Consider the following 288,358-nt stretch of genomic DNA (forward strand, 5'->3'; position numbering starts at 1 on the left):
TTTCGTAGATGGGTACAGTATATATTGTGTCTTAGTTAAAATAATGAATATATTATAACTGGAAAACAAACAAGACAGGACAAGAACTAAACAATAAGTTGATCTATTTATTGATGCAAAGGTATAAACAATTTTCGCCAAAAAAGTTTAATTCCTGACTACATTTCTCATTTAAATTAAACCTTAGATTCCCAATGAAGCTAATAACATATTTTCAATAAATAAACTACCGTAATTGCCTCCCAAAAAATGTTTAATAGGGTACTACCTAATTCTAACTATGCTGAAGACATTTTAAAATCAAATTAAATTTTAAGATGTCTGGAAAACAAAAACACTATCCAACGAACATGCCTGTCATGTAAGATTAACTATTTTAATACCATTGTCAAATTTTACCATATTTCTATTTTTGATAGTGTTGCAATGCTAATAACTTTGACACTTTCTATCACATTTATTAAAATGTTATTTTTGCTAAGTTTTAAAACACAATAAAACGGTGATGTGATATACAACATTTTCAAAGCAATGCCATTAACAGACATATTTTATATTATTATTAAGTATAATAACATTTGTTGACAGAGAATTAAGAAAATATGGCAAATTTTTCATGAGCAAATGGTACATGTCACTATGATAGCTGTTGTATGTATCATGATGTTTAGCTATATCTGACTATCTACATATGTAACTGTTTGAATCATGTGTGGCAATAATGTCCGGAAATATTTATATCTTCAGAGACATTTTCTCAACAAGTCATAATCAAGGTTTCCAGACCATTAAAAGTATAGCACATAACAATGCATATACATTTTACTTCAACCTATAACACAGATAGTAATAATCTTAGGTGAATTACTCAGCCCCTGTCTGTCACCAATATTTGAATCAAATTGTAAGGATCTGACATTCTAGCATAATTCTGAAATGTACTTACAACAGAACTTATAATGAAATCCAAGTGACATTGTGAAATCCTATAGCTTAGTCATATATTGTTGACTTCTACAAGATATTCACTTACCTGATTGATCTGAAGGAACCCTGTATTAACACTTATTGACTTTGCAATTTAAGCTGATAGAAATGTTAAACTTACCTTATTGTATAGAAGAAAACTGATTTTCTCTTTACATTTTCTGTGTAGCAGACGTCCAATGACACACATCTTTTGAAATCTGTCACTTCATATCTTTTATATTGAAGATTTCTTATTGTTAATGTCAATTTCAGTTAAATTCAATTCAAGAACGTAATTTATGTAAAGTTTATGATTGATTAAGGTCAGAAATCCTTAAGTATTCACTACATGTTTCTGTATATTAATGATTTTCGTATGTAGATTTTATATGAGATTTTCAATATGTGCCCGCCATTGAAATCCAAGATTTCAGATTCAAAAATCCGGCCGTCTGTCCATTGGAGGATTTCCGGATTTCTGTTGTTTCATTGTTGATTTCAAACATCGCAACCTTATAAAAGTCCGGAAATCCAACCAATGTTGTTCACTTCGGTCTGACCCCAAGTAATGTAAATAAAGTTGTAAAACAAGCCTGAAAGTCAAATTCGTAAAACATCTTTACAACGACTTGTTATCCAAACTTGTAAGTTTGTATGTATTTAAATCCAATATTAGTAACTCACTAGACACTGTTGTTGCCGAAATACTTGTTATAAACTTAGAAAACTGTATAAGAATTGTATTTATTTTCCCCATCCTGACATACGTTTACAAAATACATAAAATGAAAATGATAAATAAATAAGTTATTAATCATAATTTAAGCAAATTTCAATAATTTGACCTTGATCGTAAAAGTCAATTTAAGGTCACAAGAGCTGTCGACTATTCTTAGTGCTTGATAATAAAAGAGCCTTGATAATGTAAGATTTTCTAAGTTAACAAAAGGGCAAATTTTTTCTTTAAATCCATGTTACAGTTAAATCCATGTTACAGTTATAGGCCTTGGAGACAGTCCTATTATGCTCTCAAAGAAGAGAATAAATTTTCAAGTATTTCAAACCCAGATGTCAATAGAATATGAAAATATCTGAAGTTGAACAAGAGCTGTCAGTAGGATAGTAAAAGAGCCTTGATAATGTAAAATTTTCTGAAAAGGACAAATTTTTTCTTTAAATCCATGTTACAGTTATAGGCCTTGGAGTGAGTCCTATTATGCTCTCAAAGAAGAGTATAAAATTTCAACTTGTTTCAATAGAATATGAAAATATCTGAGGTGGTATGCAAACCTAAATGTAAATTCTAAGTCAAAAAGGGGCATAATTCTGTCAAAATGCTTGATACAGTTACCTCCTCCTGTCAACAGGTTGTCGGTCATGATGGTGAACAATTGTACAAAGTTTCAAAGCCATATGTCAAAGGACTTTTAAAATATTTGAGGTATTACAAAAAATTTAACGTAAATTCTAAAGTTGAAAAAAGGGCATTATTCAGTTAAAATGCTTGATACAGTTACCTCCTCCTGTTTACAGGTTGAGGTCATGATGATGAACAAGTGTGCTAAGTTTCAAAGCCATATGTCAATGGACTTTGAAAATATTTGAGGTATTACAAAAACTTTAAAATGAGTGGTCCCGCTGACGCCAACACCGACGCCGAAGCTGACGCTCGGGTGACTACAATAGCTCTACTTATTCTTATCGAATAGTCGAGCTAAAAATCATACCAGAATAATTCAACATTAGGGTTTCATCATACCTGTTCTTGTGTCCAAGTATAAATCACGTCTGTAAATGAGTAACAAAGTTATGACAATTTCAGCAAATTTCAATAATTTAATCTTGACTGTCAAGGTGAAATAAATGTCATTGTTATATTTGAAAAATTCAGCATACAGATTTTGTCATAATTAAGGGTTCTTTTGTCCAAGTACATATATAAATGAAACCTGCAATGTCCAATTTTAGCAAAATTCATTAACTTGACCTTTACCGGTAGTACCAAGGTCAAATAAGGTCAAGGTCAATAAAATTGTCTTTAATGTCTTGTCCCAAGGATTGATCTGCCACAGTATTCAGACAATCCTTTTATTACTTACATGTTTGAAGTTTAGTATGCATGCAGTAATGTGTGGCGTAAAAGTAGCTAAATGTAAACAAAGTAGTATTTTGACTTCCATACAAAATAATAATTCACTATAATTATACCAATTGCCAACAGAGCAAAATTAACTAAAGATATTTGATGTACATGTATATGGCATATGAGATTTTTTGGAAACTGTAACAAGATAAGGAAAATAAACATTTTTGAGAAATAAAAATGACAGCATTTCTGAGGTACAATAGACCTTTAAGGAAGCCATTATTCCTAAGCAAAAAATTTACCATCCATGATTTAATCAGTTGATTCTGAAAATTTATAAACAATAATGTTAACTAAATTTGAAAATTTCAAATTGCATTGGACACTTAAGTTACTAAAGATATAAAAATCTTCAACAGCCCCAAATAGAGCCAAGTCATTCTGTCCTTCAGTACTAATTTATAATTATCATTAATTTTATATATTGCTACAATAAAAAAATTAACTACATGAACATGATAAGGTGAAATATTTACATAAAATTTCAAACAAAATTACAATTTGTTAGAAACTGTGTTTTGTTGTAAACCCTAAAACTGCTGAAATTGAAAGTGTATAACCTTTATCCCCAGTGTAAATACAGGCAAGCCTATAGTTTAACCAGACATAACAATTTGATGGCTGACTAAATTTAAATTTTCATCTTGATATCCCCAAAGTTGATAATGAACTGTCCCAAACTTAAAGCTGGGCTAAGTTCATTTAAGAAATTCAGCAAATTAAGGTAACAAGCTTTATCCAAACTTGCTAAAATTATAAACTTTCTGAGCATTGGTAGCAGCATTGAAGCCATAAAACCAGGTTAGCCTGAATGTACCTTATATATTTTGAAAAAACATATTGGTACTGTTAAAGTTTTACTAACCTTATAACTTATTCAACCAAGTATTATACAATACAAAATGTCAATGTTGTTAAAAATATTGAATATGAAAGTATCTAAAATGGTTATCACAACACATAAATGTAACATGCAACTGCAGTGAATAGCTTAAAAATCACAGCATGATAAATTTTGGAAATAGATATCAATGTTGAGTGTATAATTGTTGTAGAAAAATGCACGGTTCAAGTTCAAATGTGTAAGAATATAATCAAGAAGGCCAATAGACCAAAGTGATTAATAACAAAGCATTTGAATGATGAACCGCAAGAAAACTTAATATCTATTTCCATTCTAACATGCTAACAAAAGAGAATTGATAAAAATATGTTGAACTGCATTGAGAGTAGAAGTAATTTTCTTGGTGTTATTTAAAATGAAAAACATGCCTATAAAGCTTAAATTGATAATCAGTTGCAAACAAGATGTTTGAAAGAACATAAATATCTGTAAAACAGACAGATTTTAGGGTATTTTAAATAAAAACATGAATACATGTATTTTATCATTTAAACTAAAGCAAAATTAACACAATATTCTAGCAAGCCCAGTAATTGTTAACAGAGATTTTCTATTCAACTACTTGTATATTATGAAGCTTCCAACCTTTTTATACAATCCCCAATTTTGAAACCCTTTTTGATATATTTACCTTGTTGTTGGTTAGTTCAAAAATTACAGGTCTCTTCCTGTTTCACAGATTTAAAAACAATGATATCTTGTAGGACATGCTTTGTACACCGAAGTGGTAATTACTTCAACACAAGAGGGCCATGATGGCCCTGAGGTCGCTCACCTATATATAGGCCCCCCACCCCCGGGCCAATTTTTACCCAAGGGCTTTTATTTGTTTATTTGAACAGACTTGGTAGACACCCATAAGAAGATGTTTCATGCTTAACATCTAAGTTCTAGCTCATTGGGTTTTTTAAAAGAAGATTTTTAAAGTTTTTACTATACACATATAGTTAAAAACAATGACACCCCTGGGGGCAGGGCCAGTTTTGACCCCTGGGCTTTTATTTGAACAAACTTTGTAGATATTTACTAAAAGATGTTTCATGCTTAATATCTAAACTCTAGCTATTTGGGTTTTTTCAAAGAAGATTTTTAAGTTTTTGCTATACACATATAAGGAAAATCAATGACCCCCCCCCCGGGCGGGCCAGTTTTGACCCCAGGGCTTTTATTTGAAAATACTTGGTAGACACCCATTAGAACATGTTTCATGCTTAATATCTTAGCTCTAGCTCTTTGAGTTCTTTAAAAGAAGATTTTTTAAGTTTTTACTATATGCATATAGGGAAAATCAATGACCCCCTGGGGCGGGGCAAATTTTGACCCAGGGCTTTTATTTGAACAAACTTGGTAGATACTCATTAGAAGATGTTTCATGCTAAATATCTTAGCTCTAGCTCTTTGGGTTCTTTAAAAGAAAGATTTTTTAGGTTTTTACTATATGCATATAGGGAAAATCTATGACCCCCTGGGGCGGGGTCAATTTTGACCCCAGGGCTTTTATTTGAACAAACTTGGTAGACACTCACTAGAAAAATGTTTCATGCCAAATATCTAAGCTCTAGCTCTTATGGTTCTTTAAAAAGCAGATTTTTTTAAGTTTTTTACTATATGCATATAGGGAAAATCAATGACCCCCTGGGGTGGGCCAATTTTGACCACTGGGCTTTAATTTGAACAAACTTGGTAGACACTCACTTAGAGATGTTTCATGCTTAATATCTTAGCTCTAGCTCTGTGGGTTCTTTAAAAGAAGATTTTTTAAGTTTTTACTATATGCATATAGGGAAAATCAATGACCCCCTGGGGCGGGGCCAATTTTGACCCCAGGGCTTTAACTTGAACAAACTTCATAGACACTAATTAGATGATGTTTCATGCTAAATATCTTAGCTCTAGCTCTTTGGGTTCATTAAAAAAGAAGATTTTTTTAAGTTTTTACTATATGCATATAAGGAAAATCAATGACCCCCTGTGGCGGGGCCAATTTTGACCCCAAGGGCTTTTATTTGAACAAACTTGGTAGACACTCACTAGAAGATGTTTCATGCCAAATATCTAAGCTGTAGCTCTTTGGATTTTTTAGAAGAAGATATTTAAAGTTTTTTCTTTTGGTTGCCATGGCAACCAGAGTTCTCGTGGATTTAAATTCTTTGAACAATTTTCAAAGGTGACCACCAAAGGAACATTCCTGTGAAGTTTGGATGAAATTTGCTTAGTGGTTTATGAGGAGATGTCATTTAAAGTAAAAGTTTACAGACGCCGGACGGCCGGACGCCGGACGAAAAGCGATCACAAAAGCTCACCCTGTCACTTTGTGACAGGTGAGCTAAAAACAATAACACAGACAGTACACTAGCCTTTTTCTATACCAGACAGTATAACAAATAATAAAACACACATATCATTACAAACTTGAGGGTTATCTATTGAACACCAGAATAAATATTTCATTTCCTGAGTAGAAAATTTAATTGTACATGTATGAAGATATTTCTATATTCAGCTCTTGCTGTCTCTTAAAGTAGGTGATCAATTCATCATATATAGCAAATACTTGATAACATACCATCTAATGATAGACATGACCAAGTGTGATGATGATTCATCAACTGATTGATATGGAGAAGAAATTGTATGTTTAAGCCCAAGCAACCACTTATACAGGCTAAAAAATCTATTTCAGCAAACATGATAGGATTTGTTGTTTTTTTTTCAATTTAAGCTCTGCTTATATAACAAGGAGGAAGGGTTAAATTGACCTATGAAAATTCTACTTTTATTCAGTTTATACCTGTGTAATTCACAGGTAGTCAATTGGAAATCAGACAGAAGACAATTAATCTTGACAAGTACACAGATTTAAGTTTCAGCCCTCTATAAAATTTCTTTAGTTAAGTTTTAACTAGAACTGCCACTGTCATGGTGTGAATACCCCTGCATACCACTTAGTCAGAATTAAAAGTGGCCATTTAGAGCTCAAGGACAACCTCCCTGCCAAATCTGAGTTACTAAGCCAGTGCATTGCTAAGTTATGTATTCTACATGCTTCAAATGTCAAAATCTATACACTGCGGACAGGTATTATTAAGCATTTGAGCAGACAAGCTTATCATAGTAAAAAATCCAAGTGACTTGACCTTTGACACAGTCACCTAAAATCAATATGGGTCATCTGTTAGTCATAAACAACCTCAATACCAGATATGAAGACTGTTGACCAAAGCATTCTTAAGTAATTGATCAGAAAAGCTTTTTTAATCAGCCCCTGTGACCTTGACCTTTGACCGAGTGGTCAGGATCAACCTCCATGCCAAAAATGGAGACTGTGGGTCAAAGGAATCTAAATTATTGGGCAGACAAACTTTTTGAAGTCAAGGTCCTGTGACCTTGACCTTTGAACCAGTGACCTCAAAATCAAAAGGGGTCATCTACTAATCATGACTAACCTTCATGCCATATATGAAGACTGTGGGTCAAAAGAATCTTAAGTTATTTGGTGGACAAGCCTTTTTTTAGTCAAGGCCCCTGTGACCTTGACCTTTGACCCAGTGTTCAAAATCAAAAGGGGTCTTCTACTGATCATGACTAACCTCCATGCCAAATATGAAGACTATCGGTCAAAGGAATCTAAAGTTATTTGACTGACAAGCTTTTTTTGTCAAAGCCCATTTGACCTTGATTTTTGACATAGTGACCTCAAAATCAATAGGGGTCATCTTCTAATCATGACTAACCTCCATGCCAAATATGAAGACTGTGGGTCAAAGGAATGTAAAGTTATTGGGCAACAAACTTTTTTTAGTCAAGGCCTGTGACCTTGACCTTTGACCCAAATACCTCAAAATCAATAGGGGGTCATCTACTTATCATGACTAACCTCCATGCCAAATATAAAGACTGTGGGTCAAAGGAATCTTAAGTTTTTGGATAGACAAGTTTTTTTTAGTCAAGGCCCCTTTGACCTTGACCTTTCATCCAGTGACCTCAAAATCAATAGGAGTCATCTACTGATCATGACTAACCTCCATGCCAGATATGAAAACTGTGGGTCAAAGGAATCTTAACTTATTGGGCAGTCAAGCTTTTTTTAGTCAAGGCCCCTGTGACCTTGACGTTTGACCCTGTGACCTCAAAACAAAAAAGGGAACATCTACTTATCATGATTTACCTCCATGCCAAATAACTAAGGGTCAAAGGAATCTTAAGTTATTGAGAGGACAAAATTGTTTTAGTCAAGGCCCTGTGACCTTGACCTTTGACCTCAAAATAAATAGGGAAATCCTCTAATCATGTCCAATCTAAATACCAAATATGAAGACTGTGGGTCAAAGGAATCTTAAGTTATTGGGCGGACAAGGAAAACCCAAGGCTGGCCTGACAGACATCCGACTGAATAGGGGTAAAGGGCCATTTCTATTGGCTTTTTTTTGTTTAATAGAGGGCCATGGCCCCTTATTCTATTGTTACGGAATGAATTCTATTGTTCTCTCTTGTTCTGTTTACAGTTAGATGGCCCCCTATCCCTATACGGTAGTGCGGGGAAACGTCAGGACGTGCAGACATCCCGATGGCCGGACTGACAAGCTGATTCCAGTATATCCACCTTAGAACTTAGTTGTGCTGGGGGATAAAAAGGCAACTTAAGGATAAGTAAAAGCACAGTATCTTGAAACTTCTAACTATTAATTAGGTTAGTCTAAAATATTTTGAGGTTTTTTTTTTGCTAACATAAATCAAGATTACACAGATGTGAACATTATAATATAACTTACAAGTGCTTATTATTCTTTTGATCTCTAAACTATTACAATTTTTTATTTGTACTATTAAAATGTATAACTATAAGTTAGCTAGTCATGCTGGAAGTTAGAACAAAAAAGTAAAACATGTGACATTAATGGTATTGAAGGTAAAAACATGAGCACCATATCAACTCTCATTACTTACTAAGATATCTGAAGGTTCCAGCTGAAAGTTAAAGTTAATATATAATGTTATATATAATGTTATATGTAATTGTAAGAGCCTCAAGAAGAAAATATTCATGGTTAATGCCACTATGAAGCAACAACTTTGCAGCAATATTTTTATTTTTGTATAGGTAAAAGACAGAGTAGAACCATTGTCATCTAATATGTTTGCTAGATAGTTTCACCAGGCAATGTATGCACTTAATATAAAAACTCTTGGTCCAGAAGATCAAAATCAATGCGTCAGTAAAGGCAAGAGATAATGGTTGTCAAATTTAAAAGTTTAAAACTTAATCAAGTACCATCAGCTTTTTACAAAAATATTTTGGTATATATATTCCATATAATTAAATGTTGTTGTTTTTTTCTTTATATTGTTGACAAGTATTGTGACTTGAATATGCCTGCTTACAATATTTAGCCAGAAAGAAAACACCAAGCTCTAGGTTATATCAAGAAAATTTTAATATGTTTCCTAACAAAGTTATATGTAAAACATGCACATTCTTTTAATTCATATACACCAGGGTATGATAAAGATCACTTGAATGAAACTTTAAATATTACATAGACATATCTCAGAACAGGAGTGAAAACGAAATTCTTTACTCCGATGACACAAAGCCTCCAGAGTGGTAAAAAGTAAAATAGCTCTTACAATACAGGACATCCTTGTCAGATATAACAACATTAAAAATAATGTTAACACATTATGTAATGTTGTTTGGTCCTTCATTTTTTGTATGTTTCAATGAATTATAATCAATCAAGTGAAGTATGCAAATTTATGCTCGGATAATGAATTCATATATTTATTCATCCTAAGATACATGTACGAATCTTACAGACAAACAGACAGACAATGCCTTTTCAATATCCTTTTATCTGATATAATTAGCCGCGGATAACAAAGACTATAAAATAAAAAAAAAAGTTTATTTACTTGCCTATTATACTTCCCATACTTGTATATAATCTGCATAAAACTGGGTACCTGTTGATATAATGTTAACATAAAAATCTTCATAATTATAAGACATGAATGATATTGATCTATTCTACTGTACTTGACTGAAATTGACAGAAAACTTGATGATAAATTTAGCAAAAAAGCTCGATCCCTAGTCACGCTTACACTTTATTTCTCTATTAACATGTAAATAAACGTGTAGAATCAAATTACAAATCAATGTACTACATACTAACCTTAAACAGAAAACTGCATTTTGTCATAAAATTTCATTCATGACTAAACATTGATATTCATGACTAATATCGATAAACATATTAACACCTTCTATATTTGCTTTTTGTATCAACAGAAATCATTACTTTTGCTTACAAGCATGACTAATCAAACATATGTTCAACTATGATCTGACCAGTAAAACGAAATGGTTGACTATTTTCAGTACTTGACCTTAATTTATGGTATTTTACATACACAAATGGCTATAATTCAGGAACAATTCAGTGAAAATGTTGATCTGAGACTAACAGACATGTTGAATGCATTCATTAGTTGATGAGATATGTAGTTACATGCAAAACTTTTAGCATAGAGTTTAACTGATACTCAAGTTAAGAGGATAGCCCAATCCTCTTTCCTTGTATGATAGCCCTACCCTCTTTCCTTGTAGGATAGAACAACCCTCTTTCCTTGAAGGATAGACCCACCCTCTTTCCTTGTAGGATAGCCCCTCCCTCATTCCTTGTATGATAGCCCCACCCTCTTTCCTTGTAGGATAGAACAACCCTCTTTCCTTGAAGGATAGACCCACCCTCTTTCCTTGTAGGATAGCCCCTCCCTCATTCCTTGTATGATAGCCCCACCCTCTTTCCTTTTGGATAGACCCACCCTCTTTCCTTGTAGGATAGACCCACCCTCTTTCCTTGTAGGATAGACCCACCCTCTTTCCTTGTACGATAGCCCCACCCTCTTTCCTTGTGGGATAGACCCACCCTCTTTCCTTTGAATAGTCAGCTCAAAAACAATTATAATCATTTTAACTAGCCTAAGTTCCAAATAATATCAACAATATTACATTGTATAAGATAAATGTACACTAATACATCAACAAAGCAATTAAGCTATATTTACCATTCATGATTATATCAGAAACATCATTGAAGGCATTTTACACTGAAGGAAAAGCTGCCAAAAATATTATAAAATACGTCAGTATCTGAAAAGATAAAAATAAAAAGGATTATTTCAACCAGTCTTATACAATCAAATAAAAGAAGAATCTTGATGGCCCATTATTAACTAGGGCTGGATTAATATACCGGTAAATCGGTATTTATCGATTTTCCGTTTTTCAATACGGTACGGTTATCGGGTTTTAGCTATACCGATACAAAGGGAGACAACCTAATAAAAATGTGTAACTTATAAACATGATGGCTTTACATTAAAACTATCGTCTTTAAAATGTCCACACGAAAAGCAAAAGTGTGGAATTTTCTCTGAAGTAAATGTTAAGAAGGCCCTCAGCAATATTTGAAAGGCTGCATTGATTAGTTCAGGTGGAACAACGAATGTGTCAATACTAGGGCTGGGAACGAATAAGGAATTTGATGTTCGAATATTCGTTTTCCATATTCGAATATATTCGAATATTCGTTTTTACAACATTTGTACCAATATTTCTCTTTGACGTATACGTATCCGAAATTGATTGCGTCGAATACTGTACAATTTTAATATGTTTGGAATAATCGACGATTAAAAATACCTATATAACTACGTAAAAGTTTTTTATTTTATATATTGTAAATCGACATAAATGTTTACTTTCGAAATAAATTCATAATTCGATTGCCTTTTGTTCAGTTAATCCGACTGCTGATCATTTGTCTTCATGGTCTTATTAACGGTAGGTAACTCACGTGATTTGATTGACAGTATAATGAATCACCGTAGCTTCTTAGCCCCCAAACACATAATTTACATTGAAACTTAACTTGAATTAAATATATTATTTATCTATAATTTTAGATAAGGTTTAAAATATTCTTCAGATACATTTAGCTATAACGCAGTAAATATCACACGGAGTCTTAGTTTCTACGGAATAAATATATTTTGACGGAATATAGACACTGACCATGCTTACATAAAGCACCGATTAATACGTGTCGATTTTTTCGTCTTCACAAAATTTAAGACAATGGCTGATTAATCGGACAGATTATTGCACAGAAAACAATAAATAAGATGATTAAAACCGGAAAATTACATTATATTCTGTTCAACAGGTAAATTGCAAACTGTGAAACGGGTGCCCTTTTGATCAACTATAGACCCCAAAACTTTCACAGTTAATTGGCGATAATCGTTGACACGTGTCATACAAACGTGTGAACAACTGGTCAAGTAAAGGTCAATGGTTTAATTGGCTATCTTAATTGAAATTTGAAAGTAATTACACAAAAAAAAACTCTTTTTTTTCGAATATTCGTATTCGTTTTTCAATGTTCGAATATTCGGTAGTGTTTCGAATATTCGAATATTCGAATATAATTCCCGGCCCTAGTCAATACACAAAATGACGGATAAATCCGTGACAAAATTTATCCAGCCATTCAATCTCCTATTTCTAACCCTGGTAAAAATACTTTCAGGTCGGCAGTAGTTTGTATTAGACCAAACATTTACTTGTAATTTAATCAAACACATTGTAAACACATAGATCCTACAAATCTATTGATTTTCCGAGATGTAGTTTGCTAACTAAATAAATGCGACTGTGCGAAGACGTAGCTATTAAACACCGTTTCCCGGTACGTTACGGATTAGGACACCACAACATCATTACATGATATTTATATTTTTAATGTAATTTTACCATTTAAGATAGAAAAAAACATGATTGTTTAGAAAATTTTCATAGTTCCAATACTTTCTCAGCGTGTAAATTTCAAATTCTCCAAAAATTTGATTTTATTATAAATATCTTTTAATTTAACAGTTGACTTGTAGACAGTACTAGACTCCTGTCATAATAAATAGTGATGTTTTAATTATTTTCTGCGTTAACTTTTCCTAGTATTTACATAATTATATTTTTGCATTGAATTATTTCTCTACAAAGCTTTTTTTTTCAAAATAATTATTTTATCTAAAAAAGGGGCCATCATGTCATTTTCAAACAGATATAAGAAAGATTCAATAATATTTCACCAGGGCATCTATGAAATGTAAATAGTACTTTTAATAAGTACATCCTAACAATGAAGCATCATTGTACTGTATCATCAATACGTATTGTGTATCGTTGGTCTGTATCGCAATACGTATCGTATCGGAAATTTCTGATCAATACCCAGCCCTATTATTAACTGTCATAGATATAAAATATTGTATATATTCATCAACAATATAACAATACACTGTATTGTTTGGCAAAATTGACCAGAGACCGATTTATTGTCAGGAGATTTTCCATTAGTGTATTTAGTAGCAGGTACATCTCAGTTGCATGGCCCTTTATCCAAAAATAATTTCACAACTCTAAAATACGGATTATCTAACACAAACAATAATTTCACAAAAGTTTGCATTATTGTTAAAACCACTAATTTCACATAAAATGTACTTATAAAGGGCCATAACTCAGTCAATAATAAGTTAATAGCAGCAAAAATTGTATTTGTCCTGTGTTTTGATATAACATGCTTACAAGCCAAATATAAACACAATCATTGATCATCGTAACCCTTGCAAAGTTATCCAGCGGAGACCAATAATTTCACAAAAAAAATGGTTAAAAAGGTTAGGGGCATTCAACTCTTTCAAATATAAATTGATTGCAGGAAAATCAAACAAGAACTGTGTTTTAATATAACATACTAACATGCTAAATGTAAACACATTCATTGATACCCTTCAAAAGTTATCCTGCTAAAACCAACTGTATACAGACAGGTGGAGACAACACCATACCATAATATTTCCTTTACAATCCTGGGAAAGTTATCCATTTAACTGATCATTATTTTAACCACATGTAAAAAGATTAAAGCTTTACTCTGTTGTCTGTAATTTGTTGTACTGAGGAAGAGCAGGAAACCACACACACTTAAATGTGGAGCTTCAGAGGTTACAGCAGCTGACTCTGAGGTGTTACCCTTAACAAAAACTCTCTGGCATCTGTTACTAAGGAAGCTCTCTCAACTTAGTGCCTGACCATATATGCCCTGATGGCCAAACTTTTCTGGTTTTCACTATTTTATTTTTTTGTGTAGCAAACACCATGTAGACAACCATCAACGTTTTGATGAAGGGTAGAGTTAATCTGATTAGCAAATACTGCAGCAATGTGTGATATGATTATGATTTACCAACCTTCACAAAAGACCATTTCTAAATCTGATATAAGATGGGCAGGAGTTGGTCTAAATGTTTCATGACATAACTATGGATAACAATTATGTTCCCATTAATATGCAGCAGACAGATGTTAGTGACATTGGTCTAAAAGACTCTATAGATTACAGGTGATGTTTTGTCACCTTTTTTTAAAAGCAGTATTTACATGTTGTGTATCTGGTCTGTTGGTACCTTTCCTTCTTGATGTGATGTTGAGAATATGACTGTCAGAAGCAAGTTCTGTGTCATATTCCTGAAGGTATTGAGTTGGTATGTTGTCAGGACCTTGAGTTTTGTGGGAGTCTAGGCTTTTCAGGAGTTTCTACATCAATCATGTCATTGGTGAAGTGATTTATTAATCTGGAGCAAGAAATTTATTAAGTCATAAGTGTTGTGTGTCAGCATACCCCCTGGTTTTTTTCCAAAGTTGGTAATGTACCAACCATGCAGTTAAGTGGGTATAGCCATACATGCCATAATTTTTAATTTCATTTCCGGGACACTTTTCATTTGGAGATGGGGCATTGATCAGCAAACATTGTTTTCTTTTACATAGTGGCATACAACCTATATTACTGGTATTTACAACTTGCAAATTTAATGACACCATAAACAAAAGACAGAATGTCAATAATTATTAACAGTTTTTCTATCTTTTTTAAGTATTTAGGCATTGTTAATTCAATCAGTCACAGAAAAGAATAAAGCTATGTTAAGTAATGATAATTAGCCATGTCGTTTACCTGAAACATTTGCTGAATTTTGTAGATTTCATCACCTCAAATTTAGCAGTAATTTTCACAGTGTTTGACCACTAATAACTGCCTCATGGCAGATTAAATTATACTTGTCAGTTGTTAATTACAGTGTATGACACCTTCGCTCAGGAAGCCACATGGGGTAAACAATTAATCTTTTAATTGATCTAAATTATTGCCGGTAATTGTTTGTTGGAAGGGACAAGTACCAATCAAATGATTAGTGTCAGACATGGGGCGATTACTTGATAATTGTAATCCATTAAATTATATATGTACATGTGTTGACTCCTATTTACTAAGCTTTATTTTCATATTACATTTAATGTTCATTAGTTTTTTAAATGTATTTGGTTTCAGGAGGCACCTCGTAGGAGTAAAGATTTTTCCAGCAATGCTGAATACTCGCTCTAATTCTGCACTAATTTAGTGTCACAATTGCAATGCTGTTAGGGGATAATTGTTCGTTATTAGCGTTCTAGACTAGTTTATAAAAACTTGACAATAAAATTATATAAAAATGTAAAATTTCTTGCTTCAAAGTAGATTATTTTAGATTTTTATTTTACCGGGACATAAATCATCTCCGAGACACATCCGGAACAGACACCTTATTTCCAGGACTGTCCCTGACATCCGGGACGTTAGGGCATGTATGGTATAGCTAGCAATGCTACGCTCGCTAGATGGCGCTGCGCAAAGAAGTGCGCAGACCAATGAAAATGTCTGACCTCAATAAATCGGGATACCCATGACTTTTTTGCCTGTAAATTATTCTTAGACAACAGTTTGTTGGTCAGTAAAAAAATAGTTGCATTTATAAATAGAAACATTAATTAAGTGTAACCGTATTTTTATATCGTTGAACCTGCACCTTTCTAAACGAAATCAAATTGGAAAGAAAAGATTTGCAAATATTTTTCACTTTCAAACCCATTACACTCAAGTAAATGTGCGTTTCTTATGAAATAATTATCAATCTTTCGAATTTACCCTTTAATTTCAACATTGGACCTGGACAAAGTATTTATTTTTGAAGATTTGTGACCTGCGGTATCCAGACAATTCCCCTCCCGGACGATTCCCCTCCCAGTAAATTTGAATGTTTTTTCACAACCCGGACATTTCCCCTCCCGTTATTTTTTTTACGGATGACAATTCCCCTCCCGTTCTTTTATCGACCCGGACAATTCCCCTTCCGTTCTTTTAACAACCCGGACAATTTCCCTCCCGCTGTTGTCAGAGCGGACAATTTCCCTCCCGTGGCTATTGAATATATATAATTATTATATAATATTGTTTATTTGAAAGGTATATACATTTTTGCAGCGGCAAAACAATAAAAGAACAATTGATAAGAACAAAAAAAAAACAATTAAGCTGTAGATTCTTGCAAAGAATATATTATGCACATGTTATAGTAAATTGAACTGTCATCATCGTCATTATGATTAGAAAATCATATTCACCATATTGAATCAGTACATGAAGTCCTAACACAAAATAACTAAATTAACGGGAGGGGAAAAGTCCGCCCTATTAAAATAACGGGAGGGGAAATGTCCGGGTTGTAAAAATATTATGGAAGGGGAATCGTCCGGGAGGGGGATTGTCCGGGATTCGTGACCTGCGTGAACTGTGTGGACACTCATTGAAAACAGCGGTAAATTTGAGAGCAATCCGAAAGTCGTACTGTCAACTTCCTGTTTGTGAAAAAAAACGAAACAGATTATACATATTTCAGATATTTTCTGCGATTGAAGAAGTATTTCCCTTGGTGTAAGTTGTAATGATGTTGCAATAACTCCTGTTTTATAAGAACTGTTCACAGTTTATTATGACAATTCTCAGATAAAGAAATACGGCCAGTTTTCAGTGATTGGGTCAGTGGGTGGGGAAACGAATTGATATTGCTATTATTGGCACTGAATCTGTGATTACTATACACTAGTAGTAATAAGATAAGATAAGATAATCTTTATTTAAAGTCGGTTTCATAAAAACATATCAACATAATTAACAATGTTTTTACAATAAAGTATTCTCCACTGACTTCCAACTTAACAGGTTTGTTAATAGTTACTTCCAATGTGTTTTACAAAATTCAGGGCCGCCTTTTGACTAAAAAATTATTAAACGTCAGACATTCCCACTAGAGTTTATCCGAACACTGCTGCATTTTAAGTAACAACTTATGCAAATTTATTTAACACACGCATGTTATAAGAAAAATCTAAATATTTCGAAGTAAGATTTACCGTTTCTGGAAACTGAAGAATCAATTTTTGTAATCAAACTCATAGGCACTCGGTTCCAAAAGCTTTTATGATTTTGATTTATGTAAAAAAAAAATTCATATCATGTATATAAAATACTACAAGGTTTCGCAGCCGCCATGTTTTAAAGCAACGGAAGTGCGTTGACTGGTGTACAATTTTCATTAAAAAACACTAGTTCCCGATTCGATGAATAGAGACTATTGGCTAATACGGGTACCACACTTATTGACTATTTCGCCGTGGTACCCGCATCAACAATATGCTTTAATTGGTGACTCGGGAGCCAGTACTTTTTTTTAAAAATTGTACACCAGTCAACGCACTTCCGTTGCTTTAAAACATGGCGGCTGCGAAACCTTGTAGTATTTTATATACATGATATGAATTTTTTTTTTACATAAATCAAAATCATAAAAGCTTTTGGAACCGAGTGCCTATGATCAAACTCTCATTCTGTCAAGTTGTTGTTGTCGTCAAGTTGGCACTTCCGCCTTGAGAAAGGTTTAAAAAAAATTCGTCCCGTTCTACAACCGTATTCTCAAAAGAAGTGAGCAGGTCGAAGACAGGTATTATCGCAGATGATACTAACATGGCGGGGAAACTTGAATTAAATTAGATTATTACTGTAACCGTATTCCTTTGTTCTAATCGCACTGTATTATAATTTCATTGTATTATTATCATAATCGTCAGCGTGCCGTGTTTAAAAGCTTGTGTGACCACGGGAGATTGAATTTTTTGTCCAAATAAAACTATAAAGTAACAAAGTTAAAATTAAAGGAATTTCCCCGTGCATTACACATGGTTGGCATGCGTGTATAACTCTCAAATTACCGTATTATTAATTTATTCCGAGAAATATAAAAAAAACACACACAAATTATTGTCATATATCAACATGCACGTGAAACACATAAAATAGAACAAAAATATAATTATATAAGTACATGCAGTGTGTTTTATATTACCCTATGATTGCCCCGGTAAATCTTATTTTTAAATGGGTCCAATTGTTGCAATATTACCACACTATATTATATAAATCATTAATGAATTATAATGAATGTGTCTTGATTACAGTAACTAAATGTTTACAAAATGATTTCATATATTTCAATTTCATTATGATTGTAATCAAGACACATTTACGATACTGTATAATAAGACAAATACATTGTAACAATCAAACTAAAATAAAATAAATTAAGTATAATTAAATACATTGTTAAATACATCAACATATTACTTACAAATCAATTTAGTAATATTTAAACATATTATTCACTTTTTTGTTATTTTCATTTTTTAAAGAAAAATCGTTTTAAATGTTTGACATTATGCCGTCCGGTAAAGAATTCCAGTCTTTTGTGGCATTGTAGAAAAACATGTTTGAAACATGGGAATCTTTTTGTGTCAAAAAAAAAGAAGAAGCAGAAATAGCAATAATAAGAAAGAAATAAAGATACTAGAGCTCAAATTGGTTTCCCTACATACCGTAAACAAGTCCTTCATATAAGAAGGGCTATTGTTACAGCACGTTGATGCCTAACTCTACTGCTGAAATTCAATATTTTAAGATCAGACAGAACATTATTTGTCACCGAAGTGTTCGGAATATAGTCTTTTATAAAAGGAACCACCTTATTTTAAGCTACTTGAAATGTGTGCTTCAGTCATTTACTCAGTCCTTCATACCAAGAAGATGAAGAATAATCAAAGTGACACAGCAAAAGAACAGGACATACTCGTTTTTTTTTTATCTTCCGAAAAACACGATTATGTTCAAACAACAATAGGTATATTCTGTGGCAAAAGTATCATAACAAATAAACATTTATTTGTGTTGTTTGACATATTATGTCTAAGATTAAAATAAATATCATTTTTAATGTACATACATACATATCTCACCTCCATTTCTATTGCGTTCATTTTTTAATACAGTACATATTTGAATGGTAATTTCGCCATCATGCACACTAGTCTAAAATAACCTGCTGCATTGCAGTTCGGACATTTTCGGATTATGGATTATGGATCTTACGGATCTAACGAAAAGCAGAAACCCTCGCAATCCAAACAAGATCAATGACATCAGGAACGCTGCAATGTGGTGTATAGAGTCGGGTCCACTTTAGCACATACACGTGTGAAACATGACCGTGCAATCGGCTAGGTTGCAATATATCCCCTACCGGCGCCAAAAAAATAAATATCAGATATCAAAGGAATTATTAATCAATTTATTTATTTTGTTCTTAAACATGTTTATAAAACTGCACTGTAACATTATAACCTGCTAAACCTCTTTATACTACTGTAAGGAGGCCACATCAAAATCAAAATAATTATGTTATTTGTTTTGTATAATGATATACATTGTATCTTTACGTGTTATCCTCTTTATGATATAATTATTTTATGCTTAATTTTGATATTTGAAAGCACTGATAACTTCTACACAGCATCTTTTTAATTTAAATGTAAAATGAAAAAAAAAATGAAGAAAAAAAGAAACAAACACAAAAGACACAAAAACACCCAAAACAACCAACATTTGATTACGCTTAAGGTAAACACAGTTTGAATGATAGTTCCATTAAAACTGGCATTTATTTGAAAAGATGACCAAATTAACTTAACCAGTAAAATAGGGAATGCAGCTTCTCTAACATAGTTTGCATTATTATTATTATTATTATTTAGCCTGTTATAGTAGAATTTCCTGGCGATTGAACAATGTGTAGTGTTGTCGTGCTCTGAACATCGTTGTATATATACATTTCGTCCAACTCAAACTATATTACAAGCTGTCCGTCAGAAAAACACTCCTTTCATGTCCGTCAGATAAATAAGAGGATTCATTCAAGTGATTTCTACAAGTAAAATGGTTTCCTGTGGGGAATATTTTTAATGACATAAAGATATTTCATGTAACTATCTATTTTCAACATTTTTTTTTTTTTTTTGGGGGGGGGGGGGGTAAAAAACGTTTGTATCAGGAATATTAACAATAATCGATCAATAGAGAAGAAGGTCTTTGGAAAGCGGTGACCGTTGAGAACGGAGAAGGCCGAAGATAAAACAATTATTTCTTTTTAAGAAAATGATTAAATAGGCCTACCATTTTATGAACAATTCCGAGCAAAAAAAATAAAGCAAACACACAAGTTTACGCAGAAAATATCTCTATTTATTATGGCAGATGCCACTACGAATATTTTAATTTTGTAGATTTTCAGTATTTGTAAAATTTGAGATAGATTTTGAAGAAACATTGATAATTTTCAAACACATCTTTCAAGTTTTTGCAACCTAAACGGTAAAATAATTATAGAAAATTAGAAATATCACGTAATTTATTTTTGTTCTTAGTTCGGACTAATCCCCTAGAGGTAAAGCCGTAACGTATCGGCAAACGGTATTTAGCTAGGTTTTCGAAAAAGTCAATTAACCAATCATGTTCGGTTTACAGATCACATGCTCCTCCATGTACCGAAAACAGGTCACGTGCTCCTCCATGCCTCAAAAGTTAAACGCGTACCAATACCCTGCGGTCTCCAGACCGCAGGGAATAATGCGGCGGAGGACACCAGTTCAGCTAATTTGCTTGTTAAAAAGATAGATAGATAACACAAGTGCTATATTTCAGAGACAAATAAAACAAAATATATTATTTAATACATTTGAGAATTCAGCACATTCCCATGCACAAATATATGCTGTGTTTATCGTTTGAATTTTTTATCGTTTTTTTTAAACTTTGTGAACAATTTTCTCCAAACTCCTTGAATTTTCTCAAGTAGTTTGATGATCATTCTTATTTCATTGCCCGGCATTTTGATGCATCTATTTTACAGAAAATATATGCATTATAATATTATTTATGATATTGGTAAATTTTATCACGGATTTATATTACATGTTATTAAGATCGGTTATTTTATGTTATAACGTTAGGTAATGTCTGCATGGGGTACATCAGAGTCGATAATTTTGTTGTGATTTTTTTCGCGCCAAAAAACGAGGAAAGTGTCCATCTCTCTTTGAGAAAATGTAGAAGTCCAATTCCCGTTTGACATTGAGTGGTTTTGGGGAGGGATCGGCATTGATTTGTTGTACAAACTTCGTTACAGCTTTTTGTTTTCATGCCAGAAATATGTCCACGTTCTATTTCACTTTGTGGGACTTTTTGGGACCACTGTCACCACAGCAGGACTTTTTCTGGGATTTAATAATGATGTCAAATTCCCGTATTTCTGGGAGGGGTAGTAGCTAGGGCGGGGGTTTCAACTGAGTGTAATAGTATAATTTTACCAAGTAATTTCAGAGGTAAAATTGTCAGACACAAAAGTTGCACGATATATAGGCTCGGGTACATTTTATTGTGAGTAACACGCACAAGACCAAATAGTAATAGCTAGATGTTAATTAGTTTTTTAACTCGTGTTACACATAAGTGACAAGATTTCCTTATTTGGAAATTAAAAGGAATTGCTGCAAATTAACTCGGGTGACACATTTGGTCGGTCACGATACCTTTTCACGTATTGCCGACTTGAGTTACTATTTTTAGGTAAATTTGTAAGCGTTGACGTCTACCTGTAATCGGTAAACCGCGACGAACTATTTTTATACCGGATAATCGATTTTGAAGAATGTAAACATAAGACGCATACAAAGTGGTAGTACAACTATTTTTTGGATAGACAATTATATTAAATTCTAGTATACACTTAAAAAAAGAAAAATGGAGCGACCACCACCTGGTAAAGTTGAGGACCTGGCTACATTAGCAAAACTAGATGAAAAAGTGTTATTGGATGAATTAAAGATTAGATATTACAATAACGATATATATGTAAGTTAGCTTTTATCTTCCGTGTGTATTATAAAGTGAACATATGATATTACAATAATTATACATGTACATGTATAATATTTAAAAAAATATAATGTATATATTTATATAATTATGCTTTGAATTGTTTAAAACATTTAAAAATGTAAGTGTAGGTAGTCAGAATCACCATATAAAAAACATTATTTTTTGCAATTAGTTCTTATGTCTGTAGTAACTTGAATATGACATAATCTAAAAGAAAAAGGTGTCATTTCGTTCCAAAACATCAGTGTATTGTCACACTGCTTCATGTTCCAGTTTTCTTAGAAAATTGTGACATTAAAAAACTGATGCAGAAAAATTGATTATTTCACATTTAAATAGTCAGTGTACAATAATTATAGTGAAAATATTTTATATTTCATTTCTAAGATATGATATCATTCAGGTAAGTCTGGATCACTCCTAACATATATTTCCTTACAAACAGGTATTGATTCATTCCTTTTTATTGTTAAATTACATTGGGTTGCTTTAGCTTTAGATTGCCTACACATACATTTACTGTACCGGCCAGTATATTTGTTACTTAATTTCTAATTAATATTATATAAAAAAATAACAATGTAATTGTTTGTGATTATAAATTGTTTTCATATTCTTTGGAACTGTTAAATAAAACTGAAATACTGATGATGCTATGCAATAAAACAGTCATTAAAAAAAATCATTATCAAGAAATGTCCAAACTACCTTTGAAAAAATAATTTAACAGTTTTGTCCAAATTGACAAGTATAATATTCAGAAAACGGGAACCAATCTGTTAAGGTTTTAATTCAAAGGTGTCCTGAATTGCACACATGTAAACATGTTTATATATAATCTGAATCATCATACATGAATGATAGAGCTGCAAACATTTAATGTTGTTACAAGTTAAAACGTTTCAACAGCAAATTGTATTATATGTCATTATACTGGTGAAAACATCATTCTAGTGGCTTGACTAACTAATTGTTGTCATGATCTACCAAATCTGTCATCTGTTTGACAGCTCACCATTGTTACTGTTATATATATTACCATTACATCGTTTAAACATTATATACATTGTTGTGTCAATATATTGACACTGAACAATATTTTCAAACATCTAATTTTAAGGATTCCTTTCTAAGAAAAATATCTTATGAAACACAATTACTTACCATTTGAAACAGCCTGGCACTAACAGAATTTTAAAACAGGAAAAATCTCAGATTAAAAATAAACAAAACAAGATAAAATTAATCCAGAATTATTTTTTGTCTGCTTAAAATGATTTTGTAATCATATATTAAGATCATGCAAAGTTAAAATAAATTCTGTTATGTAATTTTCAATCTGATATATTTTTGCAGTATAATTGGGTCATTCCCAATTATTGCAACTAAAAAATAATTGTGTTAAATTAGTACTGTTTATTAAATGACATTCACATGACTTAATTAAACCCTGCAAAAGAATCTTAAAAAATATGAATAGTCAATACTATTTAGATAAATACTCAGATTTGTTAACACAGTTTTATAATTACTGGTATAAATGGTTGACAATTTGACATACTGTTGGTGACTCCAGTTATTCTTTTCACTGCCCCTTTAAGACACTTTGGTATACTTGTCCAACTCACATGTCACAAATGATGCATCATTTTAGTTTGAAATGATTTATTGATTTTTTATAGAACATGTATTCTATCACAGTTTTGTTTTTAGGTTGGGATAAAAATCATTTAATCTCAACTATGTGAAAAATAAACAATAAATGTTACAGCATATACACCATCAGTCCATCACAATTCTTGCTTAAAACATAGTCTTTCATATAGATCTTAATACTTTCTTTAAAGGCCCATTATGGCTCAGAAACAAATAAATTTTACTTTTTTAAAAATTGCAATATGAGTTTTATATTGGTTTAAGAGCATGTTAAGATGCTTATAACCAAAAAGAAGTAGCACTGAATGTGAAATTATTTCTCATAAAACTAGCAAAACATAAACAAATTAGTATTTTGACTTCCATACCATATACTAATCACTATAAATATACTTATTTCCAAAAAGAAACAGAAGCATCATGTTATGGTTCAGATAATGAGTAACTGTTTTAAAACTATTCTAGGACAATAAAAATGAAAAACTTTCGTAATAAAAGTAAAAGAATTTCTTTGGCGTAATAGACCTTTGAAGAACAAACATTATAAATGAAATGTGTTTATATGGTAACCTTTAAATGGAATGTTTACTATATTATTTGTCCATTAAGTGTCATGTTTTTATATAGGTTTTCACTTCAATGACAATCAAATATCAATAATCATATAGATTTTAAGTTCCTACATCAATGACAATCAAATATCAATAGTTATATAGATTTTAACTTCCTGCTCAATTATATAGATTTTAACTTCCTATCTCAATGACAATCAAATATCAATAATTATATAGATTTTAACTTCCTATCTCAATGACAATCAAATATCAATAATTATATAGATTTTAACTTCCTATCTCAATGACAATCAAATATCAATAATTATATAGATTTTAACTTCCTATCTCAATGACAATCAAATATCAATAATTATATAGATTTTTACTTCCTATCTCAATGACAATATGATATTGTATTGTCTTGGGAATGATTAACTTAATAGGATTCAGTTGATGCTTTGATTTATAGCATTTGAATGAAGAATCGCCTGACTGGTACTAATGTTACTATAGCAACATAAATATTCCAATATTGTCATGTACATAAACGTCAGAGTTCAGCTTTCTATTCTGCTAGAACATCTCGATTAATTTTCTTCAAATAAATATTTGGTATCTATGTCATTAAACCAGTTCTTTGACATTACATAGATGACAATGTTATGATGATCTTTTATATTATACACAAGTATACACAAATCATTACAACTATATACATGTACTGAGAATTATGAAAAAAGGGCTAAAGGTGATGAATATTGAATAAAAAACATTGACAGCCCATTTTAGCATAAATTTTGATAATTTTACTGATTGTTCGATATAGCATCTTTCATATAGGAGAAAACTATTTATCATTTTAAGGGACATTTTCAAAATATTAAGAACTAACTGTGTAGTGAACAGTGCAGACCATGATTAGAAAGCACAGATGTGTTGGCTTGTCTTTAAGTCTGCACTCGCTGCATAGGTAAAAATATGTTGCTTCCAGCATGTTAAAGTTTAACTTGTTGTATTATATATGAGTAAATGATGTTTATAAACAGATGAGCAATAATTATATATATATGTCATTTATAAACAATCATATCTTAATAAAAGCTGTCAGTGTTAGCTGATCTTACGTACCTATGTATAATATGTATAATAATAATAATCATTAATGCTCACATTAATATTGTTCATGCGGAGAAGTTGGCTATAACTTGTAGGGATTAGAAATAAGTTAATAAGACATGCAATTTTAAAATAGAAATGTTTGTTAAAAAGAGTCCTCAAGTTGAGGCATGTCTACAGCTTTGAGCCACAGTTGAATTATCTTGGGATGTGCATATTCATAGAATAAACTGTTTTTCATCATTTTTTTTTATCACCCATCCTGATGTTGTTTTCCCCAGCATCTATCAATACTGATAAGGTAGAGTATTGTTTCTGTCCTGTTTTACCTATTATTCACCATTTTTTCTGTCATAATTTGCAGCAAACTGATTTGTTCTGGTTTATTTCAGACATATGTTGGTGACATTCTGATAGCAGTCAACCCATTTAGAGATCTAGGTATCTATGATGACCAGGTATTCTTTTTTCTTTTATTCTTGCATGGAAATATTTTATTGTTTTTCTGCATTTCATTTTGTTTTATTTTCAGTAAAATATACCATTTTATATTGTTATTTTTAGTAAAACATTCAATTTTGTATTGTTATTTTCAGTAAAATATACATGTACAATTTTACATTGTTAATTAATCAGTAAATAATGACCTGCAGAACAGTGGAACACAAGGAGTTTAGTTGATTCATGGAATCAACATAATCACATTACTAAATAGATTCAGGTTGTTAAGGTTTTTTAGACTTCAAACCACTTGTCCTTCACTGATTTTGGTTCAAATTCTGACAGAGACATTTTATTCTTTGATCTGAGAAAGCTAATAAACTCAGCCTGTCCAGCTAGCTTATGGAATATCAGTGGTTCTACTCAGGTGCCCATTTGTTCCTAAAATAATGCATGGAAGGGCATCTGGGGTCTTCCTCCACCATAAAGCTGGAATATCGCCATATGACCTAATTACTGTACTGGTGCAAGGTTAAAAACCCAACCAAAAAAATGGATACAGGTTGTGGGTTAATAATAGCTAGACAGGTGTACAGATATTTACTCATTTTAAAAGATGTCTTTGAGTACTTTTAACTTAAAAATTTAGTTAAACCTACGTATTGTATGGTTATAATTGTGTTTAAAGACAAAACTAAGGTAAAAAAGTCATTGAAAAAGGGAAAAATGTCAATTTAACCTTTGATAGTTATTCTCCGGAAGATTTTGAAGGAACTGAAAATGTACAAGATACAAATTTTTTTCTCTCCATATGAATTGAAATTTTGGTTATTTAATGACAGGCCTTTACTTACTTTGTTACAGACGTCAAATTTGTACAATCTTGCAAAGAAGACAGAGCTGCCACCACACATATTTGCAATAGCTGACAGTGCGTATCAGTGTATGATAGGACATGGAGGAAGAACTCCAGAAAATCAGTGTATCCTTATCAGGTATATATACAAGTTTCCTTGTATATATCTTGTCCATTTACACAGACTATAGGCAGATGTCTGATGTATAAGCTTGAGAGGGATAATTCATAATTAATATTATCATTTTTACTTGAAGCAGCTAATGATTGTTTATGTGTTACGAATTAAAAGACTTCAATATAGCTATCACAGTTTCTTAAATTGATTTCAGTACTAAAATATAATTGACTTTAGTTATTGCAACAATAGTCAGACGTCAGCTCAGGTCAGTGCAGAATAGCTTCAAGCATTGAATTAGATGAGTTGCTGAAATCATGCTTTGAGGAAACTTGCATTTGTTTTTTCCCTCACAGCTAAAGTTGTTTGTCTAATGACCTCAGCAGTATTGGTATAACATGAATGTAAAATTTAATCTGTGACAATGTATTTTATTATGACTCAAATTTATTACAATGAAGATCCTGTTTAATGCTACAAGTTCATGCATTATGAGATGTCAGTGTTACATGAGTATAGAGCCAATGTGTTTCGACACGTCCATACAGTCTGACATATACCAACTTCTATTTACTTCTCAGTTTTAATAGTTTGATATTAAAAACCCTCAAAATGAAAATAGATAAATTGTAAGTAGGACAAGTAAATTTTACAAATTAGGCAGTGGTACGGGGTTTAAGTACAAAGTACAAGTACAAAGGATATAATATACAGGCGTGTCTGTATATATATATAGCATCCTGTATTCACAAAATTCAATGAAGTTTTATGTTGAACATAAGTTATCTTCATGTGAAACTTTATCCTTGTCGTCAGACTTCAGTTATTTTGAAATTTTAAGAAAAAAAACTCAATTTTATTTCTCTGATAGGAAAACTTTATATTTGGAGCAGTCTCCAGATTTGAGGTTTTGTTATGAAAAATTCAGTGTTTTTCAAATGAGTAAAAATATTGTTAAGTGTACAAAAAAGTGATTATAACATAGCATCAGAGTTCCAACTATTTAAGAATTTGCCTAAAAATTGTAAAGAAATTTTTTTGACAGCCATTTTTGTTTTTGTTTTAATAAAAAATAACCTATAAGAATTAGGTAAGGTCATATTTTACACAATATATATACCAAATTTCACCTAGATTTTGAATATTTACACATTTCTAAAACTATAAATAATATTTTTCTTATAAATTGGATTTTTACAAATATGTTATATGTTGCTTTGAAATTTGTATTACATGAATTTGAAATTTCAATGATAATTTATCGTAGAAAATGAAGTAACGTTTCCATGAAAATGTGGGTGTTTTAGCCATTTTAAAAATATTAGTAACTGTTGCAATATTACTTCTATTTTTATAAACACTTTAAGGGAGATGAATTTAGTATTTATGAATTGATTGATTCATTATTGTAGTGGTGAAAGTGGAGCAGGTAAAACTGAAAGTACAAAACTCATCATTAAACAGCTTGTTGAACTTTGCCATGGTAACACACAACTTGAACAACAGATATTACAGGTAAACTGATAAATATGTATTACTCTTATATTTCACCTTTTATTGATAAACAGTTTATGTGTGTACTGTCAAACCTGAGCTGTAAACCACTTCTCAAGACGAGCTGGTTGAAGCATATTTATTTAAGCTCGATTGCGAAACAAATTCTTGCAACTTATATTTAAATCACTCTCGAGTTGGCTTCCTGGAACCAACCAGTACTGGTGTCATATGAAGAAACATGGTTGTGACCCGAGTAGGGCTCAAACCCATGATCTTTGGGTTGAGAGGCAGACGCCTTAAACACTAGGCCACTGCTCCCCTAAATTTTATAGGTCATTATTTGACACCTAGCTTGGGCAGGGCTTACTTTGACTCATAGGTTATGACCTACATGAGTTATAAGACTACATTAAAGGGAGTCATATTGGTAGAAGACGAGCTAAGAGCACTATTATCAAAACAATCTGAGATATGTTTGTAAATTTATAAAATGTATATTAATTTTGTTATTACGACCTGGAAAAATTAAAAATTAAAAAAAGTATAGTACTATAGTTTCCTATTTGAAGTAATAAAGTATGCTATGTGACACTGTGTAAATAATTCATACATGTGATATTTTTTCAACGCTCATTTATTGTGGGAGAATTTACTTTAAAAAAAAGGAATATTTCAGAATTTACAATAGATATAAAAGGAAATTTTGAAATGAAAATAAGGGAGATTTTATAATTTTGTGAAAACACTCCTTATTTTAGAAAAATAATCTGAAAATTTGACAGTCAAAATAGGGAGTCTCCCTCTTAAATAGGGAGATATCACATGTAAGTGTACATGTAATTATAAAGTCACCTGTTTTTAGAGACCAGCTCCAGAAATTGATCTATTAATTATACGGTATGAGATTATATTAAAGGGAGTGATATTGGTAGAAGATCTATTTGTTAACATAAAGTTTAATACACACAGTCATATTTCTTGGTATGATTAAACCAGGAAGTGCACATTAACTTGATGAAACATAATATCATACATTACTTCACAATCAAGCCTGTTTAAAAAAAAAAAAAAAAATCATCGTAAATTTCCTGGCTTTTGTCTGTTGCAAATTAAAATAAATATATTATATCTTTTTCATTATAAATGAAATTGGAGTCTTTCAGTGAAGGGCACATTTTTTAAGGGGAAATTTAGAGGTTTTGTAATGAATGAAAATATTGTCATGTAGAGTTATTTTATGTCAAGGTAGAAATTTGATATCAGTTATGTTAACTTTGATAAATGGCCGTGAATTTTCAAGTGTACTGTTTAGCAATAACCTTAAGCTTATTATGAGCATCAATCGTATTTTCTTTGCTTTTTAAAAAAAATTTGAATAACTTAAACAGACCTTTATCAATTGAATTCAAGTCATGACCAAAGAGTCAAAATAAGACCTGCCCCAGCTAGGTGATTAGTTGTTCAAATTGGTTTAAACATATTTATTTCAGCTAGATCTTTCAACTTATTTCAATCACTTTTGAGTCTGCTTCCTGGAACCAACCAGTACTGGTCTCGTATGAAGAAACATGGTTGTGACCTGATTTGGGCTCGAACCCATGATCCCTGGGTTGAGAGGCAGACACCTTAACCACTAGCCACTAGCCACTGCTCCCCTTAATTTTATATTATAACTTAGTTGTTTGATTAATAACAAAGAATCAATGTACTAAAATACAGATGGGCTGGCCACATTACATTATAACATTACCTTTATCAAAAAGTTGATAAAAGAATTGAATTGATATACAATGTACATGTATAAAGGAGTGTACATTCATTGTGTTAGAGAGAAAACCTCCGATCTTGTTTTTACTAATAAATTATTGAAATTTACAATATCTGAAAAAAAGTAATGAATTTAACACTTATTGCTACAACAATAAATTTACTTCAAATATTGTAATTTCTTATTTTGATCATTTAATATCATTGACAGTCAAATGTTAGGAAAAGAGTTCATCATAACTGAGTATTAGATTGCCTACAGTCTGATCCTTTTTTGTATTGATTGTAAATGTCATTTGTGTAAATATTCCTTATTTGATGAATAAATATAAATGTATTAATGCATGCCTCCAGATGAGCCCAAATATTTCAAAAAAATCAAACTTGAGAAAAAAGTACTGAAAAGTAAAGAGATTCAAGATAAAAGTAATAATTTCCATGTTATGTGAAATTACCGGTATGTCTGATTTTAGTGACACAGTAAGGACTATTTATGCATATTTTGACCTCTTTTTGGTAATTTACATTACTTGTATGCGCCACTTGCAATGTGAAAATCATTTTCTTTGTTCACTTTACAATATTTTTTAATACATTTTTCAAAAATTTCAAGAAAATTAGCATGAATCTGGAGGCATGCTGCTTTAAACCAAATTATGTTTAATAGTGCAGATATCAAGGTCATGTAATTAAGTAGTCACAAACAGTAACATGGCAAATGAAATGAAAGCACAGCAGCCTCTACATTACATTATACTTGATTGTTGTTGTTTTTTGTCAGGTAAATCCTCTGCTAGAAGCATTTGGAAATGCACAGACCTTGATGAATGACAATTCCAGTAGATTTGGGAAATATATACAGCTTCAGTTTCATAATGGGCAAGGTAAAACTGTTGAATTATTTTTCTGCATTACTGTATTATAAACTTGTAGTATTTTTGGTTACCCGCACAAGTACTTCTTACATGGGTGGGGACTATTCCACGGTGATAGGGCGATTCCTACAACTTTTCCGCGCAACGTCAAAATATCATCCTTCTGACCGAGACACCGTATATGTCTGGACAAAATATTAATGGCGGGATAAAAAAATTCCAGGTAATAGCTTACAAAATTTCTTACTGCTTGACATTGCAAGATTATTCCAATTGTTTAAGTATTCCATCGAATTTTTGAGACAATTTATTGTTAATCTAGCATAATACAATTCACACAAAAACACATACTTCGAAGAAATAGTGTTTACAAAAGATCGTGTGTACCTCAACATGACTCGTACTTGTCACAAAAACATGTGTTATAACGACGATGTCTTTGTTCTATGACCTAACGAGCTCGTATATTTATTATGGTTAACCCTAAGTTCAAGTTCCATACAAAATTGTGTGTTTCTATCGTAAATTTCAGGGAATATTTGTTGAAAAAAGGCCTACTGACCCGAATATTGGAGCACCGTACAACACTGAATTCAAACACCGCATTCTTTTTCCGTTAGACTGATAAATACTGGAACCGTCTTCTTTGGAATTATACAATCTTCTTACAAATATGTTTTATAATAACTTTCATTTGATGAAATTTTGATGAAAGATTGTTTACTTGCTGTTATGTTATGTTGCTGTTATATCATACGTTATGTTATGAAAATTTTCTGAAGGTCTGATCTGTGTTAATACTACCAGTTAGATAAGTGCAATGGTATCTATATATAGATAAGGATGTCTTTTCCTTTTCGAACTTATTCAAACTGATAAACCCCACATGAAAAGATTGAAGTTCTATACCATCAAACAACATCGATAAACAAAAGGAATGAACTATTTGTTAATGGGAATTTCTTATTGCATACTAATTTGATAAAACTGCAAAAGTCATAACACAAATTTTCATGGTGTAGTTTTTGCAGGAACCTGGGCAATATTTCCATAATCTCTTTAGTCATCGTCTCCAATGTGCTTTTTTTAAACAATCTTTTGCGAAAGTTTGACTTCATATTCTTTTTCTTATGTGGTGCGTTACGCATATCGTCCTGAAATACAGGGAGGCACTGATCCATTGGCGTACTGCTGATATCAGAAGACTAAGTTGGGCGCTCTCCAGTTGCTGCAGTATCTGCAGCTTTGCCAATTTCGCACGTTGCTTTGGCTTGTTCAGACATAGGTTTGAACGTCTTCTTTTTCTGAAAGCAAACATTAATATCAAAAATCAACGGTGCTAAAAAGACAGAAAAATGTGGTGATTTTAAGGAGGAATAATGCGGTGCCCTAATCTTATGATTGACAAAGTTGTGCGGTGCCTTAAAATACACACGTGGAAACATAAAAATCATACCAAATATACAAAGAAAGGGTTATTTAGGAATTGTAACTTGTTCATACGACAATAATGTACATATTTATATTGTATTTTGACCAGTTATATGAACTGAACGGACTAGAAATACGTTATATTTCGTAATCAAAGCAAGATTTTTTTCAGTATGCCCTAAATGTTTTCACTATCCTGACTTAATTAATGAAGCATTTTGCATGTAGTAAAGATAAATAAGTTTCAAATTAAATGGCACATTCGATGAAAAAGAAAAAATGATGATTTTACCTTGTTTTGAGCAATTTATATGCTGTTTTCGTCTCGGTTACAGGCTTGCTGTCCATTTTGTACCACAGAAATATACGGTGTCTCGGACAGAAGTAAGATATTTTGACGTTGCGCGGAAAAGTTGTGGTAATCGCCCTATCACCGTGTATTCCCTAAGATCAAAGATTCAACAAGAACCTTGTCTGTTTATTTAAGCCTCTGGTCTGAATTTCTGCAAATAAAATTCTATAAAAGGAGAGAGAATTTGATGTGTCTCTCAAACATGTGAACTTTTTAAGATGATCAAGTGGGAGATTTTTCTTCAAAAAGAGGGAGATTTTAGAATTTGCAATAAACAAAGAAGGAAGTTCTGACATCAAAAATAGGGAGATTTCTTTAATTTGTGAAAATACCCCTTATTTTAAGAAAAATCTTTGAAAATATGGCTACAGAAAGTGGGAGACTCCCGCTAAAAGTGGGAGAGTTCATATAAAGTGACTCACTTTATTGACTAGAAATTTAAAGTTACATCATGTTTTTTGTTTCTTCAAGCTGTTGTTATATTGTAGATCATTTTGAGGGTAAGTTAATGCCTTACATGAGTGTTTAGATGAAAACTGACATAACACAAGCTATATTTTATCTTATATTGTGTGCCACTTTGTTTTTAACTGACCTGTTATGTTACTGAATTGTGATATTTTGTTTCGTGAGTTACAATTATTTACAACATTTCAGATTGTTTTTTAAGACAATTTTAAGAACAGTATTTTTTTTAAAAAGTAAACACCATTCTTCAAGTGGTTGGGATTTTATTAACCCAGGATTGTGAGTTTCAGCAGCGTTTGGGTCACACCTTAGTTATATGACACCACTCACCAGTACTGGTAAAACTCATGAAGCCAAGAAGCATACTCGAGACTTTAATGTTAGAAATAAGCTTCAAACCTTCTCTAAATTAAGATATTATTATTATTATTATTATTATTATGAGTATTATTACAATCAAGCTAAGATAACTGTGTTTAAACTAACAGCATTCTTAGGTTATTAGAATGTAAAACTAAATCATTGAATTTATTTTACTGCTGGCTTCACACCTAATGTTTCACACGAATAACATTTCCTTTTATATGACATGACATCCCAGATAGCATTCTATTTGGGACCCATGTGGGGCCCATATGGGCACCTATATGGGTCCCATTTGGGCTGCCCATATGGGCCCCATATAGGAAGTGCAACCGGGTTCCAAATGGGTCCCATCTGGGCAGCCCTTATACTCAATATGGGATTCACATGGGCCCCATCTGGGCAGCCCATGTACACAATATGGGCCCCACATGGGCCCCATATGGGCAGCCCTTTTACTTAATATGGGTTTCAAATGGGCAGCCCAGATACTTCCATTATGGGTAGATTTTGAATTCCGGGGTAGATCTATTTTCAATTACTTCAATTACAAGTTTGCTGGACGTAAAGATAGCAACCGCTTGCTACAGTGCATGATTCTTGTACTTGCATTAAATATTCAAGTGATGTTTTAACTCATTCTGTTTCCTGGAACAGACAGATTATGGCACAAAGCCTTTATGATCATGCAAGAAAACAATACACAATGTATATGCTTTAACAATGTAACTTTATTTAGTAATCTCACTTATGGTAAGTGTATATCATTATATATACAGATTCTCAATACATTCTGTGGACGCCTGTGATGTCAACAAAGAAACCTTTACTTTGATGTAAATAAACTTAGAAAAGTGTACAATATAAAAAATCCGAGTAAACTGTACATATTTGTAAAAATCCACAGAATTTCATTTTGACTACATAGTTTTTAATTCAAAAATACAGAAATATTAATTATTTTTCAAAAAGTCCTATGTAGTAAATATTACTTTGGTACACTAAATAAGCAACATGTAATGGAAAACTGTTTATAATGTACGAACAAAATAACTAAAAATGCAGTTTTTATGACATTAGATACCTTACAGATCACTATAAGGAAAAATGAAACTTATGCTAGACACTGGTGTAAAACTTTACAGAAGGTCTTTGGAACTCCAAGAAATATATGTGTTATAATGTTTAAATTTCAGTGAATCAACAGTATGACCCCAAAATGTTCTTTTTTAACTTTCTACATAATTCATAGAAAAAGTATTATACATTTACTGTAATTCATTACCAAATTTCTATCTACCAATTACTTTCAATTTTCAAATGATATAGATCTACATCAATTAATATAAAAAGTTGTTCATTACAACCATGTATTACACTTTGGTATGGTAGCTGCTGAAGAAAAAAATGTTATGCAGCTCGTGAAAAGTAACAAATATAATAAAACAAAACCTTGGCCCAGCAGTTGTAATACTGTTCATAGATGTGCTAAACAAAATATTATGCTTCTGCTGAAAAAAAATTAATAATAATTAAAACAAAAACCTTGGCACGTTGTAATTTACTGTTTATACGCAGACGTGTGGACAAAATATGCAGCTAATGGAAAAGTAACAAATATAATACACAAAAGGTTGGCAACTTTTTTAATTGTCAACAAAATAGCAGCTAATAAAAAGTAACAAAAAGTAATACAAAAGGTTGGCACCGTTGTAATACTGTTTATATAGACGTGTTAACAAAATATGCAGCTAAAGTAACAAATATGATACACAAAAGTTTGGCACGGTTGCTTCTGTTAATAGACGTTAATCAAAATATGCAGCTAATGAAAAGTAACAAATATAATACACAAAAATCTTGGCACATTGAAATACTGTTTATAGATCATGTAAACAAAATATGCAGCTGATGAAAAGTAAAAAATAGTTTTGTACAAGTTTGTAAAAAATCAATAATTAATTAAAATGTGATATTACACAAAGATCAAATTTGTTGTGAAGAAATTCATTAAAAAAATTGTAAGTAAAAATAGTTGGTTTCAGCTAAATTTTCTCCGCATATATATCAAAGTTTCAACAATAACAACAATAAGATTACCAAGAATTTCATTTCATTTGTAAAAGTATTTTTTTCAAACTTTATTTTAAAGGTTAACCATATCAATACATGTGTTCCCTGTTAGTGTCAAGTTTTGACAAGATGTTATAATTGTATTGATCAGTATCAAAAACATTTCCCAAGCATTTAATGTCTTGATTTAAATAGTTAACAATGTTTTTTAGTTTGTTTGTTTCATTTTATTGCCTTTAACATCACTATAGGCGGGTTACGTTTTCCTAACCATCGTTTCTGGAGAGTTACACCAGTACAAGACTACCCTTCCTCCGTGCCTAGTAACAATGTTTAATGGAAAAAAAAAAACAACAGCATATAGACCAACAGAAAAACAGCATATAATGGTCAACAACAAACATAGCAGCAGATATACTGACTTAGAAGCGCAAAATTTGACTAGACAAGAATTTTGCATTTACAAGAAAGACATGCTATGCTGATGACCTCAAACATTTAAAATTAGCAACAAAAAGTATAACAAGATAAACAAATGAGACCGCTTACTGTAGTTCTGACCCTTATCACATTTTAAACAATACCTTGATTACATATTGACTTTCAATCAGTGGAATAAAACTTATATGCAGATGGAAGTAAAGGTTTGAAAATGTAAAATAAAGTCATTTATTTTATGCTTTTGAGTGTATTACTGAGGTATCCGTGAAAAAATATATTTTGATAATTTCACAGCTGAAATGATTTAAAATTTTCAAACTTTTCTGATGACGAGACTACTTTTTAAAGATTTTATCATTCATTCAAAAATTTTTTGAATTCAATAAATAATATCATGCTATTCAAACGTTTGATTGTCAAACTTATTTTTCAGCCTAAGATTCCTGTATTTATTGTAGAAAATTGACTTAAAATTCAACTAAAATTTGATGTTAACATAAGTGGGCGAAAACAGATTTAATATTAACGTTAATATGAGGGAAATTTCATTAGACATAAAATAAAAAGACCACCTTTATTGTTTTGTCGTGTTAAAGATGTAATTTTATATCATTGAAGGAACTTTTAAAAAAACAGTGTTCTCCGAGCGCATTTAGCCACTCATGAGAATTACTGTTTTTAAAAGCTCTCTTGATGATATAAAATTTCATTCTTACACACTAAACAAACAAATATCCTCTATAAATTTGCATTTTAAATTAAAAACATGTCTAGTCACTTCCTTCATTTTCTTCAGCGTAAGGTTACTCTACACTCTTGTTTCTTGCTTTCCTTCCCCCATCGCGGTCGCCGCCCCCCAGCCAGCCACTTTGAAACCTCTATTTCAACATCCTTCTCGTTGCCAGCCTTTGTCCGCAAATTCCTTTGGACACAGTCTACAAAAACAAGCATTCTTTATCCTTAAAAGAATGAAATGAAGTGAAATGAAGTATTGAAACCATTCAAAGGTCATAAAGCCACCTTGGAGCATTTTTGAGCAGTATAAATTGAATATAAACTAATTCTGGTATGCTTTTCTACCAAATATAGATTGTTTGTTTCCTGTTTTTTTACATAGCTTTTAACAATATTTTCTAGTGATATCGCTGCAGTCAGTTTGTAAGCTGAGATCATCGTGTAATCGGTATGTATCAGCTAAAGAATTGTTAAGGGTAAGCAAAATAACTTGCTTTACAGGAAGGTGATTTCTGTTTATATTATGCATCACAACACAATGCATGCGGATCAAAAACCACACAGCATGTAAAATATTCTCTCTTATTAATTCCATAAAAGCTAGTCAAGCATTTTCTTCATTAAGCAATACCCGAAGACACAAATAACAAGATCCTTGGATAATATAATCTATTTGTTGAAGACACCACTTTGCAAATTTGTAAATATCAACTTACTATATAATACATTCAGTATCTAGAGCGCCCACAAACTTTTTCTTCCCCTGTCAGCCACTTCATATTGTACATTTCTTGCCAGTTTCATTTGACATGTTTCTTTCATCAAGCGGTCAACAGCTATTCCGGTACATCTGCCAATACCAAACATTGAGAGGAACTGCACCTTAAATAAGCAGAACATAACTTTTTTTAATGTTAATTTTAAAACTACTAAGTGATGGGCTGCAAGTCACCAAATGACAAATAATTGTCAACATGGACCTCAAAAACATAAATCTTGCCAAAGACAAACTTTTTGGGAGCTTGACAAATTAAAAGATCTTCCTTCATTATATTTTACAGCCTTAGGACAACACCTTAGTGACTTGTGCCTTTATGTATTGTCCCCTCCACCGAGTTTTATGCGGGCACATTATTCATTGTTTTTTTTATACAAGAGTTTATTCAATATCAAACAGAATAATTTTGATAATATAATAACAGCTCAATTCCTGGATTTTGTGGGTACTAGTTCATTTTCCTTGTATTTTGAAAGCTGCCAGCATTTTGATTAATGAATTGACTGTCTGTCCTAATTAATAATTAATGTTGAAAAACGAGGCCAACTGCCCATGTCTTGTGCTCATGGCTATTATAGCATATATAAATAACATAACTGTGTCAATATGAATCAAAAAATTAAAACATGCCCCAGTTTTTTAATTCTGAAATTAATGCAGCAAAGTGTTTGTCCACTGTGCAATATTTTCCAACCTAAATATAGCAGAATGATTATACATAATCATCAAGTGCTCACCACAGCACCATTATGTTATTTCGCTTTAGCCGCCCAGTGGATATTGGGTATACTTTTTTTTCAGTTACTAATGCAGTGTTTTTCTGCCAGCTCTGATTTTCTGAGGTCTTTTATGACCCCCTGTATGATATTTTAGGGGTCAATTTCAAATCATAAGGGTCATGCCCAATAAATTTAACAAAAATGTAAAAAAAAAAAACAGGTAACACTTATAAGTTTTATTTACAATATTTTTGCCATATTTTTCGTGAAGAGAAATGGTCAATCTCTGCTATTTTGGGATTATTTGTCATCCAATAATAACGCATGTAGTTTCTTAAAAATTATGTGTGTGTAATTTTCATAGAAGAAAGAAAGTCGCACTCTATATTGAAATCGTTCATTAGTCGCCGCCTTTCTATTTTTCATAGCTGCCTTCATGAGTACTGCCTAGTGACGTAATCAAGGGCCAAATAAAGCTTGACACTAAATATGTTAGTTGTTCATCCTTAGCTGTTTACAGAATTAGAAACAATTCTCCTGTCGCTATCGCACTCCCTTCTCAAGTTTCTAATTTCTCGTAGAACAGCACACAGATGAACACTAACATATACTGCAGACTGCATGTTCCAGCAGACAGTTATTCATTCGCAAGAATATGACGACAACAAAATAAATAATTTTGTCTGGGGCCTTTCAATATATGCAGTAACGTAATAAATGCAAGCGTTTATTAACTAGTTTGAAATTGGCTAAATGCCGACCACGGGGGGGGGGACCCGGTAAATTTCATTTCTCATTAAAATTATAGTGGAGCCCACGGTAAACATTCCGTACCATTTTTATACTGAATTGACGCGTTTATAGTCTGTATATCTGACTTGTGTTGAAATCAGCGACGGTGAAATTCTTGCGTCACAAAATACGCACTAACTAAATTTCATTGCGTCATGGCTGAAAATAGTGCGCCAAAAACGCGCTCTGGCAGAAACACTGACTAATGGAGCAACATACATGACTAACACTATGCTTACCACAGATGAGAGCATTGTCTGATCTCCCAGAAGCTTATCGAATGCTTCCATCTGCTCAGGATAACGAATAGGGAATGATATATCTTTCGGAAAGTTGCAGCGTTAGCGTCATCTGCTGCTGACCTTAAACAGCATTCGCTGCACCATCCTCTTAATTTCATGATTCTTGTCTCGCATTGTCTCCAAGACTCGGAGAATCTGTTGTAACAGCAGCCTGAAAAAAAGGATTCATAATTCTAGGCCATTATACTTTTAGAGCTATGTGTGTCTGGATCCATGCTGGTCGCAAACCCATTATGTTGGTTTTGTCATGACCCGGCTCAAATGAAAAAAAATCCAGTATTTTAAATTTTTCCTTGGCTTTAACAGTAATTAACGCTAAAATCTCAAAAGGATTGTTGAGTGTGCAAGGTCACAAAATGTGAAAATGATAAGAAAATCATGAATTAAACTTAACATATTTTTGAGCCTAGGCGTGTCATTTGGTGAAAATAAACATTCTTGACTCTTCCAGGACCGTAACTTTGGATAACAGTAGTGGGTCAGGCAAGAATATGCGCACAAATTCACATCATGATAAAGACTAACACAAGTAATCATCAATTTCTTTTGAATATTTTTTGAACTAGGGGCGTCACAAGGTGAAACTTTCCATTTTTGGCTGTGTCACTCAATCCAGCTTGTTATAACATTTATTGACTTGTTTTGAGAATATAACATTTAATAAGTATGTACTGTAATAATAAATATATTTATAGCTCCGAAGTTTATACTTACTGGGCCCAATAATCTGCCCACGGGAAGGGTGTATCAGAAGCACCTTGTATTGGAGAAGCACTTTGCACATCACTGCTGACCTCTCGCAATGCCTGTGCAGATAAGCGAGGCGGAGATGAAAAGTAGGCTTTGTGACTCTTTTGGGCGTTGTTGCTTGGTCAATAACTTGTGGTGGCCTACTCTCTGTGTCTGTCTCATTCTCATCAGTGCCACTATCCGATTCATACAGCCTTTTTGATGGCCTATTTACAATAAAATGAAAATACATTAATAAGTAATTATAAAATACATATACATTAAGTGAGTTATTGCGCCAAGTGACAATATGATTATGACCCGTAATCGGCTGGCAAACATGTACTAGTCTATGTTTACGTACCGAATTGTTGTGCCGCAGTTTTGTCTACCAAGGATTTTTAGCACGAATGCGTTTGTTTCCCCGATAGATATTTCATAAACGGGAAGGGCTAAAGACTTGGTCCCATTTGGAAGCTTAATACAAACGTGAAAGTGATAAAAGATTTTTTTAATTGTCTGGACAATTGTTTTCACAACGGCCCGGGAAGTGAATCCCTTGCTTGCAGGCTCGAATCTGGAGTTTCTGGCCTTCTCTTAACTTAAAGTATGTTTTTAAAGGGGGGTATAATTTACAATTATTTTTTTCGGTTTTTGACCTTTTAAAGATGAACACAGGTTTAATTATCTTTCGGGTCATATTTTTTTCTTCCCAGGTCCGATACTCGTGCCTGTGCAACATAGGGCTTGGTTGGTACTTGGGGAAAAAATACTTGAATTTGTAATAATAAGTATTTGCATTTAATATTTTAAAATGCTTATGAATGAAATATTGGTACAAAATGGAAGGGACTTCTAAGGCTAGGAGGGGTCACTGGATTTCAAATGATGGTGTCCCTTTAAAAAAGGATCTCTTAAAATTTTGTCTAGATAGAAACAATATTATTAAAATGTTAGTGTCGACTCCGTCACAGTTAAGTAATTCAACAATAACAACTATACACATCCATAGGTCAGCTAAAGTGCCTTATAGTGGGCGTAAATTCTAGAAAATGTCGCAAATTAAACTGACAAACGACTATCGCGAAATTACATGGCAAAGGCAAAAACAAAAAATAAATGACGTTTACACTTACCTACACACACAATAAATGTGTAAGGATATAATATGAAAGGTCGTTATACAAAATCGTTGTTCAATGTTCCGAATTGAAAAGAAATATTGTTTTCGTGTACAATTTTACAATTTAACGTTTCAATACACAATTTGATTTTAAGCGGCAGCGGAAATCACGTCTGCGCATGCTCGAAATAAACTTTTCATCAAATGCTGATTTTTATAAATAATTTCTGAATTAATAGTCTTAAAAACACATTTTTATATTTAGATTATAAAGATTAAAACCAATATAAAAACAAAACAAATTAATTTCTCGCACCTGCTCAGGCATGCTAATATTTATCGGGTTGCCCAAATGGGACCCATATGGGTCCCTCATGGCTTGTATATATGTTAATGTTACGATTTTTATATAAGATAATAGCAATTAATGCCAAGGTGGTCACACTATAGCTCAAAGTAAACGAGTTTTAAAGAAATAAATAAACGAAAAAATCGTTTTTTCCTTAAAGTGCTGTAATATGGGACCCATATGGGTCCAATATGGGCGTACCCAAATGGACTTGCCCATATTGGTCCCATATAGGTCCAATATGGGCATACCCATATGGGCTTGCCTAGATATAGCCCATATGGGTCCCATATATGCATGTTTGCTGGGATAGGACAAATACAGTTAGATCTTAAATGCAACTTTGACAAGCTATGTAATGTTCAGATAAGTAATACCTGTATAAATTTTACTTCCTGAATTAGTAAAAAGACATTCCCTAAAATACACCCATGCTAGTGTGTTTTGCTACTACAGTATTTTATTACTTCAATACACAATTTCTGACACAACTATATTTTGATATGGTATCTGGTGTCAGTATGAACTACAAGCTGTCAGCATATTGCTATAATAATTGTACTATACAGTAAAAACCCTCAATTAAGACCACCATCGGGTCTGGACTAAAGTGGTCTTAATTGCGGGGTGGTCTTAATTGCGGATATTCTTATCATTGCTTACACACGATATGACCAGGGCCTATTTTAGTCATTTTGTATGTACAACAATATGTACCTTAACCTGCAAATACAATATAAAAGTATATATTTTATAATGTTACATCTGATGGGAAGAAAACATATTTCTGAAGAAATTTAATATCAAATTTTCTTTGTTCTGATTTCAATAATAATTATTGTATGAGGTACATAATTCACATTTCATATCAGACTTTATTTCTTCACAAAACAAATGTGCATAAAGCAACATTAAACCACTATGAAATTAACATTCTCACCTTTTTTCATTAAATATCCCATAAATAACAGCTTTTGACACCTTGTGAAATCAAGTGTCATGCCTAAGAGCAATCAAGCAGATAATAACAACATAACAACACATTTAAGATCTAGGAAGGTGTTGATTTTAATATCAGTGGTCTCAATAGTGAGGTCAAAGAAAGAACAAAATAAGGAATTGGGACTGAATTTGGTGGTCTTAAATGTGGATAAGTGAGGTGGTCTTAATTCTGGATCATGTAACCATTGACATAAAGAACAGAAAATTCCGTTCTTTTAAAAACTGGTCTTAAAAGCGGGGTGGTCTTAAATCCGAGGTGGTCTTTAGTAGGGATTCTACTGTATCTATCTTCTTGGCACAAAATGTTGTCTGATACACATAAAATTAAGATAGAGAACTTATTTGACAATGATTTAATTTCAACCATTTTAGAAGATTATGATTATTATTCATAAATGTAAGAATAGAATTTAGCATTAGTAGTATATATAACACATACATTGTTGCTCCTTCATTGGTCAATTCCTATATCTCTGTCAAAGAACCAGGAAATGGCCTGGAAATACCATTATTATTAGTGGGTGTTACAATTTTGGGTCAATCTTTCACTTCTTTACTGTCACAAAACTTAAAATAACATACAAGTATACAAATAATTTCAACACTTAACCTGAACACTTCAAAGGGTTGATTTAAAAAATTATTATGGATTTATATTTGATCTACTACTTGCAAAGATATCAACTGTAAAATATCAAAGTTGAAACTAATAATGATATCAAACTAAATGATATCAAATTTAGTGAGATCAAACTAAATGATATAAAATATAAAAGCTTCAAGCCTGAAAGAAAGAGTTTACCTTTTTCTATTATAATGTACATTACTATAAAACATTAATTGTGCTGCATTCTATCCAAAAATAATGAATTCATCTTGAAAAAAATAATTTATTGTATATTCAACATGAATTAAAGCAGCATGCCTCCAGATGAGCCAAAGTATGTCAATAAAATCAAACTTGAGAAAAATGTACTAATATTTTAGAAAAAGTAAAAAAGGTTCTAGATTCAAGTAACAATTTTCTTTTAATTTTCTTTAAGTACATGTTTTGTGTGATTAATGACTAATTTTGCAGTGTTTATAACAATATTTCTACTGCGTTACTAACGTAGTAAGGGTTATTTTTGCATATTTTGACCTCTTTTGGGTGGGTTGCAAGTGATATTGATAATGTGTATATTGCTTCTGTTTGGTTACTTCACAATATTATACTTTTAAATACATTTTCAAAATTTTCAAGAAAACATCATCCTGCTTTAAAACACTATACATGTATTCTTGCTACAAAAGATAAATTTTTCATATTAGTGTTAATATTATATTTTATAAACATAGTTCTTGGTGCAAAGATATCTGAGTATTTGTTGGAGAAATCACGACTTGTTCACCAGGGTTCAGGAGAAGAGACCTTCCATATATTTTATTACATGATGGCAGGACTTCCAAAATCCAAACAAGAGCAATTCTGTCTTACTGCTGCTGATAAATACAGGTATGTGAGAAGATTTACCTATAGCCAAAAACTAGTCTTTCTATGATAAATACAGGTATGTTAGAAGATTTACCTACAGCCAAAAACTAGTCTTTCTATGATAAATACAGGTACGTGAGAAAATTTACCTATAGCCAAAAACTAGTCTTTCTACTCATTTTAATGAATCAATGAATTCATTTATTTTTTCACTATAAAAGAATTTAAGTATTACCTATAGCCAAAAACTAGTCTTTCTACTCATTTTAATGAATCAATGAATTCATTTATTTTTTCACTATAAAAGAATTTAAGTATTAACTTGGCCCTCACCACTTTTGGTTTGAATCCCAACAGGGATTTGGATTCTTCCATGTGAGGAAGGTATCCAGTTAGCTAACGGATCATCAATGATATTAGTCAGGTGCCAGGTCAATTTCCACATTTATATGGGTTCAAGGTAGTTAATCTTAGATTAGATTATACTGGCATAGGACTGTGACAAGCTCTTAATATGATCATTTATAATTCTCAGTGACACTACAGAAAATTTGCCCTGTAATTTGAAGAAAAAAATAGATATTTTAACTTGCTGGAGTCAAAAGTGGTTAAAGTCTTTGCCACCAGTATAAAGCCAAGTTTGTATGCACATATGTGCTTTCTGACTATTGGCTGAATAACTTCAAAAAATGAAAGCTGGACAAGTCCATTTAAGAAATTATTATACAGGTTAAGGGTTAACCAATGTAATTTTACATTTCAGATATTTAGCATGTGGTACTGCTGGGGTTTCTAAAGATAAAGAATCTTCAAAAAAGAAATATGATGAATTACTGAATGCCTTAGATCTTGTTGGCTTCACAGATGAGGTATCTTAACTTGGTCATTATGACAACTAAATTATTGTTGTTTTTTCCCCCCAGCTAACTCTATTTTTTTCTTAGTGTATAGAGGGTCTAGCTAATGGCAATACATTTATATTACTGCAAAAGTATATACTATTGTGAGACCCATTTTTCTCTTTTTTATAATCCAATTTTAGAATAATATATATTCAAATTTTCAGCAATAAATCTGAACTGTTTGGAACTGGAACAGATTAGCCTTTTCACAAGCAGGATAGAGCCAGGCCAGCGGGCACGGCCGAATAGTCTAGCCAGGCTCTACACTGTTGGTAGCTCAATTTATGTATTTCGTTACTTAAATGCCTTAAATTTAAATGGACTACCTAGCTGTTTTAAATTCAAAATGGGACAAATCCCATTAAACAAAGTTCAGCAAGTTAGGGGTTAAATTATAATTTTATGTTATATTTTAAATTATTTTAAGCATGATTTTATGACATTCTATTTAAGGAACAATATGATATGTTCACCATGGTAACAAGTGTCCTTCACCTTGGAAACATAACATTTGAAGAGGATGATAAAGATGCCTCCTATATACCTGAAATGGCGCCAGTAGATGTTGTAGCAGTAAGTTTCCTTTGTAACTGTGTTCAACCATTTTTATACTTTATAGAAACCTAATGCTTAGAGCGTGTTTTTGTTTATTTTGTTTTACAGAGCTTTAAAGAAACCTTGCTTTGAGCGTGTTTTTGTTTCTTTAAATGTTATTAATTTCTTATTGATTATTGAATTATTGATTATTTTTATGGCCTGTATCTTTTATATGAAGATGATTGAAAGAGATTTCTCTTTTGTATTGTAGAAATTATTAGGAGTGGATAGTCAGGATCTGGCAGGAACTATGACATCTATTGTGACACATACGCGTGGTGAACAAGTTACGCGGCATTATACCAAACAACAAGCAGAAGGTAGTTCATTAGTTATACCACCACGCAGTTTATTACCTCCCTTTTATGATACACACATGGGTTAGGCTGAAACTGTTATGATCACATGACATCTTCCAGATTTGCTGGTGGAGGAAATCCTCCAGTACTGCTTGGTACATTTTCAGACAAGAGCAGGCACCTGAGTAGAACCACCTTTCTCCTGTAAGCTTGTCTATATAGATTCCTCACATGAAAACATTGAAGTCCCTGACAGGATTCTAACCTACAGTAGTAAGGGGCAAGTATGTTGAAGTCAGCCATCTTAAGCACTCAGCCATTGAGCCCCTTATTCCCATTAATTGTGTAAAAAAACAAAATGAAGATGATGATATAATTATATTCATTCCATTATCAGAAGGTATGAAGTTTTATTGGCTTATGAAATATATTAAAGTTGTGTTCTGCAGTTTTCATGGATTCCCATGCTTGATCTATTGTGTCCTGTGAAAGAGTAACCCCACCAATGCCCTGTCTATAAATTCTGAACACCTCACAAAATAACAACTTGTAATTAATTATTGGACTGTAAAATACTTTTTTTTTATCCTCAAAATTGATTTTTAGATAAAGATGAAGTTAAAATCTTTTTAGAATGTACCAACATTTGTTACAGATGTTTACTAGAGATATACATAATAGTCTCATATACAACAACAGACTGATAAGACTGAATACAAACATGTATGGTATATTTTATATTATAGAGGCAAGAGATGCTGTTGCTAAGATACTGTATGGACGTTTGTTTGGATGGATTGTGAACAAAGTGAATCAGTTACTGGCACCAACACATATAGTGCCACATAGTGAACAAAGAGAAATTGGTATTCTGGACATTTTTGGATTTGAACACTTTGAGAAGAACAGTTTTGAACAAGCGTGTATAAATCTTGCTAATGAACAGCTGCAGTACTTCTTCAACCATGTAATCCACCTCATACTTTTTTAATTGATTGTTGATTCATGTTGTTTTTAAAGTTTTATTGGCGTATGAAATGTATCCCCAGTCATTGTCATAATTTTGTGTGAAAACCTACTTTTAACTTTTCCAATTTTAAATTTGGGACTGTGTAAGATACAGCAAAGTTACCTCCCTTTCATAGTTATACCATTTGCAATAAGTGAACAACAAATCTCTTTCAATTATAGTCCAGGAATGGTGATAATTATATGGAACTGAAATGTTTTAGATTTTAAGATTTCATTATTAAGTCTAATTCCATAAATATTTGTTGAGGCCTTAAATTTATTTCTCTAATAATTAAGCATTGTGCCATTAATAAATAGGAGGAAATGTTGAAATTATATTCATTTTGGATCATTTAATTGGATTCAATGAGTCAGATATCATTTCAACAGATTTTTTGTTAATCATTTATTTATACTATACATCATTTTAATTTTCACAGAGAAGTTGTTTATTCTGTTTGTTTTCACAATAAAAATGTATAATTTTAGCATGTGTTTAAACAAGAACAAGAAGAATACAGCCGTGAGGGTATAGACTGGAAGGAAATCAAATTTGTTGATAATCAACCACTCTTGGTTAGTTTTACTTCCTATTAAAATGAAGAATTTTATGAATAGTATATACAAATGTAACAAGGCAAATAAGTAAAAAAAAAAGAAAAAATTATTTTTATTATCAATTTTTCATGTTTATCATATCCAAGAGAGATATGAGGACTATCATATAATTGAGCCACGTAACAACAAAACCAACTTAATGCGTTTGCGACCAGCATGGGTCCAGACCAGCCTGCGCATCTGCACAGTCTGATCAGGATCCATGCTGTTCGCTTACAAACCCTATAACAAGTACAGAGAAACTGATAGCGAACAGCATGGATCCTGATAAGACTGCCAGATGTGCAGGCTGGTCTGGATCCATGCTGGTCGCAAACGCACTATGTTGGTTTTGTCATGATGCGGCTCAATTATAACTTAAGTTTATTTGGATCAATTTATCTATCTAATCACTATAATTGATACGAAATCTAAAAAAATTATTTTTTCTTAATTTTCTGCATGATTTTATGTAAAGAAAAGAAGGTTTTATATGATATTGATTGAAATAGAAGATCAAAGATTATAACATTGCTATTGTTTATTGCAGGATTTATTTCTGGGAAGACCTCTTGGTATTTTGACAGTGCTGGATGAAGAAAGTAAATTTCCCAGGGTAAGATTTGCCAACAAATATCTTCTCTGAACAATTCACATTAACCAGTCATCCAGTGATTAAATGTTTTTCTGTTCCTTAGGAAAATGAAGTTATGACAATATAACAAACATTATAACCAAGTTTGAACAGTTTTCTATAACTGGGTATTTAATCTAAACCTTTAACATAAACAACAATAACAAGTGTAGAATTTAAATAAATAGAGTATATTTGTTTAGTTCAGTGTAAGATCGGAATATATTTCATCGAGTGAGCACCAAAAGGTATATTTCACGAGTGGCGCAGCCACGAGTGAAATATGAACTTTTGGTGTTCACAAGGTGAAATATATTTCAATCTTACACTAAACTAAACAAATTTTCTTTTTATTACCTGCAAAGAAACGTTTTAAAAAGACAATAAATCTAATAATTAAAGAAAAGCGCGCCAAATAATAATGCAACGTGACGTCATTTACGACGTCACGTCATTAAGTTGGTACCCAGTACTGTGCACGCTGCTATTTCACTGAAACAACGTAAGGGGCTTAAATTCAAAACAGTGAAATTATCAAAGTGGTAATTTCACTGTTTCAAACAGTGAAATTATCCGTTTTATATCACTGATATATTTCTATAAACCACCGAAAAGCATGTAATAAAAGTAGTTTTTTTTCCTTCAAAGTATTAATTTATTGATTATTCTGTTAATTTTAAGATGAAATTATACATTTTATATTTATCATATAATTTGTGTTTCTAGGCAACAGAGAAGACACTAGTAGCAAAGTTTAATGAGAAGTTTGGTAAGGTTGCATATTACAAGCCTGCACAGAGCAGTAAAGACAGTAGATTTACTATATTACACTATGCTGGACAGGTAATATATCACAAATTTACTTTATATCATAGTTATATCCTGCCATTCTTATATTGTAAAATTCCAGGTAATAGTATAGGAAAATTACTTTTGAACTTTGATGATACATTGTGCATAGTCATTTTTAGTGCATTGATATCGCTTAACTATATACAATTCCTGGAAATCTAGAAAGTGACACTTATTATGTGCATCCAAGGGTATATAGTGAGTGAACAGGTGAAAGTCAAAATAAGTTTACATTTCACCCTATTTAGCAGACCTTTTAATTTTATAATTTACTTAGCATGAACAATAATTAACTCAAATGGCTCACAGAAATGTCTTGAAATATCCATCAGAATTTACCTGTAAATGTTCAATTCATAAAAAGAGTGGAGCAGTCTTTTTATATTTTATGCAGATTATATTTTATCCTAAACATTTTTCAATATCAACTGTTAGAAAATCCCCATTTAAACAGTCAATCTTTTGAAATATATAGTCAATTCAGTTAATCTTGAGAAAAATGTCACTTAAGTTAGCAACTTTCAGGAAATGTCACATCACTCTTTCTAAAATTAGAACAGTACGCCTCCAGATTCATGCTAATTTTCATGAGAATTTTTAAAATGTATTTAAAAGTATTATTTAGTTATATAACCAAAAGGAAGAAAATTACACATTATCAATAGCACTAGTCTTACAACCCACGTAAATTACTTAAAAGAGGACAAAATATATAGAGGATAATTTTGTTTGTTTTGCATGTAAGATTGAAATATAATTTCACTGAGTGAACACCAGATGCAATATTCTCACGAGTGGCATAGCCACGAGTGAAAATATAATAGCTGGTGTTCACGAATGAAATACATTTCAATCTTATATGTAAAACAAATAAATTTTCTTTTTATTTCATGCTTTTTAAGTGATTTTAAGTATTTTTTACTAATTTTGCCGCGTAACGTCGCGCATTCACCTTTGTGACGTCATCACATCATGACGTCACATCATCAATTTTGAAATATAGTTCTGTTAAATTTCTCTAATATTGTTACATTTTTAACATGATGTATGGGGACATCGACTTTCTTTTCCTAAAGAAGCAAAATTTACGTATGACGGCATTTATTTCTGCCTGTTATTCCATTAAGTTATGATTTTCTTTTCATCCGCATTCAGATATAGTCCAGCTACAGTGAAAATTATATTTTATAAATTTCACTAGTGGTTTATCAGAATATAATCATCTGATATATTACAATAAAACTCTGGAAAGCATGAAATAAACAAAAATAGTCCTCACTGCATTAGTAATGTAAAAATCAGTCATTAATTGCACATAACATGTAAATTATTACTTGAATCTTGAATATTTTTACTTTTCCTTAAATCTTAGTACATATTTCTCAAGTTTGATTTTATTGAAATATTTTTGCTGTTCTGGAGGCATGCAGCTTTAGAATATTATAATATTATTGTTAGGTTACATACAGTGGCGAGGGTTGGTTAGAGAAGAATAGAGATACACTGCCCCCTGGTGTCATGGAAATGTTACAGAGTAGCAATAATGCTCTTGTCAAGTCTATTTTTAAAGGTAAATTATACATGTATATAGTTGATATATATCGAATCTCACATGAGTTGACAAAAAAGTAGCCTCTGTCCATTTTCTTGAGTTTAATAAGAATATCATATAAAACCAATGTGAGAACCTTGATAAGCACATGACTAAATGCATAGAATTTATAAAAATAAATTTGTTTTGAGGTTTTATTGGCGATTTTGTTTGCCATTTTTCTAATGAAATGTATAAATAGGCTATATGATGTCACAACAATGTTTTACTATATATGTGTGATATAAAGAAATACAAAATGGTTATATTACATGGAAAACAATAATATGAAACTGTTTAAGTGCTACAGATTGTTGTAAAACAGTTTGGTATCTAGTAAAACCCTCTGTAAACTAATCTAATATTGAACTTCAACTAAGCTTTAAACACTGTCAGCAGCAAGGCATTAAATGATATAAATGGTAGCAACTAGCATAATATACCTACTGCTCGTTATTTTATAAAATGGCCATAATATTAGTATTGAGTTAAAATATGTTATTTTAGAAAATTGAACTTTCTCAAACAACATCCTCTACAAGTAAATGTAGATCAATATCTATATGTTCAAATAGTTATATTTTTACAGTCAGCATCTTTATTTATTTAAACCCTTTTAATATCTAACATGTTATGGTTTAACAGTGCTTTGAATTGGCAAAACTTCAAAGTTTAAGAGATTCATTTTCCAAAAACAAAAATGGGACCACCAATAGACGAGACTGGTCAGACTGCAGGGATTGTAGGCTGGACTGGCTATATACTGGTAGTAAAGGCTAATCAATATTGGTTCTAGTAGGTTAATGGTTTAATTTTTTGCAGCTCAAGTTACAAGAACAGGTAGTTTGGCATTTCAAGGGAGACAATCTACTAGAAAAACAAGAAAAGTAAGATCTCTATATATTTATTTACTGTAAAGTATCATTTGTCAAATATTGTTTATTGTTATGGTTTTTGTTGACTTTTTTCACATAAAGTAACAAAGTCTGCTAATCTTATTGATAAAAGTTTTTAAGATAATGACCTACATATTTTAGCATAATAATACAGGAGTCATGTAGTGATTAATAAAATGTTGTTTTCAGTTGTGATTTTAGCAGTTAGAAACAGCAATTCTTCAAACAACAATACCACATTCTTCTGGTAAATTTAAATCGAAGATTGGTCAGAAATATTTACATTTATAATCATACTAAATATACTGTAATAGTTAATTTTTATTTTAAGGGTCACAGACCAAGTCTGGAAGCTGCAAGGAAAAGAAAACTAACTGTTGGTGGCCAGTTCAAGGTAAATATAGACAACTTTTATCTCTTAAAATCAATTTATAAGAAAACATATGAAAATGTGATATCTATATTTTAAATTGTCTGTCATTGTCATGGCAAATTTTATATATTTCATCAAAATGGTATCTTAATTTATCATAGACACTTTTAAACAATTTGAAAACAACTAGCCAAAACAATTAATGTGTTCTTATAAGCATGTCTATCGGTTTTGTGTCACCTCTATCTTTTTGAAAACTTGAGATAAATTCATTACACTAAGTAAAATATACTTATCTTGTTGAGATAAGATGCAGAATCTAAATTTATTTATTGAGGTTAAGGACCAGTTGTTCTAAACTGCTTTAGGAATATTCCTGTAACTGTTTTTTTTTATTTAACCTTTTCCCTCATATATGCGTGTTTTGACTGCTTTTTGGGCCCCCCCCCTTTTGAGGCTCAAACTGAAAAAATGCCCTATTTAGGCCCAAACATGTCCTATTTAGGCCCAAAACATTGTTTTTTGTTTGAGAAATGTTGTTAAAAAAAAGTGATCACTTTTTCGGCTGAGTCCCCCATCACAATGATACATAAGGGGGTTGGCAGAAGGGGAATGTGCCCCCTTCTGTTTGGGGTTTGAAGGGGGGCGGCAGTTCCCCCTCATCGCCAAGAAAATTTTGGACATGTGACAGGCTAAAAATGGCCTCAGGTCGATCTTAAGGTAACGTGTAACCAACGCTGAAAAGCCTTTTACTCTTTCTCAATGCATTGGGAAGTTGCAGCACTTTGAAATCAGTTTTGATGGAAAAAAACAATGCAAAATAGTGATTTTTCGCAATTTTGAGACGTCCCCCAGATGCCATGGTAACAGGAAATTTAAGTATTGAAGCATTTTTTATAGTTTCATAGCAGTTTGAACTTGTAACAGGAGGCTTTTCAAGGAAAACGGCCATTTTTCACAATATGCTCATGTGGTAAAAGGTTAATTGAGACAGCAGCAGAACTGAAAATGCTGTAATTGCACATTTTTTGATGATACAAATGCCATGTTGAAGCATTTATTTAACTTATAAAAGTCTTCTATCTTTTTGAATATTATTTCTGCGTGATCAAATTTAAAATTGAATGTTATATTACCTCATCTATACAGCGGTGGTCAATCACCATGTACATTGTATATTGATATACCTGATAATTTGAAGGGGGAAAAAACAATATGAAAAAGAAAAGGTTTATCTTTTTTAAGTAAAAGAATAATATATTTTGATAATCTTACTTCAAGCAATGTTTTTGTTTTCATTGGTTCTGTATTCTTTTGCAGAATTCACTACAAGTGTTGATGGAGAGAATGACATCTGCCACGCCCATATTTATTCGTTGTCTCAAACCTAATCATGTGAAAGCCCCAGGTTCATTTGATATGAAGTACATTCAGCAACAGGTGAGAAATGAATTTATTTTTTATATTGACTTACAAGCCAAAGTTTGTTTGTTATTAAAACTGAGGAAATCTGTGGCCAAGTGATTATGGTTGCTTCAAATCATTTGCCTCTCAAGTTTAGAACCATGTTAGGGAGTTTTGATTATTTCATGTTAGACAGGTATCCAGCTAGCTATAACAGAATGTTGGTGGTTCTTCTCAGTTGCTGCAATTGTCTGAAATAATGCATGGAGTGGCACCTGAGCTCTTCCTCTACATGTAAACCTGTAAAGTCACCATAATTATTACCTTTAAGGTGTCTTTGTGTCTTAAAACTTAAAAAAAAAATACACCAAAAAAAACGATTGATTTAACAACAAGAGTTGTTGCTCTTGACTTACAATAAGATACAGATTTGTTATTTATGTAGAATGTCTGATTTGATTATTTTTAACACAATATTCATGTTTAATAGTATTGAAAATACAATGTAAACATAATTAGTTTTGGTTATTTTTTTGATCCAACAGCTATTAATTATTATTCATATTATTATAGTTACTATACACTGGCATGCTGGAAACAACGAAGATTAGGAGGGAAGGATTTGCAGTGAGACCTTCTTTTGAAGATTTTGTTAACAAGTAAGCACTATTTAAATTAAATATTGTGTTCTGTTTAGTACTTAGTTATGACAAAAATATTGAAAGGGCAGTCTTCTTAATGAAGAACCTATTCGGTATATATGTTAGGTGAAAGTATTCTAAGTGAGCCACAAAATGCAATCAATCATTTTCGTGAATGTAAATTTAAGTTAATTTATCAAAATTGTACACAAGTCAAATTAAAGAGCAAAATATGGCCAAATCATATATTCTCATAATTTATAGAGAAGTATTGGAAAGAGAGATATTATTTATCTAAAATCAAGTTTAGGGAAGAATAATATTCTGAAAACTTTCAAATTTCCAACTTCTTTTTAATAAAACATGCTGCATAATTTGATAATGTTAAAACTATTTTCAGGTACAAAGTGATTTTATGTAAACCAACATTGGCAGGTACCAGAGATAACTGTATTAAGATATTAAAAGCTACTGGTATTAAAGGTTGGCAGGTGGGCAAGACAAAGGTTTTCCTGAAATATTACCATATAGATGAGATAGCAGATGTACTAGAAACGATGGGCAAGTCGGCCATTACTCTTCAGGTATGTTACTTGCACCCTACTGTGATATTTTATGTAGGATGGATAAGGTAGCTGACTTCAAATCTTATGCCCCTTAATTTTGTTGGTTTGAATCCTGTCTCAGTTTGTGCCTGAAACAGTGCATTAAAGGGCACCTAATGTTGTAAAGCTGGATTCTTTTAAAGAAAATGTCATAAGACTAATCAACATTTTTGGAGTGACTTAAAACATAACAAAATAAACAGGCATATTTGTATGATGAACTTGCTTTGTGTTTAATTAAAGGTTGGAATAATCAATTACTTACTACTTTAATTCAGTGACTGGTTAAATGATGTAGCTACAGTAGTCTGGTCATAGTGACTGTACAAGGGGAAGAACCTCCAATATGAATATCTGCAAGAGTTTTGTAGTCAAGAATTGATTAATAAAAAGGCTGTAGTATTTCAAATTTGATATTTGGATATATCACAAAAATGTCTTTGAATTTAGTTTATGTCATTTAAACCTCCTTTTTCCTGATGATTTGATTTTAATACTTGATTATAGTTGATAATCAGAAAGCAAAATCTTTTAAATTTATGATACAGCAAACATCCTTTATTCATGCTCATTACAGAAATTTTTAAATGTCTACCAAGTGATCTAATAGTCGATGAGGCACATTACGTTTAAAAATGTGTTGAAGAATGTTAAAATAATGAGACTGTTTTAATGTCTTCTTTGGATGTATCGGGGAAAAAAATGAAATAAATTTTTATAACTACTTCGAAGAATTGAGACTTTTATAGTCGCCCCAGAGGTCGGCGTCGGCGCAAGAAGAAGTGCCGCACAGGCCGAAGCTTGCTGAAATTTACTTTAAAGAAATTATCTGAAATTATTACACAGCAGCTTACAATTAAAAACTTACAAGTACTTTATTTCTCGATCAAGGTACACCAATGAAGTTGGCAACTGCCAATCAAATATTCAATTTATGCACCTCTTTTTAACTTATTAAAAAATTTTGGTTTAATTTTTTTGTAAAGTCAAATATCTAATTAAGCTTGGTTACTTCAATGAAATTTACAATTGTTCTACTTTAGTAACAAGGTAAACAGAATGAACAAGTTGGATTTTAACTCTTGCTTTTACTTAATCAGATAATTACAAGAATTAGCCCCTTGTAACTTGAATTTGTTAATTTTGATTAATCAAATATGATCAATTATTGCTTGAAATATTCAATTCAAACTTACAATACTTATTTATAGTAACAAGGTACATCAGATTGACAAGTTGGATAACTCTGCCTACAATATTTACAGAATTATGCCCCTTTGGAACTTAGAAATTTTGGTTAAAGTTTTTTTGTAAAGTCAAATATCTCAATTATTGCTCGAGATATTCAATTGAAATTTAAAACACTCTTTTATAGTAACAATGTACATCAGTTTGCAAAATTGCATAACTCTGCCTGCAATATTTGCAGAATTGTTTGCCCCTTTGAAACTTAGAAATTTTGGTTAAAGGTTAAAGGTCTTCAAAGATATTTACTTGAAACTTTACACATGCACTTAGGGTCATAATTGGAGGGTCATAATTGTATGTCACTGACCAAGTTCCATAACTCTATCTTGCATTAAGGCTGATTCATATCCCCTTTTCTACTTAGTCTCTTGGTAAATGTTTACATGCAAGTTTTACATATCTCAATAACTATTAAAGATATTTATTTAAAACTTCACATATGCATTAAGGGTCATAATTGTAGGTCACTGACAAAAATCCATAATTCTATCTTGCATTCTAATAATAAAGCAGTGATTTACTTGATAAAACATCTTAATAACAAGCCTTTGTACCTTTTCTGTCAAATTTATGTATTCATAGGTAATTAGTATTATTATACTCAATAAAACACCCTTGTGACATTACCTTCTGAATAGTCAAGCCAATACTGTATAATTAGACTCTCTCTAAGGCCTATAACATGAATTTATAAAAAAAAATTAGCCCTTTTGTGAACTTAAAAAATTTAACATTATCAAGGCTCTTTTACTATCAAGCACTTAGAATAGTCGAGCATGCTGTCCTACAGACAGCTCTTGTTATAAAATACTTTAAGTTCAACTTAGCATTTTGTTACATTTTATACTTATATAGAGAATAGCAAGAGGTTTTCTTGGTCGTCGACAAGCAGCTAGAAGGAAAGAGGTGGCCAGACAACAGGCACAGAAAGTTGCTGAGTTACTTTCACAAATTGATGGGTTATCAATGAAACTGATATCTCAACAGCAGACAGTCTTACAAAATGATAAAAACATTCCACAAAGTAAGCTTGTTATTACCTCTCGAATTTTTTCAGGATTTATTCTACCTATGAGTGGCAAGTGAAATCAAAAGTTACTAGTATTCATTTATGAATACCTGTCTTTTGTAACACATTTATTTCACAGATTGATGGGTGACTTTCTGAATTTGTAAAAAAAATTATGTATCTATTCTATATTAAGTTGTTTACTGTCCAATGTTAGTATTTTTTAGTCAATTGTTCTACTTAGGTTTATCAGCAAAGTGATTAAACCAAGTAGAACAACTTGGATATTCAAGCTGTTTTACTCTGATGATCAGATATACCAAAAACAAAAAGAAACAAACAACAATTTTAGTAACTTGATTTGAATTATTATTGACATATCATTGATTGGCATAATGTCAGATTAACTTTCTGTAATTATCACTAAGGTTTTTTCGGGCGACCAGACAGTGTATTGATAGAAGGACCTCCACCACCTGTACCAGACTTCCCATACAGAGATCTGTCATCTATTGGTGGTGTAAGTTTGACATCATCAGATAAACGAGATTACCTACAACCTAAAACGTTCGCTGATTCAGCAACACAGGTAATTTATAATAGTTCTACAACACAGTATTTTCTCCTATACAATCATCTGTAAATAGAATCTTATAGTACTTTTGTATTCATTTTTAGCTCAACTATTGCAAGAATAGAAGGCTATTGTGCATGTCCCAGCATCAGCACTTACACACTTTGGATAAATTTTGTTTGCAAGCTCATATCTCCAAAACTACTGAAAGGAATGGGTTGAAACTTTACACTTTTTGAGAGGGTATTAGGAGGTCACTATTCAAGGCCCATAACTCTAACATGGATTTTTGATAGAATTATGGCCCTTGTAGAACTTTTGAAATTCTACATTCTCCAGATTCTTGTTTTACTATCAAGTATAATAGTTGAGCTCGCTGTCCTTCTGACATATCTTGTTACATAAATACTAGTATTGTTTGTTGTTTTATGAATTTATTTATTTATTTTGCTTCAATATGCACTTTTTATTAGTTAAATATTTCAGGACAGTTCCTGAATTTTAGGATTTTAGTATTCCTAAAAGCTTTTTTTTATCAAACTAATGGAAGTAATAATAAATTCAGTATACAGCAAACAGAATAGAGCCTTGTGTGACTACACAAATGTGCACACTGGTCTAGCTCTATACTGATAGCAAAAGGTTCCAGCAGGGTGAAGGCAAAACAACAACAAATATTGTATACATGTATTTTATACTGCAGGCAAGTGACAGCGAGGAAGATGAGATATCAGATGATGAATTTATTCCCGTACCATCCACACAACATCCGGGTCACAAGATGGCCTCGGTCCGCTGGTTCCAGGAAACACAAGCTACACAAATCTATGATCCCAGTCAACAAAACTTCATTGCTGAATGGTTTCATGGTGTCATCTCTAGAAGGTATTTCATATGTTTCTCTATATCTATTTATTATTCTTAATCATTTACAGTAATCAATGCACCATTATACTGAGTAATTGGTTGTGCTATATTATAAGTATGTGAACTTTGGAAACAATGATTAACATTAGAATTAGCATAAAAAGAAATAATGTTAAACAATTTTCTCCTTGTTTGTTTGATTTTATGCCATTTTAAAACATTTTTGATCATATGTCCAGAGTCTGTCCACCTAACCAACTCTCCTGGATAACTAACCAGTAATCACGAATTTCTCCACAAATGACAAACAAACCTTAATTGTACATACATATAGCTGTACAGTAGTGAATTGCTACTAGTTTATATTAAACGTGCAATTTGACAAGATTAATATTGTAAGCTTCACAAATATTGTTGTTTCAAATGCCTGCTAATGCATAATAGTGTTTCAAATTCAATGCAGGACATACCATTTGACAATCAAGGGGATGGGGAAAGAGAAGTGGGTGGAGGGGGAAGTCAAAGGTTATTTAGATTTTTAGATGATGTATCTGCTTAGGCATCTAAAACAATATACTAGTGCTACTTTATGATAAACATATGAACATGTTTATAAATATCACTTAAGTTTGTTTGTTTTTTAGCTCACCTGTCACAAAGTGACAGGGTGAGCTTTTGTGATCGCTTTTCGTCTGGCGTCCATCCGTCCGTCCGGCGTCTGTCCGTAAACTTTTACTTTAAATGACATCTCCTCATAAACCACTTAGCAAATTTCATCCAAACTTCACAGGAATATTCCTTTGGTGGTCATCTTTAAAAATTGTTCAAAGAATTTAATTCCATACAGAACTCTGGTTGCCATGGCAACCGAAAGAAAAAACTTTAATTATCTTCTTTTAAAAAACCCAAAGAGCTAGAGCTTAGATATTTGGCATGAAACATCTTCTAGTGAGTGTCTACCAAGTTTGTCCAAATAAAAGCCCTGGGGTCCAAATTGGCCCCGCCCTAGGGGGTCATTGATTTTCCCTATATGCGTATAGTAAAAACTTAAAAAATCTTCTTTTAAAGAACCAAAAGAGCTAGAGCTAAGATATTTAGCATGAAACATCTTCTAATGAGTGTCTACCAAGTTTGTTCAAATAAAAGCCCTGGGGTCAAATTTGGCCCCGCCCCAGGGGGTCATTGATTTTCCCTATATGTATATGATAAAAACTTAAAAAATCTTCTTTTAAAGAACTCAAAGAGCTAGAGCTAAGATATTTAGCATGAAACATCTTCTAATAGGTGTCTACCAAGTTTGTTCAAATAATAGCCCTAGGGTCAAAATTGGCCCCGCCCCAGGGGGGTCATTGATTTTCCCAATATGTATATAGTAAAAACTTAAAAAATCTTCTTTTAAAGAACTCAAAGAGCTAGAGCTAAGATATTTAGCATGAAACATGTTCTAATGGGTGTCTACTAAGTTTGTTCAAATAAAAGCCCTGGGGTCAAAGTTGGCCCTGCCCCGGGGGTCATTGATTTTCCTTATATGTGTATAGCAAAAACTTAAAAATCTTCTTTGAAAAAACCCAAATAGCTAGAGTTTAGATATTAAGCATGAAACATGTTCTAGTAAGTGTCTAAAAAGTTTGTTCAAATAAAAGCCCTGGGGTCAAAACTAGCCCCGCTCCAGGGGTGTCATTGTTTTTATTTATATGTGTATAGTAAAAACTTTAAAAATCTTCTTTTAAAAAACCCAATGAGCTAGAGCTTAGATGTTTAGCATGAAACATCTTCTTATGGGTGTCTACCAATTTTGTTCAAATAAAAGCCCTTGGATAAAATTTGCCCTGCCGGGGGTTGGGGAGGGCAGATCATTGTTTTTCATTATAAGTGTGTACATCATAAAACATCTTCTTATGGGTGTCTTCCAAGTTTGTTCAAATAAAAGCCCTGGGGTTTAAACTGGCCCCGCTCCGGGGGCCTACATACAGGTGAGCGACCTCAGGGCCATCATGGCCCTCTTGTTTTTGTTTTTTTCTGTTTATAAGTTTTCTAAGTAAAAGTGCTTTTATATCATTTGATTCAACATGGAATTTTTATTTAAGGTTTATTAGATATTATGTTTTTTAGTATAATTTCAAGTATTAGAGTCATTAAAGAAAACAACTACATGTATAATGATATATGTGTGAGTGTTTATCTTATATAAATGTTGATTTGCTTCAGACAATCAGAGATGTTGTTAAAGGAGAAACCAACTGGAACATTCCTGATTAGAGTTAGTGAAAGTAGATTTGGATATACTCTCTCATTTAGGTAAGTTTCAATTAAAAACAAAAATAACAACAACAATAACAACAACAAATATCAGATGTTGTATCAAATTTAAAATATCTATTCCGTTCAAATTAGACTGAAGCTGTTTTATATAGAGAATGTTTTATGATAATCAAAGCAGGATCATATATTTAGAATTTAGCTTAATAATTTATATACTTGTAAAAATTTATAAACATGTAATTTTACTGGTTCTCTTGGCTATGCACAAATTTTGATTTAATCTATAAAAAAAACAAAGTTTATAATTTTGTAAAATTCTCACATTGCTCAAGTTAGGTTGACAAATCTGCTTTGGTTTGACATGATAGATATAAAACTTCTGTTTGGCTAAATATGCTAAGCTGTAATAACTTAAGCAGCAAATATGTCATAAATGCCCACAGAGTTTTTCTTAACACCATACATATCTTTCACATTATTAAGCTATCTAGCTAGGGTATGGAAGGTTGTTGTTACTTCTCAGGTGCTGTCTCCTGCCTGAAATAATGCACTGAAGGATACTTGAGGTCTTCCTCTGCCAGTAAACCTGAAAATGTGCCATATGACCGTAACAGTGTTGGCATGTCACTTTATAAATCCAAATACCTTTCCATTCAACTTGTAAAAATATTCAATAATCATATGGTATATTTTTACATGTAACAATATTCAATAATGATATATTTTTACAGAGCAGAACAGCGTGTCAGACATTATATGATTGATCAGTTACGTAATAAGAAGTTTATTATTGTTGGTGAAAGTAAAGTACATAAAACATTGAAGGACCTGATAGAGTACCTTAAAGATGTGAGTATATTTACAATTTACATACATAATAATGTTATTAAGTAATTATGTACCATAACAATAAACATAAAAATCTTTATGTTAAACATCATATACAACAGAAATTTATACATGTAGTGATGGCCTTTATATACAGCCATTAGATACAGATAATTTTTGATGTGACCTAATTAAATATGACTTTTTTAATTCACAACATGTCTAGAGGCAGATTTTTGACAAAATTTAATATGATTAAAAGTAACAGTTGAACTAGAAAATGTGTTTTGCTACTTTATTTATTATTTATATTTTCTTGTACAACAATCTATTGGTAGAACAGTATAAAATTTAGCTTGCAAAACCTATGTTGCAATATTTTAAGACTTGAAATATGAAGTTTAAGGCAATTTGTTTGGAAAAAAAAAGTTAGAAAAGGGTGAAGTATTGATTATGATAATATTTTATTACAGAATAAATTATCTAACTGGGATGGATATTTAGTAGAACCTTGTGGCCAGGTAAGTCTTTATATGTTTATTTCTTCTTATTTCACATTCATTGGAAATGATTTAACACTTAACCTGCTGCAACTGGAAATGATTTGCCATTGTTAGAGCTAGGCCAGCATGCACTTCTGTTTTTCTGTTGGTAGCTCAATTTTTAATTTGATATTCAGTCAAAATCCCTTAAATGTCAAATGGATTGTTCCAGATTTAAAACAGGGCAACTACATTATACAAATTCAGCAGGTTCAGAGTTAAAAAATGTGTTCATATTTATGATTACTATAAATCAGTGTACTTGTTAGAAAGAATTATTTATACATATGTAGAAATATCATATATGATTGTGCCTTTAAAAGAATCTGCTTTGAGAAAGGTCTTTGAGAATTGAGTCCTGAGCAAAAGGTGCACAAACAGTGCAAAATTTATGTGAAACATTCATAGAAATCATCAAAAACACAGTAATCTTGTCAGGCTGTCATTTTTATCCTTTGCACAATTTGTTTAGATCCTATCTCTAGCAAAAAATTGACATATACAATTTACATGTACAAAGTGTAAAAATTCACCCATTCATTGAAAATGAAATGCAAAAATATACCAGACATCATGACTGTGTGTTCTTGGTTGAGAACTGTGTTAAAATAGGTCTGAGATTTGGAAAAAATGGGTTACATTTAATGTAAAAGGATAGAAAAAAGACAAATGCTGCATGTATGAAAATGGATATTTTCTTATTTATATGCATATTTTTATGTCTATTAAAACTTATTCTGAAGTTTGATATATAAATAAGTAAAGATTTTCCAACATTTAAGTGTATGAATAATTGTGGTTCAATACTAAAATAAATACATTGAAGGTGTGTTTTACTGTTTACAGATACGAAATGTAAGTTAATAAAGGAGATGTGGAATTATTATCAATATTTTACCTCTCTCAGGCATTGACGGTTCATAAAGCATTAAGTACATTTATTTAAATGTGATGATATCACACCATCATATTACATAGAGGCAACACAAAACAATGACTAGAAAGGACTTAAACCCTTACCCTGCTGAAAAGTGATTTTTTTGCCTTTGCCGCCTTTGCCACCAGTATAGAGCCAGGCCAGCCTGCACATCCATGCAGTTTTACCTCTTACCTGAGGCTCTTATACTGTTAGTTGCTCAATTTTGTATTTTGATATTGAAATTCTTTAAAGTTCTAATGAAATTCAAGCTTAATACAGGGTAAATCTATCTCACAAAAATCATCAGGGTAAGGGCTAGAAAGCTGTAAACCATGCCTAGCTTCTAGCATAATATTTGTTGAAAGAGTTGAAGCAGCATCAAATCAGGTCCTATAATAATATTATCATACATTAAATTACAATATTTTAATACTTGTTTTACTCCAAAGTTTTGTGTGATTAAGTTATAATAGAAGATAATAATTCACCTCCTTTATTTAATGTTTAAATGTTTGCTGCTTAGCGTTGACCAATTGTCTTGGCTGATTTCATGTGAATGTTCAAAAACGTGATGTTGTCAGTTTCTATGCTTTATGTATATGGCAAGCAGTGAGTTCACATCAGGTATTATAGTACAGCATGCCTAGCACTTTGGCTGATGATTTATATTTAGATGTGTGAGTGTAGTTTAACATCTTTATCTGGTTCCACTTAAACTACGGTGGCATAGAGGGGACATCAGAAATATTTTATCTATCACATGCTCACGTGATAGGTACTTCAGTGCATGGAATAGCTATTACGTGCGCATGCGATAGTTACTATGCGGTAGCTTCTATGTTTGCATCCGATAGCCGCTACATTTTGTGTGCATGTAATAGCTTGTACTTGCGCTTGTAGTAGCTATCGCGTAAGCACATGGTAGATAAAATATTTCTGATGGCCACTTTATGCCACCGTAGTCAACAATCAAGATTGAAATGTTTGATATTATTCTATTAGACTGGGTTTATATTTACATTCTGGTTGGTTGCTCTATATGTTTAGTTTCATAATGGTTTTCATCTACATGCCAAATTTAAATAATATTCATGATATTTACATTTTTGGTTGGTTAATCTTAATACATTAGACAATATTTGCATGGTTTATATTGTATACTGGTTTTAATCAATGTTTACATGTGTAATTAAGATTTACTTAAAGTATACAAAATGATGTATAAATTTTGGTTTCAAGAAACTTTTAGTTGATTATGCCATTGTATTGTGCTATATTGCTAAGCAATACACTGTTTTAATTTCCAAATTCATATCATTTTTCTACCTATTGTACAATTATTCTTAAAACTTCTATATACAATTGTATAAGATTGTTTATTGTTGATTTGACTGTATGTGTTGTGAATTTAACTGTCATACAATAGGCTTTAACATTATAATGAAATAATACACAGTGTGGTTGTGTCATCTATACTAGTGCATGGTTATTGGTGAACTTAATAACATAAAAAATCTAATAAGATTATTCCCTTCATTCTCGTAATTTTAAAACAAGAATATTTGATGTCTTTATCTCGGTGATGTTGATGTTATCTAAATTATACATGCATATATGTTTTCCTTATGAATTTAGTACAGAGTATAGTTCATTAAATTGAACTCAAATAGTTATGTATATATAGGATTTTATATCTTAGTATGGAGCAATATTTGATGCTGGAGATATATTGGTGCACAACTTTGTAACATTTGTCCAAAATTTCATAATTAAAATTTGTCTAGGCTTTCAGTAATAAGAAATATCTTACTTCTTGAATTAAAGTGATTTTGTTAAATATTTAAGGCATGATTTGTATTATAAATATCTTTCAGAAGAGTAATTATGTGAGTTGTTATTTTCTATAATCACATCTGCTATAATTTCCCATCATGCTTTATTCCAAATAATTTAAAGTATTCCCCAGTGACTACCCTGATATTGCTCTGCTTATCTGATATACCGGTATGTTGCTTGGAAGATGACAATGAAAAAACCATCTTCTCCTTTTATGTATTCTTTACAAACAAATGAAGATTTTGATTATGTAGGAAAGTTTTAATGTGTAAAAATAATGATTGCAGAAACTGAAGACAAAATTATTCATTTTAAGTTACTGTAAGTATGGTTCAGATAAAGACAACTTACTTTATGTTTTTAAGGACAATATCACCTTTTGTAATACATCTTACCTAAACCCTACATAAAAGTCCAACCAGCTATAAGTTTTAACATCTGAACATCTGTTGTTTCCAAAACAATGGTTTAGAAGAAACTGTGCAAGTTTTATTGTAAAAATGTGAAAGGTTATTTAGTTCTGTAATTTGCTGTGACAAATTATTTACTCGTAGAAAAAAAGAAAGACAACTGACAATTTAAAATAATAAAACAATAAAAACATTTTAACAAGCTTTTAATTAAATATCTAAACTTGACTAGTGTTTGGCAGCTTCATGTAACAGCACTTCAGTTTAAATAAAAGTTGATCTTATTCTAGTCCATCCAGCACAGGTATTCTGGTTAAACTTCAATCATGTCTTCAAAAATTGTATATTTCAGTCGTTATCCAAGATCATCAACTCTTACATGAATGTTAACAGAATTATTGCCCTTTATTATATCTGTTATTTATCATAATTGTTACAGGAATCAGGAGAATGTGACTATGGTGAACTTGTTAATGAAAGATTTTACTTCACCCTCGAGGAGCAAATCAAAAGACAGGTATTTAAATACATCTTACATTTACTTTTATGAAATTTTTAATATTCATATTCATATTTCAAAATATATTATGCTTTTCACTTTGGAAAATATTATTTGGACAAAATTTCTGGCAAACAAAAAATATTAATAGTTCATAGTTAAAAAAAGTAATATTTTCTAGACTAATAGCTTATCTAACCTGTGTAAAAACTAAATGCAGCAGTTGTTATTTATTAATTTTCTCATGTGATTTGTTTGAAAAAAAAAAATTGATAATATTAGTACATCATTATATCACTGCTTGTCATCTATCTAAACTATTGCACACAATGTTTTATTGTTCTGCTGAAATAAGCTGTTTTTATTTAATGTTTGTTTGTTTGTTTTGATTTAGAAAACAGGTAAACAACGAGCTATGAGAGAAAGTTCACGACCCCTGCCACCACCTCCCGAGAATTGGCAAACACCACCACTTCCAGATAGAAACTACAGGTACACCAACTTTCCTCAACATCTCATTATATTTTAGATATGTATTGTGTTCTAAATAATGTATCTATTTATTCATGGTTGAAAAAGGTCAATATTATATCAGTTATTCCCTGCATACATGTATACAAATATGAATAGTATATTTAGCCATGAATGATTAAAATGGTCACTCATTTTATTTGTGCCAAGCAGTATATAGTAATGTAAAGAATCAAATATTATATTTTGCCATGTATGACTAAATACAGTCCATATAATATTGATATTAGATTTATATAGATTTAGCAATATTATATGCTTGTGATTAGTCACTATATTATTGTTATTTAGTCATGTGTAACTGTATTCATCAAATGTCATGGAATTTATAATGGTTCTTCATAGTCTAAGACAAAGTAGAAGTTGCACATATTCCATTAAACTTTCTTTAAATAAATTATTGTTTAGCAAGAACTATAGAAATTTTATATAAATAATATTTACTTAAAGTTTGGCAAAAGATATGGAGCGTGACGTGTCTAAGCGACCTTTACCACCAAGACCAGCCGAGGCTTATCAACGTCTGCTACACAATCAGGTTAGTTTGTCTCTTTAAATCTCAGCAGGTTTAAGGAGTCACATGTGTGTTGACATTATTGTAAAAATTTGTGATTTTATATTTTATATATCAATCATTGTCAAAAAAATATAGAAATTAAAAAAAAGGTGAACAATATTAAAAAAGCTACATGAAGTTGCTATAATATAATTATATTTGTTAAAAGGTGAAAGAATAGAAGAAATATAGTGAAAAGTTCAAAATTTTATAGTAAATAAGAAGACATGCATATGTATGAATTTTTGATTCACATTCCTATTATCATTATTATCATTTTGAGCATTATCAATGATAATTTTACGTGTCTATACAATCAGGCCAGTCTGAACATGAATAGGCTGTATACCTGTCATTCTAAATATTCTTCAAAGGATTAATATAAATTGTGACAAGTTGTTTTTATATATACACCAGAGCAAGCATTATAAAATTCTCTGCAAATGTAAAGAAGTTGTTACCGAGCGTTCAGTTGATGGAACTACAGAATGGTGATATGAATATGCACGGTTTGAGTCTTAGTGATATACTTCAGTCTTTTATTTGACCTTGTGCCATTTTACACCCAACAATGAATCAATGATTGTATATAGCTATAAGTCAGTTCACATTGGGTTATAATCTGCTGTACAATATTTTTCACTAGAACATGGTACTCTAGTTGTGGTATAGTAATTCTACCTTCACATCACTAATAGAGAAGAAAATGTGTGAGTGGCTAGTGTCTTAAGATTATAGAACTTTGAAACAGTGTTCTGATGATCTTATGGTTTGAGTACTGCACATTTTCTTACCCTGACACAAAGGCAATGCTAAATAATAAGAATTAAGTTGTATGATAATTTGTATTATCACACACTGAATATTTTGTATAATCACATTGTAGACTGGAAGAAGATCTGCATTTAAGGTATTTATGATGAAATATGCAAGTTTTCAATGTGTTTGGAATTCATTCTATCAATTATATTATATTTAAATTAATAATTTAAAGCATTGTTTCCATAAATAAATCAGATTGAGCTTTCCCCTTGCTTTCAGCTAGCATAATATTTAGGCAAACTTTGCGATCTTATACCCATTGAAATTTGTTATTTTGTTTTATACTGCCTGTATAAATGAAAGCTACTGATTGTTGAAATAAAACTTAGGCTATCTAATTTCATCACAGATTTAATTTACAAATTGCAGAAATAAAAATGCCCTTGCTTTTTTAGCAGTATTTCCATTGTTCTGCGTTACCTATTGCAAAAACTGAAAAACATTATTTTTGCGTGGACTATTTGAAGATTATAGTGGGAATATCGTACTAACGGGGTGTCAGGGTAAAATGGCATAACACCATGGTTATAGCTCTGTGTGCAACTTCTTGCACATCATCATATCTCACTTTAAGCTTTTTATTTCTGTGTGACACACATTTATTTAAGATCATAATGGAAGGGCATTATCCAAATTCTATAATTCTAACAAAGATTTTGACATATTTATGGCCCTTGTTGAAAGTCCCGGATAAAGTTTTGCATGCAACATAAGTCTTCAAAACTACTGCAAAGATTTTCACTTGAAAATTAAATAACTGTCTCTGGGATCAGTATTTAAAGTCACTGTTCAGGGCCCATAACTCTAGCATGGAATTTGACCTTAGTATGGCACTTTGTGAACTTACCAATTTTTTTGGTCAATTTCAAAGACTCTTTAATGTTATTTTTGTTAAAATGTTAATGATTTCTTTATCTTTATTTATTCCTAGCTCTTGTTTTACTATTAAGCACTGGGAATTATAATTGAGCACTGTCCTACTGACAGCTTTTGTCCATACAGTTTAAGATATAATGACAAGTCTGTCCAGTTTACATAAGTATTTTTAGTAGTGACTACCAATGATTGTAATTATTTAATGTTTTAAAAGTGAAGTAGTTTAATAGTCAATAGTTGAAACATATTGTTTCCATACCAAACATATTGTTTCCATACCAAACATATTGTTTCCATACCAAACATATTGTTTCCATACCAAACATATTGTTTCTATACCAAACATATTGTGTCTATACCAAACATATTGTGTCCATACCAAACATATTGTTTCCAAACCAAACATATTTTTTCCATACCAAACATATTGTTTCCATACCAAACTTATTGTTTCCATACCAAACATATTTTTTCATACCAAACATATTGTTTCCATACCAAACATTATTTCCATACCAAACATATTGTTTCAAAACCAAATATATTGTTTCCATACCAAACATATTGTTTCCATACCAAACATATTGTTTCTACACCAAACATATTGTTTCCACACCAAACATATTGTCTCCATACCAAACATATTGTTTCCACTGCAAACATATTGTTTCCACACCAAACATATTGTTTCCATACCAAACATATTGTTTCGATGCCAAAGATATTGTTTCCACACCAAACATATTGTTTCCACACCAAACATATTGTTTCCATACCAGACATATTGTTTCTGTACCAAACATAATTTTTCTGTACCAAACATATTGTTTCCATACCAAACATATTGTTTCCACACCAAACATATTGTTTCTGTACCAAACATATTGTTTCCATACCAAACATATTGTTTCAAAACCAAATATGTTGTTTCCATACCAAACATATTGTGTCCATACCAAACATATTGTTTCCATACCAAACATATTGATTCTGTACCAAACATATTTTTTCTGTACCAAACATTGTTTCCACACCAAACATATTGTTTCCACACCAAGCATATTGTTTCCATACCAAACATATTGTTTCCATACCAAACATGTTGTTTCCATACCAAACATATTGTTTCCATACCAAACATATTGTTCCTACACCAAACATATTGTCTCCATGCCAAACATATTGTTTCCACACCAAACATATTGTTTCGATGCCAAAGATATTGTTTCCACACCAAACATATTGTTTCCACACCAAACATATTGTTTCCATACCAAACATGTTGTTTCCACACCAAAACATATTGTTTCCACACCAAACATATTGTTTCAAAACCAAATATGTTGTTTCCACACCAAACATATTGTTTCCACACCAAACATATTGTGTCTATACCAAACATATTGTTTCCACACCAAACATATTGTTTCTATACCAAACATATTGTTTCCATACCAAACATATTGTGTCCATACCAAACATATTGTTTCCACACCAAACATATTGTTTCCACACCAAAACATATTGTTTCCACACCAAACATATTGTTTCCATACCAAACATATTGTTTCCACACCAAACATATTGTTTCCACACCAAACATATTGTTTCCATACCAAACATATTGTTTCCATACCAAACATATTGTTTCCATACCAAACATATTGTTTCCACACCAAACATATTGTTTCCATACCAAACATATTGTTTCCACACCAAACATATTGTTTCCACACCAAACATATTGTTTCCATACCAAACATATTGTTTCCATACCAAACATATTGTTTCCACACCAAACATATTGTTTCCACACCAAACATATTGTTTCTGTACCAAACATATTTTTTCCGTACCAAACATATTGTTTCCACACCAAACATATTGTTTCCATATGAAACATATTGTTTCCATACCAAACATATTGTTTCCACACCAAACATATTGTTTCCACACCAAACATATTGTTCCGACACCAAACATATTGTCTCCATGCCAAACATATTGTTTCCACACCAAAACATATTGTTTCCATACCAAACATATTGTTTCCATACATATTGTTTCCGTACCAAATTAATATAGTGACAATAAACTTATTGTAGATATATCAAACGTTTGTTGTGTTACACCATCTATTTATCTATGTTATGTTTAGTAAATGAAGGTTTCATAGTATATAAGGCTAATACCATCTCTGTAAGGCTAATACTTGCATGTATGTGAAGATGTGATATATCTAATTAACATAATTTATGTATAACAATGTAACAGTTATTTTCATTGAGTTTAAATTTGAAGAGATTATAATGTTTGTTATATTCCATGACTTAAAATAATTCTCAGGAAAAATGCTTCAAACTTAACAACAGTTAAAATCTTAAAAATAGTTTTCCAGGAACACATAATTTTAACTTCTAATGTAAATGGAAACAAGGTATAAGAGGCAATCTCTGCTGTGGAATGCAAATCTAAAACTTCAGCGTTTAGACAAATCTAAAACTTTGGCATTTAGACAAATCTAAAACTAAATCATTTAGACACATCTAAAACTAAAGCATTTATGATTTAGACACATCTAAAACTTCAGCATTTAGACAAATCTTAAACTTTGGCAATTAGACAGATCTAAAACTTCAGCATTTAGACAAATCTAAAACTTCAGCATCATGGTCTACAATGATTGAGGCTATTATGATTGCTGCTATGCCTTTGTATTCATGCAAAAATTTTAATTTAGCCCATTTCTTAAACAATTCTAAAGGTATCAATACAAGTACTTAATGATCATGATCAGATATAGTTGTAAGGCAAGTGCCATAATTCTAAAAGACATATTTTAGGAGTTATGCCCCTTTTTGGCAATAAACTCAAATTAAGTAGAATGATTTCTCAAAACTATTTATTAAGGGTATTTGTTTGTTTGTTTGGTTGGGTTTTACGTCACATCAACACTGTATAGGTCATATCTCGAAGCTAAAGCTTTACTGGTTTTTAATGGTATCAATATGAAATATTAATTATGACAAGTTACAGTTGTAAGGCATAAGGACTTTTATTCTGAAAGAAATATTTTTGGAGTTATGCCACATTTTTAGTAAGATTTCAAAGTTGCTTATTAAGTAGAATGATTTTAAAACTATCAAAGCTATCACCATGAAACTTGGAATATTTGATAAGAAACAGTTGCAAATTGTTTCAGGAGTCATGCCTCTTTTTAACTTAGATTATTTATGGAAATTTGTTATTAACCCATTACTTCATATACACGCCTTTTAACGCCTTTTTTACCCCCCCCCCCCTTTTTGTTGTCTCAAATGATGAAAAATGCCTTATTTAGACCCCAAACACTTGATTTTGTTTGAGAAATGTTGTTAAAAAAAGTGACCTCTTTTTCGGCGCGGCCCCCGAACCAAAAGATACATCAGGGGGTTGCCAGAAGGGGGATGTGCCCCCTTCTGTTTGGGGGGTTTGAAGGGGGGCGGAGTCCCCCTCATCGCCAAGAAAATTTTGGACTTGTGAGAGACTGTAAATGACCCCAGATTGATCATAAGGTAACGTGTAACCAACGCTGAAAAGCATTTGACTCTATCTCAATCCATTGAGAAGTTGCAGCACTTTGAAATCAATTTTGATGGAAAAAATCAACGCAAAATAGTGATTTTTGGCAATTTTGAGATGTCCCCTCGTTGCCATGGTAACAGAAAATTTAAGCCTGAGCATGTTGTTGCAAGGGCAATGGTCCAGTCAACATTTGTGCCAAGTTTGATTAGTGTTGAAGCAGTTTTAATAGTATTATAGCAATTTGAACTTGTAACGGGAGACTTTTCAATGAAAACAGCCATTTTTCACAAAATGCTCATGAAGTAATGGGTTTACAGATGAGCGTTAACACAGCATGCAGTGCTCTTGTTTAGAGATGCTTTCTTTTAAAGTTATATGTATGTTTTGCTGAAACATTTTTTTTAATATTTATCCTAGAGTGAAACTTAAATATGTGTGTAGATTTACTTTGCTAATAGCTAGTACTCTAGTAATCCGCTGTATTTGTGTAATAGATTTTCCATGATTTAATTATAGAACAGTCCATTCAAAGTTTAAGTGATTTCAGTATCAAAAATACAAAAATTGAGTTACTAACAGTATAGAGCTATGTAAGACTGCAGGCAAATGCCAAGTCCTTTAAGTTTCAATAGGGTAAGGCTTAGCTGTTTTAAACTTTTCTCTTTCTTTTGGAAGATTTGGAAAGCTTTCCTAGTCATGTCTTTGCCAACATTTGGCATTGAAATAAAATTATTCTTTCCTTTTTAGGTTTATTTAAAACTTTCAAAAGTTGTTCCTATTCATCATTCACATAAGGCATACATTTAATCAAAGTTTTCTGTTTTAAACAATCACTTCTTTGAATTATTTTTTGTCCATTAGGATTGCAGTAACACATTAAGTAAATCAAATAAAGACCATTTCACATTTTAGTTTAGAAGTTCAGCTATGTAGAAACTGCACACAGAGAAGCACATGAGGTCATCCTTATTAACTAATCTACTTCTAAATTTGCCATATGACCAATTTACAATGTTGGTGTGACAAAAGAAAAGGATGTTGGAATTATACACAGTCAGCAAGGTCATTTCAAAAATCTTTTTCTGTCTATTTTCAGGAAGCACAGCACAATGTTTATGCACCAAAGAAGAAGTAGTAAACAGTGGGCTATGTGATTACAGTTATCATTTACAATGAGAGTGTTGAGTGTTTTACAGTTGTAATTTTACAGCAGTGCAATTGTCACTGGTCAAGCAGGATTGTTTGGAATGATACATTCAGTCTATTTCTTATTTCTGAGATTGTTAACATGTTACTATCAGCAAGATATGTTTTGATGAATATATTTAAATGTTAAAATATTACAACAATAATTATATACATAATATAATCTGTGTATACTGTTTCCTAATAATCGTTCAAGTTGTTTGAGTCAATGCTCATTACTTGTGATTATATTAGAAAAATATACTGACTTTTTATGGATTGCATAATATCAATATCAAGATGGAAATGAAACACAGTTATTGTTAGGGATGTTTTTCCGAAGTTTGAATTTTTTTTTTATTTATTTTTGGTAAGCCACTTTAATCAAGAATAGGAGAAAATGTTAGTACAGAACATACTATTTGTAGTGTTCATGTGTTGTGAGAACATACTTGATTTATAGGTGTATCATTTTGTAAGACAAATTGCAATTTTATTAATTAGTGACAATATTGATGAATTGATTAATGGTATTTCATGATTTACATTTTTTCATATTATATTTTAGTATTTCAGATAATAAAATATTCTTGTATAATATATATGTCAATTAGTTTATGATTCAGTAAAACCCTCTATTAGGACCATATTTGGTTCTTAGGCAAGGTGGTTTTTATTTTAGGGTGATTTATGTGACAATCATGTAAGAGAAAGAAAATTAATGTTTGCAGGGATTGAGTTAAAAAGTTCCATACAAAGTTACAGCATTATATAATGTTCTATTGTTATAACAGACCATAACAGGTGATTGTTGGCATGGCTCAAGCTAAGATGACCTATGAAGGTCAAAATGATCAAATGGATTTATAATTTATCAGTATAGGCAGTGAAATTATGCAATACTCAACATGTGAATTACGCATAATAATTATTTCAGTTAAATGGTAAATGTATCCTGTTGCTATATAAACAATATACATTTTATTCATATACATGTATATATACTGATTGTGACTCAAAAATTTATGAATGTTGGCTTGAATTAATATTAAATAATACACATGTAAGAATGGCATAATATTTCTTTTCCAAAAGTATTATTTATTTGTTTACATATCGCTTTCTCTGTAAACAGTAGACATTTTTTATTCTTGTCTTTAATGTTTCAGATGTATTAGAAATCAAGATGGAGAGATTTTTTTTCTATTTTTTTGTATTTTTGTTTGTGTTCTTTTGTATACGTATTCTGTACAGTTTAAAGTATAAATATTTTATAAGTGCTGTGCTTTTTGCAGCAAAATTTCTTCCCTTCTTATCCCTTCCAGATAAAATGCTCATTCTACATTTACAATATCATTTCTGTAAATGGTTTAGCCAAGAAATTACTTTTTACACATTATATCCAAGACATTTCTGTCTAGAAGTCCCAGAGAAAATTGCTATGTCAGTTAAATACAGACAGGGTATTGAATTAGAAAATATTAGATTATCATTTATTTAAATGCAATGTTCCAACATATATTTAATGTTTTACAATTTTGACAATTTTAAGTCATGGTTGAAGAGATTTTTAGTTCACCTGAGCACACAGTGTTTACTTGTGAATTATCATGATCATTATCGTGCTTGAATAGTTGTTGGCACCTTATGACAATTCAAGTCATTGGCTTATGATTGGCTGATGATACTTCAGTATTTGCTTTCACCTTATGTCAAAAGCCAGTGAATTTTTAATGTTTGTGATAAGCCATTTTGTTTATGTGATCTAGGAATTCTATGTAGCTTAAAACTGCATGTTTGGGCTTCCTTGCATCTGGGACAGACGATATACGAGGGATGATCAAAAATTAACCGGACTTTGTAAATGATTCTTAACCTGTTAAATGAATTTACATAACAATACACGGAAAATAAATCGGAATCTTTCCCCTAAATGATACAAAAAATACCAACAAGAAATATTAACAAAGAAAAAAGTTATGCTGTTATTGGCATGCACATGTAAAGCAATGCGGCGCACGGTATAACTTTAAAATTGACGTTAACGACGTCACAAGCGTATTGTCCTTAACGGGGCAGATTTTTACTCATTTACGAAGTAGGCCAATATGTGGTACAGTCATCTTATTGATGCGGCAGATCCACTGCCTATATATATTTCTGTACAAGTGGGTATCATATTGTTTTGTAATAGAATGAATGATGATAAAGAGCTCCTGTTATGACGCAAACTTCCGTTATTTCCTTCTGTAACTTGATTGTTGAAAAAATCGCACATGCAATTAACTATATTATGTATTACAAATAATATAAAATAATGTTGCTGAATGATAAAAATGATAAAAAATGTATCATACATACGAAAACATAACAGAATAATACAACTATGATCAAAATTGTCATTATTTTAAAATAAATAAAACGCATAGCCAATTTGAACAGTGGCTGTTAAATTGTTGACACAATTTCTCCATAAGACTACTGCGTAAAATAAGAAAATAATTGATACAATTGTAAACCAAGAAAACAATACATGCAATTAATGCATTAACTATTATCATTTTAAGATCCTCAGAGTTGACTGCACTGTCCCGTAGTTACTTTCGAACATCGTTGATAATGTCAGCAGTCAATCGACTGTCATTTTTCAACGTCTTGGCGACTGACGTCACCAACGTCCTTAAAATTGTATTTTTCTGTCTCTCCCTTACTTGTTTCTATTTCTCTATTATCCTTTCTTAATATTTTAAGCTAATCAAAAAATATGTTGTGGCTTTCTGGAACTTTTCCCTTGATAGCCATAATCTATTTCTACGTTTTAAACAGTTTCTCGTCTTACATTTGACACTTTTTTCCTATTGATCGATTTTCAAGACATTCTGACGACATAGTTTTAACGCGAGAATTTAATTAACATGTGACGTTTGAATTGTGATTGTAAATATAAATATGGTTTAAATAAAGTCATTTTTACTGACAACGTCAAAGATATGGTACATGACGCTTTGGCGCATTTTGAACTCTAAATGTGCCATATTATAAAATACACGCAGCATAAAGCGCCTCATGTCAAGGCGAATTTAGGCACTGCGCCGGGTGTGCGTTACCATGGTGTTTGAATTCGCTGTTACGGACAAGCTATTTGCGTTATCTGATTAAATAAAGTATCAGTTTACAGGTATTGTTTTCCGATTAAGTTTGATATATAACAATAAGTGATAGGATGAAAATTCTTCAATTGCCAGTCACAGTCCGGTTTATTTTTGATCATCCCTCGTATTTCGTCCCAGCTTAAGATAAAGGTCAATGTCATTTGCAAATTCTTGATGAAATATTATTACTACATTACTAAACTTATGTAAAACTCTATACATGAATACATTTTTATATAAGAATAATTATACCATTAAAGGCACAGTCTTATATATTTGATATGCAGCATTGGGTATTAGAGTCAGCAAAGTGTATATTATGAATCACGACCCTGACACCAACTTTTACAACAGCCCCTGGAACTTGTTATATAGTTTCCATTAACTAATAACTCAAACTTGGTCCATCTTGCTGTCTTTTTTTTTGTTAAAACAATGATTAAAGCCTGATTTTTGTTAAAGAGACAACAACTTTATTTGTTATGTAATCAATATTTTTGTATGAAATTTTACCTATCTTTACATTATCCATATTCTAATTGTTATAAAATAGTACATATATTATAATTATATCAAAATAAACAGTTTATTTGTAAACAGGGATTGTAGTTTTAAGTATATCAGTGGTGATGTGGGAGTTAAAGGAACTTAACTCTGGTCCAAAATCCTTGTATATAAAATTTGATTTTTTTAAATTGAATAACTGGCGCATTTTAATGGAAAAAAATGTACAAAATATTATAAATGTACTTTGAATTGAATTGAATTTCGTGCGCTTCTTCACTTTTAGGTAATATTTTTTAGAATAAAGATTATTCTGGAAAAAATGAGGTAGCAAAATTTAATGCATTAGGTTGTATTTCTAAAAATATATATTTAAAAAAAAAACTTGTGACCCTTCCTTTATTGGAATATAGATCCAGGTCGAAACCAGCCTCTGTTTATTCAGGCTCTATGTTGTTAGCTGCCCAACTTAACATTTTAATTTTGATATCCTCAAAAATGATCATTGAGTGAATGACATATACAAATTTGAAGACGATAATTTCATTTAAGAAATTTATTAGGTTAAGGTTGATGATCACGATCATACCACCAGGGGATTTTGAATTATTTAAAAGTAAATGGCGCATTAAACTTAATAAAGGACAAACATGTGTTTTATGATGTTTAGAATGAATTCAGAGTTAAATGCTTTGTACGAGAATACAGTAGTGTTGAATGTGAAAAGATTTGTCGTAAACAAAATTGTATTTGTCATTTAATCTTTATCAAGTACACAAAACAATATATGGCCATCGAGTGCGTTTTTTTGCAACTGTAACAAGAAAAGCTTTAAATTTGTTTGTGCTAAAAGGACCGTTAGATATTTAACTAACGAAAAGTTGTCAGTCCAGTTCGAGTGTACCTTAATTGTGTATGAAATGATGAATGTCCAGGATTTTCCTTTTTAAAGATGGAATTAAAGAATCATCTTGGGACAAACACTGTCTGTTTTAACAATAATAGTTCAGTGATGTATATTGAACACTTGATCAATGTTTGTGTGAAGTCACCTTACATGCCTTGTCTATCAGCTTTAAAATGAAATATTTCTTTTAAAACATTTCCAGAACAAGCAAATTCGTCGAATGGTACAAATTATTTGATTGTATTATGTCCCTCAGAGTATTACAAACAGAAATGAGCGGTGTCTTATTTATGCCTATGGCAGAAATTCAGTAAAAACAATTACAAATTCACAATTGAGAATTATTGCATTGCATTTTATCTATGAGATCTATTCTTCTGTGAAGTTTAAAATTGATAGATCCAGTATTTGTTTTAGTTATTCCCCACACACAAATTAAGGACATTGTAATAAACTTGGCAAGAACTCGAGAATTACATCTTTGATGAAGTTTCAAGTTGATATTCTCATTTCTTCTAAATTTGTTCCCTGAAATAAAATTTTGTATGAAAATTTCAAAGAGAGCAATAACATCAATATTTTATGTTATGGCTCTTGGGTACTGCACTTCTTCCTAATGCGATGTAACCATATTTGAAGTTTAAGGTCCATTACATAAAAATTCACGTTTAACAGTTTAAAACTTCATTCAATTTGTGATGTAGGGATACCGGGCACACGGAAGGTCTCACAGATGGGAAGTTATATGACTATCCCATTGCTCTCCCTGTGAAGAACGGAAAGACGTGTATAATTTCTAACGAGACAGTTCTTAAGTGGTTTCTACATTGTTCTACCCATAAAAGCTTACAGAATTAATGAAAAAAGAAAAGAAAATGTAGAATCTACAGTTAACTATTTTTCCTCTAGCCACATAAGTATTACTATTCTCCTGTAAGAAAGGACGGACGTCTGGACGGACAACGTCAAATCGTTATTCTGCTCTAATCGACGTGGTTTAATAAACAATAATTAGCATTACATATTGACCGTTATATATAAAAAATATTTTTAAAGATACTTAATCAAGTTAGTATTTCTTTGATGAGAAAATAACGGGAGGGAATTGTCAAATTGCACTCAAAATAAATGAGGATAATTGTCCTGGAGGGAATTTGTCTAGGATTTATAGAATTATCCGATTCAAAGCAAAAATTCCGCTCGTCAGTTCTAATATTTTAATTCTTTAATTGGATACTACTTTTTATCAGAAGTATATTAACAGTCGCGTAAAAATGTATAAAATGATTGATTGATTCATTTGATCCATCGCCACAAATTGTGTTAAAAGTCGTGCAATTATGTTATAATAATAGAATACTTATATATGTTTTATAATAACAACAATAAACCTATACAATAAAGGTCAGTTTATGTAGGTTTCGGTTAGGATATATCATTTCAAAACAGATCAATACCTTTATCAATATATCTTGATTCATTCAAACAATTTTTGTAATTTGAAACCCACGACCCATTAACTGTTGTAGTTAAAACGCCATTTATTTTTTTAGAAGAAAAAGAAAAGCAAAATAAAATATTTACAAGGAATGAAAATAATTATGAACATCGTCGTTTTTCTTGTTATATTAGGTAAGTGTTTAAACTGTTTTCATGTTGATTTGATTGACATACTTCTGTATTATATTAAGTTATTATGTTTGCGTATATTAGTTCATATAAATGAACATATTCTAATTTTGTTTATTTTCCGGATACTTGCAACTATTTGTTAATAATGAGGTTTTTATTATGTACTTATAAATGAAATATTGAGAACTGTTATTAAATAAAATGCGTATTTTCATTTTCCGTATTTAAGTAAAACATTATTTTTCACTCCAGTGAAACATATTTCCGTATTTTCACTGGTGTCTTGCCGGACTACTTTCATCTAAATTCAGCCAATACAAAAAATTTAAGGGGAATTATTTAATTTTATGGTCAAAAAAGAGAAAAAGTCTTCAGCCCAATAACAAGGCCATTATGAAAACACTTAATAATTAACATAATAATAATAATAACAACAAGAGAAGGATAATGAGTGAACGTAATATATAATAGTAAGAGTATAAAGGCGGCCAATATTTTATTATAGAAAGAAATATCTAAGAGAAAATCGGGAAATATTCTAAGAAAATGAAAGAAGCTATCAGGAAATAACACTACATGATAATTTGAATAATATACAAATAAAAACAAAACGCTTAGCTTATAAACGTTCACACGTAAAATAATATAGAATAATTGATCTATTAAACTTGGACATCATTGTAATTGTTGTCTTCTTAATAAATGGATTGAGTTCACTATCACCAGTTACGTCACATTATAAGACAGGTCCGTTATCTAGCACGTGGTACATATAATTCAAGAATACCCTTCCCTCACATTTTGAATTGTTACAGTTCGTGTCTTGGCTTATAGGTGAATTTTTTTGTGTTATTTCAGGGTATATAGTTTTGCCAGCTGCGGCCGAGATTTGTCATTACAAGAGTGAAGACCCTAAGAGGCTCCAGTCAATATCATGTGAGCATGGATGTTGCGGGGATCTGGACGAACAAAAATGTTGTAATGATATGTACGTTATTTTATATTGTTCTAAAATTTAAAAAAAAATGAACATATAAATCACAAAATAATACTGAACTTGTCGGATAAAACATATCTATTATTTATCTAATGTTTGTATGCCAGTATAATTCCGGCAGCAAGTGTCTGCTACTAAAATGTAATTTCAAATTGAAACATGAAAAGCTATACTGTGCTGTATATGTTACATGATATTGGCTGTTTTGTTGTTAAATCAAGATGATGATGATGATGATGTTAATATCAAAATTGAAGATGATGGTGGTGGTATTTGATGATGATCAGGACTATGATGATGATGAAAAAGAAAGAGATGAAGAAGATGATGATAATGTTAACGATAACAGCAACAATAATGAAAATTATTTACAAGCCTGCAATCTTGCAAAAATCATACAAACTGTCTAATAGAATTGAAAAGCAAAAAAATAGATTAAAGACATTTATTTGGTCCATGTTTTACAGAAATTGGTGGATGATTTTTGCCTTTATATTGGTGGGGCTATTTATCATTTTTGTGGTCACTGTTTCAATATTCCTGATTGTGAAACAGAAAAACAAGAAAAAAGAACAGGTTGGAACTCGTCAAAATAATGGAGGTAAATAAGGGCAGTTTTTATGTTTAAATTTCATTTGTTGTTAATTAATTATTTGTTTTATTCCAATTTACACTGAGTGACGCTGTTCAGATAGTGATTATCAAGCTTCACTAATGAGGAAGATCTAGGGTGTCTCTAGGAGCATATTATTTCAAGTACATACTTCATAGAAGAAACACCGATTTAGTTTGATGGCATTAATGAGGTGGCATGGTATCACGTACGTGTTTCCTATCTTTACATAGGAACGTGTTGACTACTACGAGTGTACATATTATTATCACGTGTTCCCGTTTTTAATTATAATGCGTGCATGTAAAATTAATGCATGCGCGTGGGTCGACAACATACGCAATGAAAACGTGCGCGCATTATTCTAATGTATGAGCCCTGTGCACATATTAGATACTAAGTACGCACGCATTAAGCAAACGCGTCCGAATATTTCTGATTTCACAATTATGCAACCAACTGTGGAAATCGAACTAAAATTGAGAGAGGCTAGACTCAGTATAAATGCCTGCAATATTTGACCATTGTTAGAACCATTTTTTAAATTGGGTCACTTAATTTGTCAGTCGTTACAAAGGCAAACTGCCGAGACCAAATGTAGAAAATAGTTCCAATATGCCTACTTTTGTAGAACTTCTGTGCATACCTGCCAACTCTAACATGTGTATTGTACTGAAAAGGAATGTAGTGTAGATTCTACATTATTCATTTTGTTTATTTTAACGTATAGGTTTAGACGATCAGCCAAACATGGTAGATTTGTCCATTTTCCGTACAGAAAATAGTCGAAGAAGCATTGATCATCCTCCTGCGTACTCGTTTGATGACCAGCAAGCAGACGCCTGGGGAACTAACGGTCACGTGGATTACCCGGAACACTTTACACCTGACAGATATCCTCGAAATCAAAATCCATCGCGATCACGTGATGGTTATACAGTGCCTGAAGAATATCGCGAGCATGCGAGCCATGCTGGACACGAGCCATCGTGGAGAGATACGGATTTGTCTTACTTTGACACTTATCTGGAACGTTCAAAAAATCCTCACACTCAGTATCCGGTCGCACTTCCTGCGTTAGGCAGATCACATGGTTATTTAGAAGATCACATACCACCAAAAGATGGAGCCGTGTACGAAGAACTACGAATATCTACACAACCAGAATTTACAGCGGAAGTCACATATCGCGGTCAAACTGATCATCATTCGACAGAACATCCGATTTTGGAACGGACAGACAGCTCTACTTTCCATTTTATGACGCGGAATAATTCTTAAAAGAATTCTGTAAATAAGCAAAATGTTTTTATGAAAACTCATGATTGGTGCAAATAGACTAAGACTGTGAATTTAATGTGTACTACATTGTGTATTTTCTAACAGCATAATGCAAATGCTCTTTTGCAACGTGGCATATTAAGTTTATATATTATTGCATTTTATTACTATCAAACTAACAAAGATTGTGTAATACGGCTTTTTTAGAAGTCCGTACGAATCAATTGATTTGTATAAATATTACATTTTGTTACACTTTTTTCTTGTATTGGTTCTGGTGCTTTCAGCAACTCAAGAATCGCTCATCTTTAGACTAGGAAGTCTAGACATTGTTTTCAAAATTATACGCTTTTTTCTTTTATTATGTATTGTTGATGGGTTCACTTTCATAGACATTCCTATAAGATAATTTATCAAGCTGCATAAGTACTAACCTGTTTTTTCGCATACCATCACTTTTCCCTCACTTTGGATTATTTCAATTGAGAAGCTATCTAGCCAGTTAGTTCTACTCAGGTGCCCGTTCATGCCTTAAATAATCGACGGAAGTGTAGCAGATGTCTTCTTACACTGGAAAGCCGTAATCTGACATTTTTTGTGTGCGTGCGCGTCATTTTCCGGGACCATCCGTTGTCTTCAACAACCAGAAATAGATAAATAAGTAAATAAAAATACATATGAAATTAGACGATCATGTTTCATTGCAACCTCTGGGAAACGATATGTCGTTCATTGATGCCCAATTATGTGTTTTATAAGATGAGATTAAATGTAAGCTTCAAAAGTGGGACAAAAATATATATCAGAACATTGTTCCTGTATTTTTTATTTGCACATTCTAACTCCATGTCAATTCTGCCTTAAGTATTTGATAATAGTAAATTAGCAAACTAAGCAATAATATAGTTGACTCAGCATAGATTTGCAATGAAAATATCATCATATACCCAACATTTATTGTGGATCGGTTGACTTGACCGGAAGATGGTTACCGGAAGATGTAACAGTCACTTGATACAGGTTCGGATGGAGATATGAGCCGCGTCACGACAAAACCAACATAGTGCGCAGTCTGCTGTTCGCTTACAAACTCTTTTACAAGTAGAGAAACTGAAAGCGAACAGCATGGATCCTGATCAGACTGTGCTGGTCTTGATCCATGCTGGTCGCAAACGCACTATGTTGGTTTTGTCATGACGCGGCTCAAATATATTTTGTAAAAGCATTACTGACGCAAAAATAACCCATTAATTATACAAATATGTGACTTAAATGTTAAAAAAGTGGTAAGGCAGAATTGGCCAGTACACTATATCAATATATTCACCACTACAAAATAACCTTGTAATCCTACTTAAAATACTACATAAGTCAATATCAAACCACCTAAACAAGTGTCCCAACTCTACATACACGATAATTGTGGCGTAATTTGGATTCAAAGTTAAGCAGTTTTATCAAATTTATCGATACCTATATAGATCTTTTCTCACAGTGTTTGCTGTAACTATAGGTTCATAACATACCTTGATCTATTTATAGACTATACGTTATATATTGATCCATTGATTTTTCAGTCTCATAATATTACTTTAGTTAAAACTTGCTATTTAGTATACAATGCGGACAAGGATTATTTAGCAGGACTCTACGAGAAGTAACAAAAATGTGTAAGTACATTTTATGTTTTACTTTTATTCTTAGTAAACAGTTTTCTATCCTTAAATGAATATGAATTTTTAAAAAAAGCACTAGTTAATTTAGGTCGTCAATATGTTCAATATTTCTATAAGCTATATCTGCTATATTCTGCAGTATTCACATTTTTATGATATTTGCTTTTATCACGGATGTATATGTACATATACATCCGTGCTATTATTGTAACATTACATTGTGTCATTGGATGTCAAATCTTAAACTTTGTTCACCAATTTATGCATATACAACTAGTATATGAGATTAGTTGAAATTAAAGTAAATGAACAGTGTTTAACAATTTCAGCACGTCCTAAACTTGGTACGTACATCAGGAAGTTAGATTATTTGTCAATGAAAGAAGACAGTGAGTATGAAGATGAAACTCCGAGCAACAAACTAATTGACTATGAAAATCTCTGCAACAACGATGATCAGTTTAACTTTGAAGAAGTTAAGGTAAACGTGTACTTTGAATGACTCTAGTTTTCGCGACACTTTATTTGTCTGATACAACAATTTCATATTGAATGAAAGAGCTCAATATACAATAGTATATGCATTCATGTATAAATGCATTAAAGGAGCTTGATAAGGTGTCATTTAATTAACATTGTCATTTTTTCTGGACGTCTAATTCACATGCTCCTATGAATGTCACTATACTATACGACTCAAATTTCAACAAAACCATTTAACTCATTGCTTTATTTTTAGATTCTAAGCCTTCATAAATCCATTATTTCTATGTATACTCATGTTTTGCCTACGCGTTCTCAGTTAAAACTTTACTTATTTTTTTTAAAATCATGCATGATGTCTTTTTTTTACATTCTGTGAAAATATTTTCGCACGAGTAACCGTTGTTTCTGTGTAATGGCAGGCACACACTCACGATCTTTTCCTTAAACCGAAGTCATTACATAGTTCATATACTAATGTTTGAAATCGCACGCATTTATAATAATAAACAAGTTTTAAACGAAAATAAATTTAAAGGGATTCCATCAACTTTTACCATTTAACTACTTTATAAACCGTTTTTTATTTGTATATATTTTTCAAGATATGTTAAAAACTGTACTGACAAAAGTCCATTTAAAAGCATGAGGGATAAATACATAAATTTCACATTGGTCATATGCGGGGAAAGAACTAAATTACATAATTGTTGAACTCAGTTATTAAAGAAATTTCAATGTTTTCAGAAGAAAAGAAAAGGGATCGTACGAATCCAATGTTACATTTTTGAAAAATAAAAGCAAATATCTTTTCAGGAACTATGAAGTTTTGTTACGTTTATATTAGCAATCTTTTCAAAACTAATCAAAAGTGTTATCACCGTTTTTATCATGCGATTATTTCAAAATTACAAAACAAAATCAATATCAAATATTTCTGTGTCTAAAATAGGTTTATAAAAAGGTTAAAACAAATGTGTATGAATATATTGATGTTGTAAACCTACGGTGTGAAAACACTTCTTTAAGCGAACTTCCCTTACCGGATGTGACGCAAATGGGGAATTGTAGGTTGAATGCGTAAATACCAGAGATAATATCAATGTCTCTGTAAATACTGGTCATTCAATTACAGTTATAACATGAAAATTTTGACTTATGTATACATAAATTTCATGTCAAGAATATAAAAAATGCAAAATCAAAGATTATCATTAAGATTTATTCTTGCTTCGGGGTAAAACAGCGGTGTAGGAGCACATTTGTCTCGGAACACATTTGTCTCACGATGTGTGACCGATGTGCTCGCAATCATTCATATTTGCGACAAATTGGAAATGAGACAGATGTGTTCGACCAGCAATAGAAAGGACACTCAAAGCACATTTGTCTCACAGTCTTTCATAAAATTCTAAAAAGGTAATAATTATGCCCGTCCGTATACCGGCTATCTGCAATTGTCCTGTGTTTTCTGTATTAATAATACCGTTTTTAGGTCACTTCCGGTCAATCAAACACTCCTGCCTCTGCATAGGAGTCACATATTAACTTAAAGAATATCCCTGTTCTGTATGTCACAATGAAAATTTCTACCAGTGCAGTATCCAGAGCCCAAACACATATACAGAATATCCATTCTTATCGTTATTGATTGTGGATGCTTTAATTTTAAGCTTTATAAATGATTAAAAAAAAGTCTAAGCAATCTACGGTTGCATAAACGGGACATTGTATTTTCTTATTTATTTCGTGCGCAAGCGATAGCTATTATGTGGCAGAGCAATACTGATACTATTACGTGCAAAGCGATAGCTATTACTTTCTAAAGGGATAGTTATTGCGTGTGCACGCGGATAAGTACATATTCCGCACGCATTTGGGCTTCCTCGCATGAATAGTTCGACGCCCCATATAGGAGTGTCGAACCTACAGCGGTTAGGGGGAAGTGGTTTTTTTGAAATCACTCGGCCACGGAGGCCACTTCATGATCTCAGGAAGAAAATGAGAAAACTATTCCATACATATTTTGTTTTCGTCAGATAAAATATCGCCATTTTCCGACAGATCCGCCATTGAAAAAGCTCTTACAACGTGTATGAGTCCCTAAAATAATCCGGGTAATGCAATAATTATGGAATATCGGCCTCGCATAATCGGGCGAGACGGGAAATTCCGACGAGACACGAATCGATGCACGATATTGTAACACGAGATCTCGCAAAGTCGAAGTATCCCGTACCACAAGATGTCAAAGTAGCATATCGTGCCTCACTTCATGTTTTGTCGGACTTTCGCTTTTTATGTCGTGTCTCTCGGTAAAATATCGCGCATCGCTTCGTGTCTGTGCTTCTCAAAGGTTTCACTATGGTAAAGGAGCCAGCGCGGAGCCATCTGGCCTTGTCGTAATGGACCACATTTTTTCACTTAGCATGGCCACTGACATCTAAATTTAAGTTATTTTCTGTTTAAATTTCATCATTGATATCTTTTTGACATTTTGGTAAAAAAATGCGAGCAAAGGTTGTACTTGATAAAGTTAATTTCAATTTTAATATTGGAGGTTCTTCCACGTCATAGTAGATTTTGTAAGTGGTTTTATGTTAACAAATGTGACGCTAGACATTTTCTAAAGAGATGCATGACTCCTACTTTTATCAGTTTTATCATAAGTCATGATTTGTTCTCTAAAATGAGTCTAGCTATGTTTTGTAGATCTTCGAAAAACGTCCGTTTTATATAGATTATAAAGGGAATACTATATATCGAAGGATATTCTTGTCTCACATCGAAGTACGAGATGCGAAGCGAGGGGCGAGATTCCAGCGAGATGCGAAACGAGTCACGATATTGTATCGTTTAAACAGGTGTTTCGTTTGGACATAAGCAACAACGTTTGTCTCTCTGATCCACTATGCACGAGGGTACAATTTTGAAAACGCGATGGTGCGATGATGAAAACACGACGACACAATGATGAAACAACGATGACAGGATGGTGAAAATACGATGGTTCGTTGACATGATGGTGAATATAATATCGCGTTTTCATCATAATGTCATCGCAGTTTCATCATTGTACCAACGTATTATTACAATCGTAACATCGTGTTTTCACCATCGTACCATCACGTTTTACCATCGTACCATTGTTGTTTCACCATCATACAATCGTTGTTTCACGTTCGTACCATCGTGTTTTCTCCATCGTACCATCGCGTTTTCATCATCGTACCATCGTGCCATCGCGCTTTTACCATTGTACCACGGAATGTCGTGCTTCAGGTTTAGCCAATCAAATTTCTTGAATTAGAGGTATTAAAATATATAGTTCCACTGTAGGTTTTAGGTTTAAGATTTTATATAAAAACATTTGCAAACCTATTTATGATGAAGTAAAATGGCGAACCTCGTTTCTAAAACAAAATCTACCGTGGGAAAATATGTGACAAATAATTCATAACAAATGACATGAGACAAATGTGCTTTCTTGTCCCTTAAAAAACATGAGACAAATGTGTTTTCTTGTCCCTTAAAAAACTTGATCGGAGCACATTTGTCACACAAATGAGTGTTTTGGGGTAGACATTTGAGGTCCCATTTGTCTCACGTGGGACAAATGCGAACGCATCGGTCTTACGTAAGACAAATGTGTTCCGAGACAAATGTGCTCCTACACAGCGGAATTCTAAAATGAATATATTTATTGCCAGGGCAAAAAGCTGTAACTAAATCAAATTTTGATATTTTATAAACACTTATTCACAGTGAAATTACCTAATATAAATTTGAATGGTCATTTTCTAGTTTTTTTTTGTGTGATTTTCCAGCTGTCATTTAGAAAATTCAGAACTTTCATGCAAAATTCATGCAAATTGTCTATGTGTTTTAACGATTGTTTTTCAAGCTTTAAAACAAAAGCAGAATTAATGCATTCTGTCTTATTGATTCTTTTTCATTATGCTACATACAAATCCAAAATATGCCTGAAAGAACGAAACTCTTATGACAATGACTCGCAACAGATGATAATAAGATAATTTTGATAGTACAACTCTATTCAATGAAAGACACTTTCCCAATACATTATTTTATGGATTATTAGATTTTTGTGTATATACACGTATATAAGCGCCACTTGGCCGTAACATAATAACAGGGTGCATTTGTTGTACATATTAGCGGCACTTGGCTGTTATATCATAAATCACCAGGCTGCATATATGGTTATGGATCATCCTAAGGAAAACCTGCGTTTTTTAGTATAGATTGTACCCTATATTTGTTATAAGTTTTTATAATGAAATTATGATGCATGGAAATAATTTTGATGAAATTTAAAATATTAACTCTCAGCAGCCGTATGCGCTTATTCATTTCTTTGAATTTGATGTACAGTAAATATTGGTTCATTTACTTTCCATGGTGATCATTTTGGCCACGAGAATGCGCACTTCTGCGTTACCTTGGCACATTTTCTGCGTTATTTGCATATTCCTGTGTTACTGGATACACACGGTGGGTATAGAGCTAGCCAGCATTCACATCCATACAGTCTGACCAGGCTCTATACTGTCCAACACCGGGCAAATCCATCATGTTTATGGTTAAATTCAAAATGTACGTATAATTTTTCATTTGTTAGGATGGTATGGCAGCATTCCGAGAAAAAGTTTGTATATCAAAGTTTCCAGGGAGACATTCACCACCATACTGGCTGGCATATTCAACTGTATGTGCTCTTGATCGATTTCTAAGGTATGTACTTAGAGAACTGTTTTTGAAAGTATCGCTTAAAGATCCTGTATGATCAAAGTGGTAAACCATCTATGAAGTTAATGCTTAATTAGGGTTTATCCGCCCGTAAGGTCACAAAAAGCAGCTTTCGCTGTCGAGTACGGACCCTGGACATGTCACCAGTCATGCCCTTAAAGCACGAAGTGGTGATAATTTACCTCGGAGTAAACTACAAATAAGTGAAATTATATATATGTACACAATTATGCAAATAAAACTGTTTTCAAACATCGAAGAATATGTAAAATATGTACTGCAAATTTATGTGCATTTTATATGTAATCATTAAAATATAATTATGCATCCAGTTCTTATTGTAAAATTTGACTAAATGATTTTTTACCACCCTTTATTTACATGAAATGTTAAATTCGGTAATGTCTTTATAAATAATACTTTTTGGAACCTACGTTATTGAAAAACCATTTTAGCATTTAAAACCATGAAAAAAATTGTGTTACAGGATCTTTAATGACAAAAGCTACACATTTCACTGCTTGGTATACGTCTTTACTTATTAATTTACGTAATGAAAAAAAAAAAAAAAAAAAAAAAAGGAATAATTTCATTTGCATCCGTTTCAATTTACTCAATCCTGAGCAATATTTTTCTTAATGTTCTCATACAAAACTATATCATAATAATCCAAAAACAATCTTACACTTCTGTCGATCATTCCCACTCTTTTATCGGAAAGTCGGTAAGAGCTTCTACTAGTTTTGGAACATGTTTGGGGAAATAATTATACCTGCTCAGGACTCAACCATGTAACTCAAATGTTTACTATAATTATTTTACATTTTGATGTATATTTAGTGAGTATGAAGATGATGAAGACAAAGTGAAGGAAATCGGTAGAGAATATGTCTATACCTGGTTAGCGTTATTGTGTGCCAGACCAAGCTCGGGTCATTTAGATATCATGTCAAAGTTAGAGGGGGACATGTTTGAGCAATATATACAGGTAATCTTTATACTTCTAATTGACCAATCTAAAATTGACATTGAAAAATCTGCATGATTCGTTTATGCTAAGAGCAGTATATGCAATATGTAATCAAAATATGTAAAGAGATTGTAACAAAGTTATTGTCACCCGAACAATACAATATTTCAAACGTCTTCTTTAAAGGGAGACACAGGCAAAATTTTCATTTCTTCATTTTGATTTTTTTCATTCATTATTCTGTAAATATCCTTAATTAAAAAAATAAAAAATGTAATAAAAACAACAATTTTTCACCCAAATTAGGCGTTAGGGCACGTGTTAACATGGAAAAACTAGTTTTTGGGTAATTCCAAGTTTTTTTAAACATTTTTTGTTTACCTTTTCCCTTATATAAGCGTGTTCGACGGCTTTTTGCTATCCCCTTTTTTGACGCCTCAAACAGTGAAAAATGCCCTATGTAGGCCCCAAACACTGTTTTTCGTTTTATAAATGTTGTTAAAAAAGTGACAACTTTTTCGGCGCCGTCCTCAATCCAAATGTTACATCAGGGGGTTGCCAGAAGTGGGATTTGCCCCTTTCTGCTTGGGGGCAATGTACTCATGGGATAAATACACTAGGCAGTCACAGGAACAAAGTTTTTCTCCATATAATGGATAAAATGGTGGTTCCCTAACCTGACCCACGTGGGTAAGGTTAGAGCGTTAGTATATGACAACAGTTGTCACAGTGAACACTCGAAACGTTAAAGAACATGTCAATTTAATGTGTTAGAGTTGTTTCAATCATACAAAATCCACAAGATCTGTTATTGCTGCTTCAAGGGTTGTTTTTTTCAACTACGACTTATTTTAAAACTACTCGGTGATTCTGCCGGCGTCAAAATTTCGTTCAACATATAAGATATATTTACGCTTCAAACCCAAAATGTATAGAATTTATACAGAAATTCATGCTGGGACTTTCAAAAAATGTCATTTTAGCGTGATTTTGTTTATAAGATCATTTTGATATTTTCATCATTAATTTGCCTGAGTATCCCTTCAATGTCATCCTTGTGTGTGTGTCATTTAAATGTCTCATTAATAATATCATAAATGAACATATGAGTTTTAAATCAAGATTACTAAAACATTAAAACATGTGTTTTCCCCATTTAAATCACATTTCATTAGCAAAGTAACGCAGAGGAACTAGCCAAGATCATGTCGCAGATGAAGATCAAATTTAACTATGATGCGAAGAATGAAACGGATGAAGAACATACTTATGCAAGCTTCCTAAGAGACAGAATCAGATATTTCTTTGAGTCTTTAACGTATGTTATGTAACATTCAAACTTCCTTGTATTCTGCAAATAGTTCTAAAATAGTTAAGTGGGCCACTTATTTATTAATTATATTTTGAAAGCTGTAAATTTTCATTTCAGAGATCGATAAATTTTTCATTTGTTGGGCTGGCTAAAACTATACCAGTCATACAATAGATTGATTTGCTCGCTGTCATAAGATATTTTCATGTCTATCATAACAATTTTGCAAAAAAAAACAAAAAAAAACAAAAAAAAAACAAAAAAACAAACCTTTCAAACCCTACATAGAGAGTTACGGTCGTTTTCTTTAATGCGTACCACCTTTGTATATGTCTTTTATCATTATGGTATTTTTGAAAACAGTTTTGACCAATGGAGTTTCAAGGGGTTTACACATTTCATTCAACATGGCTTTATTTTATTGTTCAATATATCTAGAGAGAGCCAATGTGAGCAGCAAGTTGTAATGAAAGCGTTCTTTGATCTTCGAATGTTTTACCAGCAGCAGATATCCAAACTGTCATCAGAGATGGCGTGTTACGTTGGCTACTTAGTACGAGACATGTCAGACAAATTTCCGGAAGAAGTAAACTAGTCTCATTATTTAATAAGTAATCTTTATTGCGCATGCCATTTTTGATCTCTCATTTAGATGAAACTGAACAGCGTGGTATATATAAAAATGTACCACGTAAAGCGATACAAATGATAAAATCACAGAGAGAGGTACAAGCAAACCATGCTATATTGTACAATCTACAATATGGTTTGTTTAGGAATAAATATGGTTATTTTAGATAAACAAAATATATAATACTGTGACAATTCTTTCCAATGCTAGTAACTGTTTTTTATTTTATGCTTTTCAGTGGATTACTGATTTATCCGTGAAAATTATATTTGGTAATTTCACAGTGAAAATTATCAAAATATAATTTCACTCTTTTCAATGACGAAACTACTTTTTTAAGATTTTCCCCATGTGGTACCTCAATTTTATTTTTGCTGACAATTCTGACAATGTCAGGCTGTTTAAAGAAAAAGCAAAACTGAAATTGATAAATAACTTAAATGTCAAAAGTAATAAAAAGAAGAAAACTTACTTCTATTCATTCAAATTCATGAAATTCCAATCACCAAATTTCGTTTTTTTGTTTCATTTTGACAGTCTCAAAAATACATTCCTTCCCCATGCAAAACTGCTCTTGATGACATTTGGGCATATTAAAGTATCCTACGAGCAATAACTGCCGTATGCTTTATGAAAAAATTGAAAGCATTGACAGCCATAACTCGAAGAATAAGTTAAATCAACCCAGCGTTCTTGAGCAGGTTTCCAAGTTTTCCATTTTCCTAGCTCCTTTTCTGAATGTTTTCACATCTGTCAACACTTATTTTTTGTCTGTTACAATCCTCAAATAAGTTTTCTTTCTTTTAAAAATGTGTATGACTAACAAATCCAAATAATATCCCTCTGAATCTTACACAATTATTTTCCTCCCATGAAATACACAACTTTAAAAAATGGCTGCCGCTTACAATTTACAAAGCCAGGTCTAATATAAATTCGCACTAAGTAACAGAAATATGGATGGATGATTGGACTTTTTCTCCTACAAGAATTGTTTGTTTTTATTATCAAAACAAGCGATCATTCATATTTTTTTAATAAAATTAATAAATATCACCGTCATTTAATGTTGATTGGCGGACTTATTTTTCAGCTCAAGACTTCTTTTTTTTAATGAGAAATTCCGAATAAATGGGGCTCTCAATGGGGGAAACAGTTTTAATATTAACGTTAAAATTATGGAAATTTCGTTTTAACTTGTTTTTAAGCATAAAATAAAAAGAAAATTTGTCTGTTTGTTGTGTAAGATGTAATTTTATTTCATCTCGTGAACTTTAAAAACAGTATTCTCACTCGTGGCTTCGCCACTCATGAGAATACTGTTTTTAAAGCCCACTCGATGAAATAAAATTTCATCTTACACACAAACAAACAAATATCCTCTATGTCTTATGATAGTAAACATTTATAGAGGATTTCAAATTTTCAAAAATTGACTTGGGTCTATTTACAGTAATAATATATATCTTTCTTATCGGATTAGAACTTCAAAGACATGGGTGGTTCAGTACAAGCTAATCTGAAAGTTATAGAGGAATCATTGTGTACATTTGATGGTGATGTAAAGTCACTTAGAGATGAAGAGTCTTTAGGAGATATCATCAAGGCAGCCAGGTAAGATAATCTTCAGATTTATATTATAACCAGCAATTCAATTTCAATAATGTTATAAATATCACATAATTTTCATGTTTATATGTAATGTTACATGCATAATGTAAATGCTGTTTGACAACAATGACAAATTAATTCAAATATAAACGTTACAATTTCAGGACGAATGACACTTTAAAAGATATTTTTCCCGAACTCATGTCATTAATCACAAAATTTTCAAAGAGAAAGACGCCCCTAAAAAATGGTGACAGAATTTATGATGTTTATAGACTGAAGCTGTATAGGGATATGAAACAGTCAATGGTAACGGTTGATTTTATTTCAAACTTTAAATATCTTTGACAGAATGATCAATATAGAGATATCTGAATATTGCTCTATTTAATTAGTACAATTTAATCATACTATTGCGATATCCATTTCATTAACACAAAAATTAGTGTCTTGATCTGAAACGAAATATTGTGTTATGATACCCTTGTTGGTTTTTTTATCAACAGATAGACAAAAGTATATTTGAGGGGAGTCTAGCAATGATTGAAAGTGTACTGACGGATGGAAATGAACTGGTGAAAAGTAAACAAGATATGATTGATGAGGCGTTCTCAGACTGTATACTTAAAGTTAACATGTAAGATTTTAATTCCAAAAATTTCAATACATGTTATCTCTTTTTTCTTTAGGATATTTTGTTTTATTAATTTTTGGTTTTAAAATCTATTGAACAGCTTTACTGCGAATTTATAAAACGGAGAAAACCTTAAAAAAAATGTATGACAAAAATTATTCAAAAGCAATTTGTGCTGTAACAATGCCAATTTTGATTATAAATTACCTCTTCTACACTGTAGTAATAAGGTACCATTTTAAGTCGTCATTTGGCCATGTTGTAATAAATGGACTCCTGGCATCTCATCGACGTGTCAGTACAGTTTGGGAAAAGTTATATTCTGCTATACTACATTAAAAGCCTACGACTCACAAGTTTCATGCTTGTTGACCAATCCCTTATTCAATGTAGGACCGCTGAACAAGGAAAAACAGTTTTAGATGTTCTTTTGCTGATGATAAAATCCGGAAGGAAAGACTTGGTAAAATCTGTAAATTCAGCTTTAGGCACAAAGGAATATACAAAAAAACTTGCATGGAAGGTAGGTATAGGACTTCAGCATATTTATAGAAATGTTTTTGTATTTAAACTATTACATTGTAGTTCTATTCATATTGTGGTTTGTTGCCTACTTCTTCTGTCGGTGTAGCATGAATTTATTGTTTTGAGTTGACAAATGTTGATTTTCTGAGACAAAACGTATAACCGAGAAGAATTATAGGCGTTGGAGGTATCTTAGATCATGAAATGATTGGTTTATATTACATTTAATTTTTCACACAAACAATGAATTATGAAAATATGTACCCAAGTGTGCACATTTTGTCGATATTTAAGAACTTGATACCGGAAGCACAACAGTTCTTGCACGTGATTGGTGTGATGAAAGGTGACCAGCTGGAAGATGAGGACGGTGATTTTGATGATGTATTAAGCAAATTAAAAGACGTTGTTGAAACATTGATGGAGTTGTTCAAGTAATGTATACCTACTGTACACATATCTGTTTTCATGATTTCCTCTTTAGGCTATACGATTGTTTTCATGATTTCCTCTAGGCTCTTTAAGCTATACGATGGCAATATGTATCAGATAGATGAAAATATACTGAACCAAAAAAGAAAATTTTGCAAAGTATGTGCCAGTTGTTCAAGGCTACCACTTAGATGTACGCACTTATATACATGTAGTAGCTTGTAAAACTCGTTTTGTTTGCAAAATCGGTCAGCTAATCCCCGTATAAAAACCCAATATGTTTATTCAACATAAAAATCGAGTTTCAAAAGGATTGAAAAACTGTACTAACATATCTACATTCAAACTTGGAGAACGTTTCTTTTTTGTTTAAGTATATGTGCTACATTTTAAATGAATTACATACATTTTTCTGAACTGAAAACTTTGACAGACATTTTTGCTCGCATGCTTTTTGGAATTGCATGCAAATCATTTACGTTTTAATTCAATGACATTTTCTTCTTTTTCAATGTTGTTTACTTAAATAAATAGTATATATAGTTAAATCGATTCTTTATAGTGTAGAAAGTTGAGATAAAAATATCATGTGTGGGTCCGATAGTCCGTCATGAATTATTTCATTGACACTTTGTGCAGAAAATGGCCGAACAAACTTTGGTGACAATTGAGAATGATATCTTAAACCTTATTTATGAAAAACAATTTTAAAAAGTATGGTATCAGTATCTCAAATAAAGCAACAACGTACTTACACTTATTAACAAAATATATGTAGATACATGTATGTAGACTAAAACATTCATAAATTCTTAGGTTTTGTTTTATTTATGCAACTGTATTCCACATTTTTGGTCATTATTTGAATTTGAATTTCAGTAAAGGGAAGATCTTAAAAGAGCTTTCAAAAGATATTGTAGTGTTTGTTTTTAAGTGTTTGGAGTCACAGGAACCTGAGAAGACAGATCTAGCTTACAGAGCATCAGACGATAAATATCTTACTCTAACGGTAACAATTCTGTTCTTAATGTACACATACATGTCACATTTTGAGTTATCTTCACCACTATGGGATTGAATCATACCATGGGTGTTAGTGTACATGTAACGTCTTTCAGTACCAGTAAAAAGATAGTCAAAAATGAAATAGTCAGCGTCAGTTACTTGAAAAATTACAATATCAATGTATCTGTTATAGTTATATCAGTCAATATTTGGATAGTCACACTCTTCCAGCACCACTGACGATAGAAATCTGGAAAAAAGTGAAACCGGGTGATCCCTCCGAAGGTGATCAGAAATTACATGAAAATTGAAGCCTCTGTTTAATTGAGTCTTTTCATCAATGATAATGGAGAGTGCGCCATCCCTAACGCAACCCGGCACCGACTTAAGAAGTCATTGAAAAGCTGTTGCAATTCCTGTTAGAGATCACAATGTGTGATAGTTACCTGCAATCTGCATTGATATTATGTTGAGCTTACAGTCGGTATACTATTGATCATGTTACAATAGTCACACAACACCTTAATAACATGTCAGATTTTTATATACTTCACAATACTATGTCTGTTACAACTGCCATATATATGTCATTAAAATGTGTATTTTTATACCATACTATATTCAATTATATACTATAGTCACCCTCTAACGTCACAGGGCTATATAGTAAATAAATCACGTGAGGTATAATGAAAAATAAATATGATATCCCACTGAGGGTGATAGAATGGAAAATTCACCTTGATAAGGTAATGTCACACGACCTTTGAAGCACCATTATGTTCCATCAGCCACATTAGGTTATGACATTGATATATGACCAACTGATATTACATTGTTATTCTCACGCGGGTCTTAAATAACTGACAAAGTAAGAGAAGAAATGAATTTTAAATATTTTTCCACATTATTATTTTTAGGTAAAAGATAAGGAAGTTGTAGACGATATCTTAGATAAAGTATATGACATACTGAAGACTGCTGATACAGACTTAGATATTGATAGAAGCACGGTTGTTCAGAATTTTGTTTTTGCTGTTATCAAATCTTATAACGAGTAAGTGATTTTTACTGAAATATCATACAGTTATTTAGTAACTGATTTATGTTCCAATACGACATTTTTTTTCATTCAATCACATTTAAAAAAACAACAACAGAAATTGTATAACATCTAAAATAATAATAAAGAAAGTATTATGCTGCGTCTGATATAAAATGGGAAAGTACTAGTAAGTAGTAACCTGTGCAAATCCATGTAGGCTCTGATCATACTAAGCATTCGCTTAGTACTTTGATTGATCTAGGTAGTTTTAGATTTAACAGCATCATGTACTTGTATTGTATATTTTAACACCCGTTCCAAAAATGGGGAGGCATATAGTCACACTAAGACTTTTAAGATAAACTTTAACATAAGTACATTCATGATCATGCCCGGTCATTAATCCTGTGCGTTGATGGACTTTGAAATACTAGTAACTGGCACATTAAAAAGACTTGGAACGATACGAGGTAATACTTGGATGTGAAGATAGTACGTCATTCATTCATATAATTGCTGATATAATCAATGTAAGCTGTATATAGAAATAACTGCAAAGTCAGAGTCAGTAAATTGATCTTAAAATTCTCTTCTTGACCTTTAAAGTCTGTAGGTTACATTATTTATTCTTGTGATTAACGCAAAATATATATGAAAATATCTTGTAACAATTTAACTTTTAAAGGAACGGGAAGAATGTAACAGATTCACAGCACGAAAAGTTCATGTCGATATATACCACTTGTTGTGAGGGAGAGAGTTTGGCAGATAAGATGCTTGATTCCGAAGACGAAAGTGTTTGGACGGTTTTCCGTAGAGTCTTTATGTCTGCAATCATGTATTTATCACTTGTAAGTACAAAATTAATGCACTTGTTTAGCATGATATACACATACATTGTTATTCAGATCTGTCATCGAGAATACCCATTGCTAATGTTGAATGACATATGAGTCAACCCTTTAGCCAAACATTTTAAACTGTCATATACGTTTGTGTATTTTAATACATTTGTATATAATAAAATGTTAAAAATGCTATATTCATATTAAATAAAAAAATAAGAGTAAGGAGAGTATCTTTGAATTCATCACTTGTAGCTAATTTTTATTTTCCCGAATTGTTCTATCGGTATTATTGTATAATCTTCATTATTTATTATACATACTTATATTTTTCATCATACTTAATTATACATATACATTCATATAAATCTCTGCAGCATGTATCATCCAAAACGGTGTCGCGGTGTTTATCCTTGATCAAGAATACTATGAAATTGGCAAGGATGTCAGCGGAAGAGGAGCACAGTGATTTGATGTTGGCAAGTTTTGGTGCCCTTTATCTTATAAGCACTGCTTTGGAACCTGAAATAGCTGAGATTACTCCGGAAGTAGTTGAGTTGTTCCTGATGACCGATAAAACGTCAGAGATGATACGTATGTTTACCTTGCAAATAATTATTTTTAGTTATTGTTAATAATAATTCTACGAAAGAATTTGTTATTACAAAAAGTACAAATGTAAGCAAGTCAAAACCATTCATTTCATTCATTCCACGTACAAACATGACACAATAAGGTGAAAGTACAAGAGGCTGAAATAGCACTTAAGTTGCATAAGGTTAGGTTATGTTAAGTAAAAGAGAGCTCAAATATAAACTAAATAAAGTTATAAACAATAAAATCATAACTTAAATTCAAGAAAACTGTTGAAGGTATTTTTATCACACACGTTTTCATTTAGTATCGCTATTTTTTTCTGGCTACATCTTGTGTCTGAAAACGTTCATAAACTCATGTTTATCTCATTTTTAAAGAAACGCAACATATGACTTTTGGCTTATTTATTCTATTTTATATGATACCTGTACAAAAGTATATGTTCAAACAACATAGAAAGAAACATATATTTAGCTTAACATGTTTATTTTTGTGTCTATTTTTAACAATAACAATAATTTGGTTAAATATAATATTTTGACGGTATTCGTCATTTCCTTTTAGTTCCGATCCATCTCAAGCGTTTCCTGTCTAGTTTCGGTGTTCATTTAACCAAACAAAAAGAATTAAGCAGATGTTATGTCATATAGTAATGGAATTAAGAATATTTTAAGTTTATGTCATTTCAACAAACTTATTTTTGTCTTCATATCAACATTACCACCATGTTATAACTTATGCTTTAATAAGCTGTACATAGAATTCATATAATGCAGTTATTTGTCTGAATTTGATTAAAGCAGACAGTTTGATTTTTAGTTATGACAAAGTGCTATTTTTTAAATACTATATATACATGTATACTATATAATATATTATTATATGTAAACATTCCCTATGTTTTTTCTCTTTATTTAACCGTAAATGCCTCTGTGGGCTATAACAGTCGATTACTATTGCCCCTCTTTCTTTATTGCATATCCACTCGCCCAAACACAATTTTCTGATTTTGTAGATGCATTTGATGTGCTTTATTGTAAATGACTCAAAACAAAAGAAATGTATTTTAGAGGTGAAAACGTCTATGATTCTTTTCCGGTGAATACTGGCGTGATTAAGCTGAGGCACATCAGGAACGTCCCCACTGTATTGTTGCCATTTGTATAATTATATTTATCGATGTTGTTTCAGTATATGTATATCTCGATTTCAGATCTTTTGCGTGGTCTTTATGCATTTAATCCGCAACCGATACTCGACAACTTGCAAAAATTTATAGAGAAAATGGAGAACATGAGTTACGCAGACAGAGTTATTGTTGTTACGTTATTGATGGAAGTTTCAGGAAAACAACCAAAGGTTAATAATTTATTTTGTTATGTTAAGGTCACAGGGTGAAGAAAATGTGGAGCCTAACCTGGACTCGAACCCGAGACCCTCGGAATGCCGTTCCACGGCTTGAACGATTGAGCAACCGGCCGCCTGCGCACCTTTACCTAAGTTGTGAACAGTTCTGAACCGTGATAAGATTAAGACGAAATATGCCACATAAATGTGAAGTATGATATTAATGTTGGTAACTTCAAGATATTTTGATCATTCGTTGACTGTTGAAGTTATATTTTCCATGTGACGTGCCTCTACCCATTTATTACATACGGTAAACATATCTTACAAATGTACTACATTCTTGTCAAGTAATCAATGATTAATGAACATTGCATAAAAGACCATGGATTCCACAAGTTCTCCTTAGATATAACATACGTGTATATTTCGGGACTCCTGCGAGGGCATTGTTAAATAGAGCATGCAGGAGAAGAATGAGATGTGTCATAAAACATTTGTTACAAGAAGTAACATATCCTTTACATTTCTTTCTTGTATTTGTTAACAATAAACTGTATCATATTAGACACTGCTGTTGCAATTAACCTTGTTCAAATGCAATTAAGGAACCATAGAAATTCTACTTCTAAATATAATGCATTTGTCAGTCTGCCGCACTAAACACATCTAATGTAATAAGACAAGAATCATTTGATTAATTTCTCCATAAATTTTACTTGTTTATTGTTGATATATTTGTTTATAGGTGTTAGTTGTTTATTATTGTTGTTAATGTATTTTTTTCTTGTTGTTGATGTATTTATTTATTTTTGTTGATGCATTTCAGGAGTTTACTGAAGACCAAGTTGGCAAGTTACTCGACTTTGCAATGGAAGATAATCAAACGCAGCCGACATACTTTCATGTTCTAAATCAAATAACAACTCAGAATCCTCCAAGTGTTTGTCAACAGTTTTCCAAACTTGTAAATGGGAGCGGTTACAACAGCTCAGTGTTAATATTCAGGGTGATGATTGTTGTGCGTCTAGGTTGCTATGACCAGGTAATCTGTAAAATAATATTTTTACCCATACTTTATTTTATTTTTTCATATAAGTCCCTTTACGGTAATAAATCAGTGTATCAGTTACCAGGTAGTCAGTTCGTCCGACCGGCAATCAGCTGGCCTTCTCTACTGTTATATTTTATAACATCTTATATAAATAATATTTATTACTTTCAAGAGGCCATTTAATGAATGAATTTCTTGCAGTCGTGTTATTTTGTTATTATTCAAAGCTATGTTGTTTTTACTGTTTAAAGGATCTGCACGGTATCTAAACTCATCACGATATTTTGTTTTATTTATTAACTTTTATGTTATAAAATACAGAAATAGATAAACAACTTCCCATTCCTTGATTGAAGAACCACTGTAGCGTGAAGATAGCAATGTCGTATGAAGAGATGACTTGAACGGTGGCCCTTTGCTGGCAACAGCAGCTTTTATCAGGGCTAACATCCTTCGTTATTGCCACTGATTACAGTACATTTAGACGCTTATTGTCCGCTGTATTGTGGCATTCTTTCGGCTAAAAATTCAGTTCTTTGGATTATACTCTGTGAAAACTGCACAAAGGTAAATTATCACCACCTTGTGCCTCGCAATGATTTCTTTAAGAGCATGACTGATGATATGTCCGGGGTCCGTAGTCGACGGCAAAAGCTGCATTGTTGTGTCTTAACGGACGGATGGACAATATTTAAGCATACAGACATGTTTATTCGTTACCATTGCAGAAATAACTTTTCTGTGTTCAATCTTCAAGTTCAGTTTCAGTCTATTTATTATCTTAATCATATCAAATGCCTGCTGGTATGTTACTAATTTCCCGTTTGAAATGATTTTCAGTCACTGTTCAATAAAGCTGCTGAATTTGCGCTGAAGCAAATAAAAATATCAGACACGACTAAAACACAGCAAATATTGAGTCAGTTGTTCCTACTTGTTCGAACAAACCGAGAGGAAATGCTGCAGTACAGAAGCCATATTGAGCTTTTGCAGAAAAAGGCTGGCGACTCTCCTGATCTTAAAGAGTATTTTGAAAATCTCATCAATGCGATAGATGGCAAAAGGTATAAATCATGTTGAGATATTATCGAAAGAAGAATGCAATAAAAATGACAGTACTGTATTGATGAATATTGAGATGTATCGTTAAGAGAAAAGTAACATGTTCAGCAGATTGTGAACTATCAGGTTGTCCAAACTATTATTTAGAAAATGTCATTGTACATAGACCAAATTTACTCGAAACAATTAAAGAATTTAGTGCGTTTATACACCCGAGCATCTAGCGTGGCACGAGGTTCAATGTAAGTTTGACATTTTGTTTTGACTGCTTTTTGGTAGAGTTCAAAGCAAAAGATTTAACCGCCTCCGTGGTCGAGGGGTTAGAGTCGATGACTTCTAATCCAGTTACCTCTCTGGCGTGGGTTCGATCCCCGGGAGATGCTTTGGTAGTTTAGCGCGGAGGAAGGTAGTCTAGTACTGGTGTAACTCTCCAGGAACGATGGTTAGGAAACTACCCGCCTATATGACTGAAATACTGTTGGAAAAAGGCGTAAAATGAAACAAACAAACAAACAAAAGCAAAAGATTTATGATAATAAAATTTCATAATGATACAATTCAACTCGTATATGTATATTATGAAACTGATAAATTTCTTAATTAATTCTGATTTTATTAATTTTGAATCAGCGTGGCGGGTGTGTTTGAAGATTTACTGGAGATGAAAGAAGATATAGATGATCTTGATAAGAAAGTTGGTGCCACCATGAACACTGTTGTTTCTCTTGGAGATCATGTGATAGAACAGGGTAAAGATATATCAAAAGTTCGGAATGATGTGGGTAACCTAGGTGAACGAGTTGATAATGTTGAAGAAGATCTTACAGATACAAAAGTTAAAGTTGAAGAGATTGATAATAAGGTAAATTCTACTAAGTTGAATAATCTGATAAGAAGGTAAATTCTATTAAGTTGAATAAATTGAGAATAAGGTAAATTCTACTAAGTTGAATAAATTGATAAGAAGGTAAATTCTACTAAGTCTATAGTTATACAGAAGTACAAAAGCGATGTTTGTTTTTTAATCCTTCAAGATAAATTTAAATGTCTTAAAGTTTTAGAATGCTTATTTAATTAAATGAAATAAATGTTAAGCAACGCTTAAAAGACAAGTTCTTTCCAAACTGATTTCATATTTCTTTTTTCTAATAGATAGACACTAAGTAGGTGCAACTTGTATCTATGCATGATATGTTTTCCTTATATCATATCTCTTGTCAAAATCACCTTGTTAATGTAATGAAAGCAGTAACTCATATGTTTTACAAATAAGTTTTAAACTAGCAATATAATCACTATTTAGGTCGAAGAAGTTGAATGGTTTTAATGCATTATTATGTAAAGTGTATTCACCCATTTATAACACAAGAAATATTATAATTTTCATAATTTTCAGACTATGACAAATGCTCCAAAATGGTCTAGGGATCTTACCAAACTGCTGAATCCAAAAGCAGAAAACGACTGGCGACTTTTAGCTAAACGTCTTCAATACAGTAATGATGATATTCGAGCATGGGCTCAACAACACGATCCTTGTATGGCATTGCTGAGTGAGTGGTATGCTACACACAAAACAAGTGAAGCAAACTTTGCAATATTGAACAATCTGCAAGAAATGAACAGACTTGATGGAGCAATTATTGTTGAAAACGCAATGAAAGCAACTGGTAGGAACAAATTAATGATTGAGTTTAATTTTATTAAAATGAATGATCTTTTTGCATGATACTATACACATGATACCACAAAGTTTTATTTATTGATTGCATTTATTTTGTACACTCTTTTGCTGACAGATTTATTTGTATGTAACTGTTGAATACATTCATATAAAGGTCGATGTTTTAGATAATTTCTTCGTCTTTACTTTTTCCTGTCATTGTATTCGATAAGTAAAGATTGTTCATACTCAATTGAAGCTTAAGTTAACTTTAAATTTCTATATACCAGAGGACGTTGTTGAAGATGACGAGTTTGAGTACCCTTCACCTCCCCCAATCTTCCTCAGCTATCAGTGGGGTGTTCAGAATGAGGTGAAACTATTGAAGCAACATTTAAACATGGCAGGATATGAATGTTGGATGGACATAGGTCAGATGGGCGGGGGAGACAAATTGTTCAACAAAATTGATAATGGAATTAGAGGCGCCAAAGTGATTATTTGTTGTACGACGGAAAAGTATGCACAATCACCAAACTGCAACCGAGAGGTAATTTGTTTGTGTCAATACTAGCATCTGAACATAAAGTATGGTTGAAAATTTTACTTGTGCAGTAAAGTATTTTAATATCTTTAAAACTCTTTGTTAACAATGGGCAGTCTCGATAAGCTCAACAGAGACAAAACCCGCCGTACATAAAATAAGGTGTTGTAGAAACCTTTGTCTACTTCTGTAAAGAATCATTAAAATAACATGTACAATTTTGAAAAATCATTTAAATAAGATGCAAAACTTTGAAAGTTAAAATAATAAAATGCATGCTGCATACCATTCTTTTTGTCGGAGAATTGTTATTGTCTTATTTATAAGTCTTATTGTTTAATTCATTCAGGTAAATTTGTCAGTGAATTTAGGAAAGCCTATTATACCGTTACTGATGGAAAAGATGTCATGGCCACCAAAGGGATCAATGGGACCAATCTTCAGTGAATATTTATTTATCAGATTTTTTCAAAGGTATGTATTTAATATCTTTAAAGGTATAGAGTATTATAAGATCATTTAAATTCTCTCAATTTGATAACTGCTAGGTGATCATTTATATTTAGATTTACGATTTATTATATACGATCTAAACCAAATACCTTTTAAATCTAAATGTTACTAATTTTATTTGTTTTCTGTAGAAATGGTGAAGAGACGAAAGATCAGCGATATTGGCCAGTTGCCAAATTTCAAGAACTATTGATGCAGTTAAATTTCTATACAGTTCCTGACCCGTCACTTATTAAACAAGGTAAATTTACAACTAAACCATTAAATCGGTAGTGTTTCTAGATTAAGTGTTTAATCATAACACCGCTTCTAATACAATCAAAGCACAGAAGATTCTGAATTTGTTTGGGTCTCAGAATGTCAGAAAGGTGAAGGTTGTGAGATTATAAAACAATTTGTTTTTGTATAGTGCCACCAATGCTTTCCAGCGTTTTAATTTTAGTAGATTGGCTATAGGACTAATTGCAACACTGATATTCGATCCAATGTTTATTTGACTTAAACAATTTGAAAAAAAAATGAGTTGCCGTAAGTGGGATTTGAACTCCAGACCTCTCGCTTCCTAAGCGAGCGCGCAAACCCCTCGGCGACGGTGAATTTACATGTTAATGGCCTGAAGAAAGCCATTTTATTCTATTTAGGGTTTGTAACGATGCTAACTGTTGTTTAACACTTGTGTAAATAATCATGGCGCTTACTATAAGCATGTATATTTATTAAGTATAAAACAATATTAGAAATCTTCGACCATTTTGGGAATTATTTTGCTTGAAAATTAATCCGTCTGTCATGTGACCATATTTACGCAGTGATCTCCCCTAAATTTTTCGGCCTAAGTGTTACATATAAAGGGAAGTAACCGCTTCAAAAAAGCGGACTTCTTTCGGCACTTGCAATTAACAGCATTAGAGTCTGAAATTTCGCTACCATTATTTGTTTGGTCTGACGACCCAAACAAATAAAAACGTCGTTTCTTTCATATAATGATGTATTTTTATACAATCTTTCAGCATGAGGTATACATATATAAGTATAGTACATGTAAATATGTTATAACAACGTAAAACCCTACTTTCAAAGATATTTTTGGTATTTTTCAGAATATTCCAATTGGTGGAATCCGATAGTGGAGGAGATAAAAATTGATAAAAACAAAAACGCAGCAAAAGGCACAGAAGTTAGCAAGACCAACACGGTAATAAGATTTGTAAGGGGTTGTTTTTTATCAAGTTTAAAAAAAGAGATGCAGAAACTTATACTTTTATTCTTATATGCAAATTATAAATGAATTTATTTTTTTTATTCATTCAATGCTTTTTTCTGTTTGTTCAAATCCCGTGTTTGACGTCAGGTATTTCATAAAGCTTCTATCTTTATGTACTTCTAAAATGTATAGAATAGAAGAAACAATTATTAACGGATGAAATTTTGGCCACCTGGAAGACCGCCATATATGACCACCACAGCTTGATTACCATTTTAACGCCGTAACTATCTCTTTAAAATCATAGCATTACTTATTCATTACGATTTCTGCCATAATACATTTCTGTGTATTCTATTGTATATAACACCTAAAATATTGAGATCGTTAGTAAATTTTTCATTTAATTGGCTTTGGCAATGTTTCAAATCTATGAGACACTTCACATGTGCTGAATATGCGTCCATTATCTGTTTACAATATTCTTTTCTTTTAACAGAATGGTCAAGATGTGGATGAATCACCGTTGGTATTTTTGTCCTATCAATGGGGAAGACAACCTCAGGTTAAATTACTCTATGAGCGTCTGGTATCCAGTGGTTACACTGTCTGGATGGACATATTTCAGATGGGTGGTGGTGATTCACTATATGATAAAATAGATCGTGGACTGAGAGGATGTAAAGTGGTCGTGTCCTGTGTTACACCAAAGTACGCATTATCAGCAAACTGTCGACGTGAAATAAGCCTTGCTGATGCTTTGAAGAAACCAATTATACCTTTGTTACTGGAAGCAATGACATGGCCGCCAGATGGCCCAATGAGTATGGTGTTCACGGAACTCCTCTTTATCAATGTTCACCGTGACCAACAAATTCAAGAAAAATGGACAGGACCAAAGGTAGATGAATTGATGGGAAAGCTTAAAATCTACATACCAGATAACGAGCAAATCCATTCAGGAGGGAATGACAAAAACGAAAACAATATGCCTGCTAAATTAGAGCCTGAAAAACCAAAAACAGTATCTTCAAGATTACCAAAATCTGAAACAAAAACGGCAACGAACCAGGCCAGTAATTCACCAAAGAACGATCAGAAACAAGAAAAAGTAGAAACAAAATCTGATAAAAACCAAGAGAATTCACCAAAGAAAGCTGAATCACAGAAACAGGCATCTAAATCATGTATCTTATTGTGAAGATATGTACGTAAGATGAACTCAAAACTGGTCGTTTGAAATGCAGGCCTGCTCAAATGCAATTAGTTCCAGACTTTAGAAAAATCAGTCGTCGTTGTAACCTTTATTGAATCATGTTAATACCAAGCGATGATGCATTTAAAAGAAAAATATATACCAATGAAATTAAAGTTACTTCTGTTAGACTAGATTCTAATTATGTAAGTAATTTCGTAAAAAGAAGGACTTAGTCGTAAAATAGCATTTAATGTTTTTTTCTAGTATTTCTAATGAACCTTAGTTACAAATAAAACATGTAGTAATAATTACGCAATAATAATCAATTATATTTTTCATAATAGCATAAAAAATTGTAGGTAGTTTCCTTCCAATTTAGAGACGTATATGAAAAGTATTATAGAGATATGTGAAAAGTTTTAGAAAGTGTTGCACTGTAGTTGCAGGTGGGATATTTTTGTGTTTGCACATAGTTTACAGGTGCTCCCAGAAATCACATGTAATAAAATCATGGTTGTATGGGAGATGTGGTAAAGTTTCAATACTATGGTCGTTAAGATAAGAACCACGTCTGATTTTGGGCCGCATAGAAATATATTTGCAAGTATAACGCGAAAGGTAAGAAAGTTACATAGGAAAGAGATCTACGAATTATTGCGTAGTTAATCTGCATCGTGACTGCCGTGGCAATTTATTTTGACAGTTTAAAATTCTAGCATGACATCCAAAGTTATTCAGATGTGTCATGCATGCTTATCCTGACATCCTGACACGTTCATCTCGTTTTCTTCACGGTGACCCGTAACATGATTTCAGTAACCACAAGGAACACAGTGTTTCTTTTAGGACCCCCCCCCCCCCCCTGTTTCAATATTCCATGTAAACAGTTTACATAAATTATTGTGCAAAATTCAATGTGTGTATTTTCACATTATTGCATGATTTTCTAAATATTAAAATCTCGCTCATATGTTTGAAAATAATGAGGTAATTGGAATATATTTGTTTGGGACTTAATGTTGTATGTACAGTTTAAGTAGCGACAACTTAGAATTATTCATTTATGATCGGTTGTGAAAACAGCTTGTAGCTGATATGAACCACTATCAAGTTTTTTTTTGAACAGCTGGTGTTAAGTGTGGAAACATTCCCGTAAATTAATTTTGAATTAAAACATACGATCTTGATATAGACATCATTATCATTTGTAAGATAATTCCAACATAAAGGGTGGACTATATTGCACCTTTTTCACAAACAAAATCTTTAACATTTCAGAAGATAGAAAAGATCAATCTTCTTTCATGGCGCCAAACATATACTGTGAACTTTCACTGAAATTTCCATATTCCTCAGCTTTAGGAGAGATTTACAACCACGTCACTGCTAACTGCTGTGTGTACTACGTATACACACAATCTTAGAAGGTCGTACATTCACATGTAAACATTGGCATCATTTTCTGTAAAGTTAACTGAAAATGATGTTCCTGGGGCAAAGTTTTATAGATCAGAATTATCTGAATTATCTGTAATCGAGTTAAAAAAAATGGTTACAATGTAGGGGATGGAGCTCTACTGGGAAAAAGCCTGAATTAATTGACAGGTGAGCACTTTTCTATTTTATAAACTTCTTCCTAATTTCTTTTTTATTAACATATTAATGTGTTTGATAAAATATATGCTGCTTTTTCTTTACTACGGATAAACCTTTGTACATAATGATTAGTGATGTTGATAGATGTGAAGTATTTATTGAGACTACTTTATGAAAAGTAGGCCTACTACAGTACATTCTTTGTTCAGGTAAATCATTCTGTCTTGGTTCTTTTACTGCGGTCAGATCTTATCTGTTGATTTGTGTATAACTGAGATGCGCTCTGATCCAGATCTTGATTGATGATATTCAAATGTGATTGTTGTATATTTTCAGATATCAAGCATGTATTGAATCAGGAGAGTCAAAAAATATAGTTATTTCTGTTGATGATGGTAAATGGTACCAGAAAGAAGTGTCTGACACTCTGTCACAAATAAAGCAGGACAGCAACCAGGCTGAGAAAATATCATTGCTTCCCAACGGACTGGAAGAACTTCCCGGCGGCAATTTTTCCTGCAGGCTTTTGCTATGGATCAATATACAAGCATAGCATTGTTACTGTCAAACTGACTTCTATAGGTCAAAATGATAGTGACAGTGATGATGGCAACAATAAAACAGACTTTAACAAGTCTAAACCAATGTTAAAAGGAAGGCATTTATTCAAAAGCGGACATGTGAAAATTATTAAACATCAACAGAGAGGTGATAATCATTTCTTTAAATGCCACGTTATGGCTTCGTACACATTTGACACTAAATATAATGTGACATTAATACTACAGAAAGAGACAGGGAAGGTCCTAGATGCCTCGTGTGATTGCAAGGCCTCTGCCATGAGGCAATGTAGTAATGTTGCTGCCTTATTATTTTCCTTACAAGATTATGTTATACATTATGGAAATACAACTGCATCTCCACAAGCCAGTTTTGCACATGGAATTTAGGAAAGAAGCATAAACGTGATCCAAAGAAATGTACAAGTACTACATACAGCAAGAAATTAAAATCTGACAGAATCATATCATTCAACTCAACAACAGAATGCATTTGTAAACAACTTCATTGCAACTTTACCTTCTAAATCTCAAAAAAATAAATATGCAAATAGATTACCCAGACTACTGTGTAGACACTGGTCATCTTAAGAAAATAATAGATGCAGCTTTATGTCTTTTTAAAATAACATGCACAGAATCAGAACCATACGAAGTTCCGAATACTAGAGGAATGGAGGACTAAACGTTATATCAGAATATATAACAGCCTCAGATGCAAAAGAAGTAGCCACTGTAGAATTTGTCTGGGATTCATCGAATTATCCAATTCAAAGCAAAAATTCAGCTCGCAATTCTAATATTTGAATTCTTAATAGCTTGGATGGTACTTTAAATAAGAAGTAAATCAGTAGTTGCGTAAAAATGTATAAAATGATTGATTGATTGATCCATCCCCATAAAATTGTCGTGCAATGCTTAGATCCCTGACCTTTCTTTTTCTAATTTTCTAATCAGATTAGTTGATACACCACAACACATTTGTTAACAAAGGAGCACATGTCAATGTTTGTGGTTAAATCTATTGTTATTTAAATAAAAAGGTCATCTATGAATAATGTTATAATAAAAGAATACTTATATATGTACATTCATAACAACAATATACCCATACAATTCAGGCAAGTTTATGTTTATGCAGGTCTCGGTAAGTATATATCGGGCCAAAATAGATCAATAGATTCATCAATATAGTTTGATTCATCTACGTGTTTTTTATGCTCCCCGAAAAATTCGGGGGAGCATATAGTCGCCGCCTTGTCCGTCCGTCCGTCCGCTTTTCTTGTCCGGGACATAACTTTGAAACAGCAAGAGGTATCAACTTTGTAGGTAGATAGATCTCATTGAGAAGTTGTTCAGTGCACAAGAACCGTAACTCTGCCTTGCCTAATTTTTTAATTATTCCCCTTTGTTTATTTTTACACTTTGAACTTTGTCCAGGACATAAATCTAAAAGTATAAGAGGTATCAACATGAAACTTTGTAGGCAGATAGATCTCATTGAGTAAGTATGCAGTACACAAAAACCGTAACTCTGCCCTGCCTAATTTTTGAATTATTCCCTTTTGTTTATTTTACACTTTGAACATTGTCCGGGTCATAACTCTAAAACAATAAGAGGTATCAACATGAAACTTTGTAGGTAGATAGATCTCATTGAGCAGGTGTGCAGTGCATAAGAACCGTAACTCTGCCTTTGCTAATTTTTGAATTATTCCCCTTTGTTTATTTTTACACTTTGAACTTTGTCCGGGACATGAATCTAAATGTATAACAGGTATCAACATGAAACTTTGTAGGTAGATAGATCTCATTGAGTAGGTGTGCAGTACACAAGAATCGTAACACTGCCTTGCCTTATTTTTGAATTATCCCCCTTTGTTTATTTTACACTTTGAACTTTGTCCGGGACATAACTCTAAAAGTATAAGAGGTATCAACATGAAACTTTGTAGGTAGATAGATCTCATTGAGAAGGTGTGCAGTGCAGAAGAACCGTAACTCTGCCTTGTCTCATTTTTAAATTATTCCCCTTTGTTTATTTTCATTTGAACTTTGTGCAGGTCATAACTCTAAAACTATAAGAGGTATTAACATGAAACTTTGTATGTTTCGAACTTTGTGCAGGTCATAACTCTAAAATTATAAGAGGTATCAACATGAAACTTTGTTGGTAGATAGATCTCATTAAGTAGGTTTGCAGAACACAAGACTGTTACACTGTCTTGCCTACATTTTGAATTATTCACCTTTGTTTATTTTACACTTTGAGCTTTGTCCGGGACATAACTCTAAAAGTATAAGAGGTATCAACATAAAACTTTGTAGGTAGATAGATCTCATTGAGTAGTTGTGCAGTACACAAGAATCGTAACTTTGCCTTGCCTAATTTTTGAATTATCCCCCTTTGTTTATTTTACACTTTGAACTTTGTCCGGGACATTACTGTAAATGTATAAGAGGTATCAACATGAAACTTTGTAATAATAATAATAATAATAATAATAACTTTATTTACCGAAGGTAACACATTAAGACATATACAGATTGCAACATCTTATTTACAATGCGGCCTTCTAAAATAAAAATAAAAACACACACACAAAAGAACACATATCAATCAAAGAAAATATAACATGTAAAAAGAAATGATTAAATGGTTATATGAAAAACATGCTCATTCTTGGGGATCATAGTTATTATCAATCTGATATTCAAGTTTACAGAAACAGGCATCTAAATCGTGTATCTTATTGTGAAGATAATTACGTAAGATAAACTCAAAACTGGTCGTTTGAAATGCAGGCCTGCTCAAATGCAATTAGTTCCAGACTTTAGAAAAATCAGTCGTCGTTGTAACCTTTATTGAATCATGTTAATACCAAGTGATGATGCATTTATAAGAAAAATATATACCAATGAAATTAAAGTTACTTCTGTTTGACTAGATTCTAATTATGTAAGTAATTTCGTAAAAAGAAGGACTTGGTCGTAAAATAGCATTTAATGTTTTTTCTAGTATTTCTAATGAACCTTAGTTACAAATAAAATCTGTAGTAATAATTACGCAATAATAATCATTTATATTTTTCATAATAGCATAAAAAGTTTCCTTTCAATTAAGAGACGTATATGAAAAGTATTATAGAGATATGTGAAAAGTTTTAGACAGTGTTGCACTGTAGTTGCAGGTGGGATATTTTTGTGTTGGGCATAGTTTACAGGCGCTCCCAGAACTCTCATTTAAAAAAATCATGGTTGTATGGGAGATGTGGTAAAGTTTCAATACTATGGTCGTTAAGATAAGAACCACGTCTGATTTTGGGCCGCATAGAAATATATTTGCAAGTATAACGGGAAAGGTAAGAAAGTTACATAGGAAAGAGATCTACGGATTATTGCGTAGTTAATCTGCATCGTGACTGCCGTGGCAATTTATTTTGACAGTTTAAAATTCTAGCATGACATCCAAAGTTATTCAGATGTGTCATGCATGCTTATCCTGACATCCTGACACGTTCATCTCGTTTTCTTCACGGTGACCCGTAACATGATTTCAGTAACCACAAGGAACACAGTGTTTCTTTTAGGACCCCCCCCCCTGTTTCAATATTCCATGTAAACAGTTTACATAAATTATTGTGCAAAATTCAATGTGTGTATTTTCACATTATTGCATGATTTTCTAAATATTAAAATCTCGCTCCTATGTTTGAAAATAATGAGGTAATTGGAATATATTTGTTTGGGACTTAATGTTGTATGTACAGTTTAAGTAGCGACAACTTTGAATTATTCATTTATGATCGGTTGTGAAAACAGCTTGTAGCTGATATGAACCACTATCAAGTTTTTTTTTGAACAGCTGGTGTTAAGTGTGGAAACATTCCCGTAAATTAATTTTGAATTAAAACATACGATCTTGATATAGACATCATTATCATTTGTAAGATAATTCCAACATAAAGGGTGGACTATATTGCACCTTTTTCACAAACAAAATCTTTAACATTTCAGAAGATAGAAAAGATCAATCTTCTTTCATGGCGCCAAACATATACTGTGAACTTTCACTGAAATTTCCATATTCCTCAGCTTTAGGAGAGATTTACAACCACGTCACTGCTAACTGCTGTGTGTACTACGTATACACACAATCTTAGAAGGTCGTACATTCACATGTAAACATTGGCATCAATTTTCTGTAAAGTTAACTGAAAATGATGTTCCTGGGGCAAAGTTTTATAGATCAGAATTATCTGGATTATCTGTAATCGAGTTAAAAAAAAAATGGTTACAATGTAGGGGGATGGAGCTCTACTGGGAAAAAGCCTGAATTAATTGACAGGTGAGCACTTTTCTATTTTATAAAACTTCTTCCTAATTTCTTTTTTATTAACATATTAATGTGTTTGATAAAATATATGCTGCTTTTTCTTTACTACGGATAAACCTTTGTACATAATGATTAGTGATGTTGATAGATGTGAAGTATTTATTGAGACTACTTTATGAAAAGTGGCCTACTACAGTACATTTCTTTTGTTCAGGTAAATCATTCTGTCTTGGTTCTTTTTACTGCGGTCAAGATCTTATCTGTTGATTTGTGTATAACTGAGATGCGCTCTGATCCAGATCTTTATTGATGATATTCAAAATGTGATTGTTGTATATTTTCAGATATCAAGCATGTATTGAATCAGGAGAGTCAAAAAATATAGTTATTTCTGTTGATGATGGTAAATGGTACCAGAAAGAAGTGTCTGACACTCTGTCACAAATAAAGCAGGACAAGCAAACCAGGCTGAGAAAATATCATTGCTTCCCAACGGACTGGAAGAACTTCCCGGCGGCAATTTTTCCTGCAGGCTTTTTGCTATGGATCAATATACAAGCAATAGCATTGTTACTGTCAAACTGACTTCTATAGGTCAAAAATGATAGTGACAGTGGATGATGGCAACAATAAAACAGACTTTAACAAGTCTAAACCAATGTTAAAAGGAAGGCATTTATTCAAAAGCGGACATGTGAAAATTATTAAACATCAACAGAGAGGTGATAATCATTTCTTTAAATGCCACGTTATGGTTTCGTACACATTTGACACTAAAATATAATGTGACATTAATACTACAGAAAGAGACAGGGAAGGTCCCTAGATGCCTCGTGTGATTGCAAGGCCTCTTGCCATGAGGTAATGTAATAATGTTGCTGCCTTTTATTTTTCCTTACAAGATTATGTTATACATTTATGGAAATACAACTGCATCTCCACAGCCCATGTTTTGCACATGGAAATTTAGGAAAGAAGCATAAACGTGATCCAAAGAAATGTACAAGTACTACATTACAGCAAGAAATTAAAAATCTGACAGAATCCATATCATTCAACTCAACAACAGAATGCATTTGTAAACAACTTCATTGCAACTTTACCTTCTAAATCTCAAAAAAATAAATATGCAAATAGATTACCCAGACTACTGTGTAGACACTGGTCATCTTAAGAAAATAAATAGATGCAGCTTTATGTCTTTTTAAAAATAACATGCACAGAAATCAGAACCATACGAAGTTCCGAATACTAGAGGAAAATTCAAAGTCCTGAGGAATGGAGGACTAAACGTTATATCAGAATATATAACAGCCTCAGATGCAAAAGAAGGGTAGCCACTGTAGAATTTGTCTGGGATTCATCGAATTATCCAATTCAAAGCAAAAATTCAGCCTCGCAATTTCTAATATTTGAATTCTTAATAGCTTGGATGGTACTCTTAAATAAGAAGTAAATCAGTAGTTGCGTAAAAAATGTATAAAATGATTGATTGATTGATCCATCCCCATAAAGTTTTGTCGTGCAATGCTTTAGATCCCTGACCTTTCTTTTTCTAATTTTCTAATCAGATTAGTTGATACACCACAACACATTTGTTAACAAAGGAGCAAACAATGTCAATGTTTTGTGGTTAAATCTATTGTTATTTAAATAAAAAAAGGTCATTATGAATAATGTTATACTTAAAAGAATACTTATAATGTAAACATTTCATAACAACAATATACCCATACAATCAGGCAAGTTTATGTTTATGCAGGTTCTCGGTTTAGTATATTCGGGCCAAAAACAGATTCAATAGATTCATCAATATAGTTTGATTCATCTACGTGTTTTTTATGCTCCCGAAAAATTCCGGCGGGGCATATAGTTCGCCGCCCTTGTCTCCGTCCGTCGCTTTTCTTGTCCGGGACATAACTTTGAAACAGCAAGAGGTATCAACTTGAAAACTTTGTAGGTAGATAGATCTCATTGAGAAGTTGTTCAGTGCACAAGAACCGTAACTCTGCCTTGCCTAATTTTTTAATTATTCCCTTTGTTTATTTTTACACTTTGAACTTTGTCCAGGACATAAATCTAAAAGTATAAGAGGTATCAACATGAAAACTTTGTAGGCAGATAGATTTTTCTCATTGAGTAAGTATGCATACACAAAAACCGTAACTCTGCCCCTGCCTAATTTTTGAATTATTCCCTTTTGTTTATTTTACACTTTGAACATTGTCCGGGTCCATAACTCTAAAACAATAAGAGGTATCAACATGAAACTTTGTAGGTAGATAGATCTCATTGAAGCAGGTGTGCAGTGCATAAGAACCGTAACTCTGCCTTTGCTAATTTTTGAATTATTCCCCTTTGTTTATTTTACACTTTGAACTTTGTCCGGGACATGAATCCTAAATGTATAACAGGTATCAACATGAAACTTTGTAGGTAGATAGATCTCATTGAGTAGGTGTTGCAGTACACAAGAATCGTAAACACTGCCTTGCCTTATTTTTGAATTATTCCCCCTTTGTTTATTTTACACTTTGAACTTTGTCCGGGACATAACTCTAAAAGTATAAGAGGTATCAACATGAAACTTTGTAGGTAGATAGATCTCATTGAGAAGGTGTGCAGTGCACAAGAACCGTAACTCTGCCTTGCCTCATTTTTAAATTATCCCCCTTTGTATATTTTCATTTGAACTTTGTGCAGGTCATAACTCTAAAACTATAAGAGGTATTAACATGAAACTTTGTATGTAGATAGTTCTCATTGAGTAGGTGTGCAGTGCACAAGAACCGTAACTCTGCCTTACCTAATTTTTGAAGTATCCCCTTTGTTTATTTTACACTTTGAACTTTGTCCGGGAGATAACTCTAAAACTATAAGAGGTATCAACATGAAACTTTGTAGGTAGATAGATCTCATCGAGTAGGTGTGCAGTGCACAAGAACCGTAACTCTACCTTGCCAATGTTTTTAATTATTCCCCTTTGTTTATTTTCACACTTCGAACTTTGTGCAGGTCATAACTCTAAAATTATAAGAGGTATCAACATGAAACTTTGTTGGTAGATAGATCTCATTAAGTAGGTTTGCAGAACACAAGACTGTTACACTGTCTTGCCTACATTTTGAATTATTCACCTTTGTTTATTTTACACTTTGAGCTTTGTCCGGGACATAACTCTAAAAGTATAAGAGGTATCAACATAAAACTTTGTAGGTAGATAGATCTCATTGAGTAGTTGTGCAGTACACAAGAATCGTAACTTTGCCTTGCCTAATTTTTTTGAATTATCCCCCTTTGTTTATTTTTACACTTTGAACTTTGTCGGTACATTACTGTAAATGTATAAGAGGTATCAACATGAAACTTTGTAATAATAATAATTAATAATAATAATAACTTTATTTACCGAAGGTAACAACATTAAGACATATACAGATTGCAACATCTTATTTACAATGCGGCCTTCTAAAATAAAAATAAAAACACACACACAAAAGAACACATATCAATCAAAGAAAATATAACATGTAAAAAGAAATGATTAAATGGTTATATGAAAAACATGCTCATTCTTGGGGATCATAGTTATTATCAATCTGATATTCAAGTTATCAAGTTCAAACAACTCGGAAAGAAAATGGTTGAAAAATATTTCTGTTTATATGCATACTAGTAATAAGTGTTCCATCAGGGATAAACTTTCAGTTATTGTGAATACATGACTTATCAATGTCACAATTTCATCCAGAGAGATTCATGAAATTCTCACAAAACAATAAGTCAAGTATGGTCAGTTAAAACTAGAACTATCACTAAATGTGATTAATACCCCCACAAAACTGCTTTGGACATTAGGATGTAACAGAATACCTTGTAAAAGAATTGAAATAGAGCTATGTTTGTGGGCAATTAAAGATAATAAGTTGTAGTTCTTGTATGTTGCATTTCCTTACAATGTGGTTGACCATTGATGAAGTTTTATTGAATAACTCTGTAATAAGTCCAGAAAGACAAGGAAAAGGGTCAAAGGGCAATAACTCTATAAATACTGCAGATGGAGTGATGGTTATTGTGCACTGCACTTTCTCTCATTTTGCTTGACCATTGTATGAAGTGGTATTGAATTCCAACTACTAGTTTTCAAGTATACATGTATATAACTTGTCTGAACCTACTGTACCTTTACTGTTATCCAACAGTAACATGACAGAAGTATACTAAGAACAGAAAATAATGTAAAATGTACTAGTTACACATTTAGTTACACACAACTTGACAGCAAATTATACATTTTTCAATATAATAAAATACAAAAAGGAAAACTGTTTCTCTCTGTAACCAAAGAGAAATCATAAATATTAACTTCAGACTCATACTCTTATTACTAGTAACCTTTAGCATTAATGGCCTCTGATGGCTGAATTCTAAGGTTGTTATAATATATGTACTTTTCCAGTCAAAATGAGGTAAATATTTTTCAAGGAAATCTTCTTATAAATATATATGCAACACAAAACAAATAAATTTAACAATATGACAATAAGTTAAATTCAGTATTTGACCTTGATGGTCAGTCATCTTAAAGGGACTCCACTGAGGCTTTTGACATGACCGGATTGGAAATAATTTTTCAAGATTGATTATATGATATTCTATTTGATGTAAATCTCAGCAAAAAACCTATATGCAAAAATTTCAGATCATACACTTGCTCTGTTTTCCCAGAATGATTACTTGAATAGTGTAAAATGTCCCAAAAATGAGCAGTGTTAGCGAGCTTTTGATTCATACATGTATCGGGAAGAATAGAATAAGAATGATATGTATACAAATTTCAATGTATTTCTGAATATATTTCTTGACAGTATTTGCATATCATTCTGGACACAAGGGAAAAACAACAGCATTTATTGCAAAAAAGCTGGTATACTGCTTTTGTACTGGAAATACTTCCATGAGGGTAATGTTGTTTTTAATTTTGACTACTAAGTCAAATATATATATGTGTTTCAAAATTTTCCACAGCTCAATAAAATAAATGTGGGTTTTTATTATAAACAAACATTTAAAGAGAACTTACACTGAACAATACTATCATAGTATGTCTTGACCATATCACATTAAAAACCTCACACAACAGTCTGCTATATCACACACCTGAAATAAATGCATTTTTTATTTAACATTCATATGATTTTCATATCAACAATAAAGCATTCCCAACTTATAGTTATCTAAATCCTTTGGCTTAATAGTCAAATCAGTGACATCATGTACATGTATATATATACCAACTCAAAACAGGTCAATGCATCAAACTATTGGAACAAATCAGAAGCAAGTAAAGTGTTGACCTTAAACCATTCAGACAATATCATTCATGTTTATAAAATACAAGGATTATTTGTGAAATTAATCAGTCAAATCCCATGTTATCAATTTAATTATATATTTTCCTTATATCAACAATTTTTTCATATTACTAGAAAGTCCCCTAATCATCATGTAAACAAAGTTTTTTATGATACACAGTCTAAGTACTATCGTCTGTTTTTGTATGCACTAGCATAGAGCAGAATGGGGAACCACACACTTGTTTGTGGGCGAACACTTCTGGATCAGAAATTACCTTCTAAAAAAATCTAGTTGTAGAATTTTTCTTTAAATACAGGCAAATGTGACTGAGTGACAATGCTTGAGCAAAATAAATAAAATCCAGTTGTTTGCATATGTGTTTGTCCTTAAGGGTCTCTTTATTCGCTCATTTAAAGCTTAATACTAGGTAATTATGTACATAAAGAGAAACAGAAATTCTAAAAAGAAAGTCCAAAATCGCAATATTGAAAATGCTGCTCAGTTTGATTGAGCCAGTTCATGGATAGTACTGGAAAGTGCATGCTACTGTTCACACAAAATAGCACCAGGTTAAGCAGTATTCAACATTTAAACATGTAATGGTAAAATTTTGAAATTAGAAACATTAGCAGGTGTATTTTTATGGCAGTGATCATGGAACCTCCAATGTGACATGTATGTTAGTGCCATTCCATGAAAAGTGGTGTATGATTCCCAAAGAATACAATGTGTGTTCCCTTAATGAAAAAAAGAATGGGGGAACTGAACAAAAAAGGATACTGTTCATCAAGATTCTGTGTATTTTTTTCTTTGTTTTTCAAAAACTTTGGTTTAGATTGTTTCAATAATTAGACTATAAAAACTGAATTTGGCAAAGTATTTGAACTCGGTAAGTGTCAGAGTGTGAACCGAAGCCTTAAAGAATAATCAGACACCTCCTCTAGGACAGACTTACAAGTTACAACATGTAAGGCCTTACTGTTTGCATGTAAACAAAGTAGTTTTTTGACTTCCATACAAAATACTAAATCACTTTAACTATACTGATTGCTAAAAAGCAACAGCTGAGTCAAAGGTTGGTTCAGATAATTGCCCATTGAGTATCTTTTTGGAAGTTATAATAGGTCACCAAAAATAACAGGCTTTTGAAAAATAAATTAAAATCATTTCTGGGGCATATTATGGACCTTTAAGCCAGTATGTGCTAGGGGGTGAGGACAGTAATTTGCATTTTCCAGTACTGTTTAGCCTCAAACAAACCGAGCTTGCAACATTTTCAATGGTGTCATTTTGGGTGTTCTTAAGGGATTCTATTTTTCCTCTATGATATATGCATTGTAAACAAACAATAATTTTTGGTTCACCAATTTGCCATTACATAATGTCATGCTACAATACCATTGTCAATAGCATTCATAGAATTATTAGTCTAACTAATTTAATTTGTCAGAGAGACGCTGAGATAATTTTGGACGGGCGACAGTATGAAAAGTAAAAGTTTGTTAAATAGGTCAAATCATTCACGCTGAATTTATTTTCAACCCAACAGCAGGGGCCATGGTTTAGAATCAATATCTATAACCACTTCATCACAGATGTCCCGCCCCTACAACTCCATAGTACTCCCCTGCACCCCTTTAATCTAGATTATATTACACCTTTCACTTTTTCTGTTTGCATTGTCTAAATTTCCTTTATTTTATCAGATTAATAGAACACGGATTTACATTTTGTAATATAAATCCGTGAATAGAACAATAGAAAATACAATGTATGACAATCTGCATGTAGAAACGAATATCTATGATTGAGTAAATAAAAACAATATAACAATACTTAATCTATAACAGCAATCTATTATCTAGTTTATTTATTATTATTAAATATTTTAATATCCTATACAAATGAGAATCCAGATTAATTTTATAATTTATTATTATACAGTTAGTTCTGTTGAACCTTTATCTGTTATCTATTAAATATAAAGGATATACCAAACAGAAGCAAAAATACTCAAACATAAATATTTTTCAGTCCAAATGAATTTTAAAAATGTTAATTTTAGGTGGGACGAATCGTCACTGTGGCGAATCGTTACCCTGTTACCGACAAATTTTATCAACAAATCTTCAAAAATTTATACACGGGCGGCACAGTTTCATAAAGTCTTTCTTATTTAGCCTCATCTACATCTACATCTACATTGTACGTCGGCGCAATTACACTTGACTATGACGCGACGGGTGGTGCTAGGTCAAGAAAAAGAAATATACAAGAAATGATAGAAAGTTAGAAGAGGTTGGATAGTACAAAGGTAGAGATATAGACAAAAAGTATGGCCAGCTATATTTCGCCTCTTCAACCCAAACCTCTCCGGTTACGGTGGCCGCTGCCGGCACAGCCTTGGATATCACTAGTGGGTACTTGTAGCTGGGCCCATAAGGCGACTTAGAATGTGATGGCTGATAGCCCCTGCTTGAAGGATACCAAGTCAGGGGCCTCTGCAACGGAGGCAGGTAAGCTGTTCCATATTGTGGCTGTACGAGGGAAGAAGGAGTTCTTGTAGTACGATGTAGATGTTGATGGTAGATGGAACTTCTTGGAGTGGTCACTTCTAGTGCGGCTCGGGGCAGGGGTGAGATAATCGCTGACTGGTATGTCCACAAGGTCATTGGTGATCTTGAACATCATGGTCAGCTGGGCTTTGGTCCGTCGTGACTCTAATGTCTCCCACTCCAAGTGTTGGATCATTGAGAATACGCTGCTTGTGTTGTGGTAACGGTTCGTCACATATCTTGCAGCTCTCCTCTGGACCATCTCGAGCTTGCGTGTAAGGTCCTTGGTATAAGGGTTCCAGACGGTGGATCAATATTCAAGGCCTGGTCGCACGAGTGACATGTAGGCTGTGCTCTTGACCTGTTCATTGCTGATGCGCAGGTTGCGTCGAAGGAAGCCGAGTGTACTGTTGCCCTTCTTTACGATCTTGTCAACATGTTGATTCCAGGAGAGGTTTCCAGACATATGGACTCCGAGGTACTTGGTTATCGAGTCTATCTCGAGTGTGTGGCCCTTCAAGGAGTACGGGTATATGATGGGGTTCCTCTTCCTGTGGTCCCTGATTATGCTGCATTTCTCTGGGTGGAAACTCATGCCCCAGCGTTTCTCCCACAATGCCAACTTCTTCAGGTCATCCTGTAAAACGTGGCAGTCCTCTTCAGTGTTGATTTCCCGGTATACCACACAGTCGTCAGCAAAGAGTCTGGCTTTGGACGTGACATGAAGTGGCAGGTCATTGATGAAGACCAGGAAGAGTATGGGTCCGAGCACACTTCCCTGGGGGACTCCGCTGATAACGGGTGCTGGTCGGACGTTTGCTCCATCAACAACTACGCGCTGAGTGGGGCCTGTGAGGAATGCCTCAATCCACTTCAGGGTATGGTTTCTGATGCCATAATGATGGAGCTTGACAAGCAAGCGACTGTGTGGGACGCGGTCGAAGGCTTTGCTGAAGTCCAGTACAGCGAGGTCATGTTGTTTACGCCGGTCCATGGACTTGGTGAGCTCATCTGTCAGCGTTAGTAGCTGGGTTTCGCAGCTCCGCCTTCTTCTAAATCCATGCTGGCTGTCGGTGAGTATCTTGTGACTATCCAGATGATTCATTATGTTGGTAACGATGATGTGCTCCAGCATCTTGCAGGCTATGCAGGTGAGGGATACCGGTCGATAGTTGATGGCTTTTAAGCGCTCCCCTTTCTTAAATATGGCTGACACGTTGGCTGTTATCCACACCTCAGGTATGCTGCCAGAAGAGAGGCACTTTCTGTAGATGACGACCAGGTATGATGAACACTGTTCAGCCATCTCCTTAAGGATGCGCGCAGATATCATGTCTGGGCCTGCTGCCTTCTTTGGGTTGAGCTTCCTGAGTAGTGTAAGCACTCCCTTGTTGGTAATCTCTATGTCAGGCATGGTGGGGGATGGTTCACCCTCAGGATTTGGGATGCTGGATTTGTCCTCCCTAGTGAAAACGGATTGGTATTGTTTGTTTAGGATATTGGCTTTGTCGATTGATTCAGCATGTAACTTGCCCTTGTCTTTCAGTGGTGAAACCCCACAGTTGTCCCTTCTCAACGATTTGATGTAATTCCAGAACTTTTTTTGTTTTGATGGTTGTTCTGAGGCTGGATCATTAGCATCGATTAGATCTTCTAAGTATAGCCAATATTCTTGTCGTTCTTTCTTTTGAGTTTCTCTTTTGGCCTGATGGTATCGCCGCCTATCCTTGAGGGAACCAGTTGATTTGAACTTGGATAGTAGTTTGTTTCTTTTTCGATGGAGAGTCTTTACTGTCTTGGTGATCCATGGTTTGTGTATCTTGTTACCCGAGATGGTTTTGGAGGGAATGTACCTGGTGACTAATGACTTCAGCTTACTCTCAAAGATCTTCCAGGAATGGTCAGCAGAGCTGTTGGCTGTCTCTTCAGTGAACTGTGGTAAATATGACGTCAGTTCAGCCTTGAAGCTTTCAAAGTCAGCTTTTCTATATTGAAGGACATTCCTTGGAGGTTCACGAACTCTCATGGGGCGGAGGCTTGACTCTATGAACACTGCTTCATGGTCGGCTATGCCAGGAAGGACTTCGCAACGGTTGATGAGAGACTGGTTATTGGTGAAGAAGAGGTCAAGACAGGATTCCGTATATTCGGTTGTTCGAGTAGGTTTATCAACTATCTGAACAAGGAAGGCATCTTTCAATATGTCTAAGAGTTGCTGGCATTGCTTCATGGGTGTGGCATGTAGCTGTGGACACTCATTGACCCAGTCTATACCTCCAAGGTTAAAGTCACCGCCCAACCATAAGTGCACACCCCTGGGTATCCGCGAAAGGCAGGTGTCAAGCATGTCAAGGTATTCAGGGGTTGTCTTGGATGGAGGCTTGTAGAAAGCACCAACATACAGGTCTTGGACTCCTTTTACCTTGATTTTGCACCATACCACCTCACAATCACCTGGTGGGTTCAGCTCTGCTGGCTCATCACTTGTATAAATGTCAGAAACAAGCAAGAAAACCCCGCCTCCCTGTGTTCCATCTTGGCGGTCACGTCTGTATGACTTCAAGTGTGGTGGGAAGACTTCAGAGGAATTAATGCTGCTGTCCAGCCAGGATTCAGTGCCAATAATGATGTCGGCTTCTGTTAAGGCAATCATATTCTCGAGCTGAGCCTTCTTTCCTGGGCCTTTAATAGACTGGCAGTTAATGTTCAGCACTCTGAGTGGCAGGTCATACCGTTTCTCTGGTTGGTTACCTGAAGTGGAGCTATGGAGTCTGCGATGCGGCGATGAAGTAGCATTGGGGCAGCTAAAGCTGATCTCACTGTCAATGTTTGAGGTATCGCTAAGGTTGGCGAAACTATTTGTAGTGTCAAAGAGTTTTGTGTTGAATAAGCCAGTTGAGAAGTTCGGCAGCCCACACTGGACGCATTCCCATGTGTAGTTGGTAAGGGCTTTGTAGACCGCATCGGGCATACCCATGCATTCTTGGTGATACCAGCAGTCGCATGTGTCGCAGCAAACACTAGGTTTGCCCACCCATTTACAGGCTTTACTACAAATGACACATGGAAATTTGAGCTTCCTAGGACCAGGGTTAGGTTCAATGTCCGACAACAATAGGGAGCAAAGATAAAGAAGAACAAGCCTGTTACGACAAACTGGGCCTTTCGCCTTCCCCATGTGTATCTTTATGCAAGTGGAGAACTGCATAGATAGACTGATTGCAGGCCTATCCTGCACAAGCAAGGGCATATTGGTGGGTAGATCCACTGAATGGCATGGTAATCTGATAATTTTATAAAACAGAAGGACAGATGCAATTGAAAAAGGTTAAATAAAGTGTTTAAACATGACTAACTTACTGGATGTAGGCCTGCAGAGTCATACAGGATGTTTACAAAAACGCTAGGCATTCTGGGAGAAATTCAAAATGGCGGACATTTTGAGTATCAATGGACAACAATGAAAAAGTCTGAAAAGCACTTTACATGTATAATGGACCATCAAACCTGGTAAATATGGACATTAGATATTCATAAACCAATTGCAATATTGAGATTAATTCCAAAATTTTTGGAGAGAAAATAACTTTCGTGAAGAGAAGAAACAGGAAGTGACCGTAGCGCACCACCGCAAGTTAACATCACATGAATTTTATAAATGTTAATTTTAGGTGGGGCGAATCGTCACTAAATTGGGACGAATCGTCACGGTGACAAATCGTTACACTGTTACCGACAAATTTTATAAACAAATCTTCAAAAATTGATCACACGGGTGGCTCAGTTTCATAAAGTCTTTCTTATTCAATCGAAGAACTGTCAAAATTACTAAAGAACTTACAATTTCTTCAAAATATCCTGGATGTCTGTATCAATAACGAACTGACGAAAGTCGAATCAACATGGCTGACCTCAATGACCTGTCACGTGATTCAATCGCGCATTGATATTTTTTCTGTACACAGCACAAATTTACTGTAATTTTCGATATCATGATACATTTCAAAATGTATGATAACCCTCCTGTATAGAATGAAGGTACGGATTTTCTAACTTGTTACCGACCATACGGAACTATTTACTACGTGCATGTATATTTATTGCCGAAATTCGGTTCGCCATAAGCTTCAGATGTAGCTTATAACTTTGGGCCGCTCTGCGCAAGCGCAGCGACCCAAAAAGTACTTTATACGCCTAAATAAATTAACTCTAGAGTTCAATTTTTTACACACATCATTTACCTGACAGTGCCAATTGAGTGTATTTTCAACATAAATACCAAGCAGTTTTTGTGATTCTACATTGTCAAGAGTTGAGTCGTTAATTTTCAAATTTAATGCTTTTGCAATCTTTAGCTTTTGTCTACTACCTACCAGCATACTTTTAGATTTTCTTTAGGGTGTAAAAGCATATTATTTATTTTACACCACTTAATAATCATATTAAGGCTATATTGTAGTTTTTCTTCTATAACTGATATGTCATCTCCAGATTTATGCAACGTGGAATCATCAGCATATAAATCTATGTTAACATCCTCGCAAATATTTGGTAGATCATTTATATAAAGAAGAAACAGTAAAGGACCTAATATTGAGCCTTGTGGAACGCCAGAGGTAACATATTGTACGTCAGATTTTAAGTCTCCAATTTGAATTAATTGCATACGATTAGACAAATACGAATGAAACAGTTTTACTGATGTGACAGAAAAGTGATAAAGTTTGAGTTTATATAAAAGTATTTCATGGTCAACTAAATCAAACGCCTTTTGCAGGTCTAAAAATACTGTACCTATATATTTGCCACTATCAACATCTTTTAAGGCGTCCGTGGCCGAGTGGTTAAGGTCGTTGACTTCAAATCACTCTCCCCTCGCCGCTGTGGGTTCGAATCCCGACAGGGACTTTGGATTCTTTCATGCGAGGAAGTTATCTAGCTAGCTTAAGGAACGTCGGTGGTTCTACTCAGGTGCCCATTCATGCCTGAAATATGCACGGAAGGGCACCTGAGGTCTTCCTCCACCAGTAAAGCTGGAACGTCGCGATATGACCTATACTGTGTCGATGTGACGTAAAACCAAAAAAAAAAAAAAAAAAAAAAAAAAAAAATCAACATCTTTTAGCCAGGAGTCTATCAAATGAATTAGGGCCGTATTGCATGAATGATTCTTTCGAAACCCTGATTGTTTATTATGTAAAATATCTGTTTTTTGGAAAAAAATGCTGTAACTGATTAGCTATGTGACGTTCAAAAATCTTAGATATTGTAGGCAAGATAGAAATAGGTCGATAGTTGCTCGGATCATCTTTCAGTCCAGATTTGAAAATTGGAATAACTCGGGCATTTTTTAATTCATCGGGAAATATTCCTTGTCTTATACTGTTATTAATTATGCTAGCAATCATTGGGGTCACAAAGTCACCACACGATTTTATTATTTTTGGACCTAGTTCATCTAGTCCAGTAGCTTTATTTGCATCTAGTTTATCAATAATGTTTTTAACTTCAAATGCAGAAATGCTTTCAATTTTGAATTCTTTCCATTTCAATTTATTATCTAACTTATCCTTCAATATTTTAAATTCGTCGTTAGATAACTGTACTTTTTCGACAATATTAGAAATGTTTACAAAATGTTTGTTCCATTCATTTATAATATTAGCATGATTAGTAAATGTAGTATCGCCAAAAGTGAGCCATTCGGGAATAAGTACATTTTCCTTTTTACCTAAATTAGTTAAATCATTAATATTTTGCCAAATGTATTTTGGATTTTTTCTTTCATTTATTACATTATTGAAGAAATTCTTTTTGCTTTTCTTAATCTCTGAATTTATTTTATTTCGTAATAATTTATAATTATCGAAATCTCCATTTTTGTGATATTTATCTCTTAAAAATATCATTGCTTTAATTTCATCAGTGAACCATTTAGGCTGTGCATCAAATTTAATTCTCTTTTCTTTTATTGGAGCATGTTTGGTAATAATATATTTTACTATTGAAAAAAAAGGTTTGTAAAGCTAAATTTGGATCAACAATATACTCCACAGATTCTAGAGAAGATCGAGCTAAATCAGTCTGAAAAGATTGTCCATTAAATGTCTTGAATGATCTATATTTTATTGTCTTATGGAAACCACGTTTAACTCGTGATTTAACTGTTCTAATGAAACAGACAGGGAAGTGATCACTTATTGATAAATTTGATACAAATATATTACATACATGTGAATGACTATTCACACTGCCATAAATATGATCAATAATTGTTGCACTAGTTTTAGTTGTTCTTGTTGGAGTTTGAATGAATTGCTTAAGACCAAATTTTGATATTAAATTAGACCATTTTGTATTATTGAACTTGTTTCTGAGTTTATCAGGCATAAAATTAATATTTACATCGCCTAGAATATAATACTCAGAATATTTAGAATCAATTTCATCAAGTTGCTGTTCGTATTCATCAATCCATGATTGACGTACTTTTGGAGGGCGGTATACATAGTTTACTAGAAACGTTTTTGTATTAGGGTAGTTTATCTCTATCCAAAGAGATTCTAAATTTTCATTTTCTAGGTCATTTCGACGTTTGTAGGGCACTTTCTCATTTATGAAAACTATCAACCCCCCTCCGTTTCTTCCATTTCTATCCTTTCTTTCAAAAACAAAGTTTTCTATTTTCAATTCATTATTATGAATATTTTCATTTAGATATGTTTCACAAATACCAAAGATATCTGGTTTGTTCATTTTTCCTAGATGATATCTGATTTCATCCATTTTTGGCATCAAATGATGTATATTGACGAACGCAAACCGCAAGCCCTTAGAAAAATAGTCAAAAGTGTTGATTGATATTGTTTTGATTTGTAACATTATTTCCATTTCCAGGTTTATGTAAAGAAGTAAGCTTTTTCTTGTTTACATTATATTATAAACTAAGTAGTTGTCTTTTATAATAGCTATTAAAAGTATTGAAAAATAAATTATCAACAAAGCACGATGTATACCGATAATAACGATACAAATTTGATAGCATTTTAAAAATTAATGTGTATGTATGAACGCTACAGCATAATTTAACAACGCTTATAAACTTTGTCCGGGACATAACTCTAAATGTATAAGAGGTATCAACATGAAACTTTGTAGGTAGGTAGATCTCATTGAGAAGGTGTGCAGTACATAAGAAGTGTAACTCTGCCTTGCCTAATTTTTGAATTATACCCCTTTGTTAATTCTTCACTTTGAACTTTGTGCAGGTCATAACTCTAAAATTATATGAGGTATCAACATGAAACTTTGTAGGTAGATAGATCTCATTATGTAGGTTTGCAGAACACAAGACTGTAACACTGTCTTGCCTACATTTTGAATTATTCCCCTTTGTTTATTTTACACTTTGAACTTTGTCCGGGTCATTACTCTTAAACTATAAGAGATAACAACATGAAACTTTGTAGGTAGATAAATCTCATTTAGCAGATGTGCAGAGCATAAGAACCGTAACACTGCCTTTGCTTATTTTTGAATTATCCCCCTTTGTTTATTTTTACACTTTGAACTTTGTCCGGGACATAACTCTTAATTATCCCCCTTTGTTAATTTTTACACTTTTAACTTTGTCCGGGACATAACTCTTAATGTATAACAGGTATCAACATGAAACTTTGTAGGTAGATAGATCTCATTGAGTAGGTGTGCAGTGCATAAGAACCGTAACTCTGCCATACCTAATTTTTGAATTATTCCCCTTTGTTTTTTTTACACTTTGAACTTGTTCTGGGATATAACTCTAAATGTATAAGAGGTATCAACATGAAACTTTTTAGGTAGATAGATCTCATTGAGTAGGTGTGCAGTGCACAAGAACCGTAACTCTGCCCTGCCTATGTTTTTAATTATTCCCCTTTGTTTATTTTCACACTTTGAATTTGTGTAGGACATAACTCTAAAATTATAAGAGGTATCAACATGAAACTTTGTAGGTAGATAGATCTCATTAAGAAAGTTGCAGAACACAAGACTGTAACACTGTCTTGCCTACTTTTGGAGTAATTGTCCTTTGTTCATTTTGACACTTTGAACTTTGTCCGGGACATTACTCTAAAATTATAAGAGATATCAACATGAAACTTTGTAGATAGATAGGTCTCATTGGGTAGAAGTGCAGTGTTAAAGAATCATTACTCTGCCTTGCATTATTTTGAGGTTATATCCCTATGTTTATTTTTATTTTTTAACTTTTTTCCGGGACATAACTCTAAAACTATTAGATATATCAACATGAAACTGTGTAGGTAGCTAGATATCATTAGATAGAACTGCAATGCTTAAAGAACCTTAACAAAGCCTTGTCTAATTTTGGAGTTATTGCCCTTTGTTCATTTTACACTTTGAATTTTTCCTTGGACATAACTCTGAAACTATAAGAGATATCATCAGGAAACTTTATAGATAGATAGATCTCATTGAATAGCAGTGCAGTGCAAAAAAAACATAACTCGGCCTTGCCTAATTTTGGAGTTTTTGCCCATTGTTCATTTTTTTATACTTTCCTGTGTCCAAAACCTTCTCGGGGAGCATCACCCGGTTCAACCGGTTCTTGTCTTTTTGGAAATTTGAAACCCACGACCCATTAACTCCTGTAGTTAAAACGCCATTTATTTTTTTTGAAGAAAAAGAATCAAAGTACAATATTTACTAGGAATAAAAATAACTATGAACATCGTTGTTTTTCTTGTTATATTAGGTAAGTGTTAATGAATTACTCACGTTTATTCGAACCACGTATAATGATATTTGTCTATTATCTTGGAATGCTCGCTGCCTTACAACTATGGTTAGTTTTACAGTTTGCTTTCTTTGCTTATGAGTGTATTTTTGTGTTTTGTTTCTACGATATATTTTTTTCCAGCTGCGGCGGAGATTTGTCATTTCAGGAGCGAAGACTCGAAGAGGCTCCAGTCATTTTTTTGTGAGCATGGATGTTACGGGGCTATGGACAAACAAAAAATGTTGTATTGATATTATACTTCATTTTATATTGTACTAAAATATGAAACAAAATGAACATATTAATCACGAAAAAATATTGACCTTGTTGGATATAACATATTTATCACACACTCGTGCCGATTTTGCGACTCCGTAAAAATGGTATTGCCTGCCGTGCATATATATTTGACGTGACGTCATTAGCGTTATACAAACATAGTGTAAAGCGCGCAAAATGTAAGCGTTATACTATAGGCGCGTCAATGAAAAATGATTAGTGGCCACGAGATAAATAACCAATCAGATTACACCATTTATATGAATTTCTCTATTTAACTAGATATGTGCGATAGCACAAGGATGTCCATACTTCACCAGCCTGTAAAAGTGCCATTTATACAACTTATTGACAGGTCAATAATTTTACATTTAGCGTCACTATGACCCTGATTTTGACCAAAGACCTCGAAATTATTAGATGTCATCTACTGATCAGGTGCAATGATGAGATATATAAACCATGGTTTATCCCTTCTAAATTATTCATCAGAAAAGGATTTACCTTGTAGGCTATCTACTGTCCATGGGCAATGTCCCATTCAAATAAAATAAACCAGGACTTATTCCTTCCAAAGTTATCGTATAAACAAGGTTAACAGGTGTAGTACGTACGAACTGACAAATTCGCCACAAAATTGACCCAACAATGAGCTATAGTTAAAATTAATGTCTGATGGGCCTTGGAAGGTGACTTTCTAATATGATCCTAAAGACAAGTTCAAAGTGAATACCTTCAGTATTTTCAAAGATTAATGTTGCATGTAAAAGTAAGTTATAAAGTTTAAAAAATTCATAATATATATATATTGTATTCTGATTGGTTATTTATCTCGTGGCCACGACTTAGCTATTTCGTGGGCACGACTAAGTAACTCGTGGTCACCACATACTAACTCGTGGCCAAGACTAAGCTATCTTGTGGCCACGACTTAGTAACTCGTGGCCACGACATAGTAACTCGTGACCACGAGATAGTATCTCGTGGCCACGACTTAGCTAACTCGTGGCCACGACTTAGGTATCTCGTTGCCACGACTTAGTAACTCGTGGCCACGACATAGTATCTCGTGGCAACGAGATAAATAAAAACACACACATGTCACCTTTGTGCCACCGTATTTATATGAATTTTATACACATAAAATTAAAAATGTAAAAACATGTGGTAATTTCAAATGGATTTGCTCACTTGAGATACATTGCTAAAACAGGGCATAATTCTTTAATGCAAGTCAGGAATTACTTAAGAAGTCATATAAGGTTGTAATTTTTGATCCAAATTGCATACTTGTAATCTGTTAGCGTGGAAATACTTACATGACAAATATCATAACAAGTTAAAAAGCCTGTTTGTGCGAAGTTGACATTTAGAAATTCAGGCCTTTTATTTGGACATTAGTGCAAAGACTAAATACAGATACAGGCTTATAAGCATAGACCTTTGATATTTTGCAAGAAGTATAACCTTTTAAGACTTTAACTATATATGTATAAAGCATGGTCCCTGGGGTCAAATTGGCCTGGCCATATGTGTGTATAAGTCAAACTTTCAAACTTTTTAAACTTCATGGATGACTGAACTAAAACTATAATATTCTTACAAACATTGCTTGAAAATTAATTTGACCTTGGACCAATTTAAAGTCATTTTTTATAATACTTAACCTCATTATTGTTAAAGCTGTTACCTTACTCCATATCAAAACACCATACATACAGTTAATTTTACTTTCAAAATAAGACAAAAAATCACTGAAATAAGAATAGGAAAGGGCCAGTGGATCTTTTTCACGATTTTCAAAGACAAATATCTCATTGATAATATGTTCATACATTTTCTCCAAAGTGCTATAAAGCACTATGAAGAGTCGTAAAGCATCGTATGGATGCACAGGGACTCGAGTATCAGGTTTTAAAATGTTTACAATCTTGAAATTTTGAACAGCAAACTTCTTTTTCTTCACCGTTCAAATTGAGGCAAATACGGACGTCTTCTAGATCCCATACTCGTATGTCTTTTGTAAGCTCTTGACATCTGGTTTACCCGATGGCAATTCAGCTTACCGTTTTTTGCCGTTATATATTATGCGAATTTCATTTTTGTGGAATTCTGTCCAAATATGTTTGCAAAGCATTCATAAATAGATTCTCAGACATTCCTTTGTCGCTGGCTTTTTAAAATCGAACATTCCCGAATCATTTATATCTGTGAAAAAACTTATCCACAATTAAACCCAAGCTGCGAAGCATCTCCCACTTGGACTCAATTCTTTGGTTTGTCGGCTTTTTCCATACATAACACTTTTTAATCCGGCCATACTGTCAGTTCGTGCATAACTGCATAGCAGTTGCAAAGGGCTCCGTGTAACGTTTACTGTTCCATAATCTGCTTGTAAAATTCTTGAAAAAATTATTAACTGTTTCAAGCAGTCTAGATAGTATTTCACAAAAAGCGGGATCATTATTACTAGATGCTGATTCAAGCCACATGACTCTGCGAATATAATCGTCTATGCATCCAAGAATACTGAATACGAACGGTTTTAATTTGTCATCACACATAATTAGGCCCTTTAAATGCATATATATCCTTGCTGTAATCTATGGGCCTTTCGTTCTTCAGTTGCACCTAGGATTAGGGTTTCATTATTTGCATCACTGCTAGCCTATGATCCTTTAGATGTCTTTTTCGCATGGTTGTATAGCATATACACAACCAAGTAACGCTCGACTCTTGATTACCTAAACGTTAACAGGTGAGTATTGCGGGTGGCGTCTCGTTAGATTTAGTCATACCTAAGACCTTAAAGGAAATAATTTTTTATTACTTTATTTCTAGTCAAACCATTTCTGGAGTTTGGTATATCAGACGGCACTACATGATATATGACATGCTTTTACCGTCTTTCTATCTTTACGATGTACAAAATGCCCGAGCAATGCATTAACTCATAGCAAATAAGCAATAACAAATAACTAAAGAATAATAACAAATAAGTGATGACAAGTAAACAAAATGTCCCCCAAGGGCTTCCATAGAAACATGATTATTCAGTTTATTCAATTTATCTATACCTATAGATCTTTTTTTTCATTATCTATCAATGCAACCGATATGTTTATGCGTAACTATGTTCATACTATCTTCAAGTATCTTGATCTATTTATAGACTATATAATTGATTTTCAGTCGCATACTTTGCTATTTATTATACATTACGAACAAGGATATCTAAACGGGACCCGACGAGAAGTAAAATAAATGTGTAAGTACAGTTTATGTCTAACTTATTAAGCTTGGTAAACAGTAAACAGTTTAAACCAAAATGCGCTTGAACAAGATATTTTTGTGTATTGAAACTTTATTTGGAACAAGCAAATTAAATCATTTACACGGTATTGAAAGATACATATTATGTCTTGTATGGTGAACTTAAAAACCACCCTAGAGTGTGGCCGATTTATAACTTCAATATTTTCGTCATATCAGATGATAGGAAGCTGAAACCTTAAACCGAATTTCCTATAAACATTGCTTTAAGGAATGGCATGTTAAAGAATTTCAAAATAACATGCAACGCCACTTTCCTGAAGAAAATATTGCGACTTTGTACATAGGCATGACTCGGTAGCCATTTTGCCAAGTTTGTAACCAATGTTCTCGCTTGAACCTAGTGTGCAACCACTTCAAGTCCCCCCTTTGTCATTAGCTTTCATGAGAATTGACACTCTCACATCAGCCATTGTAATCCCATAATCAATGTCGTTGAACTAATTCACAAGGTTGTTGAACAGAGTTGGGGATAAATTACATCCCGTTCTGTTTGTTTGATAAATTTATCAAATATATTCCTTGACGAGTGATATATAGTCCATCCTTAAACGAGAACGTTGGCGATAATTCCCAGAAAATACATTTCTTTTCTTTAGATTGCATGCTATCCTAGGCTTCTTCCAGTAGGGTTTATGAGCTTGTCTACGTTTTCTCTATGTTATTGTATTACTGTAGATGGAAAACATCTCACCATTTCTTCTTTAATATTTTCACAAATGGTGTTGTAAATTGAATGAATATCGTGTAGGATAACACAATCATGTTTAATTGGATATGATATCTTAAAACTTTGTTCAACAATATATGCATATAAAACTAGTATATGATATTAGTTGAAATGAGTAAATTTCGAAAATAAACAATTAAACAATTTCAGCTCGTCCTAAGCTTGGTGCGTACATCAGGAAGTTGGATTATTTGTCAGTGAAGGAAGACAGTGAGTATGAAGATGAAACTCCTTGCAACAAACTAACTGACTATGAAAGTCTCTGCAACAACGATGATCAGTTTAACTTTGAAGAAGTTAAGGTAAATGTGTACTTTAAATGCCTTTAAATTTATCGACATTTAATTTGTTTGATACAACAATTTTATATTTAGCTTAATGTAGAATATCATATTCATATTTAATGGCATTAAAAAAGCTTAAGTGAGTGCCATTTAATTAAAAATGTCATTATTGCCCCGGGTGTCTTATTGACATGTTCATGTTAAAAAAATAACATAAATACTAACAATCTGGAAACAAAGTGATCCCTCGGAAGCATTAATCACAACAAAATTTCATGAAAATTGCAGACTCGGTATGATTGAGTCTGTACATGAGGTATAATGAATAAGTGCAACATCCCTCATGACCCCTAGCACCGGCTTGAGCGGTACTCAATTCTCAAAGACAACACTTAATAGTGCTGGCATCAATTATCCCGAAGGACCAGAAAAATATAACAACACTGAAGTACGGGGCAACTTTTTACAGCTGCGACACAGCACTTGTCACCTGCTGTTGTGAAGTATAAAAATCTGGAAACAAAGTGATCCCTCGGAAGCATTAATCACAACACAACTACATGAAAATTGCAGACTCGGTTTCATTAAGTTTGTACATGAGGGATAATGAAAAAGTGCAACATCCCTCACGCCCCCTAGCACCGGCTTAATAGTGCTGGCATCAAACTGTTAACAATCAATTTTATTATGTAGTAGTATGTTAATGCGACGGTGTAACTCAAATTCTAACTAAACAAATTAATGGCATTTCTTCTTTATATACAGTCTAAGCTAGCCTTCACAATGAACAATTACACTATTTCCATCTATTCTCATGTTTTTGCTTACTTAAACTTTACATATTTTTAAAAAACATTCATGTTGTCTTTTTTTGGGGAGGCTATGCCGACCCAATGTTAATAACTGTCCGTCAAATCTTACTGCCGCGGTAATCAGGTCAAAAAATAGTACCTTGATTTTTTCTAAGCTGACTCATCACTCATCACAGACATTTACAATATGAAAATATTTTCATTCTTTAATTTCATATCTGCAATTTGTAAAGATAATAATTCTCGATTTTTGTTTGTTATTTTTTCAAAATCACTACTCCGTGACGTCATACTGCCGCGGTAATCAGGTTTAGGCATACGTACGTTGGTAATAAATAGTTCTGGTATGAAATCCCTTCTATATAATAACTTTTATCAATATTTTTTAAACAAAAAGCATAAATGAAAATTTATAGATAAATGCTTTAATTAGGTGGCAAATATTCTTTATTATTTTTGATAACAATTTTCCAATTACTACGCAGCGACCAACTGTTTATGACGGGTCATTAACTAGAACGTTGCAACACCGTAGTCTCAATATCATGCATGTTCTTTTGTTGTTATAAACCATTAATAGTCCATAATATTTTTTTAAAGACAAATAAAAAGACAAATAATGGTAAACTGTCGCTTACATCAGAGACATGGATCATGCTTGCGTGATAACTAAGGAAAACTAACTTATTAGTACACCTTAGGAGGCTGTACGCGGAAAACGCTCATTAACCGCTATATCATATAGCTGTTAGTAAATATTTTGCATACATTTAGAACTAAAAATTCACTAATGGTGATGAACATATAGTTTGAAAACATTATATTCTTAAACCATGTATCGCCGAAAAAAAAACTATTTAACTACAAAATCCGTAAGGACCCTCCCACAAAATTTCACCACAAGATTACATTTAATATTAGCAAAATAAAAAAAAGCAATACTTATATTTTCATCTTACATAATTCATTAATCAAACTTTTAACATAAAAGTATCTTTTAAAAATATGTCTGGCAATTGACAGATCCCTACTCTGATCTTTTATTTGTAAAGGAATAAATTTAAACATGTGCTCTTTTGTTTAGGAATATTTTGTAGTGAAAGTCTTAATATATCCACTAATCTCATTATTAGAATTAGACAGGTCAGGGATTTATACAACCAGTAGTTTAGTTATCTACGCTCATTTTAATCCCAATAGAAACATTCAAATATTTGGGGTAAAAAACATGACCAAAGTACCTAGTAGTCGTTTACCCGGTGGTGATCCCATTAAACTGATTATAGATTCGAATAGAAAACACAAATAGAAACATGTGTTTCGGTACAACAAAAATCGGAAGTAAAGTGAACAGTTAAATGACAGAAATATGTGGTCAAATATGTTTTAACAAGGAAATAATTATTTCAGAGAAAGACGCAAAGATCAGTCTTCAATCAAATGAATGACCCGTATTGTGTAATTAGAAAGTTTATTCAATTCTAGGGCAACGAATCATAATTTGATAGTCTATGTGTAATAAAATTTTCAATACAGATTATGACATACATAAAAATATTAAAGAATAAGAAGCTTTAAAAAAACAAAACAAAAAAACGCATATATATACGAATGACTTACAGTCGAGCATATGTTTGTGTTCTAAAAATAATTGGCGGCATAAGACGAATTTCGTTTTCATTTTACAACACTTGAAAAATTACTACAGAAAATATGTTGTTGTTTTTTTGTTTTGTTTTCAACAAGAGTGTGTGTTTTAAGTTCATTTATTCTCGGCACCGGAATAACCATATGTCCGAGATTATAGCATCGGGGACGTCTTTTTCAAGCAGAATCTTCCTGGTAGCCCATTCTTCGTTCGTTAGTGGTAAAGGAGACGACAGTACTGTCAAGGCATCAACTTCCTGACTGACGACAACAAAAACGGCATTCATTAGCGCCAAACCTCCAGAGTAAGTTACGACAGGTCAACCAATCACCTCTGGTACTTGAGATGACTTGACCTTGACCTGCCGTGTGCCTTCTCCGCGACGTGCATACCTCTGGAGGGATTTGGAGAAGTTTCAACAAAAACCTCCAAAACACGCTTTTTATAACACCATTCATAGCACTGACGCTTCGATGTTCTCATCTATTTGCGGGAAATGGTCGACAAGGAAAACCTACGTTATAACCGCACATCCTGTTAACAACAGATTTACCGCAGTATATATTTCAAGCTAGTGAGGTTTGAAATAGATCTATCGATTAACTACCATAAGTTGGTAAACAAAAGAAGATATAACTTCCTGATCAATTTTCACTTAGGTTGATTGGCGTCCGCGCCGAAGCGCGGCGCCTATTGGAATGAAATGAGATTTTGTGAAAGGGCGACAGCAACTTCTCGAGCCTTTTATAGTTGCCAATAATAAAAGCCGATCATTCCGATCGGTATGAGGGTGCTTGATTGTTAATTAGTCGCGATATGTATAATGGATGGCGAACTGGAGAATTTCGCAATGCAAACATTTTCAAATGAAATAACCTTTTCCGTCAATAAATCGCGCTCTTCGGGGTATTTTTGCTTATCATTTTGTAGTACACAGTGGGTTATTATGGTATGTTATTCCGAAAGCTGTTAATAGAATGATGAGTTGATGACCTTAATATTCCGAAAATCTATTTATAGAGGGATGTACTCCTAGGTAATTCCCGGTCTCTCCCGGGATTTACTAATGACCGGCGAATAGTACCACACGTATATTGTCCGGTCTCTCCCGGTTTTGGAGTAGATATCGTTACAGAACAGAACAAATATTTTACAGATAAATATGCTTTTTTTCAAAATGAATGTTTGTCACTAAGTTTGGTTACAATAATTAATAAACACAGATCAACTCTCGAATTGATTGATTATTATTATACATAAACATACAATTCGAGAAAAAAAACCAACAACACAAATCGCATGTTATATTTTATCTATATGAGATAAAAACAATAAATATGTACAATAATTGAGAAAAAATGTACATTTTTATGGCATAAATATGACACTATCAACTTTAAAACATTTTATATAATTTGTTATTCGTGTGTAGTAAAGATATCGAGGAATTATTCAAAGTTACAAATCAGATTTTATGATTTATTCAATTGATTGATAATTTAAAAAATGATAAAGAAAAATACAAATGTACATGTATATGGTTTAAGAATAAACACTATTATAAATTGAAAGATTAACCATGATTTACTGACTTTTTCCAGTTAAGTTTTGACTTATAATCGTCGATCATTATGACAATTGAATTCTTAAAATAGTAGTAAACGTAAAAACTCAGTATTAAAATAGCGCATAAAACACACACAAAAAAGAAAAGAAAACAATATTCATAAAATCTGTATTTTTTTTTATTAAAATAGAAATTACATTTATTGTATAATAAACAATTATGCTCAACATGATCAAAATGGTAATATAACAAGTGTCATATTGTTACTTAGTGTGAACAGATACCTTAAGAGGGGGTCCTCGTTAATAGCAATAACATAATAAGGGACAATTACACAAGTATGGTGTTGATCATGCGTTACACATATGGATTATAAATGATTGTATACATGTATATCCGTTGCTATTAATAACCACGATCATAAAGAAATAACAAGTAATATTCTAATTTCTAGCATGCCGATCAAAGTTATAAATAATGAACAATGTCTTTCGTCCTTCATTCAAAAGTGATATACAATTCTGGTAAAACCCAATGAACCATTGAAAAGTTTATAAGAATATCTTGTCATCATATATCTACTAGTTCATCTGCACCTGCTGTTTGGACGCCCTTTGATGCTTTGCATCAATGCTTTTCTTGTTCAATTTTGAATAAGCTTTGCAGATATGTATTTTTCAAGAAATATTTAGCTTTAATATAATCCGAAGCCGTCAAAGTCAGCGACGAGTAATGAAATGAGAATAATTTCCTGAAACGTGATTTTATTCGAGATTTGCTTCGGGAGAAGACAACTTTCTGTCCGTAGAGCATGAATATTAATACTCATCACAAGACAGTGTCTTATTGATCTCAATTATGGTACATGTAAATATGGATAATTTTATGTTCAATTAAAATGTTGCTTAACTTGCAGTTGTTATTATCATTCAATGATATTAAAATGACATAAAGTATTTATGATGAACAGTCCTAGAATATTTTGATAAGGAACCGTCAGTTGTAAAATGGTATTATGATCTTATAATGAACAGTCGTCATACCTGCTGGTGTGTCATTTATAAATGGTTTTTAGGTTTTTCAAAATTTGCATGATTAACAATCGGAATGTAGACCTCAATGAAATGTTCTGGAATATTAACAAAATGAATAGTCAACCATATTAACCATATATATGAATGGCTGAGCGATAAATGGTGCAATGTGCATATCTTCTTATTTAACAGCACATTTTAAGCAAAAAGAAAAGAAACTATAAGCCTGAAACATTCTGTCATAGCCTCCCCATCAGTACATTCAGTGCTTTGATTTTACTTTGGGTAGTTATTTCCGCACGACCATTTCGAGAGCCCGCCCATGGGCGGTTACTCGGCATGCCTCGTTATCGCCCAATGGGCGGGTCCCATCTGGGCGGATATTGCGATCCAAAACGCAACGTATGACAGATATTATTGGAGAGGTCTCCATAATGTTCAGACTGGTTGCTGGCGGCATCCATTTTTGCGTATCTGATTGCAGTGAATGAATCTCATTTTAAGCGTAAAATCATTAGGAGCAGTCTACAAAAATTGTTTTGCGCATGCCCCGTTTCAAAATACGGCTTAACTTAAACGAAAAATTAACATCGAAGTGAACAAATCGGTACATAGAAAAATCGGAAAATATCGTTTACGTTACTTAACACTACGTGGATGCTTCATTCCGTTTAATCTTTTAAACTGTATAAATCGATTACCGTATTGTTTTCTGAATAACGTTTTACTATTTCATGTTCTGATAAATAGTTACAGTAAACATTATAACAATATCACCATGCACGATATATACCGCATCCGTGGTCGAGGGGTTAGAGTCGATGAATTTTAATCCAGTTAACTCTCTGGCGTGGGTTCGATCCCCGGGAGGTGCTTTTTTTTATTTAGCGCGGAGGAAGGTTGTCTAGTACTGGTGTAACTCTCCAGGAACGATGGTTAGGAAACTACCCGCCTATATGACTAAAATACTGTTGGGGAAAAGGCGTACAATGAAACAAACAACAAACAAACATATTATATGACCGAATGAACCGTGTATTAATCCGGTATGTCTAAATAACGCAAAGGGAGATTTTTTTGGCGCAAATGGCACAAATTTTACCTCAAGTTTGATTTTCTTCTAATATTGTGGTTGGAGGCATGCAGCTTTATAAACTGTTTATTCCAATAAACAGTATATAACAGTATATAACAGTATATACTGTTTCTTCCAATCAAATGATATTAACATTTTTTATGTAAACCCTGGACTTAAAATTGTTTGATTAACATACTTTATACCCTTTTTGGAAAATGTAGAGGAAATGCTTCCTGATATTTAACAAAACAGTGACCGAAAATTTGCTTATTGAACTTTACAAGAAACTTTTATTTTGATACTACTTTTAATATATAATTATATACTTTTTCTACAAAGGGAACTGAATTTAAAATACAAATTTTAAATGATATATATCATTTAATTTACATTAAGTGATTTTACAATTTTTTTTGTAGAAAAAGTATCCCTAATGCGCCAAGAAAAAGGTCCATTTCTCCGGCATATAATCTTTTAAAACATTAAAAAAGATGAAGTGTAAAACTTTCATTGCAATATGCATGTATATAATAAATTCTATTTTGTTCAATAATTGTAATTTATAACCATTCATTGTGTCTTTTATGCCATATAATATCCCCAAATATTTTCGAATTAAACAAATCTTCCACAGCAGCAAAAATACCTCTCGCATGCTTCTTTTTAAAGAAGCAAACTTGTTGATGTACAATACCGCATTACTGTGGCACAATTCATGCTTTATTTGCACATTACTGTTTATACACGGTGAGTATAGAGTTAGCCAGCCTTCACATCCGTACAGTTTGACCATGCTCTATACTGTTTGTAGCTTTATATTTAATGTAGGGAAAATCCATAACACCAATTTCGCAGGGTTTGGGTTAAATACGAATTGAACGTGTAGTTTTTCATCTTTTCTTAGGATGGCATGGCAGCATTTCGAGAAAAAGTTTGTATATCAAAGTTTCTAGGGAGACACTCACAACCACACCGGCTGGCATATTCAACTGTATGTACTCTTGTTCGATTTCTAAGGTATGTACATGAAAAATGGCTTTAAGATAAAAACTGCTTGATACGTCTTTACTTCGTTATATACGTAATCGAAAAAGGACAATTATTTCATTTGCATTCGTTTAAATTAACTGAATCCTAAACATGATTTTTGTGTGAACATTCTCTCACAAACAAAAACATTGTAAATGAAAACTATATCATATTAGTCCTAAAACAATCTAACACTCCGAACCATAGGGGGTTCTGTCGATATTTCTGACTCTTGAATTGCACTTCAAACCTAGCTGTGCTGTATACTATTTTTGTTCATTTGCGAGTATAACTTCTATATAAAAGGATGAATTTTAATGTATACTTAAGAACAAATGTTTTCCATGGTGAGTTGAGTTGTCTTGCGCAAAATGAAGGTCAATGTCACAAGAATTCAAAGTTCAAATAAATATATCAAAATTTGGTTGTCAGTACTGTATCTTGCTTATGCTTTGAAGTATAATGCTTACTTGCCAGATGATTTTTATCAAGCCCGCTTGCACTGAGCTACATAGTTGTGAAAATGGCTGTTCAGTATTTGTGTGTACGTGCGTGCATCCAAACTTGTCCATGTCATAACTTCTTTGTGCATGGATAAATTTTCAAATAACATGAATTAAGTGTTTAGGCACAAATGTTTATCATGAGACTTCGTGTCATGCACATGAACCAGGTCACCGGGTCAGAGATCAAGGTCACCTAAAATGGTGCAATGTCAATATTTTGTCTTGGGCATAAAGAGGATGTATTGCGCACTTCTCACCTATGTATACATCTTTCTCCTTGATCTAAAGCTTATAGGTTCAGGTTTGAATTAAGACAAGCGGGCTCGAGATTCTGCTCGTCATTGATGCCAATCGTAAGGTATATATCCCAGGATCAGAACGCACGGAAAAGTCAATATTTAAGAAATTAAACAGGTACTGAGAAAGAAACTCGTCTTGCATTATATATCAGATAAAGGAAACTCGTCTTGCATTACATATCAGATAAAGATATGGCACATGCTGATCTTTTTAAACGATCATCTCACATTCGCCAAAGGTTCGTACACTTCATTGTCTACAACTGTACCGGAAACCATCAAAAATGAAAATTGCCTTAAAGTGTCAGTATTTTCATAAGTAAGCAAAGTTATAAGCCTTTATTTCATCTGAACGTCGTCAGAGTCAAGAGCCTCTACCATATTTGGGGAAAAAATTTGTAGAGATAATATTATTTTAGTTAATTTTCAATATGAAATCACAGAAAACATGTTACATGCTGAGAGCTCAACCACGTAACTCAAATGTTTACTATAATTATTTTACATTTTGATTAATATCAAGTGAGTATGAAGATGATGAAGACAAAGTGAAGGAAGTCGGTAGAGAATATGTCTATACCTGGTTAGCGTTATTGTGTGCCAGACCAAGCTCGGGTCATTTAGACCTCATGTCAAAGTTCGAGGGGCAAATGTTTAAGCAATATATACAGGTAATCTTTATACTTCTAATTGACCAATCTAAAATATTCATTGAAATATCAAACATGTTATGATAATTTTATGCTAAGAGTAGTATGTGCAATAAATAACCAGAATATGTAAAGAAATTGTAACAAATTTTTGTCACCCGAACAATACAATATTTCAAACGTCTTCTTTAATGTCATGCGCTTGTGTGTACAATGTAAATGTCTCATTAATAATATGATAAATGAATAAATGACTGATAAATCAAGAATATCAAAACATTAAACCATGAATGAGTTTTTCCCCATTTAAATCATATTTCAAAAGCAAAGTGACGCAGAGGAACTGGCCAAGATCATGTCACAGATGAAGATCAAATTTAACTATGATGCGAAGAATGAAACGGACGAAGAACATACGTATGCAAGCTTCCTAAAAGACAGAACCAGTTATTTCTTTCGGTCGTCTTTAACGTATGTTGTGTAACATTTATACTTTCTTACATTCTGTTTAAATGAAGAATATCCATAAAATAGTTCCAATACAGTAAAGTGGGTCCCTTATTTATTAGATATGTTTGGAAGCGGTAAATTTTCATTTCAGATATCGAAAATTTTTTTACTGGTTAGGCTGACTAAACCCATACCACTCATTGAACAGATTGTTATGCTCGCTGTCATAAGATGTTTTCATGTCTATCATAACAATCGGAAAAGCTCCAAATTAACACATATTGCCCAAACGTTTCAATCCTGAAATACAGAGTTACGTTTTCCTTTATGACAACTGTGTTAGTGTACCACCTTTGTACATATTTACTCTTTATATAATAATTATGGTATTTTAAAAAAAGCAAACAGTTTCGTCCAATGGAGTTTCGACGGGTTTACATATTTCATTCAATATGGCTTTATTTTATTGTTCAATATATCTAGAGAGAGCCAATGTGAGCAGCCAGTTGTTATGAAAGCGTTCTTTGATCTTCGAATGTTTTACCAGCAGCAGATATCAAAACTGTCATCAGAGATGGCATGTTACGTTGGCAATTTAGTACGAGACATGTCGGACAAATTTCCGGAAGAAGTAATCTAGTCTCATTATGTTATTAGATAAATAATCTGTTTCGCATGACATTTATATTCACTCATTTAGATGAAAGTAAAAATTGTGGTACATATGAAATGATATACTACATTAAAAAAGGGATCATAAACACATATGTTTCATAATATCTCAGTTAACAAAAAAAACTCCAAGTTTTAAAGTTTGAGCGAAATACGAGAGACCATGCTATATTGCACAATCGGCAATGGTCTTTCCAGGTATAAAAATGGCTATTTTAGATTAAAATATTTAATACTGTGACAACTTTTTCCAATATTTGTGTTGTTTTACGATAGTAAACAATCATTTTAAAGATTTATAGAGGATTTCCAATTTTTAAAATTGGACTTTGATCTATTTACAGTAATGCAATATATCTTTCTTATCTGATTAGAACTTCACAGACATGGGCTCAGTAAAAGCTTATCTGAAGGTTATAGAGGAATCATTGTGTACATTTGATGGTGATTTAAAGTCACTTAGAGACGAAGAGTCTCTAGAAAATATCATCAAGGTAGCCAGGTAACATGACCTTCAGATTTATATTATAATCCGCAATTCAAATTCAATAAAGTTGTAAATATCACATTAAGATATAAACTGATTAAACGTTAAAATATTGTTGTTCCATTTAATATATTAAATGTTTAATTCAGAATAATTTTCATGATAAAATGAATGTTATATGTATAATGTAAATACTATTTGAAAATAAAGACAGAATAAATTCAAAACGTTTCAATTTCAGGACGAATGACACTTTAAAAGATATTTTTCCCGAACTTATGTCATTAATCACAAAATTTTCAAAGAGAAAGACGCCCCTAGAAAATGGTGACAGAATTTATGATGTTTATAGACTGAATCTGTACATGGATATGAAACAGTCAATGGTAACGGTTGATTTTATTTCAAACATATTTGATCATAGATTTGTAAAGATTAATGAATAGTGGACTGTCTGGCGATTGTTCAACTTAATATAAGCATAATTTTATTTGCAAAAGATTTTCTCAATTGCGATATATTTACCACCTTCAAAAATAAAACAACACGTAAATTAGTATCCTGGTCTGAAGCTATAAAACCACTTATTTTTTATAAACAGATAGACAAAAGTATATTTGAGGGGAGTTTAGCAATGATTGAAAGTGTACTGACGGATGGAAATAAAGTAGACAAAAGTAAACAAGAGATGATTGATATGGCGTTCTCAGACTGTATACTTAAAGTTTACATGTAAGATTTTAATTACGAATTTCAATACATGTTATTTTTTTCAGACTTTTTATTTTTTCTTAATTTATGTTTAAAATCTATTGAAAGGAAACACTGTGTATTTCTAAAAAGGAGAAAAACTTAAACAAAGGTATGACAGAAATTATTAAAATGTAATTGGTGATGTAACATTGCCAACTTTGATAATAAATTATTTCTACTGTACCTACTACACTCCAGTTGTAAAGTACCATCTTTAAGTAGTCAAAATGACCATGCTAGCATTTATAGACTCCTTGCATACCACTGATGTGTCATTCATTTTTTGGAAAAGTAACTGTAACACTTAGGACTCTGCTTTACTAAATTCAAACCCAAAGACTTACAAGTTTCATGCTTTTTGACTAATCCCTTATTCAATTTAGGACTCCTGAGCAAGGAAAACCAATTTTAGATGTTCTTCTGCTGATGATTAAATCCGGAAGGAAAGACTTGGTGCATTCTGTAGAAACAACTTTACGCAAAAAGGGATATACAAAAATACTTACATGGAAGGTAGGTATAGGATTTCAGCACATAAATATAATTGATTTTTGTGTTTATAAAACTTTAGTCCTGTCGGGAGAAAGGCTTTATCTATTCATTAGGTGATTCGTTGTTTTCTTTTTTCTGAGGGTGCTACTTGACTTTATTGTTTCCAATGTTGTCAAATGATGAATTACTGAAGCAAACGTATAACCGAGAAGAATCATAGGCATTACATGTATCTTAGATTTTGAAATGAATGATTTTGATTAAATTTAATTAATCTTTCACACAAGCAATGAAAAAATATGTACTTTAATTTGCTCATATTGTCAATATTTGAGAACTTGATACCGGAAGCACAACAGTTCTTGCAAGTGATTGGTGTGATGAAAGGTGACCAGTTGGAAGATGAGGACGGTGATTTTGATGATGTATTAAGCAATTTAAAAGACGTTGTTGAAACATTGATGGAGTTGTTCAAGTAATGTATACACAAACATGTTTGCTTTCACGATTTCCTCCTTAGTCTTTACGATTCAATATTTTTTACCCATCCCAAAGATGAACATGAGTGATACATTTCATGTGAATTTAATGCATTTTTACCCCCCCCCCTCCCTTCTTGGGGGCATTTAGATTCACCCTTGTCCGTCCGTCCACCCGTCCTTCTCATGTTGTGTCGCACGTAGTTCAAAAAGTATTTGACCTAATGTCACGAAACTTTACAGGAATGTTGATCAGCATGTATTGTTATGCGCCTGGGGGTTTGCTTGTGGATTTATTCAGTATTTGTAGAGTTATTGTCCTTGATTAAGTATGAACGTAAAATTTTCATCTTGTGTTGCGCGTAGCTAAAAAATGTTTGACTTAGAGTCATGAAACCTTAGTGAAATGTTGATCAGCATGTGAAGTTGTGCACCTGGTGTTTTGCTTATGGATTAATTCTGCTGTGTTAGACTTTGACTTAGTAAACATTTCCAATTTTAAAATTTTGTCGCACGTAGCTTATAAAATTATTTGACCTAGAGTCAATAAACTTTATAAGAATGTTGGTCAGCATGTGAAGTTTTGCACCAGGGGTTTTGGCTGTGGATGTATTCAATACAATGTATTCCTAAAGTAATAGCCTGAGAATTTGTAAATATTTTCAGTTTTCAATTTGTGCCGTGTATATCTCAAAAAGTATTTGATCTATAGTCATTAAACTTTGCAGAACTGTTGGTCGACATATGTGCTTGTGAACCGGGAGTTTTATAGCTGATGTATTGAGTATTTTTAGAGTAATTGCCCCTGACTTAGGAAAAAGCATTCCAAAATATTGTGTTATGTGTATGTTGAGTGCTTGGGTTAGAATTAACCAACTTTACAGGAATGATGATCAACATCTGTACACTTGGCGTTTTGCATGTGGAATTTTTGCATTTGTTATTGTCCGTGACTTAGTATCAATTATAGATTTGTTCATTCATAGCTCAAAACGTATTTGACCTGTAGTCCTGAAAGTATACAAGAATTTTGGTCAGCATGTGTAGTTATGCACCTTGGGGATTGCTTGTGCATTTTTTTCAGTATTTGTAGAGGTTTTTATTGACTAAGTTGAAGATTTTCAGTTTTCAACTTGTATTACGTGTAGCCCTAGAGTCAAAAACAATGGAGTGTTGGGGGGGGGGGGGGCACCCGTGTCTTATGGACACATTTCTAGTTTTCAACCAAAAAATGCTTTTAAAAACAATACTTACAGTTCATTAATATAAAAAAATGCACACATTTTAATTGCATCATGCTGTTTGCATGCGCACTTTTTACAATTGCATGCAAAGCATTTACGTTTTTCAATGACATTTTCTTCTTTTTCAGTGTTTCTTAAATATATTATTAAATCGATACTTCATAGTGTAGAAAGTTGAGATAATACATATATCATGTGTAGAACCGATCATCCGCCATGGGTGAACTATTTCATTGACATCATGTGCATGAAATTGCCGAACCAAATTTGGTTACATATAAGAATGGTACCTTAAATCATATTAATGAAAAACAATTTTAAAAAGAATTGCATCAGTATCTCAAATTAAGCAACAACATAATTGCACTTATTAAGAAAACATCTGTACATATGTACACTTAAACCTTAATTAATTTTTAGGTTTTGTTTGATTAATGCATCTAAAATTGTATTTCACAGTTTTGGTCATCATATGGATTTGAATTTCAGAAAAGGGAAGATCTTGAAAGAGCTTTCAAAAGATATTGTTGCGTTCATTTTTAATTGTTTGGAGACACAGGAACCTGAGAAGACAGATTTAGCTAACACAGTATCAGACGATAAATATCTTACTTTAACGGTAACAATTATGTTCTTAATGCGCATGTACTCTTATATTAGTATGATATTTTGAGTTATCTCCACTGCTATGGGGTTGAATCGTTTTATGGGTGTTATTGTATGAAATGTCTTTCAGTACCAGTAAAGAGTAAAGATAGTCAACAGTTGTTTGTACTAGCGTCAGTTTCTTGAAATGGTTCAGTACCAATGAATATGTTATATTCTTATCAGTACACAATGTAATTTTTGGATAGTCACACTTTTAAAGCACTGTTGAAGATATAACACCGGAAGAGGGGCGGTCTCTAGTGCGAGTAATAAAGAATATACAATAAAATTGAAGACTCGGTTTGATTGAGTCTTTCCATTTGTGCAACATACCTCACGCCCGGGCCACCAGTGCCGCTTAAAAACACCAAATTGTCTTAAGAGCTTGGGTAATTTCTTAATATTGTAATTAAGGCAGCTGTTACAGTGATAGTTACATGTGGTCTACATCGATTTTGTGTTGAGTTTACACTACACTGTTACAACTGCCTAATATACATCATTAAGAAATTTGTATTATTATACCTCACTTACTATAGTCATCATCCAACGTCACAAGGCTGTAAAGAAGATTAATCACGTGAATAAATAGGATATCCCACTGAAGGTGATAGATAGAGGATGTTTGTTTGTTTGTGTGAAAGATGAATTTTTATTTCATCGAGTGAGCTTTAAAACAGTTTTCTCGCGAGTGGCGTAGCCACGAGTGAGAATACTGTTTTTAAAGTTCACAAGATGAAACAAAAGTACATCTTACACAACAACAAGAAATTTTCTTTTTATTTTATGCTCAAAACAAGTTTAACTGCAATTTCCTCGATATTAACTTAAATATTTATATATGTTTAGCCGCAATTTTAGCCGAATTTATCATAAATTCAGAAGACTTAAGCTGAAAAATAAGTTCGACAATCAACGTTAACACGCTCGGCAAACTGTCGCTCCACTTCAAAATTGTGGTGTACGGAAAACGAGAGAACGACATTTCCGAGATCGAGCGTAAGTCCGATTTAAATCGCTAATTGTAAGAAATGTTTATGTTTTGTCTTGTTATTCATTGAAGTTTTTTTTTTCGAAAAACGAAAAATATAGTTCCGTGTGGTATTGTTTTAGGCTTCCCATGATGTAAGCTGTTACAAAAACAAAATTATCTCAAACCCGTCAGAACTTTTCCCCCTGACGAATTAAACGACGATTTGTTTAATATCGAATTTCCAAGAATGCAAACGCACTACACTTTGGATTTCTTGAAAAGGTGTGTTAGAAAATTATCAACCTGTAACAAGAACTAGTCGTTCGTTCGAGCAAAATAAACTTCTCCTGGTGGATTTCTTAAATTTTTATATCGATTTTTTTTCGAAAATAGTGGTGCCAAAGGGCAGGAGTTGGAGCGAAAGGTCGGTTGCTGAGCGCAAGGCGATAATTAGCTGGCGTAAAGAGCGTTGCCAATAATCTTTTAAAAAGTGAAAGCTTTCAAAGTTAAACTAGACGTACTAAAATGTGAAGCCGCAGAAATATGATTATGTAATAATTTATTTCTACTATAACTAGGTATATTAATAATTGATAGTTTTAGTCCGTACACCGGATGCTGCCTTTTTATTTCGTTCGTTTTCTTCATAGATACTCTATGAACAAACAAACAAAATTTTATTGTTACTTCTTTTATCTTTAAACAAGATTTGTTTGACAATATGCATTGCTTGGTGATAAAAGTACTGAAAGTTTAGGATAACAATATGCATTGCTTGGTGATAAAAGTACTGAAAGTTTAGGATAATTATTTAGTGACGCGGCGATCAAGTACTACTACGGTGTAAGACAGTTCACATATTGTGTTTATTATCTTTAAGCATGAGGGCTTATGATATAAATTAAAATATCGACAAATTGATCAATTGTAAGCGTAACGCAGTAGGTAAGTTTCAAGTCAAATATCAATGCAAGACTGGTTCGGATTGTACAATTTTCGCGGAATTATTTCTGTATATAAACAATCAAATACGAATATGTTATATTTTGTCTTGACGTAAAAAAAGTGTTAAGTGTTGTGTTAATTTCTATGAACGTCTTATTTCACTTTTTCTCGTAAGTAATATCTAGAAGAGAGTAAGTATCTTGAAAAATAACTGAAACACGTGTTATATCCTTAGAACGAGTGACACTAACTCAACCATTTTCACTGAGAGAATTCCCCACCTTACAAAAGTCTTTCAATTTCATGAAAACGTGGCTTATTTGTGTTTGACGTTAGAGCAAGTGATTACAGAAAGTCAAATTAAAATGAACTCTTGTATTTTGAATGGTAGTAGTGACCCATTTAATGTGTCCCGTGCATTCCATAATTTTGTCATTGTTCTGCACATTTAATGTCTATCTTTTTGAGAAACATAACATTTTGGCAGGAACAATCGCGTTACAAGCACCATTTATGAAACATTTATTCGGAAACATTTATTCGCGGTAGAACCGAAAATATTCGATCTTGTCGAATTTACACGGACACATGTTTTTAAAATTTACATAACCTTGTAAAAAATCATGATTGACCTCGAATAAGTGACATCCTGTATTATGCCACGCATATGATTCAATATTGGGCTGATCATCAAACCTTTTGGCTCTATCTCTTTTTCTTTGGCTCCACTATTTTCGAAAAAAATATATAAACAGATTTTAGAAATCAACCAGGAGTAATCTATGTTGCACGATGGACAAGTTCTTATTGCGGGTTGATATTTTTCTAATAAACTTTTTAAAAAATCCGAAGGGTAGAGCATTTCAATGTTTTTGAAGTTAAATATTCTATAAATCGTCGTTAACTTCGCCAGAGAAAAAAGTTCTACCGGGCTTAATATAATTTTCTTTTTGTAACAGCCTGATCATTAGAAGCCTTAAACAATCCTACACGGAACTACCTTTTCGTTTTTCGAAAAAATAAAACTTAAATGAATTTCAAGACAAAATTTGTTTACTTATTCTTCGGGATGATGATTGACATTGCTTTTCAAGTTCATTGAACGCCGCCTTTCCTTGTTGATCTTGTTTTTCATATTTCATTTTGCATGAGTCAGTTATTGCTCGTAGGATACTTAAATACGTATGTCACCAAGAGCAGTTTTGCATGTTGAAAGAAGTGTATTTGTGAATAATTTTTTAGACTGTAAAAATAAAACAAAAAATGTAGAGACGATATTTTGTGTTTGGTAATTTGAAAGAAGTGTGTTTGATTATTTGAATGAATTGGAGTGAGTTTTTTCTTTTTATTACTTTTGAAATTTAAGTTATTTCAATTTCAGCTTTGCTTTTCTTTGAGTAGCCCTGACAATGTCGAATTTTCAGCCAAAATAAAATTGAGTTACCACATGGGGAATTGGGGAAATCTTTGAAAAGTGTGAAATTTTATTTTGATAATTTTCAGTGTGAAATAATGAAATATAATTTTCACGGATAAATCTGTAATCAACTCAAAAGCATAAAATGAAAAGGAATATTCACATTGATCATGTTATGTCAGCCGACCTTGGCAGCAACATTCTGTTCTATCAGTCACATTAGGTTATAATATTTATATGACTATGTGAATGATATTACATGTTATCTTCATGCGGGTCTATAATAGCTAACAAAGCAAGACAAAACATATATTTTAGTGGTTTTTTTTACATACATGTATTATTTTTAGGTCAAAGATAAGGAACTTGTAGATTACATCTTAGATAAAGTGGATCACATCCTTAAGACAGCTGATACACACTTAAGCAATGATTCAACTGTTGAGGATTTTGTAACTGCTGTTCTCGAATCTTACAATGAGTAAGTGATTTTTATGATTTTTTAATGATAATAATATGATTAAAGAAGAAAACTGTATAGAGAGTAGCCTGCTGTGTTTGATATAAAATTTAAAAGAAACAAAGTCTGAAAGAGATGGTTATCAATCTAACTTAAGATAACAAAAATTGTCAAACTTTGTTTTTGTCAAATATCTTAAAGAAAAAAATGAGAAAACACTAGTCACCTGTGATAATCCTTGTAGGCTCTGATCATACTCGGTGTGTCGTAATTGGCAATCGCTCAGTACTTTGATGCAGGAAGTCAGAAATTTTACAGCATCTTGTTCTCGTATATTTTATCCACAACTCCAAATAATAGGGTGACATATAGCCAAACTAATCTTTTAAGATAAACTTTTGTTAAAGTAATTCATGGTCATGTCCGGTCATTTATCCTGTGGTTCTTTGATGGATTTTGAAACGACTAGCCGTAATTTCCTAGCACACTAAAAAGACTTGAAACGATGATGGTAATGCTTGGATGTCAAAATAGTACGTCATTCATTCATGGAACCCTCAGAAGTGCTGATACAATCATCAATGTAAGCTGTATATAGAAATAAATTCAATATCAGGATCAGTAACTTGATATTGAAATTCTCTTTTTGACCATTAAAAGTCTGTAGGTTACATTATTTAATCAAAATGTATATATATACATAATATAAAAGTAAAATCTCTAACTTGCCGTATATAAGCAAAAACGCTAATTTAAATTTGCCGTAGCTTTCGGCCTTGCGGCCTTCTAGTAAGGCCGAAAGCTACGGCAAATTTAAATTAGCGTTTTTGCTTATACATAATATATATATATATATATATATATATATATATATTATATATATATATATATATATATATATATATATATATCTTGTAAAAATTTAACCTTTAAAGTAACGGGAAGAATGTAACAGATTCACAGCACGAAAGGTTTATGTCGATATATGCCACCTGCTGTGAGGGAGACAGCTTGACAGATAAAATGGTTGACTCCGGAAACGAAGATTGTTGGACTGTCTTTGGTGGAATCTATGCGACTGCAGTCACGTATTTATCAATCGTAAGTACTTGTTTAGCATGAAAAACACATATCTATCAAGTCGGGATAATTCAGGCATTAACATTACTTCCAATTTCCATGGGTCGAATGTATGCAGGTTCTTCAATAATAGGAGTCAAAACACAAATTCAAGGGGTCCAACCATCCGACATCTAATTCAAGTAGTCTGACTCCTTACAACTTACTGATTAAATCTTACATGTAGCAAACACATATGTACCGCAATTGGGTTTTAAGATGTTAAGCAATATTTATGAAGCCAGTGTTATAATTTTCTGCATCCACGTATATGAAATAGGTAAATAATAATACATCTGATTAGGCATTTAAGGGGTATATGGATGCAGGATTTTGCATCCGGTAAATCCCTGATCATTGTTATTTATGGTAGATATCTTCAAATCTTTTTAACCCATTAGCCAAATATTTTCAATTGCCATATACTTATGTATTTGTCAGTATATTATTAAATATTGAAAACAATAATTGGTTAATATTTAATCAAATATATTTAAATGTAGATTTAATGAGTGTCGATAAAAAAGGGATCAGAAATCAAGGAATATATTGGTCTTGAAAATGAATACGTTCAAGGGATAGTGAGTAGGAATGAATCTTTGAACTGATTACTTGTAGCTATTTTGAATTTTTCAAAAACTGGAGAATTGTTCTATCGGTTTTATTGTATAACCTACATATTTATTATACATGTATATCCATATAAATTTCTGCAGCATTTATCATCCAAAACGCTGTCGCGTTGCTTATCGTTGATCAAGAATATTATAAAATGGGCAAGGATTTCAGCGGAAGAGGAGCACAATTATCTGATGATGTCAAGTTTTGGTGCCCTTCAAATTATAAACAGTGCTTTGGAACCTGAAATAGCTGAGATTACACCAGAAGTAGTTGAGTTGTTCCTGTTGACCGATAAAACATCAGAGTCGATACGTATGTTTACCTTCGAAATGATTAGTTTTAGTTTAGTAGTTGTTAAATCTAATTTAATAAAAAAAATGTTAATACGTCTTTGGTTAAGTCAAGTCAAACTCATTATTTCACTCATTTAATGAACAAACATGACACAATGAGCTGACAAACATCAAGAAAAAAAGTACAATGAGGCACAAATTGCAGTTAAGTTAAAAAAATAAAATTATACTAAGTAAAAGTGAGGTCAAATATTAGGTTCTAAAAAGTTATTAGCGATGAAAACATACATTAAAGTAAAGAAAAACGTTGAAAATATATTCTCGCACATGCACGATTTCATTTTTTCACATGTTAAAGCAAAGCCTTTGGTCTCAATTTTTTGGTTACATCTTTTGTCTGGAAAAAATCATAAACTTATTTGAATCCTCTTTTTAAAAAAATGCAAGAGACGAGTTGTGCCTCATTTATTGTGTTTGTTTTATTCTATCTTATATAATACATGTAAGAAAGAATACATTGTATGTTCAAACAGTATACATGTAGATAGAAACATATGTGTTTGATGTGATACATACTTTTTTTTAATCTACAAATAATATTTCCTTCTCCTCGATCCATCTTAGGCGTTAGTCTCAGTGTTCGGTTAAACAAAATTAAAGAGATATCATATAGCGGATGGAATTAAAAACATTATTAATTCATGTATCAACTTCATGTTATACTTAATGCTTCAATGATCTGTACATATAATTCATATAATGCAGCTACATGTCGGATTCTGATTTAAGCAGTGTTTAATTTTGAATTATAATGAAGTGCTCTTTTCCATAACACACATATATGTATATAGGTTTCGTTTGAGGACCACAAACCGCTGTTCATGGAATGACACTAAAGTTCCACATTGAAGATTCCATGATAATCGTCGTATGAACACATTTGCGATTGTGTTTTAAATCTTATTTCACAATTTTCATGTTCAAATGTTGAATTCTGCTTAAGTTAGTGCTAAGGGGCAGAGAGTTATTTGCACTTTCCAGTTCCGTCCATGAACATGCTTAATCAAACTGAGCCTGAAACATTTTTTTTTCAATTCTTTACGGATTTTTTTTCTTTTTTTTTCAGATCTTTTGCGTGGTCTTTATTCATTTAATCCGCAACCGATACATGACAACTTGCAAAGATTTATAGAGAAAATGGAGAACATGAGTTTCACAGACAGAGCTTATGTTGTTCCGTTATTGATAGAAGTTTCAGGAAAACAACCAAAGGTTAATGATTCATTTTCAGTTATGATAAATAAGATGAAACTTACCTCATAAGTATGTAGTATGATATTTATTTTGGTAACTTCTGATATATTTTGATTATTCGTTCACCGCTGAAGTTATTCTTTCCATATGACTCTTTCCCTTTATTATATACGATCAACACATTTTACTATTGTGCTAAATTTCTTGTCAAATAACAAAGGATCAATCATAAAGATGGACAATGCATAAAATAGCACGTATTCTACAATGTTTCCTCGTGTAAAGATATTGTTACATTTTTCTTCAGCATGCTCTATTTAACAACGCCCCCGAAGGAATCCCGAACTGAGCACGTATATTATGTCTGAGGAAACATTGTTGAATCCGTCATGTCTTGTATTTGTTCGTAATACATGTAAATGGTATCAAATTAGATAGATACTGCAGTTGCAGTAAACCTTGTTCAAATTCAATTAAGGAATCATATAAATTCAAAATTATGCATTTGTCATTCTGCCGCATCAACCACATCAAAGGTAATAAGACAAGAATCATTTGTTTAATTTATCCATAAATTTAATTTATGAGCATCTGTTTATAGCGTAGCAATGACCCTGTGGACTGTGTATCGGAACATTCATATATATATACAATACATTTGTTTACTGTTGTTGATGTACATGTATTGGTTTATTGTTATTGATGTATTGTTTCTTGTTGTTGTAGTATTTGTTTATTTTTGTTGATGTATTTCAGGAATTTACCGAAGATCAAGTTGGCAAATTACTCGACTTTGCAATGGAAGATTATCAAACGCAGCCGACATACTTTCATGTTCTAAATCAAATAGCAACTCTGAATCCTCCAAGTGTTTGTCAACAGTTTTCCAAACTTGTAAATGGGAACGGTTACAACAGCTCAGTGTTAATATTCAGGGTGATGCTTGTTCTACGTCTAGGTTGCTATGACAAGGTAGTCTGTAGAATAATATTATTATGCAAACTTTATATTTTCATATAAGCCCCTTAACGGTAATCAATCCGTGTGTCAGTTACCAGATAGTCAGTTCGTCCGCCGAACAATCAGTTGGTCTGGCTATCTTTCTGGCTGATCATGTTCGACTAATGAAACTTTGTGTGTGGATAGATGGCGATATAGACTAATGCAATAACAAAATGTTTTACTTTTCTTTGAACTGATTTCTTGTCGGATTCTTAGATAAGGTATTAGATGGTGATGAAATAAATATGTAAATGGGTATTAACCTTAAAATGAAAAGTGAACAGCTATATTTTCTAGTGACGTAAATAGTCAATACTAGGTTAAAATCTTGCTTTTATTAGAGCTTATATAAACAATATTAAAGATAGATATTCATGTGAATAAAACACGTGACAATACTTTTAATTTCAAACAGGCCATTTAATGGATGATTTTTTTGCAGTTTTGTTATTTTGTTTATATTCAATGTTGTTTTTACTGTTAAAAGAACTCTGCACGGTTTCCAGATATAACAAAGATAATTTGTTTTATTTGCTTTCAACTTTTATTTTACAAAGTACATAAATTTGTTTTTCGTTTGCTCTCTCATCACTCGGTTCATGTACGTCATGGCCAGACACAGGGCATCGGCAGATGATTGAAGATTCACTGTAAGCGTGTAGACGGCTATGTCGCATGCCTAGACGACTTGAACGGCGGACTTTTACTGGCAACAACATCTCTTTTCAGGGCTAACCGCCTACATTATTGTCACTGATTACAGTACATTTAGGCACTCACTGCCCGCTGTATAGTGACCTACTTTTGGTCCAAAATTCAGTTCTTTGGCTGCACGGAGGTAAATTATATCAACATTGTGCGTCAAAATTATTTCGTTAAGAGCATGACTGATGACATGTCCGGGGTCTGTACTCGTCGGCAAAAGCGGCATTTTTGTGCCTTAACGGACGGATGGACAATATTAAAGCAAACAGACATGTTTATTTGTTACCATTGCAGAAATAACTTTTCTGTATTCAATCTTCAATTTCAGTTATCTATTTATTATCATAGTTATATCTGTTGTAAAACACGAATAAATGCCTGCTGGTTAGTTACCGATTTCCCGTTTAATTGATTTTCAGTCACTGTTCAATAAAGCTGCTGAATTTGCGCTGAAGCAAATAAAAATATCAGACACGACTAAAACACAGCAAATATTGAGTCAGTTGTTCTTACTTGTTCGAACAAACCGAGAGGAAATGCTGCAGTACAGAAGCCAAATTGAGCTTTTGCAGAAAAAGGCTGGCGACTCTCCGGATCTTAAAGAGATTTTTGAAAATCTCATCAATGCGATAGATGGCAAAAGGTATAAATCATGTTGAGATATTATCGAAGAATAAATAAAAATAACAGTGCTGTTCTGACGAATATTGATATGTATCGTTAAGAGAAAAGAAACATTTCAGCAGTTTGTGAAGCTATCAGGTTGTCCAAATTTTTAATTGGAAAGGTTATTGTAGATAGGCCAAAAATATGATCGGAAACATTAAAGAATGTAGTTCGTTTACACACCCAAGCAACAATCGTTGCACGAGGATCTACATAAGTTTTTACATTTTATTTAGACTGCTTTTTGGTAAAGTTCGAAGCAAAAGATGTGTGAAAATAAATTTTCAATACAATTAAACTCGTATATGTACATTATAAAATGATAAATTTCTTAATCAATTGTGACTAAATAAGTTTATAATTTTGAATCAGCGTGACAGGTGTGTTTGAAGATTTACTGGAGATGAAAGAAGATATAGACGATATTGATACGAAGGTCGCTGCGACCATGAACACGGTTGTTTCTCTTGGAGATCACGTGATAGAACAGGGTAAAGATATATCAAAAGTTCGGGATGATGTGGGTAACCTAGGTGAACGAGTTGATAATGTTGAAGAAGATCTTACAGATACAAAAGTTAAAGTTGAAGAAATTGATAATAAGGTATATTTTACCAAGAATATTGTTATACAGAAGTACAGAGGCGATGTTATTTTTTTTCCATTACGATAAGATTCCTTCAAAATTTGAATGTCTTTAAGTTTTAGAATGCTTATTTTATTAAATGGAATGTTAAGTAATGCTAAAAAGACAAGTTCTTTCCAAACTTATTTAATATTTCTTATTTTTAATATAAAGACACTAATAGGTGCAACTTGTATCTATGCATGATATGTTTGGCTTAGTATCATACCTCAAAATCACTTAGTTAGTGTCATGTAAGCAATACCTCATATGTTTAACAAATAAGTTTTAAACTAGCAATAATCACTATTTAGGTCGGAGAAGTTGAATGGTTATAATGCATTATTATGTGTGATACCCATTTATAGCATGAAAAATACAACAATTTTCACTGTTTACAGACTATGACAAATGCTCCAAAATGGTCTAGGGATCTTACCAAACTGCTGAATCCAAAAGCAGAAAACGACTGGCGACTTTTAGCTAAACGTCTTCAATACAGTAATGATGATATACGAGCATGGGCTCAACAACACGACCCTTGTATGACATTGCTGAGTGAGTGGTATGCCACACACAAAACAAGTGAAGCAAACTTTGCAATATTGAACAATCTGCAAGAAATGAACAGACTTGATGGAGCAATTATTGTTGAAAATGCAATGAAAGCCACTGGTAGGAACAAATTAATGGACCTGTTTTATTGTATTAAAATGCATGCTCTTTTTGAATGATGCTTTACACATTATACTACTAAGTTCTATTCATTTTGTACACTCTTTGGTGATATATTTATCTGTGTGCTTACCTGTTGAATATACATTTATATATACGTCGATTTTTAGATAATTTTTTTCGTCTTGACTTTTTCCTGTCATTGTATTGGATAAGTGAAGATTGTTCATACTCAAATGAAGCTAAAGTTAACTTTAAATTTCTATATATCAGAGGACGTTGTTGAAGATGACGAATTTGAGTACCCTTCACCTCCCCCAATCTTCCTCAGCTATCAGTGGGGTGTTCAGAATGAGGTGAAACTACTGAAGCAACATTTAAACATGGCAGGATATGAATGTTGGATGGACATAGGTCAGATGGGTGGGGGAGACAAATTGTTCAACAAAATTGATAATGGAATTAGAGGCGCCAAAGTAATTATTTGTTGTACGACAGAGAAGTATGCACAATCACCGAACTGCAACCGAGAGGTAATTTGTTTGTGTCAATACTAGCATGTGAACGTAAAGTATGGTTGAAAATTTTACTTGTGCAGTTAAGTATTTTAATATTTTTAAAACTCTTTTTTTAACAATGTACAGTCTCGATAAGCTCAACAGAGACAAAACCCTTCGTACAGAACTGCTAAGTATATAATAAGGTATTGTAGGAACCTTAACTTTCTCTGTTAAAATCATTTAAATGAGATGCAAAACTTTGAAAGTTAGAAAAATAATGTGCGTACTGCATACCATACTTTTTATCTGAGAAGTGTCAAATCTCGTATTGTTTAATTATTTCAGGTAAATTTGTCAGTGAATTTAGGAAAGCCTATTATACCATTACTGATGGAAAAGATGTCATGGCCACCAAAAGGATCAATGGGGCCAATCTTCAGTGAATATTTATTTATCAGATTCTTTCAAAGGTATGTATTAAAAAACTTTAAAGGTATAGAGTATTATAGGATCATTTTAAATTCTCTCAATTGATAACTGTAAGGTGATCATACGATTTATTATATACGATCTAAACCAATTACCTTTTAAATCTAAATGTTACTAATTTTATTTGTTTTCTGTAGAAATGGTGAGGAGACGAAAGATCAGCGATATTGGCCAGTTGCCAAATTTCAAGAACTATTGATGCAGTTGAATTTCTATACAGTTCCTGACCCGTCACTTATTAAACAGGGTAAATTTACAACTACACCATTAAATCGGTAGTGATTCTAGTCTAAGTGTTTAATCATAACACCGCTTCTAATACAAAAACGTCTATTCCGTGGTCGAGGGGTTAGAGTCGATGACTTCTAATCCAGTTACCTCTCTGGCGTGGGTTCGATCCCCGGGAGATGCTTTGGTAGTTTAGCACGGAGGAAGGTAGTCTAGTACTGATGAACTCTCCAGGAACGATGGTTAGGAAACTACCCGCCTATATGACTGAAATACTGTTGAGATGAAACAAACAAACACACAGACAAATCTATTCTTTCATATAATGATGTATTTTATACAATTTTTAAGCATGGGGTATACATATATAACTATAGTACATGTAAATGTGTTATAACAACGTAAACCCATACTTTCAACGATATTTTTGGTATTTTTCAGAATATTCCAATTGGTGGAATCCGATAGTGGAGGAGATAAAAATTGATAAAAACAAAAACGCAACAAAAGGCACTGAAGTTAGCAAGACCAACACGGTAATCAGATTTGTAAGGTTTTTTAAAAAAAGAGATGCAGAAACTTATACTTTTATTGTTATACGCAAATTATAAATGAATTTTTATTCCTTTTTGTTTCAAGGCTTTTTTCTGTTTGTTCAAATCCCGAGTGTGACGTTAGGTCTTTTTCATATTTTGAAATCTTATTTCATTTTATATTTCATTTTTATATACTACTTAAATGTCGGCAATACAAGAAACAACTATTAACAGATGAGTTTTTTGCCACCTAGAAGAAGACCACCATATGACCATAACAGCTTCATTACCATGGCAATGTCGTCACTATCTCATGAAAATCATAGTTCATTGTATTACTAAAATATTTCATTACATTTTTGCCTTAATACATTTTTTAACCTATAGTGTGTAACACCTAAAATAACGAGATCGTTAATCATTGACATTAAAAAATGTTCATTTCATTGGCATTGACAATGGTCCAAATCAATGAGGCGCTTGAATTGTGCCGAATGTACTTCCATTATCTGTTTACAATATTCTTTTCTTTTAACAGAATGGTCAAGATGCAGATGAATCACCGTTGGTATTTTTGTCCTATCAATGGGGAAGACAACCTCAGGTTAAATTACTCTATGAGCGTCTGGTATCCAGTGGTTACACTGTCTGGATGGACATATTTCAGATGGGTGGTGGTGATTCCCTATATGATAAAATAGATCGTGGATTGAGAGGATGTAAAGTGGTCGTGTCCTGTGTTACACCCAAGTACGCATTATCAGCAAACTGTCGACGTGAAATAAGCCTTGCTGATGCCTTGAAGAAACCAATTATACCATTGTTACTGGAAGCAATGAAATGGCCGCCAGATGGCCCGATGAGTATGGTGTTCACAGAACTCCTATTTATCAATGTTCACCGTGACCAACAAATACAAGAAAAATGGACTGGACCAAAGGTAGACGAATTGATGGGAAAGCTAAAGATTTACATACCAGATAACGAGCAAATCCATCCAGGAGGAAATGACAAAAATGACAACAATAAGCCTACTAAATTAGAGCCTGAAAAACCCAATACAGTTACTACATCTTCAAGTTTACCAAAATCTGAAGCAAAATCGGCAAAATACCAGGCCAGTAATTCACAAAAGAATGATCAGAAACAAGAAAATGTAGAAACAAAATCTGTGAAAAACCAAGAGAACTCTCAAAAGAAAGGTGAATCACAGAAACAGGCATCTAAATCGTGTATCTTATTGTGAAGATACGTAAGATGGACTCAAAACTGGTCGTGTGAAATGCAGGCCTGTTCAAATGCAATTAGATCCAGACTTTAGAAAAATCAGTCGTCGTTTGTAACCTTTATTGAATCATGTGAATACCGATTGATGATGCATTTAAAAGAACAATATATACCAATGAACTTAAAGTTACTTCTGTTAGACTAATTATGTAAGTAATTTCGTAAAAAGAAAGACTTGGTCGTGAAATAGCATTTAATGTTTTTCTAGTATCTCTAATCAATCTTAGTTACAAATAAAATCTTTATAGTTTTATAGATAATGTGCTTATTAATTCGGCATGCCACTGCAAATTAAGAATTTTACTTCGGAACAACAGAGAAACGTATATGAACGATGACAATATCAAACTTTAAAGTGATCTTAGCGAAATAATGGTATGAGATTTGAACAAATCGGTATTGGTTGGATATAAAATTACCGATTAGATTATTAATAAAACTAGTCGGCCGTAATATGAAATAAAGCATTCTATTACGTAATGGTGACTTTGGCGACATTTTGTCGTGTTGCGCTTTCTTTATGGATTCTTATTTCTCTCTATTTGGATCATTGAAACACAATACTGGTAGTAATAATTATTTACACCACTGATCGCGAAACATACTTGTGTACGCACTAATAATCAATTATATTTTTCATAATAGCATGAAAAGTTGTATGTAGTTTCCTTTTAATTTAGAGAGGTATATAAAAAGTATAATAGAGATATTTGAAAAGTTTTAGAAAGTGTAGCACTGTAGTTGCAGGTGGGATATTTTTGTGTTTGGGCATAGTTTACTAATGTAATAAAATCATGGTTGTATGGGAGATGTGGTAAAGTTTCAATACTATGGTCGTTAAGATAAGAACCACGTCTGATTTTGGGCCGCATAGAAATATTTTTGCAAGCATAACAGGAAAGGTGAGAAAGCTACGTTGGAAAGAGATCTACAGATTAATGCGTAGTTAATCTGCAGCGTGACTCCCGTGGCAATTTATTTTGACAGTTTTAACTTCTAGTACGATATCCAAAATTATTTAGGTGTATAATCTTTGCTAATCCTGGCACCGTGCGTTGACTCGCGTTCATCCCGTTTCTTTCACGGTGACCCGAAACATAATTCTTCATAATTCCATGTACACAGTTTACATTTATTCTTGTGTAAACTTCAGTATATGTATTTACACAATATCGAATGATATAGCAGATTTCCTGAATATTAAGATTTCGCTCATCTGTTTGAAGTAATTGAAGTATATGTGTGTGGGCACGCAAACTTTGATCAAATGTGTTAGGGCACGCAAACGACTCCTGATAGACATAACTATACATTTACATCCAGTTTAAGTAGCAACAACTTAGAATTATTTATTTATGATCGGTTGTGAAAACAGCTTGAAGCTGATATGAGCCATCAAGTTCGTTTTCAGGAACAAACAAATACTGGTGTAAAGTGTGGAGACACTCATGTTAATTAATTCCGAACTAAAACCTACGATCAGGAGATAGACATCTTTATAATTTGTATGAGAATTCCAACAGTACAGGTGCTCTATATTGCATCTTTTTCACAAACCAAATCTATGATAATTAAGAAGACAGCAAAAATCAACCTTCTATGTGCATTTACTGGATATTATTAAAACAAATATAGAAATATTATAATAACTCATTATTAAACGGGGTAAACGCTACAAAACATGGAAGCACGTAATAGACTGTTCCAGAACTTGGAAGTGATCCGTACTGGGGCGGGAATCATATATGAAGCTTTATTCCAATCGGAACACCTCGGCTATTATCAAAATACAATGTGACGGAAAGGGCCAAAAAGATGCGATTGGCTCTTTTCCAGTATTATTATGTTTGATTCCGCTCCGTCGCGGTTCTCAGGGCAAACTGGAGCTTCATTCGAGTCTGAGCACTCAGATACACTAAACTATTGATTGTTCGCAGCAAACAAAGAAGAAACCAATATTCTCTTGTTTTGGACATACATGTATCTTGATACAATGACTGATGGTCCGTGAGGAGTTTTTTTCTATACAGTGGACACAAACGCACTTAAGTATGTTCCGGCGCCCACGTTTGGTCCATGCAAAACTGATACTTCGCTTGGTTGGCGTTACTATAATTGTATATACAATGTACACCAATTCATGCCATGAAAAATTAGGAAACCAGTCTCAATAAATTAGGATCCCTAACAATAACATAGACGAAATTGTTTTTAGTCTGCCCTTTCAAAAAGTGCCGGAGAGCATTTTGTCCCTTTCTCGAAAGGTGTTCACGGAACTCCTCAGGATAAAGGAGTTGCGCAGCCACTTTCCATCTAACATGTCCTCAATTTGTGATCGAAAATCTTAAACAACATGGCAGAATATTTCAGAAGTATTTTGGTGCAGACATTTTAGTGTTCTATAAAGTCACTACTATATGACTATCAAGATATCATTGGTGTGGAAATATATGCGCTAAAATGAATTAGCGGATCGAATGTTACCGTGAAGATCGCGAAAATTTGAAGCCCGCTTATATTTCTATACATACAGTAACTCGTAGTTCTTTATAAGGTTTTACCAGCTCCTATGTTTTAAGTCAAAATTAGCAATTACTTATTTATAATATGGCATTTATTACTCCTTATTATAATTTCGTTTTGAAAGCCCCAATCAAAAGAACTCCACTGAGGACCAAAACCCGAAAACATATAAGTAAATCGTCTACATCTACATGAAATGAAACATTACTGTCAAATGCCTTAGTGGAGTACCTTTAAAGTTACTTATTCCCAATAAGCCCTTTGTACAGTCCAGTGACCTTACTGTTCATAGCTTTCGTTGCTTTCGCCAAAGTTTGGTGAATTTCAAATCGAAACAATTTTATATTATACGATTCCTGATATCGTCGGCAATGCATGCATGATACTTTCACAAACTAACCATATTTCATTTTATTTCTTTTATAAATTTTGTATTTATATGACCTTCGACCAGTAATCAAATAATTGTTTTATTACGTTACGGCAAATTAATTCACGGGTCAATTGTCAATGGCCGTAATCAAACAAAGACCGAGTGTCCGTCTGCGTTGTAATCATTTCTTTGCCAAATCGTTTATATACATGTATCTAATTTTCCCGAAATAACAAAAAATATGGTTGGTTTGAGAAATTTTCATACATTCGATGCATTGGAAACGTTTTCAGGAGCCGTTTGGTGCGGTTGTAACCAAAGTATGATGAAAGCGGCTTCGCCTCGTCACACTGTAAATAAATGGCAAAGAATTGCACTTTGTACATGTAAGGAGCTTAAAGAAAACATATGTGGGTTCCAGACTCAGTAGGTGTTTTCAGTAAAACATTTAAATATTTAAAAAAACTCGGCATTTAACTTAGCGATGACAGTAAAAAATGAACAAGAAGTCATATTTTATCCACCACTTCGGAGACGAATGCTCCTCTCCCAAAGTTATGGTCAGTGTGATATGGACGTAATAAACTGTTTGAACTAACTCCCATTTAAGCTTATATTATTGTTTATTCATGGAACGCTTCTTTAAAAGTAATGGTTAAGTAAGCGGTATTGAGTGTTGTTTATGTACAACAGTCTGTCAGAAATGATATTGCCCCTATGTGGCCGAATGACCTACTTCTGAACTGGAATATTTTTTAGCAATGGATCTCATGTAAACAATCTACATCCATCAGTTTCCCCTGTTTGTTACTTATGCCAAATTGATTTCCACTTGTAAATGGCATTTAAGACATTGTGAATCAAAACATTTTGTTAAATCTTATATGTACCCAAATTCAGACAAGTAACTAAAGGCAAAATACAAAAAATATAAATATAGGGGTTTGAACATATTTTAATAATGACATATTTTAATAATGACATATTTTACAAATTATTATACATTTTAGAAAAAAACGTTGAGTCAAATAATCTTAACATATTCACATCTTCTTTCTAAAAAACTGTCAATAATATTCTTCTAAAGCTTGAAATACATGTTCACTTACAAAACTTTAAGGGCAGATAATCATAAAAGTCATTTTGCTTAATAAAGTATTTTGTTTTGACTGAGAATAAATTGTTTACCCTGAAAACCGTCAACGAAATTAATTCACTTCAAACATAAAATATTTCATCATCATCAACTTTTGCAGAATGAAACGTTAATGGCATACCAGTACTGAGAAAAATGGAGCGTAGCTCTTGTTGGCAGTAAGTATTTTACAAAGCTAGTGATAAATAAAGGATAGTCATAGTGAAATATGATGATTTTCATACCAACTGGTGAAAATAAATCCCGTATCTATAGAAAAAATCTGTTTATCATATATATTTTAGACCTTGCGAATCCAAAAATGTTCCCTTTGTCCTTTATTGTTGTGTATTGGCTGATTTAAGAAGGAAGTGGTCCGCCAGGACAACAGTGAAAATACGGAAATTTGTTTCACTGCAGTGAAAAATAAACTTCTAAAGTGAAAATACGGAAAGCGAAAAAACGCATTTTATTTGATCAGTATCTCTCAATATTTCATTTACAAGTACATGTATTTAATAAATACTGTATACCAAGAAAAGTAAAGGTGACACCCGTTACATATGTATTTTCTATCATAAATTTAATAAGTTATTGGATGTATACAGTAAGCTGTATTTTATTCTGTTGAGATCAAACAAAGTTAATTCTACGTAAAAGTGGACATTATTACCAGGCCCGATGGTATTGATTTATTTGATTTACACATAACTATTACTTTTTGCATGACTAGTTGGTTGCTCTCTTTGCTTCTGAATTCAGAATTCCAAAACAGTTACGGAAAACATACCTGTATGAACGGTATAAAGAAAAGCACATGGTCTACAAAAAAATAAAGTTATAAATGTTATTTGAAAATAAGTTGGAAATTAGGAAATATTAAATTGTACACATGATAATGACATTAATTAATGTATTTTATTTCTTTATGCTTACCTATAGCTAGAGTTTAATCAAGATTACGATGTATTAATTGCCGTTAGTTACTGAAATCATAGAAAAAGCACTACGTCAACTACAAATTCATAATTCATACATTAGTCAAAAAATGCATTTAAATACTGTGAGAACACATTGTTTTGCATGCATTTCTATAATAGAATACAAGATTTCGATGTCTGTGATTCACTTTTCTTTGGATGGTGTCCCTGGTTTTTATCAGATTCAGCATCTACTTTTTCTTGTTTCTGAACGTCACATGCTTCTAAAATTGTTCGTGAATTCCTATCGTGACACGAAGTCGTTTTTGTTTGATATTCTAATAAACTTGATGGTGTGTGTTCTGTTTTGGATTTTTCAGGCTCTGATTTAGTAGGCGTATTGCTGTCATTTTTGTCATTCCCCCCTGAATGGATTTGCTCGTTATCTGGTATGTAGATCTTAAGCTTTCCCATCAATTCATCTACCTTTGGTCCTGTCCATTTTTCTTGAATTTGTTGGTCACGGTGAACATTGATAAAGAGGAGTTCTGTGAACACCATACTCATTGGGCCATCTGGCGGCCATGTCATTGCTTCCAGTACCAATGGTATAATTGGTTTCTTTAAGGCATCAGCAAGGCTTATTTCACGTCGACAATTTGCTGATAATGCGTACTTGGGTGTAACACAGGACACGACGACTTTACATCCTCTCATTCCACGATCTATTTTATCATATAGTGAATCACCACCACCCATCTGAAATATGTCCATCCAGACAGTGTAACCCCTGGATACCAGACGCTCATATAGTAATTTAACCTGAGGTTGTCTTCCCCATTGATAGGACAAAAATACCAACGGTGATTCATCCACATCTTGACCATTCTGTTAAAAGAAAAGAATATTGTAAAAAAATAATGGACGCATATTCAGCACATGTGAAGTGTCTCATAGATTTGAAACATTGCCAAAGCCAATAACATGAAAAATTTACTAATGACAATGATTAACGATCTCAATATTTTAGGTGTTATATACTTTAGGTTACATAGAAATGTATTAAGGCAAACATTATAATAAAATAAGTAATACTATGATTTGCATGAGATAGTGACGGCATTGCAATGGTAATGACGCTGTTATGGTCTTCGAGGTGGCAAAAAACTGATCCTTTAAAAGTTGTTTCTTGTATTGCAGAAATTTAAGTATGACATGAAGATAAAAGCTAGTATATTAAAAAAAAGCCCGACGTCACGCTCGGGATTTGAACAAACAGAAAAAAGTCTTGAAACAAAAAGAGAATAAAGATTCATTCATAATTTGCGTATAACAATAAAAGTAATAGTTTCTGCATCTCTTTTTTTAAACTTGATAAAAAAAATCTTAAAAATCTTATTACCGTGTTTGTCTTGCTAACTTCTGTGCCTTTTGCGTTTTTGTTTTTATCAATTTTAATCTCCTCCACTATCGGATTCCACCAATTGGAATATTCTGAAAAAATACCAAAAATATCTTTGAAAGTGTTATAACACATATACATGTACTATATACTTATACATGTATACCTCATGGTGAAAGATTGTATTAAAATAGACATGTTATGTAAAAATAAACGTGTAAATTTTTGTTCTAGAAGCGGTATTATTATTAAACACTTAAACAAGATTTCACTAGCTAGAAACACTACCGATTTAATGGCGTAGTTGTAAATTTACCCTGTTTAATAAGTGACGGGTCAGGAACTGTATAGAAATTTAACTGCATCAATAGTTCTTGAAATTTGGCAACTGGCCAATATCGCTGATCTTTCGTCTCTTCACCATTCCTACAGAACACAAATAAAATTAGTAACATTTATAGGTTTAGATCGTTTATAATAAATCGTAAATTCAAATATTAATGATCACCTAACAGTTATGAAATTGAGAGAATTTAAATGATCCTATAATACTCTATACCTTTAAAGATATTTAATACATACCTTTGAAAGAATCTTATAAATAAATATTCACTGAAGATTGGCCCCATTGATCCTTTTGGTGGCCATGACATCTTTTCCATCAGCAATGGTATAATAGGCTTTCCTAAATTCACTGACAAATTTACCTGAAAGAATTAAACAATAAGATTTGACACTTCTCCGACAAAAATGCATGTATGCAGTATGCACATTATTATTCTATTTTTCAAAATTGTGCATGTTATTTTAATGATTCTTTACAGAAGAAGTCAAAGGTTTCTACAACACCTAATTTTATATCTAGCAATTCTGTACGGCGGGTTTTGTCTCTGTTGAGCTTATTGAGACTGCCCATTGTTAAAAAAGAGTTTTAAAGATATTAAAATACTTTACTGCACAAGTAAAATTTTCAACCATACTTTATGTTCAGATGCTAGTATTGACACAAACAAATTACCTCTCGGTTGCAGTTCGGTGATTGTGCATACTTCTCCGTCGTACAACAAATAATTACTTTGGCGCCTCTAATTCCATTATCAATTTTGTTGAACAATTTGTCTCCACCACCCATCTGACCAATGTCCATCCAACATTCATATCCTGCCATGTTTAAATGTTGCTTCAATAGTTTCACCTCATTCTGAACACCCCACTGATAGCTAAGGAAGATTGGGGGAGGTGAAGGGTACTCAAATTCGTCATCTTCAACAACGTCCTCTGGTATATAGAAATTTAAAGTTAACTTAAGCTTCAATTGAGTATGAACAATCTTTACTTATCGAATACAATGACAGGAAAAAGTAAAGACGAAGAAATTATCTAAAACATCGAAGATTGGGGGAGGTGAAGGGTACTCAAACTCGTCATCTTCAACAACTTCCTCTGGTATATAGAGAAATTATGCAATGTTTACTTTCATTAAAATTATAAAAAATTAAGTATAAGATATTTTATTTATCGAATAAAATATTGATATAATGACAGATAAGGTAATGATCTGATATGCTTATCAAACTTCTGAAGACAGAGCACTAAACTTATATACAACATCAACAAGTGGTGTATCAATATGTATGGATTTAACAAATGAATTCACTCAAACACTCAACGACAAAAGAATAGCCTAAATGATATAGAATACTAACAACAGACAATTTACATGTTAATAAAATAGAAACACGTCGGTTAATTGATGTTCCTACCAGTTGCTTTCATTGCATTTTCAACAATAATTGCTCCATCAAGTCTGTTCATTTCTTGGAGATTGTTCAATATTGCAAAGTTTGCTTCACTTGTTTTGTGTGTGGCATACCACTCACTCAGCAATGCCATACAAGGATCGTGTTGTTGAGCCCATGCTCGAATATCATCATTACTGTATTGAAGACGTTTAGCTAAAAGTCGCCAGTCGTTTTCCGCTTTTGGATTCAGCAATTTGGTAAGATCCCTAGACCATTTTGGAGCATTTGTCATAGTCTGAAAATGATGTTAAAAACAAATACAGGAAACCTAAAAAGCACGGTAAAAACGGGAAAATCAAAAATGTCGCAGACCAGGTTTGAATGAGCCTTTGAAAATATATATGCAAAGTAATAATGAAACTTTGCATGATTTTAAAAATTACGAGTTACTGCATTCATTACAATAATATTGTAAGCGTTATACCTTATTATCAATTTCTTCAACTTTAACTTTTGTATCTGTAAGACCTTCTTCAACATTATCAACTCGTTCACCTAGGTTACCCACATCATCCCGAACTTTTGATATATCTTTACCCTGTTCTATCACGTGATCTCCAAGAGAAACAACCGTGTTCATAGTGGCTCCAACTTTCTTATCAAGATCATCTATATCTTCTTGTGCTTGTTGGATGTCTTCAATTACACCTTCAATACTACCAAAACCACATTGCATATATATTTTTTATTACTAAGCTTTGTTGTCTTTACGAGATAAGAATTTTGTATATTCACTGACATTAAGTAGAATAGCCTCTTTATAGAATCAAACATATTCTATAAGCTGGGTAGAATAAAGAATTCAAAACTTCTGGCGGTATTGTAGTTACAAAGTTGTAAAAGTAATTAGATATCAGGGATATTAAATATCCAGGGCAACGGAGGCGTCGATAGCATTTTGTTCTAGAAGTAATTGACATATAACAGAACTTTATTTGTTAAGATGTACCGCAACAGCAACATGTTTTCTAGGGTTCTCAATAGTCATACTTAGGGTATATCGGAATTAACAAGAGCACAATTATGTTAACAAAATTACAAGATAGTCGGAAACAGGATATTACATTTTGCATTCATTTCGTACGACTGGCCATTAAAATAATGAAAACATCGCTGTTAACCCACCTTTTTCCTTCTATAACATTTATGATGTTTCTACAAGATTCTTTCACATCTGGTGCGTTTGACGACTCTTCCATCTTCTCAAGATATTCTTTATATTGTAACATATCTTCACGATTGGCACGAGCCAGTAACAAAAGTTGGTGTAATATCTGTATTGTATTAGTGTGATCAGACACTGCAAGCTGCTTCAATGCAAAGTCCGCTGCTTCATTTGTGAGTTTCTACAATGAGGTGAACAGTCAACTTATGACTTTAAATTAGTTACATGTGTTAGACTGTATTTATAACAGATCGACTTGTAGGTATAAAATGCATGATTTTTACATATCTTACATTCCTTAAAAAAAAGTCTGAATCTGCACATAACTAGAGCCCTAGTGCAATAAATCAAGTTTACAAAGATTTCAAAAATATGTTTTATTTTTCATGTAGTTATGAGACACCAAAGACACAGAGGATAGAAATATTTGAATGTTAAATGTTCTTGTTACACATGAACGAATGCAATCGCATATAAATAATAGAATTATAGAAATATAAATCTGATGGAAATTGCAATCTTGTTCAGATCTTCCAATCCTCCGATTTCACAGCAGGTATGGTTGAAACAATTAGCATACGAAAAAAAAAACCACCAAAAAAACCTTGTCATGGCAAGCTATGCGGACAACAATCATAGCTCTGAAGATCGTTGAAGAGCTGTTGAAACGAGTTTCGTTCTGAATCTTGGAGAAAAGTTTGTAAACGGTCGCAGGGCACTGTGCAGCTATCTGATTCAATATATGAAAATACAGTTGTTGTGACTGGTCATCTTCAAAGGCTAATTCAAATAACTTGTCCACTTGATCCCCAGTGAAAATCTAGAGAGAATTGTAAAATGTGTTGAAGATAATAAAAGCAATATTCATGAAAAAATTGCCAGGGTATTATTGTGTCCACGTGGCACTTATACTTTAAGAAGCCAATACAAGTATAGAAGATATCTTAAAAAAGATTATGTATACTAATGTCTGATTTATATTTGCAAGTTAGTAAGATTCAATTATGTCTAATTATTTTTTTCAAAAACTATGATATTGTAGTAAGTTCATGTTTGTAACATAACCTGTGGACATTTGCCTGAGACTTCGACCAATAAAGAAGCTATGCACACTCGTTCCGTATAAATCATTTCGTCCATCTTGTCTATAAATAATTGAAGCTTTACGTGCACTGGTTCTGGGTTAAGTGAATAAAGTCCACGCAATATATCTAGAAACAATGATAAAGTTCTGTGTTTAGTGAATAATGTCCACATAGTGATTAAAGTCCACGCAATATATCTAGAAACAATGACAAAGTGAATAAAGTTCATGCAACATATCTAAAACAATGACAAAGTTCTGGTTTGAGTGAATAGGCGTAATAATGTCAGAAATAATGATAAGGTTCTGGATTTAGTAAATAAAGGGCATGCAATACATCACAGACAATGATAAAGTTCTGGTTTGAGTAATTAAAGGCCACACAATTATTTTCGAAACTAACGCAATGTATCTAGAAATAATGACAAGGTTCTGTGTTTAGTGTGAGTCCACGCAGTACAGCTAGAAACATTGTGACTTCGTTGGTTTATATAGAAAACGAGCGGTGTATCGTGTTTGTTAGAATCGAGATTTATAAGTTGTAAGAGAATACCTCCAGTCTATGACATTTTGATTTCATCAGATTACAAATTTATCCGGTATATTTTAGAAACTAAAACCTTTGACTCACTCTATACGTCGTTAAATGATGAAATAATACCATTTCAATTTGTAAATATCTAAAACTACATGATACTTCCAAGCGATCAAGACGAAGCAAAACTGGGAGGCAAAGGCTATACCATTTCAATTAAAGAGCAAGCTGACAAATGTATAATACTTACGCGTCAAATTTGAAACTTTATCAATTGATAAAAACAAATCAACAACTTCAGGTGTGATATCTGCAAGTTCCGGTGACAAAGCGTTCGCCACAAGATGGAGGGCATGTAAACTTGCTTCCATCGGACCGGTGTGCTGTTCTTCTACAGATATCCTTGCCCATTTTAAAATGTTCTTGATTAGCGGAGTGCATCTTGATAATGTTTTAGATTCATTATGCTGAAAAGTTAACGGTTTCAATAGGAATATAAATTGATACTTGAAGTTGTATATTATAACTGTTTAATAGCTTTCGAAACAAATTTTGGTAATAATATATAGATTATTTCATTTTCAATGTGCAGTAGAGAGAAACTGTCTATGTTTCAAGTTTATTCATTTAAAAAAATACACACCAGAGATATATATTTCAAACCGGAAGTTGTATATATTTGATAGAACACCGTTGTACCATGGTCTTCATCAGGATGAATAAGTTTGTCCTCCAAGCTATCTCCTTCACAACAAGTGTCAAATATTGACATGAACTTTTCGTTTTGCTGATCTGTCACATTCTTTCCATTTCTGTATATGAAAATCGGTAGAATGTTTGTGAAGAATTTTGAACATGAAAGAAAACGTTTACTTAAAAGTTTTTAATCTTCCTGAATTCATCATTACTCTTAGTAAATGTGCGTTCATTTTTACAAAGCTTATTAAATTTTATTATTTTATATTAAACACAAACGTTCATTTCAAACAGTTTCAGTTTCGTTTTACAGTCTTTAATTAAACTCGATTTCGTTTTGATTTGATTACATTATTTTGAACATAATGAGCTCACCCCTTATAAGATAAAATGACAGCCTCTAGTAAATATTCTGTTGCCCTTGATTGATAGATATCCCACTCTTTGTCCGGTTGCTTCAACAGTGAATCAACTTTGTCTAAAATCTGGTCTTGTATTTCTTTATCTTTCAACTTAAATGCAATATTGATACAATCAGAACAATGCTTTGTTTATGAGCTAGTAAAAACAGATGGAATTTTAAGCAGCATGTTCTATGCATATCTAAATATCTAAGACATATTAAATACTGTACATATTCCGTAAAAACATGTATGTGTGGTTCAGTTTAAAAACAAACATATTTAAGTTTGGTTATGACATAAAAAAGAATGACTTCCATTTTCCATCTGAAACCATCTCTTGAACTAAAAATTTAGGTACATTTTTGTTTCATGATGAAACATTGCTCAGACAGAAGTAGGACCACAGCAGACACCTTTCATAAAATTTTCATCTTGATGTAAGAACTATGGACATACCATTCGGATTGTATGCATTGCATTTTATCTTTTAACGTCATGACCTTTGTGTGATTTAGTCGTCTAGCTAGCGTATGACTAAGATGCCTGTCATTCTAATGCAAGCCAGATGCTGATCAAGCCTGGTATAACACATGGAGGCGCACCTGAGGTATTTCAAGAGCAGTCGTCATATGACCCTTGCAGTATTAATAGGTATTATTTAAAACCCAATCAAAGGTGTGAAAACACAAACGCTCAATACATACTGAAACAACAAGGTACTTTGATTCTGATGCGGCGTCTGCTATCTCAGCTTTATTTGGTTCAGTAAATGTAATGAGGTCAATGATCAATGCCACATGTTCATTCAGAACATCTTTAAGGATCTTCCCTTTTCTTGAATAAAGAAATAACAAATATATTATTTATCAAAGATTCTTTCAACAAGTCAGAATGACAAATTAACGAAGTAAGCATTTTTGAATCAATAAATAAAAAGGTACATGTTATTTTATCTTAAAACCTCAGAAATTGAACTTCATTATTACTTCATTTCAAAACCTTTTTGTCTATGAATCGATATATATTCATAAAATATCGGAAACACAGATTCAAAATAGAAAAAATAAAACACATACTTATATAATTGGAGGAGAATTTCGACACATTTTTCCAGTTCTCGTACAATTTTGTAGTAGTCTCCACCATCTTTATGTTCTAATTGGTCGCCCCTCAATGTTCTAACAACATTTAAGAATTGTTTAGCCTCTGATACTACATTCTGAAATAATGATCTCGGTAATTCATTAACATTTCACAAAATAATATTTTTTTACGTTTTAAATACCAAGAATCAATGTTTTTTTTTCAAATTATGGTTCATTTGCAATCTGATATGATGATAAGAGTGGTAATATTTTTCAAAAATCATGCTTCATTGTTTCGTATTAATATCAACTCCTAAGAAACTGATAAATATTTTACAAAATAACGTCAAAGTTCACATTCTAAAATGCTGGTATGAGATCGAGAGAAAACAATATACATTTAAATAAATTATGCTGCATTTTTACAGTATGAAATGATGTTAGCTGACAAAGAATATTTCATAAAAGGGCGTTCTTTTTGCAATATTAACAAGAGGGTCATAATGGCCCTCATATCGCTCAGTTGAATATGAATATTCTCCATGACAAGGAACAAGAAATATGTAAACTATGAATGAAAGAAGAAATAAAAATAAATCTTAAACAGATATCACAAAGAACACTCTAAATTGATAAGCTAATAAAGCTTATTATAAGTAAGAATATTTCAGGGAGTATAGAAAAAAAATCATTCTAACATTATGGCAAAGCTCACAAGAAAAAAATACATGACCATTAACTTTTGCACAAGAAAGTCGTTATATTAGCATCTGAAATGATAATATGTTCTCGAATAAAGAATAAATTAATGGCAACTTTATAATACATTGAGCCGCGTCACACAAAACCAACATAAAGGGTTTGCGACCAGCATGGATCCAGACAAGCCTGCGCATCCGCGCAGCCTGATCAGGACCCATGCTGTTCGCTTACAGACCCTATAACAAGTGAAGAAACTGATAGCGAACAGCATGGATCCTGATCAGACTGTGCGGATGCGCAGGCTGGTATGGATCCATGCTGGTCGCAAACCCATTATTTTGTTTTTGTCGTGACGTGGCTCATTTAGTTACATCAGGATCAGTTCAGAAAAAAATAGTACCTTCCATTCAATAGATTTTGTAAATTCCTTTTCCAGAAGTGTTCTGTTAACTTCACTGGTCAGTTTAATTCTGCCAGATTTCAGCATTGTCAGCAGTACGTTAAGTAAGGTTTTCGACTGCGCATGCGTCCTATAAACAAGACAGCGTTAAAAGAAGACAAGAGGGCCAAGAAGTCGCTCACTTGTATATAGGCCCCCGGAGCGGGGCCAGTTTAAACCCCTGGGCTTTTATTTGAACAAACTTGGTAGACACTCATTAGAAGATGTTTCATGCTAAACATCTAAGGTCTAGCTGGTCAAGTTTTTTCTTTACACATATAGTTAAAAACAATGACACACCTGGGGCAGGGCCGGTTTTGACCCAAGGGCTTTTATTTGAACAATATTTGTAGACACTTACTAGAAAATGTTTTATGCTTAATATCCAAATCCAGCTATTCAGGTTTTTTCAAAGAAGATTTTTAAGTAGATGCTATACACTTATAAGGATAATCAATGTCACCGGGGCAGGGCCAATTTTAACCCTAGGGCTTTTATTTCAACAAACTTTGTAGACATTCACTAGAAGATGCTTCGTGCTTAATATCTAAACTCTAGCTATTTCAGTTTTTCAAAGAAGATTTTTTAAGTTTTTGTTATACATATAAGGAAAATGAATGACCCCCGGAGCGGGTCCAATTTTGACCCCAGGGCTTTTATTACAACAAACTTGGTAGACACTAACTAGAAGGTGTTTCAAGCTTAGTATCTCAACTCTAGCTTTTTGTTCTTTTCAAAGAAGATTTTTTAAGTTTTTGTTATACACATATAAGAAAAATCAATGACTCCCGGGGCAGTGAACAAACTTGGTAGACATCCATTAGGACATGATTCATGCTAAATAGCTTAGCTCTAGGTCTTTGGGTTCTTTAAAAGAAGATTTTTTAAGTTTTTACTATATGCATATAGGGAAAATCAATGAACCCCCGGGCGGGGCCAATTTTGACCCGAGGGCTTTTATTTGAACTTGGTAGACACCCATTAGAGGATGTTTCAAGCTAAATATCTAAGCTCTAGGTCTTTGGGTTCTTTACAAAAAGATTTTTAAGTGTTTGCTATACACATTTAAGGAAAATCAATGACCCCCGGGGCGGGGCCAATTTTGACCCCAGGGCTTTAATTTGAACAAACTTGGTAGACACCCAATAGAGGATGTTTTATGTTAAACATCTTAGCTATAGGTCTTTGGGTTCTTTTAAAGAAGATTTTTTAAGGTTTTACTATATGCATATAGGGAAAATCAATGACCCCCTGGGGCGGGGTCAATTTTGACCCAAGGGCTTATATTTGAACAAACTTGGTAGACACTCACTAGAAGATGTTTCATGCAAAATATCTAAGCTCTAACTCTTTGCATTTTTAGAAGAAGATATTTAAAGTTTTTTTTTTCTTTTGGTTGCCATGGTAACCAGAGTTCTGCATGGAATTAAATTCTTTGAACAATTTTCAAAGAAGACCACCAAAGGAACATTCATGTGAAGTTTGGATGAAATTTGCATAGTGGTTTATGAGGAGATGTCATTAAAAGTAAAAGTTTACGGACGACGGACGGACGGACGACGGACGGACGCCGGATGAAAAGCGATCACAAAAGCTAACCCTGTCACTTTATGACAGGTGAGCTAAAAAAGGTCATGCAATAGGTTTTTTTTCAACGTCCACAATGAGGACTTATTTACGGAATGCCGTTAGGGCCATCGCCTATGAATGTGTTGATCTAAAACGCGATAGTCGATAGTACGATGGTGAAAACGCGAAATCACGAAACTACGATGGTGAAAACGCGAAAGCACGATGATGAAAACGCGATAGTACGATGATGAAAACGCGACAGTACGATACTACGATGATGAAAACGCGATAAACTATCGTGTTTTCACCATCGTACTGTCGCGTTTTCACCATCGTAGTTTCGTGATTTCGCGTTTTCATCATCGTACTGTCGAGTATCGCGTTTCAGATCAAACCATTCATATGCGATGGCCCTAACGGCATTCCGGAATGCCGTTAGGGTCATCGCCTATGAATGTGTTAATCTGAAACGCGATAGTCGATAGTACGATGGTGAAAACACGAAATCACGAAACTACGATGGTGAAAACGCGATAGTACGATGATGAAAACGCGATAGTACGATGATGAAAACGCGATAGTACGATGATGAAAACACGACAGTACGATGGTGAAAACGCAATAGTACGATGATGAAAACACGACAGTACGATGATGAAAACGCGGTAGTACGATGGTGAAAACGCGATAGTACGATGATGAAAACACGACAGTACGATGATGAAAACGCGAAATCACGAAACTACGATGGTGAAAACGCGAAATCACGAAACTACGATGGTGAAAACGCGACAGTACGATGGTGAAAACACGAAAGTTTATCGCATTTTCATCATCGTAGTATCGTACTGTCGCGTTTTCATCATCGTACTATCGCGTTTTCATCATCGTAATTTCGCGTTTTCACCATCGTAGTTTCGTGATTTCGCGTTTTCACCATCGTACTATCGACTATCGCGTTTCAGATCAACACATTCATAGGCGATGGCCCTAACGGCATTCCGTACTTATTTCATTGAAAAGTCATGTAAGATTTATAGGTCAGTAACATACAATAATAAGCATGGCGACATGTACGTGTAAAGATTGAGATGAATGTAATTTGAGGACGGGGAAATAAAACTTCACAAACAATTTTTCTCTACAATGTCTAACAAAATAATCCTAAAGACATACGAACTTTCATGCAAATACCTGTAATGGTGAATAAGGTATGAAGTGGTTAATGACATATGAAGTGGAGAATGAGATATGAAGCGGTGAATAAGATATGAAGTGGTGAATGAGATATGAAGTGGTGAATGAGAAATGAAGTGGTGAATGAGATATGTAGAGGTGAATGAGAAATGAAGTGGTGAATGAGATATGAAGTGGTGAATGAGAAATGAAGTGGTGAATGAGATATGTAGAGGTGAATGAGATATGAAATAGGGAACGAGATGTGAAGTGTGAATGAGATGTGAAATGGTGTATAATAAATGAATAGGGGAAAGAGATATGTAGTGGTGAAAAAGATACGAAGTGGAGAATAAGATATGAAGTGGGAAATGAGGTATATAGTTGTAAATGAGATATGTATTAGTACATGGTGAATAAGATATGAATTGGAGAATGATATATGAAGTGGGGAATGAGATATGTTGTGGTGAATGAGATATCAAGTGGTGAATGAGATATGTAGTGTGGAATGAGATATGTAGTTGTGAATAAGATATGTAGTTGTGCATGAGATATGTAGTTGTGAATGAGATATGTAGTTGTGAATCCTGCTAAGATATAAATTGGAGAATGAAATATTAAGTGGGTAATTAGATATGTAATGGTGAATGAGATACGAAGTGGAGAATGTGATACGAAGTGGGGAATGAGATATGAAGTGCCAAATGAAATATATAAGATGTGAAGCTGCACAATATGTAATGTCAACGCCTGGCTCACTATGACATACATACCAACTGTGATAATTGCGCTAAATGATAAATGTTTAACTTTATGTGGAAATAAAGACACGTGACTTGAAGATTAAGGCCATAAAAAATCATTTAAAGAGTTAGATTAGTGACCGAGCCTTTATCAGTATCTATCAACAAGAATGAAAATGTCAAAAGCAATAGTTGCAATAAGTTATCGTATCTATTCTTGTTTTAAGAAACAATCCTAAAAGGTGACATGCACTAAAAGGTAAATGATAATGATCTAAGTCTTTCTACTGATATGTTTCTTTGTTGTTTTTTCTTTTAAACTAATGGTAACTAAAATTTCGTGTTAATTATTAAATAATAACATACCGATACAATCAACAACACGCTTGACAAAAATATTATTATCTTACATTGGTTTAACTTTTAACAAACAATGGGATATAGCTTCAGAGATCATCTCCTGTACAGCATTGTCAAGTTTACCGGGGTTTGTTAGAATGTCCACTATCATGGTACAACAAGCATCAAACATTCCACTGTCAGGCTCCTACAAGAAAGTAGCTTCATATACATGTAAATCAAAATTTATGTATTGTCCAGGTCAAGTAAATATAACTGGCAAGACGAACTTGTTTGGTATGAGATAAAACACAACACATAGGTTGAATGAAAAAGGGCATTTATTAAATGTCATAAATGACAAATGCTACATAATAACAAACATGACATGTACATATTTGTAACAAAATGACCAAAAAAGGGAATTATCAAAAACCCGCAGAAAAGGGAACCTGTCGCCGCACAGAGAGACTTGACTAGGATGTGAGCTTGTCCTGTGATAAGGATTGAAACAGAGAGACTAAAACTCTAGGGAAAATTAGCGTACATTATGTAAGAATATGCATGTACAGACTTTCTGATTCTTTATACAGTAATTTTGTCACTCATACATGTAGTCACTGCCCTAAAATACCCGCGAACGGCGTGGTCAAACATTTCCGTACATGTATTGATCCCTTGAAAATGAGCATAGTATTTGAAACGAGGAACAGTTTAAACTTCTAAACATTTAAACCGTATAAAGATTTGAGTCTTGCCATTGTATAGCTACCATTTTGAAATACCCTAGTACTTTGCAATAATTAATTGAACAAAGAAAATAATTCATGTGTGTTTTCGTTATTAATAAATAGCCGAGTAATAAGTTTATGTAAAGTTTACCAGATGTTTCTCCATATCACGAAACAAATGCAGTCTGTACACATCAAATAATCTCCCGCCATTCTGCAGGGGTGATTTCCTCTTTGAATAATTAGTTATCAACTTCATGAACGCAGGAAACAGTTCTTTTACTATCAACGTCACCCTAAAATTTGAGAGAATCAGAATTTTTAGAAACTGTCACAGAATGATTAAATCACTGAACACAATGAAAAAATATAGTATATACATGACGAAAATTAGTCCATATCAATTCCTCTTATTACAATTTATAATTTCTTTTAAAATCTAGCATGAATATCTTGTTATCCTTACCTCGGCTATTAGACATCTTACCATTGATATCCCCTGAATAATCTAATTATTTAAATTTTTATGTATTTCTAAGCATGCAGTTAATGAAATCATATTAATTTCTGTCATATACAACTTCGATTTTCAACTTGCGTCATTGCAAACCTCATTCATTTTTTTGACGTCTGCATCAATTTCGGAAATTTGTGATCAAACTGAACTTTCACGTGTGATTCATTTCAATTAAAACTGCTAGTTGTAAATGATGACTTCGGATGGAATTGTTCTCTCTCCAAAATTGATTTTTAAGAAACGGGTAGAATTTGATTGCACTAATTTCTTCTTCATATATTCATGCAACGTTTCATTAGAATCTGACTACTTTTAAAATTAACATATGTAACATTTATTTGTGTTATACGATGGTGTATTTTCATGTACATAACCTTCTTTAAATAAAGATATTATTATTAGCTCGACTTTTTTTTCTTTTTTTTGAAAAAAAAGTAGAGGTATTGTTATAGTCAGGTCGGCGTTGCCGTTGCCGTTCCCGTCCGCAAACTTGTACCTGGATCATAACTTTTTTATTTCTTGGTGTATTGTCTTCATACTTGGCCACAACAACCCTTGGGACAAGACCTTTCAGTAGACTACACTAACCTTGACCTTCATCCATAAATGACCTTGACCTTCAAGGTTAAAAAGTCCAATTTTTGCTTGTTCATGCTGTTATTGGCTGTAACTTTGTTATTTTTGAATGGATTGTCTTCAAAACTTGAAAAATAATAATCTTCAAGGATATCCCTTAAAAATAACCCGCCAGACCTTGACCTTCACTCATAAATGACCTTGACTTTGAAGGTCAAATTATTGAAATTTTCATTTTTTTGGCTATTATTGGCTGTAACTTTGTTATTTTTGAATGGATTGTCTTCAAACTTGAACATAATTATCTTCAGGGATATCCCTTAAAAATAAACTAGACAGACCTTGACCTTCACTCATAAATGACCTTGACTTTGAAGGTCAATATATTGAAAATTTCATTTTTTTGGCTATTATTGGCTGTAACTTTGTTATTTTTGAATGGATTGTCTTGAAACTTGAACATAATAATCTTCAAAGATAACTGTAAAAAATATACCGGAAGACCTTGACCTTCACTCATTAATGACATTGTCTTTGAAGGTCAAATTATTGAAATTTTCATTGTTTTGGCGGTAACTGACTTGTAACTTTGCTATTATTGAAGGATCAACTTCATATTATAACAGAACATTCTTAAGGACCAGACCTCGTTGTTTATCAAACCCCAAATTTGCTTGGGCTCTTTAATGACCTTGACCTTGAAGGTTAAATTACTGAATTTTCTCAGATTTGTGCATTAAATGACCATAATTATATATTTATTGGTGTGTGTGTGTGTGTGTGTGTGTGTGTGTGTGTGTGTGTATATATATATATATATATATATTTACAACAACAACAACAACAACAAGAATTGCTTCATTGTTTATATTTATAGAATTGCGTCATTGTTTCTATTTTTAGAAATTGCGTCATTGTTGCTATTTTTAGAAATTGCGTCATTGTTGCTATTTTTGGAAATTGCGTCATTGTTGCTATTTTTGGAAATTGCGTCATTGTTGCTATTTTTAGAAATTGCGTAATTGTTTCTAGTTTTAGAAATTGCGTCATTGTTGCTATTTTTAGAAATTGCGTCAATGTTGCCATTTTTAGAAATTGCGTCATTGTTGCTATTTTTAGAAATTGCGTCATTGTTTCTATTTTTAGAAATTGCGTCATGTTGCTATTTTTAGAAATTGCGTAATGTTGCTATTTTTAGAAATTGCGTAATGTTGCTATTCATATATATATACAAAATATGTTAACAAAACTAATGTGACAAGACAGACCAACTAAATTTATAAAAAGGAAACGTTAAGATATGTTCAAACCTTTCTATGTTTGCGTTTAGAAAAAGTAAAAAGTCGAGCGTTGCCCCCGCCCGGCGGTGGCTCTTGTTATAATTAGTTGAAGTAGTAGTAGTATAACAACAAGTTCTAATGTACATTGGTTAGAATAGGAAGGACGGACATACACAACGCCATTTCAACACCCTCATCCGATTCTAGTTGCTTGGGATCATTTGACTTACCTCGCTGCTTTTACTATCTCTTCCAGCGTATCTTCATCACGAAGATCCTTCAAATCTCCGTCGAATGTACATACAGACTCTTCAATAATTGACAGGTGTGAAGTTATTGCTTTTATGTCAGTGAACTTCTGTTCAATGTTTAAATAAAAGAAATTGTTCAAATAAAAGAAATTGATCAAATACTCAAACTAATATGTACTGTGATACTGTATCAAACCACAAAATAATTATTTATGTATCTTGATACATGATCCGGTATTACATATGTTTATATCGCAGATAATAAAATATGTTTGTATAGCAGATAATAAAATGTTCTAGAACAATATATTATTGCTCATCGTATAAATGCTCTTATTTAATCACTTAAAACTTAATCAACATGTCTTTTTCAAACAATATTTTTCAAGAATATCCACATACATTTTTTTCCTTTTTAATCGATATTTGAAATACACATGGGAAATGTGCCAACTGTAGACCTTACACTTTAAATCTGCTTTATGCATATGTCGCTTGAATGTGATAACTGGTAGTCTTAGCCCGTCACGAGCCCAGCATAATACCGGTCATCCTCAAACATGTTTATAAATGTTCAGAAGAGGTATAAATAAGTTGTGGCTAGATCTGGATAGTAAGGTGGGCGATTGCATCTCTCCCCATAAAAAATTATCATCGCTATGTTATTGAAAACTAGCTCTAAGCAAATCAACAAGAACAACACGCAATATGATCCAAATACAATCACTAGCTTACATGATAAAATTATTCAATCCAAATAAAACTAGAACTGTGTCCAAAGTAAACGGATGCCCCCACTAACAACATATATATGGTATATAGTGAAAAAATCAACAAAGGGCCATAATTCTTTTAAATTTGGTCGCAAGAAAAAATCCTTCCTTTACTTCCATCTGCACATAAAGGTTGTTCATCCCTGGAAGTTTAAGCAAAATTTGCCATCCGGTTTAAGAGGAGTTGCGTTCACAAAATTTCTATATGGTATATGGTGAAAAAATCAACTAAGGGCCATAATTCTGTTAAATTTGGTCGCAGCAAAAATTCCTTCCTTTACTTCTATCTACACATTAAGGTTGTTCATCCCTGAAAGTTTAAGCAAAATCTGCCATCCGGTTTAAGAGTAGTTGCGTTCACAAAATTTCTACATAGTAAATAGTGAAAAAATCAACAAAGGGCCATAATTCTGTTCAATTTGGTCGCAGCAAAAATTACTTCCTACACATTAAGGTTATTCATCCCTGGAAGTTTAAGCAAAATCTGCCATCCAGTTTAAGAGGAGTTGCGTTCACAAAATTTCTACATAGTATATAGTGAAAAAATCAACAAAGGGCCATAATTCTGTTAAATTTAGTCGAAGCAAAAATTACTTCCTTTACTACCATCTACACATTAAGGTTGTTCATCCCTGGAAGTTTAAGCAAAATCTGCCATCCGGTATAAGAGGTGTTGCGTTCACAAAATTTCTACATAGTATATAGTGAAAAAATCAACAAAGGGCCATAATTCTGTTACATTTGGTCGCAGCAAAAATTACTTCCTTTACTACCATCTACACATTAAGGTTATTTATCCCTGGAAGTTTAAGCAAAATCTGCCATCCGGTTAAAGAGGAGTTGCGTTCACAAGATTTCGGGACGTACGGACAGACGTACGGACGGACGGACAAGTGCAACGCTTTATGCTCCCACTTTGTGGAGACATAAAAATACCAAAACTGGCTGTTATCTTCGCGTTATAATATATCTATAAGTATATAAAACGCAGGAACGGTTTAAGAACGTTATGGCTGAAAGACAATGGAAAACTTGAATCTTATCTTTACAAAAAGATAAGAATGATATAAATATCTTAAAATGATATTAATAGGTTATTAAAATATTTTGCAAACGTGCACTATTTGAAGTGAAATAGAGAAATACGAACCGTACCTTGTAAGGTTCACAAATATTTGTCGTATATTTAGATGTCATATCTCGAACTAAATATCCCACATATCGGCCTAGACTTGGTGACAACTTGCCAATCTGTTGTTGAAAGAACATTCGTAGATCTAGCAACGCTGCCAACACCGAGTCTTCAGTCCATTGTTCTTCCCTATAAAATATTTTTAAAAAACATGTAATTGTAACTCATGCCCATACAATCAAGGACGTGTGCCGTGCAGATGAAAGCAAGGCCTGAGGCTGTGCATATGAGAGCATGCACGGGGGTTGTGCTGATGAAAGCAATTTTGAGGCTGTGCAGTTAGAAGCAAAAGCGGTGTTGTGCAGATGAAAACAAGGGCGGTATTATGCAGATGAAAAAGCGGTGCTTTGCAAATAAAAGCAAAAGCGGTGTTGTCCAGATGAAAACAAGGGCGGTGCCGTGCAGAAGAAAGAAAGAGCGGTGCTTTGCAGATGACAGCAAAAGCGGTGCTGTGCAGATGAAAACAAGGGCGGTGCTTTACAGATGAAAGAAAGAGCGGTGCTTTGCAGATGAAGGAAAGAGCGGTGCTTTGCAGATGAAGGAAAGAGCGGTGCTTTGCAGATGAAGGAAAGAGCGGTTCTTTGCAGATCAAATCAAGAGCGTGGATCTGCAAATGACAGAAAGAAAGAGGGTTGTGCAGATGAAAGCAATGATGGAATTGTGCAAATAAAGGCAAGCCGGGGCTGTGCAGATGAAAGGAAAAGCGAAACTGTGCAGATAAAAGAAAGCGCAAATGTGTGTATAGGAAAGCAAGAAACAGGATCAAATAGACAAGCGGTAAACCTTCATTACAGTCATGATATACAAACAGCTCCTAATAAATCTTGATGATAACTGGCTTTAACTAGTTATATTTGATGGTAGCAAATTGGGTGACATACAAAGCACATATGTTTGTAGTATTTATATACTTTATTTGGGATCGATATATTCTGTTGTTTCTTTCTTTTCTTTTGCTTGATTTTTAAAGGATCATGAAAATTAAATGTGTTCGTTTAAAGCTTCAAAACATCATATACTAGTATCAAATGATATATTTTTATTTTTATAGTTTCGCTTCTAAAAGGAGCTAGAAGTTTATAAGACTTAAAAGATTTATAAAACAAAAATATGTTGCATCAATCTCGAAAACTAATGACTCTGCTTAAAATTACATCATAGATGCCGAATAATTTGAGAGGCGACTAACAAAAAGTGACTTACAGAAATGTTCCGTAAAACTTACGTTATGTAGCGAAATATAGCTACTGTATTACTGTCAAGGAGACTGCCGTAGGTTTGTTCTTCATCTGTTTCGTGTTCTGCGTCATACGAAAACTCGATTTTCATTCTAGACAGTATCTTGACAAGTTCATCACATTTGCAAGCCTTTAAAGAAATGAGCCGCGTCATGACAAAACCAACATAATGGATCCAGACCAGCCTGCGCATCCGCGCAGTCTGATCAGGATCCATGCTGTTCGCTTACAAACCCTAAAACAAGTAGAGAAACTAATAGCAAACAGCATGGAACCTGATCAGACTGCGCGGATGCGCATGCTGGTCAGGATCCATGCTGGTCGCAAACCCATTATGTTGGTTTTGTCATGACGCGGCTCATTAATAATCTATTAATAAAATCACTTGACTGTTTATCTTTAAAAAAGTGCCTGGTTGAGCAAAATAAAAAAGAACAAAATAAGAGTAGGTAGCCTGGTTTCCACTTTGTGTTTTGATATCAATAAAATGTACTTATGATACATTCAGAACAGCATTGATAAGTATATAACGAAAAACAACCTTGACATATTGTTCAAACATATCTCCAGAAAATTTGGACATAAGGTCTAGATGACCAGAACTCGGTTTGGCAGTGAGCAATGCTAACCACGTGTACACAATTTCCTGTCCTATCTGAGCATGATTCTCTACCTCATCGGTGAAGTTTCTGAAATACAACTTTAAAGATAAATAATGTTCATCAAAAAATTCTATGCTAAATCTCTTGACAAATAACTAGATCTATACATCTAGACAACAATAAGTGTTGATATGAACCAAGAAAAAAACCTTATCATAAACAACAGACCTTTTAAATGATGTAGAAAAAGACTGTTTTAATGTTTTGGTATCATTATGAAATTGTGGATGTAAGAAAAGAACAAAAACTCTTTTAATATTCAGTGGCCTTGACCCATGTGACCTCAATAACCACCAAAGGTCAATTCTATTTGTATACATGTACAGTGTAACCTCCTCAAAGCGGCCCTTTGTACAGCATTACCTCTTTACAACAACAGTTTCAGTTCTTCCAAAAGTAAGAGAATGTTGGTACGGGTCCACTCAGTTGATTTATAGCTGGGTATCAATTTAAAATTATTTCTGTAACAATTGAGGACTTTTCAATATTTACCTTTTTAACCGGTCAAGGACACATACAGTAGAATAAGCCACCCAATAAGGCGGTGAATGTCTCCCAGGAAATTCTGATACACATACTTTTTCCCGAAAGGCACCATAACCATCCTTGAAAAAAAGAAACACAAAACAACGTTTCCTTAAATAGGATACCATGTACAGTTGGCGGTTTTGATCGGGACAAAAAATCAACACAAGCATCTGCACAGTTCATAACAAATCTTTATATCTAAGGGAGTCATTTTGTTAAATTTCAGTAATTTAGAAGAAATATTAATTTCAATGTCAGTTTTTTTTTAATTTCTTTTTTCCCGCTCAAAAATCAGGTAAGTTCAGTAGTACAAAAGAGTGCATTTACATATAAAGGCGTTATGTCGTCGTCATCATCAACATATTTACTAGATCAAGTATGGAGCACATGTTGTTTGCTCAAAATTTCATCTGTAAGCTTAATGGACATACCGTAAATTCCTCTAGACTAAAGTTTTTATCATAGTTACACAGACGCTCATAGTCAATCAACTGGTTGCTAGGGTTTTCATTGCTATCTTCATAATCATTTCCGTCTTTTGCCGACAGATAGTTGATGTTCCGGATGAAGGCACCTAGTTTTGGTCGAGCTGATAAAATAAAACATTATTTTTTAATCAATTATCAAGCTTAGCTTATATCAGGAACGAAGCTGTTGGTATAGTTGTTTACTTTTGTAAAATTGATTATTAGATTTGGTATCGCATTAAAGTTCCGAGAAACTCCGTACGCAACAAAACTCCAACTTACTCCGCAACAGACTCATACAATCCCCCGCAACAAAGCTCCAACCTTTCTCGCTACAAAGCTGCTACAATCTCCGCAACAAAGCGCCAACACTCTTCGCAACAAAGCTCTAACAACCATCGCAAGAAAGCTCCAACAATCGCCGCGACAATGGTCTAACTTAATCTGCAACAAAGCTAAAACAACTACCGCAACAATGCTCCACCAATCTCCGCAACAATTCTCATACAATCCCCGCATCAAATATTCAACAATCCACGCAACATAGCTGTAACAATCCACACAACAAATCGACGGATCAGAGCTCCAACAATCGCTGAAATAAAGCTCCAACAAAGTTCACATAATGGCCTCAAAGAATAATAATAACCGCAACAAAGCTCAAACAATCGCAGCAACAAGGTTCTCAAAGTCGCTGCAAACGAAGGTTTGTTCATTGTCAAGTTGAGCTGAAAAGATCCACAAAATGTTAAAGTGGCATGGAATATAGTGAATGAACAGGTGAAAGTCACAATAAGTTAACATTTTACCATAATTCCTTTTAATTTTATGAACGCACGTGACCCAAGGAAATTTGTATATATCCATCGGAAATTACCTGCATATAATGATACTAATGATAATAATAATAACTTTATTTGAGAAGGTGGTTACATATTACAAGAGTATACATTATAAACATACAACTTATTTCTAGTATGGCCTTCTACACACATATAAACAGAGAACTGAAATGACAATAAACAGCAACATAATTACGACAAAACACTCTTACAAAATACATAGCTATTTTTTGGATTATAAATAATAACTTATGGAAATTATTATCTTAACTTCGTATGCACATGCACTCATCAATCAATGTTAACAAACAATCAAACAAAAAAAAAGAGCTATATGAATTCTGTTAAAAAATTCAGTTTAAAGTTTTTATAGCGCTTTAAGCTGTATTTTTATCAAATAATCCTTTAGTTTACCAATTTATTTCGTAGTTTTATGTCAGTTGGAAATGTATTCCATACATATGCCGTTTAGTATGTAAATGTTTTTTTCATATAATCTGTACGTGGTCTAAAGTGAATAAGATCATTATTCACAGAAGAGGGAAGATTATTTCAAAAACTATACTGAACCAAAAAAGAAACTTTCGCAAAGTAATGTGCCAGTTGTTCAAGGGTACCACTTAGATGTACACACTTATATACATGTAGTAGCTTGTAAAACTCGTTTTGTTTGCAAAATCGGTCAGCTAATCCCCGTATTAAAGCCCGATATGTTTATTCAAAGTAAAAATCGAGTTTCAAAAGGATTGAAAAACTGTTCTAACATATCTACATTCAAACTTGGAGAAAGTTTCTTTTTTGTTTCAGTATAGTAGTTCAGATATATATTTTGGTGCCAGATAATGTTCACTTTTAAAAACCAATAACGTTCGATTTATAATAAGAGTTGGGCAGTCTTTTTACAAAAGTCAATATTTTATGTAGAGTTAATTCAGCTCAACTTGACGATGAAAAAATAGAATATGTCACTTTAAGTTTAAGTTAAAAGTGTTGACATGTATTGATAATAAACCCGATAAAATAATTTAAAAATGAATCATACGTACCCATTTATCAAAATTCTTAAATTACAACTTATGAAACTTAATCCCTTATTTCTTTTGCCATGATCTGTAATTAAGAAAATATAAAAATACGTATGGCCGTTTAAACATGTTAAATGTAGGTCATGTCTTAAACACAATATCTGTGTACATTATAGAATATTGATTGATCAATAAAATAAACTGTATATAGTACACCGTAATTATATTAGGTATCATATTCGATAATCGATTGAAAGCTAACTATATATTTACATATGATTGATTCACACAAATTGAAGCTCTTAAATCGGGAATATAAATGTATATACATGCTTGTTATATATATTCATGAATGAAATATTGAGAAATATTGATGAAATAAAAAGCGTATTTTCATTTTCCGTATTTTCACTGTAAAATTTACTTTTCACTGCAGTGAAACATTTTTCCGTATACTTTCAGACTACTTTCTACTAAATTCAGCATAAACACAAAATTTACCAAGAAGTCTTTCAAATTGTAATGTCAAAAAGAAAAAGAAAATAGAATATAATAAAGTGAAAATTCAAGTTTTTTTTAATTTTTTATACAAGATTTATTTTTATCTTGTGGTATAAAGATTGTCATATTTCACTCGTGGCAACCGCTTTATTTTTATACCAGTCGATGAAAATAAGTCCTGTATTTATCGAAACACTTGAATATATTAGCCAGGTATAGGTATTATGTTTACTGTAAAATCACGATACATATAAAAAATGGGGAATATCATCAAATAAGAAATGTTTAAAGTGCATAAATATCATATTATTGAACAACTTACCATTTTCAAAAACGTTCGAGTTTTTACAATTTGGACGACTTCGACAATATTATTGTCAACAATCTTAGCTAAAATCCAGGTGAAAAACTTCAAATAAAATGTAGAAAATTATATAAAACAGCTTTTAACAAAAACACAAAAGATGCCTTTGTAGCTTTGTGGCCAAGATTGCCATAAAAATGCACGAACAAAATTATTGTTTAAGAAACCCCCTTGCGATCACGGACCTGACATGGAGATAATTGTTGTAAAAAATGTGCAAAAACGTATATATCTATGAGCAATGAAGAGGTCAACTTAATTATTGTTGAAATATTTCATATAAAAACTAAAGAAATTATCAAAGTTAATTACCATACTGAAATACTGGCACGAGTCCGATAGCGGACAAGTACCGTGAGGGAAAGTTGAAAAGAACATTGAAGAGAGAGTTCAAGAGTACGTTAAACCGCATAGAGTCAAACGGGTGGATCCGCAAAGTCGACCCGGGGAATTCAGCCCGCCGCCGATGGTGGCGCGTCGGGGTGCGGGGATCCTTTAACGGGACCCCGTCCTGGCGCCGCTCGCCGTCGGCCGGGTGCACTTTCTCCGGTCGTCGAGTGCCACGACCGATGTGGTAATGCATTTTTAGTTTCAATTACCTGATTTTATCATTTATCTGCGATGCCAGAAGAGTTTTAAGTCACATATAAATATATTTAAATATTTTTTTCAAAATCTTGAGAAGATGGGTAGTGAGTAGCAAAATTACACATATTAAATTATCAGGTTCCCTAGTAACACATGTAAATCACGTCACACTATTTGTCAGTTCACAAAATCAATAAACATTGATGAGATAGGTATATGTAAAAGTTTCTTATATAACGTATTTTAACAAGCTTTTTGTAATTTAAAGTTAACTTTTAATTTTGTAAGAAGAAGCTAACGGATAATATAAGGTTGGACACTTTAAGGCCCTTACGTATGTCTACAGACCAATCCATATAAAGCCCTACAGGTCCCATATGAGCCAACTTAACAAAAAGTTGGACAAGCCAAGGCCATTAAACCAAAAAATACAGTCCTTTCACATCGCAACCCAATATGAGATATCTAAGAATAGGCCACCAACTCAACAAATATAGTCATATGAGCCAACTTAATATTTTCTGCGAACAATGATATAGAATGGAGTCAAGATCCCCTTTTACTAAAGCTACCCTCAATAAAAAGGCAAAAAAGTATACAAATGATCTGTTCTATATCATTTGCTGAATCTTACTATGTGTTTTTATGTATTTAATATTTCACCAGTTTTGGGATATTCTCATTAGTATTATTATACAAAATTGAAAAAGAAACCAATGTTTGGCTAAAATTTCATTCCAAATTCGCTTGTAAAAACCTGGAAAGAATGCTCGTGCATGTCGGTCGTGCATACGGAAAATATGGGTCAGGTATCAGTCCGAGTTGCATAATCTTATCGATCAATCAAGCTCATTTTCATTTTTCTCCATGGTGCATATAATGGTCTCATTGGCCTCCCATGCATCAAAATTGTATCATCACAAAACTCAACTTGCATACATATTTAGTATCATTCAGTGAATTACTGAATTCAAAATTTATAAGTCACCTTTTGGTGGATAGTAACATTTAAGGACATGAATGGGGACATGTCCGGGGTCCGTACTCTCAGTGCCCGAAAGGGCGGATGGACCCTCATTAAGCCTAGAGTACATACATACAACGATTTTCATAACTTTACGTGATTAACTATGTCATAAATTATGGTACTAAAACGTCCCGGTTGAATGATATTGTTAACTAACTCACGTGTCAATCTGTTTGAAACTTACCGCCATGCTAATCCACTTATTCGTAATACAAATTTTGTAATATTATGTAGTACAGGGGTAATAAAATTGCATCTTTCACACCCTGCTGTTTTGGTTTATATTACTCAAGAATACTCGTATAATGAAACCTTAAACAGAGGACTTTTTTGCCATGCACCAAATGCACATGCGCAAAATGCAATTATAACATCCGTTACTGGGAAAAATCGTATTGTAAAAAGGTTTACCTTCATCGGATGAAATTCAAAACGTTACCGTATACTGTTCACTGGTCAGAATAAAGTAAGACGTCTTTTATCATAATTTAATACATTTGGGCCTTGTATTTGTTTGATATTCTTGGTGCTCTATTACGAAAATCCACCCATCAAGATATTACTTATTTCATATTTATATGATTTATTATCCTAAAACTGTCACCTTTACAGTACTAAATAAAAAGCCTAGAATGTAAGTGATGGCACCATCCGTTTTCTTCTCAACGACTGATGGGGTGGGGTAAGAGCGTGCCATGACTTTATGCCGGTTGCACAATTACGAATGTATATATATAATAAAGGGAGTGTATGTAGGGTGGGATTCCTTCGAATCAAGGTTCAAACGCAGTAGTTCCAATGTGGCCATACCACGTGACTTTTCGGGTACGGAGCACGCCGATTTTTCACCCGATTCAGGCATGTTTTTTATTCATAACTTATTTATTACTCAACAGATTTTGATCAGATATGGCGCAGAGTATCCGTAATTTTATCAGCTTTCCACGGTATATCAAAATTCTGAAAACCCCTGAATGGTTTTTGAGAACATTTGAGTACAGTTTTCTTCTCATAGCCGGGGTCGAGGGGAACGGTACACACTCATTTGTCATAACAAGCGATTTCTAGCAAGTCATGTGTTTTTGTCACTATTTCATAGAAAAATACATGTTAAATCTGATATGTTTACTATGTCCAATGTATTGGGTGAATGCAGTGATGTTTTAGCATATTTTCATAAAGTTATGTTGTAATGGTACGGAAAACACTGTTATTTCAAAAGATACGGTACACACACAATTTCTGTCTTTGAAATAATTCTAAAATAAAATATATGAAAATTTAATTTAAATTATAATGTGAGTGATTTTTTCATAGTTACACATTTAATTAATTTAAATAAGAACCCTGGGACCCGTTTTACAATGTATCATTATGCTTACTTTAAATGTTAATATGTATTTGTGCATTATATTTCAAGAGAGCACGCTTAACATTTACAACCTCCATGTAATTGTCCTATTTAAAATCACCTAGGGTATGTTAAACACTTCGATCTTCACAGAATCAGGGTAGTTGCGTTTAAAATGATTGTTCTACAGAAAAAAAATGTTGTTATAATGCTGTGTTTATTGTTGTTTATTGTTGATGTTTTTTATTATTTTTTTTTTAGTTTTAGTGAAGTGTAAGATATGTCTTTTTGCTTCATCCTGAAAAAATAAAACAAGGTCATGACCTAAATCGCTGAAAAATATCAATACTTGATAACATTATATATATTTATATTTTGTTAATAATAAGTAAGTCACTTTGTACAATTTTGTAATATCATGGTCATGTTTAATAAAATCAAAGCACAGAAGGCGCTGAATTTGTTTGGGTCTCAGAATGTCAGAAAGGTGAAGGTTGTGAGATTATAAACCAATTTGTTTCTGTATAGTGCCACCAATGCTGTTTCCACTGTTATACCTGTAGTAAAGTGGCTATAAGGCTTATTGCAACACTGATATTCAATTCAATGTTTATTTGGCTTAAACAATTAAAAAAAACACAAAAAAAACATGAGTTGCCTTAACAGGAATTTGAACTCAGGACATCTCTCTTCCTAAACGAGCGTGTAACCCCTCGACTACGGGGAAGTTATAAGATAACAGCCTGAAGAAAACCATATCATTCTAACTTAGGGTTTGTAACCCTTATTAATTTCGTTTAACACTGGTGTAAATAATCATGGAGCTTAATGGTACATGTATATCTGAAAAGAATTACACAATATTTGAAATCTTTGACCAATCGGGAACTACTTTTTCTTCCCCAAAGAAGTCTTGAAAATTAATGCGCCTGTCATTTGATAATCTTTACGCAGTGATCTCCCCTTATTTTTTCAGCGTTAGAGTACTTCAAAAAGGTAAGTAACCGCTTCGAGGAGTTCGGACTAATTTCTGATTTTGCTAATAAGTATATCAAAGTCTGAAATTTCGCTACCATTATTTGTTTGGTCTGACGACCCAAACAAATAAAAATGTAGTTGCCATGGCTTAAATTTTTTAATGTTTAAAGACATTAAGCTTTAAAAATAACTTTTAATTCAGGTAATATAGGTCATTTTTGGTTTGGTTTCACGGCTCACCAAAACTGACATGATCATGTGGCGACTTTCCAGTTTACAAAAGCCCCTTTGGGTATAAATAAAGGTACGAACGGGCACTTGAGTAGAACGACCGACGTTATGTAGTTAGAATCTTTCTCACATAAAAAATCGAAACATCGAAGTGACTTGTGGTCTCGTACCTACTTCATGTAGTACATAAAACAGAACGCAGCCTCCAAAATCCATATCATTTGATTGACAAAATGGGTATAATTAAAATATCATTTTATTTTTAACACAAACACGCAAGCACACATATCCATGAACTCCTGTTTTTAAAGCATTTTTAAATGAAAGTCCAAGATAGGCATAATTTTACCAAAATTTCTTACATGTGTATGTAACAAGGTTACCTTGTGTAAACTACGTTACGTTATATAACAGGCCTTGTTCCCATATGGGTTCTTCAAATTAACCGGCTGTTAACTTTGATTGCACGTAAAACTGCGGAATATCTTTGTCCATATGTAGATACTTTGATAATTTAAATACATGCAGTTAGTTTTGGACCCTGGCAGATGATTCATAACAAATATCATGTGGCAGAAAAATACTTTAAACTTTCCGTGATTTACATCAAAACCAGCGTTTTTTCTCCAAATTCGATTATTTAAACAACATCTTGCAAGGATCATATATTTCCAACTTACTCCTTACTTCTTGTTTGTTTTTCATATTCATACTAGGTTTAGACAGTCATTTATATATTCGAACAAATAAATTAAATGAAAGAATAATTGCACATAACAGATGTCCATGAATTTCACAATTCGTTTTATAATCCGAAAAAGTATACATAATTATTTCAAATGAAAAACAAAACAAAAGTTTGAATGTCTTCCGAATCCCTCCCTAAAATATTAACATTTTATAGCCAAATATTACTTGCTCAACATTTAAAATCGAATTTTGCGCGACGTACTCTCAAAATTTTCTTTTATTTTTTTAATAATCCTGTTTGCTGTTTGCATCAAACTGTAAGCATAATGATACATTGCAAAACAGGTCCCAGCTGGGGTTCTCGTTTAAATTAATAAAATGTATAACTATGGAAAAAAATCACTTACATTATAATTTAAATTAAATTTTCATATATTTTATTTTAGACAGAAATTGTGCACTGTGTGTACCGTATCTTTTGAAATAACAGTGTGCTCCGTACCATTTCAACATAACTTTATGAAAATATGCTAAAACATCACTGCATTCACTCGATACATTGGGCATAGTAAATATAGCAGATTTAACATGTATTTTTATATGAAATAGTGACAAAAAACATATGACTTGCTAGAAAGCGCTTGTTATGACAAATGAGTGTGTACCGTTCCCCTCGGCCCCGGCTATGAGAAGAAAACTGTACTCGAATGTTCTCAAAAACCATTCAAAAACCATTCAGGCGTTTTCAGAATTTTGATAAACCGTGGAAAGCTGATATAATTACGGGTACTCTGCGCCTTATCTGATCAAAATCGGTTGAGTAATAAATAAGTTATGAATAAAAAACATGCCTGAATCGGGTGAAAAATCGGCGTGCTCCGTACCCGAAAAGTCACGTGGTATGGCCACATTGAGTTCTAAACCTATCCAACGTGCATACCCGCGTATTGTAAAAATAATTGCTCTTACATGGTTTCGGACTGTATAGTATATAGCTAGTAATGTCAAAGCGCATGAAAAGTGTTTAGTTCCCGAGAACAGATATATAGAGCCACTAGGTGATTAAGTAACACTGGGTAAGATAGATGCCGAATAAGGTAATTTTACGGAATTTGCAAGCCCGGTAAATTCTTTCTTTTTGAGTGTATTATTATATATGTTGAAATATGATTTTTTTTCAAAACGGCTTATATTAAGTTTTTTTATATATATGATCAGTACATGTGCTGGGATTGACAAATATGCATTTTATTTGGATTTTAAAGGCATTTTGAGCTCCAAACCCCAAGTGTCTGTGCGTGGAACTTGCTGTTGTTGATTCCCTTTATTTATTCTTTTAATTCTATGCTCGGACTGATCATCATAAATTCTAACAAGCCCGTAACGTCTATATAGTAATATATTGGACTACATTTGTACATTTGTATTTATTGTTCAATATTTATTTACTTGTTCAGTTGTCGCGAGTCAGAATAGCCCAATCGAACCAGTCAAGTGACTCACAGCGCGTGTGTGGTAACAACAACAACAGATACATATTTACTTATCAGAGATATTTATAGGTTTGATTCAAAAACAGACAAAAATGGCAAATGCAGATCCAAGAGTTAAAAAGATAAAAATACAAACGGGTGTAGTGAAGAGGTAAAGTGATCTTTTTTTTCTTTTAAACATAGTATAAACAGATAAAATATAAAGACACATGTTTTCGCGAGTAAATTGTGTTGAGAATTATTTATAACGATTCACGAATTCGAAAACCTAGCTAAACGCCGTTTTCCGGTACTTTCTGTACATAGCTCTGGGGAATTCACCCAATGGAGTGTAATAGCGAACTCGATGTTTTCGGTCTTTTTTAAAATCAAATTGAAATAAAGTAATTATTTCTTTATAAGAAAATAATTAGATATCATTGTATGAATAATTCCATACAAAAAATAAAGTAAATACACAAGTTAACGCAGAAAATAACCTTATTTATTATGGAAGATTCCACTACGTCTGTTTGAATTTTATTGATTTTCATTATAAACAATTTATTTTTTTGAATAATTTGGAATAGATATTAAAGGAATATTGATAATTTTCAAAAACATCAATTTTTTCACCTTAAACGGTTAAATACTGATAGAAAAATCGAAATATCACGTAACTGTGTTATGTACTTCATTTGATGTAATTCCCCAGAGCTAAAACGGTAACGTACCGGAAAACGGTGTTTAGCTAGGTTTTCGAAAAGGTCAATTCGCCCGTTGGATTTTCTAGAGTAGAGTAACAGAGCTGATGTTACCACTCTACTCTAGAGTTTGCCAATTAAGATCACTTAATAGTTTAGATACATTACGAGTGTAATTGTAGTCATTGTATACATATTTGGCAGCTGACCTTTGAACTTGTTCTATTTTGTAAACCAGGGTCTTTCAAATAGAATGGTCTGGAAACACGCTGTGTTAACCCTTCTTGCTACAATTAAACATGTCTCGGTATAAATCGGTATAGTTTGCTATAAGCAAATTATGTAAGTGTTCAAGAAAAAGGCGAATATTAAATACAAGAACAAAAATGAAAATTTTAACGACATGATGTTATTTAAAAATCTTTAAACTTTTGAAAAAAAGAATCAATATTTCAGGAAAGGATGTTTTTTAAAGCCATTTTTGTTAAAAAACATAGATTGTTTGTGGTATTGTTTGTTCAGAATATTTGCCGATAATCGGCGCCATTTTGAAAATGCACCAAATAAAACATCAAATATTTGCAAATAACATCATAAAATATTATAATATTTTTACATGATACGATTTAATAACATCTTTTCTCTGTAAAATCAATTTCTATTTTTTCATTGAACAAGGCATGAATGTAAAAAAGCTCATGAAACTCGGACCTATTTTCAAATATGAGCATTAGATTTTTACCTTGACACCCGGAACGAAAAATTTCTAATTTCATTGCAAATCTATAAAATTGTTACTTTTAAAGTAAAAACTGATAGAGTTAGTTTTTAGTAATTTTTTGATTGATTTAACAAAACATCTTATAATTTGATTTTTGAATGCCATATCACGGTCGGTAGATAACCCAATCACGTGACTCAACCGAGACAGCATTTTTCGGAAAATTAGTCTGTCTCCAGACCATTCTATTTGAAAGACCCTGTGTTAACCATATATTTTTGCCAAGGATGCCAAACCGTGGAACTTTGTTAGTTTGTTTCATTTTACGCCTTTTCCCAACATTATTTCAGTCATATAGGCGGGTAGTTTCCTAACCATCGTTCCTGGAACCATGGAACAGTATTCTAACTGGGGCATTAGATAAGTTTTATAGGCAGTTTCTTTGACCTTCTTAAGTTTTTGTTGGATGTTTTGACATTTCTTTTTATAAATCTGAGTGATTTATTTGCTTTTGCTGTTATGTTTTTTATATGACTGGTCCCAGGCTTTTTTCCAGGATTTTGGGAACATAACCAAAGGGCCATACCCATGGATGTGGGAATTTCAGGGATGATTTCTTTAAAATTGGGGAAAAAATGGTCCGGAAAAAATGCATAACTTAAATTTTGCAGTGATTAATTGAATGCAAAGAGTCACAATCAAGGATGGCCTCTTCAAACAATTAAGCACCTGACCATAACAGTGAAGAAGCCCTTATTATTTTCAAAGATTTTAGAATTTGGTATTCAATATTTTTATTTTGTAACATTCAATTGGGAATTTTTTCCTGTGGATTGGGAAAATAATTTACTACATTGTATTTTCAATTGGGAATATGACGGAATATGGGCTAAAAAAATTGGCAAAAAAATCCCTGGGTCTAAGATACAAGATGTAGATCTTTACTAATTGTTACACCTAAATATTTTGCAGCCTCAGTGGATTTTATATTTTGACCATGTAAATTATGTTTCTTGGGGCTGATACTAAGGACTTCACATTTATCAGGATTAAATTCCATGGACCAATCAGATTCCCAGTTTTCAAGACTGTTGAGATCTTTTTGGTCGGTTTGGGCATCTTGGGTTTATTTAATTGTAAGATATACTATTGTGATGTCTGCAAATAGTCTTACCTTGCCCTTAACAACTTTTACAACACTTTTGTGGATCGATGACAGGGCGCCTATTAAATTGTGAAAATTACAATTATTAGGATATGTTTGATTTATTCTTTTAGCTAAATTTGTTTAGCGACGAATTCTTCAAAGACTGTAATTATGGGACGATTAGCAGTTACAAAAAAAAAGATAATTATTCAATTTGACTAAAGTTCAGATCTATGTAGATCTGATGACGACGGTTTTTGTTTTGCCTTCTTTATACATACATGTGAACTTTTTAGATTTACCCTTGTCCGTCCGTCCTTCCGCACTCATAGGAGAGTAATTATGTGGCTAGAGTGTAGTTGTGCACCTGGGTATTTTCGTGTGGATATTTTTAGTATTTTCAGAGTTATTGCCCTTGACTTAGTATCATTTTTGCAATTTTCAACTTGTGTCGCACGTAACTCAAAAAGTATTTGACCTAGAGTCATGAAACTTTACAGGAATGTTGATCAGCATGTGTAGTTGTGCACCTGGGTATTTTCGTCTGGATATTTATAGTATTTTCAGAGTTATTGCCCTTGACTTAGTAAAATTTTGCAATTTTCAACATGTGTCGCACGTAACTCAAAAAGTATTTGACCTAGAGTCATGTAACTTTACAGGAATATTGATCAGCATGTGCAGTTGTGCACCAGGTATTTTCGTCTGGATTTATTTAGTATTTTTAGAGTTATTGCCCTTCACTTAGAAATTTTTTGCAATTTTCAACTTGTGTCGCAAGTTACTCAAAAAGGATTTGACAAAGTCATTAAACCTTATGGGCAGGTTGCTCAGCATATTTAGATTTGCACCTGGGGTTTCGCTTGTGGATTTATCCAGTATTTGTAGAGTTATTTCCCTTGACTTAGTAAAAAGATTAGCAGAACAGTGGCGCAGTGGGGGCACCCGTGTCCTATGGACACATTTCTAGTTTGATGATCAATTGGGAGATTTTTCTTCAAAAAGAGGGAGATTTTAGAATTTAAAATTAACAAAGAAGGAAGTTCTGACATCAACAATAGGGAGATTTCTTTAATTTGTGAAAATAAACCCTTATTTTATGAAAAATCTTTGAAAATATGGCTGCAGAAAATTGGGAGTCTCCCGCTAAAAGTGGGAGTTCACATGTATGTTTATAATTCGGATTTCCCCGAGAAAACAATTTTTAGCCATGCAATCAAACCAGTATTTACACAGGCATTAGAAGAAGTATCAAAATACTGTTATATGGGGAAGTTGAACAAATTGTTGGAAAAAATGTTTGAAGTAATTTCTAACAAATTACTTAATAAATTACTTAAAAAATAGAGTCAATTTTTAATGGGCAAGATTGTTTTGCCAGTTGACCTGCTGGCTATATGGACGACATCATGTTTGTTCTCGAAATCGTGAAAATTACCAACTCAGTATTGGTTTTCCCAGGGTTAAAATTAGAAACCACATCGCTTTCAAAATTATGAAAGCTCGCCAATGATTGTCTGTATGAATAGTCACCAGGAAAATTTCGTATATACGGTCAGGCTCAGATGTAAAAGCGGAGCGTAATATAGAGCTGATTTTAATCAGATTGATTATTATAATTATATTTCACAGACATTGTTATTTACTGTGTTTCAACAAGCAGAATGGAAATGAAACATAATTAAAGAATAAAAGCATAATATTCATTATCCAAAAAGATATTGTATACTACAGTGTCATGCTATACAAATAATATTTACAGTAAATTTCATTGCCAAAAGAGAAAAACTCGGCAAATCAGAATCCTCACTAAACCAGAAATTTATGATGGTCCAGAGCATTTACAATTTAGGGAGTTTTTACTGTACTTTGGAAAAAGAACACTTTTAACAAAACTGTCATATTTAATAATTCAAACATCTTATCCTATAAATGTCCTTAACAGTCAAGGTCAAGTAAAGATTTAAGCTAAGATTGTCATAACTTTGTTCTTTATTTATGGATTGGATCAATACTTGGACAAAGAACCCTTTCACTTACAAAAAATCAGCATGTTAAATAATTTGAAAAATTACCTTGACCATCAAGGTCAAAGAATCTCCTTCCTTTAGACAGTATGTCTATGTTCAGTGTGAATCATGAAAGGTTTGAGCGTTTCTTTGGTCACAGCTATATCATAAGTTCTCATTTGATGCAAGTACTGTTATTGATGTATATCTGTTTTTTATCCAGGATAACAAAAGAGAAAGGTTACTATGAGCAGGAAGTTATCAGGGAAGAACAGAGATATGAAAAGAAAAAAAGTGATGGTGGTGATGATCATGATCTTAGGAAACAAGTAATGTTTTTGATGTTTTATTTCAAAGTTAAGCACCTTTTAGGAAGTAGTGTAATTTTTTATAAAGGTAAAGAAGGAAAATTTTATATAGCACAGAATTTTATTTTTTTAACTTTGCATGATCTTTGAAATGATAGAAATAAATTAAAAAAAAAAATTTGGGTCTCAAAAAAATAAAAGGCAAATAACTACAAAAATTGGAAGGTGTCTGTTATATTTTATACATCAAATTGCTTAAATCATTATTGTCTTTAGTAATGCAAAATTTAAGAAAATTGTCAGTGTTAGTTTTCTAATTTTCTGTCTTTGCCTTTGTAAAAAGTGACATTACTCCTGGTAACATCTTTATTGAAGTTATCTAACAAAAGAAAATGTTATTTTGATAAGGGTTTATGATCAAGATTTATATTTGTCTAAAGTTAATAATGATTGGAATCATAAAAAAAGGATAAAATATGTTGTAATTAATAGTTATAGATATTATCTGTACATTTCAGACTGAAGTCATAAATGAAACAAAAGCTATGATTCCAGATACTAAAAGTAGATTGTTAAAGTCTTGTGGAGAACTGAAAAACATGCTGGTATGTATTACATGTATAAGCATTATGCATATATAAAAAGGTCACATTCTTAGATATTGACAAAAATTGTCTTAAAGGCAAATCTAACCAGTAGATTTTCAAGTAGTTTCTAGTCGGATTATCTGATTTTTAGTTTTCCCATACACTACATAAATATAATGTAAGTGCCTGCCAGGCGAACTTAGGTGATTGCCCTGTGTCAGTATTGCACAGTGCATAGTGTCATTTTATTGATTTAAACAGCATATTCTAAAACCACTGCTTCAAATGGTGATGCCAAAAATGCCCCTTTTATTAAAGGGACTCCACTGAGGTTTTTTGATATAATAAGACTGAAAATATTTTTTCTAGATAAATGTACTATTTGATGTAGGTGTAGACCACTAATCTTTGTGCAAAATTTCAGATCATTCGAGCACTTCGTTTTAACGCTTTTCACACAAATCGGGCTAAGAAAAGCATAAAAATATGATTTTTAATCTAACTATCTTTGCATATATTTCTGTTTAACATGCCCCAGCTCATTTATTTTAGAAATCCAAATGTTATGTTTTAAGGCTTTTAAACCTCAGGGGAGTCCCTTTAAGTTTTAACAACGTTTTTCATTTCTTAAAAAAATATCAACCGAATAAAAGTATTTTAGAATCTTGTTCAAAACAACATGACTTACAGTTTAGATATTTGATATGTGGCATTATCTAGTGATTTGCTACCAATTTTCTTCGAACTATGCTTCTTTGGTGTAGCTCCAAGGTCAAGGCCATAATAAGAAGTCAAATTATTACCCAGATTTTTTAGACCATAACTCTTTCATTTCATGTGTTAATATTGTGTGATAAACTCTGAAGATCATTGGAAATCATCCGAGTAACCGAGTACTCGATCGAAAAATGACTGAGTAATCGAGTATTGATTTTGGTATTCGTTACCATCCCTATTTGAAATTAATGGGATTTCAATATTTATTTGAAGTTATTGGATTTCAGTATCCATTTGAATTTAATGGGATTTCAATATTAATTTGAAGTTTATGGGATTTTAATATTCATTTGAAGTTTATAGCACTCCAATATCCATTTGTCAACATTCATTTGAAGTTTATGGGATTTCAATATTCATTTGAAGTTTATAGCACTCCAATATCCATTTGTCAATATTCATTTGAAGTTGATGGGATTTCAATATTCATATACAAAACTTCATAATAATATTAACCAACTAAATGTTTAAGCAGTCAGGTTAACCTGGCTCTATATTATCAACAAAGGCTAACTCTTGGGTTCAACAGTTTACCAATTGAAAGAAAAAAAATAGTATACCGATAGATACCGATAGATATGACACTATTAACAAATATTTACTTACTTTTAGGAAAGTGAGAAAGACCTAGATGGTACAGATGATTACAAAGCAGCTCAAAATGCTGTAGAAGAGGCTGAGGCAGTGTTAAAGGATTAATGAAAATTATATGATGTATTCATTCATAAAATATATGTATTGTTAGTAGGTTTTTTATTTCATTAAGATGCATTATTGCTGTATTTTTTGTTAACAAAGTGAAGAACAGATTTTGGTAATAGTTTACGACTTGCACTTGGACAACTCTTAAAGAAATATTGGCAAACCACTTTTTTTTAGCATTTCCCAATGGAAAATTCTAAAGATTTGCTTTAACTGTTAATAGTAAGTGTGATTTTAATTATATATATAACAAACCACCAGTATTAAGCATTACTAACAATGTCTACAATTTATGCTGTTAGAAAATTAATGTTATCCAGATTGAAACAAGCATATAACATAAGTTTTTGTAAAAAGAACACTGTTGTCAAGGTTTATATTTCACTTCAGGTTAACGTTTTTCAGCAAAATTGAAGTATTCTTGCACACTGTGTTATGTAACATATTACCTCTTTAAAAAAACAACAACAAAAAAACTTACAAGTTTTGAGCTTCTTGCCCAAAATAAAATTTTCAAATTTTTATTGTTCATGATTTTATAATGCTTGATTTTCATATTGCATACATGTATTTGCTTATATTAAGTAAGGGAGTGTTTCCAACTAACTGAGCAATGTGTCATTAAAAAAAAACCCCACCCCATAGAGTTTACAGCTTAATTCATTACATTTAAGATTTTTATGCAATATTGGTAATAATTTGCAAAGTTCTTGCAAAAGCTTGAATAATTTTCTGTAATTAGAAGAAATGTAAGAAGGGTTATGTTAAAATAATTTAAACAATTACATTATTATCAAAAAGGTTATTTCTATTCTGTGAATTTGCACATCAAGAATTAATGCTTGGTGATTTAAGAACTCTTTATAAATTGCTAATATCACTTATTGATATGGAATTAAATACTGCAGAATGAGCATCTGGCCCCGTGTTCACAAAGAAAAGATCAGGATCAAGTGATCCTGATTTTATTTTCTGTGTTTTATATAACTACTATTGATCGTATTTTGCTAGAATTGAATGGTACATAAAGTTAATGTAATATTTTGCTGATTTGCAAAGAAACAATCCTGTTTTGGGATAAAATAGACAAATAACGAAACAAATACAAAAATAATGGGATCAAAATAAGGATCAATTTTAGGATCAAGATCAATATTTGGATCAACTGTAAAATGCCCATATCTTTCAAAAATTACAATAAATTTATTCTTTAATTTCAAAAGCATGCTATTTCAAGTCCAGTTTTATCAAGTTAATATTAAATATCTAATCTATAAGAATTAACAATGGATAATATTTGAGTTTTTAGATTTGATCCTGATCTTGATCCTGATCCTAGAATCTTTGTGAACACGGGGCCTGATATTACCACAAGTGTATACAAGATAGTGCAAATGAAGAAACTCGATCTTAAACCAAAATGAAGTAGATGGTCACATTTTTTTTTCATCTCTATTGTTATTGTTTTAAGGGTCTCCACTGAGATTTTTTTGCTTGGCAGGATTTGAACTTTTCAAGATTAATTTTCAATTTGATGTAGGTCTAGACCAATAACAGTTTAACTTCTGTGCAAAATTTCATCTCATTTGAACTTTCTGTTTTACAAGAGTAATTATTTTGTGAAAAATAACCAATAATTGAAATGAAATGCAATCTGCTTTTCGCTCAAATAAGTCTAAGAATGGCACAAAGTACAATTTGATTAAATTCTGTTGTATATAATTTCATCTTTTGCATAAGTGTCCTAGGTGATCTATGTAAGAAATTCAAATTTTATATTTAGGCTATTGGACCTCAGTGGAGTCCCTTTAATGTTCTCAAATTTTTACAATTGCAAACAAAGCAAATTACATACCTGTTGTCATCATGCCAGGCTGAACAAAACCTAGGTCTAACTCATTCAAAGTTTGTAACGAAGTTGTATATCATAAAACATTTTGTTGCCTGTATTGTATATTTATAAAATTTACATTCATATTTATTATTGTGTTCACACATTTAGTTTATTTTGGAATGGGCATATTAATAAAAGTAATCCATGGATGGAGAGTTGAAGTGTGAAGTTTTAGCAAAAATGAACTGTGATTTGTTTGACCAATAACATAATGTTAAGATGTGATAAAAATAAAATAGAATTGAAAAGTGTTCAAAACTTTGTGATTTTTATGCTTCTGTTAAGCATGTCAGGTTTTTGTATTAATTGCTACAACAGAATAGTAAAATATAAATGGAGTTATATGTCAGTGTGTCTGTATTTCACATAGCAGTACAATAAAGATAGGCATTACAATTTTAATATGTGCCAAGTAGCATAATTAGAAAACTGAGGATTTTGAAGTAGCTGAAATCCAGCTTCCCAATAATTTGTTGTATTGTAAGAGGATAATCGTGTAAATGCACTACAAAGTATCAGGTTCATGTTTCACAAAAATATTCCAGTAAACTAGTAATAAATGATCACCGTTAGTTACTCCTAGTTAAACCACATACTAGTTTATGGATTGATACTTAATGTGGAATAATTGTGTCAATATAGGATAACAATGTATGATTTAGGACAACAGACCAGTATTTAATTCACAAGAACACTGCTGTAAATGAAGAATATCAAGAACTGGCTGTTCTTGGCCTGTTCAACCATATGAGCAGCCAGGAATGATTTATGGGATGTAAAGGAAAATAACATAAAAATTAATTTAAGAACACCACACTTACAACATACCCTAAACTGCTTCATTGGATTGTTCCTTTAGTGGTTCTCTAGTTGTTAAAAAAAAATTACATCCAATACAAAATTGTGTCAATGCAAAGAAAACCCTCCTTTGTCAAAAAATGTTCTACAAAATATGGATATATGGACTAGGTATGACTACCAAGCTCAATCATGGCACAACTCTCAACATTGACTTAACTGGCTCTTGTTCACTACATGTAATCTTTGATTATGTATGTGTATGCCATGTTAATTAGGAAATCCTTTATAAATCACACTAGACACATTCATGCCCTTTTAAGAAACACTATGCTTTAAGTCTCAAGTGCGCGACACATCTCAATATGGAAAATATTTATGCAAGATCATTTTTTTAAAAACCAAATAACATAGTTGCCCTAAAGATGCGACATGTATTTACAGTATCATGCATTTTTATCTATGTATAAGCCATGTATTGACCATCAAGCTGGGGCATCATTTTTGCATGCAGCTAATCATCATCATCATATCCAACACATGATTTATGTAAAGTTAAATCTGAAATCCATCCAGGAAGAACTGTTAACAGAAATATTGTCCAAATGAAGAGCACACGTGCCAAACATTAATGCATAATTACTTCAAAGTTCATCAAAAAGACCGTAGATCGATTTCTCTCTAGATTAATTTGATCCGACAAATTTTAAACAAATCTTCGTTGTGCCTTCTTCTTGACTGATATTAGGTATTTCTTATAGAGATAGAGATTATTTTGTATGTTCCTTTACCTTTATGTGGCATTCGATTCAGTAAGATCAAGCTAGTCAGACTGTCCATTTTATTTCGGATCTTACACAGTAAAAATGTTTTTGTTTGCAAGCTTTTCCTATTTTAGAATTATGTCGAGTACTGCATACAAATAAAATACATGTAGTACAGTGTAACTTCTGAAAACCGAACACCTGTGGGACTAGCCAAAAAGTTCGGAATTTGGAAGTTTCCGGAATTCAGAAGTTAGGAATTATCTGAACAAAGTACACTTATTATACATCAACTGTTTTATAATAAGACATGATAAAAAATATATAAAGCTGATTTAATTAACAAAATAGCACAATTATAGGACTTTTACTTTTTTTAATTTCAATAACTAAATTTGCTGATACAATAGCATAATGATTACTATCAAAATTTATCCTTAAGTATATTTGATATACATGTAGTACCTGCTATTTACCTGTATTTTTTCATTTCATCACATTATTTTTCTCAATTTCTTAACTTTCACACTTTATTACAAGTGTTTGATATGCTTGACAGGTTGTAATTCTAATAGGTGTCAAGATAAATGGGTACTGTTAATTGGAAGATATTGATATTTTGATGGTTTTTGAAGGTTATAAGTATAATATTCCTTCACACCTTTTTTTAATTTCCGGATTTTGGAAGTAAATTTTAACTGATATAACCCAAATTTTACCAGAAAATCGTTCGGAATTCAGAATTTAGAAGTTCCGTAATTCAGAGGTTTTGATTACATAGAGAACAGGAGAAATTTCAGGACCCTGAAAATTGTTCGGATTTCAGAATTGTCCGGATTTTAGAAGTTCCGGAATTCAGAAGTTACACTGTAATTGAACTAGCTTCAATGAAATTGTCAACAATCCTTTATCTTCACACTTGCCAACCTATGGAAACAGGTCCTTTGATCTCGGGCCCAATGACGTGATTAATGTCCTGCAATGTTTTGACCTTGTATAACTAGATAAGAGCCTCAAACAGAAGAGTATAAATAAACAGGATATTGCGTTTTGGTCTAACCAATGCTAAAATGGAGACCTTTCGAGTTAATTTCACTGCGCCTGTATATTTTAAAGACTTTTGTAACATAAGCTGAAAGCATAAATACTCTTTGCTGAAAGTACATGAAAAACTTGTTGACCATTTTTAGCTTTAAGTCATTTGTCAAGGGGAAAAGGGGTGCTCTGAAAAGGTTTATTTTCAATATAACCAAAATAAGCTTTCTTTGTGCACATTTGTACCTTCGGCTTGTCATCCAAAAACAAACAGTCTGTTTATATTTAAAATAACATGGTGGAACTACATTTAGTCTGTTGTTCTTTCACAGACGATTATTAGTAATTAGCAAGATGATCACTCAAAATCTGGATAACTATGCAAATGCAAAACAAAGCGTGTTTCAGTAATAATGAACAGGATGTATGCTCAAATAACAACATTCCATAATAGAAAACTGAATATCAACACAGATTAACAAAGTATACTTTCAATTATTTTATTCCATTATAAACATCCTCAAACAAAAATATTTTGAAGCAACAGTGCAATTTTCTGCTGCTTGCATTCTAAACGATTTCTATAATGGTTTAGTTATCAAACAATAAATATTTCTCTCATTAAGTTGGAACAGCCATGTTGAAAGTTGGTCCAAGCACTATTAGATTTTCATATCACACACAATCGCACTTCACATGTATGTTAATTGTTTATAAAGTCTCCTACTGAGAATGTCAATCAACCACTCCATCCTGCCATGAAATTTACAACTACTTCTTTTAATTTAGCATCGTTGGACTCGCTGATCATTCCTTGTTCACGGATCTCATTTAAAAGGGTTTGCTGAGATGTACGAATGTGGGTGAGGAAATCCTCCTCAAAAGCTGTGATTTTTGATGGGTCAATTTTGTCAAGGAATCCACGGACACCGGCATAGATGCTACAAACTTGTTCTTCAATAGCCATTGGTACTGAAACATTAAAATAAATCATAAAAGTCTACACATCTTTAAGAATTTTATTTACAATTCTATAAAAAACAAAAAAACAAAAAAAAAAAAACATTTTCGTCCAGCTAATCATCTAAATATACATCCGCTCTATGAAAATTATGTATCAAAAGATAGAACTTTAATTATGTTGTTTTGTTTTTTTCATGATAGTATAAAGCATGCTATCACTTTACAACCCTGACACCTAAAAGTAACACCCATACATTGAAAATTCTTATAAACAAACAATCTTACTTTTAATCCTCTGATGAGATTTCAGGTTATTAACTGTTATTACCTGAAATCTCACCAGAGGATAATGATGAAAAGTACCTACACAAATCTACAAGCATTTTATAGAACAATTAAGAATTTAGAATATATTAGACAGTCTATATATCAGACAGTCTAGACGAAAAACCCTTAGCAAAAGGTTATTTCTGACCTCAAATATCCATGCTTGCAAGTTAAAATTAGAAATTAAGAATTACATTCTTAAATTTCTAAGGCTTGCACTAAACAGTTTTCCTTTGTTTGAATTTTAACAACATGAACTTTAATTACCATATTGTCCTTGTTTCAACAATTCTGTGAGACGTACTCCACGGTTAAGGAGGTTCTGTGTGGCCTGATCAAGATCAGAACCAAATTGGGCAAAAGCTGCAACTTCTCTGTACTGAGCCAATTCCAGTTTCATGGAACCAGCAACCTGTGATGAAAAAATATTTTATTCATTTAAAACAAGGAAAACAAGCTTATTATTTTCTTTACTCTAAACTAATAAAACACAATTAAATTTGATCATGTAGGAGACAAGGCAATGATAAACAAAACATTCTCATTTTTTACAAACATTGTTTCCATTTTCTTTGTTTTACTGTTTTAATCTTAGAACCAATTTTTCAAGCCTAATAACGAGCTTTTCTGTTAAATAGAGACCGTAATTTATGAATATACAAGTAACAATAACTGACCTGTTTCATGGCTTTGGTCTGGGCAGCTGAGCCTACTCTGCTGACAGACAAACCTACATTAATGGCTGGTCGGATACCCTTGTAAAACAATTCATTTTCCAAGAAAATCTGTCCATCTGTAATGGAGATGACATTAGTTGGGATGTAAGCAGATACATCACCAGCCTGAGTCTCAATGACGGGGAGAGCAGTGAGTGATCCACCACCATGGTCATCATTCATCTTAGCTGCACGCTCAAGTAGACGAGAGTGGAGATAGAATACATCACCAGGGTAGGCTTCTCTACCAGGAGGTCTCTTCAACAACAGGGACATCTGTCTGTAGGCTACAGCCTTAAAATAACAAGCAACTTAGTTGTATTGATATCCTATGCTGAATGATACAAAGAACTACAGGTTACTATCTTTATTTTTAACAGCCTAAAACCAAACATTCATTCAAACCAAAAAACCTGTATAATGCAAGAATTCATAAAGAGGACAATTTCATTTAAAAAGCCAAGGCACAGTTTAACCTGAAAATATGTTTGAAGACACAGAGATAACGATAAAGATATATACCTGTTTGGACAAATCATCATATATAATGAGGGCATGTCTTCCGTTGTCTCTGAAGTATTCTCCCATGGCACAGCCAGAGTAAGGAGCCAGGTACTGTAGAGGGGCAGCATCAGAGGCTGTGGCAGCTACAACAACTGTATACTTCATGGCATCTAAAATGTAGTCATAAACTTTTTAATAATAAATCATATTAGCTTTATAGTGACAGACAAAAATCAATAATTGTAATAATTGTCTGAGCAGAAGAACAAAATGGAAAAGAAACATTCAAGGTATATAACTTTGTATGCAAGGCAAACAATAGTGTCAGATCATTCCCAGGAGTGAGGGTCTAAAACTACATTTTAAGCTAGTGCAAGAACAATTATGGTCACAAAAACATGAACAGAATAAACTTTAGTAGTTTATACACAAAGACTGAATAAATTGCAAAACTTTAACCGAGACTTATCCAAGTTTACAAAGAGCCTAATTTCAGTCTAAATCCAGTTAGGAAAGTATCATGAAAATCAATGGATCCTAAAATATATTGCCCAAGTGGCAGTATAGACATGTGAATTTGTCGCCACTGCTTTCCCATGGACAAGCAGACTCTTAAATTAGTTGCTATTAATTTTAAAGTGAAAAACTTCAGTTGTTTGAAGATTGATGTTCCATGCACAACTTAAACTGAGAACTTTCTACATAAACTAAAGGCCTATTTTTTTCTCCAAAATCCATGTCAAGAGTTATGAACATTTGAATACATGCATCAAGATTCATGTGAATACTTTCAACAGTTTTGAAGATGGATGTTGCTAAGTAATTATGAATCTTTAAAGATCTGTAACCCTTTAATCCAAGAAGTTGCACATACAACTTTAAATGTTCCATCAACACCTAGATTGAGTAGGATAACCCTACTTATCTATGATATTTGAGCTAAAAATTACTATCAGACAGTTTTTAATTTCTCTTGATCAGTGAAGAAGTTGTCAGCATAGAAATCTGAACGTTTACTTTATTTAAACATCATATCAAGAGAAAAATGAGCATTGACATTCAGTGACTGTGACTATACATTTTGTACCTTTTATCATAAAAACTAGAGTTTCATCAAAATAGCAAAATCTTATGACAAAATTAAATTTTGCAGACATGCACATTTTTTCATAATCTCATATGCCAAGAAACAATCTCAAAAGAAGGTTCATGCACCTTTTTCCCCCATTTAATAACATCTGCATAACCACAGTGCAAGGGAATTTGTAAGTCCTACAATTGCTTCGAATGTTAATTCACTAAACAGAATGTGTATATTGCCGCATGAAAATGATTTGATAATTCCATGTTCCTTTATTTGTACATTGAATAAAGCGACCAATTTTGTCATGCCCTTCATTTGGGTGATTTATGTCATTTAATAGTGATGTTTTGAAAATGAATTACTAAGCCTTTATTGCTATTTTGACAGTGAGCCCAGAGCCATGCAGGTTAAACTAGAACACCAAATAGGCAGGACAATATACAACCAAAATTTGATTGAGATTCATTTGAACAAAGTGCTAGAGGTGTAAGCGGTTTGAAGAAAACATTAACCACTCAGCCCTTTGAACATGTACTTGAATAATATACACACCTGCATCAGCCAATCTCTTGACAATCTGTGCAACTGTTGATCTTTTCTGACCAATAGCAACATAAATGCAGTACAATTTTTTCTTCTCATCAGTTGCATCATTGAAACGTTTCTGGTTGATGATTGTATCAATGGCAATGGCAGTTTTTCTGTTTGGAAAAAAACAACATCATAATGTTTTCGGTAGGTTATTTAAAATATACATTCTAAAAACGTAAATAAATTGAACAGTTGATAAGGTATGCCTTCTGCATTTTGATACTTTGTATTTTGCATTACACACCAATAAATTTATGCCTAATTTTACCTATTATTGAAATTTTTAAGTCAATTAATGCCACAGATTTACATAGCTCTGTGTAAACAGCATTTTATAAGTATTTTAAGGAAAGCACCTGTGACAATTATTCTTTTTACATATAATTTACACAAATCTACTTTATTACAAGCTTGTTGCATGTATATGCTAATTAGACAAACTCAACAACCGACCTGCAAACTAAATTATTGCAAAAACTTTCTCTCTGATTGGATTAAACTGTTGACAGCTTTTCAGTATTGCTTTTACATCTTAAACACTGTTACACTTGTAGACAGTATCTTGTATATTTCTAGGACGCAATGACTTGCAGATTTAAAAATTGATAGTCACTTTGAAATGCAAAATTTTCTCTCATTTGACCAATTTTCAAGCGATTATGGTGATTTTATGCCAAGTCGTGGAAATTGACTGCCAAGAATGTTCATTTTTCTTACAAGCTGTTGTATAAACCCATTTCTAATTGATTAATGTGTTAAATTAATAAAAAGTATTCTGTAATAATTGAAACTTTCTTATGATCAAGCCATCATTACTTGAATTTTTGACATACAGGCCAAAAAATCAAAACAGATTTTCTACCAGTCTTGACTCACCAACCCATCCAACCTGAGGACTGTGTTCCCTAGTTAATAAACAGAGAAGCTTTTTGGGATCAAAGGTTCACAATAAGCATCAGGAGTCTGGCTCAAACAGATACACATTCGACAACAGTTTCTTTAATAAATAGAGCTTTGATCTTTACCTAGAAATTGAGCATAAATGGTCAAGGTTCTGCAAGTTGTTTTCGTCAAAACATTTAAAGGGTTTAAAAGTGAACACAAATTAATGTTTATAATAAAAGATCTTGAGTTCATTTCAAAATGAACTGCTAAAGTACTTGTATTCAAATTGTTCAAAAGTTCAACAAGATAAATTACCCTGTCTGCCTGTCTCCGTAGATCAATTCTCTCTGGCCACGACCAATTGGTACAAGACTGTCCACAGCTTTGATTCCAGTCTGCATAGGTTCTTTTACCGAAATTCTTGGGATAATACCGGGGGCTTTTGTTCCTACACGAGCTCTTGTCTTGCAATCCAATGGACCCTAAAATTCATTACAATATATAGTACATTAAGTTTCTTCCTACAGCAATCGAATGACCAGATAATTCAAATGAAAATTTTGAAGAAAATCCTTTATCTATGGATATAACTGTATAAGATACACATAGAGCAGACATGTAACTGATACTTCACTTTGACCTCGAGTCTGCAAAAAACAGCATGGGTTCTGCACATCAGCTTGTCAAGGTGACTATTGGAGCCATATGTGAAGAAAATCCTACAAGGGGTATAGAATTTACAGAGCAGACACAAATCATCTGATATTTGACAGACCATCAAAGGTGACCATGCCCCATCACAGCCCTGGCATGGATTCTGCTCATTGCCATGTTGAGGTGAACAATGGTGCCTATAGGGCTTCCTCTAAGTTAAAACATTTGGAAGTCAAAAGACGCAAAATCTCTGACAATAGAAGTTACATTTTATAGGTGAAGAAGGAAGAACATTAAATTTTGGATGTCACAATCCAAAATCAAGGAGAGAATGACTGCAAAACTTCAACTTACGGAGACCCTGAAGTCAAGTTTGTAAAAAATCTTTGAAGGGGTAAAGATTAATAGAGCAGACACAAAACTGTTTTGATATTTGACCGTCAAGGGTGGCCTTCACCTTGAGCTAATACAGCCAGGGTTAGGCATATTCAATGTTTTGTTTAGATAAACATTTGAGCCAAGTTTGATAAAAGAATTCCTATAAGTGGCATAAGATTTGTAGAGCTGACACAAAATTGTGTGATATTTGACCTTAAATTGTGACCTTGACCTTCGAATGGGTTCCATACACAACCCCTTGTTGAGGTGAAAGTTTGAGCAAAGTTTGAAGAAAATCCCGGAATAAGATGGAGACAAGCCCCTAAATAATTACAGTATAGCCCCCTTGACATTATGTGATGGGGATAGAATTACAATTTATAAGCACAAGTATACAAACAGGAAACACAATAGCTTGAAAAATATTTACCTTGCCATCGATTGGGTTTCCCAAGGCATCTACAACTCTGCCAAGAACTTCTAGACCAACAGGCACATCCACAATTGCTCCGGTTCTCTTTACAATATCACCTTCCTTAATAAGTTTGTCATTACCAAATACTACAACACCTACATTGTCTGGTTCCAAGTTCAAAGCCATACCCTGGAAGAGAGCAGAAAAAATAAATGTACACAATATTCATTAAGTCTACATTTAAAATTTATCACTAAAAATCTAAAATGATTATCAATTGGTGAAAAGTTTGCCTGAATCGTGGACTTAGTTTTACAATATTACCTGCAGTAATGTAGTCAAGACAGTAATTCATAGAAATCTCTGTTGACCAAAGAAATAATAATTAGTTTTTAAGTTCCATTGGCTTTGCAAAAAAGGAAGTTAATTCCCCGGAGCTTTAAAAAAAAAAGCAAAAGCAAAAGAGTAAAAACTAAAAATCCAGGTTAGGCTTGTGAATCTTTTATTCTTTAAGAATGACCTTCAATTGATTTTGGTCACACATGTTGCTTTTCAATATCATCAGTGACTCGTCTGGAAAGGAGATACTTGTTAATTTGCACATTAAATTTACTTTTACACAACCTCAAATGCATGTGCAAGATAGCATAAAACATGCATGCCCCAAGCCCCATTGTCAGCATGTTGTAAGTTGCATGTCATATTGCCTGAAAACAGTTTTGGCGTAAGCTTAATTATGTCAGTCATGTTAATGTGACCTTGACCAAAATCAGTAGGGCCATGTACTAGCCAATACCAATGCACTTGTGAAGTAATGGGACCCATGGGTTGTCAAGTTATTTGTTGTCAAACATTGATTTAACATCTTTGACCCCAAAATCAATAAGGGTCATTTACATACCAAGACCAATGCACCTGTGAAGTTAGAAAGCTGAGGGTCCATGTGCTGTTGAACTATTGCTCAAAAACATTTTTGATATACAAGATCAATATGACCTTGACCTTTAATTCAAAAATCAATAGGGACCAATGTATGTGTGAAGTTTCAAGGCCAAGGGCCCATAGGTTGTCAAGTTATTGGTCATAAACCACTTTTTTCATGCACCTGTGAAGCCTAAAGGCAAAGGGCCCATGAGTCCGAGTTATTGATAAAAAACCATGACCTAGAGAACCAAAAAGTAAAAGGGTTCATTTACTGATCATGACCTATCTCTATACCCATACTATACTACTTACTCGTAGACCACTTGAGAATTCCACCATTTCTTCAGCCTGAATATTTTTGAGTCCATATACACGGGCAATACCATCACCAATAGTTAACACTCTTCCAGTTTCTTCAAGATTAGCTGTTGTTGACTGGCCTAAAATTCTCTCTTCCAGAATAGAGGAGACTTCTGCACCTGAATTGACAAAAAACACATTTTTAATGCGAACGATTGGTTCGACAGGTTTTTAATGTCAATTTAAACAAATATCCTGGTCGTATTTGGGCGATCAGTCAACTTAATACACTTTCCTAGATGACTTTATCAGTAATTACCTTTATCTCTGCAGGTGACAAATGACTAATGGGTTTCATGTCATAAATCAACTGCCACAGAGAAATTTTGTTTCGCCTACACGACCCCTGGATTACAAATTTGATGTGTTCAGACTTCCCGAAATACGTCGGTCCGACGGACATGTCCGATAAATTTTGATCAGGTCCGACGAGTTTTTATTCCGGATCGGTCCGGCTGTCCAGCTTTTATCCAAGCCGCATGTATACAAAATGGCGTCGCTAAAGGTGCCAAACCTTGGAAAAATAAAAAATCTACGTCAGAGGAACAGGCAGAACAGCAATAAAAGGATAAAAAGAATAGACCTGAGACAAAATTGAATGAAAAATAGAAGCAAGACAGTGAATCGTTGGTGTATGATAGGGAGGAGATGAAAATGCGCTGTAAGGAATGTGCTGATTTTAACGGCGAAAAAATTAAAAACAAAAAATGTCTTAGAAATACAAACACAAGTTATTCTTTGATTTTGATCAATTCTATTTGGTCCGTCAGATTTTGTTTCGGTCCGACAGATTTTCATGGTTTGTCAGACCGAATGTCTGACAGTTTTTTTCAACTTTCGGGAAGTCTGTGTGTTCCCTATTGACATAAGCTGAGGCTCAACATAGTATACAACATTTGCATAACTAATTATAAATACAGATAACCCAATATTCTGCAAAACTATTTTTATAAAATTAAGTTGGGTGCCTTCACCAAATTTAGATGATAAAGGTCCTGCATTAAATGTACATTTGAGCTAAATCAACTAACCTCCACTCTTTTGGGATGCCCATTGTGCCTGTGATGTTGTCAAGTGTCTTGCAGCAACGCTACCAGCACCAAGGGCATGGCGGCACACCTGTAAAATATACTTAGTTATACTTAAATCATATAAATTATAATTTTAATTAACAAAACACAAATACATTTTTTTACACATTTGCATTACTTTTTTTGTACAGATGCAAAATATAATCATGTTCTTCAAAAATTGTGAAAAGGGAAATAATTTTCAGACAACTGAAAGCAACCATGATAATTAAATAATTCAATTATATCATGTGCAGTGTAATAAAGCAAATTTTAAAGAAATGTCTCAGAAGTTTTTTGAAGGGAAATGCAAGCCTGATCAAGCATTTTTTAAAGAAACCAACCACTGTCAGTATTGCAAAATAGAAAACCGTAATAAACGGTCTTCTCAAAACTATATTTGATTGCAATGACAATTTTAATTGCCAAATGTAAAATAAAACACACTTAAATAAATTGCAAGCAACTGTACTTAGAGAAGGTCACTAAAACAGGTTGTCCTACCTTAACAAATGAGTGACCTTCAAGTAATCAATGCTATGGATAGTGCATAACTTTAACATTATATTTCAACATAAATGTTAGAAACATGCAAATGCCGCTTTACAGTCATAAGATAGCAAACACGCGGACGCAAATATTATTTCATTGTCACAAATGGTGGGTGGGGTACAAAACATGAGCACTAATTCTAAAATTTCACTGAAAGTATTATTTTCAAAAGAAATAATTTGCATCCTCAATTTATAAAAATGTTCATGGGACTCAAGCTCTTCAATGCCACTTATGCGTCATCGTTGTAAAACATAGAGCACAAAAATAAAAAACAAAAATCGTGCTTTTCCAGACCCAGGTCAACTACAAGGGCACCGGCTTCATCTGCTTCAATAAAACTAATAGCAAAAACAAATTATCAGAACTACAATTTAAAATAAAATGTAAAACAACACTTTTCATACCTGTGGTGCAGCCCTTGGAAGCTGTCTTATCAATGATGTTGCTACTCGTGCCGTTAACATTTCAGCGGTGTTACTTCAACCTTAGACCGCTATGGCCGCCTGTGTAAGAATCTCCGTGCGTTGCAAAGTGACGGACCCGAAAATACTATTTGCACTAAATCTCGTTGAGCCGTATTTTTTACCGTGCGGTATTAAATTTTACTTTTAATGTGATGGCAATAATGGTATGCCAAGAAACCCATTTCTCGTTTAACTGAATTGCTCAAACGTGAAAATACACATTTAGGTTGATTTGTAATTACTATTTTAACCAGGGTCTTTCTATTTGAAAGGTCCTGTTTTATAAATATAAAGTTTAAATTGAAAATGTACTAAATTTGCAGTTTGTGTATTAAATGAAATTAATATTATTTATTTACTAAATTAATCATTATGATGATTTATAGTTTTATATCCCATTTTTGTGCATAATTTCTATATACAATATCAGCGATCTTCCTTTCGCTTACACTGAAAAAAGACGAAAGTGACTTGCAAAATATCACATGTATATAGAGTTTAAATTGAAAATGTACTTAAATTGCAGTTTGTTTTTGAGGACACTTTCGTATATTCTATGTGAGCGAAGGAAGATGGCTGAATTTGTATATATAGAAATTATGTAGAAAAAATGGGCTAAAAATCATCATAATGATTATTTTTGAAAATAAATAATATTAATTTTTGATATTATATACGCCTAAAAAATGCAATATATGTATAACTTTCAATTCAATGCTTTATTTAATTATTTTACAAGTCACTTTTGTTTTCTTAAATGTGAGCGCAAGGAAGATCTCAGAACTTGTGAATAGAAATTATTCAAACAAATGGTGATTAAATCATCATAATGATTATTTTTGAAAATAAATATTATATATTTCTGATAATATACGTCTGCAAACTGCAATTTTAGTATAAATTTCAATTTAAACTCTATATATTTTACATGTCACTTTCGTATTTTTCAAAGTGAGCGAAAGGAAGATCTCAGAACTTGTGAATAGAAATTGTGCAAATAAATGGCGATTAATTCATCATAGTGATTATTTTTGAAAAGAAATATTATCGGTTGCTAATAATATACGTCTACAAACAGAAAATTCACCGTAAAATTCTATTAAAACGGTACAATTCAAATTTTAAAAGTCACTTTCGCTCACTTTCGCCCACTTTCGTCAGAAATCTCACTTTTGTATTTTAGGCATACCGTTTTAACCAGGGTCTTTCTATTTGAAAGGTCCTGTTTTAATTTATAAAAGATAAGGAAATAACGTCACGCACGGACCTCGCAACATTTTAAAAATATAGACTAAGGAACAGGGTTCGCTGGGGGTGGGGCTGACATGCCAGTGCAGATTTGACAAAAATGAGAAAATAACATGATAGGCGAAAAGCGGGTTTCTTTAAGCGTGGACCAGCATCGGCAATCTCCTGGAATCAGAGATGTAGATAATATGTTATCTATGTCTTTGCTGGAATATATACCCCTATGTTCATCACACTCTATATTCTATGCAGTAATATACTAGTTACAAATACAGATTGAGAAAATAGTGTCATTTCCTTGACTTTCTTACGCTTTTTTATGGTACCTTTTTGATAATTTAACAACTTTATTCTACATTTGGTTTATTTATAATTTACGTCATCAAGTTGTTTATTATTATTATTATTATTATTATTATTATTATTATTATTATTATTATTATTATTATTATTATTATTATTATTTGATAAGGATTATTTCCTTCAATGAATATAGGGAGAGCATTACAATTTAAAAATATTCAAGGCATTTATAAATGCAACAGCTATATATGTAGCATATAAATGCAACAGCTATGTAGAAAAGATAATTAAAAACAGTGACAAATCATTGCATCTTACAGTCTAGATATACATATGTTTTTAAAATGTCTCGGGCATTCTTAACAAACAAGCACGAAGGGAACTATCTCAAAAAGGTGAATGAAATTTGGCAGTATGGAGATACTTGGAAATTGAAGGAAACAGTCAAGTTTGTAGTAAAACCAATTAGTCAAACGAAATTCTTCCAAATCTTTACAAAACTTGCCACCTTTTTGAATTCCTTTTAATCACACTTTTCAATTAATTTTAATAAGGCTTTGGCAAAGAAAACAGAAAAAACAAAGACAGTAAATCATATTGTACTGCGTAAAGTTCCTATTTGCTACTGAATGTACTTGTGACTGTTATTTTATAAGAAAATAGAGAAAATCAGAATCCCTAAAGAAAGTCCAACACAACATAATTGAAAATGTTGCAGGCTCGGTTTGATTGAGCCTGTTCATGGACGGTACTGGAAAGTGCAAGTTACCGTCCACGCCCCTAGCACCGGCTTAAGCAGAATTCAACATTTAACACGGAAATGGTGAAATTTTGAATTTAGAAACATCCGTAGATGTTTTCATACGGTGGTTATCATGGAACCTTCAATGTTACACAGTAGTGCCATTCCATGAAAAGCGGCATAATTATGATCCCCAAGTAAAAGAATGCTTTTGCCCTAAACGAGAGAACAATGGGCGGAACTAAATAAAATGGAATTTAGAAAGGGGATCTGAGGTTATGAAGCCTGCATATCACAGATAAGACGTCAAAAGACAAATTTAACAAGAATGTCGAACGACACATATACCCCCCTTTCTAGCAATTGACTCACATAATTGGTAATTTTATTACAGAAACTTGCCAAAAATGGGTACATGGAAGTGTTCAATTATGGAAAAATCAACAGAAACCATTTTGACATTTAAGGCCCATGTGACATTGACCTTTGACCTAATGACCCCTAAATCGTTAGAGGTCATCTACTACTTATGACCAATAACTAGGTGAAATATGAAGACTTTGTGATGAATACTTTTCAAGATAATCAGCGGAAACCCTTTTGACATTTAAGGCCCCTGTGACCTTGACCTTTGACCTAGTGACCCCAAAATAAATAGGTGTCATCTACTAGTTATGACCAATCACTATGTGAAATATGAAGACTTTGTGATAAATACTTTTCAAGATAATCAGCGGAAACCATTTTGACATTTTAAGGTCCCTGTGACCTTGACCTTTGACCTAGTGACCCCAAAATCAATAGGGGTCATCTACTAGTGATGACCAATCACTATGTGAAATATGAAGACTTTGTGATAAATACTTTTCAAGATAATCAGCGGAAACCATTTTGACATTTTAAGGTCCCTGTGACCTTGACCTTTGACCTAGTGACCCCAAAATCAATAGGGGTCATCTACTAGTGATGACCAATCACTATGTGAAATATGAAGACTTTGTGATACATACTTTTCAAGATAATCAGCGGAAACCATTTTGACATTTTAAGGTCCCTGTGACCTTGACCTTTGACCTAGTGACCCCAAAATCAATAGGGGTCATCTGCTAGTGATGACCAATCAGTATGTGAAATATGAAGACTTTGTGATACATACTTTTCAAGATAATCAGCGGCAACCATTTTGACATTTAAGGTCCCTGTGACCTTGACCTTGTGACCCCAAAATCAATAGGGGTCATCTACTAGTGATGACCAATCACTATGTGAAATATGAAGACTTTGTGATACATACTTTTTCAAGATAATCAGCAGAAACCATATTGACATTTAAGGCCCCTGTGACCTTGACCTTTGACCTAGTGACCCCAAAATCAATAGGGGTCATCTGCTAGTGATGACCAATCACTATGTGAAATATGAAGACTTTTTGATACATACTTTTCAAGATAATCAGCGGAAACCATTTTGACATTTAAGGTCCCTGTGACCTTGACCTTTGACCTAGTGACCCCAAAATCAATAGGGGTCATCTACTTGTTATGACCAATCACTATGTGAAATATGAAGACTTTGTGATAAATACTTTTCAAGATAATCAGCGGAAACCATGTGGTCTACCGACGGACAGACCGACGGACCGACAGACAGACAGACCGACATTAGCAAAACAATATACCCCCTCTTCTTCGAAGGGGGGCATAAAAAGCAGGCAACATATCCTAAGGGTGATTATACAGTATGCAAGTAGGAATACTGGAACCACCCAAGTTGAAAATGGCCAAATAGAAGAAACTAAAAATACCACATAACATGTATACACAACAATAATGTCGTGCTGAACGATCTTCAAGGATCGAAAATATAACATCATTGATTAAATGAACGGGGAGGCTTTTTACAGCCGCCACACGGCACAAATAACACGGATGTGACAATGAAATAAAGTTTCAAATATTTATCAAGTATGCCACTTTTACCTACAAGTCATCCAAGCATGTTAACCGATTAAGATCTCTGACAAGCCCCAAGGCGGGTGATTATAACAGCCGTGTGACAACAATTAAATGTTTTTTAAAATGTTTTATGTGTGAGTACACTATGTACAGCCAATAAAGCATAATACTGTCGTGAAAATATTCATACCTATAATAAACGTATCTTTGGGTTGAGCTGGGGTGGGGGTGGGGCTGCAATGGTGAAGCCAAGGCCTGAATCCGCCATTGAATTAAGTATCTATATCGGTAAGCTTATATCTGCTACAAAATATCATGAAACATTATAATAGAATATTCTCGCTCCGTGATAAGATAACAGTATTTAACTACTAAAAATTGAAAGTCTCTGGAATTCCTTTTAATTAGTGAAATTTAAAAACTTATTACAAACGTTTCCTTTTAAGTTAAACCAGTTTGTTAATTAGTGTAAGAACGAATAAAATTCCGTTACTGATATTATGAAATTATAATAATAAGAACGTTTGTGTTGTTATTGTTGTTTAACATTTTATAAAAATTGTCAGTGTAGCGATACAAAAATAGTATTCGTCAATAAGAGATTATATCTAAACCTTATATTATATGACATTTAGTTCGTGGTGATACAAATGGAAAAGAAATATTTTGATCTTGCATATTTTGTAATTGTCAAAATGTATAAGCGTTCCAAAAGGTTACAAATAACATCAATAACATGTAATAATCAAATTAAAAACCTTTATTTATCATCATGAAACTGTTTTGTTCTACATTGTTTGAGCTTTAATTGTCATATCTAAAGAAAGGACGTCAAGATAAATAAGAATTAATTAAGACCGCACGAGGTTGGTGGCAGATCATGATAAGCAATTAGCGCAGCTGTTAATTTGTCTAATGATATCGCATGTGGTAAATTAACAAACGCTTTTTTTTATAATTATATTAAAGTTGAAGAGACATATTAATTATTGTCTTGGGAACCCATGTTCTTACTTAAAGCATACATTGCATGTAAGTGTTATATATACTATTAGAAATAAGCAGATTGCTGTTTCAAATTTTTCAGATGACATAGATAATAAACTCATTGGACTGTAGTTTGGTTTTATCATAGCTTAATCCTTTCTGTATAATGGTTTGAAGACTTGTGCTTGTTACAGTTTTATAGGAAATCATTTGATTTATAATGTATTATGTAAAAATGAGATATTTACCAAGTTTGTCAAAGGGTACTTCCGAAGGCTTACTTAACGTTATGAGTTTGACTGAAATTCTTTCTTCACCTGTAATCTTTTTAACATTAAATTATATGATTTATCAATTGAGAAAGTTTACTTTGAGTGAGTTTTATTAAAAACAAAAGGCATTTTATAAATATCTTCTATCAATAATTTTAGCAATACTAGGTTTGTGTTCTATGTTATAATCATTTTCTTTCTCCATTCACTCAGCTACATAAGTAAAGAAATCAACTACAGATTTTAGCCAACTTCGAGCCATCGGATATACTGTTATTATTTTCATTGAGATTATTCAAAATATATTTATTTGAAAAGATATATTTTGATTCTCAAAATTCGGATGCATTACATCCCATATACATCTGTTATTAAAATGCTAGACCTTTTTATTTTATTTCATTTATTTTTTGCATTGATACCAAGTTTGATACTTTTAGGCAATGAGTATTTGTTATGGTAAATGTACATCTTTTTATAATTTATTGTTATTTATTCATGATCAGGAGTATTGTATTTATCTGTGTTGTCTTATTAGTTATATAAATATATTCTTGTTGAATTGCTGAATGACTTCATTTTAAAAGTTTCATATATTTGATTCACACTTTCTTAAGAGCACAACATATTATAAAGTATAGGCACTACAATGAATGAAATATTGAGAGTGCCAACACTAAGAGTTTTGGATCTCTTAAAGCTGATTCTAATTTTCTGATATTTTAGTAGGATTCGTTTATCACTGTACTTACCATATTTTAATAATCACTAATACAGTTTCAAGATTCATATTGTTTTCACACATAGTGATTTAGAGTTTGTGAAAATGGCAACCTAACCAGGTGTACATTTTTTCAGTTATCATTTTGCAGATTGTGAAAGGATTTTAAAATAACTCTATAAGATTCAAGAACGGTTAAAGAACACATCAGCGGATGTTTCAAAATTGTACCAGTTCATGTTAAATGTTGAATTCTGCTTAAGCTGGTGCTAGGTAGGACGGTAGGTTGCACTTTACAGTACCGTCCATGAACAGGCTCAATCAAACCGAGCCTGCAACATTTTCACATTTGCCGTGTTGGGCTTTCTTTGGGGATTCATATTTTCTCTATTTTACCCTGGCCATGATGAAGTAAATCCTTATTTAAGTCACCAGGTAACGTTACGTTATTATACTGAGCAATGAGTTTATCAACAATTTACATTTAACAACTCTCGAAATTGTTGTCAGAAACATTAATGAGCCGCGTCACGACAAAACCAACATAATGTGTTTGCGACCAGCATGGATCCAGACCAGCCTGCGCATCCGCGCAGTCTGATCAGGATCCATCCTGTTCGCTTACAGACCCTATAACAAGTAAAGAAACTGATAGCGAACAGCATGGATCCTGATCAGACTGCGCGAATGCGCAGACTGGTCTGGATCCATGCTTGTCGCAAACGCACTATGTTGGTTTTGTCGTGACGCGGCTCATTTGATCACCAACCTAACGTCCTGTAACATATTTGCCTTTGGGAGGACTTTAGAATATCATATGCTGCAAAAAAGATACACATAAAATATATGTACTTTGTAAAGACGCTGTTTTTAAGTTAGAGAAGCATATTCTAGAACGTCTTCCAGTATTTAAAACCCAATCTATATCAGGAGAGAGTTTTTGATAGAAACCCGGATATTGCGATAATCATATAGTAATTGATTATCCATTGGTTTACAAATTAATCAAGTGTTGCAAAGGAGAAAGCATTTATAAGATCAGCTTCCGGGCTGTATCGCAAACAAGCTTGCAAACAACTGTGTACTTCGTTATATTGTAACACGTATACCACCAGTGTTCATCTCTTTCCAGACTCGGAGGCCGGATACCGTTTAAAAGCTGTATTTTATGGGTTTTAGTTGTGTTCTACCGTTATTTGGCTAAAGTAACAACGTGTTGATAAAACGAAGGAAAATTATGATTCAATTGCACAAAATCTTACTTTAACATCGGTTTGTGCCCACATTTTACTTTCAGTATACAAAGTACATTTGTATATATGGATGTCCCGTTAATTAAAGTGACTTTAAATGAGCATTGAAAAACAAATCGCTGCCATTTTCAAATGAGACTTGTCAAATTTCCCAACTTCCAAGGAAAAATAATTATGAAGAAAGATTTTTTGACACTTGACGGGCCATTTATTGACTGGTGGTAGAAAAAGTTTGTCTGAAAAAGTCGTTTAAATGGTCGTTTCATGTAAATAACTCTAATAATGTTAACAAAAATAAACAAATGTAGTCTTAAGTAGATCTGATTTCGGATGTAACTTATTCGGATATGAAATTATTAGCTAGAGAGACTTCAGCAAACAGGTTTTATAGTACTGCTAGACCTGTTCGCTGAAGCCAATCCCGTATCGAAAGTCAACCAGAACCGTGACATATTTATCCCCGTACTGCCACTTTCCGATCAGTTAACAGATTTTTCCACAGACACTTGGTGTGTGGAGCTTAAAACGCCTTCAAAATCCAAATAAAATTTTTGTCAATCCCAGCACATGTACTGATCATATTTATCAAAAAAACTTTATATAAGCCGTTTTGAAAAAAAAAATCATATTTCCAGTGATTTTTTTACCTCTGCATCCTGAGTCCAGAACTCATTGAATTTGCTGTGGATGCAAAGTTTCAAATAATGTCACTAAAATGTGCATCTTTTGGATGCATACCTTTTCTGAGTAGGGAGTCCTGTCTGAAAGGAATTTGGTAATAAATACCTAATTGTGTCAAGTTATGTCAATCATATTCTAGGTTTGCAAATCTTCTACAGAAATAATAATGTGCTATACTATAGATAAGCATAAAAATATTAAGGAAAATGAAGTTTTGATAAATCTCAAACTAAATTAATGGAAATAAACTTATGAAATTTATTTGACAGTTTTGAATAATTTCAGTATCAGAAGCATTGTAATTAATGTAGAAATCAAATTCATTTTTTCTTCATTCCACTGTTAATACATATACCTTTCATATCACTAAAGCAATATTAAGCCTTGTAACTTGGATAGTCGGCTAAATTTTGGGACTCATAGATTTATAGCCCAGCAAGTCCTAGGACCCACACAGATGTGTTTGTAAAAAAATCACTGTATTTCAACGTCTATAATATAAGACGTTGATATTTGAAATTTTTTCAAAACGGCTTATATTAAGTTTTTTCGATATATATGATCAGTACATGTGCTGGGGATTGACAAATATACATTTTATTTGGATTTTAAAGGTGTTTTAAGCTCCACATCCCAAGTGTCTGTGGATTTTTCTACAATTACTGACAGTGAAATTATAAAAAAGAAATTTCCCTGACAATTCTTTAAATATCAATTTTTTTTAAATTTTACCTAATTATTATTATGTATCGAAGACAAACCATTACTGATCCATTTTCCTGTTCTTCAAAATTTCACTGCCACTTTTCAATCAGTTAGCAAAATATATTCTGTACCACATAAAAATTGTCATACAATGTTAAAATACAAAATGTTTAACCAGTTATGTATTTTGAAGAAATTTTGACTAACTCAATTTCAGATACATGTAAATGATAAACAATTTTAACCTATTTGTAATGTCTTTTTTCAATCTTGATACCTATTTGCAGTAGTAAAGCTCTCACAATTAGGGTATGGCTGTACATCTCAATTTGCATAACTGAAAAAGCATGTTCTTGTGAATTTTTTTTGGATCTTAGGGTGTATATGACCCCCTTCTAGTGACAGCTTACTGAAAAGTTATCTGAGAGAATGTTTTTCCTTGGTTAATTGACTGTTACTTTACTGACATATTACCTTCCAATTAAGAATTATGCGGTAAAATATGTACATACCAAAATTATAGCTTTTGAAGTGCAGTATACATTATGACTAATGATACAACTTAATATCCAGTTCTGCAGACTGACAAAAAAAAAAAAAACGAGTCTGTAAATCAAATATTTTAAGAAAATTATTGCAATTTGTAACTGGGTAAATTAAGGATTAGTTGAAAATGTTTATTTCACACATTTTGAACTAAAATACTGGTATTTTGTTTTTTATCACCATAATTGACAGTGTTCCTGATAAATGTAGTCAAGGTAAACACAAGATGTTCTTACAGTTTGGTTACATGACAAATAAGGACCAAAGTAAAGAATTTCTAGGGATGATTGAAAAGTGGTTGTGATTGAAAACTGGCAGTATGTGGATATGTCATGCTGTAATTCAATAAATTTGCGTGATTTGGACAAAAGCTATTTTGAATAATAATTGAAGTGTCACGAAATCAAATATATCTAACTACCTGTATTCAATACAGGTAGTTAGATATATTTGATTTCGTGACACTTCAGTCACTTGAACAAAAACGTTAGATTGATGAAATAATGCCTCAAAGTTTATCAGTGGGTTCACATTTCATAAAATTCGCCGCATTTGCTGTCCTAATTATCACGTGACTAGCGAGAATTTAGGTTCGGGTACCTTTGCATGACATTTGGTCCGTGACCCAAATGCTATTTTTAATTGAAAACATGGCTTTGCAATTATGAATGAGGGTGTATTTATTCAATAACAGACATTGTACCAAAAACTTGTTGGATTTATATTGTTTTGATTGATGATTCATGAATTATTTGTTTGTTTTTATTTAAAATTGTACACTTACTAAAAATAGTATATGGTCCGTTACTAAAAATAGATGCTAGAATTCCCAAAACTTGAAGTCCTTTGAATGCAGACTCCATATTGGTAAACATTCTCTACATATTTCCCTAACAAACAGTTGGGTACACAATGTCATGGAAGTTTCATTTAAAAACAAAACATGAATTGATTCAAAATTGATTTGTTTATCAAATGGTATTTTTATTTAAGCCAAATTTGATTATTAAGGGTGATTTTAATAGGTTTTTATGTACGGCACACATCTGCCAAAATTCTGGTAGCCTTTGCAAATAGGGTTGACCCATAACTTTACTGTCGCACAATGTCAAAATAAAAGCGAAATATAAAGTTGTGGAAGCCAGAACAAGAAATTATTATCTTTTTATCTATCATCCATTAATCTATCTTCTATTAAAGTCAAACCCATTGCGGGAACGTAGACATGCCTGGGCATCGAATCGCAGGAAAGTTAAAAAGAGTTGTTTAAAAAGATGATAAAATAAGAATATTAAAAACAGGGCTGGGAAACTAGGGTGAGGCATGTACAATGTAAGCTATGGCTGCAGTGAACTGCTCTGGGGTAGGGAGTAGGGCAACTGCAGGGGGTAGGTACACCAATATAAACATAAAATTCATGTACATGTACAAGCAAATGCAAGCACAATATGAACAAAAATGGGCATCAGAATTGGACATCATTTAACTTTAATTGTTGAGTATCACAGTAACAATGTTTACATGATCTAAAAGATCGAACTGAACTTGACCTTGACTCATAAATGACCTTTAACTTGAAGGTAAAATAATTGATTTTTGCTAAATTTTTGCTTTAACTTTGTTATTAATGACCACAGGCACGAGTATCGGACCTGGGAAGAAAAAATATAACCTGATTGATATAAAAACCTGTGTTCATCTTAAAAGTGTCAAAAATATACTATAAGTTAAGATAGGACCAACATGACATGTTAAATAGTTCATATTTGACCTTGACCTTTAGTTTAAATGACAGCATTTACCAAGGTCGTATATGAAATTTCTTAAATTGACCTTAGCTTTGTGTTATTTATTTACAGAATTGATTTATTCATAGGCATAGCAACACTTATAAATGACATAGCATACATGTTGAATAATTTTGATATGACCTTGAAATCAAGTCACTGAAATTATCTTAAATTATGACAACTTTCTTATTTATTTACAGATTACATTCATACTACCAGTGTCAAAACATATTTTTTTTCTGATCATGATTATATGACATTTAACTATGTGAGACTGATTCAACTGGTTCAATATACCTTCCAAGAAAAAAGAAAGGTGAGTTATACCATTTAATAAAGCGTTAAAGGTGAAGATTAACTGATACCTTTAGTATGATGAGGCCGTTTGGGGCACCTACCACTTGATTTATGTTTTGTTGATAAATGTGTAAAACTCTTTATATAAAATGATATTATTGTAAATGTATTGCATCAAATTTTTTTAACTTTTTGCATGTACAAAGCAAAATTAGAATTAATAATTGTATTAATTTTCATCCATATGAATACGAAATATATGATGAATTTTATATGTGATAAGATTGATGGGAAATGATTAAGCACTTCAGTAAAATATCTGAAATAGTATTGTTAAAGCCAATGTTGGTGTACTTTTATGTGTTAAAGTTTTGTTTATGGGCTTTCTGTTAAATTTGTTGTTTTGGAAGACAGTAACATTATGATTCTTGGGATCTACACATGTAAATTGCATTATGTTATATATGTTTTCAGATTTTTTAATCATAATTATGAATCAAAATCTACAATGTACATTGAGAATAAGAACTGAACAAGATCAGGATATTGACTGGATGGTGCACCCAGATGAAATAACCTTTCATCAGGCAATGGTATACTTTCAATTTATTAATTCTTTTCTCAATCAAAATGTTGATTTACAACAGGGGTTGTCAACTATTTGCATTGTATTCATTGTTATTTTAATCTTACTTACAGAATTTAGAGGCAATACTGATTATTATCCACATATTTATTTTATAAGCTAGTTATTGTCATGACCCTCTTGTCGGGGATTGAGCTGGAGTTTGTTAAGGTCAATATTCTCATAAACTATAAAAGCTATTGAGTTAAAACTTTGTATACATAATGATAATTATTGTCAAAAGACTGGCTAAAATCTGTTTAATTTTACTGTCAGAAAGGAGTTTTGCTAATTCCATGAAATTGTTGTTCCCTATCATGATTAATATCATATATTACATATACTTGTAAAATGTAACTGGTATTAATGGTTAACATTTTGCATGATTGTGATTTTTATACCCCCGCACAACAAAGTTGTCAGGGGGGTATACTGGAATCAGCTTATCCGGCCCACTGGCCGTCCGGCCGTCCGTCGGTTTTTCCTTGTCCGCCTTAAGAACTTAAGATTCCTTAGACCCACAGTCTTCATAATTGGCATGGAGGTTATTCATGATGAGAAGAGGACCCCTATAGATTTTGAGGTCACTGGGTCAAAGGTCAAGGTCACAGGGGCCTTGACTAAAAAAAGCTTGTCCGCCCAATAACTTAAGATTCCTTCGACCCACAGTCTTCATATTTGATATAGAGGTTGTTTATGATTATTAGATGACCCCTATTGATTTTGAGGTCACTGGGTCAAAGGTGACAGTGACCTTGACCTAACAAAGCTTGTTGGCTTAATTGTTTAAGAATGCTTTGGTCAACAGTCTTCATATTTGGTTTTGAGGTTGTTTATGACCCCTATTGATTTTTAGGTGACTGTGTCAAAGGTCAAGTTCACAGGGGCTTTTACTTCAATAAGCTTGTCTGCTCAAATGCTTAAGGTCCTCAGTGTATTGATTTTGACATTTTCACATTTGAAGCATTAGCAATGCACTGGCTTACTAACCTCAGATTTGGCATGGAGGTTGTCCTTGAGCTCTTAATGGCCACTGTTGATTCTGACAAAGTGGTATGCGGGGGTATTCACGCCAAGACAGTGGCAGTTCTAGTTATCATTGTACCATGTTACCTTGTTACAGGTTTAGACTTGAAGTTACTAAGCATGACACTGGACAAGGTTCATGATAAATGTATAAAATTATAAACAATTACCCCCATTTTAACTTGAATTTTAAACAGATCACTTAAAACAAACTGTCTGTGAAGATAATGGTATACATGTATAACTTTGTGTATCATACTTATTTCAGGAAGTGATTTCAAAAACTCTACCAGGGACATCAACAACAGCTTTCCAATGTAGGTTACAACTTGTAACTTGCTCCTTTATTAGATCTGAAAAATACAAGTTTACAACAACAACAAAAATACTATTTAATTATGATTACCAGACTTGTGAAGATAGGAAACATAGCAAAGATTTAACTATAAATGCAGGTTTTGTATAACTGGAAAGTTGATTATTCTGTTAGCCATAATATAATGTAGGAATGTTCACATATTTCATCACAGTTTTATCATGTGTTGGTATAATTGATTTAAAGATGAATGTTATTTTCAGATATAGATGAAGACGGTGAAAAGATTACAGTTAGGAGTGATGATGAACTTAAAGCAATGTTTCAAATGGTAAATAATTACATATTTTCTCTTACCTGTATATCTCCATTATCATACACTTGGTTATTTTTTCCCTTCATCTTAAGTGTTGTAATACACCAGTCAATGTTGACCATGACCTTCACCTTAGGGGATTAGCAGGCATTTTGAGAAAACACCTTGTAAAAGCCCTTATTTACTGGGAATGTAAGATGATGAAATCCATATTAAGAGCCCAGGCACTGTGGTAAGTTTGGCATGTCGCTTTGGAACCAACACTGCTGTGCTGGAACAGTTGAAAAGTAAGAACTTGGCACATGGCCCCCCCCCCCCAACTGTTGTAATCCTGCATAATCCCTTAATCTTAGTCATATTATATTTCCTTTATCTTAAGTAAATCAAATATTGTTGCAAAACATACATAAATATGTCTTTATTCTTCCTAAAAATAAAGTGGGGGCATTTGCTGCGGACAAGTCTTGTTTTATCTGGGTTATTGAATTGATGTATATCTTATCCTTACTTTAACATATTTGTAGTATATGTGTGAACTTACAGAAGAAGATATACAAAGAGGTCTTCTGGAACCATTAGTAATTTATCCAAGAGGTGAGTTTGTATGTTATATTTCTTTACATGATGTACATGACCTTTTTGATGTTACTTCTGTTTTGTAGAAACAAATCAATATCAATGATATTTTGAAGAAAATTGATACATGTATTACTTATTAGATTGTATCAAACTTATTGAGTGTTGTATTTTTGTTATATTTCACAGTATTATTATTGAAATACATCATAAGAAGACACTAGTTTAATGATGAAGGCTTGCCTATCGAGTTAGCACATCAGATTATTCTAGTAACTGCTTAATTTTAGTGGTGTGATACTGAAATCACTTGAATCAATAAAAGATAGAAGAAGCAGGCCAAGTTATTACACATTCAGCTTGGTAGGCCGAAGCCTGTTTGGGTTTGGTGAAAAAGGTTTTAATGTATTTGACTTGAATAATTGTTCTAATATTTTCAGTGGGTAAAACTCCTAAAGACAGAAACAGATTTGATCTCAGAGTAAGTATAACATGTACATGTTGTATTTTAAATTCTTGTATAAAAACTTAACACACACACTGAAGATAACATGCATTAAGGGATAAAATCAGGGAAGCATGCGCATGCACTGTTGCTGCATGTTTTTTTATGCATGACCGAAGAAGCCATGTCAAAATAGCTTTCTGTAATGACAGTCTCAGTAGTTTCCTTATCATAATATAAGTGTCAAATCAGAAAGCACTATCATGTGAAAGCATGGCTTGTTTCAGATTGGACAATTTCTTCTCTAATTGAGCAATTATTATTGTGTCATGAAATTTTACATTTGGGTGTTTATTTCCCGCTTTTGTGGAACTCGTTTTAAAACATTTTGGATATAGATATTATAGTTCTTTTAATTATTGTTGTTTTATTGAAGAAGTTTAAACATAATCTAGGATTATACCTCTGTCTTCAAATTTAAGTTAATGTACTTGCTTCTTTTATTTCTTGTTAAGTAGTATTGAACTGTGGTTGATTGGAGAAATTGATTTTCTTAAAAAAGTTTTTATTTTTGTTTCAGATAAAAACACAAAAAGGCACTAAAAAACCAGCATCAAATGCTCCACAGTTTCAAGATAAAGGGTGGGTATCTACTTCTTCTCTAAAAAACATGACAAATTATTTTTAACTTGTAAACCAGATTTTCAGTTTTGAAAATCCCTGATATAAGACTGGCAAATGGCAGCAGACGGGCATCAAACATGTTGCTTCTGGTTGCTAACTGGAGTTAGGAATCAAACTTGGTATATGTCAGGGCTTATGTACTTGAAGAGACCTCACTGAAGATTGCTTTTGGACCCTCTAAAGTCAAGGTCAAGGTAAATGGTACTAAAAATACAAACCACAAAAGAACTATACATGGAAGTTGTTGGCAAGTGTGAGATACTTGATCCGGTATTACTTATATTTATATAGCAGATAATAAAGAGTGAACCAAATATTATTACCAGTATGTTTTTTTCTATTTTCAGTTTACAGAGTCGAGTCACAAGAGGTCAAACAAGTGCAGAACCAATGGAAATTAGTACACCTAGATACAGTCAAATGTCAGATACCTCTTCTCATCCAAATATTCAGTCTAATCCTCATTCTCTATATCTGGAGCAACAAGTGTCCGGTTCCCCACAACATCACATAACCAGTCCATTAACTAGTTCTGTACAAATACATCAGTCAAGTCAAGGTCAAAGTAGGGCAGAAAATATTAAAGAGATTTTAACCAGTGGGAGAATGACTGCCGCTGATTTACAACAGATTGCACTTATTGGTAGTGGCAATGGAGGGAAAGTATATAAGTAAATATTAGTTAGAGATTGCTGATTTTATAAAAGTCAAAACATTAGTAGTGTCTTTCATGAAAAATTATAATGAAGTTTGTCTTCTAAAATTCCTAGAATTTTCATCAGTTCTGGACAACAGATAAATTTGAAAACAATTTCATACAAGCATGTTCAGATGAAATACAAAGTGTATAAAAAACTTTTGTGTGGAAAAAAGTTTTATTTAATTTTATATTCATATATGCATAGTTTTATGGTTGAATTTTAAGTGTGATATAATAATCTATCATAATAAGAAGTTCAATTTGCAAATTTGTTGACTGACTTATAAATTGATGTAAAGATGTTTATAAACAGTCACATATATATTTGGTATATTTCAGAGCTTTTCATATTCCTACTCAAAAACTAATGGCAGTAAAGGTGAGCATTTTAATAGATGTTTAATTGTTCTTATGTTGTATGTAAATAAGAATTGTAGGAAATATTCACTTATTCTCCATTGTGTATATTGACTAGACTTTTATGGAGGCATCAATTCAGCTGCCCCACTGTCAAGCAGTCCATCAGTATACTGATTTGTTTGTTTGTTTTGTGTTTTAAGTCACATCGACACAGTATAGGTCATATTGCGACATTCCAGCTTTACTGGTGGTGGAAGACCTCAGGTGCACCTGAGTAGAACCACCAACGTTCCGTAAGCTAGCTGGATAGCTTCCTGACATGAAAGAATCCAAAGTCCCTGTTGGGAATTTAACCCACAGCGGTGAGGGGCAAGTAGTTTGAAGTCAATGACCTTAACCACTCGGCCACGGACGCCCCTCAGTCTACTGACAAATCATTTGAATACTATGTGTATCAAACCAGTACTGGTCTACTGGTGTTAGTATCTTACAAGACAAAGTAAGTGTATATCAGAATGAGCAGTTACTGAAGGTCATGTCATAGTAAATTATTTAGTTTGGTGGACATTGTAATTCATAACTTCAAATGAATTGATTAAATTGATTATGTTTTTAAATTTCAGATAATACAGCTAGATGTTGATGTTGAAGTACAGAAGAAAATTCTTCTAGAATTAGATATTTTATATAAGGTAGTGTTTGATTTTATTGAGAGTTTGTAGGAATTCACAATTTCACAATTGTAAGACTTTCATTTCATATATATTATCAAATTGATTTTTACCTTGATTTTGCACTAGAAACTGAAGAAATGACTGAAAGAGAATTTGTAAAAATATGAAAAGGCACAGACATGCTTGACATAATTCTTCTTGTGACATTATGTTGGTATTTAAATCCTAAATTTATTGTTAGCATAAATACAATGGTGAAATTGGAACATGTTATAATCACCTCAGTCATATACATATACTACACTAACACTTTACAAATACTTTAACATTTTTAGCTTTACTTTTTCAAAGAAACATTTCTAGCTATGGCTAAAGTCAGGTTTTTGTTGCCATCCAGGAACTTAAATGTCACTATTAGGTCAAATGATGAATTTTGCTACAATTGGCCATCACTGTTATTTATTCATGGATTTCATTTAAACTTGGGCAAAAGAACACCTATAGATGACTAAACAACATGCTGAATTATTCTGATATGACCTTGACCTTTATTTGACCTTGCTTAAATTGTCATAACTTTGTTATTTATTTACAGATTTGATTCATACTTGGACAAAAGAACATATTTGACAAAACCAACATGATGAATTATTCTGATATGACTTTGGCTGTTATCTGACCTTGACCGTCAAATTCAAATTAATGAAATTTCCTTAAATTGTCATATATTTGTTATTTATTACAGATATTATTCATACTTGGACAAAGAACATATATAACAAACTGACATTGTTGAATTATTCTGATATGACATTGACCTTTACTTGACCTAGACCATCAAGGTCAAATATGAAATTTGAATTTTATTTGCTACAAAAAATGTGTTTTGTAGGAGTACACTTTATTACAATATTCTTCCTCTGATTTGTTTGACTTTAGAAATAAGAAAAAATTAGAGAGTGTCTCCATATAGGCAGTGGCTTTTGTTGATTATTATAAATTTATGTTTTTGAATTCCATTTCAGTGTCATTCTCCATCAATTATCGGATTTTATGGTGCATTCTTTATAGAGAATAGGATCTCAATATGCACAGAGTTCATGGATGGTAAATATTTTCATTTATATTGAGCACAGATTGTTCAGAGGTAAGGACTCTTAATGAATCTGTGTAGCAGCATGCCCAATTCTTTAATTGGCATAAAATCCAAACAATAATCAAGTTACAAAAGTATTCAAAGCTAAAACCTAAAGAAATTATTATATGGTAAGACAAACTGTCTACGTTATAATTGACTTTCTATGTAGACAGGTATAGTCACCTAAAATTGTTTGGTATACTGTAGGCTAGCCGGATAGCTTTCTATCATGGAAATATACAGTGTAACATAAAGAAACTTAAACTACTTGAGATAGAGTCTCTATCTAGCTTTATAATGCACTGAATTTTTACAGGCGGGTCATTGGATAATTATGGTCAGATTCCGGAGCCGATACTTGGCCGTATGGCTGTCAATATGGTACAAGGTCTAATATACATGTGGAGTCTCAAGATATTACACAGAGGTTTGTACCTTTATATATGAAAGAGCATAAAAGAGCATTTATGTAGAAAAAAGACAAAAACATCATCCCAAGAATTTTAGATATCTAGAAGTTGGATATTTGATAAAATTATTTAAATTATAGATTTGGGTCAATTTGACAATATTCCTGGGACATTTATTAAGTTTAAGTTATAGTCAATCATCTGAAACTACAAACAACAGGTTAAGTTGTTGATATTTAGCATTGTCTTGTTTGACTTTATATTTATCATACCCTATATATAAAAATTGATTTTTTTTAAATTGACTGTTCTCTTGGGTGTAAATTTGTAAATGGTTAACAGCCTTGAAAAGGCATCTTCCACTAAGGGTTGGTATTTGGGTATTTAAAATTGTCTAGTTGTCCTTTACTGTCAAAAAGCATTGTTTTTGGAAAAGAGAGCAATGTCTTTATTTGAATGTTATATTTCAGACATTAAGCCATCAAATATTCTAGTCAACACAGATGGTTTTGTGAAGCTGTGTGATTTTGGAGTCAGCACTCAAGTAAGTTAGCTACCAAAACATGTTCATCATGTAGTTACAGCGTACAACTATTATGTGTATAATATGTCGGCATTACCAACTAATACAGATAAATGTTTGTCTTAGATTTATAATTCATGTTATTCCCGTTTGCTTTGTTTTCATTTAATATATGAATGATCTAGAGCCATACTTACAATCTTGTTTTGTAGCTTCATTGAGCTAGACCTGCGCTTGTTACATGTTACAGCATGGTATAAAAGTTGCATCACTCAGACAGTTGAGATATAAAACAGACATCATGTTTCTATTCTTTTATTTTCAGTTAGTTGAATCAATTACAAAGAGTCATGTGGGAACAAATGCATACATGGCTGTAAGTAAATTTTTACTCTTATAAAATGTTTGTAAAAATCAAAATGTTTTGCTTAATTACTCATTTAACTTTTTATGCTCCCCGAAAAATTTCCGTTAGTCAGTCAGTACGTCCGTAAGTATGTCCCGAATTTGTGTCCGGCCCATAACTTCATTATTTGAAGTTGGATTTTACAACTATTTCACAGAAATAATCACCATAATGAGACGATGTGTCGCGCGCAAAATTTGGGTCACTACCTTGAAGGTCACAGCATGACTTTGCAGCAAAATCGTGTCCGGCCCATAACTTTGTTATTCGAAGTTGGATTTTACAACTATTTCACAGAAATGATCACCATATTGAGACAACATGTCGCACGCAGCAATTGGGATGCTATCTTAAAGGTCAAGGTCACAGTATGACCTTGCAGCAAAATAGTGTCCGGCCAATAACTTTGTTATTTGAAGTCGGAGTTTACTATTTCACAGAAATGATCACCATATCAAGACGACATGTCGTGCGCAACATTTGTGTCGCTACCTTGAAGGTCAAGGTCACAGCATGACCTTGCAGCAAAATCGTGTCCAGCCCATAAGTTTGTTATTTCAAGTCAGATTTTACAACTATTTCACAGAAATGATCACCATATTTATACGACGTGTTGCTCGCAATGTTTAGGTTGTTTTTACACTTTGAACTTATTTCGATACTAACACAACAAATCAACAAATAAATGCTGCCATACCGGATATTAAGCTAAATTGCCGTACTTATTGTCAGCGTGTCACATTTTTTAGTGGTTACGTCAAGTGTATAATGATTATGTCACATGTCTGAATATAGAACGTCAACAGTGATTTTATTGCATAATAACACATACTTTTGGTTCTTCTATGTTCAATAGGGAAAAATGCGGGTTATGTTATAATAATAGTTTACACATTATAGCCATCTTGTTTTACTTTCAAGCTTACAGAATTTGTTGTTTCATTATCACATTATCATTATCACATTATCATTATCACATTATCATTATCACATTATCATTTAAATTCTAAAGATTTGTTGCCATCCCAATGAAAAACTTTGTGTACATAATGTTTTATAGTTGTTTATATATTTACATGCAGCCAGAGAGAATAAAAGCTGAACATTATGGTGCCCCGTCAGAAGTCTGGAGTTTAGGAGTTACATTATATGAGGTGATTGATTTGAATAGGTTGATGTCCGCTAATGCTAGAACAATATTGAAATTTTAAGGATCTATTTCTCTTCCACAATCATATTTGTGATAGTGGAGCTTGTTGCCGTGCGGACAGATCTTATTATGAGTTTTTTATGCACTGGCATATCCTCCTTGTCAGTCAGAGAGATTGAGAAAACCAACTAACAGTAAAGAATACAAAAGAGAACTACAGAATAAAATAGAATTATTCTGAATAACAAAGTCAATGCCCCCAGTCTATTTAAGTGTAATGTCTGTGCATCTGTCTGTCTGTATCTGTCTGTCTGTATGCACCTGTTTTATAAAACTGGATATGTCTTAAGTTTTATCTCTACCAATAACATACTAAACTTACCAGTGCAAATGCCATGAACTGGGCAAGTTTCTATCTTATTTATTTCCGCTTTTGCAGCATGATTCCTATAAATTTCATGAAATGTTTAATGAATTTTTTGAATGATTTGAAATATCATTCAGTTTTTATTCAATCTCCATTCTTCTTTAATTTTCATGCAAGTGTTTGTATATATAACAAAGAATGATAAATTTTATTTCCAGCTTGCTGCAGGGAGGTTTCCTTTTGAAAATGTAAGTTAAAGTTAGCACAATACATGTATAATGAAATCATAAATACCCGGTAGTAAACCAGGTAGTGTTGTCTTATGTATATCTTTTATAAGTTTGTTTAAATTGAATCAGTTCTTCCCCTTAGCCCACTTGGTTTATTTAGTTGAAGCTAGATTTTGACTGAACATAAGAAATTCATGGTAAAAAATTTTCTTGGAGATAAAATCTATAGCAATACTCATTGAAAACTTCATAAATTCTAAAAAGAGTCAGAATTGTAGGTCAATGTTCAAGAAAGATAACTATATTTCATTGTTCTCTTTGTGTAATAAAAATTCCTGCAATGTTAAAATATCAAGCAGAGTATAGATAGATGTAAGGAATGTCAGTGTAGTAACTCTAGTTTGTTGTTTTCATTTCAGATGTTTGAAGAGGGAAGCGTCAATGTAAGTTAACTCATAATAGAAACTATGCTTAAATTTGTTTGACATAATGATGATGTGTGTGCACAGAAATAGGGTCTCTAGCTTATAGGTCACACTTACACATTAAAACTCATCAAACAATTTTTTCATAAAAGTGCATTGATGGTAGTGTCTGGTCAGTTATTCTGGTCAGTTATTCTGTCATTTTTAGCTCGACTATTCGAAGAATATGAGAACTATTGTAGTCGCCCCGGCGTCAGCGTCCGCGTCTGCGTTGGTTAAAGTTTTTTGTAAAGTCAAATATCTCAATTATTACTTGAGATATTCAATTGAAACTTACAATACTTATTTATAGTAACAAGGTACATCAGATTGACAAGTTGGATAACTCTGCCTACAATATTGACAGAATTATGCCCCTTTTTAACTTAGAAATTTTGGTTAAAGTTTTTTGTAAAGTCAAATATCTCAGTGATTGCTCGAGATATTCAATTGAAACTTACAATACTTATTTATAGTAACAAGGTACATCAGATTGACAAGTTGGATAACTCTGCCTACATTATTGACAGAATTATGGCCCTTTGGAACTTAGAAATTTTGGTTAAAGTCTTTTTGTAAAGTCAAATATCTCAATGATTGCTTGAGATATTCAATTGAAATTTAACATACTTTTTTATAGTAACAATGTACATCGGTTTGCAAAATTGCATAACTCTGCCTAAAATATTTGCAGAATTATTAGCCCCTTTGAAACTTAGAAATTTTGGTTAAAGATTAAAGGTCTTCAAAGATATTTACTTGAAACTTTACACATGCAATTAGGGTCATAATTGGAGGGTCATGATTGTATGTCACTGACCAAGTTCCATAACTCTATCTTGCATTAAGGCTGATTCATATCCCCTTTTCTACTTAGTCTCTTGGTTAATGTTTACATGCAAGTTTTACATATCTCAATAACTATTAAAGATATTTATTTAAAACTTCACATATGCATTTAGGGTCGTAATTGTAGGTCACTGACAAAGATCCATAATTCTATCTAGCATTTAGGCTGACTTTTCTCCCCTTTTTCAACTTAGAAATTCATGGTAAAGTTTTGCTTGTAAGCTGTTATCTCAATAACTACTGAAGGGTTTGTGCCTTTTTTGGGACAATTTTATGCATTCATAATAATAAAGCAGTGATTTACTTGATAAAACATCCAAATAACAAGCCTTTGTACCTTTTCTGTCAAATTTATTTATTCATAGGTATTAGTATTATTATACTCAATAAAACACCCTTGTGGCATTACTGTATAATTAGACTCTCTCTTAGGCCTATAACATGAATTTATAAAAAAAATTAGCCCTTTTGTGAACTTGAAAAATTTAACATTATCAAGGTTCTTTTACTATCAAGCACTTAGAATAGTCGAGCGTGCTGTCCTACCGACAGCTCTTGTTTGATATATTTTAAAATAACAGGGTATAAATTTTTTGGACATGGTGACAACATGTGACATGCAAGAACCAGGTATCCACTTCAAATTTCAAAGTTTTAAGTCTAAAGTCATGATATATTTGTAAATAAGCAGTTATGTCCAGTCCATGACTTTATCTTTCATAGATGGATTTCAAATAAGTCGGCATAATTTTGTGGTACATTAAGAAAAATTGTCACATGAAGATGTAAGATTAAGACAGCTAGAAAAGTATAGTTTATACATTTTTGTCAAAATAGTACAGAAGAGTTTGGTCATATTTTGTCATTCATTCATGCATACTTTTTAGCTTGACTATTCGACAAGAATAAAAGAATAAGTAGAGCTATTGTAGTCACCCAAGCGTCGGCGTCTGCGCCCACTTCGGCGTAACCACTTATGTTAAAGTTTTTGTAATACCTCAAATATTTTCAAGGTCCATTTACATATGGCTTTGAAACTTTGCACACTTGTTCACCATCTTTATTCATGTAACACTTTTTTTGTTGTAAATTTTTTATTTTCCAATTTGTATTAACAAATAAAAATTTGTAACACTTTTTATAGTGACCAAGTCCATTGTTGTAATTCAAGGGTCATGGTTTCTACTGTGGGAATTTGTCAACTTCTGATTACAAGTCCTTTTTTTTTCTTTGTAATTCAATCCAACATAAAATTTTTACTATATCAATATATATTATATATCAATGATGTATTCTTTCATTTAATTAGTTGGTAAAAGTTTAAATAAGTCAATTGAAAGATACTAAGATTTTACGCTTACTTTTCAGGTGTTAAGATTATGCAATACTATTCTAGAAGAGGTATGTTTTTACATGTATATAATGTTTAAAGTAACACTACCAAAGGTTAAAACCTCTCAACACATCATGGGATTTTTGTTTAGTTATAGACCTACTACTGGGGTTACAACCATATTTTCTCATACAACTCATGTACTGGCTAGTTCTAAGGTGGTTCAGATAAACTTCAAGTTTTCACCTCAATTAAGTTCTAATAGATACATTTAAATAAAAATGAACCACAACATGTTAAAGATAAGCTTTTGTGATTACATTCCTTCATCCACACTCATCCATCCTTGTGGATTGTCTTCCATCCTGACATGTCTTGTTTTATTTATCTTATTTAAGCATAGATACACACATGTCTATAAAAGTTTGAATTTGAATAACAATACATAAAAATCTTCATTTAAAATTGCAAATCACTTGTTAGTTTTGAGATTTTGTATCATTGCTGTAGATATTTAAACTATTTCAAATGTTTATTGTTTTATGGAAACTTTTGTTCTAACAAAGTATTTCCACAACCTTTGTTTCTTTGTTATTGCAGAAGTCACCAAAATTGTCGGAGGAAAAGTTTTCACCAGCTTTATGTGATTTTGTGGCTAAATGGTTTGTATATATTTTCTATAAATTTCACAATGTGAAGGAGAAGTGTTAACTTTAATTGTTTAGAGTTTAAGGCAGATGAAAGAGAGCGGCTACATAACTTTACTGGCAATGGGATGTTTTCCTGGTTGCCCATTAACTGTAATGCAATTTTATCATATAATTCAAACTACATTGCTACAATGTAAAAAAAAATGTGTATGTATATTTTGGTGATTATATGTATGTTTGTGGTTAATTTTAGTTTACATAAAGACCCACAGAAGAGGATCACTCATCCAGAATTATTGGTATGTATATGTCTTACAGGATAACAAGTAGATTTACAACACATAAACAAACAACTTGTTTATTTTTTTATTGCACTGAGAATAAATTTGAAAATTTACAACAAAAACAAATTGAATAAAAGCCTTTTGCTAATGAGTGATGATTAATGATGTTTTAATTTTCCTCTTCTGATAATCTGTGCATTGATTCACCCATCTGTCCTACCCAGATCATATGTTACATTTGTTGGGTCCAATCCTCTCAGAACTTAGCATGAATGTGTATACAAGTATGAAAATGAAGGTCATTACATTCCATAATAATTCACTGATGGGGTTTTGAGCTATGGTCTTGCAAAACATTTTAAAGAAAATAATTTCCACTTGTATATTTTACAATTAGTTAGTTAGATTATATAATTACAAAGCATAAATGAATATGATAATGTGGAGATAATGCTCATTTAGTACCATCAAAATCCATATATTTCATTATACCGCTCCGTAACTTTAAAATAAGCATTTTAAAGGAAAATTATATAGTTATGAAGCCAATCTTAATATTGATTTGCTAAAATGTAAAAGATCTTTGGCAAGAATATGTTTTCCAGCAAGAAAATGTGTAAATTTCATCTAAGTTCATTTGTGTATTGAGATTTGCCTCCACCTGATGTCTAATGTTATAATACAGTTTGCAAGCTATAGCCATCTCACATATATTATCATAGTGTTTATTTGTTGATTAACCATTTAGTAATTTGAACTTCTTGTATATAAAATGTATTTCTTTTGAATTTTCAATGATTGAACATTATTTATTTATTTCAGGCCCATCCATATATTCAGAATTTTATAGAAGATGACACAAGTAGAAGTGTTCTTTCAGCATGGATCAAATCACAGCTTCTTATACTTCAAAACTCTGACCCAAAAAAGAAATCATAACATCCTGTGATAGTTTAATATAAACATAATGTTATTGATAAATATTACAATGATTTTTGGATTTGCCAGGAAAAGGTTCTGTACACTAGTTTTGGTATAATTCTTCATTTATTGATTTGGATTGGCTGTACATACAATCAACAGAGCTTTCATGTTAACTTTATCTGTGCCAAGAAGTTTAGATGAACATTTGAAAGTGTATCTTGAACTAAATTTGAAGTTGTTAATACATGTAATTGGTAGAATATTTTATATTGTATAAATCACACCAAAGTTTCTGAATAGAACCAATGATGTATGTAAATTTTTTATTATTGGTGTCATGTATGTGCCAAATGATCACTAAACCAGGTAATTGAGTTTATGGATTTTATATATATACCTGAAATATTTTGTTAGGGAACATTTAAGTCTGTTTTTCATATAACTCAATTGCTTTTAAAATGGAGGCATTGGAGGCATTTTTGTGATAACTCCATATTTTATGTTTAGAATAAAATGTCATGACATGATTTTATTTTTGTTTTTATCTCCCTTTAGCACAGAATGATGTTCCTTGTATAGATTCCCGATGGAAATAGCCCCCCCCCCCAATTTCTTACCTAAAATCTCCCAAACTTCCAATGTAACATTGCATCAAACCTGTATACAAACCTATCCAAAAACAAACAAAAATTAAGATACTGATCTCTAAATTATTACTGAAATAAAAGTTGTTAAGTTGCATAAAAAAAACAAATAAAAAGTGTGTTCTGCTTAGTCTATTACAGCGGAAGAACTGAATGGATTTATGATTCTTTGGTCATTTAACCCGTTCTCCTCAAGGAATCTTTCTTTACCCCGTGCAAACGCCTTACGGTTACTCAGCAAGATGATCAGCAATATGGCCTGCTCACCTTATTTAAATAACCTATGATGTAGGACATAGTATGTTAATGTATTTCCAATTAATGATATATGCATGTATTATACCAGTAGGATATTTTAACGGCAGCGCCTTCAAAATATTCACCATCTACACACTTCCTGCCTCAAAATCCATCCGAAAAAGCATTTTTGGTAGACTGTTTATACACTGGTAGAGAGCGCTTCCGATGGCTCTCGGCCGTGAAAGGCAATATCTGACCTAAGTCGCAGGTAAAGAGGTCAGAACTATAAAGGGGATGTAGCAAAACCTCAGTTTTCTGCTAAAACCTCAGTTTTCTGCTCCTCTGAATATGCTTGAACCAAGACTGACTGGTGCGCAGGTGCATTGTCATCCTCCGCACCCCGGACCTTGGGTTCTTTGTAATGTAGTGATTAACTACAGCAGTGAAAACATGGTCAGGGTAAAATGTTCCAGTGACACTTATCCCTCTCAGGCATAGCCACACGGGCCACTAATACTGAACTGAGCGTACTGAACTCTTAACGCTAGCAAAAACTGGGCGATCGCTGTTTTCGCCTACCTACAATTTATTACTTAGGTTATTGTCGGACTGAAAAAAATAAATAAAGCCTCGACGTTTTATCCCAAGTGGCACATTCTCTCGGCCGTCTAGGGTCTCGATCTTTTACCTAAAAAAGGCCTATTGCTTTTCCATCCCGTCAGAAGTTAGCAAATGCGGGATCCAACGGGCGCACACTTTCCTTGCATCTTTATTTCATAAACTAATTATAGAAACGTTTTTATTTCTGATGACCCAATAAATCACGAATTTTGCAAAAATCTCTGCTCCTCTCTCAAATTACAATGCAACTCGGCCATGTTTAGAACCAGTATACAAAACCACATGTATTGTAATGACTAACTAAAATCCTATTGCACGTGCAAATCGTGCGAAAATAGTCTGTTAGTTAGAAAATCTAACGGTATTTTATACATGTACTCTGACATGCAAATCATGGTTAAATTGAGTTGTTGCCACTTATTAAAATATGTCCCTCGTAATTGTGAATTTCATTCGGCCAGAGTTCATATTACTCTATTATTGCTATAAACGAAATACGATTTAAAGTGGTTTTACTAAAACAAAACAAAGACGTTCAATGTAGTTTGATGAACATGATGAACAAAAACAAGCTATATTAGGAAATTAGTTTTTCATTTCTGCCACTTCTGTATTCAATAAGTTCAGACATAATTACAGGGTGTTCTTACAAAAAAAACTTTGCGAATTACAGTTTGATTATGTTAAATTTAATGTATTTTGATTTTGGCAAGTGATCTTTTGATGCGATTTTACTTTGCTAGAAGTTAATCATAAAAAAACTAGTGAATATGAATTCTATTGTTGGTATGGAAAAAATCCACATCAACTTTATTTAAAAAAATGTGATAAGGTGTTAAACATGATTATGAACAAGGCTAAAATCTGTATCATAAATGGTCTGATTTCTTTTTGAACCTTTATTAATTTATAACAACCTTTAATGATTGAGAAATAATGCAATCTGCTAAGAATGATCCTTAGGCGAACTGTTACAGAAGTTTTATGATTGTTTTCTGTCCCCTAGTTTACATGATTTTTATAACAGATTTTCAAGATTCAAAAGTTTACTCAGCATAAACATATATCACATAATGCGCATGGATTTTGTGCTCTACAAAGTTAGTTCGTAGGAATTTATTTAAGTTCGATTGTGTTGGAAACTATAAGCTTATTGAAACTCTCTCGAATCCGTACTAAGCAATGATTGTAGTTTCTTGCTCACATAAACAACGGCTTGCCCCTAACCTGGTTAGATTACTAGTCCGACGCGTTAAGCTCTACAAAGTTGTATAAATCATGCCCCCCCATATTAGAATTATTGAAACCCTGTAGGTCACTTCGTTCACAAAAGAAAACACCAAGAGACTCCGGTACATTAGTTTTCTACCGGACCATATAATCCTTTACAAATGTTACATAAATAATGCCTCTGGATCCCCACGGTCACCCGTATACGGTGTATAATTATACGTGTACATGAAAGCTTATTTAAATCTTATTGGCTAGTGGTCCTCCACACGGTCCACATGGAAACCATATACATTTTTTTTAAATAATTTATCTCGGTCTAAAATGACACCGTCTTGTGGTTAGAAGCTTATATATGTAAAAAGCAAATGCTCAAAATCTTTATGCCTAGCTTTCTTTTGCCTTTTTAGCTCACCTCACACTGTGATCGCTTTTCTTCCAGCGTCCGTCCGCTCGTAAACTTTTACTTTAAACGACATCTCCTCATAAACCGCTGAGCCAATTTCATCCAAACTTCACAGGAATGCTCCTTTGGTAGTCAACTTTAAAAATTGTTCAAAGAATTTAAGTCCATGCAGAACTCTGGTTGCCATGGCCACCGAAATAAAAAACTTAAAAAATCTTCTTTTAAAAAACCGAAAGACCTAGATTTTAAATATTTGGCATGAAACATTGTGTAGTCAGTGTCTACCAAGTTTGTTCAAATAAAAGCTCTGGGGTTAAAATTAGCCCCGCCCCGGGGGTCATTGGTTTTCCTTATTTGTATATAGTAAAAACTTAGAAATCACTTAAAAAACCCAAAATAGCAAGAGCTTAGATGTTAAGCATGAAACATCTTCTAGTGGGTGTCTACCAAGTTTGTTCAAATAAAAGCCCTGGGGTCAAAAATGGCCTGGCCCCAGGGAGTCATTGTTTCTCCTTTTATGTATATAGAAAAAACTTTAAAAAATCTTCTTTTAAAAAACCTTAAGAGCTAGAGCTAAGATATTTAGCATGAAACATCTTTTAAAGGGTGTCTACCAAGTTTGTTCAAAAAAGGGCCCTGGGGTAAAATTGGCCCCGTCCCGGGGTCATTGATTTTCCTTATAGTATAGTAAAAACTGTAAAAAAATAAATCTTCTTTTAAAAAACCCAAAGAGCTAGAGTTAAGATACTAAGCATTAAATATCTTCAAGTGAGTGTCTAAATAAAAGCCCTGTGGTCAAAATTGGCCCGTCTGAGGATCATTGATTTCCCTATATGTGTAAAAAAATCTTCTTTTAAAAACCCAAAAGAGCTAGAGCTTAGATATTTATCATGAAACATCTTCGAATGGGTGTCTACCAAGTTTGTTCAAATAAAAGCCCCTGTTTAAAATTGGCCCTGCCCCGGGGCCTATATACAAGTGAGCGATTTCAGGGCCATCATGGCCCTCTTGTTTAAGTCTTGACATTTAATTTAAATGTCATGAAAGTTTTGTGTATTTCTCATCAACCACTGAGTTAACGTAAAACAACTATTACCTTATCAAAGCCGTCAAATTTTAACGATCCTTAACACTGATATGACCAAGTAAAATCTTAAAACACTAAATAACTAGTGATTTATATGCTGTTCATATTTTTAAATTGGGTAGGCGGGCGGGAAATACTCGAATGATAAGTTTTGCTACAAATACTGAAGCCTCGAATGACCTAAAACAAACGGTCAGCACGATGAAGCGCTTTCCTGCCAATTTCATATGACAATTCAAAAATAAGCAGATGGTAGTTTGCCGACTTTGAACTTAACTTCACAACTTTTTGGGGTATTAACTTGAAAATATTTTTCTCACATTTGGGATCATTGTTTTTCTCAACTTATTTCACGAAATACTGCTACAAGAATGGGTCGCAAAATTTCAACATAGGGCAATGTATATCACAGTAGGCGGTTTGGCATTTTACGGGCTTTGAAGAGCTGCACAAATCTTGGTAATATTCGTGAGGCGTGAGTTGATATCCAAATCAAGAGAATAAACTGAAACTACTTCAGTTACCAAATCTCAAACTTAATATCTGGTTAACTTCATCAAAAAAAAAGTTCTGTACTGCAAAGTTTTGAAGTTATTGTCCTTTCATTATGTTATACCTAATTTTTCTTTCGAACATAACTCAATAAGAAAATCAGATGTCAACTTGAAACTTCATTAATTAACAGATCTTTTTCAGGAGAATTGCAGTGCATGAGCATTTCAATTGTGGAGCTCTTGCTTATTTTGTGCGAGACTAAAAGTATTGAATTTATCAATTTTAAACTTCACAAATGAAAGGTGAGCTTGTAGTAAAAGTTCGATGCACCAGAACAATAACATAGGCAAATAAAAAACAAAACAAAGTTCAAAGCTGGCACGAAAATTCACTCGATAACTATTTTCTATATTTCCTAGTAGGATATATCCATGCTAATTTGAGAAATTTCTCTTAATTGTACTTTATCGGCCAAACATAGTTTTTACCAAATACATTACAAAATGTATATAGTAAAAACACGAGCTGATCTGTCACTGTGAAAAACACGAAGTCTATGGAACATATATAACGGTTTTTAGTGTGTTTTACAGTTATGACAGGCCAGTGTAGTGCACGAGATATATGTGCTGTTATGAAAAATACAAATGTAGGATAAGAACAAAATGTTGTGGAAATTTTACGGATTTGATTATTATTGTTCATTGTTTAAAGGTAATTTATTGAAAATACTCTCAAGAAAACTTAGCTTAACTTAAGCAAACAGTTTTTATAGTATTGCTAGACCGATACAAAGCAAATCGTCAAAAATCATAAAATTTACATAAAAAGTTACGGAAGTCAGAACTGAAAATAACAACAATAAAGTTTGTTTGTACCCTCCCTATGTTGATATAATGTAAGAGTTGTCAGTGTGTTAATTGATTTGTTTAATTTGTGTAATATAATAAGAAAAGACAAATTGTTTGTAGAAATTTCGGATAAAGATGAACAAGCATGTTCACAATGGACAAACGAAATTACATTTCATTGTGTACTGTGTCACATACTAGGTCCAGTCACTAGCTGTACCTTTCATCTATCCACAGTGTGGCACTATTTCTATCAAGAAGCGTGAATGTTCAAAATTCATCAGGCAGTTGTAACTCCGGCCCTCAATCTCGGAGAAGGGTAGAGGGGGAAATGAGAGCCTTTAATTCAGTTATCTTCTGTCTGTCCCCGCACTGTCGAGTATTTTGTTTTGGAGTCACATTGGTCACATGTGATAATTATGTGAAACTCGCACTGCAGGGCTTTTTATTAACGATTATTTTAACACATGTTGGTCCCCGCATTACCCAGGAAACGTGGTTACATTTCTTTACATGAACGTTACTTACAAAAATATATCATTTAGTTTTTTGTTTATTTTTTTTCTCGTGAAAAAGATCTATATCTCGATCCTTCATAGAAACAAAGATTGTCCCGATATCACTTAACTCGTTCATTCGAATAAAATTCACTAGGGAAACACGAATAATTGTACATTTACTCATCAATGACTTTTAACTTCATTAATTCTTTAGAATGTGCGTGTTTGGACGTGTTTATGTTTAACAATGTATTCTATCTTAAAGACCTCATGATGGTTTATGGTTTTTCTGAAAGAGGCATACTCGTGTATTCATGACAAATATTCCCCAACCAGAAAAAAATCAAATTTAAAAGTAAATGTGTAAATAAAATCGCAAATATATTGATTGCCCACACATAATCTTCAGTGAACTGAAGCAGTGAAGCAATTGGAAATCCTCGACGTCATTATCCGGGGCCAAAAAGTTGCGATTGGATGAAGAAGGGTATTTTTAATTTTCAGAGTCCTTCCGGCTAACATATATGTATACTATTCAAAATATACCATCAGCACTTTATTTAATTGCCCTTTTAGGCGCACCCCCTCCCCATGATCTCTACAAAGAGAAACATTTTCTAAGTGTTCGTAATTTTATATACATATAATTATAAAGTGTAACAAATCCGTAAATGAATGCTTCAATATTTTATAAGCCAATTACATCTCCGTCTTCCCGTCAGCAAACAATATAACTAAGTTATGCTAAAATTGAAGGCTTTATAATTTTCATTACATATGACAAAGTTGTACCTGAAGCATCATTATATATATGTACCCCAATGTTTAGGCATAAATTCGTGAAATTTATGGCATACATGTTTCAAAAATGTAATAAAATGCATTCTTTAAAACATTATTTACTCAGATTTTTTTGAGTAGCTATCCGAACATGTGCTTGTTCATGTCATACTGAATCGGTAGTAATGTCAGCTTTTTAAAAGAGAAACTGAAATTTATGGTGGCGGATTTCAACGGTGGCTGATTTGGTACGCTTTTGTGCGTCGTGTTGGCGCTAGCGACAACAGGACAAAGCGCAAAACGGCGCAATGTCGGACTTTCGTCTTGTCGTCCTGTCGCTAACGATGTACGCCAAACGGCGCGTTGTCGTGCGGCATGTTGTCGCGATGTCACATTGTCGCTCGGTAGGATTGGCTTATAAGCCAAGCGACAGGGCGACATCGCGAAAATGCGCCGTTTGGCGTGCTTCGCAAGAGACAGGACGACAAGACGATAGCGCGACAACGCGCCGTTTGGCGCCATGTCGTGTTGTCGCTAGCGACAAGACGAAAAGGCGATAACGATATAGGATGCGTATCGCGCAATATACCAAATCAGCCACCATAGATTTGACACTTTTGTGCGTCGTGTTGGCGCTAGCGACAACAGGACAAAGCGCCAAACGGCGCGTTGTCGGACTTTCGTCTTGTCGCCCTGTCGCTAACGATTTACGCCAAACGGCGCGTTGTCGTGCGGCGTATTGTCGCGATGTCACTTTGTCGCTCGGTTCAAATCGAAGAATTGGCTTATAAGCCAAGCGACAAGGCGACATCGCGACAACGCGCCACAAGAAACGCGCCGTTTGGCGTGCTTCGCTAGAGACAGGACGACAAGACGAGAGCGCGACAACGATATAGGTTGCGTTATCGCTATCGACAACGCAACACGCAATGTATCAAATTAGCCACCATGCAAATGTGTTCAAAACCAGCCACCAAATAATAACGCATATATAACGCAATCGTATTAATAAGCACACGATTATTCGCTGGCTGTTTTAAGAACAAAGGAACAACGTATTTACATGATAATTATTTAACATGTTTTCTTTTTATTTTAAACCAAGTAAATCCATCAATATCTGAAGTGGTTGCTTTAATTTTGTCTGCGGTAATACTGTAAAATACACGAAGTTGCTAAGAAAAATATGCCCATTAAGTTGTTACAACTAAAGCGTGCCTTTGATGTTTCTCTGAAGCTTGCTAAATATTGACAATGCCTTATCAGTTACATATTTTATCAATGCAAATCATTTTCATGCTCAATATTAGTTAAAAGCTCGTAGGATACTGTAGTTGTAAGTTTGATATGTATTTTAACTAAATTGCAGAATAGAAAAGAAAAGAAGGGTGGCTATTGAGTATTATAAACCATCTAATGGATTTAAATCGTTCTGACATGTCCGAATTTCAAGACAGGGAGCTTATTGAGGCTGTGCTGCAGAAATCTGAAGAGCCCTGTCGTCTTAACGAGTCGGCAGGTTCAAGACTTAGCTCCTTGGTTCTCCATCATGCCAGTCTAAGGTCAACCGGAAATTTGAGCCGTCCAGCAAGTTTTGTTTCTAGGCGTAGTGGAACATTGTCACAAGAGAAGCTCAGTGATATATTAGATGATGATTTAATAGAGAAAGACAAGAGCAGCTCAAAATATGAGGAAATAAAGCTGAATTTGTTAATACTTCTCCTTCTTTGTATATTGTCATTGGTGCTTGGATTACTCTCCATTTTGCTGATTGTCTCGCTGTCTGAGGATAATAATGCTGCCGTGTCACGTGACTCTGTGACACATGAAACTTTTGTTGACGTAAACAGGACATATATGACTGTGACGGAAGTTGCAACAGCGTTGTCAATGTTTGTTGTGGTTTGTGATATTACATGCTTGCTCGTCTGCTCCCTTCAGTGTCTGATTGTTGTGAAACTATTAAAATTGAATTTAGGAGATGAAAGGTATTGCAGTTTCTTTTTTCACTAAATATTGTCTTAATAAATACTAGCATGTAAGAATGAGAAAATATTTTTACATCATCTGACAATTATCTGCTGACAAAAATCCATGAGAGATGTGTCAGTTTAGTACATGGTGTAATGTTACAATAAACAGAGCTCTCCATCTTATAAACTGTCTTCATACTTGTCTTTACAATGTAAAATAGTTGAATCTTTTGTCACATTTGTTCATTCGTTTAAGATAAAAATAAAATAAAAGACTTTCAATAATTGAAATGTGATTTGATAAACTATAAATAAATTGTAGTCTGTACTTACTTTCAATGTAAAAATATGACCTTCTTCCCATATTAAGCTTCGCGTGTATACATGTAATATCTAAGTTTTTGCCTAATTTTATTTATAAATACGTAATCGCACTTTACTCAGTTGTCACTTGTATATAAGGGAGGAGCACATCGTCGGTTAATCTGGTAATTTACCGTATGATAGTTAAAAATCCCACCAGAAATATATAAAGTCTTATTCATTTAGTCTAATATTGTCATTTATCACAACAATCATTTGTCTAGGAAAATAAGTATACAAATTTACCCTTGGGACATTTGTTATATATGATTCTTTTATAGAATAATTATGTGTTTAACTATTGTTTGTTTTCCAGGGCGTTGAAATATTTAAAGGAGTGTTCAAGCAGCAGAGATATAACTGTTTCCGGTTTCTTTGTTTCAATCCCAGTGTTCCTCATTTGTAAGTTAATTTTATATAATTATTTTACCTCAAAATGTTGAAATTTTGTAGTTGACTTTTCCTTTAGGAACGTCGGTGGTTCTACTCAGGTGCCCGTTCGTGCCTGAAATAATGCACGGAAGGGCACCTGAGGTCTTCCTCCACCAGTAAAGCTGGAATGTCGCGATATGACCTATACTGTGTCGATGTGACGTTAAACCCAAAATAAACAAAACAAATTTTTCCTTTCCTCATTGGCTACTGGCATTGATCAGGCATTAGCATAATTATACTCTGGCAAATGACTAACAGAGTCTTTTGGCTCTATACTTGCGACTTACATACAAGTCTGACTCTATACTGTTGACTAATTAAGGGTTAACAGACCTGATATCTTACCCAATTAGTAAACCAGTGAAGGCAGCTTATAATATTGTTATGTTAGAGACAAAATAAATAACAAAATGTACTCATCTTTAATGACCATTTACTACATGTCAAACATAATAATTTTCTGGTGTTCTTATTATTTAAATATTTGCATATTTATTATTTGTTATTTCAGCTTTGATTCTGTATGTCATTCTGAAATTCACAACAGCTGCCGCCATTACAGCCATGGTCATGCTTATTGTTGGCAGCGTGTTTTGCGTGCTCAGCGTAATACAGAACACTTACCATTGGAGGCTAGAAAGGTCTCGCGCTTTGAAGGGACTTCCGGTTTTTGACTGCGTGTTATATGGGAAAGACGGAAAAGAATCAGCGACCGGGAAAGAACTGTCAACGTTAGTTTGATAATATTCCTGAAGAAAATGGCCAAATCTCATATTTTAAGTGACTTTTTCAAATATCAAGATTTGAATTCAGGATTTTTAAAATGTGAAATTTAAATGAAAGACAATCACAATTAATTCGCTAATGTTTATTGAAGTACTAAAACATAGCTTGAATGAGATGTACTGTACTGTCTTTTGTGACGTTGTTTACATACTTTCAGTTACAGACAATTTGTTTTGCCCATTGAAATGAGTAAAAGTGTTAAAATCCGTTCAAAATTCAAATTTTTCTTGTTAATTGTATCTAACGTGTATATGCGAGCAATAAATTAATCATAGGAAGTACATAAATATACATTTACTATATTGAATTTGTCACCCTTGTTTGAGCTATTTTATTTGAAGAAATGAAGCAATGATACAAATCTTTAAATACCAAACATATGGCACTACATTGTATTCTGTTAGTTGTATAAAGTTTTGTCAGGCAGAGCTAAGACGATTACTGGCATCTGGATATGACCCTTATTTCAGCATGTCTTCAACAAATGCATCAAAATCAACGATTACATGTCAAGTTTACAATATCATAAAATGAAGTAGCTATCTGGAAGTGGTTAAACTACATTTCAAACAAACTCCAGGGTGTCATAAAAGAAATGCATGTAGATAAAATGGTTTACCACTTTGGAATTATACATGTTTTTCAATCATTTGACGGTATATACATAAATATTGTATATGTACACGTCATTTTCAGGTGTAAGTAACAGATACAGTACGAGTTTTCTTCAAAAGAAAGAAGACCGTGTGCTTGGATAACATAAATTGATCTTATTTAAAATAATGTATGTTTTTGTTGGAAATATAAAAAATATCGAAAAATATTAACATGGCCTGTTCAAGATGTGGGCAAATTGTATTCGCACGGGATTTTCGTGCACTTCTTTCAATGGAATAAAATTCACTTTCATTCATTAACAATGTTAACTACCATAAATAGTACATGCGAGCAATAATCCCTATGCGGAACGGTCTTTGATCATAGGAATGACGTGACAGCTTCAAGATTGAAGCACATATCATATTGGTTAGAAAAGTCTTAAAGTAAGTTTCCTTACAAATTCAACTTATGCATCTACATTTTGAGAGTTATCTTTTAACTTGATTTTTGCATACATATGACAGTCTTTTAACTCTTATCACCCTTATTACTTAAGCAAAGTACTCCAGACATGAAAATGTCTTTTATAAATGTCTTTTTCATGCTTCACTTTCAATGGCATGTGTGTTGTTTAGTGCAAAAATGTTTGAAATTTTGAGGGTTTTTTTCGTGATAGGGATAAAAGTATGTTAATTATATTTGAGGTATTTATACCATAATTTTGTCGTTGATTACTGCTTCCAGTCTTATATGAGTCGAGCGTGCTGTCTATTCTGACAACTCTTGTTAAGTCTATTTTAGCCCATGTGATCAACATATGCATCATACTTGATTAATTTATATAAAACATCATAGATGGGTGCTTAAAGATAATCAATGTAAAGTTTGGTCAACATCTACTATGAGGTTAAGGAGATGACAGAAAGTTTCCGTGCTATCGTCAAAGTTCGCCGTTGTGAACTCAGATTGGGTTAATTAAAATATCAGTTATATTATTATTGATGATCAAGTATCAAAGTTGAACCGCTCGCTCATCTTAATACGGGAGAAGGCCGCTAAATATGTTAGTCTTGGAATCGCTAGTTTGATATAATAAGGGATAAGTTAGAAGTTTTCCGAAACATTTGGATGAATAAAAGCTACTCACATAACTCATAAACAGAGATTGTAAAGGAAATCGATTTATCAGACCGTTTCCAGTGAAAAACAAGAAACTACCATTTTAATCAAGAAAATCACTTCATTCATTGTTACAGTATGACCGTGATTAATAACAAACAAATATTCCAACAACTGCCCTAACTCTCTTATTCTAAATTATTCACTTAGTAGTAATAGGCCTGGAGCAAATGGTCGCATCTAAGTTATTAAGCACGGGGTACAAACGAAAGGCGGAATGCTTGTCAAGTATTTTTCTTGATAACTGCTATATAACATTTCTGGAAAACGTCAAAGGGTTATTTTGGTGATAATTTACCGGAGAGGTATCAAAGTACAAAAGTATAGATGGGCTGGCTGTATGTTACTTAGGAAATAGGTGCACTGTCATACAAATATTGTATGATGATTCGACCTCGGTAAATGTCACAGTAGCCAGGTCCATAGATAGAGATATTCACCGGAATATATGATTCATTTCACGTCACGTTGTTTTTGAATCATATGCCGTAAAGCAATTTACAATTGATTTTCTATTTTAAAAAATTATAGACGGCTAAATAAGGCGATCTAAATTTCATCAACAGTCGAGGTCAATGTAACTTGTTCACTATATATAGATTTACTAGTCCTGTAATAATAAAGATCATTATATTATCTTAGATATATGCAATCTCATTGGTATAAACAGTAGTTAACATAACATATTATCAATCATTATCACTGGGTTGACTGGTTGATTTAGATTTTCCTGATTTACAAATAGAATGAAACTCCTATTCAACGACCACTGTTAACTTACGCGTGCGAATGAAAGTAATCGATTTGTTTTGCACTGTTAAACATATTTTTGATCCAAATATCATTATTTTACTATCAAAGTTAAAAGTTGCAACGCCATTTTGAGTATAAACTTGAATTACTTTTGAATGTGCAGTTTGTATGGCCTTTGAACGTCTTACGTCATCTTATTTACTAGCGTCTTTTCATGTGCTTTGAACAGTGAAAAACACTTTTCATTCTCTAATACTAAATACATTTATTTCATGATAAATAAAGATGACATGGAAATTTTGTTGTCAAAAAATTTGATTTACAACAAAAATCTGCATTACGGTACAATTATCTTCCTGACATACTGTACTACCTAAAGCATGATACATATAGGGTGCACAACATTTAATGTCATTCCCATAATACTAGTGTGCATGCTTTTTTAATCATTGACAAAATAGGACGTTTACTTTTTACAATGTATTCCGTTTGTCTGCCTTTATAGTAAAATGTTATAATGTCCTTCTCCACAGACTTTTTGCAGTTCTTTAAAAGTATCTAAGTATCTTTACTCAAAGAACAACCAACATTAGGCTGTATGTCATTTCATTCAGAAATGTTTGTGTATTTTGTACATGGAGTATGATTATTTGTATGCCACAGATATAATCATTCTTTTTTACCGTCCCTTCTCAAAGCACTTTTCAATCTTAGAAACTATTCACATGATTCAGTACGGTTCAGCACATTTTCTCAATTTGTGGTGTCATTTACACAAATTACAAGATATCAAGATAAAGCTAGCATGAATACAATTAGTTTACAAACACTCATGCGTTTAGTACACACTGCTTCAGAAGTAAAGGTTTTGCTGTATTTTCATCTGACGTTAAATGACTTTCATTACTGGCAAGTCTCTTTCTATAATATAGGTAGGAAATTATTGCTTCCTACTCTGCTTTTAAGCAACTAAATGCGGTGCTGAACTTAAGATTGCAATCGTCGAAATAAGCGTAGCAGCCAAACATATCCATAAACACAACCTGTCAATCACTATTGCTGCAAATTTCCACTCATTTTTAATATTTGTGTCTTCCTCGTCCTCTTTTAATTTCGAGGTTATTTTCTTGAGTTCTACAAGAATTGCAACAAGGTTTGGACTTGCAAATTCAGATTTGTCATTTACGTATTTCGTACTGCCCGTATCGTCTCCGCTTGTTTGCGTCATGTTAATGTTACACGCCTGTGCTTGGCGTATCCAATCAGATGCACCTAAAGTATTCAGTCCGCAAAGGCCATTTTCTGCACATGCGCGATACTCCTCTTCCGATTCGAGCAAATTTGGAAGCAATGAATGAGTTGTCATTCTTTCGTGCATCTGAACATCTCCAAGGCGATGTCTCTGTAGTATACTTTGACGTCGTTTTTCTGTTGTCGGCCGGGTCATACATAGCGCCTTTGCAAGCACTACATTTATCCCGAATTTAACCTACATAAGAAAAGGAATATATATATATATAACACTTAAATATTTCTACATGTTTCACGTTAATAAATCGGCATGGAATACATCACGATTATAGGCGCAACATATGAACCAAAGGCAATTTTCTTGTGTGTGTTTTCCTTACGCTGGCTCAAACTTTCTACAATTATAAGACTTAGTGCTACTTTTAGCTTTTATAGTTTGCTTGACAACAAATGAAATTTAAACAATAACACTACGACTTACATAAATGTATGCTGAAATATGATTTACATACCCATGAGGGCATAACGTGTGTTTCTGGTCCACGGTAATGAAAATTCAACACAACCACTGTAAACAGCACAGACAATGACGTCATCACCATGATACAACAAAAATAAATACCTGAAATAGGTATGCAAAATGAGTTAATCATTCATTCTATTTTTAGCTCCATTCGAAGAATAGTGAAGCAGTCTTATTATAATTAACTAGCCCTCATTTTGTTATAATTTCACAGAAGATATCCACTTGGCACTTTACACACGTATCAATGATCATATTTGCAAGTCACTGTTCAGTACTAATAACTTTAGTATTGACTTACAATGAATATGTAATTGTGAGTATCAAATCAATTGGAACTGGTTCAGTTTTTTGTACCTATAATAACATTTTATCATACCTATAATAACATTTAATCATACCTATAATAACATTTAATCATACCTATAATAACATTGTATCATACCTATAATAACATTGTATCATACCTATATAACATTTAATCATACCTATAAGTGGTAAAGCATCTGATGTTGGAGGCATTGTCTCGGCAACAAGTAACAGAAACACCATCAGTGAGAGTAATATAGTGACACCTGAGAACATGAACATTTATAAAACGACACCTGAGAATATGAACATTTATACTATATCAAAATCAAGTAAACTAATTGTTCATTTAAGTTTCTGTTATTTCGGGCGGGCTCGATTGTAATAAAGCTCATTTTGGATCACTGTCGAGCCTGCTCCTTCAAACGAAACAGTACTGGTGTCTCATGGGAGACATGTTTGTGACCCCTGTAGCAATTTAACCTATAAACATTGCTTAATAAGGGGAGCGATGGCCTACTGGTTAAGGTGTCTGCCTCTCAACCTAGGGAACATGGGTTCGAGGCCTAATTGGGTTCACGACCATATTTCTTCATAAGTTGTAAGAACTTGTTTTGCAATTATGTTTAAACCAGACATTGCTTTAGAGACATACATCTGAACCACAACGCCACAATTTCCAAAATAAACACATTATTGTATTATTCGCTCTTTTTTAATTTGCAGATTTCTGTTATCATATCTTATTTTAATAAACAATTATTCAGCCTGTGCAACAGAAATAAATGCATGCGTAATGTCTCCCATTTAAAGTTTGTTCTTCACCCGATAAAGTGTTTGTAGAGTTTGATTTATGTTGGTAATATTTACTAAATCGCATCATATCGCAAGCTATAAAATGTTTTATCGTTGTATAATCGTTAAACAATGTAATATAACCGAGCAAATGAAACATAGGACAGTGTTCGGCAAAGATACGCCGATAGATAAGGTTTTCAGCGAATTATCATCAGTACACAAAACATAACATCATTTGGTTTTTGATCATTGATATTGACATGTGGTCTCTTTTTCGTTTAGATGGATACTGATAATTCTTATTGTTCTATTTATTTACAGACATAGATAGACGCAGGCATTAAATTTACATTATAACAAATAAGTCTCAGCTCAAAGAATCAGGTCTCGTTCTGTTCATTTCATTTATCTGATCGGATCTCGGTAGGAAAGAATTTTAAAAGTATCGTGTATCATATAGAGGATATTTGTTTGTTTGTGTGTAAGATGAAATTTTATTTCATCGAGTGGGCTTTAAAAACAGTATTCTCACGAGTGGCGAAGCCACGAGTGAGAATACTGTTTTTAAAGTTCACGAGATGAAATAAAATTATATCTTACACAACAAACAGACAAATTTTCTTTTTATTTTATGCTTAAAAACAAGTTAAAACGAAATTTCCATAATTTTAACGTTAATATTAAAACTGTTTCCCCCATTGAGAGCCCCATTTATTCGGAATTTCTCATTAAAAAAAAGAAGTCTTGAGCTGAAAAATAAGTCCGCCAATCAACATTAAATGACGGTGATATTTATTAATTTTATTAAAAAAATATGAATGATCGCTTGTTTTGATAATAAAAACAAACAATTCTTGTAGGAGAAAAAGTCCAACTATCCATCCATATTTCTGTTACTTAGTGCGAATTTATATTAGACCTGGCTTTGTAAATTGTAAGCGGCAGCCATTTTTTAAAGTTGTGTATTTCATGGGAGGAAAATAATTGTGTAAGATTCAGAGGGATATAATTTGGATTTGTTAGTCATACACATTTTTAAAAGAAAGAAAACTTATTTGAGGATTGTAACAGACAAAAAATAAGTGTTGACATATGTGAAAACATTCAGAAAAGGAGCTAGGAAAATGGAAAACTTGGAAACCTGCTCAAGAACGCTGGGTTGATTTAACTTATTCTTCGGGTTATGGCTGTCAATGCTTTCAATTTTTCATAAAGCATACGGCAGTTATTGCTCGTAGGATACTTTAATATGCCCAAATGTCATCAAGAGCAGTTTTGCATGGGGAAGGAATGTATTTTTGAGACTGTCAAAATGAAACAAAAAAACGAAATTTGGTGATTGGAATTTCATGAATTTGAATGAATAGAAGTAAGTTTTCTTCTTTTTATTACTTTTGACATTTAAGTTATTTATCAATTTCAGTTTTGCTTTTTCTTTAAACAGCCTGACATTGTCAGAATTGTCAGCAAAAATAAAATTGAGGTACCACATGGGGAAAATCTTAAAAAAGTAGTTTCGTCATTGAAAAGAGTGAAATTATATTTTGATAATTTTCACTGTGAAATTACCAAATATAATTTTCACGGATAAATCAGTAATCCACTGAAAAGCATAAAATAAACATTTATATTGCCTATTAGTATTGTTTCGTCTCGATACTGTTCAACCTTTCAATGTAATGATTTACCTAGAGATATTTTCTCGCCGGCGTCGGGTGGAAGCAGAAACAGTAGTAATGACATCGACGAGATCAGAAGGCAAGGAATAATTATATTGAACCCATAATACAATGTTCGTCGGCGAATATGAATGGTGTACACTAGATCTATATAAAACTCTTCACAGCAGTCGTATTCCTGCACGTGACGATGTCCTGGCACTCCTGTAATATAATTTACACCTATCATTACAGTACAGCGTGCATTGCTTATTAACTGACGCCAGTGTGAAAGCTATAGTGCAGTGGGTGGGTGATCACGTGACATTTGTTATCGGTAACATTGGGCCATCGCATCATAAGGAATTAAAAATTTGTTCGATTTTTAGACATAATGTGCCGATAATTATTATTATGGTTGTCATGCAGACATATTTGTCATTCTTAACATTACGGAAATATAACTTATTTTTCAACGATATTCTTTGCTATTACAAACTATATTTGCCATAAGTGATATTGAAAATACGATATGATAAGCATAAATGATCCAAAAATAGCAAATAGCTTTATTTTTTCAAAACATTTGTCGTGTATTGTAAACTCGAAAAATATTACGCATGCCAAGCGGAATTTATATTGGTGCATGATAATAAAATAAAGTTTAGAGAAAGTTATTGAAGATAATCATAGCTACTTATCTTACAGGCATGACGTATAGTATAAGTAGAGAATAAAATGTTCAAAAACTGATACTTGGCAACTGTATATTACGGATAATAAAATAAAACAAAACAAGCTTTGAAAATCTAACATATAAAAATTATATACAGAATACACATTTTGCCTATCTGTGATAATGATAATTTATTTAATTTTACAGTAATTAATAGTTTTAATTTTGGTTCCCGTGATCTACTGTGTTAATCAAACCTAAAGAGAGCTATGACAGGGTTGTTAACCCTTTGGCTATTGAACAATGTGCACGTTGGCCATAAGCACGCAATTTCACACTCTAACACCCTTGGTACGTGTGTACACGTTGTTGCGAAACATACACTTTGAAGACTTGATTCAACATGCTTGATACGCTGACTTAATTTTACCATCAAAACAAATTTAGTTAGATCTATTATATCTAGACTTCTATGATTTGGGGAAAACATGCGAAGAACAATTTTTTCAAAAAATCAATATGACATATTCAATTATTTTAGTAAATAAATCATAAAAAGATGTATTAATTTATTAACAGTTGAAAAATCTGTATTCCAAAACCTCTTTTTCATGTCCATATCAAATCCGTATTGTACTCTTCCTCTATTTCGCCCCGTTTTCTTGAGTCCAAAAGTTCTAAAGAAATATTATATTGTACTAGAAGTGACCATTAATATACATTGTAATACAAAAACACAAATTTTGAGTGCTTCCTGTAAAGGAATACAACGGTCAACATTGAAATGGCATTATGAGTACACTGTACATATTTTCGCCCAAAAATACTATTTTACCTATAAGTTCCCATTCACCGTTACGCCGGAACTCGAGTATGGAGCCACCATTTGGATCTTCCATTTGAAGATCCAGCATCCGGCCATCATAAGTCCAGGAACCAAACTTGAGATCACAGTGTTGATCATCGAATGGGAACCAGGTTATATCTGTAATATGATAAAGATTTTATATCTCAATTGTATTTATTATATACATGTACTTATAAATGAAATATTGAGAAATATTGATGAAATAAAACATTCATTTTATTTTCACTGTAAAAATATTATTTTTACTGCAGTGAAACATATTTTCCGTATTTTCACTGGTGTCTTGCCGAACTACTTTCTTCTAAATTCAGCCAATATACAACAGTATTTTAAAAGTGTTTTAATGTCAAAAAAGAGAAACCTGTATATTTTAAATTATTCATCTTGTGGTTTGAATACTATCATATATTTCACTCGTGGCTGCTGCCACTTATGAAATATTTATTCTCATATCACTCGATGAAAATTTATCCTGTACTCATAGAAAAAAACTCGAATATCTCTATATCCTAAATGAAACATAATAAAAGTATTTAACGATTGGAAAACTTATCGTTTTACAAAACGAATATCATTTTTGAGCATTAAGATATCATATACCATTGTTTAAAATACTCGTACCTATTGAGCACGTGCTCCTGAGCATGCCGGGTGGTACCCAGAGACACGATCCGTCTGAGCGCACAACTACATTACTATGGTAGGTACCATCAAACTTGTCGTCTGCGCTAGAAACAGAAACATATTCACGTGCTATGTTTTATTTTAAGGAAAATGGATATTATAAATGATGATATTTGTAGTTTTTTGCCAAAACGACAGAGAAATTTTAATGCATTTATTTTTTTATTGTAATATTATAAAGCAGATTTGGATACAATAACAGACATATATAAGGACAAATGTAACATTAACGTCGATATCTGGAGTATTTCTGACATTTTATTCTGTAATACACATCTGGACAGTGTTACAAACCAAATAATTTTTAATTCTAGATTCCATATCGTATTATAGCAGAATAAAACGTTATTCTGCTATATTTTGACATTTTTAAAACCACAACTCTAACTCGTACAGTCATAAAAGACAAGAATAAAGATCAACAAGGCAAAGGCAACATCTGCCCCTGACACACCCAAGCTACCACAGCAGGGCACCCAGAAGGCACCAAACCAAAACCGGGAGTGGACATAAAGGCGGCGCTATATGTCATAATGTCACGAAATGTTAAACTGTAAACGGTAGACTTTTGAAATGAAAATAGCATTTGATTCAGATAATTTTATTTTAACATTACATTATTGTTTAATAGTAGTTCAGATTTATTAAACAAATATACAACAGAAAACGAAAGTATCAACACCCCTAGAATGGTGGACTACAGGGATACATCCAAGGACAAATTTTAATTTTAATACGAAAAAGGTTTTAGCAAGAAAAAAATTAAAATCTACATTGTGTTACTTTTAAATTAACAAAGCCTCACAAATAACTTTTACTAGAATAAATGTCCCACCATATACCTGTTGTACAATAAAATATCAGGTGTCCAGATGAGTTTGGCTGGTACAGGTATAGCCTCTATACCACCATACTCGTATGGATCCCACATTAGGTTGGCAGCCCTCCATTTCTGAAAGAAGGAACATTTTGTAGACAGAAAGACCCTCATGTTCAACAGGAACGTTGTAAAGAACATATATCAATATTGACATCATCAATCTCTCAAGTGATGCGAAGCAAAAGACACAGGTTTAGTCAAATAACAAACATATACGCGTATTATGCTAACAACGTTAATATTTCTGTTAAAAATCTTTTAGGCTCGTAAAGATATTGCGTACCGGAGTATACCGGTGATAAAATGATACAATAGTATACTAATAGCATATTCAATGTAACGTCTTGGTTTAATGAAGTAGCTAAATAAAAATGATAGTTGTAGATTGGTCTATAAAGGGCACATTTTCTACAAGTATTTCAAGTATTGATAAAAACAATAGAACGGTTAATATTATAAAGTTCTAAGTGATTTAATATGAACATTTATAACATTTATAAGCTGAAAAGTAACATTTTGTTCTAGAACATTTCATTATCTGCTGTATAAATATATGCAATATCGAATCATGTGTCTCACACTTGCCAACAAAATAAATATCTTATGTTGTTTGTTGTTAAGTCTGTTACTAAATACTATCAATGTAATTATTTATTGTAGTACAGACCTTCTATTGCAGACCAATTCACAATGATGATAATCTATATAAATATATATAATGCTGCTGAAGAAGGCCACAAGGCCGAAAGCTACGGCAAATTTAAATTAGCGTTTTTGATATATATATTGTTTCATTTATATGTGACTTTTTTCCAGCACTTATTTTTATATATGTGTGTATATGTATATTTTATATATATGCGTGAGAATACCTACTACTGAAGATTATGTACGTTTATGTTCTACGTGAATATGCATCTATAATCTAAATGTATAGAGAAAGAGAGGAAACAGGTTAAAAAGGACGTAGTATCAAATCTTGAAAATTTACCCCAAGTTAAATAGAGGAATTATTCTACAACAGATGATGATTAACGATGATAAATGATGATAAATGATGATACAAAGTAATGATGATCGGTTAACTTAATGTGTTTCATTTTCTCTTCTATCCAATACTTAATTGTTTTGCTGTTTGATATAACGAAAACGAATGAGAGCTGGTAAACTTTAAGACTGGATGGAAATAAACTTAACACGCTTGTAATCAAATAATATCACATTGCAGAAAATACTATTCGATTAGAATTGATTGAGAGGTCACTATCTATAAGTTTGAAAGAAAACTAGAAATGTGTTCATAGCACACTGATGCCCCAACTTTATTTGCCTTTTATAAGCATGTTTTATTAACAAATCTTATTAACATATACTTATGTTAATTTCATTAAGGTTAATTATTAAATAAATAAGTAATATGTATATATACAAACAGAATTGAAACTAATAAATTTCACAAACCTATAACAGAGGAAACTCTAGTTACTTGATATGAGACAAGGATTCACAGTACGTGTCAATGTGACCTTGACCACATGAGCTCAAAATAAATGGGTGACAGCTACTGGCCATGAGTAATTAAATTAACTTAAACAAACAAGCTTTGATCCTTTTAAAGGTAATGATCAGAAAAGGATTTAACCAAATGTGCCACTTGGCCATTGTCCTTAAACTACGGATCACCTACTGGCCATGGTCAATATCTTTTCCAAATGAAATAAACTTTGGCTTATTCCTTCTACAGGTATTGATCGGAAAAGAATGTCACAATGTGTCACAGTGACATTGACCTTTGACCATTACAGAACACCTTTTGGCCATGACAAGTTACATACATTATGTCACGGTATCTATCGGACAAGCATTTTACATTTAGTGTCACCGAGAATCTAAATTAGGATCATCTACTAACCATGTACAATGTCCCTACAAGGTTATATAAACCACAACTTATTCCATCTCAAGTTATTGATAGGACAATGATAACAGAACGTACGTGCGTACATACGGACAGCAATACAATTACAGTATAGATCTAGTTTTTCAGTAGGGAGCATAATAATTAAGGTTATATTTGAGAAATTGAAATTTCATCAGCGGCAATGAAACATTGCTTCATTAAATAAATTATTTTATTATATGCTTAAAAATGAAATATTGAGTTAAACTGATGTAATAAAATACGTAATTTTCATTTCTTTACTGTAAAAATTTATTTTTCACTGCAGTAAAACGTTTTTTTTTTCCGTATTTTTACTGGTATCTTGCCGAGCTACTTTCCAATACACGAAACAAGATTTTTTCTATAAATACAGGATTTATTTTCATCTTGTGGTAAGAACAATATCATATTTCACTCGTGGCTATCGCCACTCATGGCATATTTATTTTCATACCACTCGATGAAAATAAATCTTGTATTTATAGGAAAAAACTTAAATATCTTCTATAATTACAATGATGATAATATATACCTGACAATATGCAAAAGTTAAGCAGAACAAGGCTAGAGACAAATTATTTTAAACACTTAAATCCAAGTAAAATAAAACGGAAGACAATATTTCAGACAACGCAGGAATAAATCCCAGACAAAAAAGCAAGTTATTTTAAGAAAGCCCAGGATGGAAATGATTTTATTTCAAAATTTGTGTAGAATAGCTTATAGCAATTGGAAGTAACATTAAAAAGCGTAAATCTTCAAGTAACACTGGTCTGCAAATAGATGGTATATAATTCGATAAATTGAAATGCTGAAACATTCAATTCTTTTTCCACTTCTGTTGCAAGTAAACTTGTTAAAAAAAGCAAAAATGTTCAAAATGTTTGGCAAAAAACTTTGTTTAAATTACCATTCATCCGAAAGAATCAAACTTTATTTTGATGAATTTGTTTTTTAATGTAAAGTTTTAAGGAACACTTAACAAGGCAACTGGTTTCGATGTATCCATGGACTTTGCTGCTGTTAAAGGAACATCCTGTGTCTTATATTAACAATTTGTCTTATTGTTCATGGTGATGTTCCAAATGACTTAAAATTTATCAGAGATGTTTCATTGTATAAGAAAAATTAGAGCATTGTATCAAAAGTCTTAGAGAGAGTAAAATATAATCAGATTCCTGAAATTTATAGTCTTTTTTTTATAATGATCGCTCTGGTTTCAGACCTTTAAATGGTTGTCCGTGAATTATAAAAGACTTTGATATTATATTTATACTAGAAATGTGTCCATAGGACACGGATGCCCCCACACACCACTGTTCTGTCAATCTTATGACTCTAGGTCAAATATTTTTGGACTACTTGTGCCACAAGTAGAAAACTAAAAATCAACAAAGGGCCATAATTCTGTTAAATTTGGTCGCAGCAAAAATTCCTTCCTTTACTACCTTCTACACATTAAGGTTGTTCATCCCTGGAAGTTTAAGCAAAATCTGCCATCCAGTTTAAGAGGAGTTGCGTTCACAAAATTTCTCCATAGTATATAGTGAAAAAATCAACAAAGGGCCATAATTCTGTTAAATTTGGTCGCAGCGTAAATTCCTTCCTTTACTACCATCTACACATTAAGGTTGTTCATCCCTTGAAGTTTAAGCAAAATCTGCCATAAGGTTTAAGAGGAGTTGCGTTCACAAGATTTCGGGACGTACGGACAGACGGACGGACGGACGAACAAACGGACAAGTGCAACGCTATATGCTCCCACATTGTGGGGGCATAAAAATTAAAGGCAAGAAGTGTATCCGAAGATTAAGTCAGATGGTTTTCTTCTTTTTTATCTGTTAGAAAACAGTTGGTCGATATTTCAGGTGCACTTTCATCTCGTGCTAATGTCTTTGAGTAGTACATGAAGGGCTAGTTAAGATTCTCTTCTTTTTTTTGATATATGTGAATGACATATCTGCTGCAGCGAGAAATAAATCATATCTGTGTGTAGATGACTCTGCTTTTAGTGTCTGGTTATAACAATGTTGAAACATAATCTGTTCTTTCTTCTGGACACAAAACTCTTAGTGTATTAAAACTTTGCACATGGAAAAACTGAATCCATTCTCTGTGGGTCTAAACCTCTTAGCCTGCTCTCATTGTCACATGTACAATATATACAAACTCAGTTTTTCAGTAAAATTGATCATAGTCTAACATTTGATTCGTTTTTTTATTAAAACAGTTTGAGCAATTATAAACATACTTTTCTGTTCATATATTGATTTGACCTAAGAATGTTTTTCTATTACTTCATGCAATATAATATTCATATATAAAACAAATTTCACGTAACAAAAAACCCCAGATATTTGTTATGTTATTGTCAAGAATATTAAAACAAAAAATCAGATTTTATCTAACACATCAATACAAATTTCATCTGATCACAAATTTCAATCGAACTTGCAATATATCCCTTAGTATACATATTAATCAACATTATGTTTATGTTAATATTTCCAAATTAATAACTGTAAAACTGTTTGGGAAATAAGAAAAAAGATTAATTAAGATTTATCCACAATTTAATTAGGAACACTTTTTTTCGTTAATGAAGGCACAAAAATTAAAACATACACACACACGCACGCGCACACAAACATTCTAATAAAAAATTAAATAATACCTATAAATTTCAGTCACTTGTTAATGTTCAGTATCATATTATGAGATACATGGCTAATTTTTGATGCTAACTATTGTAAAACAAGAAATATAGTGACATAGTTTCTTACAGTACAAAAAATTAATGTACACCTTGATTATAGAAAAAGTCATTAAAATAGAAAAGAAATGTAATTACCATCTGTAACCAAATATTCGTATGTATGATTTGATTCTTCTCGTCCTGTAAAAAAAGAGGAACAAGAGCTGTCAGAAGGACAGCGCGCTCGACTTTTTTAGTGCTTGCCTATAAAACAAAACTTTGACAGTTAAGGGCACACAAGACTTTAACTAGGAATTTCTAAGTACAAATCAAGAAACATTTTCACAGAGTTATCTTCTCTTGCTTACAGATAGGTCTCATGATGGCACATAAGAACTCCAACTTCCAAAGTAATATCTCAAATGGTTAAGTCAACAAGTGGACAAGAATGAAAATCTTAACTGAGTTTCTAAGTCAAAAAGGGCCATAATTCAAATAAAATCCTTAACAGAATTACCTTCTCCTGCCCATGTTTTGGGACCATGATGGTAAACAAGTATTCCAACTTTCAAATTAATATCTCAAACAGTTCAGTCAAAAAGTGGACTGGTACTAAAAACTTAACCAAGATTCTAAGTCGATAAAAGGCCTTAATTTTTAAAACAAATCCTTGACAGAGTTACCTTCTCTTGCGTACAGATGGGGGTAATGATGTGAAATAGCATTAAAAGTTTCAAAGCAATATCTCAAAGGGTTAAGGCAATAAGTGGATTTTACCCATATTCAATGTATTTTCTAAGTCAAAAAGGGGCATAATTCTGTCAAAAACCTTGACAGAGTTATGTCCTCTTGTCTGTTGATGAAGGTCGTGATGGTAAACAAGTATGGTCAGTTTCAAAGCAATACCTCCCAATGGTTTTGAAATAAAGTGAGGTGGTACAAAAAACTTAACCAAGCTCAATACACTTTCTAAGTCAAAAAAGGGCCATAATTCTGTCAAAAACCTTGACAGAGTTATGTACTCTTGTCTGTAGATGGAGGTTATGATGGTGAACAAGTATGGTAAGTTTCAAAGCCATACTTGTAATACTTCTGAAATAAAGTGGGGTGGTACGAAAAACTTAACCAAGGTGTGACGCCAACGCTAACGCCGACGCCGACGCCGGGGCGAGTAGGATAGCTCCCCTTTTCATAGAAAAGTCGAGCTAAAAATGAATATTTATGAGACAATTTCATCCAATAACAATCAATATAATACCAAAATCATCAGGAGAAAAATGTAGAAAATAAATAACAGCAATTTGATCATTGTTTGCTTTGATTGCAAGAAATAACTATAATATATTCTCTTAGTTAAACCAGTGTATATTAACTCTGTTAAATCCATGTACATGTATATCAGTTTAACGAAATCAGATAGTTAATCTACCAATCAACTGGTAATGAACAGTGTTGAACGAAATTAGAAATAAAGGTGATTTTTATGATACTAAGTAACATATAATGTACTTGGTGATCTTTAAAAATATCACTTTTTACAGAATGCATGTTAAAACAATTTCCTAAAGTCATAGAAGATGTCAACAGATAAAGTTCTCTGAGGGGCTATATTTGGCGGGAGCTATAACTTTTATTGTAACAACCCGATCATTACACGTTTATTTATTGCTGTTACAAATACTATAGGACCCTAAGAAAGTTAGCAAACGTTTGTGGACTTACCACGTCAATAATTTGTTGTAGAACTAGTGTAAAATTAACACGTATAGGTAATGACTCGTTTTCAACTGGACGTTCTAATGGACTGTAATAGCGTTCTTGAAACAAATCATGAAACAATCTCTTCTCGTTTGTACCTTGCTGTGACTCTATTTAACAAAATGATGATAAAAAGTTAGTACAGTGGAGCCTTGCTAATCCGAACCCTTCTAATCCGGAATCCTTTCTTATCCGAACGAAGTGTCCAGTCCCGATTTTATTCGTTCTATTTTCAATAGTAAAAAACCTTTCGGATCCGGAACCTGTCTACTCCGAATTCCGGACGATTTTTTTCAATTTTTGTTCTTATTTTACTCTAAAATTTACCTCTCGGATCCGAACAGATTTTGCCAAATGTCACACCTTCATTCAAAATAACAAAAAATCGCAATCTTACAGGTGTCAACATACACCAAACTTATGTGTTATTTCACTTGATTAATGGGTGAAACGTATGATCTGCGAAGGTGTGAAAACTACACTTAGCTTGCCTTCATATCTTCTATAATTGCTTAATTGATTGTTTTTCGTCACCTTCAATAAACATTTTGATTTAATGCAATAAAAATATCTTTTAATCCTTTGTAATGGATTCAATGATACGTGATAAAGCAATGAAAACAATAGAAACTGTCAGTAAATTCGGATAGTCGCTGAATCGGATAAGAGTAAACAACAATTGACAAATGCTGGTACGAATATTTAATTATGTCCCCGCCTCCTGTTTTACATGGTAAGTTAACTTACCCTTGAGGACATAATATTTTTTTGCTTATTTATTTATTTTCATTTCCTTATTTTTGTATTCACATGTATTAGAATGAACGATAAGAGACTGCGAAAATAAAAATATCTAAATTGCAATTTCAAATGCATTCCTGTTTTCTTTCCCTCAACTATTTTGCAAATACATGTAACATGAAAAAACATGTAAAAGAACCTTCTAATTCGGAAACCTTTCTAATCCGGAAACCTTTCTAATCCGAACTTTTCTTCTGGTCCGGACGAGTTCAGATTAGACAGGTTCCACTGTATATAGAACAATTGTAGAAAACCGTAATACAGCCAGTCTATATGTGTATATGTCTATATGTGTAAATGTCTATATGTGTATATAAAGACCAGAGATATGACGTTATTTTTGTCAGTAGCCAAAAACATGACTTATAAAATGATATTATTGTATTGCAATTCTTTGATGATAATGTGACGTGTGACGACATCAGTTTCATGCATCAATAATTGTTACACTTTAATGTATGGAATGCCGGTAGGGACATGCCACTTTGCTTATTTGCCAACTACTTAATTGCTTATTTGCTAATTGCTGATTTGCCAATTTGCTTATTTGCTGATTTACCAATTTGCTTATTTGCTAATTGCTTATTTTCTTATATACATAAATTTTTATGCTATTGTCAGGCGACACGTCCGTTATGTTTATAAAGTTTTGTTAATAAATTATACTTTGTGACAATTATGATCAATCCATCATTACCTATAATATAGGTAGAAAGACAGATGGATACATTTTAATAAATTTCGAAAAAAATAAATTCAGTTTCAGAAAGTAGTTGTTTTTTTTAATTATCTTGAGTGTCAGTTTTAGCTCCACTATTCATGCTATTCTACCCACCAATACATTGGTTTTCTTGGTTACTTGTTTTTCTGTCATATCTCTGTTACTTTTGCTGATTCATGCATCTTACTGCAACTTTGCATAAACATTGCGTTACATGCATGCATACAAAGTACACGAAGAAACTGTGCCCCGTTATATACTGAATGTCAAGGTCACCAATGTATTGTACTGAGAAGCCTTTGTTTTTCTGTCATATCTCTGTTACTATCGCTTATATCTAACTGTAACTTCACATAAGCATTAAATGGGCAGCATGCATACACAATATTCAAAGAGGCTTTGTCCATTATACCCTAGGTCATGATCATGGTCATGGTCACCTGATAGCATGTAAAATGTACAACATGAAGAAATGGAAAAGTGTGACCAATATCAAAAACATTGAATCAAAGCAAAATGTTGATGCACACACTGACATAAGTGATCTCAAAATATTACAGAGCTAAAAACGAAGGCTATTGCTTAAGTGCTTAAGCATGCACCAAATGTATCATTCGTGATACTATGTGTTCGTACCACTTAAATGAGGCCCTCTGTGACAAATCTGCTGAGAATAACGACATTTTATATGCCATAAAATAAGAAATAGTTTTGTTTTCAAGTTCATTTATTTTCAATCTTTACTCAATATTTTTCACTTAAATATGACTAATCAAGTGTTTATTATGCCATCAATCTCTGACTTAAGCTGCACAAACATATCTATAGCTGCAACACATTATAAGGCATTCTCAAGCACAGATGCTGGCGGGTCAAATCCTGCCCCTTACGTGATACGCGTCTGTAAACACTATATCAAAACTATTTTAATATTTATTTAAATACGAATTGGACATTTGTTACAACGATAAAACCATTAAGTACTTTATTGAGACTTGGTGGTATATGGTATTTTTTCATACCCGTATATGTAAAAATTGCTTGAAAACCAGTTTTAACGATGTCCAATTCGTGTTTGAATATTAAAATATTTTAAATAGATCTAGTGTTTACAGGGGCACGTTGGGGTACGGAATCTGACCCTAAGCGTCTGTGTTCTCAAGGACATGTCAGCCATCAGTTGTAGACATATATCTGCGTAGGCATCACTGCAACTAAATTCGTTGACCAACAGTATTCTTGGAAAACACTGAATTTACAAGAATACTGTTGGTAAAAGTTAACAGATCTGACTCAACTGGTTGTCTGTAGTCAGATTGTCCATATACTTCCGGCACAGTGTAAACTTTTTCTACTGCAAAAGAGCAAATTAGCAATAGGCAAATAAGCAAATACGTAAACCAGCGGTTAACAAATAAGCAAATTAGCAATTCAGCAATTGGCAAATAAGCAAATTTGTCGTTAAGCCTATCAGCCATTGGCAAATAAGCAAATCGGCAATTAGCAAATAAGCAATTCAGCAATTGGCAAATAAGCAAATTGGCATGTCCCTACCGGCATTCCCTACCGGCATTCCATATTAATGTGACAGTTCTAGTTACATGTATCTATGATTCTAACAACTAGTGTGGCGACATCTGTATTTGCATCAATACATGCAGATGTCGACACACTAGTTGTTAGAATCATATAGATACATGTAACTTTTCATGTCAAATTCAAGTGCAACAATTGCATAAAACTGTTGGCGCTCTTTTAGTTAGACACATTAGTCGGTGCATGGACTCTGTGAGCATCAAATGAGTGTTGAAATATCTGCCTTTTATGCTTTAATATTGTATATCCATTCAACTGCAAAACAGGTTTTCATTAATTGCCAGTTAATGAATTTCTCTCGTCATTTTTTTCAGTCCATCAGTAGATTAATAACACAGTGTATCAATGATTGATTGATTACTAATCAAATATTTTATTTGAGCTGATCTGTTTACTATTCCTGTCTGTTAACATACAAGTCTCCTATTTTACAGGGTTTCTCGTTACATTTCATACAATAATGCACTTAATGTCATCAATCAAACTATGACGTTGTGTCAATAATAAATTTTAGATGTAACAGATGAAAAAAGAACGTAAATTATAGCTTATTTTTGCTTCATTGCATATATTTTACTTATCTTTCGATAAAAACATTTTTTCTTTATCAATTTGCATGCTTTCTAAATGAAGTAAAATAAATTGAATGTTTTCATCAAAATTGGAAGACGTGAAGTGAAAAAGTCAGTATTCATCAGAAAATATAAAATTGACTAATGATTTTAGAGAGCGTGTGTATTCCTGCAATAGACACAAAGAATGAGAACAAAGTTCAAGAAGGCAAAGGCAACGTTCGCAGGACGCAGCTTGTTAGAGGCTTAATGACATAGTTTTCTTGATTGAAAATAGAAGCGAACGTCACTAAGATTCAATGTTTCAAAGAAATAGCTCATATGTTACATCAAAATATAACAGAAAGTTAAAAATTCAAATCACAAGTACCCAAAGAGGCGAGTGCTCATGGAAAAAAAGATAAAAATTACTTTAAATCCTATACAGTTATTGTGCATTAAAGTAAATTATCTATATCAAAATTAAGTGTAGACAAAAAGTATAACTTCATTTTTCTTGCATACAGAAATTGACAATAACAACACAATGTTCACATTTACCTTTAAGAAATAGGAAGATTATTATGGCACGGGTTATAAAACATTTATCCATTTTTGACTTCAGTTGAATATTCAAGAACACATCAAGTAAAATAACTAATGGTTTGAATCCATGTTAGAATAACATCATTTCTCTGAAACAAAAACAACAGAATATGATTATTTCATAAGTTTCTTTTTTTAATTTAACAAATTATTATATGGTCATGCTAGATTCTCTTAAAATATACCATATTATAAAAAGAAAATACAAGTCGTTTTCCTTGGTAAACTGTAATTTAAAATTTAATATATGTACGCAAAAGAGTTTGGACTGGCGACCAGTTCGTCTGACTTTAATTGATAAGAAGAGTGTATGAAACAATTTTTTTTTCAGTTTAGAAAAAAAAATCAAAAACATATACTCAAGCAGGTTTATTAAAGTATATACTGTTCTTTGTTGATGATTATTCTTTACTCATTTTGAATTGCTTGACATTGATAATTTATGTAAGAATTTGTGTGTGTGTTTACACCTCATGTCATATATATCACGTGCATTAAAGCATTACTTTAATTGTATACTTCTTCTCGTGATTCTTGAGTATTTCATGCTGTATTATTTCACGAGTATAATGAAAATGGATTCTTCGTCCCATTGAATTGGTCCCGCAAACCGGATATAACAAACAAAAAATGAAAAAAATTGCTTAGATTTAAATAAGTTTTTGTAAAGGAGATTTAAAATACTAATAAAAGGTCAGGAAATAATGCTGCAGCTTATGCTGTCTCTACTAAAACAACAACAAGAGTTCTTAGAACAACGAGAATAAAAGGAATGTATAGAAGCAAGTGCTGTCAAGCTTCCAAAACTAGAAAAATCTTCCTTTGGTCGAAATACCTTGTATTGGATTGAAGTTTGTGATACTTACGAATGAACAGTGCACCGAAACAACAATTTGTAAAATCAGTGATGTGTTGAACAAACTGTATGGACAAGCAAAACGTGCAATTGAAGGATTGGCTCTGTCCAGTAGGAATTATGTAGTTGTCCTTGATATGTTAAAGGAGAAAGGTTATCGACTTGCATTACAAAGAATTAATAAACTTTTCATTCACTGACAAATAAAGTTCAGAGTCTCCGTTTGGGTTAAAATGTACCGCAGAAAACATTTCAGAAGTCTGCAAGTTTTTGCAGAGAATAACAACTAACATGTGTTTGTGTCTATGATACGCTCAAAGTTGTCGAAATATGTTTCATGACAATTGGGGGAAATAAAGAAACAAGCACAGAGTGGACGCCAAACGCACTGAGAGATCAGCTAAGTAACTATATGGTGTGTTTGTAAACAATCAGAGAAGAAAACAAATGAGGCCATAGAACAACGGAATATTTGGTGTTGAGAGGAGGATTAGCAAAGTTTGCTCACATCTCAAAACAAAAGCCACATTTGTCTTCTAACTGAAAACTTCATGTCTCAATGAGATAAATCATACAAAAAATTAATTGCCTATCCGAAATTACTCTCGAAACATACGATTATTGGCCATCTTGCTTTTATTACCATAGTGTAATCAATAACAATTTAAATGAATAATAACGTGTCAGTCATATGTTTTGATATTTCACAAAATTCATTCAAGCTGCCTAACTTGTTTTGTAGTAACTGTCAATGCTTGATTTGCAATCGAAACTCCTTTTGAGAAGCCACAAAAGAAAATATCAAGGCAAATTATCAAAAAAAAAGCCTTAAATTTTCATTAATCTTTACAGCACCCTGTCTGCATTATTAATAATTTCAATGAGACCATAGTTTACATATGCCCTTTGCTCGTTAACCTGAATTGATCTTGACTCTGGTTATTGTGCTTTGCACATTGTCTCATAATGATGATATTGGTGCCGAGCTATTTAAAAAAAATGTTTTTTTTACATTTAACCTTGAATAATGACCTTGACCTCGGGGTAGTAACCTGGTTGTTGCGTTCTGCACATTATCAATTTTCTAGAAACTGAAAGTACAAATTGTATAATTGCTCAAAATAGTTCGGATGTGGTCTTATATGGATGTGGTCTTTTGTCAGACATACATGTATTTTTCAGTCATTTAATTACCGAGATAGACTTTATTTTCCGATGGATGTCAAAATACATTTGTCACACAATATACAATGATAACAAATATCAATAGTCAAGTGTAGAAATTCTTTATATATTTGTATTATTTCCGAGATGATTATGGGTAATCGACGATCAGGTCTTCCAAAATAAAAGTTTTCTTTTTGATATTAAAGATCCTGTATGTTTTGTGATTGATATTGTTACTGTGTGTATACCACACTTCCAAATATTTATATATGTATATAATTATGCAAATAAAACAATTTTCAAACATCGAAGAATATGTAAAATGTGTACTGCAAATATTTGTGCACATTATATTTAATCAATAAATTTTATGCATTCATTTCTTATTGGAAAATTTGACTTAGAATTTAAAATAATATAATTATGCAAATAAAACAATTTTCAAACATCGAAGAATATGTAAAATGTGTACTGCAAATATTTGTGCACATTATATTTAATCAATAAATTTTATGCATTCATTTCTTATTGGAAAATTTGACTTAGAATTTAAAATAATAAATTTCTAATTACCTCCCTTTATTTCCATGAAATGTTAAATTCGGTAATATCTCTATAAATAATGCTTATTGGAACCAGGTACGTATATACGTACCTGTTGGAACTTACAATATTGACAAATCTTAAATTGAGCATCATAATTATGAAATAAAACCATGAAAAAATTGTGTTACAAGATCTTTAAAGGCACATTATAGACCTTTTTACGACGCGATCCGTTGCTATGAAAAATCGATCGGAAGTAGTATTTTCTTGCGCATGCGCAATTTGCGTAGGGCAAAAAGGGCATCACCATATATAGGAAAATAGTAGACGTTCAAAGACAATTCTGAGTTAGTTTAAGGTAAAAAGTAGAAAATTATATGAAATAGCTTTTAACAAAAACATAAAATATGCCTTTATAGCTTTGTGGCTAAGTTTGCCATAAAAAGGCATGAAAAAGATTAATAATTCCATCTAACGATCACGGACCTGACATTGACATTGTTTTAAAAAAAGGAAATATATTTAAAAGCAAATAAAGAGGTCAACATAATTGTTGTTGAAATGATTAATATAAAAAACTAAAGAAATTTTAATAATACATATATATGAAATCGAGGTTAACTATCATTTTGAAAAAAAGTCAGAACACGTGATAATGCATTTAAAGTTTTCAGTTTACCTGATTTTATCCTTTATCCGACTGATACCGAACAGAAAACTTTTAAATCATATAAATATATTTCAATCATTTTTTCAAAATATTGAGAAATTAAGATAGGTAGTGGGTAGTGAAATAACACACTTTTATCATACACACGTAAATGCACGTCACACTGTTTGTCACTTCACAAAATCAATGGTATAAGTAAGTAAGTAGGTAAGTAGGTAAATAGGTAAGTAAGTAAATATTTTATTATAGTGACATGTGTATGACAGTTTACAAATAACGAAATTAAATAATTTAACATAGCACCCGGCCCAACGGACCAATAAGTCACCTGAAACATATAAATTATAACTAGTTCACATGAAACACAACATCAATATTGCAGGATAAATAGTCGTGTATGCTACTAAACAAATATACATATCTATATTGAATGGAATATACAATAGAAATTTTAATCTTAAGATGTTCGGGAAAAAAAACTTTAGTCAATATTTTAACGATTAAACAAAGATTTTTTCTGTATATGTAAAAGTTACTTAAATTACGATTTTCATAATTTTACCGGGTTGAAGGATAATGTAAACTAGCTGGAAATGCGTGTCAATCTGTGATACAAATTCTGCAATATCATGTAATACAGGGGTAATAAAAAATTAAATCTTTTACATGCGTTTTTTTCCATTGAAGTTTTAGTCCATCGATCATAGTTTCGTATATCTGTTATAGATACAGATCATGTTTTAAGTACTTACTGCTTTAAGTCATCCCAAAATTACTGTTTTCGGGGTGACATAACTTGAAATCACGTCTATTAGAGCCTTTAAATATGATAAATTGTAGTCATCGTTATTGTGTTTTTGTCAAACGCAGAATTATTATTATTATTATTATTATTATTAGTAGTAACAGAAGGTTACACATGAAGATATACCAGCCTTAAAAATCCAATAACAATTTATTTTAAATGTGGTCTTCTATATATATAAATAAAACACACACAGCTACACCATCAACCAAATAACAATAGTGTGTTCATTTAACTTTTTTTAAAATGAAATAAATTCATATTTTGCAGTAATTCATTTTTCAGTCTTTGTAAAATAAATTTTTTATCATATGGCCATATGGTTATAATCATTAATTTTGCAGACGTTTTATTTAAACGTCTGAAACTGTAAGTTTGTAATAGAGTTCTTTATGGGGATATATGTAACTAAAGGATGCATGAATACTGTTGTTCTGAGTATATACACCATTTTTTTTTATTTGCACATTTTTTATTTGAGACACAATTACTCGTTAAATACACGGTGTTGCCATTTTTCACTTACCAAAATGAGATTTTTATTCAGCAAATGAGTAATGTGCGAATGAACAGGACGGAGATTTTCTCATAGAAGTCATTAATGACTCTACTCAATTCATTCCGTTCCCTGCAATTGTATATGAATTGTTACAGATTTATACAAATCGATGTAACATGATTAACTGCCACATCAATCATGTCTGGGCATATTGTAAGAACATCATTCAAGATGTCCAGCGACAATAACAGGTGACTGATAGAAATAACATAAAACATGTACAAGTGGTAGCACTCTAAAATTCATCACAGGATAACATTAAGTTAAAGAATGTGATTAAAAACAAATATCTCCTTGCTTTTACTTTGTTTTTGTGAGAATATATTAAGCATTATATGTATCTGATTTAAGCAGCTTGGCAACACTTAAACTTATTTATGAATAAAATGATAAATGTTGTGTAGTTTAATTTATTGTATTTAGAATGACTGATAAAAAAACCCAAAACCATGTGTGTTTGTGCTTTCTGACCGTGATAATACCTTTGAATTAGGGATGCACAACTATGAATAAACGTCATTTAAAGAGAGCCGTCCGGTTAGCTCAATAGATATAGCGTTGGACTGTGAATCGGGCAACCCGGATTCGATTCCCGGACGGAGCAGTTCACTTTCGTTTTGATTGATCATGAAATCCTTTCTATGATCATTCGCACTGTACATCTGCTCTGGCATGTACAATCATTTCCTTGCGAGAATGAAAGCAACTAGTACTGGTAAACTGCCTGCCCATGGAACGATGGGCGACTGAACTGTGCTCTGGTAAATTCAATGTGGCTTACTGCCGTGATCCGGAGTGAAAACTTCCAACACCACCACATCATTTAAAACAACACCAACATGTTGAGAGTAATTCAAGTATGACCTTGATATGTGAGTGACCTGGACTGTCATGGTCAATATGAAATGTGAACAAGAAAATCATCTTTTCTAGGAATATTTTTTACTATATAACATTTTTAACGATGTGTTCTGGCTTTAGAAAAAAAGAAAAAGTGAAGCGCGGGCCGCGTGGCGGTTGCTAAATATTGTCTCGTTTTATAAGGAATGCTATAGCACATATTCCAGGAAACAGTTGGCAAATAAATATCTACCGGAAATCAAGTGGGAAGAACAAGCAGTTTACTGCCTCTCTTCGAGTGAAAAAATAGTGATACTTTTATGTATACAATTTCATTGACTGCAAGTTTGATTAATTATAAACATATACAATGTCACCGAGTCAGTCAATTCTTGTATACAAATATTTCCTGAAAAATGTTGTTCAATACAAACAATACCATTCCGTTTCATTGTTACACGCTATATATAGGCATATTGTCTAAATTTAAAGGCACATTATGCCTCAAAAGTCCATATTTTTCAATTCTTTAGAAAATGTCAAACATGTGATTAAAATGATTTTATAATGAATTTAGAGTAAGATGTTTAACAACTGAAGAAAGTAGCGCTGGACGTGCAGTTATGTGTCATAAATGAAAGTAGTATAATGACTTCTATACAAAATACTAATTCACTATGAAATACCAATTACTAATACAACAACAGAAGCAAATGATAGTTAATCTATATCGCAGATAAGTTTTGTTTTTTTTGAAACTGTAAAAAAGGTACCATAAATGAAAGCATTTTAGAAATAACAATGATAGTATATCTGGCACATAATGGGCCTATAATGAATCTGTTTAGAAAAAAGAGACATCCGCTGCAAAAAGGAAGCTGATAAAATAAACAAATATAAAAATAAAAGTACAGAAGAAATAACGTGCCGAAAATGTCAATCATTAAACACTGAAACATTATCAGTCTTCTACGAAAGACCGGTAGGGCCATTTCAACTTCATGAATTCCCGATTTCATCTTCATGAATTCACAATCAAAACTTCGTGAATTCACGTTTTCAACATACACAATTCAAAAATTCACGATTTCAGCATCGAGAATTCACGACTTAAACCTCACGAATTCACGGATTCAACTTCATGAATTCACGATTTCAACATCATGAATTCACGATTTCAACTTCACGAATTCACGATTTCGACTTCATGAATTCACGATTTCAACATCATGAATTTACGATTTAAACTTTATGAATTCACGATTTCAACTTCACAAATTCAACTTTGTGAATTCACGATGAATTCGGGAAGTTGAAATCATGAATTCGTGAAGTTGAAATCGTGAATTCGTGAAGTTGAAATCGAAAATTCATGATGCTGTAATCGGAAATCCATGAAGTTGAAATGTCCCCATCGGTCTTTCGTAGTCTTCTTATTATAGACATTTAATACAGTCTGCACCTTCTAAAATGATAAAATGGAATTCAGGTAAATATTGTTGACTTGGGGTGGCTATGTTCATTTAAATGATCACTGTCATAATTTCATTACAACAAAATCAGTTTAGATTTTACTTTCTTTTTTAGAAAAAAAACTTTAGACTTCTGTCTGCATTTCTTCAAAAGACTGAGACGTAGATCTTTTATTAATACCTAAACGACTCCGGTCGCTACGCTACATGATAAAGTAGTCCTATATGCAAACTCGTATGCTGACACGGATAATTTTCCGGCAGATGGCCATTGTAACGGGAAAGAGAGAAGAATGCATGGTACAGCAATGGGAGCCCCAGCATCCGAAATAAAATTTTAAAAAAGTTTTCGGCATGCCAGCCACGGAGTCGAGAGTATTTAGATAAACTAATTGTTCCAACACGATCGAACTAAAACAAATTTGTATAAACTATTAAAAATGCTTGCATGTATATCGATGTTATTTTATTTACGGTAACACATTAAAATTATAATGTTTGTGTTTCATCTAGAATAAAGTTTTATTTTATTCTTGTTATATACAAAAATGAGATACACAGCATTTTAATTTTTTTTCAGTCTCATGATCGTTTTTCCACATCATTATTTTATAAATTATCAAATATGTGAGAGAAAAAAAAACCCAAAGTAATTAAGATCATCATTCTAAGGAAAAATAACTACATTGTATATATTAAAGCCACACAACTGTTTAGAATTCTGCGGCAATTATTTATCAGCAACATTTTGTAAGGTTTCTTCCCGCCGTACGGTATAAAGTAAATCCCATAGAATTTTGAAATTACAAAACGAAAGAAATATTAATACATACCTTTGTTGACACAGCAAACCATTTTCCGTTTCAATTTAACTGATCATAACTTTCTTATAGAAATAACTACACTGTCTTTTTCTTTCTTGTAAAAACTTTTTTTCCGGCATTCATGTTGATTAAAAATCGGAAAATATTATATACAAAATTTTACAGTCATAATGGTCAGAAATGAATACGCAAACGTAATTTTATTCCACATCCGGAAAGACAACACATCAAAAAGTGAAACATTTCATCTTACTTTATTTCATTTTGCTCCAAGTAAAAAATGTGAACAATTAGTGCCTGTCTATTTGGCCTAAAGGGTACACAAACAATCACATTTTCAGAGCGTAAAGAAATTCCAATAAACAGATGATCCATTTACAAAACTGTTCAAACATTCTTTGATGAAACGTGGAGAAAATCGCAGTGAAAGAGAAAGGAAGCGTGCCCGGAATCAATGCAATAAATGAAATAACGAATCACAGGATTGTTGAACATTCCATATTCCGCACAGCTAGAATGCAATTCTTCCGTGATAGACAGTACTTACATGAACATAAAATCAAACATGACCTTTTTTAATTTAGGTAATCAAACCGCAAATAGCTTTTTTCATTATTTAACGTGGCTGAACAAGAGATACCGACATAATTTTGCGACAAAAATGTTTTACAATTAGAACTAAAATTCGACATTTATCAGTAAATAGTTAATTGATACCTAGTTTACATTTTCTATCTTGTATTCCTTTTTATAATTAACTTAGTTTAAGATGAAACACATACATGTATATAATGTTTAACAAATTAGTTAGATTTATAACAACTTAGTTAAAGATGATATAATATACTAGAACAACTTCTCAAAGTTCACTCATAATATTTTTATTCATCATGGCTATTGTGACACAAAGTAACACAATACTTCTTTAAATTTCACTACATATGTACCTTTTTAACTATCAAAACAATCAACAACATTCAAGCCGCTTGAAAACATCGAGGAGAAAATCAAAGGTACAAAATGTACCTCACATAGACTTAGGCACAATATGTCGACGGCATGACTTGAGATGACATTATCGACTCTCTCACGCAGTTCTTAACTAATGTAAGGGATTGATCTAAAATTCACATGGAGAAAGATCAGGACTGTTAAAGTAACAGTACTTCTTGCTAAGGTGAGAAGAGCACGACTTATTTGTGGATAGTTGTTTCTTATAGAGTGGATTGATTCCGAGCACGGCGTTACTAAGTGTTCAACCATTGCAGAAAGAACCTAATCTCGGTAAAAGCCTCCGGGGACACGTCAATAACTCAATCTGCGTTTCCTTAGCATTCGAAATAAAAATCAAACATGGTGTTGTGTGGAACGACTAACGTCTGCCCGAAACAACGGGGCTCCCGTCATTTAAACTAATACACATCTGTTCCCTGTGCTTGCAAAATTGATACAAGTTGAACCGTATAACATTGCAGAAAATGATACAATGGTTGTAAATATCTTGTTTCTTTTTTACTGCTCTATGGTTATTAAAATCACTTGTCCTGAATTCATGCAAACATGTCTGATCAGTTGTGTCTATCAAGCAGCGGAGATAAGCACTCACTTAAACCTACACTTTGGCTCGGAACACCTCGCCGATAAACAATAAAAATCTCGGAAAATTTTTAGAACAAGGTTTGAAGATTCTTCAAACAAACTCGGATGCACAAGAGGTAAAAAGATGTAAAGAGGTACTTTAGCGTATATCATGTGTATTTCAATAAAACGATGCCAATAAATACACCAACGTCAAACAAAGTTTTGGTTTGTACTAGCAAAAAAGTACAGTTTACTTTTATATCTTTGTATTAATATAAATATGATATAATGAAATAATGATGTTATTTTAGCAATAAATCCCGCCTTTATGAAGTCGGTATGATAAAAGGAATAACAAGACGAGAATCAAAGAAACCATTTTGTTTACTTACATTGTTCTATGATCACATTTTGATACATTATGCGAAAACGTTTCCTATAAAATTATAGAACGAATTCAAAAAAGGTTAAAGAAAAATAATTTTTACCTAAAGGGAGGCTGGCATTTGTTCTAATACATTAATTTAAGAGATATAATGCCAAATTACCGAAACTGTCTCCGATAAAAAAAATTGCTGCTATTAAAGGTACATTATGACTCAGAAACGAATAAGCTGTTCCTTTCAATAGAAAGGGCAAACGTGAGATTTATCATGTTTAAATAATAATTTAAGAACATGTTAAAAGCTTATCATATGAAATAGTAGCGATTGATGTAAAATTGTTTGTCATAAAATAGCAAACTGTAAACAAAATAGTACAAAAATACTAAATCACTATAACTGTATTTATTCCCAAAAGGCAATATGGGCAACAGATGGTTAAGTTAATTGCACAATGAGAAGTCTTTTGTCATCAAAAAAAAAGCTTTAGAGAAATAAACTTAAATGTATTTCTGGGCATACTGGGCATACTAGCTGGACCTTAAACTTAAGTTTGTATTGTTTGGTAAAGTGTCATGGAAAATTAAACTAGTTATAAGAATTTTCGTTCAAACTACATTAAGCCTAAAAAGAAAGGGACGGTTTTATATTGTTTTATAATGAACTTAGATCATTTTAGATGTCTATCACATGAATGTCATAAAAAAGAGCACAATGTAAACAACATGCCATTTTGTCTTCCATGCAAAATACAGATAAAATCAATGTAACTTTACTAATTTAACAGTCAAAAATAAAAAAAAACACCAAATGATAGCACAGCTGAGCAAATAGAAATGATTTGTAAACTGTAACAGGACACTAAAACAAAAAAGCTTTTGAGAAATAGAAATAATAACATTCTTTGGGGCTTAATGGGCTTTCAAATAAATTAGAAATTTCATCCATGTATCTTAAACACATTAACCATTTTTCCCTTTGGAGAGACCATTTTTTTTGGTTTCAAATGGAAATAACCAGTCATATTGATAAATAGAAATAGATAGCAGTAATTGGTTTGTATTATACGTTCATGAACAATTTTAGACAAATCTTTAGGGACTTAATATATTCGTCTATATCAAACTAAGTACTATCTTTATCAGGGCGATTCGTTTTTTTATAGGACCAAAACCATTCAATACAGTGTTCAATGAAACTAATGTTGAAAGATAAAGTAACATGAGCTGGTCAGTGCTAACCAAAACAAGAATTTGTAACAGAGTTACCAACGTCCCCCGCCTCGGGGAAGTTTTATATGAAGCACAAAATTGTGCTATTTCAAAAGATTGAGGTATGGATTTCAGGACTTTCAGTCAAAAATTATGATCAATGCTAGATCTGCAAATGCAACAATAAAATTAAAAAATAAAATGAAACACTGAATTTAAAAATCTATCATGTTAAGCTTTGACCTCTAAGTGTGACCTTGACCTTGGAGATAGGGGTGCAGGTGTTGTGCATGACATATCGTCTTATTATTGTAACTATTTGTACCAATTATTTTCAAAATCCCTTGAACAATGAAGAAGTTATAGATGGGACACAAAATATACCCTCTAACAGATGTTAATCTTTGACCTCTTAATGAGACCTTGGAGGTAGGGACCCATGTTTTGCACCTGACATATCGTCTTATTATTGTGATTATTTGTGCAAAGTATTTTTAAAATCCCTTGATCTATGAAAAAGTTATGGACTGGACACAAAATATACCCTATAGCAGACTATGTATATCTTTGACCTCTACATGTGACCTTGACCTTGGAGGTAGGGACAATGGTGTAACACAT

The 288,358-nt window shown here is 32.6% G+C and overlaps 11 protein-coding genes and 1 pseudogene across 14 annotated transcripts in view; 8 read left to right on the forward strand and 4 right to left on the reverse strand.

Moving 5' to 3' along the window:
• The window catches only part of LOC132747527 (uncharacterized), a 21,483-nt gene extending 4,063 nt beyond the window's left edge, over positions 1–17,420 (reverse strand). Inside the window, exons 1-4 of the mRNA XM_060736929.1 lie at positions 17,380–17,420; positions 11,091–11,175; positions 9,937–9,983; positions 8,967–8,987 (exon numbers count right to left, since the gene is read on the reverse strand). Coding sequence (XP_060592912.1) covers positions 8,967–8,987; positions 9,937–9,952 — 37 coding nt within the window. The 5' untranslated portion in view covers positions 9,953–9,983; positions 11,091–11,175; positions 17,380–17,420. The remainder of the gene's footprint in view (positions 1–8,966; positions 8,988–9,936; positions 9,984–11,090; positions 11,176–17,379) is intronic.
• Positions 17,421–21,988: 4,568 nt separating this feature from the next.
• LOC132747529 (unconventional myosin-VIIa-like) lies at positions 21,989–73,455 on the forward strand. 4 transcript variants are annotated; one of them, XM_060736930.1, is made up of 31 exons: positions 21,989–22,261; positions 26,010–26,075; positions 26,923–27,053; positions 28,445–28,547; positions 31,078–31,180; positions 44,167–44,323; positions 45,066–45,171; positions 45,658–45,777; positions 46,013–46,121; positions 46,847–47,067; positions 47,601–47,687; positions 48,259–48,324; positions 49,069–49,185; positions 50,653–50,764; positions 51,608–51,672; positions 52,013–52,075; positions 53,375–53,494; positions 54,032–54,117; positions 54,500–54,683; positions 56,808–56,976; positions 57,390–57,550; positions 58,239–58,420; positions 60,611–60,700; positions 61,396–61,513; positions 61,966–62,013; positions 64,828–64,839; positions 65,639–65,716; positions 66,093–66,190; positions 66,680–66,767; positions 67,672–67,695; positions 73,144–73,455. In XM_060736930.1, exons 1-31 carry the CDS (start codon positions 22,151–22,153, stop codon positions 73,180–73,182), a joined length of 3,234 nt encoding a protein of 1,077 aa, XP_060592913.1. In that variant the 5' UTR covers positions 21,989–22,150; the 3' UTR covers positions 73,183–73,455. The 4 variants fall into 4 exon arrangements, with proteins under 4 accessions (XP_060592913.1, XP_060592916.1, XP_060592915.1 ...); XM_060736932.1 differs by lacking the exon at positions 67,672–67,695 and having other exon boundaries at positions 21,990–22,261; XM_060736931.1 differs by lacking the exon at positions 64,828–64,839 and having other exon boundaries at positions 21,994–22,261.
• Positions 73,456–79,273: 5,818 nt separating this feature from the next.
• On the forward strand, positions 79,274–82,571 carry LOC132747526 (uncharacterized). Its single transcript, XM_060736928.1, has 4 exons — positions 79,274–79,427; positions 80,286–80,415; positions 80,892–81,025; positions 81,768–82,571. The coding sequence occupies exons 1-4, from the start codon at positions 79,385–79,387 to the stop codon at positions 82,316–82,318; spliced, it is 858 nt and encodes a 285-aa protein (XP_060592911.1). The 5' UTR covers positions 79,274–79,384; the 3' UTR covers positions 82,319–82,571.
• A 1,214-nt stretch (positions 82,572–83,785) lies between these two features.
• On the forward strand, positions 83,786–107,750 carry LOC132747531 (uncharacterized). The gene is made up of 25 exons (XM_060736934.1): positions 83,786–83,988; positions 84,324–84,475; positions 89,120–89,232; positions 90,088–90,235; positions 91,393–91,535; positions 91,968–92,115; positions 93,644–93,774; positions 93,936–94,080; positions 94,278–94,408; positions 94,799–94,928; positions 95,225–95,364; positions 96,242–96,371; positions 97,288–97,424; positions 98,098–98,263; positions 98,635–98,851; positions 100,068–100,213; positions 101,031–101,246; positions 102,096–102,319; positions 102,948–103,179; positions 103,714–103,987; positions 104,271–104,530; positions 104,874–104,998; positions 105,169–105,278; positions 106,138–106,232; positions 106,741–107,750. The coding sequence occupies exons 1-25, from the start codon at positions 83,985–83,987 to the stop codon at positions 107,440–107,442; spliced, it is 4,419 nt and encodes a 1,472-aa protein (XP_060592917.1). The 5' UTR covers positions 83,786–83,984; the 3' UTR covers positions 107,443–107,750.
• Positions 107,751–107,985: 235 nt separating this feature from the next.
• On the forward strand, positions 107,986–110,586 carry LOC132747528 (uncharacterized; annotated as a pseudogene).
• Positions 110,587–134,094: 23,508 nt separating this feature from the next.
• Positions 134,095–163,596, forward strand: LOC132747532 (uncharacterized). The gene is made up of 25 exons (XM_060736935.1): positions 134,095–134,173; positions 135,119–135,270; positions 142,296–142,408; positions 143,749–143,896; positions 144,201–144,346; positions 144,809–144,956; positions 145,372–145,499; positions 145,726–145,870; positions 146,086–146,216; positions 146,621–146,750; positions 147,065–147,204; positions 148,942–149,071; positions 152,786–152,916; positions 153,831–153,996; positions 154,731–154,947; positions 156,055–156,200; positions 156,939–157,154; positions 158,309–158,532; positions 158,928–159,159; positions 159,582–159,855; positions 160,129–160,388; positions 160,701–160,825; positions 160,982–161,091; positions 161,514–161,608; positions 162,147–163,596. The coding sequence occupies exons 1-25, from the start codon at positions 134,170–134,172 to the stop codon at positions 162,852–162,854; spliced, it is 4,419 nt and encodes a 1,472-aa protein (XP_060592918.1). The 5' UTR covers positions 134,095–134,169; the 3' UTR covers positions 162,855–163,596.
• Positions 163,597–166,736: 3,140 nt separating this feature from the next.
• LOC132747533 (uncharacterized) lies at positions 166,737–191,248 on the reverse strand. Its single transcript, XM_060736936.1, has 25 exons — positions 191,097–191,248; positions 189,173–189,330; positions 188,706–188,818; positions 188,093–188,240; positions 187,539–187,681; positions 186,277–186,442; positions 184,328–184,455; positions 181,876–182,020; positions 181,065–181,201; positions 177,122–177,251; positions 176,011–176,153; positions 175,639–175,768; positions 174,906–175,042; positions 174,478–174,646; positions 174,085–174,301; positions 173,281–173,426; positions 172,820–173,035; positions 172,176–172,396; positions 171,475–171,706; positions 171,012–171,285; positions 170,267–170,526; positions 169,831–169,955; positions 169,565–169,674; positions 169,249–169,340; positions 166,737–168,734 (listed from the first exon to the last, which is right to left on the reverse strand). The coding sequence occupies exons 1-25, from the start codon at positions 191,098–191,100 to the stop codon at positions 168,018–168,020; spliced, it is 4,461 nt and encodes a 1,486-aa protein (XP_060592919.1). The 5' UTR covers positions 191,101–191,248; the 3' UTR covers positions 166,737–168,017.
• Positions 191,249–198,288: 7,040 nt separating this feature from the next.
• Positions 198,289–207,279, forward strand: LOC132747534 (tubulin-specific chaperone A-like). Its single transcript, XM_060736938.1, has 4 exons — positions 198,289–198,449; positions 203,082–203,187; positions 203,685–203,771; positions 205,143–207,279. Exons 1-4 carry the CDS (start codon positions 198,391–198,393, stop codon positions 205,227–205,229), a joined length of 339 nt encoding a protein of 112 aa, XP_060592921.1. The 5' UTR covers positions 198,289–198,390; the 3' UTR covers positions 205,230–207,279.
• A 2,930-nt stretch (positions 207,280–210,209) lies between these two features.
• On the reverse strand, positions 210,210–219,713 carry LOC132747535 (ATP synthase subunit alpha, mitochondrial-like). Its single transcript, XM_060736939.1, has 10 exons — positions 219,554–219,713; positions 218,556–218,643; positions 217,477–217,643; positions 216,256–216,429; positions 215,109–215,275; positions 213,870–214,018; positions 212,252–212,403; positions 211,691–212,023; positions 211,281–211,425; positions 210,210–210,695 (listed from the first exon to the last, which is right to left on the reverse strand). The coding sequence occupies exons 1-10, from the start codon at positions 219,611–219,613 to the stop codon at positions 210,463–210,465; spliced, it is 1,668 nt and encodes a 555-aa protein (XP_060592922.1). The 5' UTR covers positions 219,614–219,713; the 3' UTR covers positions 210,210–210,462.
• A 7,317-nt stretch (positions 219,714–227,030) lies between these two features.
• On the forward strand, positions 227,031–246,090 carry LOC132747536 (dual specificity mitogen-activated protein kinase kinase 5-like). Its single transcript, XM_060736940.1, has 22 exons — positions 227,031–227,113; positions 231,017–231,132; positions 231,588–231,706; positions 233,033–233,081; positions 233,344–233,411; positions 233,921–233,990; positions 234,413–234,453; positions 234,998–235,059; positions 235,449–235,772; positions 236,141–236,180; positions 236,785–236,853; positions 237,861–237,942; positions 238,290–238,400; positions 238,854–238,927; positions 239,232–239,282; positions 240,395–240,466; positions 241,048–241,077; positions 241,479–241,502; positions 243,741–243,773; positions 244,306–244,367; positions 244,609–244,654; positions 245,462–246,090. The coding sequence occupies exons 3-22, from the start codon at positions 231,605–231,607 to the stop codon at positions 245,576–245,578; spliced, it is 1,527 nt and encodes a 508-aa protein (XP_060592923.1). The 5' UTR covers positions 227,031–227,113; positions 231,017–231,132; positions 231,588–231,604; the 3' UTR covers positions 245,579–246,090.
• Positions 246,091–250,872: 4,782 nt separating this feature from the next.
• LOC132747540 (uncharacterized) lies at positions 250,873–256,253 on the forward strand. Its single transcript, XM_060736944.1, has 4 exons — positions 250,873–251,000; positions 253,787–254,405; positions 255,070–255,155; positions 255,700–256,253. Exons 2-4 carry the CDS (start codon positions 253,834–253,836, stop codon positions 255,927–255,929), a joined length of 888 nt encoding a protein of 295 aa, XP_060592927.1. The 5' UTR covers positions 250,873–251,000; positions 253,787–253,833; the 3' UTR covers positions 255,930–256,253.
• Positions 256,254–258,971: 2,718 nt separating this feature from the next.
• Positions 258,972–285,230, reverse strand: LOC132747537 (neuronal acetylcholine receptor subunit alpha-7-like). Its single transcript, XM_060736941.1, has 11 exons — positions 284,572–285,230; positions 276,779–276,912; positions 272,513–272,658; positions 270,947–270,991; positions 266,116–266,225; positions 265,211–265,317; positions 264,557–264,706; positions 263,076–263,270; positions 260,769–260,855; positions 260,270–260,379; positions 258,972–259,995 (listed from the first exon to the last, which is right to left on the reverse strand). The coding sequence occupies exons 2-11, from the start codon at positions 276,828–276,830 to the stop codon at positions 259,468–259,470; spliced, it is 1,530 nt and encodes a 509-aa protein (XP_060592924.1). The 5' UTR covers positions 276,831–276,912; positions 284,572–285,230; the 3' UTR covers positions 258,972–259,467.
• Positions 285,231–288,358: the final 3,128 nt, after the last annotated feature.

This window comes from Ruditapes philippinarum, unplaced genomic scaffold (assembly GCF_026571515.1).
Source record: "Ruditapes philippinarum isolate M1 unplaced genomic scaffold, ASM2657151v2 ctg379_1_1_1_1, whole genome shotgun sequence".
Lineage (NCBI taxonomy): Eukaryota > Metazoa > Mollusca > Bivalvia > Venerida > Veneridae > Ruditapes > Ruditapes philippinarum.

Coding starts and splice junctions, on each gene's coding strand:
- LOC132747536 (XM_060736940.1), top strand. CDS start 231,605: ATGAATCAAAATCTACAATGTACATTGAGAATAAGAACTGAACAAGAT. Junction 233,412..233,920: donor TTAAAGCAATGTTTCAAATG/GTAAATAATTAC, acceptor ACATATTTGTAG/TATATGTGTGAACTTACAGA. Junction 236,854..237,860: donor AATTAGATATTTTATATAAG/GTAGTGTTTGAT, acceptor ATTCCATTTCAG/TGTCATTCTCCATCAATTAT.
- LOC132747533 (XM_060736936.1), bottom strand. Junction 173,427..174,084: donor TAAAGTTTCAAATTTGACGC/GTAAGTATTATA, acceptor CATTGTTTCTAG/ATATATTGCGTGGACTTTAT. Junction 169,341..169,564: donor CCCGTCACTTATTAAACAGG/GTAAATTTACAA, acceptor GTATTTTTTCAG/AATATTCCAATTGGTGGAAT.
- LOC132747526 (XM_060736928.1), top strand. CDS start 79,385: ATGAAAATAATTATGAACATCGTCGTTTTTCTTGTTATATTAG. Junction 79,428..80,285: donor CGTTTTTCTTGTTATATTAG/GTAAGTGTTTAA, acceptor GTGTTATTTCAG/GGTATATAGTTTTGCCAGCT. Junction 80,416..80,891: donor CAAAAATGTTGTAATGATAT/GTACGTTATTTT, acceptor CATGTTTTACAG/AAATTGGTGGATGATTTTTG.
- LOC132747534 (XM_060736938.1), top strand. CDS start 198,391: ATGGCAAATGCAGATCCAAGAGTTAAAAAGATAAAAATACAAACGGGT. Junction 198,450..203,081: donor CAAACGGGTGTAGTGAAGAG/GTAAAGTGATCT, acceptor TTTTTTATCCAG/GATAACAAAAGAGAAAGGTT. Junction 203,772..205,142: donor GAGAACTGAAAAACATGCTG/GTATGTATTACA, acceptor ACTTACTTTTAG/GAAAGTGAGAAAGACCTAGA.
- LOC132747531 (XM_060736934.1), top strand. Junction 91,536..91,967: donor TATTTCTTTGAGTCTTTAAC/GTATGTTATGTA, acceptor CAATATATCTAG/AGAGAGCCAATGTGAGCAGC. Junction 104,531..104,873: donor CACCAAACTGCAACCGAGAG/GTAATTTGTTTG, acceptor TAATTCATTCAG/GTAAATTTGTCAGTGAATTT.
- LOC132747540 (XM_060736944.1), top strand. CDS start 253,834: ATGGATTTAAATCGTTCTGACATGTCCGAATTTCAAGACAGGGAGCTT. Junction 254,406..255,069: donor TTGAATTTAGGAGATGAAAG/GTATTGCAGTTT, acceptor TTTGTTTTCCAG/GGCGTTGAAATATTTAAAGG. Junction 255,156..255,699: donor AATCCCAGTGTTCCTCATTT/GTAAGTTAATTT, acceptor TTGTTATTTCAG/CTTTGATTCTGTATGTCATT.
- LOC132747537 (XM_060736941.1), bottom strand. CDS start 276,830: ATGGATAAATGTTTTATAACCCGTGCCATAATAATCTTCCTATTTCTT. Junction 265,318..266,115: donor GATATTTTATTGTACAACAG/GTATATGGTGGG, acceptor TTCTGTTTCTAG/CGCAGACGACAAGTTTGATG. Junction 260,856..263,075: donor CGGCGAGAAAATATCTCTAG/GTAAATCATTAC, acceptor TCATGTTCTCAG/GTGTCACTATATTACTCTCA.
- LOC132747529 (XM_060736930.1), top strand. CDS start 22,151: ATGGAGCGACCACCACCTGGTAAAGTTGAGGACCTGGCTACATTAGCA. Junction 28,548..31,077: donor TTGAACAACAGATATTACAG/GTAAACTGATAA, acceptor GTTTTTTGTCAG/GTAAATCCTCTGCTAGAAGC. Junction 53,495..54,031: donor TGAAGTACATTCAGCAACAG/GTGAGAAATGAA, acceptor ATATTATTATAG/TTACTATACACTGGCATGCT.
- LOC132747532 (XM_060736935.1), top strand. Junction 142,409..143,748: donor ACTCTTGTTCGATTTCTAAG/GTATGTACATGA, acceptor ATTAATATCAAG/TGAGTATGAAGATGATGAAG. Junction 145,500..145,725: donor AATATCATCAAGGTAGCCAG/GTAACATGACCT, acceptor TTTCAATTTCAG/GACGAATGACACTTTAAAAG.
- LOC132747535 (XM_060736939.1), bottom strand. CDS start 219,613: ATGTTAACGGCACGAGTAGCAACATCATTGATAAGACAGCTTCCAAGG. Junction 216,430..217,476: donor AATTCTCAAGTGGTCTACGA/GTAAGTAGTATA, acceptor GCTCTCTTCCAG/GGTATGGCTTTGAACTTGGA. Junction 212,404..213,869: donor CAAGAGATTGGCTGATGCAG/GTGTGTATATTA, acceptor ACTACATTTTAG/ATGCCATGAAGTATACAGTT.